The sequence below is a fragment of the Mastigoproctus giganteus genome, chromosome 1 (genome assembly GCF_048544385.1).
Source record: "Mastigoproctus giganteus isolate SK-2022 chromosome 1, ASM4854438v1, whole genome shotgun sequence".
Taxonomy (NCBI): domain Eukaryota; kingdom Metazoa; phylum Arthropoda; class Arachnida; order Uropygi; family Thelyphonidae; genus Mastigoproctus; species Mastigoproctus giganteus.
In genome coordinates, this window is record NC_143575.1 from 80,889,288 (window position 1) to 81,143,568 (window position 254,281).

Sequence of the window (254,281 nt, forward strand, 5' to 3'; positions counted from 1 at the left end):
CCACTGCTACTACTACTACTACCTAGGGTCCTGAACTGGATATCATCATTCTTTTCTTTATTGGTGATTCCCTTCTGTTTCTGAATCTCTCTCTCTCTCTCTCTCTCTCTCTAATTTTTTTTTTTTTTTTTTTTTGGCTGGTGCAGTTAAAGCCTCAGGCTTCCTTGCGCCATATGTCTAATTATAATAAATAAATATGGGAAGACGAGTCCTTTGTCATAACCTAATATGACAGTTTTATCACTTAGTAGGTAGTATTGGTATCATGTAATTTTTGTCATTATGTGTTGGGCTTGTTTTCTGCTATCCCAAGTGTTATAAACCTTATTTTTAAAATTCTGATGAAATAGTGAGATTGGTATTTGCACAGATCTCTGGGTATTTTCTGATTTGTTTGCTGGAGTTTGTTGACTTATGGTTGAGATGGCTAATCCGAAGTATGCTGATTTGCCTGGAATCGTGAGTTCATAGAATCAATTTCTATGTCTTCATGGGAAATAAGTTTGTTGCATTTGCTTTGAAAACATTTTTTAATAGCCCTGTTATGTTACTTTAATAGATGTAAATTTTAATGTTTATTATTCCCATTCTGAGCCTATCTGGTTTGTTGATTATCAAAAATACATAAAAAAGAAAAATGCATAAACAGTAGACTGAAAGCATATGTGTGATGACGGAGAGCAAGTTGGGTTATTAGTACTGGCATACCAGATTCAGTCGAAAGACAAACCACATGAATACCCAGTCGTTAATAAAGAAAAACAGGTATCCTTGCCGATCGCGGGCGTTAGAGACCGGTATGTCTTACAGATCGACAAAATCGCGAACTGCAAATAAAACGGTTACTCAACATTTTGTAGACCGAGAGCTGCATTTAAAATCCAAATTCTGGAACTATTAATAATAAAATAATAATTCCAGTTGCGTCTGTTTTATTAGAGAGCATAGCGCACAGTTCTAAACGCAACTCTTCACTCTTTTTTAACAGAAAAGGTACAATACTTTTTCTTTCCCTGTTTTGCAAAAAAAAATTAATATCCATACGGCAACCTGAAGCAACCAGAAACTCTTGGGATGACCGAAAACAGCCAAGAAAAACACACACAGCACAAGAAATTTCTGAACAGTGAAGAGCGTGATAAATTATATATAAATTCGAATTAATAAAACATTTTTAGTTCAACAAAAAAACTAAAAAGTAAATTTTTATAAAAAAAAAAATCTGTGCCTGAAGAATTCCAAGCATACAGATGTTTCATTTAGAGGTTCCACTGATGCAAGCTTAAAGGGGAGGAATGGAGAGGATTTTGGTCCTGATGACTAGTTACAAAATACAGACATGTAATTCTTAAATCACAGCATTAGCAAAAATTAATAATGCAAATTAAACACTTAAGTATACGTGTGAAATACGTTTAAGTGATTAATTTACTATTAATCTGAAGGAAATGCCATATATGTACGACTTGACAAGCTGACAGATAATTGATTCAGAGGAGGTAGACGAATGGAGACTGGTGAATTTGAGGTAGAAATAGATTTCAAAAATTATATGATTAATATTTGTTAATTTTGTAAGATTTTTTATGGTTTGCAGTGCTGTCATAATTTTATAAGGTAATATTGCAGCATTGGTTTTTCTTTATTCGGCTTGATTTCACAACAGGTTCACTATCAATAATTTTGGCATTAATTTCATTAATCATTTTGAAAATCTCTGTTTATTATCTAGTGGTATCAGTATTAGTATGGCAAATGATGCAAGAAAGCAAGCTTACACATCACCATCTGAAATAAAAAAAAAATGAACTTCCCATATCATCTGTTCATCTGCTCCGATAGTGTGCCTAGTTCTGTCTTGAATTTATTCAAACTAACAAATTCCACAACAAATGGAAGTTTGTTTTAATAATGTAGGACAGGTGCAAAGTTTTGCACCTCTGTCAACCTTCCTTGATATGAATTTTTGACCCTTATGTAGTTTGAGCAAGAGGAAGGGATCAGTGTTGAACTAATTCAATCCATTTAGAGCCCCAATTTAAACACCTCAATCAGATCTTGCAAGTGCCTAGTCTCCAGACTACAATATGCAGAACTGAAGCCTTTCTTGGAAAATGCACCCTTTTATTTGACTTGCGAATCTCATTGCCATTGTCTGCATCTTTTCCAACAGATCCACATTTTTCCTAAAATAAGGCATCCAGACCTATATATATTACTTAAGATGTGGCATAACCATTGCCTTATAAAAAGAGTTAATCACCTTCTTATCCCTGCTGGCAAGATTCCTGTATATCATTGACACAAACCCAAAAGCATGTCTGCACTCTAAGAGAACTTCATATCTGACTGTACGATTACCTCTAGGTCTTATTCATTTTCCACTACCTTGAGTGTATATATTAAACTGGGGTTACTGCTACTTATGTGGTACTGTGCATTTGTCAACGCTAAACTTCATTTGCCATTTCTCAGCCCATCTGCCTAGTTTTTCTAGATTTTGTTGGAGTAGCACACCTTGATTACTGTCATTAACCACCCCACCAATCTTTGTATCATTCACAAGCCTAGACATTAAACCTGATATGCTTTTGTCAATATCATTGATAAATCCGGAAAACAACAATGGGCCCAGCACTGAACCCTGGGGACTCCACTAATGACATTAGTCCACAAAGAAGTGTCCATTGATAACCATTCTGTCTTTTCTCACTCAACCATCCAGTCGCAATATAGGCCAAGTAGCCCTTGCTCCATAAACTACTGTTACAACTCAACCATCCTTTCATCCATAGCCATAACTTGCCATTAATGCTATACTGCTCCAATTTTTAAAAGCAGTCTTTTATTTGGAACAGTATCAAAAGTTTTCTAGAAATTCAAGTACAGACACTCCCTAACTTACGTAAGGGTTGCATTCCGCAGAACTTTTATGTAAGTCGGAATTTCCCTAATTGCTTAAGCAGCACTTGCAAATTTGATTGAAGCAAAAAAGAAATGTTTGACGAACATGCAAATAGAATTATTTATTCAATTTTTTTATCTCATGTGCAGGAAAAATTACAAAAATTTCAAAATTATAAAATTACAAAGAGAGAGGAGACGGGCATAATGTCAGCAAGTTTTACCTTTCGAGCATCGCTGCCAGAATTAACTCTCCAGCTGATAAGTATGCTGCTGCAGAGGTTGAGGGCTGTGGAGATTTAGAAGGGGTTTTTTTCCCAACACATCACAAAATTTCACAAAAATCGGCACTGGCAACTTCACTGCATATTTTAATGTTTTGGAAACTAGCGCAATGCTTGAACCCATTGCTTGCCACAAACTTGGCTTGGGGTTTACTGTACTTATCCTTAATATCTTCATAAATACTTCTTGCTTTTTCTTGAATGGCCATTGGACTCAGGAACACTTGCTTCTGAATCTGATTTTCCATCCATATTATTAATAACTTTTCCATCTTTGATATAGCACCTGAAACCTGTTTTGTGATCACTGTTGATATAAAATGCATTGATCCTTTAACATGTTCTTTTATATGCACATTGTCCCATAAAATAGTATTCACTGTAGAAGCAGCGAGACATAATTCCGTGCGCTAGATGACAAACTTTGCCCTGCTTCGTAAATCTTAATTAATCATTTTCATTTCTAAATAATTTTTTTGTTTCGTTTCCTAGCACTGCCAGCACTTGCACTTTCCGTTGGTCCCTTTCCCTTCACCATTGTGAAGGGAAAGGGACCAAGATTCTGAAAATTTATTTGTTTTTAATATGATTAAAAACATAAAAACATTTCAGTGAAAACACTGCAGGGGAATTCATTTCACCATAATACTGTAATGTAAAAACTCAGAATTCCAGTCATCGGTATTATCTCAAATGCAGTAAGATCGAGTTTACTACCTGTTTATAATAGATTGCGCTAACAGAAAAGCGAAATAAAGCAGAAAGTGAAAATTGTTTTATGATAGTGACCTCTAGAAATGTGTTTTAGAAAAATATCACAAAGGTGTTCAAAATTGATTCTTTTAACAGAACATATGATAACAATGAAAGTGTAGCGCAATTTCTATTATAAAAATGACCTTTTAGAGAAATAAATAGCTTAATTATATAGCTAAAATTTCAGTGTCCAAGGTCTTGACCAAAAAAAAAAAAAAAAAACAATGTGTTATTGGGTTCACATTACAATATTTTCATGATACCTCCATTTATTCCTACGGGATGCAATATACGTTCCACGATTTTTTTTTAAGTTTGCACCGGCCGGCAAAAACTTATGTAAAGTCGAAGTTCCGTAAGTTGAGTATTATGTTAGACGGGGAGTGGCTGTATATGATATCAGAATTATTTTTTGCATCCAATTCCTTTGTAACTTCATCGTAGTATCCAATATAATTGGTCAGGCAAGATTTTTGCCATGCTGTGTCTGAAGTGTACCTGCAGACCTGTCTAGATGATCCTGCACTACTTCTTTAACCAGTGATTCCATTATTTTCTCTTGAACAGAAGTTAAGCTAACAGGTCTGTAATTACTTGTGTCACTCTGATCCCCCTTTGTGAATTGGGGATATATTTGCATATGTCCATTCTGTGGGAACTTCCCCTGAATCCAGAGATGTTCTTATAATTATGGCTAAGGTTTTGCTTGCCTTCTTTGCTGCCTCCCTTGATATAATTGGATAAATCCAGAGCTGATGTTCAAGTTACAGTAGAGCGTCGAATATCCGAACATTAATAATCTATACAAGCCAGCATTTATTTATTTTTTATGCTGGTGCCATAAAATAATTACAGTAAGAGACGGTTATTTTGAATTACATTTTCTAATTGAATTTTGATTTTTTTAAATGAAAATTCTAATAAATGAAAATCAGAGGAATATGAAGATATACTGTATAAAGCAAAAATTTGCACCATATTTTTTTAAAAACAAAATTAAATGATACGTGAAAATCAGAAGAATATTAATCACAGGTTAGCAAAATAAAAATAAATTTGCACTTATGTACATAGCTTAATTAATATACATACAGTACTAACTAAAATAACACTTTGTAATCTGATATTTCTGTTCACTGACATTATTTTTGAGGTTGTAAAAGCTAAAACAGTAAAAAAAAGATGTCAGTCAATAACAAAGAAGACAGCATGCAGAAATTGCAACTAATATTTTACTTGCAGATGGTATTAGCTGTGACTTTCCAGCTTTACTTGCAGAGATATCTTTATCATTAGTCTGGGGAGAGGATGAGGATAAAGAATTACCTGACCCACACAGTTTAGAGACTGTGTTAACTACTGAAGTAGATATATAACGGCTGCGGCATGAAGGTGAGGAGGATAATGCTAAAGGTGATGTCCAGAAAACGATTCTCTTTTTACTTTTCCTTCTGCTGATTTTGGATGAAGATGATCAGGAGATAAAGCTCTTTGCTGTTGCAAATTCTGATGTCACTTGTGCTTGCCAGGGAGGGCCCCATAAAAAAAAAAAAAAAAAAAAAAAAAAAAAAAACGCATGCAGCAACACATTTCCAAAGAATCGCTGCCTCTCGTTATTACAATTACTTTTTGACGAGTTTGAAAGTTGATTTGCTGATATAAGATCCCATGAAAAAGACAAGCTTGTTTGAGAATACAGAATACTTGCAGGTGATATACTGAGTAAAAAGATTCCGAACAGAGTTTTATTTTTACCCTATTGTAGCCTTTTTTGTCTTTTAAAAGGAAGCAGAAATTTTAAAAGGAAGCAGGTCTTTGTTAGCAACATTTTACAAGGTTGAAAAATCAGGCATAACAGACATTAAAAACAAGGAAAAAATTTTAAAGTTTGCATTGAAACTTGATTCAGATTGTGAAAAAAAAAATAAGAAAGGAAAACTATGAGCACGGCTAATGACCCATCCCCCGAAGACGCCGTTTATTTGTGGTTCACACAGATGTGAAGTTTAGGAGAACTCATATCTGGACCATTGTTGTGTGAAAAGGTGCTGGATTTTAACAAAATATTAGGTGGTCCCTCAGATTTGAAAGCCAATGTTTTTATTTCTAAACTTACAATACTTTTTTTTTTAGTCTTCAGAACGGTATTTTTGATAAGTTTGAAAATCCAAACAAATCGGAAGTCCGAACTAACCCCAGTCCCACTTAGTTCGGATTATAGATGTCTACTATATTTAACAACTGGTGCATAATATGTGTGCGCACACAAATCAAAAATTTTAAAAAATATGCGAGTAAGGAATGTACCTATGGGAAGTTTCTCTTTTATTCTCTAAATAAACTAAACTATACATATTATAAAACTGCTTACCAATTGATATGTTGTAGCATAAATTGTTCATAAAATGTTTTTCAAATGTCAAATAAATGTTCATCAAATGTCAAGTAGTTTTCTGATTATTTGTTGATTTTTAGAAATTGTTGGTGTGATCTTTTGTTCTACATGGCTCACTAGCTAAATGATGCCTGCTAAGTGATCTTTTGTTCTACGTGGCTCACTAGCTAAATGATGCCTGCTAAGTGATCTTTTGTTCTACATGGCTCACTAGCTAAATGATGCCTGCTAAGTGATCTTTTGTTCTACGTGGCTCACTAGCTAAATGATGCCTGCTAAGTGATCTTTTGTTCTACATGGCTCACTAGCTAAATGATGCTTGTCTTAGCCATGATTTGACATAGGGAATCACATCAAATTCTTTTAATGATTTCTCCATTAAATTTATAGTCACCAGGTGGCTTGTAGTCTCAATAAGTAGAGAATTTCTTTTAACACAACGTTATTGTTCATGGTGCTGAATCCTCTCCCAGCTTCTGCTGAACTAACAGCAATTACATTCAAATGTTTTCTACCCCCTTATAATACTGTCTGAGACTTTTATATATTCAATATCTCTATTATCGACAAGTCATGAAAATCATTTATTGGAATGTCATATTAAGTAGTTGTCTTAATTTTATTAATTTTTTTCCACCTTCAATTCATGGAGCTCCAAAAATGTCAGGCGCCTCCGTAGCCAGGTGGGAAGGAGCAGCAGTGCGTAGCACACGCTTCTTGATTAGACCGGGGTTCGAGCCCGTCACCACCAAATACGGAGGATGCGGAAAGGTCAGGGAATGACCACCGCATATCCCGGAGCAATATGGCCTTAGTTGCTAATGCTCCTGAAAACCAAATAACAGCTCCAAAAATGTTATTTGGCCAGGTTTCAGGTTTAATAAATTGAAAAAAAATAAAAGTTCATTATATTTTTCACTTTTGTCATCAAACAAATGCATTTTCTTTTACTTTATTAGACAATCTAATAGTTTTTCCCTTGGAATTGATACTTTATTATGTTTTATTTCAAATGGTGTATCATATTTATTTGATTTTATGACATTTTTTGCTTCTCTTTCATAGTTTCCTTTATTTAGTTTAATATGTTCAATCATTTTTATCATTTGTCAAATTACTATGTCAGTTTTAATAATTGAAACATTTCTTTCTTGATATGTCATTTGTTAAAACCAAATCTCTAAAAATATTTTCACTTTCCAAATGTTTAAATATTTCCATTTCACAGTTTCTAATACACAAGGCTTGACACGATTTCTAATCTGCTTTTGCAGCTCTAGTGATACAGGCTGCCCATCGGTTCAAATATTCTTCCAATTTTCATTATTTCAGTTTCTATCCCTTCAGATATGTTATTTAATTCTCTCTGACGTTTTTGGATGTATGTTGGTAAACACAAACTTGATCAAGAAAAGATTTAAATTGATTTACTTGATTTACATCTTTTATTGCATCATCCAGAGATAATCGAATATGGTGACTTAGACGGTGCCAAATTAAAATATCTGGAAAGTTTTATAAAATTTTTACTGAAACTCTAGACTTTCTCCCCAGCATTACCTGACACCTTCTGTACAAAATATAAGGTTTACATGTAAATATTTCTCATTGAAACCATTTACCTTGAATATCGACAATAAAGCTTGATAAATTATTTCAGCTGTTCCTTCCAGTCCCAAGAGATCAATAAAGGCCATTAAACTGTCTTCATAGTCTTGAATTTCGCATTTTAAATAAATGATTAAAACACTTTTATGTGAAACAGTTGAAGCTTCATTGATAATGATTGAAATTTTACTTCCTTGTTTTATAAGTTTTCCAAAAATTGTTTTATCATTTCAATAGATATGTTTTGCAACAAGCAGGACCAGAAATTTAGATTGCAATGATATTCCCATATTGATATTATTCTTTTTTGAAGTTCTTTTAAATATTTCATATCTGAAAATGGTCGATTATTTTTTATTATACAATAGATAGTGTTAAAATTCAGGTGGTACTTTGTAAATGTTTTTCATGAGCTTTATCGACACTCTTTGGCAAAATATTTTTTTGGAAGTTTTTATTATTTAAACTACTTTATTAGGTGGAACTGAATCATGATGTTCTTTTAAATTTTTTCCTCATTGATGAGGAAAAAATTTGAATCATGAGCATTAACTTTCTTTATTTGAACCATGAGCTTTAACAGAACATGATTGCCATTGCAATAAAATATGTAAATGTTTAGCATTTTCAACATTCAAAGGTACACTTTTTGAGCACCATTTGTACCCAACATTTACGTCATCAGCAGTAATAAGCTACTCATATTTTTTGTTGAAATAATCAAGTGTTTTTCATTCCAGAAATGCGAATTATTTGTGTTATTTTTTTTTTATCCTTGCACAAAAAATATTCGTTATCAATATTGTTTCTTTGTTCTCCCATAAATTCAGAAGATTCATGCTTATGATATTAAGAAGGAATGTTAGAAAAACTTTGTCTCCTCATTCTGGATGTTCTTTTTTAATGTTTTATTACAGATTCATCGAATTTATAATTATCACACTACCGCTCAAAAAATTAACTTGAATTAGTCATACTTACTACTCACACAAGATTTAAAACACATTAGCAGTGAAACCAAAGTGAACTAAAGCAATGCTCAAACTATCTGTGGTGATGGACCAGTTCCTTTTATTTCCACTCCGTCGTGGACCAGTACTTTTGGAAAATACAATCATCATGGACTGGTACTTTTGGAAAATACAGTCGTCGCGGACTGGTAACAGAACAATCTTTGCAGACTGGCACTGGTTCGCGGACCACACTTTGAGTAGCACTGAACTAAAGTATGTAGAAGCAGTAGCAACTACATAATTCGAGGTTAATGATAACCTGGTGATTTTCCTAAAGAATGTGCAATGCTGCCAATCATCAGTACACAGATAGTGACACTTCAGCTTAGGAGCACAATATTATGAGTCTATATTAGAATTTATATTATTAATTAATTTTACTGCTTATCGGTAGTTATTATTATACTATTTAACAATTGGTACAAGGTATTTAAATATTTTAACCATTGGAATGGTCATACTGGTGTGTGTGAGCCCTGGATAGATCCCATCTACCCCAGGTGCCTTTCTTCTGTTTAACTTCAAGAATTTCTGTCTTTGCTGTTTTTCTTTGCCAAAGATTTCTCATAATCTGCCTTGGCTTGCCTAACCGCCTTTGTGACTTGATTGCAGACTTTATAGGCTTTTGTATTACCTGATAATTTATATGCATCCCATGCATTTTTCTTTTCTGCCATGTGCCTCTGTGGGGGGTGGAAAACAAAGAAAATGATTATATTTGTTATATTTAGTTATTTGTTTCTTTATTTTTATTTCGTTTTGTTCCCTTTTAATGTTTATCCACTTTATTCTTATTTCCCCCCACTTACGCATCTGACTTTTACTTCCTAGGAGAATTCCAAATTCAAGGGAACTTCTCGATTAATTATAATTCCCTTCGGAAGAGATGGGTGGTCCAGGATGACAAACTGCACACACAAATATATAATATAACATAGTTTATTCATATATATATATATACAACATAAAAAAATTGAACGAATTGAGGCATGTACTATTAATATTCAACTTTGTCTACTTAGTATTAGTTATATATATAACTAAGTACATTGGTTATACTCTATTAACGTTATCCCTTCCTTTACAACACAAACAATATTAGTACAGCAACTGTTATAGTTTTTTCCTTGCACATGATCCATAATTTCCTTACATGCTCCATAATTCTTACCTTATACACTGGTCTAGAACTTTACCCTCCCCTTCCAAAAATGCTAATCATACCTACATTTTTCAAGAAACAACTTACGACAAATATTCCCTTTCTCTCCTTTGCTTATAACATAACATATGTTTTATTATTAATCAAAGCCACTACTATCATTATCACCCTTTTCTTCTTCTTTAGCTCCTTTCACTAATTACAAAGTTATACCTGTCAAATTTCTATTATTATTATCTAACTTATCTCTCTCTACATTACGTATATATTTTTATACATGTATATATCTCTTAGTATCTTAAATCTCCACTAATCTGTTATTAGGGTCCTAAAGTCCTTTAAGGTAACGAGAATACTATGTTAGTCACTTACTTAAATTTCCTCTTAGTCGGCTTTGCTGTTTTGGATCCTTCCACTCTTAGTTGGAAATATCATCATCGTATATCAGGGCATTCATTCTAGAACTCCTAACGAATTTTCTAGTGAGGATCACAATTCTGGTATTCTGATGGACTCACTGTACACCTGAACTGGGCTGACACGTTGCATACTATCATACTCTGTCGATATGGGGACTGCTATCTCCATCCCGAGGCCTTTTCTCACCTTATACGGCTATCTTGTCCACAAGAGAGAGCTCACAGGGGCTACCTTCGCTCCACCTAATAAAAACACTTTCAAGAAGGAGACTTCACAGGGCGCTACCCTTCCTTACTCCTCCTTTCACAAACTTATTAAAATAAGAATTATTGGACAGTGCTCGTTAGCATACGGCTACTATCCATGACGGATTGACTCGCAAAAACGGCCACTGCTCTTGCCTTCCTATGACGGACCGGCTTAATCTTCTTACTCTTCCTAACACCCCAAAAACTCAACTGCTGCTAACACAATTTCTACAACGACGAAACCCTCCACTATTAACTGTTACTAACTTACTTTTCCTTACACTGACAAAACTCTTAACTGCTGTGTCCACTGACTATTTAAATTTCCTTAAAACCATCACCAAACTCAATTCAGTGTATTTGTCCAAACTATCTCACCCAACTATCAGACACGACAGAAAACTCAACTTAGTATAACATTAACCCATTTCCAAAAATACTCACATCACTCCATTCTGCTTCTAACTCTCATTTTTACCAACCACTTCAAGAAAGCTCTCCCTTTCTTCGTCCCATTTCTCACTTTTTGTTTCTCTGAATTACGTACCGTCCTTGTATGTCAGTTCTGCCCCTTTTTTTTTTCTATAACCAATCTTCTCCTTTTTATCAACTTTCATCATTTCCTATTCGTCCTTTAAAATTTCTCAAGCTGTATATTCAGAGCTCATTTTAATCTTTCTCACGGTGTCTATTTAGTGCCCTATCCAACTTCTTATTTTAATAAATTATAATTTTCCCAGATTGTCTGTTCCTTTGAAGCACGCCGCTACTTTGTTTGTGCTTTTAATGAATTTGTTTTTCACTATCTTCTAAAACTGCGATCGCCGACAGTCAGACGCCAATTTTAAAATCTCACCTGAGCATTTGACCCCTATTTACCACCTGGCTGGACTCCGGAGGTCCCCGATCAAAAGGAATGTCCGACCGATTGTGTCCTTCACGTATTGTTCTGTCCTAGCCTAAATTGTTCGCACCTCCTCGCTAGTAGCCATAGCCACGTTCGGCCCGTAGTCTCCCACGCTACCTTTACTTGTTACTTTGTCTACATTTAATCCCCTTGCCTGTGACCCATTATCTAATTAGTATTTGTGACCAGTACTGTTCCGCTGTCCCATATTGCCATTTCCTAAACTTTATTTTAAATAAATCTCACTCTTTTCTAAAATATTAAACGTGTAAGATTTTTCATCTTACACCTCATTGTTAATCTGACATCCATTTAGACTTAAGTCTTTAATGGTATTATAATGCACTGCATGCATTACCTTACTTGTTCTCTTCTGTCAATCTTACTAAATACTTTTTTACTTTTTCGCTAAATACATTTATTTCATCCCGGTTGAGTTCAAGAACCTCCTTAGTCACAGTAGTCCCCTTTCTTGAAATGAGAATTCTTTTTCTTACCCTTTGTTACCGAAATCTTACATGGCATTGTCCACTTTAGGACACTGGTCACTTGCTGCTAATGGTTCCATTGCAGTCATATTTGGGATATTGTTTGGTTCATTGCTGGTGACCTGACTAAGAATATATGAAAATTTTTTTTTTTTATACTCTGGGATGACTATATGTTCAGAGGAGTTCACAAGATAGAGATAATTTATTAGTGGAGTCCCCTGGGGCTCATTGCTGGGCCCATTGTTGTTTTCTATATTTATTAATGATATTGATGAAGGCACATCAGGCTTAATGTCTAAATTTGGAAATGATGCTAAAGATGATTAATACTAATGATAGTAATCAGCGTAAGCTGCTGCAGCAAGATCTGAACAAATTAGGCTGATGGGCTGAAAAATAGCAGTTGGAGTTTAACATTAAGAGCTTCCTTGGACTCAGGGGAGGTACCCATGGACTGGAGATGTGCAAATGTGATCCCAATTCACAAAGGAGGCTCAAAGGGCGACACAAGTAATTATAGACTTGTTAGTTTAACTTCTGTTCCAGGGAAATTAATGGAGGCACTTGTTAAAGAAGCACTGCAGGATTATCTAGACAAGGCATTGTCCACTTTAGGACCCTGGTCACTTGCTGCTAATGGTTCCATTGCAGTCATATTTGGGATATTGTTTGGTTCAGTGCTGGTGACCTGACTAAGAATATAAGTAAATTTTTTTCTTTATTTTTTTCTTCAGTTATAGCTTGCACACAGCATGGTTTTGCTAAGGGGAAGTCTTGTCTGACCACTTTGATTATATACTACGATGTAGTCACAAAGGAACTGGATACATGGAATAACTTTGATATCATATATTTGGATCTTAGAAAGGCTTTTGATACTGTTGCACATAGAAGACTTCTGCACAAATTGGAGCAGTGTGGCATTGGAGGCAAATTGCTGCTATGGATAAAGGGATGGTTGAGTGGGAGAAGACAGAGTGTTAATTAATGGACACTGCTCTCCGTGGACTAATGTCATTAGTGGAGGCTCTCAGGGTTGTGTTGGCTCCACTGTTTTTTTTTTTCTGTATTTATAAATGATACTGATGATGGTATATCAGGCTTAATGTCCAAGTTTGCAGATGATATGAAGGTTGGCAGGGTTGTTAATGACACTAATGACAGTATGCTGCTGCAACAGGATCTAGAAAAGTTGAGCAGATATGCTGAGAGGTGGCAAATGAAGTTTAACATTGACAATTGTAAAGTACTACATATGGGAAGCAATAATCCCAGACTAATGTATCAACTGTGTGGTACTACACTGACAGTAGTTGAGAATGAAAAGGACCTGGGGGTAATTGTGCAGGCAGATATTAAGTTTTCTGAGCAGTGCAGACAGTCTGCCCGTTCACTGGTATTGAATGCTCTTCGAACCATGTTCTAGTCATCATAGCTCTGTGGGGAGGTGCATTGTCCTGCTGGAAGAGTCCATTGCCCTGTGGGTGCATGATAACCAAAGGGATGAAGATGGTCTGCAAAGATGGACACGTAACCTGCACTGTTCAGAGATGCATCTAGACATTTCAGAGGTTCCAACATGTGCCAGTTGAACCATGTCCCAGACAATTACCGACTGTCCACCTGCCTGAACAGTTCCTTGTTAATGTGATGGGTGCATAGCTTCATGTGGTTTCCGCCAGATATGCACCCTCCTGTCTGCTCGAAACAATTGGAAACAGGACTCATCGGACCAGGAGACCCCGTCTCCAATCATTCAAGGGCCAGTGCCAATGTTCTTTCGACCAGGTAAGGCGTAAGTCTTGTGTTGTGCAATGGGACTCTGGTGGGTTGGCGGCTCCCATAGCCTATTGCGGCTAATGATTGCCTGATGGTCTTGGTGGAGATGTTTCTGGCACCTCCCTCATTGAAGTCGGCTGTGATTTGTGTCACTGTCGCTGTCCGGTTGGCTGAAACAATGCAAGACACGTCAATGGCCATGTTAATCCACCACCTTGCCCACAACGCTGTCCACGATGAGACATTATTCTGGAAATAGCATATTGCCGATACACTCTTGATACTGTTGAACTGAGATAGTGTAATTTGTACCACCTCCATGATAGAGTGACCCATGCTTCAGGCACCCCACTATCATCCCTCTTCCAAAGTCGGTTAACTCACGGCGTTTATCCATCATGACATCATTACTGTCTACGTGAATGCAGTGTACCCATGTACCTGCCAAGTGGTGGGTTCGTCCACTAGTGAGAGGAGTGATAGGAACCAAAGTATCCCATGAATTCTATCCTTTCAGTGTATACCATACAATATAAGTTTGAAGGGTAAAATTTTTCTCTACTAATGAAATACTGTACAAAGGTAAACTAGTTACATCACTTTGTATGGTCAACTGATGACAATTATTTCCCTTTCTAAAATGTACACAGTATTTGGATGGAGGAAATTATCTTTACTGTACAACTACGTACAATATGTTCTAGTATAGAAGTGCAGTATTTATTTTTTGTTTTTTTATAACTGATGTGACTATTCAAAATCTGGCAAAGATTAGGTCCCTAGGTTGCCAGTTTTTGGGAAGTTTGATTGTATTTACAATACCTTCTAAGTTAAAAAAATTGATAATAAACTGGAATATTTTTAGTTTACATTTTTACGAATCCTACCTTAACTTATATCAACTGCTGTACAAGAAAACAGTTATCTACCACTTTCCCCCTCATTCTCTCTATCTGTCTTTTGCATAAGTTTAAACCCCTCTAGGGTTGAATAGGTTGCCTTTCAGCTGACCACTGGAGTAGAAATTTTTTGTACCAGTTTTTCATATCTGCCCCTTGCAAAGTGCAAAATTTCATTTCAGTTTGGTTCTGTTCTAATTGTTACTGGTAAGTTAGTTGTTTGAATTCCAACTGAATCAGTTGAAATCACTTTGTCACAGACTTTTTAAATTTAATCAGTTAAATCTCCACTATAGTAGTGGTGATACTTTTAAATTAGTTAAATAAATAACAAAAAAGCAAAACTAAAATAAAAAATTGAGTATTTAAACTTTTAATTAATTTTTCTTCTCAAGCTTTGTGCAAAACACATTAAATTAAATTGACAGTGTTAAATTAGAACATGGGTTTTGTACTGTTCATGGAGGACCAGATGAAGGTTTTGTGTAGTGCAGCACGAACAGTATATTAAAAAAAAACACCAACATATTCTAATTTAAGACTAATTTTCTAAAAAAATTGGTTCATTTATAATTAAAATAACTGGTTTATTAGTGACAGCAAGATTAGAAGCAAACTAAAATAAATTTTGTGCTTTACAAGAACCAGTGTTAAAACTTGTATAGCAGTTGAAGTAAGTTGCATGCATAGATGTTCAATACATACATTTTTCAATTTCTACAGTAATGTTAAAAATTTAAAACAAAAACAAAGTTAATGAGAAATATTTATAAATAATAATCTTTTTGTACATGATGGTTATCATTGTATATTTTTAAAGTAGGTAAAAAAATAATTTCTTTTACTTAAAGAAATAAAATTTAAAAAATAATTTTAAAGGAGAATAAATGCTAAATGGTAAGTTGTGATTAAATGGCAGCATCCTGTGAACCTACTCATAATAATCCACTTGTGATTTCCATATGTAGAAAACAATTTGTTCATTTGCTTACTAAAGTACCCTATCTTTCATTTTGCTTTCTTTTTTTGTATTATTTTTGTTCTTTTATCCTTAAATTATCCTATTTAAATTTAATATTTATAATATATTTAGGCCCATGACCAACCTGATGTTTATGAGACTAGTGATCTTCCTGAGTCAGATCAGCTAACCTCAGATATAATTGTAGTAAGTAATTTTTACTTCTAATTTATCATTCCAGTTTAACCTCTACATAACTGTGTAACAGACTACTTTTTTCAAATTATGTTGTTGGTTTCAATTATATATGTAACAGCTTGAAAGAATTATTATATTTGTTAATATTTTCTGCAGGTGAAATATGAATAGATCTTAACTTCATTGATACAGGTATGTTCATGTCAGGTGGCACCTGGGATTTCTCCCATCTCCGTGTGTGTTTGCTGTACCGAGGACAGTACACTATCAAGCCAGAGACTTGAAAGTGTGTGGGCCAGGTCTGTGCAGTGTGATGTGTTGTGCCCATTGTTTGTCTGGCTTATTGGCCACCAGGCCCCTAGTGGGGCCCGACGTTGCCCATACCTCACCACGTGGAGGCTAGCCAGATGTGTCTAGTATCACAAGTGCTCTGGCAGGTCCTGCCATCTAGTTTCCTGGGATTTCAGTGGCTAGGACCTAAAAAAAAAAAAAATTCACGCATTTGACATTAATGCTTATTGGGATTGCTGTTAGGAAATCGCTGGTTGGGGTTGAACACTAGAGAGATGTGTTAAAAGGCCTAATAGGTTGGGCAAAATTTTGATGTTATTAAATTTAGACGGGTGAGGCTAGATGAAAGATAATATTGTTAATTGTCTGATGGCAACGGGTTTCCCCCATCTCTGCGTTGTATTCCTTGTGAGTGACACAGGACTCTGTGGAGGCCATAGATTTAAAAAGTGTGGGGATTGGTCTTTTGTGTAGCGTTATGTTCTGTTGTTTCTCTGACCATTTAGCTGTTGGGACCCACCGTTGCCCACACCATCCACGAGGAGGCAGGTCAGGCACCCAGTAGATTATTTAAGTACTCTGGCAGGCTTCACCACCTAATTTACAAGGATTTTAGTAGCAAGCCTTAAAAAAAAGGGGGGAAGTGTACACTAGAATTTGACCGAAAGAGATTTACATGAAAGCGGTAGAATTTAGACGTTGATTGGAATTTGGTGGCATTGTTAAGGGGTGTACTCGGTCGGTTTAGTGAGGGGGGAACTGAAGACTGGGGGGGAACAGATAGAAGAGTAGGGATGTTAGAGTAGGCATCCCCAAAGAGGTTAATGGAGACGAGCCCACCAAGCAAAGTATGGGAGGAGGCAGGGGAGGGGGAGACAGATCTCTGTCTCCTCCCCTCCCTGCCTTTAAAGGGAACCGGGTTAGAGTACCCAGTTCAGATCGGCAAATGGCATGTTGGCAGCAAAGCCACAGTATGTCTTTGTCGGTGATGGTTGTCATGTCCATGTAGTGTTGAATCCGGTAAGAAGGTCAAGCTGCCCTTGGGTGGGATATGTTAGCTGGCCAACGTATCCTTGGGTGGGATATGTTAGCTGGAAGCGGGAACCCACCAGGCAAAGGGGTGGGAGAGACACACATTTACTTCATTCATAATCTGCATACTCACTCTACTTGCATTTTTTTTTTTTTTTTTTTTTCTTTTATATTTTTTTTTTCCAAGTTTTTTATATATATATATATATATATATATTATTTTTTTTTTTTCTTTCACTCACACTCATTCATCTTTTTCTCACGCACCGGGGGGGGGGGGGATGCAGTGATGTGTAATGTAAATTTAAATACTAATGCTTAATAATTAAGCTAAATAAGAAAGAATATAAAAGATTAAAACTAGGGTTAGTGTGTACTTAACTGTAGCATATATGGTTTGTGTTCTTTTTCTCACATACTTACACTTTCATTCATTCTTCTAGTTTTCATTTCATTTATTCAACTCTTGCTTTCTGCACTCTCTCTGGCCACCTCAACTTAACTCTTATTCTTCAGTTGTGGTTCAGGCCAGGGGAGAATGCAGTGATAGTATTTGTGTTGTTAGTATATAAAGCAAGGAAAGTTATTAGTAACTTTGTATTCTTTCGGCTAATTACATTTGCTCTTCCACTCATTCCCATTCACTCTCTCTTTCCCTCATGCTAGGTCACTCTTTCTTTCACCAAAACTGCCATTTATTTCCTTTTACCATAATTCCTAGTTCACTCAGTGCCCAACGTATTCATTCTGTCTTTCATTCTCATTCATTCATTCTACATTGTGTCCCCTTGCTACCAGCTTACTGATATTTTTCAGCTAATCTGCTTCCCTGGCTGCCTGTACATCTCCCTCCCCTACATGGTTACTTGTTTGGTGTGGGGCCCAAGGTTCCTTACACATGGCAGGGTAGTCCTGGGGAGTTTTGTCATGTCAGGTTTCTGTCAGGGTGCAGAATACTGCTGTCCTGACAGTTTTTAAGTCATCGTCTGGGCGTGGTGGGAAACTTGGGAAATTAACTATTGATTATTGTTTAATTGATGGGGGGCTGAATTGCCATTCTTTGGATTGTTCTGAGCATTTCGAATACTTTGTGTGAAAGATGTAAAAGTTTTATAATTTTCCCTCTTCTATGATGAACGGATATTCTTCTCCCCTGGGAAGGAGGGCCAATCTGTGCTATTAGCTCTGTTCTGAGGATGTCATATATTATACATTTCATATAGAATGTGTGCCCAGTCTTCACTCTTGCCACAGGTACAGTTTGGGTCATCAGTCAGTCCTGAGGAGGTTAGTTTTGCCTTTAGGGAGCCGTGACCTGTCAATATAAATGTTGTAAAAAGTCCAGGGGCATACCACTTAGGTGGCTTTGGGCTAACCATTGACACCTGTGGCAGAAACCGTTTGGTAACCAGACCTCTGGTTTCCTGCTCCCACTTTGTTTGCCATAGCTCATGGAGCTTTGTGGCTATTCTTTTTTTTTTTTTTTTTTCAGCATTGTGAAGGTGTTGGTTGTATCAAGGGCTATCCTCAGAAATTCTGTGGGTATGCCCTTTTTAAATCTATAATATAAGCCTCTTTTGGCTACTTCCAGGTAAAGTGGGAGAGCTCCGGCCAGCAACTGTAGCGTAGGTGTGCTTACTGTGCGACATGCTCTGGTAATGGTGAGTAGTATTGTCCTTTGTATCGATTCTAATTTATTCCTATTTCTTACTATGGCCGAGCGGGTGAACCACGCACCGGCTGCATAGGTGTTAACAGGTAGGAACATTGCACGGTATATGATTGTGCCAGGGTCTTTCTTTTGGGTCCCCAGTCTGCTCGACTGACAATCATACCTGCATAATTTCTCACTTTCTTCGCCAAGTAGATCAAATGGGGGTAAAAAGTTAATTTTGAAACAGAGACCACTCCAAGATATTTTAGTTCTGTTACCATTTTTATAGTGGTTGTGTTAATTTTGATTTGTGGACGTCTTCTTATGTCCAAATTTCCTTTTAGAAGTATTTGTTTGTTTTTTTTCCGGCGATATTTTGAGCATGTGCATTTGTGCCTACTCCTGCAGCTGCAAGAGGGCATCATTTGATCTTTGCTCTACAACCACTTGTGTGTTACCTTATAAAGGAAAATCATGTTATCTGCAAAGGCCAGGCTTTCCACAGGTCCCAGATCAAAGGCCAAAAATTCGTCCAGAACAGTGTTCCAGAAGAAAGGCCAAGGATTGACCCCTGTGGGCAGCCTTTATTCACAAGGTTTCAATTCCTGGAACCTTGTGCGTACTAAGCCACTTCTGTCTGTAAGGTAGCTGTTTATTACCTTATAGAGGTTTTGTGGGGCATTTGCCTGGTGGAGTCTCCTAAGGACACTAAGGCCACCAGAGTGAGTCAAATGCCCCAGCAAAGGCAATGGAGATTGCCAGCATAAATTTCTCCTCTGTGTTTTTAACTGTTGTCAGTAGATGGTGCATGGCATCCTCCGTAGAATTGTCCTTCTTAAAACCATACTGATTGTTGGAATGTAAATCTGCTTCTGTGTAATATTGGGCTAATCTGCTATATATTAGTCTTTCATATATTTTCCCTAGTACAGGGAGAAGGGCTATTGGTCTATATGATTAGTAGGGAGTTTTTCAGTTTTTGAGAATTAATCTTAACACTGCTTTTTTCCATATTTTTGGGAATATACCTTCTGTCATACAGTTATTATATAGTGCTATTAATTTGTCTGGTGCTATTTCTGCTAATTTTTTGATAATCTCAACCTCTAAGAGATCAAAACCTGGGCATTTATTGTTTTTAGTCTTAGATAGTGCTATTTCTAAGCCCTGTATAGTGAACAGAGGTTCAATATATGGCATTGTCATATTCAGTGTTTTCTTTTATAATGTCCAGCTGGGTGGGGGAAAGATCCCCAGTTTCAGTTTGAATAATACTGACTAGGATGTTATTTACAGAGTCTGCCCAACACAGGGTTGGGGTTCCATCTGGTTTGACAGTAGTTTCTAAGACATCTCCTCTTGGCAGCTTGTTGGTGACTATTCTGTAGACAATTCCCCAAGAGTTATTGTTTCCAGTGGTTCCCACTAAGTGCCTCCAGCATTCCTTTTCTTGTCCCTTATGAGGGCTGTATACTGATTCCTGAGAGTTCTATAAGAATCTCTCAGAGCATCCACCTCATTTTGTGGCCAAGATGGTCTGGCTCTTTGAGAATTTCTCCTCGCCTGGTGCACCCTTCTCCTGAGTATAGTCAGTTCAGAGCACCACGGGGACTGCCTGCTCCCTCAGTTTTTTCCGTGGGATAGACAGGTCTGCTGCTTTTGTTAAAATGTTTGTCATGGTCAGTGCTTGCTTGTCCAGGCTACAGTTGCTTGATCTAGACCACTCATTTTCCTGTCTTTGCAGCTGAGCTGCTGTATATTCTGCAAAAATCTGCCAGTTTGTCTTTATGAGGTTATACCTTTTGATATCCAACAAGGAGTGTTGGGGTGTTTGTAATTGTCTGTTTAGTTTGAAGGTAATGGCTCTGTGATCCGATGTAGTCCAGACCAGCTGGACACACCAGTCTGTAATTTTATAAGCTATTGAATTGGTGGCAAGAGTAACATCAATGTCACTCTCCCCCATGGTACTGCTAAAAGTTGGGAGGTTATTTGGTTGGTTTAGCACTTGAAAGGGTGAGGTGGCTATATAGCCTGAAAGTATCTGGCCATTGTGTGTGCCTGTTCTGTCTTCTGTACAGCTATGCCATAAGGCTGATCGACAGTTGACATCAGCACACACTATGATATTTGCAGTAGGTAACTAGTGTATGACTGCTTGTAGGTATTCAATAGCTGGATTTCTTCATTGATACAGTGGTAGTTTCTGGCAGTGTATAGTTTGCCTTTTGTTTTGCTTATTTCATTATATTCCTATAACAGCATATACAATTAGAGTAAAACCTCACTAGTTTGGATCCTCTATAATTAAGACTGCCTTCTCTATACAGATTTACTAATTTTGTTATAAATAAACTCTTCATAAACTAATTCACGGTCTGTGAACATATTGAGGATTTTCCCATATTGCTCCGAGGATATGCAGTGGTCATTCTCTGACCTTTCCGCATCCACCGTCTAATCAAGAAGCGTGTGCTATGCACTGCTGCTCCTGCCCACCTTGGCTACGGAGGTGCCAATATGTGGACTAGAACTTCCCAACAGGTCAGTTATTTCATTTGTGCTATCAATCTGTATGTCAGAAATTCTGCCAGAATTTCTCATCTCCTGCTTTCTCTCTATAGCTGTTCATTTCATTTTGCACTTTTCAAGATTCCTTAAATGTTAATGGAATAAACCAAATATGTTTCAGCAGGTGAACCAGTTTTTTATTCTGTGTATTTTTATGAAATTTGTGTACTTCTTTCCATCACAGTGCTCACCAGAAGTTGTGAACCTTTGGAACATACACTATTGCATCATGTTAGCAATCATTTTAGAGAATATCTTTATTAGAATTTTTAGTAGAAATATTTAGTGCCAGTAGCTTTTTTGATTCAATTTTCTAGTTAAGCTAGTGAATATAATACTGGGATTTGGTCTTTTATTTAAAAACTTGGTTATTCCTATCCATTAATTTCAAAAGAAATACTTATAGGCACCGGATTTTTAGAATTTTGTGAAAAGTGCTGTTTTATGAATGACCTTGAAATAAAAAAAATATTAAAATTGTACCTTTTATATACTTACCAGTTTCTTTTACTTACCGTACTTATATATACTTATACTCACCAGTTGTGTGGAGTAGAAGAGCTTGAAATTTTCAAGCTTTAAAATTGAAATTTATCAGAAATTTTCAGATTTACTAGCTTTCTTTCTCACCATCCTTTTAAGACTATTACCAAAAAAAAACTGGAATGCAAAGTTTTGAATTGCAGCACCTGATGGAAACTGTAGAACAGTATTGTAATATTATTATAATTTCACGTGAGAGCAAAATTTCTCATCTTGTGTACAAGTTCCACCCTAAACTGTACCCATTTCCATGGTATATAAATTTGGGTTTGTTTGTAGTAGTTTCTTCATAAGCAGAAACTGTAAATGACTTAGGTAGATATTTCAATAAGTTACTTCATTGATCATAAAAGATAACAAAAATGCTTTATTCTGATATAATTTTCCAATATGAATGCAAGGCCAGCCATATCACTACTGTCCTTTTTTTCTGAAGCCCATTAAATTGAAGGTTTACTCTGTATGTGATTGAGTTACAGTTGTTCCGTTATCTGATTAATTTTTCTTTAAGAATCTATCGGGGATGCAGTGCAGTGCAGAGAGAGAGAAAAAAAAATGGGCCAGAAAAGTGGAGTGCTTGCATCATTGATGCTGCTCCTGCAAGACTGTTCATTGATCAAGTTATTCCAGGGATTTATTTAATTCTTTTGTCTCACCTATGAAAGCACTGACTGCTGTTGCAGAGACAATACCATCTCAGCAAGCATTATACTTTTGTAAGTGCTTCTGAAATTTATTTCTTTCGGCCTCAGTGTAGTGTAAAATGAGTAAATATTATTAAAAAATTATTTCTTCTGTGTGCATTTGCCCGCATGTCAGCAGTGGAATTGTTGTTGATTCCATTGAAATGTGGAAAGCATCAAGCCTCTTCTACAAATTATCAGGTAGTTGGCTTTGTCAGCAGGAGACATTTCTAAAGAAAGATGGGAACTCTTCCTTGAAATATTCACTTTAATTGGTAAAGACAAACCAGTGAACATCTCTGCTCACAAAGAGAAATTGCCATTTGCAGCTACATTTCTGATTGCTTGCTATTACCACTGATTTAGAGATAGTGGCAGTTCATTTATCAGTGCCTTCCTAACAGTTTACTTTGTGTACAGCAAATCCCCGCTATTCGCGGGGGTTACGTTCCTGAGAAATGCCGCAAATACCGAAAACGCGAATACTGAGTTATGGCTCCGATAGTAATAAAGGGGTTCCGTTCCAAAGTATGAAATATATAAGAAAAACTAGTCTAAAATTTTGTCTATGTATGTATTATATGTACCTTCATAATATGACTATGTACATATGCAGTACATAGGGAAATGCAAGCATATGGCATCGAAATGAAAAGAAACAATTTAATATTAAATGTAATATTTATTAGAAATTTCAAACAAATCTTTCAAACCAGCGCCTTTGCTAGTTAAAAACTTATCCAGCCAGTGCTATCACCAGTTTCGCTAAAGTGTTGATAAAGGAGTTTTGCCTTTTCACGAATGATGAGTGAACTTAACGGAATTTTATTTTGAGTTTGGTCTTCTATCCACAGATTTAAAGCCTTTTCCATTTTTTTCTAATTTAACATCACGAGTTACAGAGCAAATTTTTGAAGCAATTAGCGCGTTTTCACGGACACTACGGCGGATTTTTTCTTCCGATTTTTTGATTGATCGTACCCTCGACTCATTGATTTTATAATGTTTTGCCACTGAGGAGACATTTTCACCATTAGAAATTTTATCTAATAACTCAATTTTATTCGCTAATGTCATCGCCTTTGATCTTTTCACATTTCCCTTGTTATTCGTAGCCATATTTTTGTACGGGTTAGAAAGAACATGTCCACAATAAAGTCACTTTCTTCCATTAACACACTCGAAAAAGTCTGTTTTACACTGCAAAACGGTAGATTTATCACTTTTATAAGCATATCAATTTATAAATTTATTCAGTTTATAAGCATATAAATTAAAAGCAAACGACGAAACGTTCCATGACAAGCGCATAACACATACTGAACAAGGATTAGCGAGAAACATCCACGCTTGCGATTTTGTCACCCCTCTCCCCCCACCCACTGAGCGCTGTTTTGACCGGGAAAGATGATTTTAGCCACGCCCATGTTTTTTATGGCGGAAAATGTTCACGGCGCTTTAAAATTCACATTTTTTTTTGGTTTCATTTTATATTAAATCAGCGACCGCGAATACGCGAAACCGTGAATACAGATACCGCGAATAGCGGGGGGTGTACTGTACTTTTGTCTTCTGCCATAGGCACATACCAAGCAGAGCTTAATTACCTATCCTACAGCTGTCTCTGCCTTCTGTATACCCCTTTGTAGGAGGTGTACAGAAGGAGTCTTTATTCCCTTCTGTACTTTTATAAATCAGTGCTCATTATTCCCTGGAAGTTGTTGTAAATATGAATGGGATGGTTAGGTTACAGAGAGCTTGCTCTTTAATAATGACTTTGTTGTGTCAGTTTATTTCTCCTGCTCTTGATACTGATCTTTCCATCTCATCTTTGAAAGTATGATCCTTTACAAGAGTGATCATTTCCCAGTGATATTCACACTGATTTCTGGAGGTATCTTATCAGATATCTTGTTGTAAGATTCAAAAGGCCAAATGGAACACCTTTTTGTAGCTGGTCCAAACTGATTCCTTCGATGTCATTTAGTGAATATTCACTGATGCAGTGACATTCATCATATAACAGATTACCTATTCAGTGGCAACTGCTTTTTCCATATGATCCTATTTCCATGCTTCCCAGCTATGGTGAAACTGCAAATGTGCAGTTGCAGAAAAGAAAAAAGCATAACGTATAATTCTACCTTAACCCCATCACTGACAGTGTTTATACCCTTTATTTAAAGGCACTTGACAAAAGGAACTCGTGTAAGGATTGTTATAAAATAGGAAGTGTTTGACATTTAAAAAAAAGTGTGAAGGTCTTTCTGTGGACAGTATTCAGTTCTGTTGAGTATTGTTCACAAATTTATCATTTGACATTTACTTCATCTTTGGACTTCATCTTTCTTCATCTCTTAACCTCACTCTTGTAGGCTTCTGGTCATGAAGTTATTCATAACATCTATTTCCCAAATTTCATTATCTTTTTTCATTGCAGATCTAAAGCAGGCACTCCATCATGAATTTATCGGCATTCTGTCTGACACACTCAGAGTAGTTATAGATAACAATTCCCCCAACTAGGTTATATGTAGAGAACAAGAGAAGATGTGTAGAAAATCAGTTATTAATACTACACTTTAAATTTTGTAAACTGTAAAATGGTATTAAATTGTTCTTCTTCCAGTCACATAGTTCCTGTTGTGGCCACCAACAGATTCCTCCAACTGCATTGATCAGGTGCCCTACGAGCGGCATTGCAAAGTGTCATGCCCAGAAATTCACTGATCCCATCCTCCTACCTAGTTGCAGGTCTTCCTCTGCACCTCTTCCCCTTGATTTTTTCTTCCATTATATTCTTCAACAGAAAGTTTTCCCTTCTTACTATATGACCAAAAAACTTGAGCTTGCTTTTGTTGATACTATAAAGAAGAATCTTAGGCCCGCCAATTTTATTTAATAACCATTCATTTGTTCTTCGATCCAAGTAAGAAATACACAGTATTCAGATTCCATCCTTCACATCCATAAGTGGCAACTGCAAAAATTAACGAATCAGTGATTCTCAGTTTCATCTTTAGGGGCAGATCCTGATCTCTCCATAATTTTGCCAGATCAGTGACCAACATTTTAGCAATTGCCTATCATCTCTTTACATCATTTGAGCAGTCACTATTTTTATTTATTCTTGACCCTAAGTAATCAGATTCATCAACTTCTTCAATATCTTGCCCATTAACCTTCACTTTACTGGAACCGAGATTATCACCAATCACCATAATTTTAGTTTTACACATATTCAGAAACAATCCTTTTTTCTTACTTGCTTCACATACTCTCCTCAGTTTCTTTAAGATGATCCTTAGAATTGCAAATTAGCACAGTATCATCTGCATAACAAAGGTTGTTTATCTCCAGTCCTCCAATTTTGATGCCAGTCTTTAAATGTTCCAAAGCTTCACGCATGATATCTTTGGCATAAATATTAAAAAGGTGAGGTGACAAAATACAGCCCTACCTGACATCGTTACCTATTGTGATAAAGTCCATGTTTCCCATGTTGGTTCTTACAGTTCCTTCCTGTTCTTGGTACGGTAGCTTAATCAGCTGAATTATGTGGATTGGGAAACCCATATTAAATTGTAAATATTTCATATTCAATCTCTTTTTGCTCTTTCATAGCAGATTGAGAACGAGGGTAGCCTGTGCGGACGCAGCTTTTTGCCGCTCCTGGAACAGAAGTTTTTTCTGATTTATTTTCTGTTTTATTAGCTTAAATTGGCATATTAACTTATTTTCTAGAGTAGCTTTATATTCCTATTTACGATACTTAGTTTAAAGTAACTTAGATAGAGATTTTGTAGGTATTACTTAGTATCGGTAAGGGTATCAAATCCACGTGTTTACCGTTCGTAAATTGCCGCCATTGTTACGCGATACAAAATATCTCGAACTAGATAGCAAAAGCTTAATATAGTATAGTATAGTACATAATATTGTCAATTAATCAGAAAATCTATTAATCTTGTTGAACTTCATTGTCAATTAAATTGTACTTTTAACTATACATATAACGACTTGAGTTACATAAAATAAATAAATAGTAAAAAATAAATAATTAATACTTAACTTGATATGGGAGTTATATAAAGGGATTTCGTAGATAACACTCGATACTGAAACATAAATATAGCGTTATAACTGTGTTGGGATACAAGTGTAGGGTTTTAATTTTGTACTGAAATTGAAATTTTATTGAAATTAAATCGAAATCATGATTCAGACCAGAGCAGCAAAGCAAAAGGCTCAAGCTAATGGGAGTGCTGTGGCTCAGGGGAGAACTGAGAGGGTCAGTTGCCCTCTGAATCACAGACTTTTAAAATGCACTACTTCCTTGATGTTTGTGGAGCAGTCGGGTATGGGACATGATACTGCCATGGGGGATGTCTTTGTGTGTGCGCGATGCAAGGAGTGTAAGGAAATCAGGCAACAACTCATCGTTGTTATGGGCCTATATGAGACCTTGAAGGACAGGACATCAAGTGAGGGGCCCATCAAGCTCTCAGCTGGCCACACCAATGCCAGAGCTTGCACTTGGTCATCATGCAACACAGCAGCAGCCCCCAAGGCAGAATGCGTTGGTCCCAAAGGAACTAGTAGTTGTTGGTGACTCTATGGTCAGGGAAACGGGAAACATGCTTTGTAAAAAGGATAGGTGGAACAGGACCAGGGTATGTCTGCCAAGGGCAAAGGTTGATGACGTAGAGCGGATATCATGTTTTAAGGGCACAAAAGGTGATATAGTTGTACACTTTGGCACTAATGATATTAAGAGTAGGAGACCGGCGGAATTACTTAACAAGTACAGGTCACTGTTGAAAAAAAGCTGTGAATTAGGGTTGAATTTGAAAGTGTCTGCAATTCTGCCCAGACACGATAGGAGGGAGTATATGATGAGAGCCCTGTCGATCAATTCGGCCCTGGAAAGATTTTGCAAGGCTCAAGGGGTAGAATTTTTTTCAGCCTGGTCTGTACTTGTTAACAGGAGAGAATGCTTCTACAGGGATGGGATACACTTAAATAGAAAGGGTGCAAGAATGTTTGCTGATGCTATCGAGGCAGTGTTAGGTGGGTCGGAAAACTGCTAGATTGAGGGGATACAAGGACTAATAGATTAACAGTAGCCACTGGCAGAGGTGAAAGTGATTCTTGCACTGCTTCTATTGGAATGAGCAGCAGCCTGGAAAATAAGATGCAGGATATTTCAGAGACTGCTGGGAATCATTGGGGTACAAGTAAACACATGGGTTGTGTTAGGGTAGCTAAGAAAAAGAACAGGTGCATGTATACTTGCGTGTACACCAATGCTAGGAGTTTAGTAAATAAATTTGATGAATTTGAGATATTGCTCAAAACATCAAAGGCAGATATTGTTGGGATTTCAGAGATGTGGTGTCACACAGATAAGGAATGCAGAACTGGAATTTGGGGAGTACAGTATCTACAGAAAGAATAGACAGGATAGAAAGGAAGGAGGGGTTATGCTATTAGTTAAGAAATACATAAAATCCAAGGAAGTGAAGCCAGTCGACATCACTGGACAGTGCAGTGTCGAGTCAGTTTGGTGTGACATAAGCATTGGGAGATCAAAATTGAGAGTAGGAGTGTGCTATAGGCCTAATGACTCTGATGATGAATATAATAAGAAACTGTACAGGGAAATAGAATGGGCCAGTAAATCAGAGAGTCTTATAATGGGGGATTTTAATTTCCCAGATATTGAGTGGAATTTGGGGGCTGGCCACTCACACACTAGCAAGGCTTTTGTGGATTTATTGGATGATTGTTTTCTTCATCAGCATGTTCGGGAGGCAACTAGAGGGAGTAATACTCTTGATTTGATTATCTGTAGTGATTCTTCATGCATTAAGAATCTGCAGATAAATGAACCACTAGGTGGCAGTGATCACAGTGTGCTGAAGTGGGATTTACTCAAAGAGGTAACTGCCATTAGGGGTAAAGGGAAGGGTTATTGCTTTCATAAAGACGACTACAATGGACTGAAACAGTATTTAAATTCTATACAGTGGGACCAACTGATGATGTTACCAACATCAAATTCAAAATGGGAAGCATTCAAAGAACTTATCTTGGAAGCTACTAGGCTTTACATACCAACTAAGAAATATTGTTCAAGGTTTAGGCCTAAATGGATGTCAGATGAACTAATGAGGCATATGGCAGAGAAGAAAAATGCATGGGATACATACAAATTAACACATGACACAGAAGCCTATGTTAGATACAAGTTGATCTGTAACCAAGTTACAAAGGAGGTTAGGCAGGCGAAGGCAGATTACGAGAGATCCTTGGCAAGGGATGCGAAGAAAAACAGCAAAGAGTTCTTTACTTATGTAAACTCTAGAAGGAAGGGGATGAATCAGATTGGTCCACTTGATATCGATGGGTCAACTGTTGATGATCCTGCTTAGGTAGCTAACAAACTAAATGAATATTTTGCATCGACATTCACACATGAGGAGTTATTCAGCGAGGGGAATGCCAGAGGTTATTCAACTCTGGCAGTACGCTAGAGAATCTTGTAATAACTGAGAGTAAAGTGGAGGAGAAATTGTTGAAGATAAACACAAGAAAGGCACCTGGGGTGGATGGGATCTATCCAGTTATATTAAAGGAGGCAGCAAAGGAAGTAAGCAAACCCTTAGCCATAATTATGAGAGCTTCCTTGGACTCAGGGGAGGTACCAATGGACTGGAGATGTGGAAATGTGACCCCAATTCACAAAGGAGGATCAAAGGCTGACACAAGTAATTATAGACCTGTGAGTTTAACTTCTGTTCCCGGAAAATTAATGGAGCCACTGGTTAAAGAAGCACTGCAGGATCATCTAGACAAGACTTCGGTTATAGCTTGGACACAGCATGGTTTTGTTAAGAGGAAGTCTTGCCTGACCAATTTGATTGGATACTATGATGCAGTCACAAAAGAACTGGATGCAGGGAATAACTTTGATATTATATACTTGGATCTTAGAAAGGCTTTTGATACTGTTGCACATGGAAGACTGCTGCACAAATTGGAGCAGTGTGGCATTGGAGGGAAATTGCTGCTATGGATAAAGGGGTGGTTGAGGGGGAGAAGACAGAGAGTGGTAATCAATGGACACTGCTCATCGTGGACTAATGTTATTAGTGGAGTCTCTTAGGGTTCGGTATTGGGTCCATTATTGTTTTCTGTATTTATAAATAATATTGATGATAGTATATCAAGCTTAATGTCCAAGTTTGCAGACGATACAAAGGTTAGCAGGGTTGTCAAGGACACTACTGACACTGTTGCTGCAACAGGATCTGGAAAGGTTGAGCAGATGGGCTGAGAGGTGGCAAATGAAGTTTAACATTGACAAATGTAAAGTACTACATATGGGAAACAGCAACCCTAGAGTAACGTATCAACTCTGTGGTACTACACTGACAGTGGTAGAGAATGAAAGGGACCTGGGGTGGTTGTTCAGGCAGATATGATGTTCTCTGAGCAGTGCAGACGGGCTGCAAGAGTAGCTCATGGTGTATTGTCAATGATATATAGGAATTTTTCTATCAGGGATAAGGCGGTGATTATTCCCTTGTATAAGGCAATGGTCAGACCACACCTAGAGTACTGTATACAGGCCTGGAGGCCTCATTTCAAGAAGGATGTAGAGCTGCTGGAACGAGTACAGAGAAGGGCAACAAGATTAGTGAATGGAACAAAGGTCTGCTCTTACGAAGAAAGGCTTAAGTTTTGCAAATTACAGTGTCTGGAGACTAGGCACCAGCGAGGTGATCTGATAGAGGTGTATAAAGCCTTGAATGGTTTGAGTATGCTCAATGTTGATGGGATTCTTCCTCTTGCTCAGAATAATCACATGAGAGGGCATAAATTCAAATTGAGGAAAGACAGATGTAGGATAGACGTGCAGAAATTTGTCTTTAGCCAGTGGGTGGTTGGTTGGTGGAACAGACTTCCATCCCTTGAGTTTAAGGTTCAGCTGGACAGGTATTTCGAACGAACAGAGGGGTGAAGTGGAAGTAGTTATTTTTTTATTTATTTATTTTTTTTTTTTTTGCGCTGATGCTGCATAAGCTTGCTTTCTTGCATCAAATGCCTCTACTAATGCTAATGCTAACCTACTGATCATTTTGAAGCATATTGATAACAAGGCCAAAAAAAACTTTGGAACATACTGAAGCCTACTAATGACAGTGCCAAAAAAAAAAAAAAAAAATATTCATTGGAATTTTTTTTAAGCAGTTAAAAGAATTTGTACTTGCCTTGAATGTTCTGCATCAGATCCATCAAGAAATTGAATCTTTCTAAGGCAACACTGCTTAAAGATAAATTTGGAAAACTAGGGGTGTCTATATATGTATAGTTACTACTTTTCTTACTGAGGATTAAATAAAGTTTAAATATGAAATTTCCACTTACTTTCATAGGAAAGATTCTGTTAAGTTTGCTTGTTTTGCCAGACAGTAGCTGGTCTGGAACTGGAAAAAGTTCTTTGCAAAGTATTGTACTTAAATGAATCCTAGCTATATAATTTTTATAGTGAATAACTTGTCGGAGTAAAGTGAGAAAGCTTCTTTTAAAGCTCTTTTTGCTGTTCAAGAGAGTTATATTTGTTTTAAACTAAATAAAACATGTAAATAATGCTATTAGATGTATTAGGTATACATTTAGGAAATTTACTCTTGATTCAGAGCTCTTTGGTGAAGTTAATCAACATTAGAAGGGCAACAAGATTAGAGAAGGAAACTAAGGGATGCTCTTACTGAGAAAGGCTTCAGTTTTACAAATTTCAGTGTGTGGAGATTAGGCACTGTAAGGTGATCTGATGGAGATATTTAAGGCTTTGAATGTGTTGAGCAAGCTCAATGCTAATGGCATTCTTTCTTTTGCCCAGACTTTTTTTTTTTTTTTTTTTAAATGAAAACTTCAAGTATGAGAGGCATTAGAACATATGGTATTGTGCATAATAGATTGAAGGTTGAGAAGATGAAAGAAGATACTGTTCACATTGGACTTGAATTTCTGTAGATTGAAATTTTCAGAAAATACATATGTAGGAAGGCTGTTCCAGAAAACAGACCTTGAAGAAATAAGTGAGGAAGAAGAAAAATTGGTTCTGTGAGTTTGAAGTTGGATAGTAAAAGGTTGTAGCATGTGTTTGTACTGGTTTGAAAGACAGCAGGAATTATAGAGGGCAATTCAGGAGAATAGTACCCATACCCATGGGTACTGTTCATCTATAGAAATATTTCTATATATTTCTATAGATGTACCCACGGGTACATCTATAGAAAAGGCATGCAGCAATCAGAGATGTCTATGAGACAGAGTGGAGATACTTTGTTAGAGATTGGTCATTAATTAACCTAACTGCCCTCTTCTGAACGGAGTACAAGCATGAGAGAGATTTTGGGGATACCATCCCAGATGTGTGAAAAATTTTCAATGGTAGGCTGGATTTGAGATTTGTATGGACGTTACCAGCTGTTTGGAAGAAAAGTAATGTCAAGAGCAAATGAGAAACCCCAGTTTTTGAGATGTAGAAGAAGCAATATTTGTGGTGGTTTTTTTTAATGCTAAGAGTTATTAGAAGTCAGGGTAATCCCTAATAGAGATATAGGTTCTTGCCTAGAAATCTGAGTGTCATCGAAGATAAGCTTAGGAGCAGAAGGATCTCTTTTTTTCCGATATAAGACAGGACTGAGTTTTAGAAGGATTGAAATCAACTACGTTATCTTTGTCCCACTGGAGATTTACCTGAAGATTGGCATTTAAGGAATTCATAGTGGATATTTGAGAAGTTTAAGCTATTTGTGCAGGACAGGGATTCTCAAACTGGAAGGTGGAATTCAGAAGGTGGAATAAATACTATGGGTAGGATTTACAGTCAATGGAAGAAGGCTATTAATATACAAGAGGAAAAGAGTGACAGAAAGAAGTTAACTGTGGGAAACACCAGAATTAGTGGAGAAGTTAGAAGATAGAGAGCAATCTATCATCACCTGCAGTTAGGAGTCAGAGAGAAAACTGGATACCCAATTACAAAAAACAGTTGGAAAAGCATAAGATGGAAGCTTATTTAGAAGACTTTTATGCCAAACACTATCAAAAGCCTTTGAAATGTCAAGAGCAACTGCTTTTAGTTTCACCAAACCTTTCCATTGAATTTGTTCATAGATGGGTAACATAAGCCTGAATATCACCAGTGGATCAATACTTATGGAATCCATACCGGCTATCATTGATCAGATGAAAGTTTTGTAGATAGTTTGAGTTGTTAGATAATTAATTTCTCCATTACTTTAGAAAGTGCAGAAGTATGTGCCCATGGATCATTTTGTGCACCCCACTTTGGGATGATAACTGGATGGGAGGTATTTTGTAACCCTTTTTTAGTAACTAGCTGGATATGAGCAAATTTCTAAGCAGAACGGAAAAAACCAGTGTAATAAGAAAGTGTAAAAAGGCAACTTGAACAGGAGTAAGCTTAGAAGCACATGTTTTGAGAATAAGTGGGAAAATACCATCAGTACCTGGCACTTTCTTGGCATTAAGACTTCAAAATTCTTCTGACATCCTTTTGACTGAAGATCACAGAACGCATTGATTGGAGTGTACTGTGAATGGTAGAAGGTGGGTTACCAAGATGATCAATACACAAGTTAGAAGGAAAGTAAGATGCTAGCAAGTCAGCTTTATCTTTAGCTAAGGTGGCAATAGAACCGACTGGTTTCACAGGTGTGCAAAGTTATGGCCAATTGCTTTGGCAAGAGACCAGAATGCTTGACTACCATTTGGACAAGAAGCAAGTTTTCTACTCTTAGCCTGTTCAAAATGTAGTTTGGACTGATTAATACTTGCTTTACAATTGTTGCAAGCTTTGGTGTAGGCAGGCAGAAAACGAACCTGGAGATTTGGATGCAAGTCAATTGTGGTATACAACATTCTTTTCTTGAACATTTATTTGAAAACCAAGGTTTAGATAAAGGATGAGATTTTAAGGTTGAGTGTGGGATAAAGGATTTCATCCCTACAAGAATAATTGGCCCCGGGTGCCAAGCGTATTTCGAGGCCAAGCTATATTCTTGCGATTCATAAAGTGGTCTTGATAAGCGATTGAAATTATATTTTACATTCACATTTCTTTATCTTACTTTTAAAACAGTTCTATACTTGAAAAGTAACAAGTAGAACACAGAAAGGAAATACACCTTTCTTTACATTTTCCTCTATTTATATTTTTACTAATTAACTAACACTTCAACCGCTTGGCCTCCGAGCGGCACTGCTCCTGCCTCCCCGTGGCGGGGCCGGTAACCTGGGGGAAAAGTTATCCTCCTGGGCGAAAAGGAGTAACGATGGATATAAATGACTATCCACTACTAGAGCCTTCAAATTCAAGGCCAGACAAACCAAATGATGATAACTTAAACCAACCAAAAAGGCTCTGAAGAGAAGTGCAGAGCAATGAGATGCCAAACTTCCTTGTAATACATTCGCTCTCCAACCAGCCTGTCGGCAAATTATCACCATTTGTCATCCAAAGATTTTTGGAATCCATTGCTGGTACACCGAAAATGGTTAAACGACTGCAATCCGGAGACCTAATCGAAACAGCCTCCTCAAAACATTGAGTGGCTGCTTAAAACAACTTTTGCTGGGCTACCCGTATCTATCACTCCCCACAATACGTTAAACTCGTCAAAAGGTGTCATCACAGAGTGGGACCTGATTACAGTATCTGAAGAGGAATTAGTACAGGAACTGGGCAATCAAAAAGTAATTAGTGCAAAACGTATAAAGACCAAAAAAGATGGAAATCTTGTTCCAACCCGATCCATAAATTTAACATTCAGCACCCCAGATTTGCCATCCTCAGTAAAAGCTGGCTATTTAAACTGCCGAATACGGCCTTACATACCTAATCCCCTACGTTGCTTTAAATGCCAAAAATATGGACACTCGCAACAAGCATGTAGAGGTGATGCCATTTGTCCAATTTGTGGTTCCATGGAGCATACACAAACAGACTGTTCAGCCTCAATTCCCATTTGCCCCAACTGCAAAGAAAGTCACCCAGCCTTTTCCAAATCTTGTGAAATGTGGAAAACGGGGAAGAAAATCCAAAAATATAAAATAGAGCACAAAGTTACGTACCCCGAGGCACGCAGACAGGTTATGTCGACCAGGCCCAGTTGTTCATATGCATCTCACACTTGAAGCTTTAATTCAACAGCAGCTCAAACAGATGTATCAATACCTCCCTGCACATCTCTAGCTAACTGGGTTAAAAACACATTATCAAACTCTGTAAAAGACACACATCAAATTAAAATCAGTGAATCGACCAACACTCCAATCAGTATCCCAGTTGAGACTCGGACAGTCCCGCATGACAAAGAAAAACTAAAAACTACTAAACACAACAATAAACCTGAATCATCCACTGGTAGTATGGAAGTAGATGTAAACCCAGATCATGAAGAACCATTACTAGAACTTCACGCAAACGATACTATGGATACCGGATGCCCTACCTTCCCGAAAAGAGACCGAAAAAAATCCTCCTCAAACAATAAACAGTCAGATGAATCATCCTCAACTAAACCAAAATGAACCACAGCATCTTACAATGGAATTGCAGAAGCTTTCGTTCCAACACAGACAATATTCAATACCTAATTAACCAATATTCTCCGGTTGCCTTTTGTTTACAGGAAACTTACCTAACCACACAAATTTCTCCTTCGATAAAGAACTATTGCATTTATCGAAGATAAAGAACTATCTTCGATAAGATAGTTCTTTATCTTCTTCGATAAGATACTTCTTTATCTAAAAAGAAAGCATATATCGATAAAGAACTATTGCATTTATCGAAGAGATCGAAATACCGCTAGCGCTGCCCATGGTGGTGTGGCAATCCTAGTAAATTCAAAGATCCCAACTAAACATATCCCACTCCAAACTAAAATAGAAGCTGTTGCTGTTCGTATAATTCTCCATAGTGCAATAACACTAGTCTTAATATACCTACCACCAAACTGTACTAACTCTTTAAAAGATCTTGAAGACCTCTTTATACAGATACCTCCACCTCTCTGTATATTAGGAGACTGTAACGGGCACCACCCATTATGGGACTCTCCTAAATTGGATAGACGAGGCCGACTAATTGAAGTTTTTTGGAGGCACTAAATCTCACTATACTCAATACAGGTGCACCGACACACGTACAGCTTCCAACAGGACACACCTCAGCAATAGATCTCTCAATTTGTTCACCAGTACTAGTCCCAGCCATAGAGTGGTATGTAATAAACGATCCCATGGGCAGTGACCACTTCCCAATAGTATGCAACTTTCTGAAAGCAAAGACTCCTTCAATTCAACCCTGCAGAAAGTGGAAATTTGTCCGAGCAGACTGGGCAAAATTTCAATTATCAATTGACTTCGATGAGGAAAAAATCCACCTCCAGCACATTGATGATGTGACAGATTACATCACGTCGCATCTTCTAAATGTGGCTAAGGACACAATACCACTATCAAATCCGCCAGGCCGAAAGCATTATAATTACTGGTGGAATGACAAATGCACCACATCAAAGAGAGCAAAAAATAAAGCCTGGAATTTGTTTCGGAAATGTCCGAGCACAGTCAATCTCATTAATTATAAGAAATTAAGGGCAAAAGCCACTTCATACAAAATCAAGCAAAGAAAGAATCCTGGACCCATTTTGCATCCAGTTTTCACAGAAATACTGATCCCAAAATAATATGGAAAAAAATTAGACAGCTGTCTGGTAAGTTTCCTACCATACCTTCTCCAATCCTCTCCTGGAATGGGAAAGATCTCTCTAATCCTGTAGATATAACTAATGCGTTAGGTAATACTTTTGCAGAAATCTCAGCAATGTCAGCCTATACTACCTCATGCCAAAGAATTAAAAACACTAAAGAAAAGCATGCTATTCATTTTCAAACTGCCCGTCTTCTCCCATATAACAAACCTCTGCAATATTCTGAACTTTTACATGTCATTAGAACAGCTCGCAATGGTGCTGCTGGGCCAGATGGGATTTATTATGTCATGCTACAACATCTTGATGACAAAGCTTTGCGCTTGCTGCTGATTTTTTAGTCACATATTTTTAGAAAATTACGAAAATTTATTTTGTTTCTCAGAGCAAACTAAACATATTACAATAATAAGCTTTCGGCTGGGAGGCAGCCGCCTTCAGATTGAATACATGAATGGCAGTTGGAATAGAGATGTGCACTGCCAGGATGGTGTGTGAGGCGCGTGGTTAATTGTTTGTTGATGTTTGTGGCTGTAACATATGGTGGTGACGTGGCCAGCGTTTGTCTATGGACAAACTCATTCAAACTGCCCATCACCACCATATGTCACAGCTACAAACATCAACAAACAATTAACCACGCGCCTCACGCACCATCCTGGCAGTGCACATCTCTATTCCAACTGCCATTCATGTATTCAATCTGAAGAAGGCTGCCTCCCAGCCGAAAGCTTATTATTGTAATTATGTTTAGTTTGCTCTGAGAAACAAAACAAATTTTCGTAATGAATCCAGAGCACGTAGGCCTTTTTTACTATGTTTTTAGAAAATGTTTTTCCAGCATCTTGGCATCACTCTACAATTTTGGCATTCCTGAAGCCTGGAAAAGATCCATCCAACCCAAATAGCTATAGACCCATATCGCTCTCAAGCTGCCTCAGTAAAATCCTTGAGAAAATTATCCACAGAAGACTCGTCTGGATCATTGAGTCAGAACATCTAATGAGCCATAGTCAATATGGCTTTCGTCAAAACAGGTCATGCTTAGATCTTATGGTCAAGGCCAAATTTGCCATCCGTAATGCTTTTGTCAAACATGAACATCTAGTAATGGTTTCAATAGACATAGAGAAGCCGACCGGGCTAGCCGAGTGGGTAAAGTACCTGCCCGGCAACCCAAAGGTCGCGGGTTCGATTCCCGCCTCGGGCTTGGATCAAAGTACTGCAAAAACCTTGGGAGGTGCAATATGGCCACAGAAGCCGATGCGCCAACAACTACCAAAAACAAAAAAAAAAAAAAAAACAAAAGACATAGAGAAGGCTTTTGATACCACCTGGCGGTATGGTATACTTAGTGATCTTTACCTTCTCGGACTACGAGGCAATCTTCCTATATTCGTTCAGAACTTTCTACATACTAGATCATTTCAGGTTCGATATCAACATGTTCTTTCCCCAACTTTCATCCAGGAAGAAGGTGTTCCACAGGGAACAGTACTGAGTGCCACTCTTTTTGCTCTGAGAATAGATTCTATCACTAAGCAGCTTCCAAATACAGTTGACTTACCTTTATGCAGATGACCTTTCCATCTCCTGTCATTCTCAAAACATGAGGTCTATTGAAAGACAGCTTCAGATATCACTTAATAAAATTCAACGATGGGCGAGCCTCAACGATTATCGGCTCTCGCAGCAGAAAACAGTTGCTATCCATTTCTGTAGACAACGCAAACTTCATCCAGATCCTGAACTTCAAATTTCTAACATCTTTGTCCCGGTCACTAGCAACATCCGATTTCTAGGATTAACCCTTGACAATAAGTTAAATTTCCTAGATCATATTTAAAATGTACGGACTTCATGTCTAAAAAAGTTAAACATACTCAGAGCTTTATCTGCCCAAACATGGGGTGCAGATCATACCTCGCTTCTTCGATTATACAGGGCATTAATCAGATCCCGTCTCGATTATGGTGCTCCAATCTATGATTCTGCCAGAAAGAGTGCAGCTGGCTTGATCCCATTCAGCACAGTGCTTTGAGAATTGCAATTGGTGCATTCAGAACGTCACCAGCACATAGTCTCTACATTGATGCTCATGAGCCCCCACTAACTTTACACAGGAAAACACTGTTACTGAAATATGCTGTCAAGATACAAAGTTGTGCCTCTCATCCTGTTCAGTCATACCTTTTTAACTCACTGTTAGAAATCCTGTGCAGAAAGAAACCTAGCATAGTAAAACCAGCTGGTCTTCGCCTTCTTGAACTGGTGCAAGTTTGGAATATTTCCATCCATTCCGTAAAGCAGGTAGCAACTTATACTCAACCTCCATGGACTCCTTCTCCTCTTCCAATCTGTGACACTTACCTCTGTCAATGGAGAAAGAATTCTTTGCAAGCATCAAATATCAATCAAATTCATGCATTAGCATTAGCATTAGCATTAGTAGAGGCATTTGATGCAAGAAAGCAAGCTTATGCAGCATCAGCCAAAAAAAAAAAAAAAAAAAACCCACTTCCACTTCACCCCTCTGTTCGTTCAAAATACCTGTCCAGCTGAGCCTTAAACTTATTTAGGCTATCAACTTCCACGACAAGGGATGGAAGTCTGTTCCACCCACCAACCACCCGCTGGCTAAAGGCAAATTTCCGCACATCTATCCTACATCTGTCTTTCCTCAATTTGAATTTATGCCCTCTCAGGTGATTTTTCTGAGCTAGAGGAAGAATCCCATCAGCATTGAGCATGCTCAAACCATTCAAGGCTTTGTACACCTCTATCAGATCACCCCGCTGGTACCTAGTTTCCAGACACTGTAATTTGCAAAACTTAAGCCTTTCTTCGTAAGAGAACCCCTTTGTCCCATTCACCAATCTAGTTGCCCTTCTCTGTACTCGTTCCAGCAGCTCTACATCCTTCCTGAAATGAGGCCTCCAGGCCTGTATACAGTACTCTAGGTGTGGCCTGACCATTGCCTTATACAAGGGAATAATCACCTCCTTATCCCTGCTAGAAAAATTCCTATATATCATTGACAATACACCATGAGCTACTCTTGCAGCTCGTCTGCACTGCTCAGAGAACTTCATATCTGCCTGCACCACCACCCCCAGGTCCCTTTCATTCTCTACCACTGTCAGTGTAGTACCACAGAGTTGATACGTTGCTCTGGGGTTGCTGTTTCCCATATGTAGTACTTTACATTTGTCAATGTTAAACTTCATTTGCCACCTCGAAGCCCATCTGCTCAACCTTTCCAAATCCTGTTGCAGCAGCATAGTGTCAGTAGTGTCCTTGACAACCCTGCCAACCTTCGTATCGTCTGCAAACTTGGACATTAAGCCTGATATACCATCATCAATATCATTTATAAATACAGAAAACAATAAAGGCCCCAATACTGAACCCTGAGGGACTCCACTAATAACATTAGTCCACGATGAGCAGTGTCCATTGATTACCACTCTCTGTCTTCTCCCCCTCAACCACCCCTTTATCCATAGCAGCAACTTGCCTCCAATGCCACACTGCTCCAATTTGTGCAGCAGTCTTCCATGTGCAACAGTATCAAAAGCCTTTCTAAGATCCAAGTATATAATATCAAAGTTATTCCCTGCATCCAGTTCTTTTGTGACTGCATCATAGTATCCAATCAAATTGGTCAGGCAAGACTTCCCCTTAACAAAACCATGCTGTGTCCTAGCTATAACTGAAGTCTTGTCTAGATGATCCTGCAGTGCTTCTTTCACCAGTGCCTCCATTAATTTTCCGGGAACAGAAGTTAAACTCACAGGTCTATAATTACTTGTGTCAGCCTTTGATCCCCCTTTGTGAATTGGGGTCACATTTGCACATCTCCAGTCAATGGGTACCTCCCCTGAGTCCAAGGAAGCTCTCATAATTATGGCTAAGGGTTTGCTTACCTCCTTTGCTGCCTCCTTTAATATAACTGGATAGATCCCATCCACCCCAGGTGCCTTTCTTGTGTTTATCTTCAACATTTTCTCCTCCACTTTGCTCTCAGTTATTACAAGATTCTCTAGCTTACTGCTAGAGTTGAATACACCTCTGGCATTCCCCTCGCTGAATAACTCCGAGGGGAATTAAACATACTCAGATTAAACATGCAGTTTAAACATGCAAATTAAACATGCAGTTCACACTCAAAGATATTCTGATTTCTCTCCAATTTATACAGATGGCTCTAAATCTAATTCAAATGTTGGAGCAGCTGCAGTGTTTTCAAATACAATTGTATCAGCTTCCCTTCCATCAGAATTTAGTATATTTTCTGCTGAATTATATATGCAATAAAACTAGCTTTAGAAAATCTCTATTCTAACTGTTCCTTAAAATCTGTTATTTACACTGATTCCCTCAGCTCAATCATGTCGTTATGTAATTCCTCAGATAAAGTTCACCCTGTTCTAGATGAAATCAGAAGCTTATTACTGCAAATTAAAGAACCCAATCAACAAGTCACTTTTTGCTGGATTCCAGCACATTCCGGTATTTTAGGCAATGAACTGGCCGATAAAGCTGCAAAAAATCCAACTACCTTAGATTTAACCAACATCCCTGTTCCAGCATCAGATTATGCACTAACCATTCATGGCTGCTTGCCTATCACAATGGCACTCTCAGACTAATAATAAACTCTTTCAGTTTAAACAAGACCCGAAAATTTGGCGCTCCAGTGTCCGTACATCGAGACGAGAAGTAGTAGTCCTCTCAAGGGCAAGAATAGGACATACTCATCTGACCCACCTTCATTTACTGACAGGAGATGATCCACCACATTGTACACATTGTTCTAACAATTTGACTGTAAAACTTATTCTTATTGTCTGCTCCTATTATAAACAAGCCAGCACTTCATCCTTGATCTCACTGGTTAATCTTCATAAACCAATAACTCTTGAAAATCTGATTGGTGATAAGGCAAATATTTCTGAATTTTTTGACTTTCTCAGGCAAACTGAGCTTTTTTAATTATTTCTGATTTCAGATTTTCTTTTGATTTATGGAAAACTCATGTTTTAATATAATAAGTGAATAGGCACATTATAGCCTTAGCAGCTTATGTGCCGTTAAGCCTCCATAACAACAACAATAATTTCATTGACACTACCCGAGCAAACATTGACATCAGAAGACTTAAAATAGTAATAAAACCACAGAAAAGAGGAATGGAAATCATGCAGGTCCCATTTTGCATTCTTGTAATGCCAAACATTTGGTTGAGTACGGCCACAAGATAAAAGGCTCCATCACCAAGTTGTGATCTAAGGTGCCTAGAGCAGTGGTGTCCAAACATTTTTGGTCATACACCCTTATTTTAATTAAAAGGACTAGCGCACACACTGGAATAAAAAATTAAATATATAAGTTTAATATATATTTTTTTATTTATAAATCATTTACATGGAAGGCATTACATCTAAAATCACATAATTTTAAAAGATCACAAATAAAAAAATACAAAATAAAATTAAATTGAAGTTCAAAAACAAAATGATATGAAATCATTAATGTAATGTAATACTATTTGTTTTATTTATAAATAATTTACATGGTATGCATTATATCTAGAATTACATATATAAAATCACATATAATTTGAAAAGATCACAATCTAATTTGAAGCAAAACGAAATTGAAATTAAAGTACAAAGTGGTATTAAATCAAATCAGCAGCATTTTTTACTGGGACCAATGTGCTTGAATATTTTTCATTATTGTTGCATATCTTGGTTTCATATTTTGGGACACAGCTACCCGAAGATCTGATTCCAAGTTAAGTTTATTTCTAAATGTGGTTTTAATAATAGTCATTGCAGAGAAAGTCACCTCACATAGATACGTTGATCCAATGGAAGAATTGCATTGCTCGCTCTGCTTACCAAATCACCCCATGGATCATCTTGTGCACCCCACTTTGGAGACCACTGGCGTAAAGCACCACTCATCTCGACCACAGAATGCAAGCTTATACAGCAGGCATGTCAAACATGCAGCTCACGGGCCTCATGTAGCCCTCCAACAAAAAGGCTGCAGCCCGCCAAGATTTCTTCAAAATCTTCTTTTTTTTTTTTTAAATTAAAAGAAATGGAAAAAAATACTAATCAAGTTTATTTTCACATAATTTATTTCGAATTTTACATTTCAATGCAACGCTTGAAAAAGAGAGAAAAGATAGGACATAATGTTTCATTTTTAAGCCTCCGCATGCAGTTTCGAGTATAATAGACTGCAAAGTGTTTGCTCAGTTGTATATTTGTGAATTATATTTTTAACTGTGTGGAGTTAATTTTGTGTTTTATTTGTATTAAATTAAAAAGACGCATAATAATAAATATTATGTCAACCTCTTCCCTAATACCAGTATGAGTAAGAAAAGAACAATCAAAGAAAGAAGAATGCCTTAACTTCCAAGAGAAATGGGAGCTAGACTATTACTGCATCCAGAAAAAGAACAAAATAGTATGCTTAATATGTAGTAAATCTATTTCAGTCTGCAAAGGATACAATATCAGGAGACATTATTGATACACATCATAAAGAAATCTATGATAAATATGTTGCGAAACATCATGACAGTAAGTTGTTAGAATTGAAATCAATTCTTAAAACACAGCAAAACTTGTTTACCAAATCTTCTGAGGAAAATACAGCAGCTGTATTTTCCTCAGAGTTGTTATCACGTTTAATCGCAAGCAAATCAAAACCTTTTACAGAAGGAGATTTTATTAGTGAGTGTTTAATTAAAGTAGCGAAAGTGTTGTGTCCAGAGAAAGTGAAAAGCTTCAAAAGTGTAAGCTTAAGTAGAAACAGTAGCTAATAGGATCGATGAAATAGCTGAGAATTTATGAAATCAGCTCAATTCAACGATATCCACATTTGAAGCATATTCTATTGCAATTGTCATTCGAGATATTTCTCAACTGGCCATTTTTATTCGTGGGTGTGATGTGAACTTGAGAGTAAGTGAAGAGCTTTTAGAAATTATTTCTATGCATGATACAACCACTGGAGCTGATATTTTTGCTGCACTCGTGGAAATTCTGAAGAAATATAAATTACCATTGAACAAGTTGGTTTGTCTTGCAACTGATGACGCACCTGCCATGGCGGGTATTACTAAGGGTGTCATTGCAAAACTAAAAGAAACATGCAAACAACATGGTAATAATCATTTTGAACATTTTCATTGCATTATTCACCATCAGGTATTATGTTCCAAGGTTTTAAATATCGGACACGTGCTAAAAAAAGTCTCCAAAATTATAAATTTTATTCGAGCACGTGGACTTAATCATCAAAAATTTGTTTCATTTCTGGAAGACATAGAAAGTGAGCACATTGATCTACCCTGTTATACAGAACTTCGATGGATTTCGAGTCATAAAGTCTTAAAATGATTCTTCGAGCTGCTGGATGTACAACGGATAGAGGATCTGGCCTTCTCAGTCGACATTACAAGTCATCTTAACCAACTTAATCTTAAACTTCAAGGAAAACATCACATTGTTACAATGTTATTTGATAATATTAATATTTGCAAAGAAAAATTATTACATTGTCACAAACAAATAGAAAAAGAAAACATCTCATTTTAAAAGTTGCTAATCTCTGTTGTTAAAATTACCTGACTTAAAATTTGCAGAATATACACACCAAATTAAGTTGTTAGAAATGGAGTTCGATAGAAGGTTTTCTGATTTCAAAAACTGTGAATTACAGTTTTGTCTTTTTACTTCGGCTGTGTCTATTGATATCGAAATTGTTGATGAGAGCTTACAAATGCAATTAATTGAAATCCAATGCGACTTTGCTAAAGCAAAAATATATGGAAGTTGGAATTCCAGACTTTTACACCTATTTACCCGCAGATCGGTTTCAAAAATGTTATCTTTCGCTACGAATATACTGATTATGTTCGGGAGCACATGCTTATGCGAGCAACTGTTTTCTTCGATGAAAAATAACAAAACTCCAGAAAGGTCAAAGAAAGTTGGACTGGAGAAAGTCAAGTTTCAAAGAGAGGAAGTCAGAGTTCCAAGTGATTACTGGATTTGGCAGAACAATAGAGGCAATTGCAATGCTACAGCCTTCCTAAAATGAGGTCTCCAGACCTGTATGCAGTACTCGAGGTGTGGTCTGACCTTTGCCCTATACAAAGGGATAATCTGAATGCAGTACTTGGAAGGGTGTTTTTTGAGAAAAATATCAAGTGTTGGCTGTGTAGTTATGATTTTATGGTATTGTGGTAGGTAAATGAACATTCTGTGCGAGATCATTAGTAATTGAAAAGGCCTCAGCATCTCAACTGGCTGGGTCTGTGTGAATAGAAAATGGAAGCCAGCTGGAGTTGTGAACATTAAAATTACCAAGGAAAATTACTTCACTGTAAAGAAAGATGGACTGGAGAAAGTCAAGTTTCAAAGAGAGGAAGTCAGAGTTCCAAGTGATTACTGGATTTGGGAGAACAATAGTCTGTGATAGGGAATATCAGAGTGGATATATGCACAAGTACCACCTTTAAAGTGAAAAGAATCATGCAGTGAATAATTATGATAACTGAGATGAGCAATAGTTGAATTAACTGATAATTGGGATTCTGTTAGAAAATGTATGTGGAGTTTGGTAAACGGTAAGTGGAAATGGACATAATTGAAATTGGAACTGAGTCCACATATATTTGTAAAATGAACAAGGAAGTGTTTGGGAGATTTAAATCTTTTTGCAGATAAGTTTGTTTTATTGATGTGACTAATTATTATGTATTCAGGGGTAAGAAAAGGTGAGGAGGACATGTTATATGAAGTAATGAAATTTTTGGATATGACGTATGCATGACAAGAACAGAATAGAAGCAGTGAGATTATACACTAGCTGATCTGGTAGCTTTCTAGAGAGAGTTACCAATAGGTTTGGTCTGTTGGACTATTTAACATCCAGCCTGCGAACACTGTTTTAAAGCTGTACTCTTGAAATGTAAAGGGGATTAGCTCTTGCCATGATGGAAGAGATGGTTGTGGTAGCCAGAACTTTGCTCTGGAGACTAAACATGCATTCTGCCACTTCAACCCTCCAATAAGCAAAGTGGTAGTATTGCACTGGTCGATGGAAGTCATCTACCACCTAATATTCACAGAGAGAGTGGTTGCATTCCTCTGTGGTTTGAATGCTGCATTTCGATCACTGTTTATGTTGGTCCACACCTGGATGGTGGCCTCCAGTATACTAGGTGTTGTTTTTCAGAACTTGCTCACAGGGGTTATACCTTGATTACTAACAGTCCCGCAGTGCCTCCGTAGCTAGGTGGGCAGGAGCAGCAGTGTGCGTGGCACATGCTTCTTGATTAGACTGGGGTTCGAGCCTGTGAGCCACCAAATACGGAGGTTACGGAAAAGTCAGGGAATGACCACCGCATATCCCCTGAGCAATATGGCCTTAGTTGCTAATGCTCCAAATAACAACAAAACAAAACAAATATACTAACAGTCCCACCATCGTGAAGGCGTAGGCAGATGATTTGGTTGCTCCAGAATGGCCTGACTTCTCGGAAATTTGGTCCACTTGACTCACATTTGACATGAATGTGAATTGCATTAGCAATTTAGCCTCCCAGCCAGCAATCCCAGCTTGTCATACCCTAGAGAATGACTGTGACAACTTCAAGGACTACACACGAGTGGGGCATAAATTCTGATTGTGGAAGGTTGGTTGCAGGATAGATGTGTAGAAGTTTGCCTTCAGCCAGCAGGTAGTTAATTGTTGGAACAAACTTCTGTCTGTTGTGGAAATGGGTAGTTTGAGCAGATTCTAGGAAGAACTAGACAGACTTGGAGAGGATGGATAGTTGAAATGGGGGGGTCTTTTATTTATTTATTATATTTTTTGTTGATGCTGTATAAACTTGCTTCCTTGCATCATTTGTCACTACTAATACTAACATGAAATACCTTTGTATTTCTGTGTGTAAAGGCTTGAGTTATATTGGTTTTAAATTCAGCTAGGTCATGTTGAGTGGATCATTTTCTTGTGTAAAGTAAGGACACTTTAAATAATGCACTGATTAACTGAAATAAGAGACTGATCAAATTAAAAGTTCCCGCAGTTTTCTTAAATGTGCTAACAGACCTAATGGATCCTGCTCTGACCATTTGAAATACTTGATCTTTTGGTTTTCTGGTTTTATTCATCATTTTGCTGCTTTCAGTTTTCTGTTGACCAATAAATGGTTGAATTTATTTCATTTAGAAAAGTTTTGTTGTGTTTATTTTATTATAGTACCCTTTCATTTTGAGTTAAATTTTTGGAGCCCATTATTTTGACCAAAAATTTTATTAGTTTTATTTGATTATTTTGGTTTTATTCATTTTGTCTTTGGTTCTTTTCTTTCCGATACCACTTATTTGAGTGTGCATAATTTTTTTATAGTTTTAGTCTCTATTAAGTAATTGTTAAAGGTTTCTGTCTTTCCTACTTCTCTGGTGCTTATAGTGCTACTTCCTCATCTCTGTTATGATTGTTTTTACCCTTTTGAACTCTCTTCCCTTGAACTTCATTTGTTTCAGGCTTGTTTTGATATTCTCTTCCTAAAGGTTGCAGCGTTCGCATCCCATCCCCACTACACCTCTCTTTAGGCCATTGTTCTCTAGTTGTGTGACATTCTTATGTCAGTTTTAATTCATAGTTTTACACAACATACATACATACATACATACATATATATATACACACAGTGCTTTTTTTTTTATATTCTGTAAATTTTTTTACATGTTTACCTACTATTCAAATAAGTTGAAAATTATTTAACTAAATTTGCATTTAAAATTCTTTCCGTTGAGCGAAGAACATTTTCATATAGTGAACGGATTAGGAGAGAATTAACTCGATACGCACTATTTGCATTTCTGGCCTTTAGGCAATTAGTGCTGCTGCGTGAATTAAGAGAGGTGAAGGGGTTACCATTCTACAACTTATTGGTAACTGGTGAAACCTATCCGACCACCTGTCCCACATATGGAGAAGTAGTGCTGGTCAACAGTGAACAGATCAAGGGGTATTCTCAATGGGCTCTGGTCCACCTTCTATTGTGGTGGTGTCCAAACTTTTCCCTGTACGGGAAGTTTGGACACCACTATATTCAAAAAAAAAAAAAAAAGTAAAATTTTGAAAATATTGAAAATTTTATTAAGTACAATACACAATTACATTTACTGAACAAAACCTTTAATGAGAATTTTTTTGATAATTAACAAAATTTAAAATGTTGTTTTAGTTCACTTTCCGAGCAGGCCGTAGGTGGGACACCTCTGTGAATCAACTGTAAGCGCCCCGTTCGAGAATTAGAAAAGTGATTTTCTTTTACCCCGACAAATAATCATCTGTTTGCGGAGTGTGTTATCCACATTTTTTCCGTAAATCTTCTCTATCTCTGTTTAAGTGGTCACAGTACCTGAATCTCCGAATGACACTGACATTTTGGACAGTTTCAAAAAAAAAAAAAAAGGAAAGAAAGAAAGAAAGAAAAATATCAAAATTAAGAACTAGTGACAATACCGATGATGAGAGAAGGAAAACGAGGACAACAAAGGTATTAAACCTTCTAAACATGAATTGTTGGCATTTGGTGAAAATAAAGTTAGAAAATTCAATTAGAAAATTACAGTTAAATGAAAGAGATACAATTCGTGGATTTCGGGAATACCTAATTGAAAAGATGGTTTCGGAAGAATTGAAGCATTTGATGGATGCTCTGAGTACGATACAATTTCATTAAGTGAATGTGAACAAGGATTTTCACAAATGAATCTGATCACCAGCCCAACCAGTGCTTTGTTGATGACAAAAACAGTTTCTTTACTGTTTCTTAATATTGTATGCCCCACCGCTGACCCGCTTTGATCCATCAAAATATGTCGATTCACGGATCGGAAACGTCATTCAGCAAGAGACACACAAAGAGAAAGAAAAGAATTCGGCATAGGGTGTCAGATGAAAACTTAAAATTTGGAACATTCTACAAAAACTTTTATGAAATTATTTTTACTTATTATTTTTAGGGTCCATAGTCTAATGAAGTATAATGTCACTCGGTTGTCTGTCCATCTGTCTGTCACAGCATTCTGTCTCTGGAACCACTCAACCTAATGACTTGAAATTTTGCATGGGTTTGTACATCATGTTGAAAAACGCCATACTGATTGTTGTTGAAAAAAATTTGTTTGAGAAATGGGGGTAGAATGTGGTGGAGGACATAAAATATCAACAACCTATAGCTTATTATACACAGTTGGAAAGAGCTCAACTAGTAGGTTTAAAATATAATTTTAAAATATTTTAAAAATTAAAAATGGTGGTGCCAGACAGGAAAATTTGAGTAATTTTTGTGTCCCCCCCCCTATTTCCATCGCCAATGGAGCTAAAAATTTAAAAATTACATTAACTATGCGTTATTCAATGCTTATAAGGGGAAAACTATTCCGATTGAAATGTATCATTTACCTTTTGTGTTAAAATTTTAAAAAAAAATTTTTTTATTGCACTTCAATAGCGCATTTCTTTGTAATAAGTAACTCTCCATTTGGTGACAAAAAAGGTTTCTAAATAGTTAGTTAATAATTCTATAAAGGTCATTTATAAATTTTGCGACGAGAAGTATTTTTTAACAGTTTTCAAAGCTGGAGTTGTCCCAGCAAGGAGGTACTCAGAGTCCATGTTGAGGCGACGGTGGTGGGGAGGCACCTGTGCACAGCCCTCACCTGCTAGTCACTTATCCCCCAAGACTTTTAATTTCTTCTCTCTCCAGGAAGAAGTCTGAGTTGCTTCTCCCATCCTTGTCATTCACAACAACTGGAAAGATTCAAATAGACGACGTTTTCGTTAGTTCCTCAGTTTTAGGCCAAGCCTGGATACTAGAAACTTTTTTCAGTTACCATAAAGCTCTATTTTACTTATTTTTTTATATACTTGAATAATAAATTTATGCTTAATAAACTGTGTTGATATACTAAATTTGTTGTTCTTATTCCAAAAAACATTACTACTAAAGTAACAATATCAGGAAAACAAAATTTTAGAGTACTTTTCATATCCTTTTAATTTTCAATTTTTCCTGATAGCAAAGAATGAGTACCGGCACCTATTTTTTTTTACAAAAAAAGCACTGTGTATATATATATATACACACAGTATATATATATATATATAACCTGTGTTTTATATATCACTTGATTTTCTTGCATTATTCCATATTTCATGAATTCCTTGCTGATTGTTACTTAGCTTCTGTGTAGTGGCATTTGAAGAAGATCACAGAAAGTAATTGAAATAGAATGATTTTGTTTTTATTTTCAAAGCTCTCTGTACCCCTCTCTCCCTCCCATCTCCGGCAAGCATAGACACATTTAAAAGTTTCATATTTTATTTGCAATTTATTTTTATAGGATCAAAGTGAAAGTGTTGAACAAGTAGTTTTGTCCCCTTCTGAAGCATTTGATAAATTTAAAGGGAAAACTCTCAATGCATCAGCTGTTGGTAAGTTTAAAATGTTATTATTGTAGGTGAAAGTATGGTATTTCTGTTTGATGGAGTTCACTTTTAATAATTAAGAATTTTAAAATTTATAATTCATTTTGTGTTTAATGAAAATTAGATAATGAGAATAAAATGCTCAGCATGGTGTAAATGGTCAAGCCATTTACACCATAAATGGTTTGTAAATTAATAATTTACTTTGTGCTTGGCATAAATTATGCCAAGCACAAAGGTGTTGTCTCTGAAATAATTAACCAGAGTGTCTCCACGTCTCCAGTTTGTCAAACACATTCACTGGCATCAATGAAGATTTTTTTTTTTTTTATTAAACCCCAAACACAAGGTATTAGAACCTATAGTACTTAGTACTATGCATGGATTAAAGGTTAAGAAGATGAAAAAAGATATTTGTTGACATTAGACTTGAACTTCTGTAGATTGTAAGTTTCAGGAAATACGTATGAAGGAATGTTGTTCAAGAAAATGGAAGTTGAATGAATAAATGAGGAAGAAGAAAAATTAGTTCTGTGAGTTTGAATTTGGACAGTAAAAGGATGTTGACTGGTTTCAGCACATGTTCTGCCTGTTTTGGAAGATAGAGGGGGAATTATAGAAGCCAATTCAGAAGAACGGTGCCCATGGAAGTGCATGCAGCAGAAACAGAATGTCTATGAGGCAGAAAGTGAAGAGACTGTTAGAGATGAGTCATTAATTAACCTAACTGCCTCTTTTGAAGGGAATCTAGAAGCCTGAGAGAGGTTTTGGAGGCACCAACCCAGACGTGGGAACAATATTCCATGGTAGGGCAGATTTGTGATTTGTACAGGTTGAACAGCTGTTTGGAAGAAAAGTAATGCTGAGAGTGAAATAGAAAACCCAGTTTTTTAGATGCAGAGGAAGCAGTATTTGTAATGTGCTTATGCCAAGAGAGATAGGAAGTCAGGGTAATCCCCAGTCGAGATATATAATCTTGCCTAGAAATCGGAGTGTCATCGAAGATAAGCTTAGGAACAGAAGGATCTCTTTTTTCGCTATATAAAACAGGACTGAGTTTTAGAAGAATTGAAATCAACTAAGTTATCTTTGCCCCACTGGAGAATTACCAGGAGATCGGCATTTCAGGAATTGGTAGTGGATATTCAAGAAGTTGAAGCTGTTTTTGTAGGGCAAGATTTCTCCAACTGGAAGGTGGAATGCAATGTGCTATCATCAGCAAAACTAAGGATAGGATTTCCAGTCAATGGAAGAAGGTTCATTTGGGAACACCAGCATTAGTGGAGAAGTTAGAAGACAGAAAACTGGATACCCAGTTGCAAAAAACAGTTGGCAAACCATAAGATGGAAGCTTATTTAGAAGACTTGTATGCCACGCATGATCAAAAGCCTCTGAAATGTCAAGAGCAATTGCTTGAGTTTCACCAAACTTTTCCATTGAATTTGTCCATAGATGGGTAACATAAGCCTGAATATCACCAGTGGATCAATACCAGCGATCATTGATCAGATGGAAGTTTTCTAGATTGTTTTAAGAGTTGGCAATTAATTGATTTTCCATTACTTTAGAAAGAGTAGAAGTAATTGCAATGGGACTATAATTGGATTGGAGTGATTCGTCACCATATTTAGGAGCTGGCTGGATATGAGCAATTTTCCAAGCAGAAGGAAAAAGCACCTTTGGAATAAGAAAGTGAAAAAAAGGCGACACACAACAGGAGTAAGTTCAGGAGCACAGGTTTGAGAAAAAGTGGAGAAATACCATCAGAATGTGGAGCTTTCTTAGCAACAAGATTGTTAAAATCCTTCTGACATCCTTTTGATGGAATATCACAGGAGGCATTGAATGGAGTGTACTGGGAATGGTGGGAGGTTGTTTATCAAGATCATCAACAAATTGTATATACATAAATAATGTATATATAATACAATATGGTAAATATAGGAGCTGAAGGGCAATCTCTTCTACACACAGTTAACATGATGTAAGTAGAATAAAAATGCTTGGATTTTGAAAGTAAAATTAATTTATTGAACAGCAGTGTGGCTCTTAGAAATAGAATTTTATATTATTTGGCCCATATTTTAAGAGCCACACTGGCAAAGAACAAATAACTTTTACTTAAAAATTTACACAGTGGAGTGTTCTGACTTTTATACTAAATACAATGTGGTAGTTTTCTTTTTTGTTTAATTTGTAAATTTGATATTTACTGCTGTTACCATAGTATTTTCTTTGTTTTCCTGTTAATTTAAAAATACAGAATATCTCTCTCTCTCTCAGGCTTAGAATCAGCAAATTTTTGAAATTGAAGAAAATATTTTTTGTCATTGCATAACATAATAAATCACTCAGGGTAGTGCTGATTGACAGGAGCTTCTAGGCCAATGAATGCATTATTGCAGCAGATGGTTTCATGAGTACATATAAATGAAAGTTATCAAGAAGGATTAAATTCAGTGAATTATAGAACTCTTTACCATTTTGAGTGAAGTATGATGACAGTGTATACCATGAATAGTCAGAGCAACTGACTTCAATTCAAAAAGCAGGGTCTCAAAAAGTTAACTATGAATAAGCAAATCAGTGAGCAGCAAAGCTGAAACCCCCAACTCAAAGTTTTCCACATTAATTACATTTAATATTTCTATTATTTACAGTTATAGAAATATTAAATGTAATTACTGTGTGCTGTGATTGATGATGTAGTTAGTTGCTTTATATCTGGCCCGCAAAAGGTTGCAACTCTTTTTTTTTGTGTGTTAATTTTAAGCACCTACCCCTAAGGTTTTCTTGTATTACAGTTATAGAAATAATATTAAATGTAATTATTGTGATGTGATGAACAATGATGTAATTAGTTACATTATATCGTCCACAACTGGATTTTGGAGTTTTAAATGGCCTACAACCTGCAAAGGTTCCAGTTCTAACTCACTTTTTGTTGTTAATATATATATATTTTTTTTCCTAATAGTTTTTAATTTGGAACAATTTTCATCTTTATTCATCCATCAGAATGAGGATCTTTCTGATCCTTATTCTGATGGATGAACTTGACTGAAGATCCCATATTGGCCATATGAATGCCGCAGGTCGCGAACCTGCATGAATGGGAGCCTCTGAGATATAAGACGTTCGATATGAGCTGAAAACAGATTTGGTTCCGTTACCAAATCTGTTTTTAGCAAGTGCTGTGGCATCAGATGATATTTAAAACAATTTGACTTCGATAGAACTGGAATCACTTTGTTCTTGAGAGAGCATGACAGCTGCTATTTGACTTTCATCCTCATTTGGAAATGCTGTTTGAAGAAGAGCGTGATCTTGAGCTGCTGCAATCCTCACATCATTCTTGAACCAAAGCCAATCACACATGGAACAGACTGAAGTGAAATCATTATCCAGGAATGTACTTTTAAACTGTGCATGGATGCTTCAGTATTTCTTAATTCCTGTTGCTGCTCTGGCTGTATATTACACCTGCTACGTGTTGAATGATTTGGAGTACTTCTGGCACCCAGTTTTGGCTCCTTCACTTTTTGTTTTCTGTTGGGCTTTGAGGACTCTATCATTTTCATTTCCAGTATCAACTTCCACGACTTCTTCCAAATTCACTTCTAACTTTTCTTAGATGTAAGGCGCTGAAGATGTGGATGGATCTTCTCCAGCTTCTTTGTTCAACTCCATTGCAAGCTGTAATTTCTTCCACTGTCAAAATAGGTTAGATCTCTCCTTTGTACTCGGTGGAGGTGGTTTTGGCGGTCGCATTGCACGTATATGTGCTCTGTATGTCTTACAATGCTCACTATTAGTCTTCGGCACGTTGAATTGTAAATTTTTTTCTGTCAAAATTTTTATTAAATACGGTGGAAAATGATGAAAGATAGCATGATGCAATCAGTAGGGGTACTGATTGGGTCATGCATCGGTACGTGACTGGTACGGAGTGGTACAATGGTAGGGGTGAATCATTTCGTGCCACATTTTTGTGGCGATTTTTGTCAATCCACGAATGCATTGCACTTATGCATGCTTTATATGCCTTACAGTGCTCACTACAGTGGTTCCCCACTTTACAATATGCATTAAGCACCGCTCATTGTGATCACGTTTATGAATTGAATTTTAATTCTGTTAATGGCGATTCTAATAAGTGAAAAATTTGGAGGAATATTATCCACGGGCTATCTTTACTTTTATAGATTTACACTTTGTTACCTTACCAATTAACAAAATTAAATGATATGTGAAACTCAGAAGAATATTTTCCACATATTGTATGTCGGTTCACATTAGTACTGGCAAAATGATGAAAGGAAATAAGCTTATACAGCATTTGCTTAAAGAGAAACCCTTTTCTACTTCATTGCCTATCTGAAATTTTAATCTGTAATAGGAGAAATGTGATATAATTGTTAAATAATTAAGTAAAATTTAAAAAAATTTACCATAAATCAGTGCTTAGTAGCTGATATCAATGGCATTGTTGGTGCAAAATAAAAACAGCATTTGGTGATAACAAACTGGTAACAAAATCACTTAATTTGAATTGTATTGATCTTCATTGTGCATTATGTCTGAAATGTATGTTCATGGGCTGATTTGCATGTTGTATGGCCTGAAAAATCGGGAATAACTCAGTGTTCTGTCCACCCAAGATCATTTTACTACAGTCTGTTTTGTGTAAACTACCTGCATTATAACATTTATGAATTATATTAATTTTTGCTATTTTGTTTTTTAACTTTGATAAAAGTTGTAATTCTATAATTGCAGAATAATGAGTTGTATTTTTAAATTATATCTTTAATTTTAAAAGCATGATGATGTGGTTTTCATTTTATTAGATTTTACCGATCGCATTGACCAGCGTAGGAGAACTGGGTATGATGTTAGAGCTGGCGATTGGGAAATGGTACGTAATGTTTTCAATAAGATTTTTAGACATGAAAAAAATTTTTTTCATAATAATATATATGTTTATATATATTAATATATACCATATTAACCTATATAGTATATACTCATACTGTATTTGCTTGAATATTATAAGCTGCACTGCCAAAATATATGGTCTGAAATGAAAGAAAAAAATTTAAGTACTTACCTAGTCATGCATTTTAGGTAGTATGATAACATGAACTTTTAGAAATCTGCCAGCGACCTGTGTGCTAAACGTTGTTTTTTATAGAAGTTCTTGGCTGCTTTATCGCATAAATTTTCTCTCACAGCCAATACTTTCTTTGAGTTTCCTGTGAGATAAACCTAGGTGGTTGGCAAATTTTATTCCTTTAAATGACATAATTTCTTTTTAGTTTTAAATTAAAATTTTATAAAATTATGAAATTTTTAATGTATTAGCCATGCTTATTTTTATCAAAACTCACCTCTTGAATGTATGAGTTATTCAAAAGAGTGAAGAAGCTAAAATTATATGGTCAGGAGGTGTTCTGATAAAAATAAGCATGGCCAATATATTAAGAATGCCTTTAATTGAATAATTTCCCAACCGATGGACATACTACCATTTTTTTTTTTTTTTTTTTTTTTTTTCCTTGCACAGAAGAAAGCACATGTTCATGAACTTTTGGATGCCTGCCTTGTTTAGGCCTTCTGAAAGCTTTGCATGTGGAAGCTGCTATTACAGTTTCTTTCATAAGCAATAAATGGCACACCGACCGGACTAGCCAGGTGGATAAAGTGCCTGCCTGGCAACCCAAAGGTTGCAGGTTTGAATTCCGCCTTGGGCTTGAATCAGAATAGTGCAAAAACCTTGGAAGGTGCATTACGGCCACAGAAGCCGATGTGCCAACAACCAATAAAAAAAAAAAAAAAAAAAGAATGACACACATTTATTATGAATTGATGATTTTTAATCAATAATTCATTATAACTGCTGGGTTGGTGTATTTTCGAGGGAAACAGCGATACGGAACACCTGTCGGACATTGTGCGAACTACTAGCTCGAGGCAGTTCACAGTTTCAACATTACTTATTAAGTTGTTTGGGCCTAACTACTTAATAAATGGAACTTTCGGGTATTTCTTTTGGCCTAGGGGCACTGTGAAAAAATTACTGAGACACTTTTGGGTGCCGTGAACCGAGAAAGTTTGGGAACCTCTGCACCAACCATATAACCGTATATTATGAATCAGAGGCCTATTTGAAGAATTTTTAATCATCAACTCCAAACCTCCTAGCAGCTTCTCTGATACTGATCATATTCACATGCTGCGTGGCAACTATTTGGAAATGGGTATCATATGCATGTTGCAATCCACTAGTTTTTACACCTGTTATTTCAATGTTGTCACCCATGCCTGTTCATAATTTATATCACAATGCTAACATAGCTTTCATTTACAAACTTGTTAAAAACATATTATTGGGTGTAACTATGGTAACGGCGGAGAAAAAAAGAAACGTACATGTATGACACTAATCTCACTTTTATTTGCTTCTTAAACTGTGAATACTGGCGCATTATGGCATCTGCTGCACATACCATAAAACTCCAAAATTGCCTGCCAACCAACTGACCAACTTCGGTGTCAGAGTCATTTTGGAACCAATAAATTTGGAGGTAAGAACTATGAATGCCATGTGCTAATGATTGATGCCTCTGTGAATGCCAAAATGCAAATCTCTTATGTCACAGTATTACCAAAATTGTTGCACTAAAACACTATAGCCTCATTCAAAATTTATTCTAGATTGGTGAGGGGAACAAAGGGGTGCCAATACCAAGAAAGGCTTTAATTCTGAAAATTGCAGTGTCTGGAGACTAGGCACCTGTGAGGTGATCTGATTGAGATGTTGATGGGTTTGAATGGCTTGAGTAAACTCAGTGGTGGTGGTATTCTTCCTCTTGCTCAGACTATACACAATGAGAAGCATAGATTCAAATTGAGGTAGAATGGTTGCAGAACAGATGTACAGAAGTTTCCCCTCAGCCAATGGGTGGTTGGCTGCTGGAATAGGCTTCCTTTTGTGGTTGTGGAAGTGGATTAGTTTGAATAGATTCAAGGAAGTAGTAGACAAACTACTGGAGGGGATGTATAGGTGAAATGGGATTTTTTTTTTTTTTTTTTTGGCTGATGCTGTATAAGTTTGCTTTCTTGCATCATTTTCCACTATTAAAACTAATACTAATACACACAACAATTAGGACAACTCAGAGGCAAGCAAGCTTCATGTTGCTCCATTTAGTTATATACATATGTATATATTTAAGTATATACATATTTACTTAAAACATGCTCATTTAAATTTTTGGATTATTAGTGAGAGGCACTAATAATGTTAAAAAAAAATTAGATATGACATTTCCATTAGGACTGTGCTGAATGGTGTCGTGTAGTGTCATTATAAACTGTACTGAAAAGTGCAGTTTATAATAACGCTACCTGACAAAAATTTTTTTTCATTATACCTCTGGAATGAAAGTTGGTTATTCTGAACAAAAGTAATGTCCTGATTATGAAAATATCAATCTTTTACTTCTGTCACATCTACATCAAAAGATATATGCATTTTTTAAATTCCTTGTTTTTATACAATATCAGCATACATGGTTGTAATTATTACACACAATATATGTTATTTAGACATGTTTCCCACTCAATGATTTCCTTTTATACTCCAGATTGCTTTCCCATTTAAGGAACCAACAGTAATCTCCCATCATGGCAGAGTCCCAGCAACCTTGTTCATCACTGACATCTCCTAAGTTTTCAGGAAAGAAACCCAGATGGGAATGAAAGGAAATGCATTTTCAATGACATTCAGCACCCCGTGCTCTTGTAACATTTCAGCAAGTTTGTCACCAGTTGCTCATAGTTCTCTTTTTTTCTCTTTCCAAGGAATCCGTGTACCACAGCCTTGAAAGATCTCCATGCAGCCAGTTCAACATTATTCAGGTTTCTTTGAAATTCTTCATCTTTTAGGAGCTTTCTTATTTAAGGACTTATGAAAATTCCTTCCTTCAGCTTTGCATAAATAAATTTGGAAACATTTTCAGTAAATATGCGAATTCTCTGCTTTCTTTATCCAGTGCTTTAGTGAAATTCTTAATCAGTCCAAGCTTGATATGTAAAGGGGGAACAAAAAACTTTTGTGGATCAACCAATGGAACATACTTTACATTGCTTTTGCCGGGAATATATTCATCTCTTATCCCAGTGTTGTACAATGTAGTGTTTGGCTGTTGCACGACTATCCCACAAACACAGGAAACAACAGTATTTAGTGAAACCACCTTGCAACCCAACAAGCAATCCAATCACTTTGATATCACCACAAATATTCCAACCATAGTCATTGTAACGTATAGCAGCAAGAATCTGGTATATACTATCGTAAGTTTCTTTCAGGCCATCAGCATGAACACGAGGAATTGATGGTAAAGTATTTCCATTATGTAGCAATACTGCTTTCAAACTTAGCTTTGACACATCAATGAACAAATGCCATTCAGAGGTATTGTGATCAGTGTTCAGTTCATGCATAAGACCAAAGATGTCTTTGCAGACACACATGTTGTTTTCCATTGCAAAATATCTTGAAAACTCTTCATTTCACTTATGGTATATTGTAATGTTTGTACCTTTGGTGAGTAAGTTCTACTGTTGTAGTCTGGATCCAAGTAATTCAGCCTTCTCTTTGGGTAAGCCCAAGTCCCTGATCAAGCTTAATTCTTCTTGTTCAATGTAGTGTGGGGGCCTTTTCTTTTTCTGGCTTGTAGTCCAAATCATGTGAAGTACATTGTTCTGCGCCATCTGGTAAAACGATTTCTTCTGTACCTTCATCACTACTTCCAATACCCTAAGATTTTGGTGGCACAGGTACTGGCAGTTCTTTACCGTGTGGCACTGGCCTAATTGCTGATGGGATATTTGGATATTTGATGCAGTGCTTGCTCTCTTTGGAAATACCTTTTATTTATGGCATGCAGAAATAGTCGTCGAAATGTTTCTTGGGCTCGTGCCACACCATAGGGACTGCAAAAGGTAATGTTCTCAGCTTGCCATATAACCACAGCCTTAAGTTCATTGTACAAGTAATACAACAGATATGTGGAGCCCATTTTTGTATATTTTCTTCCTCTGAGTTTTTGGGGTTAAGTGTCCACAAACATAGCAGAAGTTGTCTGGGTGATTGATGCAAGTTCTGTGCTTTGTCTTCTCCATTTTAACAATGCATTAACCTAAAAACAGTAAAAGCAATTGGTAAATTTGAACAGAAGGTGAATTCTTGTAGCATAGTTTATCATACAGTATATATTGAATAATTGAATGGTGTAATAAAATTAATAAAAATACTGACTTGTCTGGAAAAGTGCATCAAAATTAAAATATATTATATTGCAAGAACAGTAATGTTGTACTTGCTTAACTTTTAGCCCAATAAACAAAACCAACCAAAAGTTAATAAGTTTAAAAATTGTATTTCAAACAGTAATTTTTTTTTTTTTTTTTATGTGGACCCCAAACACGAGAGGTATTAGAACCTATAGTACTTAGTACTGTGCTTGGGTTGGAGGTTGAGAAGACAAAAGAAGATATTTGTTGACATTGGACTTGAACTTCTGTAGATTGTAATTTTCAGGAAATACATATGAAGGAAGGTTGTTCCAGAAAACGGCAGTTGAATGAATAAATGAGGAAGATGAAAAGTTGGTTCTGTGGGTTTGAAGTTGGACAGTAAATGGATGTTGGCTGGTGGTGGCACGTGTTCGGACTGTTTTGAAAGAGAGAGCGGGAATTATAGAAGCCAATTCAGAAGAACAGTGCCCATGGAAGTATCTGTAGAAGAGGCATGCAGCAGAAACAGTGCGTCTATGAGAAAGTGAGTGGAGAGACTCTGTTAGAGACGAACCATTAATCTGACTGCCCTCTTCTGAATGGAATCAAGAAGCCTGAGAGAGGTTTTGGGCGCACCACCCCAGATGTGGGAACAATATTCCATGGCAGGGCGGATTTGCGATTTATACAGAGTGAGCAGCTGTTTGGAAGAAAAGTAACGCCGAGAGCGAAAGAGAAAACCAAGTTTTTTAGATGCAGAGGAAGCAATATTTGTAATGTGCTTGTGCCAAGAGAGATTAGAAGTCAGGGTAATCCCCAAAAGAGATATATCATTTTGCCTAGAAATCGGAGTGTCACTAAAGATAAGCATAGGAGCAGAAGAATCCTTTTTGCGAGATATAAGACAAGACTGAGTTTTAGAAGGGTTGAAATCAACTAAGTTGTCTTTGCCCCACTGGAGAATTACCTGAAGATCGGCATTTAAGGAATTGGTAGCAGATTTTCGAGAAGTTGAAGCTGATTGAGCAGGACAAGGTTTCTCAAAATGAAAAGTTGAATGCAATGTGCTATCATCGGCAAAACTATGGATAGGATTTCCAGTCAATGGAAGAAGGTCATTGATATACAAGAGGAAAAGAGTGGGGGAAAGAACTGAGCCTTGGGGGACACCGGCATTAGTGGAGAAGTTAGAAGACAGAGTCATCTACCATCACCCTCAGTGAGCGATCAGAGAGAGAACTGGATAACCAATTACTAAAAACAGTTGGCAAACCATAAGATGGAAGCTTGTTTAGAAGACCTTTATGCCAAACACAATCAAAAGCCTTTGAGATGTCAAGAGCAACTACTTGTGTTTCACCGAACTTTTCCATTGAATTAGTCCATAAATGGGTAACATAAGCCAGAATATCACCAGTGGATCGACACTGACGGAATCCATACTGGTGATCGTTGATCAGACGGAAGGTTTCTAGGTAGTTTAAGAGTTGGCGGTTAATTAATTTCTCCATTACTTTAGAAAGAGTAGAAGTAATTGCAATGGGACGATAATTGGATGGGAGGGATCTGTCACCCTTTTTAGGAACTGGCTGGATATGAGCAAATTTCCAAGCAGAAGGAAAAACACCTTTGGAATAAGAAAGTGAAAAAAGGCGGCAAAGAATAGGAGTAAGTTCAGGAGCACAGGTTTTGAGAACAAGTGGAGAAATACCATCAGGACCTGGAGCTTTCTTAGCATCAAGATTCATCAAAATCCTTCTGATATCCTTTTGACGGAAGACCACTGGAGGCATTGAATGGAGCGTGTTGGGAATGGTGGGAGGTGTTTTACCAAGGTCATTAATACATGAGCTGGAAGAAAAATGGGAAGCTAGCAGGTCAGCTTTATCCTTGGCAGAAGTGACAACAGAACCATCTGGTTTGGACAGAGGTGGGAGCAGAGATGGGCAAAAGTTGCAGCCAATGGCTTTGGCAAGAGACCAGAATGCTCGGCTACCATTAGGGCAAGAAGCAAGTTTTCTACTCTTAGCCTGTACAAACTCTAGTTTGGACTGATTAATAACTGCTTTACAATTGTTGCGGGCTTTGGTGTAGGCAGAAAATGAAACTGAAGAATTAGAAACAAGCCAATTACGATATGCAACATTCTTCTCTTGGACAGCCTTAGCACATTTATTGGAAAACCAAGGTTTAGATAACGGACGAGATTTTAAAGTGGAGTGTGGGATAAAGGATTCCATTACTGCAAGAATAATTTCACCGACACGACCTGAGCAAAAGTTGACATCAGAAGTTTTGAAACAGTAATCCGGCCAAGGAAAAGAAGAAAAGAAGTCTCACAGGTCATCCAATTTTGCATTCTTGTAATGCCAAACAACACGAGGTTGGGAATAGCCATGAGATAAAGGTTCCATTGGAGAAGAGACAATCACCAAGTTGTGATCTGAAGTGCCTAAAGGACCTCTCACTTCGACCGTGTACTTAGAAGGGTTGTTTGTGAGAAAAAGATCAAGCGTATTGGCTGTATGATTAGGATTGTCCGGTATTCTTGTAGGTAAATGAACAATCTGTTCTAGGTCATTAGTAATTGCAAAAGCCTCAGCATCTCGACCTGCTGGGTCGGTGTGACTAGAAAACGGAAGCCAGCTGGAGTTGTAAACATTAAAATCACCAAGGAAAATTACCTCACTGTTAGGAAAGTTGGACTGGAGAAAGTCAAGTTGCAAGGAGAGGAAGTCAAAGAGCTCCAAGTGATTAGTGGAGTTGGGAGAACGGTAGAGACAACAGATGAATTTGACACAATGAGGTAGAGAGATTTTAAGCCAGAGAAGATCAAAGAGAGGAGATTCCAAATTGCCAAGTCTCTGACAGGGAATATCAGAACGGACATATGCACAAGTACCACCTTTGAAGCGAAAGGAATCATACAGTGAATAATTTGGGCATCTGAGATGAGCAGTAGTTGAATCAACCAATAACTGAGATTCTGTCAGAAAAAGTACATGGGGTTTGGCAGACTGCAAGTGGAAATGGACATCGTTGAGATTAGAATTGAGACCACGTATATTTGTGAAATGAATTAGGAAATCCTTGGGAGGTTTAGATCTTTTCGCAGATAAGCTTGCTCTATTAGTTTGATAATTCATGGTGTATTCAATAGTAAGAAAAAGTGGGTGGGACATGCTGTATGAAGTAATGAAATTTTTGGATATGACGTACATGTGGTAAGAATATACCCAGATCCTTGATATAACGTGGCCTCGACAATGCTCCCTGCATACACACTACTCGGACTCCCTCCAGTCACTATCTGGCAGAGTAGAGGTAGCAAGATTATACACTAGCTGATCCGGAAGCCTCCTAGAGAGTTACCAATAGGTTCGGTCCGGTGTACTAACTAGCGGCCGGCCTGCAAACACCGTTTTAGAGCTGTACCCTCGAAATGTAAGGAATATTGGATCTCGCCACGACATTCATCATAACCTCAAAAGTCATCAATCATACTGCATGGTGGAAGAGATAGGGAAGGGTTGGCCGGAACTTAGCTCTAGATACTAAACATGGGTTCCACCACTTCCATCCTCCAATAAGCAAAGTGGTGGTATTTCACCGGTTGATGAGAGTCATCTACCACCTAGTGCTGCCTGGTAACATAGAGGGGCGGCGTACCTCCATGTAGTGTGGGTGCCACACCTCGACCCCTGCTTACGTTGGTTCACACCTGGGTGGTCACCCACCATGTACTTGTGCATGGAGGTTAAACCCAGGATTACTAACAGTCCCACCATCGTGAAGGTGCAAGCAGAGGATTTGGCTGTCACAGACCGTCCGGACTTTGCCGAAATTGGGTCCACTTGACTTGAGTGTCACCCGAATATCAGTTCCATCAGCGTTTTAGACTCCCAGGTAGCAAGTACAGCTTGTCTGGCATATCTGAGAGAATGTCTATGACAACCTCAAGAACAGTAATGACACCTTTGTACAGAATCCAGTTATATATCTATATCTTAAAACTGAGACGTGATAGGAAATTTTTATGATTGATTTTAAATTCTATACATAAAACTTAACCAGAAACAACCATTGATTTGCTGGAGATAAAAATCATGTTGGGTAGTGTAATTAAGCATAATATTAACAACCAGGAAAAAAAAAATTTTTCATTCATAAATGACACACTATTGGAGTTAGCATTATATGCTTGTGATGGTTGGTACATATGAGAATCAGCATGCATGGTCATATAGGTTGTAAAATTTTGAAAAACCTACTGCCATTATAATTACAATGGCAGGAGGTTTATTATTAAATTTGGATATTTAATGTTTAAGAGATGTGTAATGCTCATATAAAAATTTTAGTGAGTAATATTCAGAAATACCCAAGCTCTGAAAAGGAGTAGACTTTACCCATGAAGGAGGTGTTTTGTTACACTGTGTGTAACCAAAAAGGGACAACTTGATAAACCTATGTTGTTACTGAAGTTATACTTCAGTCACAGCATGGGTTTATCAAGGGTAAATCCTGTCTGATCAATCTGATTGGATACTGTGATGCAGTAACAAAGGAACTGGATGGAAAAAAATAATTTTGACATCATATGCAAGGACATCATTATCAGAGTTAGAGCCCGGAATCTGAGGAAGGACGCTATGGTTGACAAAGAGGAGTATCGAGCAATGATCAAGTTGCTACAATTGCAGGGCAAGAAAGCTCAGGAAATTGTGACAAAGAAATGAAAGCTGTGTATGGGCAGAATTGTCCAACCTATGACACTAAAAAAGTGGAAATGGGAGTTCCAGTACCTTCGTAAAAAGTGTCTTTGGCGAGCCAAGAGAAGGAAGACCATCAACATCCCAGACAGTGAGACGGTTGCAAAGGTTGAGCAGCTGGTGCTGAGTGACAGAAGTGTGACAATTCAATTCATCGCAAATGCAGTGGGAATTAGTTATGTCAAGATGGTTCCCACAGCATTTTACATGACCATCTGCACATGTCTAAGGTCTCCTCATGATGGGTTTCAAGATTGCCGATACCTTTGCAGAAGCAATGTCGAATGCAGTGTTCTCGGCAGCTGTTGAGAACTTTTTTTAAGACAAGACTTCTTGTTTCAAGAAATGAAGAAACCATTGTGTGGATGCCACTTTGATTTGTCTCAGGAAGTCATCAATGAAGTGGAATCGTAGGTTCAGGCCAAAAGTGTGGACTTCTATGATCAAGGCATTAAACAACTGATCCACAGATGGGAGAAATGTGTTACTATACATGAAAAGTACGTAGAAAAATATTAAAGTTCCTCTGAAGTTTTACCTTTCTAGGGTTATTATTTCTAGGTAAGGGTACGAACGTTTTGTTACCCCCCTCATACTTTTATTTCAAGAAAGCTTTTGATACTGTTTGGCATTAAGGGCAAGTTGCTGCTATGGATAAAGGGATGGCAGAGTGGAAGAAGGCAAAGAGTTGTTATCAATGGACACTACTCTTCACCGATTAATGTTTTCAGTGGAGTCCCCCAGAGTTTGGTGCTGGGCCCATTTTTGTTTTCTGTATTTATCAATGATATTGACGAAGGTATATCGGGCTAAATGTCTAAGTTTGCAAATGATATGAAGGTTAGCAGGGTGATCAGTGACTGTAATGACCCTATGCTGCTGCAAAAGAATTTTAAAAAAATTTGGCAGTTGGGCTGAGAAATGGCACTTGAGGTTTAACATTGAAACATTGACAAATGCAAAGTACTGCGTGTGGGTATCAGTAATCCCAGATCAGTGTACCAACTTTGTGGTACCACACTCAGGATAGTGGAAAATGAAAAAGACCTGAGGGATAATTGTGCAGTAATGATATTAAATTCTCCGAACAGTGCAGACAGGCTGCCACAACAGCACATGTGGTTTTGTCAATGATATTCAGGAATTTTGCTAGCAGTGATGAGGTGATTATTCCATTGTATAAGGCAGTGGTCAGGCCACATCTTGACTACAGACTATGCACACAAGGATGCATAAATTCAAATTAAGGAAGGATGGTTGCAGAACGGATGTGCAGAAGTTCTCCTTTAGTCAGCAGGTGGTTGATTGCTGGAACAAACTTCCGTCTGATATGGAAGCGGATAGCTTGAATAAATTTAAGGAAGTAGACAAACTGTTGGAGGGGATGGATAGGTGAAATGGAGAATTTTTTTTTTTTTTTTTGACTGATGCTGTATGAGCTTGCTTTCTTGCATCATTTTCTTCTACTAATACTAAAGGAAGCAAGGATAATTAGTATAACCACCTCGCAACTCAAAAAGGAATCCCAACATCTGAAATTTCCCATAGCCATCCCATTTGTAGATTTAGGTTTTTACAGTTCTGGACTGTTAATAATAAATACAGTGGAATCTCGTTAATACAAAGTTCAAGGGACCTAAATTTTCACGTTTTGTAATAACGAGGTTTGTAGTAACGAGGTCCCCCAAAAGTGTCAAAATTTTACCTTTTTTTTTTTGGTACAACATTACAGTAATAGGAATAACATATTTTTTAAAGATTTTATTTTATTTGTAAGATAAACTAAGAGAAAAGCAATATTAACAGAAATGAAGATATATTTTACAGTATATATTTTGATATATACAATATTTTAGTATCACAGTAAAAAGAATTACAATCTTAATATAAAAGGAAACATAGAAACCATTAACTTTTTAATAAATTAATCTAATTTAAAGAAAGAATCCAGTGTTGTTTGCACAGTTTTTGTCCCATATGCGTTTTTAACTACAGCACAGACGTTATCAAATGCAATCATTGTTTCTTTATCAACGTTACTGCAGGCCAACACATTCTCTATTATGTTCAATGCATTTCGGGCATCTTTTTTACATGGCAGTGTGCGCGCTTCTTCACTTTCTCTGTCACTGGTAACAAAAACATTGTTTTGTTTGGTACCCAGCAGCTCTTCTGGTGTTGGCATTGCAGTGGTAGCAACTTCATCATCCACCTTCACAAACTCTTCAAATTCGCCAACAAAGTCCAAATGCTCCTTCAAATTTCTAATTCCTCACTGTTGCTATCACATTCGTCTGCTGGACCATGTTTTTCAATGATGTTCTCTCCAAAGCCGCTCTTTCTGAAGCAGTTGATTATTATACTTGATGTAATACTTTCCCAAGCAATAACAAGATTACAGATAGCATCCAAGACATTCCAATTTGGCTGCAAATTGTTCTCTCCTTCTATGTTGCAGATTAAGTACATTATCAGATGGCTCAATATGACCCTTGAGGTTATAAATAATGCTTTGATCCAGTGGTTGCATTAAACTGGTGGTATTGGGGGATAAAAACAACAGCCGTATATTTGTCAACTTAAGTGTCTCGGCAGAATGTGCTGTACAATGGTCTAGAATCATTAGAATGTTCCTTTTTTCTGAAGCCATTCTTCTGTCCAATTTTGATAACCAAGACTGAAAAATTTTGACCATAAGCCAAGCTTCTATTGGCCTCATAATCACAGGGAAGTTAGTTAACTGCTTTAAAACATCTTGGCTTGGAAACTTACCAATCACAAGTGGGCGTAGTTTTGTACTGCAGTTTGAATTGCAGTATAACAGAATAGTGAATCTTTGTTTACTTAATTTTCCACCATGACAAGACTCTCCTCGAACAGCAAATGTTTTGTTTGGCAGCAAATTATAAAATAAACCTGTCTCGTCAAGATTAAAAATATCCTTTGCCTCATATTTTTCAAGGTTGGACCGTACAGAACACAACCAGTCTGTAGCCTTTTCTTTGTCAACTAATCCAGGCTCACCGCAAACATTTTGCAAAATCAAGTTATTCCTGTCTTTAAATCTTTGGAGCCAGCCACTGTTGCATTTGAAGTCGCTAATCCCATGTTGCTGAGCTAGATAATTTGCCTTTTCTTGCAAAATCGGATCTGATATTGGCAAATTAGATGCATGCATTTGTTGGTACCATTCAAAAAGTTTTGTTTGAAGCTCCTCGTGTTTTGCACCACAAATTCGTTTCCTGTTTTTCATCGCTGCTCCAGTGTCTCACTTTTTCGAGACTTGTTCGGTTTTTCAGTATTGTAGATAAAATAGGTAAAGGGATGTTGTATTCCTTTGCAAGTAGTAAAGGGATGTTGTATTCCTTTGCAAGTAGGTAAAGGGATGTTGTATTCCTTTGCAATGTTATTTTTGCTTCTTTATATCCTATCAGCCTCTTGTAGGGCTTAATTCCAGGCTTAATTCTGCAGGCGCATTCCGTAGCCAGGTGGGAAGGAGCAGCAGTGCGTAGCACACGCTTCTTGATTAGACCGGGGTTCGAGCCCGTCACCACCAAATACGGAGGATGCGGAAAGGTCAGGGAATGACCACCGCATATCCAGGAGCAATATGGCCTTAGTTGCTAATGCTCCTAAAAACCAAATAACATAACGCTTAATTCTGCCTGTCTACGTTTTGTCACCGTAACACTGCTAGATAAGATTTAATATAAACAAATTTTAAATTAATTTAAAGACAAGTTCTGAAAAAGACAACTCAGATAAAATGGCACAAAGACTAGATTGCTGTATATGATAGCAAAAGACTCTTTCAACTGGCGTAACGATTGCAATTGACATTATTCCCGTGGAGAGCAAGGGAGTGCATGTAAACAACTTAGAAAAACTTTTTATTCTTTTGTTAATTTAACGACTCATCCTTCAGAAAGATGTTTTTCAGAGTGCACTTGACGTTGTGGCTACCATAAACTGCTTTTGTTTACATGAAACTAATTTCTAACAAGTCAGCGCCATCCTTCGGGAAGTAGGTAGCCGGGGCAATAATCAGATTGTTCTGCCAAGATTTGTATTAAACATACAAAATGACAATATTTATTTCTCACGTGGGGGAGGGAAGAACTTTGTAATACATATGAACCAAATTTTGTAATAAACGAATATATTTACATAGAAAAGCCTATCTTTTCGCTGGGGAATGATATGTGCTTCATATAAATGAGTACTTTGTATAAACTGAGTTTGTATTAACGAGATTTTACTGTAAATGCCTTATATTATAGTTTTCCTTCATGTGAATTGAGTGAGCTATAGGAATTGATGGAAATTAGTTCTTTTATTGTGAAGCAGTAAAACCTTTAGACTTCTCATTGAACTGGCTCTTTGTTCCTGAATAGGAGTAAATAATCAGTAACTGTGTGTAAAAATACAGAAATTAAATATTTTTTCCCTATTTGGTAGATATCTTGCATCTAGATTCACTGAATTCCACTTTTTAAATGGAATTATCAAGCTCTCTACATTGATCTTGTGAGACCTCAGTTCCTGACCAAGTTATCTAATTTTTGTTGCTTGATTTTGATGTTTTGTTTGATTGCTGTCCTGTTTGTCAGACTATTTCCACATCTGAGATCTTTTCTTCTCCAAATTTGTAACTACAAATTTCCAACACAAGACTTCATTGTGTAGCACTGGAACTATATGGGATGGTATACTCGAATACATAACGGTTCTTTGATATTTAGTCTTCTTATACAGTGAGAAGTCCACCATACAAAAATTGGGTCCCTTCTGCAAATTCAAAGATTTACAAAAGGAGTAGTCTACTTGTTACTATTAATCATCCTTCTCAAGTTGATCAGAACTTACCACCATGGAAGCAAGGTGCCCATAATATGATTCTTAATCACTCATAGGCATACCAAAATATGCTTCAAATGCACTGTAAAATTTAGTGCTACTTAAAATGCTATGCCCTTTTTAGTGAGATTTAATATTAACATTTTTTTTAATAGAAAAACCTTTCAATCTATGATAACTATGATAATGTTATTTAACTTTGTGCTTGTAGTTTGACATCTGAGAAGGAACTGTCTTATGTGATTATGTGAACTGGTCTTTAATTGCAAAAAAAAAGAAACAAAAAAAAAAAAAAAAAAAAAAGAAAGAATAAAGATAACAAGGAAGATACAGACTGATTATTTCTTAATGTAATTTCATAGTAATTATTGGTTTGCTTGCTCTACCTTATCAGTTTTCCAGTGGTCTGAAGAACATTATTGCCCATCTGATTCACATGTTTAACAGTGACCAACATATACTTAACACTTGTTAATTCATGGTGCTAGCAGTGGTATTATTAGTAGCCAGAGAGTTAAAAAGAAATGAGTGGAAATTAAATGCATCTAATTAGAGCAAACAGTTAGTGTTGAATTGGTGAATTGTGTGGTAAGATGAATGCAGTTTGGTTCTGAGAAGTCATGGTATTTTCTCCTGCAAAAAATATACTTGTGAGATAATAAAGGCTGGGTATCAGAATTATGTTTAATGCTAATAATTGCTAGATTTAAAGTGCCAAAAAATACTTGATGTGCACTGATGAAACAACAGACAGCTGTAGACAAATTAATATTTTTCCCTTGCAATGCCAATATAAAGTTAAGAAAGGTTTGTTCCACTCAACACTCAAAGGCATTAAATTGTTTTTAAGTTAACCCAATGCTAAGTTTGTCAGCTAAAATACAATGCATAAATGCATTGGCTAGAATCCTTCTGTTTGTTTAACTGTAATGCTAACAGAGGTTGGAACAGTTGTTTGAATACAGCTTGCACATATTGTTTTAAGCAATAACCCCAAACATGATGAGTCAAGACGTCATCATTAAGACACCCCCAAGACTCTGAGCTGAATATCAGTGAGGAGGTGAAGGACAAACCAAATGAAGATGGAATTGAAGCATATGCAGATCAAGACCCATTCAAAAGATAAGGGAATATTTATCAAAACAGCTACAAGTACAGATCTGGAAGCAGTAAAGAACATCAAAGAAGATCCAGAACATGGGGCTAAGGTGGACACACTGAAAAAATAAATTCAACTGTTATCAATTATGACATAAACAAAGACCTGATGGAGGAAGAATTCATAGAACATATGATGTTTAAAAACCTTCGGGAAACAGGCATTACAGAAGAAGACCTTAAAAGGACAACTCAGAATAAGACTCAAGATAAAATTAAAGCCAGGAATGCCCAGCAATGGGTTTTAGAGGCCACCCCCAGCCATAAGGAAAGCTATATTTAACTCAGGTAAAAGGATGTTTGTGGGATTGTCTGAGCACTCAGTGAAAGACTTCACAATAGCACAGCGATGCTATCGGTGTATCAACTATGGCCACTCCTCTAAAACCTGCCACCAAGAAGACACAACATGTAGTCACTATGGCACAGTGGGCCATCAGTACAAAGAGTGCCTGCATAAAGACTCCCTTGAGATTTGTCCAGCTGTAAACTAAAGAAGAAAAAGAGTACTCATTCACATAGAGACCCCAGATGCCCAGAATACCAAAAACCTCAAGAAAACATTAAACTAAGAACAGATTATGGATAGAAATCCTAACATGAATAATAGCAGATATAGCAAGATACTCCAGCTTTACTGTCAAAGGTCTATATCGTTTATGAATGATCTTTCAGAAATCATAACGGAACACAACATCCACATTCTCGATATCCAAGAGCCATACTCCTACAAAGGGTCAATAAAGAGTCTGCCCTTCTGAAGTAAAATAGTTCAGTCCAAAATGGATGTGACAGGCTCGGGTGAAAATGCCATCGCCAGAGTCTGGGTGGTCATTGATGATCCTAACATAACCATCACTTTGATAACGAGTCTCTGCACCAAACATGCTGTCTGCACTTGCTTAGAAGGTCCATTTAGCCAAATATACATCATATCCTTGTATATGCAGTGCATTCAGCAAATAGAAACTTACCTTAATTACCTGGAGGGGGCATTTTACAGACTGGCAGGGAGGAAAATAGTTATACTAATAGATACCAATGTATCTTCCTCCCACTGGAATAGCCCACAGACTGACCCCAAAGGGGAACTACTTGAAGAATTCTTGGATTCAAACAACCTCAGGCTCTGGAACTCTGCAGGGCACCCGCTGACCTGTGTTATGCCCACCGGACAGTCATACATCGACCTGACCGTCTGGAACAGAACCCTTGGCCATTGCATTGCAGACTGGCAATCCATACCTCTTGGACAAGTAGTGACCATAATGCTATCACATTCGACCTTTATTATTCCAACTTACAGAGGACAGAATGGTGCAGCCAAGACTTCTCCAGATACAAAATCCACATGTAACTGGGGAAAATTCACCAAACAACTAAAATCAACAGCTACAGAATAAACTCTCCAAAGAATCTGTCTTACCAGCTAATGTCCAGGCTCTCAAAGTCCAGAAATTGATCGCTTCGGTTTGTGAAGGCACATTCAAGATGAGATGAAGACGCAGAAACCTCGTGCCCTGGTGGATGGCACAGCTCACCCGGCTGAGAAAAAACATGACATCTGCCCTCGGGGACTACCAACGACGAAATGAAACAACATACGCCTGGAAGAAATCAGCAGGCTCCAGGAAAGATACAAGGATGCCAGAAGAATATATCACAATGCAATATATAAAGAAAAGGACTCCTGGGAAAAACTGGCCCAGAACACCCTGAACTCAGACCCATGGGGTATTGCATGTAAACTGGTGACTGAAAGACTCACCCAAGTGAAATATATTTCTCGATATTAGGACTCTAAAACCAGGAACCACTCTCGTGGAAGGAATTGATGAATGCCATCCTGGACCAGATAATCCACCAGGAATCCTAGATGACTGACTAGACTTCATAGCCCACGCCAAGTACATCATCCAGAAAATAAAGAGGATAACAGGCCAACTGATTGAAATCACTAAAACAGCCTGGGGAATCAAGCTGTCTACCCTGAAGCTCTTTATGAGTGTATTCTCATCCCGATTATTTGCTACGCCACGAGTGCCTGGGGCCAAAAGATTAACCACAACCTGGTATATAGATATCTGCTCCAGACCCAACACTTTTTCCTCCTTGTTATTTCAAGGGTCTGTAGGGCCGTCTCTATCTTTACGCTTGCTCTTCAAGTCATGAACAGCAAACTACTGATACAGTACGAAGTAGCCTACCATTACCTACAGTTCCACAGAAGAAGACAAATACTGGTTAAGATAAATATCACCATAAATTGACAAATATCACCAAAAGAAGATAATGCCAGCATCATAAAAGCCATGATTGAGGCATGGCAAGAGGAATGGACCAGAGCAGACTTTGGCAGAACTATATTTCAGTTCCTTCCAGTGGTTAGGGTCTTTACAAAACAGGAAATTCAGTGGTTCCACCCAGGCCTAAATCTTACATTCCTGCTGATGGCATGGGAGCATCAACTCCAAGCTGTTCACTCTCAGGCTCTCTGACACTCAGAATTGCTCCTGCGGCCTCCCAGAAAGTGTCTCACATAATCTACAACTATCATCCCTACCTGAACGTTAGAACTGAACTACACCTGGAGACAAATATTTACAGATTGGAAGAAGCACTACAGTTGGTCTCCAGTACAGAGACCTTCACTGCATTTGCCAATTCATGAGAAGACGCAGGATACTGCACTCAACACCCAACTGAAGAAACCTGTTACCACCTTTGCCAACTGTCCAGCTACTTTCTACTCAGATTCTTTGTGGGATGCCTCAACTCTATCTCCCAGCTCTACCTATCACCTGTTCCCACTCCCATACCCCCTACTCCCTTCTGAAACCCACACTCCTTTCAGGATTTTTTTGGAGAGCCTAGGGGAATGCTCCTCTTCCGAGGAACCTCTTTCTGGGTGTACCGTCAGTGCACTGTGGATCCTGGCTAGGGATGGAAGGCAGGGGGGGCAGTGAACAAACTCATTCTATGCTTCATACCTGTGAAGACACCAAGAGCCGGCAAACAACACTCAACAGAACACACACATACCACTCTATGCGCCCACACTACCGGCATTGGCACAGCTCATCATAAAAATGCTACAGTGGCTAATGGTTTCACCCCAGAGGCTACCATGAAACATAAACACATTTTGACATTGCTTTTCTTGTTCTACGTAACAGTTGCGTATTAGCAACTGTTACGTAGAACTTTATGTAGAATTTTCTTGTGCTACGTAACAGTTGCCAATAGACTTTTGGAAACAAATTTTTAGGTACAGAAAAGTTGAGAAAATATATTTATTTAATTTGAAACAGTGCTGCGTTTTGGACTCAAGGAGAACATATTGGTTCACTCACAACTTGACTGTATACAGTTTTGAGAAAGAGATTTAGAAACTGGAACTTGAAACAAGTTACTTATTAGGGAAACCCCTAGTAATGGTCTTGGTTAAGTTGATCAAAGATAAATGGAATTAGCGCAGTCAGTTATATTAGTTAATTTTCAGCGTTAGATTATGATGCATAGACCACACATGATAACATCTTGTCTGCTTTGGACTGATGTAATATCAATACAGACATTCCAGTACACTAGAGAGTACAACTTCATCTTGTAGTCATCTCCCTTTTTCGTGGATAACTATCCAGTTGATCTTTGAATTTATTCAAACTGTCAGCCTCAACTACCTGCAAGGACAACTTGTTCCAGCAATCAACAACTCGCTGGCCAAAAGAAACCTTCCTACAGTCTAATTTAAACTTCAAGCCTTGTAATTTGAATTTATGGTTTCTAGTTCTGGAATTCTTTATAACAGTGAAAAATTCCACTTTCATTCATTTTACTACTCCCTCTCAGAGCCTTGATTTCCAAGCTCTGTAGCCCATATAATTGGAAATTTTCTTGTATGGGCATCCTTTTGCTGATCTCACCATTCAAGTTGCCCATCTTTGAACCCTTTCAAGAAGCTCAATGTCTTTTTTCAGATGTGGTCTTCATGCTTGAACACAGTACTCCAAATATGGTCTTACAACTGCCTTATAAAATAGGACTGTGACATCCATGTCTCTACAGGATAATGTTCGATAAATCATCAATAGAACACCATGGGCATCCCTGGCTGCCTGTTAACACTGTTCAGGAAACTTTGTATCCGCCCATATCATAACTCCCAGATCCCTTTCCTCCTCCACTTTTTAATAGGTTGCTATTCCCCAAGTATAAGACCTTGCATTTAGCAACATTAAAACATAGCTGCCACTTTTTTTACTCTCTTTGAAGTCTGTTCATCCTGAAGGAGCACTGCTTGGCACTGATCATTAACCACTCTACCAATCTCTGTCATCTGCAAATTTTGACCTCATGCCTTCCATCCCTTCGTCAATGTCATACACAACAGTGGTCCAATAACTGATTCTTGAGGGAACCCCTCCTGATGTTACACCATTCTGAAGTATTTTCCATTAATTGCAACCCTCTGCCTTTTGCCCTGCAACCACCCAGCAATCCATCTTAGAATCTTACAAGTAATCCCAACCTGTTCAGGCTTTTAGAGTAACCTCTCATGAGGGACAAAGTCAAATGCTTTGCTAAAATCAATATAAACTATGTCGAAATTGTTCCCTACATCCAGCTCGTGAGTAACTGTGTAAAAATAGCCAACTGTTAGTTAAACATGATTTTCCCTTAACAAAACCATGTTGTAATGTAATCCTAACCATACAGCCAAAACACTTGATCTTTTTCTCACAAACAACGGTCGAAGTGAGAGGTCCTTTAGTCACCTCAGATCACAACTTGGTGATTGTGTCTTCTCCAATGGAGCCTTTATCTCATGGCTATTCCCAACCTCGTAATGCAAAATGGGATGACCTGCGAGATTTCTTTTCCTTGATCGGATTACTGTTTCAAAACTTCTAATGTCAACGTTTGCTCAGATTGTGTCAGTGAAATTATTCTTGCAGGAATGGAATCCTTTATCCCACACTCCACTTTAAAATCTCGTCCTTTATTTAAACCTTGATTTTCCAATAAATGTGCTAAGGCTGTTCAAGAGAAGAATACTGCATATCGTAATTGGCTTGTTTTTAATTCTTCAGTTTCATTTTCTGCCTACAACAAAGCTCACAACAATTGTAAAGCAGTTATTAATTGGTCCAAACTAGAGTTTGAATGGGCTCAGAGTAGAAAACTTGCTTCTTGTCCTAATGGTAGCCGAGCATTCTGGTCTCTTGCCAAAGCTATTGGCCACAGCTGTCCAAACCAGATGGTTCTTTTGTCACTTCAGCCAAGGATAAAGCTGACCTGATAGCATCCCATTTTTCTTCCGACTCATGTATTAATGATCTTAGTAAAACACTTCCCATCATTCCCAACACGCTCCATTCAATGCCGCCTGTGGACTTCCATCAAAAGGATGTCAGAAGGATTTTGACCAATCTTGATGCTAAGAAAGCTCCAGGTCCTGATGGTATTTTTCCACCTGTGCTCCTGAACTTACTCCTGTTCTTTGCCAACTTTTTTTACTTTCTTATTCCAAAGGTGTTTTTCCTTTTGCTTGGAAATTTGCTCATATTCAGCCAGTTCCTAAAAAGGGTGACAAATCCCTTCCATCCAATTATCGTCCCATTGCAATTACTTCTACTCTTTCTAAAGTAATGGAGAAATCAATTAACCACCAACTCTTAAACTACCTAGAAACCTTCCGTCTGATCAACGATTGCTAGTACGGATTCTGTCAGTGTCGATCCACTGGTGATATTCTGGCTTATGTTACCCATTTATTGACCAATTATATGGAAAAGTTCGGTGAAACACAAGCAGTTGCTTTTGACATCTCAAAGGCTTTCAGTCGTGTTTGGCATAAAGGTCTTCTAAACAAGCTTCCATCTTATGGTTTGCCAACTGTTTTTTGTAATTGGTTATCCAGTTTTCTCTCTGATCGCTCACTGAGGGTGATGGTAGATGGCGCTCTGTCTTCTAACTTTTCCACTAATGCCGATGTCCCCCAAGGTTCAGTTCTTTTCCCCACTGTTTTCCTCTTGTATATTAATGACCTTCTTCCATTGACTGTAAATCCTATCCATAGTTTTGCTGATGATAGCACATTGCATTCCACTTTCCGTTTTGAGAAACCTTGCCCTGCTCAATCAACTTCAACTTCTCGAAAATCTGCTACTAATTCCTTAAATGCCGATTTCCAGGTAATTCTCCAGTGGGGCAAAGACAACTTAGTTGATTTCAACCCTTCTAAAACTCAGTCTTGTCTTATATCTCGCAAAAAGGATTCTTCTGCTCCTATGCTTATCTTTAGTGACACTCCGATTTCTAGGCAAAATGATATATCTCTTTTGGGGATTACCCTGACTTCTAATCTCTCTTGGCACAATCACATTACAAATATTGCTTCCTCTGCATCTAAAAAACTTGGTTTTCTCTTTCGATCTCAGCGTTACTTTTCTTCCAAACAGCTGTTCACTGTGTACGAATCACAAATCTGCCCTACCATGGAATATTGCTCCCACATCTGGCATGGTGCCCCCAAAACCTCTCTCAAGCTTCTTGGTTCTTCTTGGTTCAAAAACTTCTCTCAAGCCTCTCTCAGATGCTTCAAAAATGTTTTTTTGTTTTTCTATGGCCAGTGTTAATAGCCTCTTTTCAAGACGCCAATTATCCGCATCAGTACATAAAATTAGTGTTTTGTGAAGCCCTTTTTTTAATTCTTTGATACCACTGTATTTATACTTTTGTTGCATAAGAAGAGAGCAGTTAGGTTAATTAATGATTCATCTCTAACAGAGTCTCTCCACTCGCTGTCTCATAGATGTAATTTCTGCTGCATGCCTCTTCTACAGATATTTCCATGGGCACTGTTCTTCTGAATTGGCTTCTACAATTCCCGCTCTCTCTTTCAAAACAGTCCGAACATGTGCCGCCACCAGCCAACATCCATTTACTGTCCAATTTCAAATTCACAGAACCAACTTTTCATCTTCCTCGTTTATTCATTCAATTGCCGTTTTCTGGAACAACCTTCCTTCATACGTATTTCCTGAAAATTACAGTCTACAGAAGTTCAAGTCCAATGTCAACAAATATCTTCTTTTGTCTTCTCAACCTCCATCCCAAACACGGTACTAAATATTATAGGTTCTAATACCTTTCGTGTTTGGGGTTTACATTAAAAAAAAAAAAAAAAAAATGCTTTTAGGAGCATCTGCAACTAAAGCCACATTGCTTCGTATATGTTATCTGTAAATTGCATGTGTTTAGTGATTGATTTTCAGTTTGCCGGACGAAAAACCCGAGTTTCACTTGGAAAAAACTATTTGATCCTCGCCTGAAACCGACTAACTCAGCCATGTTGGGAAAAAGACCCATAAAAATTCCTCATATCATTGACGGGACTCAAACTCAGGTCTTTTCCACCCGGTGTGGGGAAGGACAGTGATTCTACCAACTGTGCTACCCACAAGGGCTAAAACCAGGTTGTGTATCCTTCAGGATGCCATATCTATTTAAAAGTTCCTAGATTGCCCTCTTAATCATTGCTACTAAAGTTTTTCCTAACACTGAAGTCAGATCAACTTCACTATTAGAACTGTCTTTATGTATTGGGGATACATTGGCACTTCTCCAGTCCAAAGGAATCAACCCCCCCTTCCCAAATCCAAAGGTGCTCTCATAATTAACCTGAATGGTTCAATACGCTCCTTGGCAGTCTCCCTCAATATGCCATCAACTCTGGGAGCCTTACTTGCCTTTATGCTCAGAAGTTTTTTTTAATGAAGTTTTTCCACTCCCAATGCACAAGATCGTGGGAAAGTCTTAGATAACCCAGCTGATGTTGCAGAGGAATTGAATCCTATCTGTTAGTTTTCTTCTTCATTGCCGTCATACATAAAAATTTCTTGTTCCCATTCTTTGATCTCTTAGTTTGTTTTAATTAATTGTCATTAATTTGTCTTTTTAATCCTTATTCACATTCCTTTAATTTAAGCTTATAATTTCAGATTTGACATAAAAGTTGACCTTAAAATTTTAGATGGTTTTCTGATGCTTAATGTATTACTTATATACTATAATATACAATTTGTCAGCATTTTGTGAACGGTATACATCCCACAAACAAATTGCCATGCTTTATTTTCACAGCATGCTGTATATGTCAACAAAAGTCGAACTGGTGGTAAAGGATGAACAGCACTTTCTCATTATGACCATATGAATCATATATTTTTCATTTATAGGGAAAAAGCAATGCATTTAGTGACCCTGTTGAAATATATGCTTAGGTAAGAGCCACATTTTGTAGACAACAGTCAAAAAGAAAATTTATTTATTTTACATTAATGAAAGTAATGTCTGTATGACTCAAAGGAATGATGGAATGTGCTGATTCCTTCACTTTTTAATAAATCTTCAACTTAACAAAAATCCTTTTACATTTTGCATTTTTTTTTTTTTTTCAACCCTTAAAGAAATTAAAAATAAAACTTACCTGATATATTATGTATTTTGGTTTTAGCTAGGTGATGGTACCAGACAGGATGAATCTCCCCATCAGAAATATCAGCGTCTTCAACATGAGATGAGAGAATTATTAGAACAAGTAAATTTACTTAAGGTATTGTAGTACATGTATTTATTTTGTAGATATTGGTATTTTGATATTTAAATTTGTAATATAAGTTTTAAAGGTCATTATATACAGGTTCAAAAAATACTATTTGGGAACTCCACCTTTCATATGGAATGCTCTTCTCCAACATTCTACACACACACAACTGTCAGTTTAGCTAAAGACAGGGGAAACCCAAGCTTCTGTAGGTTGGGCAGGTATCCCAAAATTACATAAATAGCTCTTCTTTGATGTGGGGGGTCAAAGAAGGTCACCATTTCTTTCTGAAAATGTACTCAACTCTGACTCAGAAAAACCAGCTCTCTCAGTACAGATGACAGCAAAATAGCTTCCTCCAGCAGTGGAAACCAGCTATATCTTGTAATCCTGATGATTTTGCAACTATTTGTGATCCTAGAAGTAGACACTGCTACTAGACCACATTGCTCTCTTCACAGATCTGCCACACATACAGCCAAAAAAGGAAGAGAGAATTTTCCAGTTAACATTTTGACAATCACATGCCATATAGTGGCTTATGACCTTGCCTGTGGTTCTTCCCAACATTACTTATTTTTGTTTCTTCAATAACACATGAATTACACTAAGAATAGTTATTAGAATATTCCAACAGAAGTATATATGGATTTTTGTATACAGCCAACCACTGTATAACATGGTATTGCTACAACACGGTACTTATATAACAAGGTTTCGCTCTAACACGGTTTGAGAATTGCGGGAAATCTTGCATAACACAGTATTTTTGAGCTTTTGTGCTGGGAAAGCCCTGCTATTATGTTATATGAAATTTTCAACGTTTCCATTCCTTTTTGTGAATCCCTGCTGTTGACTCACTAGTTGTTATCGCCTTCATGATATTTTTCTTAAACATATTTCTGGGGGGGGGGTCACTACCATAAAACAATAAAAACAATGTGCACTTTCCGGTTTATTGATCTTTTCTGTTAGTGTAATGAATTATAAATGGTTGGTAAACTCGATCTTCTTGCAATTGCTATTGTACCAATAGCTGGAATTCTGTGGGTTTTCTTATTATTATGGTGAAATGTGTTTCCCCTTCCATAAAATATTCAGTCATATAAAAAATATAAATAAATTTTCAGAAACTCATTACTCCGTATCTCATTTGTGCATATCGTGTTTGTTGCAACTTGCGTGTGCCCCGTTCTTTGTTATTAATTGCTTATCATTTTTACTGTTTTAAAGTTTAGACGAGATTTTGTAGGAACCAAACTACCGTGTTATACGAGGGTTACCTGTATTTGTAATGTGAGTAAAATCTTTTTTTCTAAACTCTTGTCAGATTAAATTTTTTCTTTAACAATAAACAAGTGCTTTTTCTTGTTATATGTATAATGATATGAATTTTGTGCAGATGATTAATATATTTTCTCTATATAATATTGTGAAATTATGGATTTTTTCTCTTCAACATGCCATGTGTATTTCAAGCATACATATTTGAAAATGATAGCTTATCTGCTGGACAAGCTGCCATGTTCAAATATATTGTTCTTTAATCCATAGTGGTAACTTATAGAATTTGTTTCCTCAAGATAAGTCATCATTTAATTCAGGCCTCTAGAGATTGCTTGTGACTTGCGGGGTAGAATTTTTGTTAGCAGAAAAGACTCTATAGAGATGGGATATACTTGAACAGAAGGGGTGCAATAATATTTGTTGATACCCTTTAGTTAGATCGTTCAGAAAACTGCTAGTTTATTGGTGGGATACGCATACTAATAATTCAGTGGTGACTATAGGTGGGCAGTGGTGAAATTGATTCTTGCACTGCTTTCATTAGGACATGCATAAACTGAAAAGGGCGTAGGGGGTTATTTACTTGCTGCTTTTGTCCAAATGCTAGGAGCCTAGTAAATAAATTTAATGGATTTGAAGTATTAGTTAAGCCTTTAGCATCTTATTTAATAGAAATATCAGAAACATCTAATATAGGGGATTCAGATTTTGAATACATTGTGTGTAATGAATACAGAACGGACAGGCATTTCAAGTTGAGGTATTCACTGTACAGGATGCCAGCCTATAAGAAGTGGGATAATAAAAGAAAAATAAACTTAAAGAAGGTGGAATGAGTTTAAAAAAAAAAAAAAAAAAACTCAAGACATAATGTAAGACATCATTGTCAGAATCATTGTAATATGTAATATTTTGCTAGAATGTGTATTTTCAAATTTCAGTTCCACAAGCATTTACCTACTTCCTCACAGTTTATCTCATTAATACAATTTCTTTTTACTGTTATATTTATAAACCTTTATTACCGAAATAAAATTTAAAAAAAAAGCAATACCCCCAGTACAGAAATTAGACGCACTGCAATTATCAGCTTGATTAACAATATTACAATATTGTTAGGTATTTTACATCTGCATTCACACATGAGGAATATTAAAGGGATGGAGATGCCAGAATCAAATTCTAACAAGGAGCTGAATAATTTTGTGATAACTGAGAGAAAAGTGGAAGAGAAATTGTTGAAGCTAAATGGAAAAAAAGGCACCTGGGGTGGATGGGTTCTATCAAGTTATATTAAGAGAGGCAAAAGAAGGTCAGGAAACCTATAGCCATAATTATGAGAAAATCCTTGGATTCAGGGGAGTTCCCTATGGACTGCAGGTGTGCAAATATATTCGCACACATCCAGTTCATACGGGAATCAAAGAGTGATATGAGTAATCACGGACTGTAAGCTTAACTTGTAGTCCAGAGAAAACAATGGAGTCACTGGTTAAAGAAGTAATGCAGGATCATCTGCACAGTATGCACTTTAAACTGCAATCACAGCATGGCAAGAAAGCATTAAGGGGCAGTCTTTTCTGACCAATCTGATTGGATACTATTAGAGTGATATTGGATCTGGTTGCAAAAAATAATTTTGACATCATATACTTAGATTTCAGAAAAGTTGTTGATACTGTTCCACATAAAAGACTACTGTACAAATTGGAGCAGTGTGGCATAAATGGGTAAAGGATGGTTGAGTTGAAGAAAACAGAGTATCAGTGGGCACTGCTCTTCTTGGACAAATGTTGCTAGTGAAATTCCTCAGGGTGCATTGCTGGGTCTGCTGCTGCTGCTGCTGCTGTCTTCAGTATTTATTAATGATATAGACATATCAGGTGTATTGTCTAAGTTTCCAGATATGAAGTTTGGCCAGGGTGGTTAATTACAGTAATCAGTGTATGCCACTGAAACAAGATCTTGATAAATTAGGCTGATGGGTTGAGAAGTAGGAAGTTTAACATTGACAAATGCAAGGTACATCATATGGGTAGCAATAACCCCACTTAATGTACCAACTGTGTGATACCACACTCAGGTTAGTGGAGAATGAAAAAGATCTGGTAGGGGGAGATAATTGCGTAGTTAGATATGTAGTTCTCTGGGCATTGCAGACTGGCTGCCAGTACAGCCCAGGTTTGTCGATGATATACAGGAATTTCGCCAGTAGAGATAAGTACACAATCGTCCCATTGCATAAGGCAAGGTTAGGCCACATCTTATAGTACTGCATACATGTCTAGAAGCCTCATTTGCAGAAATATGTGGATCTTGGAGCAGCTGCAGAGAAAAGCAGAAAGGTTAATGAGAGCGAATGAAATGGTGCTGTTACAAAAAAAAAGCTTCAGTTTGGTAAACTGCAGCATCTGGAAACTAGGCACCTGTTAGCAGATCTGATTGAGTTGTTTAGGGGTTGAGTTAGCTCAACATTGATGGAATCCTTCCTCTTCCTCAGGCTATATGCATGAGGGGGCAGAAATGGAGAAAGTAGTGGGAAAAGGATAAAAGAACAGATTACATTGGTCGGCATAAATTTCCTCCCAAAAATAATTTCAACTGATTCTTGTAGAAATTATGTTCAAAAACTCAGATATGTGCTTAAAAAAAATTCTCATCACTTTCAGTTTTCAAATATCATAGTTTTATGACCGAAAACCAAGACCTGTAGTTGGATTAATCATCTTTTCCATCTATTCTGGTTTTTTTTTTTTTTTTTTTTCCTAGAACATCTAGGAGATTTCTATAGCACTCAAGAAGGTTCTGGAACTTTCTGAAATACTGTTACTTGCAGAAGAAAGGTTGGCATTCTTCTGGAAGGTGCTAGAACTCATGATGGAGTTCACTATAAACATTGTGAGCCTTCTAGAAACTTCTCTACCAGTATATATATGAGTGGTTCCACACCAAGAAAGCATATTCATATTTCAAAAAGTGTATGTGTTTCAGAGAGCGAGTGGTGAACAAGTGTTTTAGTGAATTAGTGTTTATAAACAAGTGTTGTGTGCATAAGTGTAAATCGTCAACTGTGTGTGTGTGTGTAAATTAGAAATAAAAATCTACAATTTCTTAATTATGTTCTTATGTGTGTATACCTCAACTGTATATGAAATATGTTGCATTCTTGCCAAAATAGCTTTTGCTACATTTGTGGAGAAGTGGTGTTAAAATCACAGCAGATGTCACTATCACAACTTGTGAGAGAAGCCTGTGAACTCTATTTTGGATGTTACGTCAAAGGTCAATATAAAGTATGGGCTCCAAAGATTTACAGTAGCTCATGTTCAAGGACATTAATAGGCTGGCTTAGAAGTAGCCATAAATTGATGCCTTTTGCTGTTCAGGTGATATGGTGGGAACATATAAATTACCACATGAATGATTGTTACTTTTGCATGACCAATATTTCTTGGAAATCCAAGCATAAAGGTATCTCCTCACGATGATGCAATATGAGCACCAAGGCCACCAGAAACTTATGGACTCGACCCTGATTCTTGATCGGAAAAGCAGTCTCCAGAAGATGCAGAACCCAGAATGAGTACAGATAAAGACTTTTCAACTCTTCATGCTGCAAAGCCACATTCTAATCACTCAGGCAGAATTGAACGATTTGGTCTTCTCCAAAACCTAAGCTCAATTACTAGGATCGTGACTTCAGCAGTGAAATCTTGAAAAGGGTATCAAAGTGTCTTGTTATAGAAAGAGAAAATCTAAAATAATGACCTATTACTCCATGGATGTTGCTTTGATTTATTGTAACAGCGCATTAGAGTCTAAAAAAATGTGTAAAATGCAACGTGTTTGCAGATCTCTCTCGATGGCTAGATCATTCTCGAGCAAAGAATGATCTAGCCATGGAAGATGTCTTTGTGTGTGTGTGTGTGTGTGTGTGTGTGTGCGTGCGTGCGTGCGTGCGTGCGTGCCAGGTGCAGAGAATGTGAAGAAATTAGGCGTCAACTCAGCGTTCTGATGGGCATATATGAGAGCCTTAAGAGTCTGGTGGATGCCCTAGAAGGAATTAAAATGGAGGCCCATAAAGTTCTCAGCTGCCGAACTCAATGCCAGAGCTCACTCTTATGCACCAGGCAACACAGTGGCAACCTTCAGGGCAGAATGCCCTGATCCCAAAGGAGCTAGTTATTGTTGGTGACTCAATTGTCAGGGGAAACGGGAAATATATTGTACAAAAACGATAAGTGGAATAGGACTAGGGTATGTCTGCCAGGGGCAAAAGTTGATGACATTGTAGAGCAGATATCCTCTTTTAAGGGCAAAGGAGGGGATATTGTTGTACACTTTGGCACTAATAACATGCTGAAAAAAAAAGTCGTGAGTTAGAGTTAAATTTGAAAGTAGTAGTAGTAGTAGTGGCATGTGATGCATGAAAGCAAGTGTATGAGTTTATGCAGCATGAGCGGGAAAAAAAATATATATATATCACACAATTCCCTCCATATGCCTGTCCAGTTCCTTCTTAAATTTATTTAACCTATCAACTTCCACAACGACAGATGGAAGTTTGTTCCAGCAATTAACCACCCGCTGACTAAAGGTAAATTTCCACACATCTATTTTACATCTGTTTTTTCTTAATTTGAATTTATGCCTCCTTAGGTTTGTAATCTGAACAAGTGGAAGGATCCCATCAGAATTCAGCGTGCTCAACCCATTCAAGGCCTTATACACCACAATCAGATCACCGCGCAGGTGCCTAGTCTCCAGCCACTGCAATTTGCAGAACTTAAGCCTCTCTTGGAAGGAGGATCCCTTCATTCCCCTCACCAATCTTGTTGCCCTTCTCTGTACACGCTCAAGCAAATCTACATCCTTCCTAAAATGAGGCCTCCAGACCTGTACGCAGTACTCAAGGTATGGCCTGACCATTGCCTTATACAGAGGGACAATCACCTCCTTTTCCCTGCTAGCAAAATTCCTATATATCATTGACAAAACCCCATGACCTGCCCTGGCAGCCTGTCTGCATTGCTCAGAAAACTTCATATCTGACTGCACAATTACTCTCAGGTCTTTCATTTTCTACCACCTTGCAGTACTTTGCATTTGTCAAGGTTAAACTTCAGTTGCCACTTCTTAGCCCATCTGCCCAAATTATCAAGATCCTGTTGCAGTAGCACACTGTCATTAACAACCCTGCCAACCTTTGTATCATCTGCAAACTTCGACACGAAGCCTGATATACCTTCATCAATATCATTGATAAATATACAAAACAACAGAGGACCCAACACCGAACTCCGTGGGACTCCACTAATAACATTAGTCCACGAAGAGCAGCACCCATTAATTATCACTCTCTGTCTTCTCCTACTCAACCATCCTTTTATCCATTGTAGCAACTTACCCTTAATGCCCTTCTGCTCCAATTTGTACAATAGTCTTCCATGCGCAGCAGTGTCAAAAGCTTTCCTGAAATTCAAATATATGATATCAAAATTATTTTTTGCATCCAGTTCCTTTGTAACCACATCATAATAAACTATCAAATTTGTCAGACAAGACTTTCCCTTAACAAACCCATGCTGTGTCTGAATTTTGCTGCAGTCTTGTCTAGATGATCATGCATCTTTAACCAGTGGCTCCATCATTTTACCCGGAACAGAAGTTAAACTAGCTGGTCTGTAATTACTCATGTCACCCCTCGATCCACTTTGTAAATTGGGGATACATTTGCACATCTCCAGTCCGTGGGGACCTCCCCTGAGTCCAAGGATGCTCTCATAATTATAGCTAAGGGTTTGCTTAGTTGCTTTGCCACCTCCTTTAATATAACTGGATAGATCCAATCCACCCCAGGTGCCTTTCTTATGTTTAACTTTAACAATTTCTCCTCCACTTTGTTCTCAGTTATTACAAAATCATTAAGCACCCTGCTACAATTTGATAACCTTCTGCCATTTTCAAACCTTAATAACTCCTCATGTGTGAATGTAGATGCAAAATACTCATTCAGTTTGTTTGCTATCTGAGCAGTATCATCAACAGTCAAACCATTGATATCAAGTGGACCAATCAGATTCATTCCCTTCCTTTTAGAGTTTATATAAGTAAAGAAATCCTTTCTGTTTTTCTTAGCATCTTTTGCCAAAGATTTCTCGTAATCTGCCTTCGCCTGCCTAACCTCCTTTGTGATCTGATTACAGACTACAGTCGGTCCTCGTATAACACGTGTTTGCATTACACGAATTCGATCATACACGATTTATAAATAGGGGAACGTTATCTTATATAACACGAACCGAATTCGCTTATACACGATTCGCCTTTGTGTTTACAAGAAATGGCAGTCGAATGCGGAATCACCCCAACTGAACGCAACACGATAGGAACGAAGAAGATTCTGAAAATGTATTTATGTGTTTTATATCAGTGAAGGGGAAACACATTTCACCATAATAACGTAAAAACCAACAATTCCAGCTATCGATATAATCGCAAATGCAATTAGATAGAATTTACTACCAGTTTATAACAGATTCTACTAGCAGAAACGCAACTGGAAATTGTTTTTATTGTTTTATGGTAGTAACCCCCAGAAATGTGCTTTAGTAAAATGTGAGGTGTTAATAGTGTATCTCGGCCTTTACGGTGTTGTTTATTCACACGCGCGCAGCTTTGTTTCTGTGTATCAAGCGTGCCACCTCGTTTGTAATTGTGCTTTATTCCCTAAAAATTAGTAAAATACTTAAAATGTGTGAAAAGGAAGAGTCCTGGCTAAGACACTGCAGATTCAGAGAGAAAAAAAAAGAAGCAATATCGATAAACAGAGGCGGACTGGGTCAAAAATTCTTACCCGGGAAAATTTGTAGTGGCCTCATACTACGGTTTATGGCCAAAATCACACCGGCCTCCGGCCCACCGTGGTTTCCCCCGTAAGGCTTATGGCCAGTCCGCTTCTGTCGATAGAGAAAAAAATATGAAATTGTGAAACGCTTTGAGCGAAATGAAAGACCATGTGATATTGCACGTGCTACAGACCTAAATAAGGCAACGCGGAGAATTACAAAGAATGCAGAGAAAATAAAAACAACTTTCATAGCGGGAACAACTCAAAGTGTAATTAAAATCAATTAGATTAAGACACAAAGAATTGGAAGAGATGGAACGGCTGTCTTCTCTTTGGATAGAAAATCAAACAAAAAGCAAGTTTGCTTACGATAGAAGCAAAAGCATTAGCAATATTTTATTACGACTTACGTATTATAATTTATACTTACGTATTATAAAATACGTAAGTATTTTATTACGACTATTTTATTTAATATAATAAATTTTTTACGAATAAAATACGTATTTTATCCGTAAAAAATACTTTTTTACTATTAAAAAATACTAAAAATACTTTATTATAATATAATATTATTTTTATTACGTATTTTAATTGTTATAAAATACGTAAGTATTTTATAACGATTAAAATTACCCGATTATTTATTGTGTTTGGTAATGTTTTGGTTCCAAATGTGTGTTCAATCTTGGGTGGTCGGCACCTAACCCCACTTTTCCCATAGGGCCTGTTGTTTATATTGCATGATTTTGCATTGCACGAGGGTTTCTAGGAACGCAACTATCGTGCTATGCGAGGACAGACTGTACCTTATATCTGCCATAGGCTTCTGAGTTGCTTGATAATTTATATGCATCCCATGCATTTTTCTTCTCTGTCACGAGTCTCATTAGTTCATTTGATAACCATTTAGGCCTAAACCTTGAACAATATTTCTTAATAGGTATGAAACTTTTAGTAGCATCCACGATTAATTCCTTGAATTCTTCCCACTTAGAATTTACTGTTGGTAACTTCGTCAGTTGATCCCATTGTACAGAATTTAAAAACTGTCTGAGACCACTGTACTCACCTTTACGGAAGGAAAAGCCCTTTCCTTTACCCCTGATGGTAATTATATCTTTAAGTAAATCCCACATCAGTACACTGTGATCACTGCCACCTAGTGGTTCCTTTATCTGCAAATTCTTAATACATGAATGATCACTGCTGATAACCAGATCAAGAGTATTATCCTCTCTGGTTGCCTCTCGAACATGCTGCTGCAGAAAACAATCATCCAATAAATCCACAAAAGTCTTACTAGTCTGTGAGTGACCAATCCACAAGTTCCAGTCAATATATGGGAAGTTAAAATCCCCCATTATAAGACATTCTTATTTACTAGCCCACTCTATTTCTCTGAATAATTGTTCATTATACTCATTCGAGTCATTAGGCCTATAACACACTCCTACTCTTATTTTTGCTTTCACATTGCTTATGTCACACCAAACTGACTCAATAGTGCACTGTTCATCTATATCAGCTGGATGCACTTCTTTTGATTTTATGTTTTTCTTAATTAACACCATAACACCACCTCCCTACCTATCCTGTCTATCCTTTTTATACACATTGTACTCCCCAAATTCCAGTTCTGCATTCCTTATATTTGTGTGACACCACGTCTCTGCTATCCGAACAATATCCGCCTTTGATGTCTTGACCAACACTTCAAATTCATCAAATTTATTTACTATACTTCTAGCATTGTTATACATGCAAGTATACATGTACCTATCCTTATTATTAGTTACCTTAATACATTCCATATACCCACCTGTTTCATGATGACTGCCATCCGTCCCTGAAACCCCCAGCACCCCTCGTTCCAGGTCGCTACTTATTCTAATAGAAGTAGTGTAAGAATCACCTTCACCTCTGCCTGCAGCTACTTTTAAACTTTTAGTCTGTGAACCCCCCCAAGCTAGAAGTTTTCCAACCCACCTAACACTGCCTCGATAGCATCAGCAAATATTCTTGCATCCTTTCTATTTAAGTGTATCCCATTCCTGTAGAAGCAGTCTCTCCTGTTAACAAGCACAGACCACGCTGAAAAAAATTCTACCCCTTGAGCCTTGCACATTCCCTCCATGGCCAAATTGATTGACAAGGCTCTCATCATGTATTCCCTCCTATCGTGTCTGGGCAGAATTGAAGACACTTTCAAATTTAACCCTGACTCACTACTTTTTTGCAACATTGACCTGTACTTGTTAAGTAAATCTGCAGATCTCCTACTCTTAATGTCATTGGTGCCAACATGTACAACAATATCACATTTTGTGCCCTAAAAAGATATATGCTTTATCCAACTTTTGCCCCTGGCAGACATACCCTGGTCCTGTTGAAAGTGTCTGCAATCCTGCCCAGACACGATAGGAGGGAGTATATGATGAGCCTTGTCAATTAATTTGGCCCTAGAGAGATTGTGGAGGGCTCATGGGGTAGAATTTTTCTCAGCGTGATATGTGCTTGTTAACAAGAGAGATTGCTTCCACAGGGATGAAATACACTTAAATAGAAAGAGTGCAAGAATATTTGCTAATGCAACTGAGGCAATATTAGGTGGGTCTAAAAACTGCTAGTTTGGGGGATTCACAGATTAATAGATTTAACAGTAGCCGAAGGCAGAGGTGGAGATGATTCTTACACTGCTGCTCATTATTGCAATGAGCAACAGTGCAATAGAAGCAGTTGTTGTGGAGGTCATGAAACAAGTAAATACATGGGCTGTGTTAGAGTAATTAAGAGTAAGAACAGGTGCATCTATACTTGCATGTACACCAATGCTAGGAGTATAGTAAATAAATTTGATGAATTTGAAGTGCTGGTTAAGATATCCAAGGCGGATATTGTTGGGAGTATCAGAGATGTGGTGCCACTCAGATATAAGGGATGCAGAATTGGAATTTCGGGAGTAAAATGTGTACAGAAAGGATAGACAGGATAGAAATGGAGGAGGGGTTATGCTGTTAGTTAAGAAACACTTAAAATCTAAGGAAGTGCATCCAGTTGACATAGATGGACAGTGCAATGTTGAGTCAGTTTGGTGTGACATAAGCACTGGGAAAGCAAAAATGAGGGTGGCAGTTTGTTATAGGCCTAATGACTCTGATGAGTGCAATAAACAAATATTCAGAGAAATAGAGTGGGCCAGTAAATCATTGTCTTATAATGGGGGATTTTAACTTCTCAGTTATAGCTGGAACTTGTGGGTTGGTCACTTGCACACTAGCAAATCTTTTGTGGATTTATTGGATGATTGTTTTCTACAGCAGCATGTTAGAGACGCAACAGGAGGGACTAACACTCTTTATCTGATTATCAGCAGTGATTATTCATGCATTAAGAATTTACAGATAAAGGAACCACTAGATGGCAGTGATCACGGTGTACTGATGTGGGATTTACTTAAAGGTGTAACTACCATCAGGAGTAAAGGGAAGGGTTTTTGCTTTCGTAAAGGCAACTACTGTTTTCTAAGAGATTTTTTTAGGTTCTGTACAGTGGGACCAACTGATGATGTTACCAATAGCAAATTCTAAATGGGAAGCATTGAAGGAAGTAATTTTGGAAGCTACTAGGCCTTTTGTTCCAACTAAGAAATACTGCTCCAGGTTCAGGCTTAAATGGATGTCAGATGAACTAATGAGACTCGTGGCAGAGAAGAAAAATGCATGGGATGCACATAAATTGTGAAGCGACACAGAAGCCTATGATAGATACAAGCTAGTCTGTAATCAAGTCACAAAGGAGGTTAGTCAAGCAATGGCTGATTATGAAAAATCTTTGGCAAAGAATGCAAAGAAAAACAGCAAAGACTTCTTTACTTATATAAACTCTAAAAGGAAGGGGATGAATCTGATTGGTCTACATGATATCAGTGGTTTGACTGTAGATGATCATTCTAAGACAGCTGCCGAACTAAATGAGTATTTTGAGTATACATTCACACATTAGGAGTTATTCAAGGAGGAGAGGGTCAGATGTTTATCAAACTCTAACAGAGAGTTAAATGATTTTGTAATAACTGAGAGCAAAGTGGAGAAGAAATTGTTGAAGTTAAACATAAGAAAAGCACCTGGGGTGGATGGGATCTATCCAGTTATATTAAAGGAGGCAGCAAAGGAAGTAAGCAAACTCTTAGCCAAAATTATGAGCGCTTCCTTGGATTCAGGGGGGTCCCCATGGACTGGAGGTGTGCAAATGTGTCACCAATTCACAAAGGGGATTCAAAAGGTGAAACAAGTAACTATAGACTTGTTAGTTTAACTTCTATTCCTGGAAAATAACGGAGTCAGTTGTTAAAGAAGCATTGCAGGATCATCTAGACAAGATAATAGTAATAATTCAGACACAGCATGAGTTTGTCAAGGGGAAGTCTTGTCCAACCAATTTGATTGGATACTATGATGTGGTCACAAAGGAATTGGATGCAAAAAATAATTTTGTTATCATATACAGTCAGTCCTCGTATAGCATGATAGTTGTGTTCCTAGAAACTCTCATGCAATGTAAAATTGTACAATATAAATAACAGTCCCTATGGTAAAAATAGGGTTAGGTGCCAACCACCTAAGTTGAACACACATTTGTAACCAAAACATTACGAAACACAATAAATAATCATAATAAAATACCTAAGTATTTTATTACGACTATTACGTAATAAAATGTTGCTAATGCTTTTGCTTCTATCATAATCAAACTTGTTCTGTATTTGATCTTCTGTTCAAACAGGTGACAGCCATTTCATCTCTTCCAATTCTTTGTCTTGATCTAATGGATTTTGTTACACTGAGTTCTTGCTATGAAAGAATTTTTGACCCAGTCCGTCTCAGTCTATCAATATTGCTTTTCTTTTTCTCTCTGAGTCTGTAGTGTCTTCACCAGTGCGCTTCCTTTTCACACCTTTTAAGTATTTTACTCATTTTTAGGGAATAAAGCACAATTACAAAATGAGGAGGCATGTTTGATACACATAAACAAAGCTGCACGCGTGTAACAAATGAATAAACAACACAGTATAGGCAGAGACACACTATTAACACCTCACTAGCTCACATTTTACTAAAGCACATTGCTGGAGGTCACTACCATAAAACAAAAACAATTTCCAGTTGCGTTTTTGCTAGTGGAATCTGTTAAAAAAAAGGGTTGTAAACTTGATCTAGTTGCATTTACGATAATACCGATAGCTAGAATTGTGTGGGTTTTTACTTTATTATGATGAAATGTGTTTCCCCTTCACTGGTATAAAAAACATAAATACATTTTCAGAATCTTCTCTTCATTCCTATCGTGTTGCATTCAGTTGGTTTGATTCCGAGATTTGACTGCCATTTCTTGTAAACCCAAAGGTGCATTGTGCATATGCGAATTCGGTTCGTGTTATATACAATATCGTTTCCCAATTTATAAATCATGTATGATCGAATTCGTGTAGTTTAGTGTAAACACGTGTTATACAAGGACTGACTGTACTTGGATTTTAGGAAAGCTTTTGATACTGTTGCACATGGAAGACTACTGTACAAATTAGAGCAGTGTGGCATTACGGGCAAGTTGTTACGATGAATAAAAGGATGGTTGAGTGGGAAAAGACAGAGTGGTGATCAATGCATACTGCTCTATGTGGACTAATGTTATTAGTGGTGTCCCTCAGGGTTCGGTGTTGGGCCTGTTGTACTTTTGTATATTGATGAAGGTATATCAAGCTTAATATCAAAATTTGTTAATAACGGTAATGATAGTATGTGCTGCAGCAGGATCTGGAAAGTGGGAAATGGGCTGAGAAGTGGCAACTGAAGTTTAACATTGATAAATGCAAAGTACTGCACATGGATAGCAGTAACCCCAGAGAAATGTACCAACTATGTGGTGTGTTACACTCAGGGTAGTGGAGAATGAAAGAGACCTGGGCGTAATTGTGCAGTCAGATATGAAGTTTTCTGAACAGTGCAGACGTGAGTAGGTCACGGGGTTCTTGTCAATGATATACAGGAATTTTGCGAGCATGGATAAGGAAGTTGTTATCCCCTTGTATACTATCAGACTGCTGTCACTGTGCTTCTGTTGAGATGGTACTTTTATTTTCAAAACATTCTCCATGTCACCACACCCAAGTTCACTTTAGTGTACGCAAGATTGATTGCTGTACAAAATCCTTTTCCCTTCCACCAGAAGCTGTTTTCTCTGGAAATGCTATCATTGCTTTTGTGTTGATACACTGAGGGTAGCTTACCTACAGAATTCCTATTGATACAATATTCTGCATATAGCGTATGCACGCACGCACACTAAAAACTGCTCTCACTGTCATGTGTCTCATGGGTCCCTGGTGATATTTTGGTGCACTTTTATTGGATAACACATATTAGGATACTTTTTTGTCATTAGGACATGTACTCTTCCTGATTGATGTTTAAGCTTGACCATCACATGCAAGAGGGAAGACACATCACATGAGCATCTGTCCTCCACCTGCTTACAATTTGCCAGAAAGCTCAGAAGTTCTGAAGTTTGTAATTATACTGCGTATTGTATATGGCATTGTACCATCTATTCACATTCACATTTGCTCAACTAATATCTTATCTACTGGCCGCTAAAACATTTGCTTTACTAACGATTCATGTAAAATTTGCTTATTCATTAGCAAATTTTACATGAATTGTAAAATTCATGTAAAATTTTACAATTTATTAGTTTTCTTGTAGTCTTGATAACATAATGTATATTTATATTAGTATCTGTTTGGCTTTAAATAGTCAGAGTTAAGAGTAAAAATTTATCATGAGCGTTTGTCCTCCACCTGCTTACAATTTGCCAGAAAGCTCAGAAGTTCTGAAGTTTGTAATTATACTAAGTATTGTGTATGGCATTGTACCATCTATTCACATTCAGATTTGCTCAAGTCATATCATCTTCTTATAATCTACTGGCCACTACAACATTTGCTTTACCAACAATTCATGTAAATAGTCAGGGTTAAGAGTAAAAGTTTATCATGAGCATTTGTCTTCCACCTGCTTACAATTTGCCAGAAAGCTCAGAAGTTCTGAGCTTTCTTTGCCAGAAAGTTCAGAACCTCTTATCATCTACTGGCCGCTACAACATTTGCTTTACCAACAATTCATGTAAAATTTGCTTATTCATTAGTGTTCCTGTAGTCTTGATAACATAATGTATATTTATATTAGTATCTGTTTGGCTTTAAATAGTCAGGGTGAAGAGTAAAAGTTTATCTTTGAAGTTAGTTTTCTATCTCTTACAGGAAACTGCTCAGACTGAGCATAAATTGGAAGAGATATCACCAGTTGTTCTGACACAAAATATTGAACATCTGCAGAAGCAACTAATTGAACTTAATCTGGAACAGGTGCTTGGATCGCAAGCTATAACTGACCTTTCTGATCCTCAGAGTTCTCTCCAGAAGTAAGTTAAAAATAAATTTAAAATTATGTCTGTACATACAAACACACATCCAGTGTAAAATCTTGCTTTAACTTTAGGGCCTGTGTTAATGCTGATTATCTGTTAAAACCAAAGAGCATACAGTTACTGAAATTGTTAGATTGTTATGAAAAAATTAAAAAATGATACTGTATTTTAGTGACTTACCAGTTATTTGGAGTAGAAAAATCTGGGTTTGTTCAGGGGATACCTTGTCTGACCAATTTGATTGGATACTACAATATGGTCACAAAGGAACTGGATGCAAAAAATAATTTTGATATCATATACTTCGATTTCCAGAAAGCTTTTAATACTGTTGCACATGGACTACTGTACGAATTGGAGAAGTATTAAGGGCAAATTGCTACAATGGATAAAAGGATAGTTAAGTGGGAGAAGACAGACAGTGGTAATCAGTGGAAACTATTCTTCATGGACTAATGCTATTAATAGAGTCCCCCAGGGTTCAGTGTTGGGCCCATATTTTTTCTATATTTATCAGTGATATTGATGAAGGCATATCAGGCTTAATGTCCAAGTTTTCAAATGATAAGAAGGTTGGCAGAGTGGTTAATGACACCATGTTAATGCAACAGAATCTAGAAAAGTTAGGCAGTTGGGCTGAGAAATGGCAATTGAAGTTTAACATTGACAAATGCAAAGAACAGTAAACCCCAGCTATTTGCGGAGGTTACGCTCCTGAGAAATGCCGCGAATACTGAGTTATGGCTCCCATAGTAATAAAAGGGTTCCATTCCAAAGTATGAAATATATAAGAAAAACTAGTCTAAAATTTTGTCTATGTATGTATTATATATACCTAAATAATATTAGCATTAGTTGAGGCATATAATGCAAGAAAGCAAGCTTATACAGCATCAGCCAAAAAAAAAAAAAAAAAACACCCCTCCCATTTTACCCATCCGGTCACTCCAAATGTTTGTCTAGTTCGGCCTTAAATTTATTTAAGCTATCAACTTCCACAACAACAGATGGGAGTCTATTCCAGCAATCATCTACCAGTTGGCTAAAGGCAAACTTCCACACATCTATTCTACAACTGTCTGCCCTCAATTTGAATCTATGCCCCCTCAAGTTCTTAATCTGAGCAAGTGAAAGTATCCCGTCAGCATTGAACCTGCTCAAACCATTCAAAGTCTTATACACCTCAATCAGATCATCTCGCAGGTGCCTAGTCTCTGGATGCTACGACTTGCAGAACGTAAGCCTTTCTTTGTTTTTCATTCTCCACCTACCTGAGTGTAGTACCACACAGTCAATACATTTCTCTTGGGTTACTGCTACCCATATGGAGTACTTTGCATTTGTCAATGTTAAACTTCAGTTGCCACTTCTCAGCCCATTTCTAGATCCTGTTGCAGTAGATATTGTCTTTATTGTCATTAACAACCCTGCCAACCTTTGTATCATCTGGAAACTTGGACATTAAGCCTGATATACCTTCATCAATATCATTGATGAAGGCACACATAACAGTGTGCTCAGCACCGAACCCTGGGGGACTCCGCTAATAACATTAGTCCATGCAGAGCAGTTTCCATTTATTACCTCTCTCTGCCATCTCCCACCCAACCATCCCTTTATCCATTGCAGTAACTTTCCCTTAATGCCGTACAACACCAATTTGTTCAGCAGTCTTCCATGCGCAACAGTATCAAAAGCCTTCCTGAAATTCAGGTATATGATATCAAAATTATTTTTTGCATCCAGTTCCTTTGTGACCACATCATAGTATCCAATCAAATTGGTCAGACAAGACCTCCATTTAACAAACCATGCCGTGTCTTAACAATTACTGCAATCTTGTCTAGATGATCCTGCTATGCTTCTTTAACCGGTGACTCCATTATTTTTCGCGGAATAGAAGTTAAGCTAACAGGTCTGTAATAATTTGTGTCACTGTTTTGAACCCCCTTTGTGAATTGGGGATACATTTGCACATCTGCAGTCCATGGGGACCTCCCCTCACTCTAAGGATGCTCTCATAATTATGGCTAAGGGTTTGCTTCCCTTGCTGCCTACATTATAATTGGATAGATTCAATCTGCCCCAGGTGCCTTTTTTTTATGTTTAACTTCAACAGTTTTCCATCCACTTTGCTCTTGGTTATCACAAAAATCACTTAGCTCCATGTTAGAGTTTTATAAACTCCTGGCATTCCCCTCCTTGATTAACTTCTCGTATGTGAATCTAGATGCAAAATACTCATTTAGTTTATCAGCTACTTGAGCAGGATCATCAATAGTCGAACCATCTATGTTAAGTGGACCAATCTGATTCATCCCCTTCCTTCTAGAGTTTACATAAGTAAAGAACTCTTTGCTATTTTTCTTTGCATCCTTTGCCAAAGATTTCTCGTAATCTGCCTTCGCCTGCCTAACCTCCTTTATGACTTGATTACAGATTAGCTTATATCCATTGTAGGCTCCTGTGTCACGTGTTAATTTGTATGTATCCCATGTATTTTTCTTCTCTGCCACAAGCCTCATTAATTCATCCGGCATTCATTTAGGCTTAAACCTTGAACAGTATTTCTTAGTTGGTATGAAAAGCCTAGTAGCCTCCAAGATTAAGTCCCTGAAGCCTTCCTATTTAGAATTCACTGTTGGTAACATCATCAGTTGATCCCACTGTAGTCACCTTTACAAAAATAAAAATCCTTCCCTTTAGCCTTGATGGTAGTTGCATCTTTAAGTAATTCCCACATCGGTGCACTGTGATCACTGTCACCTAGTGGTTCCTTTATCTGCAAATTCATAATAATATTACTATGTACATAGACCGTACATAGTGAAATACAAGCATAAGGCATCAAAATGCAAATAAGAAAAAAATTTAATAATAAATATAATATTTATTAGAAATTTCAAATGAATCTTTCAAACCAGCCTTTGCTAGCTAAAATACTTATCCTGCCAGTGCTATCACCTGTTTTGCCTTTTCGCAAATGATGAGTGAACTTAACAGAGTTTTATTTTGAGCTCAACCTTCTAATCTTCAAATCTAATCTACAGATTTAAAGCTTTTTTCATTTTTCTTTTCTTTCTTTTCAATGGATAAAGAGAGGGCGCTGACTCTCTTTAAAAATTACAGCTGTGAATTACAGGCTTCGAGAAAGCGATAAGTGTTTGCCTTTTTATTTACCTAATTGTTATTTTATATTGTACTTTAAACGTAGTCTTATAGTTATTGTTACGCTGGTTATTTTTAATTTAGATAAAGAGTTTTTGTAGATTACTACGTAATATATGTAAAACCGTTATTTCATTCGAATCTTGCAGCCATTGTTTTTATATAAAGTAGTAGGGAATTCAAATTTTTAATTGTGGTAACTAGGCAGCTCTAACATATAATTATATAGCATAATATGCATCACTGCATTTAGGATTCTATTAGATAGCATGGTATTGACAATTAATTAATTAAATTTATTGATCCTATTAATTTAAAATATCATGCCTCAGACTAGAGCAGCAAAGCAACGGGCACAAACTGGCAGGAGTGCTGTGACTCGGGGGGAGAACTGAGGGGGCCAATTCTCTACTCTAGCCAAGGAGGATGTCTTCGTGTGTGCCAGGTGCAGAGAGTGTCTAGAAATTAGGCATCAACTCAGCGTTCTACTGGGCAGAGCTTAAGATGTAGAGTAGATGCCCTCGAAGAAATTAATATGAGGGCCCCTTCAAGCTCTCAGCTGCTCAACTCAAAGCCAGAGCTCACTCCTGGGCATCAGGCAACACAGCGGCAATCTCCAAGGCAGAATGCGCTGGTCCCGAAGAACTAGTTATTCTTGGTGACTCTATTGTTAGGGAGACAGGGAATATATTGTGTAAAAAGGATAGATGGAACAGGACCAGGGTATGTCTGCCAGGGGCAAAAGTTGATGACGTTGTAAAGCATATATCATCTTTTAAGGGCACAAAATGTGATACTGTTGTACATGTTGGCACCAATGACATTAAGAGTAGGAGATCTGCAGATTTACTTAACAAGTACAGGTCAATGTTGAAAAAAAGTCATGAGTCAGGGTTAAATTTGAAAGTGTCTGCAATTCTGCCCAGACACGATAGGTGGGAATACATGAAGAGAGCCTTGTCAATCAATTTGGCACTGGTGGGAATGTGCAAGGCTCAAGGGATAGAATTTTTTTCAGCGTGGTCTGTTCTTGTTAACAGGAGAGACTGCTTCTACAGGGATGGGATACACTTAAATAGAAAGGTTGCAAGAATATTTGCTGATGCTATCGAGCCTGTGTTAGGTGGGTCGGAAAACTGCTAGCTTGGGGGGATTCACAGACTAAAAGGTTAAAAGTAGCCGCAGGCAGAGTTTAAGGTGATTCTTGCACAACTTCTATTAGAATAACTAACGACCTGGAGTGAGCGGTGCTGGGGGTTTCAGGGACTGATGGCGGTCATCGTGAAACAGGTCGGTATATGCGATGTGTTAGGGTAACTAAGAATAAGAATAGGTGCATGTATACCAATGCTAGAAGTATAGTAAATATATGTGATGAATTTGAAGTGCTGGTCGAGAGATCAAAGACGGATATTGTTGGGATAGCAGAGACGTGGTGTCACACAGATATAAGGAATGCAGAACTGGAATTTGGGGAGTACAATGTGTACAGAAAGGATAGATAGGATAGGAAGGGAGGAGGTGTTATGGCGTTAATTAAGAAAAACATAAAATCAAAAGAAGTGCATCCAGTTGGTATAGATGAACAGTGCACTGTTAAGTCAGTTTGGTGTGACATAAGCACTGCGAAAGCAAAAATAAGATTAGGAGTGTGTTATAGGCCTAATGACTCGAATGAGTACAATGAACAATTGTACAGAGAAATAGAGTGGGCTAGTAAATCAGAATGTCTTATAATGGGGGATTTTAACTTCCCAGATATTAACTGGAACTTGTGGGCTGGTCACTCACACACTAGTAAGACTTTTTTGGATTTAATGAATGATTGTTTTCTGCAGCAGCATGTTCGAGACGCAACCAGAGAGGGTAATACTCTTGATCTGGTTATCAGCAGTGATTATTCGTGTATTAAGAATTTGCAGATAAAGGAACCACTAGGTGGCAGTGATAACAGTGTACTGATGTGGGATTTACTTAAAGGTATAATTACCATCAGGGGTAAATGAAAGGGTTTTTGCTTTCATAAAGGTGAGTACAGTGGTCTCAGACTGTTTTTAAATTTTGTACAGTGGGATCAACTGACAATGTTACCAACAGTAAATTCTAAGTGGGAAGCATTCAAGGAATTAATCGTGAATGCTACTAAAATTTCGCACTATTAAGAAATATTGTTCAAGGTTTAGGCCTAAATGGTTATCAAATGAACTAATGAGACTCGTGACAGAGAAGAAAAATGCATGGGATGCATATAAATTATCAAGCAACTCAGAAGCCTATGGCAGATATAAGGAAGTCTGTAATCAGGTCACAAAGGAGGTTAGGCAGGTGAAGGCAGATTATGAGAAATCTTTAGCAAAAAATTCTAATAAAAACAGCAAGGATTTCTTTACTTATATAAACTCTAAAAGGAAGGGTATGAATCTGATTGGGCCACTTGATATCGATGGTTCCACTGTTGATGATCCTGCTCGGATAGCAAACAAACTGAATGAGTATTTTGCATCTACATTCACACATGAGGAGTTATTAAGGTTTGAAAATGGCAGAAGGTTATCAAATTGTAGCAGGGTGCTTAATGATTTTGTAATAACTGCAAGCAAAGTGGAGGAGAAATTGTTGAAGTTAAACATAAGAAAGGCACCTGGGGTGGATTGGATCTATCCAGTTATATTAAAGGAGGCTAGCATGAATCAGAGCTGTAATAACTCAATATGTTCTACGTTGATAATAATATTAGTAAATAAATAAGAGGAGTTAACCTCAATATAGTACGTGGAACACTTCCGTATGATACCCTCCAGAAATTAAAACGGAAAAAACGAAAAAATCGACAACTTACCGGAACATTAAAGTAAAATATAAATAATTAAATAATCAATTTAAAACAATTAAAATTCAAATTAACGCAATTAAAAGAATCTAACGAAAATATTCAAAACGATTTTCCTTCCTGAAGCTGACAATGCTTTTCGACCGACTGTCGTGATCACAGGAACGAAAATTACCGAATCAGGCTAAACCTGCAACTTAAATAGTGATTATATGTCTTCGCGCATGCGCGTAAAGGTCCACGCATCGGAGATCAAATATGGCCGCCGAACATTAACAGAATTCTCATGTAATTTAATTTCAACGGTTTCTGCAATTAATAGTCGCGCATAATTACGTTGAACATTAAGTATTTTGGCCTCGTTAAATAAAAAAGTATGTTTTTCGTTAATGGCATGAAAGGCTAATTCTGACGCTGCTGAACGAGAAGCACGAACAGAGGCTTCGTGTTGATTAACACGGATATTAAGAGAAAACCGGGTCGAACCCTGGTAAGACGAGTCGCAATCACCGCAAGAAATGTTGTATACTAGATCATTGATTTGTGTTGCGAACGCGGAAAGAACCGAGCGATTGTTCAGTATAGTGTGTAACTTCCGTATGGGCCTAGCTATAATTTTAAGTTCGGTATCTTTAAAGAATCTGTTAAGCTGTTTGTGCCACTGTTCAACATATGGGACAGAGATAAAGTATTTTTTGATATTTCTATTGTTGATTGGTGTAGTATTTTGTATCCTATCCTTAGCTTGTACCCTAATTCGATTTATTGTGTTAATGGGATAACCCCTGTTTAAGAATCTGCTAGTTAATATTTGTATTTCTGAGTCCAAAGCAGAATCCGTCGTTGAATATTTATAGGCATTTAGAAATTGATTAAAGATAATCGATCTTTTGTAGGTGAACGGGTGGTAGCTATTATAATGTAGAAGCATACCGGTGTTTGTGGGTTTTCGATAGATGCTAAATTGTATTTTGTTCGAGTCCCGGGTAAGCGTGAAATTTAGAAAGTTTAATGACTTTGTATCCGTATCTTCCCTTTCCAATGTAAATTTGAGTCTAGAATGAATATTATTAAACGAATGTAAAATGTCTTGGATAGTAGTACTATCGGTAATAACTAGAACATCGTCCAAATACCTCCCATAGTATGTGATACGGGGACGAAAAGGTGTCAAATGTATCTGTTCAATCGTTGAGAGATAGATCTCTGACATTAAGCCACTCAGGCTCAAACCCATTGGTAATCCAAAAATTTGTTTGTACACCTTGTCTCGAAAGGTGATGTAGTTAGCTTCAACTAACAGTTTAATTAAGTGAAAAATTTCCTTAATAGGCAGCTTCGTATAATTAATCGGTGTCGAGTTTTTATTTAACATATCCCAAATAATATCTAATGTGTATTCAACGTTTACATTCGTATATAATGAGGTAACATCTAATGAGAATAAATTGTCATTGTCGCCGAGTCTACAGTCTTTCAGATTATTAAATAATGTATCGTAATTCTTAATCCCAAATTGTATAACCTGTCTAAAAGGTTTTATAATGTTATATACATGTGTGGCTAAGGTTGAAAATGCCGAGTTCCTGTAGGAAACAATAGGTCGAATCGGAAATCCAGGCTTGTGTAATTTTACCTGACCGAAAAGTGCAGGAATATTGTATGTTCTGGACTTCAATTCCTTCAACTGAACCATAGTAATGTAGTCGTTTTTACGATATGTGGTTAACGTTTTATTGTATTGATTTACCAAATTGGTAAACAGTGCCTGGTCCACTTCACGATAAGTGGAGGTATCAGACACAACTGAATCTAACTTATTAATATAATCATGTTTATCTAGTATTACCACTGTATCTCCTTTATCTGCCCTCTGTATAATAATGTCCTTATTTTCTCGAAGTTCTCGTAAAGCTGAACTTTCATGTGTATTCAATTTAGGAAGTCGCGTTTCTTTTATGTTATTCACTACTTGGTTAACTTGGTGAATAAATACATCTTTTTGTGGAACGCTACGAAGTCCAAATTCAATATCAATTACGCATTGTTTTTTTGGCAGCTTTCGAGGTGGTAAATTATAATTTAATCCTTTGGATAAAAGTGAAATCTGGTCCTGCGATAGTGTACACGAGGAAAGATTTGTAACCTGTTGATATGTCGGTTCGTTGGATACTGGGTGAGGGGGTGTTCGTGAACTAGCCGACATATTCTGAGGTAGTGCGTTATGTGTCTGTTGGGGGGGAAGTCACCCAACTCGTGTGAACTTGGTCGCAGGCTCGCGACAATGTGTTAGAATTCGCATAAACGTGTCCTGAACTATTCGATAATGTTTGCAACTTATTAACGTGTCTGTTTTTTATTTCTGAGGCTTGTGCTTCCCGTCGCAAATCTATGGAGGTCTTCAATACAGACCAATCATTCGGGTGTAGATAATTTTTTACTTTATCGCGAAGCTTCCTAACCTGGGAAACGTATTTTTGTTTATTCGAATATCTAGATTTTAAGGCAAGCTTAACAATATTACGTGATGTCGCCAGTGTTAGTTGTTTTATGCCTGAAATTTTTTGATTTAAATTCACCCTGGCAAACTTCGGAACGATGTTGTTTTGAAGGCAATATTTTAGGAAAGAAATATGGTAATTTTGGGCCGAGTACTTTAGTGTAGATTTAATGTAATTTTGTACCAAGCCATTCAAAAAATCTCCCATAATTGTGTGTATCGATTGTATACTACTGGAGAGACAGGAAGTGAATGAAATAGTCAATAAGAGTTTTAAAATAATTAGATAGTATGAATCAGAGCTGTAATAACTCAATATGTTCTACGTTGATAATAATATTAGTAAATAAATAAGAGGAGTTAACCTCAATATAGTACGTGGAACACTTCCGTATGGTACCCTCCAGAAATTAAAACGGAAAAAAAGAAAAAATCGACAACTTACCGGAACATTAAAGTAAAATATAAATAATTAAATAATCAATTTAACACAATTCAAAATCAATTTAAAACAATTAAAATTCAAATTAACGCAATTAAAAGAATCTAACGAAAATATTCAAAACGATTTTCCTTCCTGAAGCTGACAATGCTTTTCGACCGACTGTCGTGATCACAGGAACGAAAATTACCGAATCAGGCTAAACCTGCAACTTAAATAGTGATTATATGTCTTCGCGCATGCGCGTAAAGGTCCACGCATCGGAGATCAAATATGGCCGCCGAACATTAACAGAATTCTCATGTAATTTAATTTCAACGGTTTCTGCAATTAATAGTCGCGTATAATTACGTTGAACATTAAGTATTTTGGCCTCGTTAAATAAAAAAGTATGTTTTTCGTTAATGGCATGAAAGGCTAATTCTGACGCTGCTGAACGAGAAGCACGAACAGAGGCTTCGTGTTGATTAACACGGATATTAAGAGAAAACCGGGTCGAACCCTGGTAAGACGAGTCGCAATCACCGCAAGAAATGTTGTATACTAGATCATTGATTTGTGTTGCGAACGCGGAAAGAACCGAGCGATTGTTCAGTATAGTGTGTAACTTCCGTATGGGCCTAGCTATAATTTTAAATTCGGTATCTTTAAAGAATCTGTTAAGCTGTTTGTGCCACTGTTCAACATATGGGACAGAAATAAAGTATTTTTTGATATTTCTATTGTTGATTGGTGTAGTATTTTGTATCTTATCCTTAGCTTGTACCCTAATTCGATTTATTGTGTTAATGGGATAACCCCTGTTTAAGAATCCGCTAGTTAATATTTGTATTTCTGAGTCCAAAGTAGAATCCGTCGTTGAATATTTATAGGCATTTAGAAATTGATTAAAGATAATCGATCTTTTGTAGGTGAACGGGTGGTAGCTATTATAATGTAGAAGCATACCGGTGTTTGTGGGTTTTTGATAGATGCTAAATTGTATTTTGTTCGAGTCCTGGGTAAGCGTGAAATTTAGAAAGTTTAATGACTTTGTATCCGTATCTTCCCTTTCCAATGTAAATTTGAGTCTAGAATGAATATTATTAAACGAATGTAAAATGTCTTGGATAGTAGTACTATCGGTAATAACTAGAACATCGTCCAAATACCTCCCATAGTATGTGATACGGGGACGAAAAGGTGTCAAATGTATCTGTTCAATCGTTGAGAGATAGATCTCTGACATTAAGCCACTCAGGCTCAAACCCATTGGTAATCCAAAAATTTGTTTGTACACCTTGTCTCGAAATTCACGAACACCCCCTCACCCAGTATCCAACGAACCGACATATCAACAGGTTACAAATCTTTCCTCGTGTACACTATCGCAGGACCAGATTTCACTTTTATCCAAAGGATTAAATTATAATTTACCACCTCGAAAGCTGCCAAAAAAACAATGCGTAATTGATATTGAATTTGGACTTCGTAGCGTTCCACAAAAAGATGTATTTATTCACCAAGTTAACCAAGTAGTGAATAACATAAAAGAAACGCGACTTCCTAAATTGAATACACATGAAAGTTCAGCTTTACGAGAACTTCGAGAAAATAAGGACATTATTATACAGAGGGCAGATAAAGGAGATACAGTGGTAATACTAGATAAACATGATTATATTAATAAGTTAGATTCAGTTGTGTCTGATACCTCCACTTATCGTGAAGTGGACCAGGCACTGTTTACCAATTTGGTAAATCAATACAATAAAACGTTAACCACATATCGTAAAAACGACTACATTACTATGGTTCAGTTGAAGGAATTGAAGTCCAGAACATACAATATTCCTGCACTTTTCGGTCAGGTAAAATTACACAAGCCTGGATTTCCGATTCGACCTATTGTTTCCTACAGGAACTCGGCATTTTCAACCTTAGCCACACATGTATATAACATTATAAAACCTTTTAGACAGGTTATACAATTTGGGATTAAGAATTACGATACATTATTTAATAATCTGAAAGACTGTAGACTCGGCGACAATGACAATTTATTCTCATTAGATGTTACCTCATTATATACGAATGTAAACGTTGAATACACATTAGATATTATTTGGGATATGTTAAATAAAAACTCGACACCGATTAATTATACGAAGCTGCCTATTAAGGAAATTTTTCACTTAATTAAACTGTTAGTTGAAGCTAACTACATCACCTTTCGAGACAAGGTGTACAAACAAATTTTTGGATTACCAATGGGTTTGAGCCTGAGTGGCTTAATGTCAGAGATCTATCTCTCAACGATTGAACAGATACATTTGACACCTTTTCGTCCCCGTATCACATACTATGGGAGGTATTTGGACGATGTTCTAGTTATTACCGATAGTACTACTATCCAAGACATTTTACATTCGTTTAATAATATTCATTCTAGACTCAACTTTACATTGGAAAGGGAAGATACGGATACAAAGTCATTAAACTTTCTAAATTTCACGCTTACCCGGGACTCGAACAAAATACAATTTAGCATCTATCGAAAACCCACAAACACCGGTATGCTTCTACATTATAATAGCTACCACCCGTTCACCTACAAAAGATCGATTATCTTTAATCAATTTCTAAATGCCTATAAATATTCAACGACGGATTCTGCTTTGGACTCAGAAATACAAATATTAACTAGCAGATTCTTAAACAGGGGTTATCCCATTAACACAATAAATCGAATTAGGGTACAAGCTAAGGATAGGATACAAAATACTACACCAATCAACAATAGAAATATCAAAAAATACTTTATTTCTGTCCCATATGTTGAACAGTGGCACAAACAGCTTAACAGATTCTTTAAAGATACCGAATTTAAAATTATAGCTAGGCCCATACGGAAGTTACACACTATACTGAACAATCGCTCGGTTCTTTCCGCGTTCGCAACACAAATCAATGATCTAGTATACAACATTTCTTGCGGTGATTGCGACTCGTCTTACCAGGGTTCGACCCGGTTTTCTCTTAATATCCGTGTTAATCAACACGAAGCCTCTGTTCGTGCTTCTCGTTCAGCAGCGTCAGAATTAGCCTTTCATGCCATTAACGAAAAACATACTTTTTTATTTAACGAGGCCAAAATACTTAATTTTCAACGTAATTATGCGCGACTATTAATTGCAGAAACCGTTGAAATTAAATTACATGAGAATTCTGTTAATGTTCGGCGGCCATATTTGATCTCCGATGCGTGGACCTTTACGCGCATGCGCGAAGACATATAATCACTATTTAAGTTGCAGGTTTAGCCTGATTCGGTAATTTTCGTTCCTGTGATCACGACAGTCGGTCGAAAAGCATTGTCAGCTTCAGGAAGGAAAATCGTTTTGAATATTTTCGTTAGATTCTTTTAATTGCGTTAATTTGAATTTTAATTGTTTTAAATTGATTTTGAATTGTGTTAAATTGATTATTTAATTATTTATATTTTACTTTAATGTTCCGGTAAGTTGTCGGTTTTTTCCGTTTTAATTTCTGGAGGGTATCATACGGAAGTGTTCCACGTACTATATTGAGGTTAACTCCTCTTATTTATTTACTAATATTAAAGGAGGCTGCAAAGCAACTAAGCAAACCCTTAGCCATAATTATGAGAGCATCCTTGGACTCAAGCGAGGTCCCCACGGACTGGAGATGTGCAAATGTATCCTCAATTCACAAAGGGGGATCGAAGGGTGACATGAGTAATTACAGACCAGCTAGTTTAACTTCTGTTCCGGGTAAAATGATGGAGTCACTGGTTAAAGATGCATGATCATCTAGACAAGACTGCAGCAATAATTCAGACACAGCATGGGTTTGTTAAGGGAAAGTCTTGTCTGACAAATTTGATAGGATATTATGATGTGGTTACAAAGGAACTGGATGCAAAAAATAATTTTGATATTATATATTTGGATTTCAGGAAAGCTTTTGACACTGTTGCGCATGGTAGACTATTGTACAAATTGGAGCAGAATGGTATTAAGGGTAAGTTGCTACAATGGATAAGAGGATGGTTGAGTGGGAGAAAACAGAGGGTGGTAATTAATGGGTGCTGCTCTTCGTGGACTAATGTTATTAGTGGAGTCCCACAGGGTTCGGTGTTGGGTTCTCTGTTGTTTTGTATATTTATCAATGATATTGATGAAGGTATATCAGGCTTCGTGTTGAAGTTTCAGATGATACAAAGGTTGGCAGGGTTGTTAATGACAGTAATGGCAGCGTGCTACTGCAACAGGATCTTGATAATTTGGAGAGATGGGCTAAGAAGTGGCAACTGAAGTTTAACCTTGACAAATGCGAAGTACTGCATATGGGTATAAGTAACCCCAGAGAAACGTACCGTGTGGTACTACACTTAAGGTGGTATAAAATGAAAAAGACCTGGGAGTAATTGTGCAGTCAGATATGAAGTTTTCTGAGCAATGCAGACAGGCTGCCAGGGCAGGTCATGGGGTTTTGTCAATGATATATAGGAATTTTGCTAGCAGGGAAAAGGAGGTGATTGTCCCTCTGTATAAGGCAATGGTCAGGCCACGCCTTGAGTACTGCATACAGGTCTGGATACCTCATTTTAGGAAGGATTACTTTAGAATTACTTAAGAGAATTACTTCATTCCACTCACCAATCTTGTTGCCCTTCTCTGTAGAACTTTGCAGAACTTAAGCCTCAAGAGAGGCTTAAGTTCTGCAAATTGCAGTGGCTGGAGACTAGGCACCTGCGCAGTGATCTGATTGAGGTGTATAAGGCCTTGAATGTGTTGAGCACACTGAATTCTGATGGGATCCTTCCACTTGTTCAGATTACAAACCTAAGGGGGCATAAATTCAAATTAAGAAAAGACAGATGTAGAATAGATATGCGGAAATTTGCCTTTAGCCAGCGGGTGGTTAATTGCTGGAACAAACTTCCATCTTTCGTCGAAGTTGATAGGTTAAATAAATTTAAGGAGGAACCGGACAGGCATTTGGAGGGAATGGTGTTTTTTTTTTTTTTTTTTTTTGGCTGATGCTGCATAAGCTCATACACTTGCTTTCTTGCATCACATCCCACTACTACTACTACATCACAAGTTACAAAGCAAATTTTTGAAGCAAATAGTGCATTTTCATGGACACTACGACAGATTTTTCCTTCCAATTTCTTGATTGATCATACTGTTGACTCATTGATTTTATAATGTTTTCCCACTGATGGGACAATTTCACCATTAGAAATTTTGTCTAATAACTCAATTTACTCACTAATGTCATCGCCCTTATTATTCCCTAATTATTCATAGTATGATTATCCTATAATTATTCATAGTATAATTATCCCATAATTATTTATAATTCCCTTATTATTCATAGCCATATTTTTGAAGGAGTTAGAAATGAACTTGTCCACAATAAAGTCACTTTCTTTTAACTGTTAACACGCTCAAAGTTTGTTTACACTAACATACTGCAAAACGGTAGATTTTTCATTTTTTAAAGAATATCAATTAAAAGCAAGCGATGAAACCTTCCATGACAAGCACATAACATGTACTGAACAAGGATTAGCAGGAAACATCCATGCTCGTGATTTTGTCACTCCTTTTACACCCACCCACTGAGTGCTGTTTTGACCGGGCAAGATGATTTTAGCCACGCCCATGTTTTTTATAACAGAAAATGTTCCCTGCGCTTTAAAATTCGCATTGTTTTAGGTTTCATTTTATATTAAATCAGATACTGTGAATAGCGGGAGTTTACTGTACATATATGGGTAGTGGTAACCCCAGAATAACGTACCAACTGTGTGCTACTATCAGTTTTGTGGAAAATGAAAATGACTTATTGGTAATTGTGCAGTTAGACTGCTCAGTTCTCTGAGCAAAGCAGACAGGCTGCCAGGACAGCTCATGGAGTATGTCAATATAGGAATCTTGCTAGCTACGATAAAGAAATGATTAACTCTTTTTATAAGGCAGTGGTCAGGTCACATCTTGAGTACTGCATACAGGTCTGGAGGCCTCATTTTAGAAAGGATGTAGAGCTGTTGGAATGATTACAGAGAAAGGCAATGAGACTGGTGAGGAGAACAAAGGGGTGGTCTTACCAAGAAAGTTTCAATTCTGATAATCTGATACACCTACATACAATAGATGAGACAGTGCATGCACTCAAAATGGAACCTGCACCAGGTTCCAGGGCCAAGTGGTCAAGGTCGCTTTTCCCGATGACCTTGCTCTCCTTGTGAAGGGTAACACCAGAATGGCACTGGAGGATCAGAGAAACTGTGCCCTGAACCTACTACAGAACTGGGCATATATTCATAATCTAAAGCACATAAACCAAATCTCTCTGACTAAAAGACAAATTAAGAAGATCACCTTTGATACAGATTTCAGGGAAAGCAACATCCTTGATAACGGAACTAAAATTCCTCAGAGTCATCATAGACTGTGAACTAACAATTCACTCTCATCTGATTTATGTTGGTAGAATTGTAAAAATTTATGCTGGTATGATTGCCAGAATTAGCAGAACCAACTGGGGATTGAAAATGAAGTCTCTTGCCCTTATCTGTAAGGCAATCTTCCTCCCAGTGATTACTTACAGAGCTGATGTCTGGATTCCTAGGATGCTTTTAGCTACAAGCAGAGACAAATTAAAATCCATCCAGTGTGTCATAAACATAATAACTAGAGTATGCTGCACAGTCAGTACCCCTGCTTTGCAGGTCATGGCTGGTGCACTGCCATTTGACCTAGAAGTGATCCGAAGAGGTTTTAACTATAGAGACAGGTCTCAACAGACATCTTAGAGATCAATATTAACCTACAAACTGACCTTAAACAGGAAAAGTAAAGAATACAAACCTACCTGTACCAGAAGTGGCAAGACATGTAGGACCAATCATACAAAGGGGACATCACTAGGAGGTTCCTGCCACAGGTAACCATAGTTTCCCACAAACCTCCACCCTAGTTTGCATCAGGCCTATATACCACATATTTGCTAACAGGACATGGTTTCCCAAATGCAAAACTGCCAACTGGATTTTAATTTTTCTGTGGTGGATTGGGCATCATATATGACTTCCCCATTCCCACAGATGCAGACTGATCACAAAGATTGAGCCTATAAACTGCGGGTTGATGAGCAGTTGCTAATCTCTGATGATACACACTACATGGCCTTCTCAGATTTTGCTCAGAGTCTTTGAGACCAGGAGAAGCAATCATGCCATGACTCCTCAAACTATGACATCCTCTCTTAGAACAAGCTTACCTTCATAAGATACAAACCTAAGTGTGACTAGACTGCCAGGATGTGTTTCCTGCCCATCGAGAAGTTGCATGTTAAATTGGTTCCTAATTACTTTTCATAATAAAACCTTATCTCCTATTATTATTATTATTATTATTAGCCATATGGTGCAAGGAAGCCTGAGGCTTATGCTTCACCAGCCAAAAAAAAAAAAAAATTTGATTTATCCTGTGACCCAGAGAGAGAGAGAGAGAGAGAGAGAGAGAGAGAGAGAGAGAGAGAGAGAAAAAGTAGAAGGAAATCACCAAGAAAAAGAAGAATGATGATTATGCACGATGTATGTAAAACTGTTTAATTACTGTCTCCTATATTGCCAGTACACCATTTGTTTGCTCTATTTCATGTGTATTAATAGATACAAATATTGTTAGTGTAAATATGCAGTTTTAATGTATAAGCATGTGCAAATGCACATATTAGCATTAGTAGAGGCATTTGACGCAAGAAAGCAAGCTTATGCAGCATCAGCCAAAAAAAAACAAAAAAAAAAACTACTTCCACTTCACCCCCCTGTTCGTTCGAAATACCTGTCCAGCTGAGCCTTAAACTTATTTGGGCCATCAACCTCCACTTCCAAGGGATGGAAGTCTGTTCCACCAACCAACCACCTGCTGGCTAAAGGCAAACTTCGGCACGTCCATCCTACATCTGTCTTTCCTCAATTTGAATTTATGCCCTATCAGGTGACTATTCTGAGCAAGAGGAAGAATCCCATCAGCATTGAGCATGCTCAAGCCATTGAAGGCTTTATACACTTCTATCAGATCACCTCACTGGTGCCTAGTCTCCAGACACTAATTTGCAAAACTTAAGCCTTTCTTCATAAGAGCACCCCCTTTGTTCCATTCACTAATCTTGTTGCCCTTCTCTGTACTTGTTCCAGCAGACCTGTATACAGTATTCTAGGTGTGGCCTGACCATTGCCTTATACAAGGGAATAATCACCTCCTTATCCCTGCTAGAAAAATTCCTATATATCATTGACAGTACACCATGAGCTACTCTTGCAGCCCGTCTGCACTGTCAGAGAACTTCATATCTGCCTGCACAACCACCCCCACGTCCCTTTCATTCTCTACCACTGTCAGTGTAGTACCACAGAGTTGATACGTTGCTCTGGGGTTGTTGTTTCCCATATGTAGTACTTTACATTTGTCAATGTTAAACTTCATTTGCCACCTCTCAGCCCATCTGCTGAACCTTTCCAGATCCTGTTGCAGCAACAGTGTCAGTAGTGTCCTTGATGACCCTGCCAACCTTCGTATCGTCTGCAAACTTGGACATTAAGCTTGATATACCATCATCAATATCATTTATAAATACAGAAAACAATAATGGACCCAACACTGAACCCTGAGGGACTCCACTAATAACATTAGTCCACGATGAGCAGTGTCCATTGATTACCACTCTCTGTCTTCTCCCCCTCAACCACCCCTTTATCCATAGCAACAATTTGCCTCTGCCACACTGTTCCAATTTGGGCAGCAGTCTTCCATGTGCAACAGTATCAAAAGCCTTTCTAAGATCCAAGTATATAATATCAAAGTTATTCCCTGCATCCAGTTCTTTTATGATTGCATCACAGTATCCAATCAAATTGGTCAGGCAAGACTTACCCTTAACAAAACCATGCTGTGTCCGAGCCATAACTGAAGTCTTGTCTAGATGATCCTGCAGTGCTTCTTTAACCAGTGCCTCCAATAATTTTCCAGGAACAGAAGTTAAACTAACAGGTCTATAATTACTTGTCAGCCTTTGATCCTCCTTTGTGAATTGGGGTCACATTTGCACATCTCCAGTCCATGGGTCCAAGGAAGCTCTCGTAATTATGGCTAAGGGTTTGCTTACTTCCTTTGCTGCCTTCTTTAATATAACTGGATAGATCCCATCCACCCCAGGTGCCTTTCTTGTGTTTATCTTCAACAATTTCTCCTCCACTTTACTCTCAGTTATTACAAGATTCTCTAGCTTACTACCAGATTTGAATACACATCTGGTATTCCCTCGCTGAATAACTTCTCATGTGTGAATGTCGATGCAAAATATTCATTTAGTTTGTTACCTACCTGAGCAGGATTATCAAAAGTTGACCCTTTGATATCAAGTGGACCAATCTGATTCATCCCTTTCCTTCTAGAGTTTACATAAGTAAAGAACTCTTTGCTGTTTTTCTTTGCATCCCTTGCCAAAGATTTCTCGTAATCTGCCTTCGCCTACTTAACCTCCTTTGTAACTTGGTTATAGATCAACTTGTATCTATCATAGGCTTCTGTGTCACGTGTTAATTTGTATGTATCCCATGTATTTTTCTTCTCTGCCATATGTCTCATTAGTTCATCTGACATCCACTTAGGCCTAAACCTTGAACAATATTTCTTAGTTGGTATGTAAAGCCTAGTAGCTTCCAAGATAAGTTCTTTGAATGCTTCCCATTTTGAATTTGCTGTTGGTAACATCATCAGTTGGTCCCACTGTATAGAATTTAAATACTGTCTCAGTCCATCGTAGTCGCCTTTACGAAAGCAATAACCCTTCCCTTTACCCCTAATGGTAGTTACCTCTTTGAGTAAATCCCACTTCAGAACACTGTGATCACTGCCACCTAGTGGTTCATTTATCTGCAGATTCTTAATGCATGAAGAATCACTACTGATAATCAAATCAAGAGTATTACTCCCTCTAGTTGCCTCCCGAACATGCTGATGTAGAAAACAATCATCCAATAAATCCACAAAAGCCTTGCTAGTGTGTGAGTGACCAGCCCCCAAATTCCACTCAATATCTGGGAAATTAAAATCCCCCATTATAAGATTCTCTGATTTACTGGCCCACTCTATTTCCCTGTACAGTTTCTTATTATACTCATCAGAGTCATTAGGCCAATAGCACACTCCTACTCTCAATTTTGATATCCCAATGCTTATGTCACACCAAACTGACTCAACACTGCACTGTCCAGTGATGTCGACTGGCTTCACTTCCTTGGATTTTGTGTTTCCTAACTAATAGCATAACCCCTCCTCCCTTCCTATCCTGTCTATCCTTTCTGTAGACGTTGTACTCCCCAAATTCCAGTTCTGCATTCCTTATATCTGTGTGACACCACGTCTCTGAAATCCCAACAATATCTGCCTTTGATGTTTTGAGCAATACCTCAAATTCATCAAATTTATTTACTAAACTCCTAGCATTGGTGTACATGCAAGTATACATGCACCTGTTTCTATTCTTAGCTACCCTAACACAACCCATATGTTTACTTGTACTGCAATGACTCCCAGCAGTCTCTGAAATATCTTGCATCTTGTTTTTCAGGTTTCTGCTCATTCCAATAGAAGCAGTGCAAGAATCTCTTTCACCTCTGCCAGTGGCTACTGTTAATCTATTAGTCTTTGTCTCCCCCAAGCTAGTAGTTTTCCGACCCACCCAACACTGCCTTGATAGCATCAGCAAATATTCTTGCACCCTTTCTATTTAAGTGTATCCCATCCCTGTAGAAGCAGTCTCTCCCGTTAACAAGTACAGTCCAGGCTGAAAAAATTTCTACCTCTTGAGTCTTACACAATCTTTCCAGGGCCGAATTGATCAACATCATATACTCCTACCTCTCGTGTCTGGGCAGAATTGCGGACACTTTCAAATTCAACCCTAATTCACGGCTTTTTTTCAACAGACCTATACTTGTTAAGTAATTCTGCCGGTCTCCTACTCTTGATATCATTAGTGCCAACGTGTGCAACTATATCACCTTTTATGCCCTTAAAACATGATATCCACTCTATAACGTCATCAACCTTTGCTCCTGGCAGACATACCCTGGTCCTGTTCCACCTATCCTTTTTACAAAGCATGTTCCCCATTTCCCTGACAATAGTGTCACCAACAACTACTAGTTCCTGTGGGACCAGCGCATTCTGCCTTGGGAGTTGCCGCTGTGTTGCATGATGACCAAGTGCAAGCTCTGGCGGGCAGCTGAGAGCTTGATGGGCCCTCAATTTAGTTCCTTCGAGGGCATCCACCCTGTCCTTTCCCCTCGACGTGGGCACCTGTACGTGGTGAGAGGACCTCCCAGTGATGCTGCTGGACTCCCAGACTAGCATCACTGGGATCCAACGCCCACAGCCTAGGTTCCAGGCTTACATCAATGGAATCCGGCGTGTTTGCCGTGCGCTGCGACCAGTGGAAATTCGGAAAGAGGAATCCTGGTGGTTGAGGGGCCCAGCTTCAATACACCACTTTGGCCCCTGCTTCTACAAGACGGGAGGTCCTAGAAGGCCCGGCTTGGATCAATCGGCTAGTAGGCTCGCCTGCGAGGGTAAACCGTGTCAATGCCATGCCCCTACCCTCATGGTCCGAGGGACAGGATTCAGGCTGGCGGCGGTGCGGGTATGGTGTCTGGGTAGCCCTGGCGTCTTATTGCTGCCGGGTAGTGGGCGTCCCTTTGGGCTCCGTGGTGGGTGGGGAGCCCGGGCACTGAACAAATAAAAAATCTCTATGAATCCTGATAAACTTACTCCTTCAGGGGCCCCAACCCGGTCCCTATCTGAAAATTTAGACAGTGAAGCAGATAGCATTATCGCTAAAAAGAGGCAGCGGACGGAATTACCATCAGGGCCAGTCTCAAGGTTTTTAATTATGCATTCTACCAATGAGACACCGATTGGTAAAATGTCGCCCTTTTTCATTCAAAAAGGGTTAGATGGGTTAGCAGGTTCACCCAAATCAGTTAAGAGGCTTCGTTCTGGAGACCTCTTAATTGAAACTAAAAATGACAGGCAATCTGAACATCTACTCCGAGTAACAGCAATTGGAGGAATACCCATAACAGTGACACCACACAGAACACTCAATTCATCGAGAGGTGTCATTTCGGAGTGGGACCTTCTCGACGTAACCGAGGAGGAAATCTGCTCCGAATTAAAACCAGAGGGAATCATTGCCGTCAAGATAATTATGCGCGAAGGGATGGAAAAATTGTTAAAACCAGGAGCGTTATCCTGACTTTTAACTCTCCTAAACCTCCTGATGAGATTAAAGCTGGATACATCAACTGTTTAGTGCGTCCATACGTTCCGAACCCTTTACGGTGTTTTAAATGCCAGAAGTATGGACATTCTCAAATGGCCTGCCGTGGAGTCCTTGCGTGTGCTCGATGCGGTGCAAAGGACCACGAAACTACAGCATGTTCAGCCGCAAAACCCGCCTGTATTAACTGTGAAGGCGAACACCCGGCCTACTCACGAGCATGCCAGAGGTGGAAAGAAGAAAAAGAAATTCAACGGCTGAAGGCAGAGCTAAATATATCGTACCAGGAGGCCAGGAAATCGGTGAAACCCCTGAATATCAACAAACCTACCTACGCCCAGAAGGTAGCAGGGAGATGTTCCGTCGGAACTCAGATGGACATGACCATTCCTCCAAAGGAGTCTTTCACTCCTATCGCGCGTTATCTTTTAAGTTCTCAAAAACCTGCACAGAAGGACCAATCAGCTGCAACTCCTATATCTGTACCTCCTAATGCTCCACAAGTAACAAAGGTAACTATGAAAGAAAAGAATAAGAAAGGGGAAGTCTCCCCTAGTACCCACAACAACGTGGATGTCGAGCAGAAGGAGGTACCCGAAGATTCAATCTTGGAACTCTTTGCGGAGGAAGAAATGGACACGGGACAGCATCCATTCTTTCCCAAAAAAGATAAACCCAAGACTGATAAAAGTAAGCCCTCAGCACCTCGGAAGCCGCCTGATGGACCCACCAAGCCCAAATAATGGCTAAATTCCTACAATGGAATTGTCATGGATTCCAGCGAAATATTGATGACATCAAGGCCCTCCTGCAAAAGCACGAGCCAGTTTGCTTTTGCTTGCAGGAGACATATCTAAAGGCAAATGATGATCCCACCATGCACAACATCACAATTTTTCGAAAGGATAGAATTGCGGATGGCTCTGCTCATGGGGCAGTGGCTATCCTTGTGGGTAACCAGACCCCAGTGCAGCCCTTGCTAATTACAACTAACAAAGAAGCTGTTGCGATTCGCCTTACGGTGGGATTTTTATTAACAGTCTGCTCTATCTATTTGCCACCTGGGACTGACATCTCCCAGGAAGACCTTGATGAACTTCTAACACAGTTACCTCCCCCTTACTTACTTCTCGGGGATATGAATGGACATAACACCCTGTGGGGTAGTGCTAACATCAACGGAAGGGGACGAGTCATAGAGCGTATGCTCAATGACAATGACCTTTCCCTTCTAAATACCGGAACAAACACCTTCTTCCACATGCCTACCCGTACTTTTTCTGCCATTGATCTCTCTATCTGCTCCCCTTCTCTACTCACTTGGGAAGTGGAGGAGAATCCATATGGAAGTGATCACTTCCCTGTGATAACCTTGTTACACAGTGGGAGACCATGTCTTCCTTTTAGGTTACCACGGTGACTGGAATGCCTAACAACATCAGGCAAATTTCGACCTCGGTACAGTCAGTCAGGAGCCGATCAATGACGCAGTAAAGTACATCACAGAAATCATCGTCCAAGCAGCTGCTAATGCTGTCCCAAAAACATCTGCCCGGTTTCCACCATTTCCCAAACCTTGGTGGAATTCACAATGCACAGCAGCAAAAAAGGCTCAAAACAAAGCGTGGGGGATATTTCGCCGTTATCCTACCACGAACAACCTTATAGCCTTCAAACATGAACGAGCCAAAGCACGCTACATCCATCGTCAGAGTCAAAAGGAATCGTGGATCCGTTTTACATCATCTATTAACCAGTCTACTAACTCTAAGGTAGTCTGGGATAAAATCTGGAAAATGAAGGGGAAATATACATCCCACCCTTCTTCAATCCTAGATTATAATGGATGCACTATTGCAGATCCAACTGCAATAGCCAGTGCTCTTGGGAAAACATTCTCTAACATCTCCGCAACATCCTCGTACTCCCCAGAGTTCCTGGTCCTGAAACATAAACTGGAAAAACAAGCACTTAATTTTAAGTCCAAGGGCCTCTATCCCTACAACGGGGCGTTCACTATAGAGGAACTGAAAAGAGCCCTCACTCTTTCCAAAGCAAGTGCTGTTGGACCAGATGGCATCCATTATGAAATGATTAAACATCTTTCACCAAAATCTATGGATTGTCTGCTCCTTCTGTATAACAGAATCTTTATTGAAGGGCAGTTTCCGGACTCCTGGTGAAAGGCAATCGTTCTTGCCTTTCCTAAGCCAGAAAGGATCCAAAAGTCGCCACCAATTATCGTCCTATTGCTCTGACTAGCTGTCTGTGCAAAATCCTGGAGAGAATGGTCAATTCTCGTTTAATATGGTATTTAGAATCAAATGACCCTCTCTCCAGCATCCAGTGCGGCTTCCGAAGGAACCGGTCCACTTTGGACCATCTTATTAGATTGGAAGCAACCATCCGGGATGCTTTCCTAAAACGCGAACACTTGGTGTCGGTGTTCTTTGACATGGAGAAAGCGTATGACATAACTTGGAAATTTGGCATCTTAAAAGATCTGCATAGCCTTGGTCTTAGGGGGCAACTCCCAATTTTTATTAAAAACTTTCTAGCCAATCGATCTTTCCAAGTTCGCGTGGGATCCTCACTCTCTCCTTCCTTCAGTCAAGAGGAGGGAGTACCACAAGGATCAGTATTAAGTGTCACGCTTTTCGCCATCAAAATAAATTCAATCATAGAACAACTTCCTCCAACTGTAAACAGTGCCCTCTATGTTGATGACTTTAGCATTTTTTGTCAGTCGTGCAACATGAGGGTTATTGAAAGACAACTGCAGAAAGCCATTGATAATCTGAATGTCTGGGCACTTGCTAATGGCTTCAGGTTCTCCCCGGAGAAGACCGTTTGTGTACGCTTTTGTCGTAAGCGTAATCTTCATCCTGAACCCGAATTAAGGCTTGGACAATATGCTATTCCAGTAGCAGCGAACATAAAATTCTTGGGACTCATATTCGATAAAAAACTGACCTTTTTGGATCATATCCGTCAACTCCGCACAAAGTGCACACGTGGCCTTTTAATATTCTCCGCTCGCTCTCCTCTACATCTTGGGGAGCAGACCGATGTATCCTTCTTCGGCTTTACCGTGCACTTGTGCGATCCAAACTAGACTATGGGTCCCAGGTATATTCCTCAGCCAGAGACAGTGTCCTGCGATGGCTGGACCCCGTCCATCATCAGGCCCTACGTGTTGCTACTGGAGCATATCGCACATCTCCTGTCCAGAGCTTATACGTCGAAGCAAACGAACCACTGTTATCGCTTCGACGTAAGCAGTTGTCTTTAAAGTACGCTTTAAAACTGAAATCCCTGCCAGACCATCCTACGTGGCCATTCGTTTTTGAGCCACGATGGGAAAATTTATACAATACCCATAAGACTGCCAATCGTCCTTTTGGTATTCGTCTCCAAGAGCTACTCAAAGAACTTAATATCAAGGTAGACAAGGTTGCCCAAACACCAAAGCAACCCTTTCCACCCTGGCATGCTCATGTCCCGGCATGTAACTTGTCTCTTAGAAATTGGGGAAAGTTGGACACTCCATCATCTGTCTACCTGCAGCTTCATTCAGCACACCGAACTGAATATTCTGACTTCGCGCCAGTCTACACAGACGGTTCGAAGTCGGAATCATATGTGGGATCTGCTGCTGTCTTTACAGACACTACTACATCGGAGCAGATTCCCTCTGAATGCAGCATATTTACTGCAGAGCTGCACGCTATAGAGTTAGCCTTGGATCACATTAGTGAATGCCAATACCAACGGTTCATTTTATATTCCGACTCGCTCAGCATGTTACAGGCTTTAATATCTGTAGATATAATCCTCATCCAGTTCTGTCTAGTATCCAGCAGAAGATTCACTTCCTCCGTGGACGTGAATATGATATCCGCTTCTGCTGGATTCCCAGCCACATTGGGATTAGGGGAAATGATTTGGCTGACACCGCAGCCAAATCAGCTATCCCCAATAATAATCGCTGCCTGTCAGTTCCCTATACAGACTACAGGCAAACAATACAGCAGAAGATACATTCCCAATGGCAGGATTTGTGGAATGGACAGACTGGGAATAAACTATATCGTATAAAGCCTGTAATTGAACCGTGGCAGTCTAGTCTGCGCAGGAATCGTAAGGAGGAAGTTGTTCTTGCCCGGACCCGCATAGGACATAGTCATTTGGCTCATTCTTTTTTGCTGAGGGCTGATGACCCTCCTATGTGTGAGTCCTGTGGCACAATTTTATCAATTAGACACATTTTAATTGAATGTCCAGATTTTAGCAATATCCGTTTTACCGCTTTTAACCATCTGATTGAGCCGTATACACTCAGTCAGATTTTATCTGACAATGACAATTTGTCTGCTGTTTTTAGCTTTTTAAAATCAATAAATATTTTTACTCGTATATAAAATTTTTACATTTTTCTTTTATATATTTTTTATACCTTTTGACATAGTGACCTAACTAATTAGGTCACTGAAAGTTAAAATTTTTTTATAAATGACCTGGTCTTGGCGCATTATAGCCTTAGTAGCTAATGCGCCAATAAAGCCAAAACCAAACCAAACCAAACCCTGTCCTTCAAGCTCTCATATAGGCCCATAACAGCACTGAGCTGTTGTCTGATTTCGATACACTCCTTGCATCGTGCATATACACACAAAGACATCCTCCATGGCAATATCACGTCCCGTACCCGAGTGCCCCACAAACATCATGCAAGCAGTGCATTTTAAAAGGCTGTGATTCAGAAGGCAACTGCCCTCCCTCAGTTCTCCTCTGAGACACAGTACTTCCATTAGCTTGAGCCTTTTGCTTTGCTGCTCTGGTCTGAGTCATGATTTCTATTAATTTCAATAAAATTTCAATTTCAGTTCAAAATTATAACCCTAAACTTGTATCCCAACACAGTTATAATGGTATATATATTTTTCAGTGTCAAGTATTAATTATCTACGAGTTCCCTTTATATAACTTCCGCATCAGTTTGTATTAATTAATTATGTTACGTTTGTAATCTAAGTCGTTATATGTATTTAGTTAAAAGTACAATTTAATTGACAACGAAGTTCAACAAGTTTAATAGATTCTACCGATCAACTGACAATATTATAACCTATACTATACTAACGCTATCTGGTTCGGTATATAACGTATCGTATGACAAAGGCGGCAAGTTACGAATGGTAAATCTATGGACACTTAAGTATTAATTAACTTTCAAATCTCGCTGTCTCAATTCAGAATAAACTAACAATCCTTACTAGGTCTGTAAGCTACTTACAGAAAATAATTTGATGTAAAAAATATTCAATAAAGCGGCTAAATATGGCTAAAAAACTTCTCGTTCAGCGGAGTTGCAACTTGTAACACGTGGATTTGATTGATACCCTTACCGATACTTTTATGCACTTACAAGGCCAAGTAAAGAATAAATACACCAGATTAATCAGAAAATCACAAAATAATGCTATACTACTAAATTTAAATCAAAAGTTTTAGAAAAACAATAATTTCAAATCAATAAATAAGAAAAATCCACTTAGTGGCTTTGAACACATCTTAGTTTCTGTACTGGGTGGGAAATGCATCCACCTAACCTGCAAAAAAAAAAAAAAATAGTATGTGTTATTATTCTGGGTACTGTATTGAGTGAGTGTTAAGTCTGTGCAAAAGGTGAGTGAGTGAGAATGTCCTATAAGTGTTAAATGTACCCTGAATGTATACTATATAAAAAAAAAAATCTTCCTCTAGGTATTTGGCAAGCTAAGTTGTTTAAATGTGTGTTGACTGCCAGTTGACTGCTACGTAAGGTGTGCTGTGACTGAGTAAATGAATTTATTTAGAAATTAAAAAAAAAAAAAAAAAGGTGACTGTCTAAGCTGCATATTTTTGGTGGCATCTGTGCTGTCTAAATATATGAAGATGAATGAAAGAAGGCAAATGATTGAGTGATTACTGTGTAAGTATGACACGTGCAGATAATTCAAGTGCTTGAGGAATTTGTGTTGTCCTAGCAGGCCCCCCCCCCCCCCATACAAGATTGCAGTTGGCAACCCGTTGTTGCCTTGCTGGGCAGGAGCGGCAGTGTGTAGCACACGCTTCTTGATTAGACCGGGGTTCGAGCCCGTGACCACCAAATACGGAGGATGCAGAAAGGTCAGAGGAATGACCACCACATATCCTCGGAGCAATATGGCCTTAGTTGCTAATGCTGCTAAAAACCAAATAACAAATAAATAACAGCCTTGCTGGGAAAGGGAACGTCTGACGTCGTTCCCTTTCTTCCCTGTGGTATGTGAGAATGCTGACACTGCCTTAAGCTGGTCTCGCTGGTGTGGGGGAAAAAAAAAAAAGAAGGAAAAGGGCAAGAAAAGACTGGTGGAAAAAGGAAAAAAAAACAGAACAGCAGACCACAGTGCAATCTCCCCTCCCATATATGGCACCCTGGCCCTATGACTTCATCAGCCCCCCCCCTCTCTCTCCTCAACATTTTTTTTCTGGTGGAGGACTGTATCACAAGAAACCTTTTACTCTTTTTTTTTGTCAGGTCCCTCCCCCTGTGAAGGATGGGATCTTTCCTCAAGGGTGTCCCTTTGTCTCTTCTCTTTAACTTCTTATTTTCAGATGGGCAGTGTTTGTATCATCCACCTTGTGCTCCTACATCTGTCCCCCCTTTCTCTTCTATCACCCCTTTTCACATCTTCCTCTTCCAGTGTGGTGTGTTTTTTTTCCCTCCCTGGCAAGCCCAGGTGTAGTCCAGGGTTTACTCTGCCAGAGAACTTTCCACTTGTGCCTTGTGCTACACCTGGCTGCCTCCTTGTGGCAGTGGATGGTAACATGAGTTCCCACCAGGTGCCCTGCAGCTAAATGCTGGAGGAACAATAGACTAACATAGCCCCACACTAAAATTTATACTATCTCTGGCATTTACAGAGGTGTAGCATCACAATATATATTACATGGTTTGTAGTGCTGCTTGACAATATATACAATGTCATTTCTGTATATGGGTCTTCTGAAACTTTTGTCCAGAAGGTGTAGTTCAGTGTTCTGATAGCAGAATATAATGTGGCATTCCTTCTCATGGCTTAGAACAGGAGACAGGTGATGACCGACCTGGTGTTTGTTGCCACTGACTGCTAAATGCCAATGCTGGCCACAACATATGCTAAACCAATTGCTGAGAGCATTGTACCAAGATTATTCATGACTGCTTTCAGCATAGGTCCATCCAAGTTGTATGCAAACAGCAACATCTTTTAAGGCCTGTCTCTAGAAGGTTCTTGGGCCCTCTTCTGGAACATTGTTTTAGATACCTGCTTTCAACAGCTTGTTGACTACACCACTACCATCGCCTGTGCTGACAATCTGGTTCTTCTCTTTCCTGGCAAATCTTGTGCAGAGCCAACAACATATTTCATAATCTAGTAAATTGGGTGAGTCATAACAAACTACGCATATCATCAACCAAAATGAAAATGATGATATTCCGAGGTAAACTCGACTAAGAAGGAGAAGCAGGTATCTAAAACAATGTTCTTCTGGAACATTGTTTTAGATACCTGCTTTCAACAGCTTGTTGACTACACCACTACCATCGCCTGTGCTGACAATCAGGTTCTTCTCTTTCCTGGCAAGTCTTGTGCAGAGCCAACAACATATAACCTAGTAAATTGGGTGAGTCATAACAAACTATGCATATCATCAACCAAAATGAAAATGATGATATTCCGAGGTAAACTCGACTAAGAAGGCCACCAAATATCAGAATTGAAGGTAAACAAATTCCATTAGTTCCACAGCTAAAAAACTTAGGATCATCCTGGATGATGAACTAAATATTACTCCACATATTAATATCTTATAAAATCAAGAAATTTACAGCTGCTATTATGATAATTACTTGTACCGAGTGGGGCCTGAATAGGAAAACATTGCTTCTTTATTATAAGGACGAGAGTTTGTCTCTGCGGACATGCCTTTCTGCTGCTCTTGGAACAGAGAAGTTTTTTCTGATTTATTTTCTGCTTTATTAGTTTAAATTGACATATCAACTTATTTTCTAGAGTAGCTTTATATTCCTATTTACGGTACTTAAGTTTAAAGTAACTTAGATAGAGATTTTGTAGGTATTACTTAGTATCGGAAAGGGTATCAAATCCACGTGTTTACCGTTCGTAAATAGCCGCCATTGTTACGCGAAAATTAATCAGTAAAATCAGTTAATCTTGTCGAACTTCATTGGCAATTAAATTGTACTTTTAACTATACATATAACCACTTAGGTTACGTAACATAAATAATTAGTAAAAATAAATAATTAATACATAACGTGATACGAAAGTTATATAAAGGGATTTTGTAGATAACACTCGTTACTGAAACATAAATATAGCGTTATAACTGTGTTGGGATACAAGTTTAGGATTTAATTTTGTACTGGAATTGAAATTTTATTGAAAGTAAATCGAAATCATGACTCAAACCAAAGCAGCAAAGCAAAAGGCTCAAGCTAATGGGAATGCTGTGGCTCAGGGGAGAACTGAGGGGGGCCAGTTGCCCTCTGAATCACAGCCTTTTAAGATGCACTATTTGCTTGATGTTTGCGGAGCAGTCAGGTATGGGACATGATACTGCCATGGGGGATGTCTTTGTATGTGCGCGATGCAAGGAGTGTAAGGAAATCGGGCGACAACTCAGCGTTGTTATGGGCCTATATCAGAGCTTGAAGGACAGGGTGGATGCCCTTGAAGGATTACAAGTGAGGGGCCCATCAAGCTCTCAGCTGCCCACACCAATGCCAGAGCTTGCACTTGGTCATCGCGCAACACAGCGGCAACCCCAAGGCATAATGCGCTGGTCCCAAAGGAACTAGTAGTTGTTGGTGACTCTATTGTCAGGGAAACGGGAAACATGCTTTGTAAAAAGGATAGTTGGAACAGGACCAGGGTATGTCTGCCAGGGGCAAAGGTTGATGACGTTGTAGAGCGGATATCATCTTTTAAGGGCACAAAAGGTGATATAGTTGTACACGTTGGCACTAATGATATTAAGAGTAGGAGACTGGCGGAATTACTTAACAAGTACAGGTCACTGATGAAAAAAAGGCGTGAATTAGGGTTGAATTTGAAAGTGTCTACAATTCTGCCCAGACACGATAGGAGGGAGTATATGATGAGAGCGCTGTCGATCAATTCAGCCCTGGAAAGATTGTGCAAGGCTCAAGGGGTAGAATTTTTTTCAGCCTGGACTGTACTTGTTAACAGGAGAGACTGCTTCTACAGGGATGGAATACACTTAAATAGAAAGGGTGCAAGAATATTTGCTGATGCTATCAAGGCAGTGTTAGGTGGGTCGGAAAACTGCTAGCTTGGGGGAGACAAAGACTAATAGATTAACAGTAGCCACTGCAGAGGTGAAAGAGATTCTTGCACTGCTTCTATTGGAATGAGCAGAAGCCTGAAAAACAAGACGCAAGATATTTCAGAGACTGCTGGGAGTCATTGCAGTACAAGTAAACATATGGGTTGTGTTAGGGTAGCTAAGAATAGAAACAGGTGCATGTATACTTGCATGTACACCAATGCTATGAGTTTAGTAAATAAATTTGATGAATTTGAGGTATTGCTCAAAACATCAAAGGCAGATATTGTTGGGATTTCAGAGACATGTTGTCACACAGATATAAGGAATGCAGAACTGGAATTTGGGGAGTACAATGTCTACAGAAAGGATAGACAGGATAGGAAGGGAGGAGGGGTTATGCTATTAGTTAAGAAACACATAAAATCCAAGGAAGTGAAGCCAGTCGACATCGCTGGACAGTGCAGTGTCGAGTCAGTTTGGTGTGACATAAACATTGGGAGATCAAAATTGAGAGTAGGAGTGTGCTATAGGCCTAATGACTCTGATGAGAGTATAATAAGAAACTGTACAGAGAAATAGAGTGGGCCAGTAAATCAGAGAGTCTTATAATGGGGGATTTTAATTTCCCAGCAATTGACTGGAATTTGGGGGCTGGTCACTCACACACTAGCAAGGCTTTTGTGGATTTATTGGATGATTGTTTTCTACATCAGCATGTTCGGGAGGCAACTAGAGGGAGTAATACTCTTGATTTGATTATCAGTAGTGATTCTTCATGCATTAAGAATCTGCAGATAAATAAACCACTAAGTGGCAGTGATCACAGTGTTCTGAAGTGGTATTTACTCAAAGGGGTAACTACCATTAGGGGTAAAGGGAAGGGATATTGCTTTCGTAAAGGAGACTACAATGGACTCAGACAGTATTTAAATTCTATAGAGTGGGATCAACTGATGATGTTATCAACAGCAAATTCAAAATGGGAAGCATTCAAAGAACTTATCTTGGAAGCTACTAGGCTTTACATACCAACTAAGAAATATTGTTCAAGGTTTAGGCCTAAATGGATGTCAGATGAACTAATGAAGCATATGGCAGAGAAGAAAAATGCATGGATACATACAAATTAACATGTGACACAGAAGTCTATGATAGATACAAGTTGATCTGTAACCAAGTTACAAAGGAGGTTAGGCAGGCGAAGGCAGATTACGAGAAATCCTTTGCAAGGGATGCGAAGAAAAACAGCAAAGAGTTCTTTACTTATGTAAACTCTAGAAGGAAGGGGATGAATCAGATTGGTCCGCTTGATATCGATGGGTCAACTGTTGATGCTCCTGCTCAGGTAGCTAACAAACTAAATGGATATTTTGCATCGACATTCACACATGAGGAGTTATTCAGCGCGGGGAATGCCAGAGGTGTATTCAACTCTGGCAGTAATCTAGAGAATCTTGTAATAACTGAGAGTAAAGTGGAGGAGAAATTGTTGAAGATAAACACAAGAAAGGCACCTGGGGTGGATGGGATCTATCCAGTTATATTAAAGTAGGCAGCAAAGGAAGTAAGCAAACCCTTAGCCATAATTATGAGAGCTTCCTTGGACTCAGGGGAGGTACCCATGGACTGGAGATGTGCAACTGTGACTCCAATTCACAAAGGAGGATCAAAGGCTGACACAAGTAATTATAGACCTGTGAGTTTAACTTCTGTTCCCGGAAAATTAATGGAGGCACTGGTTAAAGAAGCACTGCAGGATCATCTAGACAAGACTTCATTTATAGCTCGGACACAGCATGATTTTGTTAAGGGGAAGTCTTGCCTGACCAATTTGATTGGATACTATGATGCAGTCACAAAAGAACTGGATGCAGGGAATAACTTTGATATTATATACTTGGATCTTAGAAAGGCTTTTGATACTGTTGCACATGGAAGACTGCTGCCCAAATTGGAGCAGTGTGGCATTGGAGGCAAATTGCTGCTATGGATAAAGGGGTGGTTGAGGGGGAGAAGACAGAAAGTGGTAATCAATGGACACTGCTCATCGTGGACTAATGTTATTAGTGGAGTCCCTCAGGGTTCAGTATTGGGTCCTTTATTGTTTTCTGTATTTATAAATGATATTGATGATGGTATATCAAGCTTAATGTCCAAGTTTGCAGACGATAGGAAGGTTGCCAGGGTTGTCAAGGACACTACTGACACTATGCTGCTGCAACAGGATCTGGAAAGGTTGAGCAGATGGACTTAGAGGTGGCAAATGAAGTTTAACATTGACAAATGTAAAGTACTACATATGGGAAACAGCAACCCCGGAGCAACGTATCAACTCTGTGGTACTACATTGACAGTGGTAGAGAATGAAAGGGACCTGGGGGTGGTTGTGCAGGCAGATATGAAGTTCTCTGAGCAGTGCAGACGGGCTGCAAGAGTAGCTCATGGTGTATTGTCAATGATATATAGGAATTTTTCTAGCAGGGATAAGGCGGTGATTATTCCCTTGTATAAGGCAATGGTCAGGCCATACCTAGAGTACTGTATACAGGCCTGGAGGCCTCATTTCAAGAAGGATGTAGAGCTGCTGGAACGAGTACAGAGAAGGGCAACAAGATTAGTGAATGGAACAAAGGGGTGCTCTTACGAAGAAAGGCTTAAGTTTTGCAAATTACAGTGTCTGGAGACTAGGCACCAGCGAGGTGATCTGATAGAGGTGTACAAAGCCTTGAATGGGTTGAGCATGCTCAATGCTGATGGGATTCTTCCTCTTTCTCAGAATAATCACCTGAGAGGGCATAAATTCAAATTGAGGAAAGACAGATGTAGGATAGATGTGTGGAAATTTGCCTTTAGCCAGCGTGTGATTAGTAGGTGGAACAGACTTCCATCCCTTGTCGTGGAAGTTGATAGCCTAAATAAGTTTAAGGCTCAGCTGGACAGGTATTTCGAATGAACAGAGGGGTGAAGTAGAAGTGGTTATTTTTTATTTATTTATTTTACTTTATTTTTTTGGCTGATGCTGCATAAGCTTGCTTTCTTGCATCAAATGCCTCTACTAATGCCAATGCTAAAATGCTAATAATGCAGTATTCATTCAGATTGTTTCCTGATTGTTTCCATCTAGCGCCCGGTTTCAGGGGCTACTCTAGTAAAACTATAAGCTGAACTGATCTCACTACAGCAATTCATGCTTCTTGCCATAATTTGAGCCTGCAGAACAGTATCATCCGCTGCTCTGCGGGTTCTTGCTGGAATTTTACCTCTTGACCTCCATGTAATATATAAAGGCCTTTCCTGCAGATTAAAGCATTCAATTCCATCTGAAATTTTAGGCATTACGTGCAATATAACAGTCAGTATTAAAAGAGAAAAACATTGCATCTGGAAGGAACTAGTAAATATCTAGCAAACTCATTGGGATACTAATACTACAGGTCAGGTTACATCTTCATTTATCTTGCAAGTCACATTTGCAAAAAAGAAAAATGTAAATTGCTTTTTCTCTCCAAATCTAACCACCTATCTTTTAATAGGACATGGATCCATAAACTCTTAAGTTATTCCATTTAGGCCTCATCAACACTGGTTTTTTTCTTGTGGTGAAGAAGAAATGTGATCTTATATATTGTATCACCGCAAAAATTATTCTGATTCAAGAAATAGTTTGTGGAATTTAGTGATAGGTTGTGTGGTGGACTATCACTAGAAACCTTTTACTTCATTGAATCAGTTTTTTCTTTTTTTTTTTTAAAACACTGCATTCTTTCAAGCCTTATAGCAGTTCTCAACTGAAGTTTTCAACAAAAGGAAACTTCTGCTGCTTCCTGATACTTCTACAATACAAATTCAAGCTACGACTACAAGATCCTCTTCTGGATTTTAAAATGTCAACTACTTGACCGTGTTATTATGATGCTCATATCTACTTCTTGCTATGGTGACTCTTATTTCATGCCATAGTTAGCTGGATGCTTAATGCCTTAGTATGACCATTTATTAAAATCCGTCTTCTGATGTTCTCATAGATCTTGAATAACTCTTTGCTGATGACCTCAAATGTTGAATTTTGAAGCTGACCGCTTCATTTGGTCCCATCAATCTGTGGGTGTGTTTCACCTCTTTGTCTGGTTACCAACTTGCATTGCTTATTTCTGAAATCCTGGCAGTTAGTTTTTTTTTTTAATTATGTATTTTTTTCTTTCTTTTTTAAAAATTATAGTCAGGTATTTACTACCAAAATTTTAGATTGTGCGGCGAGTTTTGTTACCTCCACGATTTTTGTTTACGAAGCTTCAAAAATAGGAATGAGGAGCAGATTTTGAACATTTATTTATGTTTTTTACATGATTGAAGATTTCATTGAAAGAGAAACATATTTCACCATAATAATGTAGAATTCCAGATGTCAGTATTATTGCAAATGCAATAAGATCAAATTTACTACCCTTTTATTGCACTAACAGAAAATTCCAATAAACCGGAAAGTGCATATTGTTTTATGGTCATGACCTCCAGAAATGTGCTTTGGAAAAATATTACAAAGGCGTTCAAAACTGATTCTTATAACCAAACAGCAATAAAAAGTGGTGTATGTTTGTCTAGTTATTTTTGAAACAACTTCCTCATTCAGGAGAACCCCCTTCATCAGTTATCCTATTTAGCTGTTCAGACAGTCTTTTTCTGTTTCTCACAACTTAAGTGTTTTAATCGGTAAGCATTGCTTTTGCTGATTTAATATTTCTTGTCTATATGAACTGTGTGTTTAATTAGTGCCTAAAATGAAGAAAGCTACAACAAAATGAAATTTTAAATTTAGAGGAATAATTAAAAATAAAATCATAAAGGAGTTAGAAAGTGGCGAAAAAGTTGTGACATTGGCTAATAAAATGCAGCATAAATGAATCTAGCATTTGATGAATTAGGGAAAATACTAAGAAAATTAAAAGTTCAGTTATCTGTTCCATTGTTGGCTGCAAAAAGCATTACAAAAGTGAGAAGTTCATTAATAGAGAAAACTGAAAAAGTACTTTCTTTTTGGATAGAAGATCTTAATCAAAAGAGAATGCCTCTTAGTTCAGATATTATTTGCCCCAAAGCTCTGCAAATTTTTAATCACTTGCAAGAAGTAATGCGCCAATAAAATCCAAACTAAAGCTTGCAAGAAGAAGCCGGTCCATCCAGTGCTGACGTCTTTCAGGCCAGTAAGGGTTGGTTTGAAAATTTTAAAAAACATCAGTCTTCACAATCTAAATTTAACGGGCGAAGCAGACAGTGCAGATATGGAAGCTGCTTCTTTGTATCCGAAAACTTTAAAGGATGTTATTGCGACTGAGGGCTATCTAGCAGGTCAAGTGTTTAATGCTGATGAGACTGGCTTATTTTGGAAGCATATGTCAAGCCGAAAAATCATTTCAAAAGAAGAGAAAACAGCTCCAGGTTTCACAACTGCAAAAGATAGGTAACACTTTTGTTATGTGGCAATGCAGAGGGTGACTTTAAGTGTAAATTGCTACTAGTTTATAGGTCAGAAAATCCTTGTGCTTTTAAAGGAATATCAAAAAGCTTGGATGACAGCTAAAATCTTTGATTCGGTTTTTAAATTACTTTTGCATTGAAACAAAAAGATATTGGCTGAAAAAGAGCATAGCATTCAAAATCTTGCTCGTTCTTGACAATGCACCCAGTCATTCTGCACATTTGTCTGATGACCTGCACCCAAATATGAAAGTTACCTTTCTTCCAGTGAATACAAGTTCATTAATTCAGCCGATGGATCAAGGTGTTATAGCTTCCTTTAAACTTTATTATCTAAGAAGATCTTTTTTACAATTGGTAGGAGCTGCTGATGGAATAGGCAGTCCTTCAATTCAAGAATATTGGCGGAATTATAACATTCTTGATGCTGTAAAAAATATTGAGTTCACGTGGGGTTGAAGTTAAGAACTCAACAATAAATGCAGTGTAGAAAAAGCTGTGGCCACAAAGCTGTACTAAAGAAGTCACGGTCTAAATGCCAGAAGTAGTTGAGATTGTGAGAATTGGAAAAATAATTAGCGGAGAGGGATTTGAAGAACTGGAACCAGCAGATATGTATCATAGAAGACCTTGAATCTCATAGAGATTGTTCTCTACGAATAATATTTTTTTGCAATGTGAAGAAGAAGAAGATAACAAAAATGATAAAAATTAAGAAGATGCACACAAAAATTTGACTGTGAAGCAACTAGCTGAATTTTTAAGACTTGCAAATCAGCTTAGCCAAGAAGCTGTGGATATGGATCCTGATAACCCCAGGAGCTCACATCTAATGAGTATGGGCTTGGCACACCCAGGGTCCTGAGCTGGATATCATTCTTCTCTTTCATGGTGATTCCCTTCTACCTCTCTCTCTCTCTCTCTCTCTCTCTCTCTCTCTCAGGGTAACTCAAATTTTTTTGGCTTGTGCAGCATAAGCCTCAAGCTTCCTTTGCACCATATGGCTAATAATAATAATTTGGAGAGGAGTTTAAATTTTTGCAGAACTTTATCATTAGCTTTAATTCCTTATGAAGAAATTTATAGAGAAACAGCATGCTTCTAAGCAAGCAATTTTAACTAATTTTTTTCAAAAAGTGTCGGATACCGTCACAAGTTTATGATAGGAAAACAGCGATGAAGAAGCAATGAATTTAGATTAAAAATCTAGAGGTAAGTATTAGCAAGATTAATTTTATGGACATGTTTCTATTTTTTTTTTTCCTTACTGAATAAAGACAATTTTTTCATTTAATTTTTTTTTTTTTTTTTTCGTGTACAGGTACAGAACCCTCATGTCATAAACTACATTTCTCATTGTGCATATTTGGACTGCACGGTGTTTTCCCAGAACGTAATCCCCACAGAAATCAGGGGATGATGGTACTTTTTTCTTTATTTTTTGCTGGTAGCCTTAGTGTGGGCAGCTATGGGTGCAGGATTTTTGCTGGCACACGCTGGTATAGCGCCACCTCCAGTGGGTGTGGGATTTCACCCATTAGGGCAGACAATGATTGTGGTGTGCAAGGTCCACCACACTTCACACTCAGTTGTAGCCTACCTCCTCATTGGGTAGATGGACACTGGGCAGGCTTTCCAGGTGATTGCCTTCCTGGTGACTGAATGGCCAGTAACAACTCAACAACACACACTGCACAAACATAACACTACACACATCTCTGGACTTTTGCAGAGATTTGTATTCATCACAGCGTACCAAGGTGGACTCAATATCAAACCTTGGGGGGGGCATTATAATATGGAATAGTGGCTATTAATAACTATTCTCTGTTTCCAGCTACTCAAGTATCCCTGTATCTATAGTAGTAACTTCTCCCTAATCCTACACTGCTCTGTCATTTCAGAAGTGTGACTGCTCTATCACAGTGATAAAGCATTACTAAGAAGTGTAATAACTGCATATTCTTTGAACAGTATGTTCAAAGAATGTGGAATTATGTTTCTGACAGCTGAAATTTTTAGAATAAATTTTTGCTAAAAGGGCCAACAATTGATTCAGTCTGGTACATTGAGATAAGTATAAGCTCAAAAAGAGAGTCAGACAGTTAAGGCTTGTCAGTACAGAAATGTTGGTTCAACATAAGCTTTTAAGCTTTTTTATTTCTATCTCTGTGTCAACAGATATGACTTTCAGGAAGTTAAAAGCAATTGTGAGGATATAGTAAGACATAATGGCTTCTCAGCCGAAAGACTTGCATGAATAGCATACAAAAATTTGTTTAGCACCGAATGAAATGTATCAAGTCATGTGATATACAAGATGCTATCCAAATGTTAATAAAATTGAATGTTGCATGGGAACTGCATCTAGTACGGACTTGTGGTGCTAGTTAATGCTGCATGCATCCTTTGTGAATCAGTGTGCCACGTGGCATCAGGCTGGATACAGTCATTGAATATTTATGTGCAGTTCTTTGGTAGTGTGTTTTGCATAGTTTGCAATTGTTGCAATGGCTGATGTGAGAGAGCAACATGCTTCCATCAAGTTTTGTTTCTTTCTTAACAATACAGCAGCAGAAACCCATAAGAAGTTGAAACAAGCTTTTGGTGACAATGCTTTAGGCCAGACGCAGACCTATTACTGGTTTAACTCATCCATGACATTTGGCAATGTAGGACTATCGTACAGCACGTGTCAGCGGATTTTGTCATCAGAGTTATAACATGAGAAGGATTGCGGCCAAGTTCGTGTCACAGTTACTGAGTGAAAATCAAAAGAAGCATCTCATGGAAGTTAGCAGAGATCTTCAAGAACAGACTAGGAGTGATCAAAACTTCCTTTCTACGGTCATCACTGGTGACAAGAGTTAGGTGTATGGGTATGACCCAGAAACCAAGATCATACCAGTGAAAAGAGCCCATTTTCGCCCCGACTGAAGAAAGCCCGTCAAGTGTAAAGTGTTTTTTTTTTTTTTTTGTCTAATGGCACCAGGGGTTCCCCATCTCCACATAATATAAGTTGTCATGTGAAACAGAACACTGTTGAGGCCAGAGATTTAAAATTGTTTGGATATTGTTAAGTGTAGTGTCATGTACTGTTGTTAATCTGGTCATTTAGCAGTTGTACTGTAAGTACTCTGGCAGGTCCTGCCACCTAATTTCCTGAGATTTCAGTGGCTAGGGCCAGGGCCTAAAAAAAATATATATACACAGACACATATACATACAAGTATACATAGGGGTAGACACTAAGAATAGGAAAAGCCGAGTGAGATGATTTATGTGGCGCGGTCTAATTTTTTGAAGCAATGCTAATTTTGATTTATTGTGTGGGGGCGTGCACTGGTGTTAGGCAGTTGGAGGAAAGACTGAAGGCTGTGGGAGAAGACAGAAATATGGGGGCAATAGGTAAGGCAAACCCAAGAGTCGGTAAGGCAGGCCCATGCCTCACCAGACGAAGAGAGGGATCAGCAGGGAAGGGAGGAAACAGAACATCCATCTCCCCCCCCCCTGCTGGGGGATAGGGAATTAAAGATGAATAGGGTTAGGGTACCCAATTCAGATTGCCATATAGCGTTTGGCAGCAGAGCTGGTGGTGGTCCTAGTCCGATCCTGGCAGAGATTGGATCGTAGTGGGATCGCTCATGGGATGGTTCCTGTCTGTTCTGCAGTCTTTACAGTCAGAAGGTCTAGGTTCGCTTGTCAGCATTTGTGGGGTCTTTCTTAGATCATTGCCCATCTATGTGGTATTTGCATTACTGTTATTTATAGTCATTTCTCGTTGATTTGACTTTAGATCCACTTCAGGGTTTTGTTGATTTGACTTTAGATCCACTTCAGAGTTTTGTGCCTTGATCATCCGAAGCCATTTGGTTCCAGGTGTCTTCTGTGGGTCGATGTCCTTCGAGATTTGTTCATTTCCTTATTGTGTCAGTGGTTGGTTGCAGTTTGCTGTGATAAGAGCCCTCCGTCTCGTGAACAGAGCCAGCGCATAGTTGGAGAAAGCCCGATATTCCTCCCCGGTGTCCAAGATGTTGGTGCTCTTGGCCGTATGGTAGATACCGTATTTGGTGATAAATGCACTGTGGAGGTCGTCATGGAGCTGGCAATCATGCATGAGTTGCTGCCAGCTCTCCAGCACCTCGTATATATAGTCAGGTGATATATGAAATTAAAAACAACTTTTTTTATATCTACAAGTATGTTTCTTTCTTTCTTTTCGATTTATCTATACTGCTCCTTCAGAAATTATGTCATTATAGAACACGAACCCGGTTAAAGTCACTCATGTTCTTGCTTTTTCCAAAAGACTAACTCATTAAAATTATTAACAAAATTTGAGTCTAGGTGAGCTTAGCATTATTAGCCATATAAGGAACCTATTCTGTGTGTTTCCTTCTTTCTCCTGATCCAGACACCTTTTCCAAACCACAGAAATTCTAGAGAGAAATCTATTCATTTATGTTAAAAGAAGCAAGAAAAGGGGTAAACAAATCTTTAGTCATAATCATGAAAACATCCTTGGATTCAGTGAGTCCCCACAGATTGGAGTTGTGCAGAATGTCTCTCCTATTCATAAAGATGCAGGATATCATTGTGTGAAGTCAGTAATTATAGAAAGTAATTTGATTTGATTGATTTGGTAGTTGTTGGCGCATCGGCTTCTGTGGCCATATTGCACCTCCCAAGGTTTTTGCAGTACTTTGATCCAAGCCCGAGGCGGGAATCGAACCCGCGACCTTTGGGTTGCCGGGCAGGTACTTTACCCACTCGGCTAGCCCGGTCGGCGATAAATCAGGTGAGCGTGGGGTCCAGGCAACGGGTCCACCACAGCCAATCCATCAATGCCCAAAACGCCTGTTCAAATGGTCATGAACACACCTTCCATAATGGGCAGGCACCCCATCATGTTGAAACCAAACATTGCATCTCACATTTGCTGGAACATCGTCAAGTAACCCTGGTAGAACTAGTTCAAGAACGATCTGATATTTAGCAGAGTTCATGTGGGATGGTAACGGGTATGGGTTGACTAAGCAGTCACCGACCATACCTGCCCACACATTTATTGCGAAGCAGTGTTGTGCCGCACGGGGGCGCACACCATGTGGGTTGTCGTGAGCCCACACGAGTATTGTGCTGATTGAATAAGCCTTCCCGAGTGAAATAAGCCTCATCCGTGACCAAAACATAGGCAGTAAAATTCAAGTCTTGAACACTTTCTTGGAGAAACAACTGCACAAAAGCCACACATGCAAGATGATCTTGGGGGAGCAGTAACTGAACCTTTTGGAGATGAAAGGGGTGTAAGGAAGCATCGTGCCAGACACGCTGTACACTGCAACGAGACACTCCTAAGGCAGAGGCAACGGCACATGTGCTGGTAGTAGGATTATTCTGGACGGCATTCAACACACTTTCTTCCACAGCGGGAGTTCGCGTCGAACGTGGGCTGTCCGCACTACTCCTGTTACCTCTAAATGACCCATAATCACACAAATTTTGATGCACACGTGCAAACAAATGGTGGTCCTGTACATGTCTGTCTGGGAAGCATTTTCCATAAATTCGTTGAGCGGCTCGTCCATTGCCCTCTGCTAATCCATACACTAGGTGCATGTCTGCCAGCTCACAGTTCGTATATCAATTCATGCTCTTCGTGCGGCGACTACTGCTTGAATGAGTAAACCAGAAATTTTCCCTCTCGTGAACTGGTGAATAGCGCTGTGTACCGACTTATGGTGACGTTTCCGGTTATGGGTTTGTATGCAATTCACATTCCTTTAGATGTTACCTACCTCCCCTAAACGTTTGTACCAATATTTTTGAGACACCCTGTATACAGTAATCATAGCATGGATTCATTAAGGAAGAGATGTTACTGACCACTCTTATCAGCTACTATGAGGTAATCATAATGCAGAAATATATTTTGAGATCATGTGCTTAGATTTCAGTAAATCTTTTGACACTGTTCCACAAAGGGATGTGCTTATGAAGAAAGGCTTAAGTTCTGCAAGTTGCAGCATCTGGAGACTAGGCACCTCGCAGGTGCCTAGTCTCCAGATGCTACTGTAACAAAATGTTACAGTAGCGTACTCTAATTGTATGATCTGTATACTTCTGACCAAGAAAAATTAGACAAATGGGCTTTAAAGTGGCAATTGTGGTTTAACATTGATAAATGTGAGATGCTGCACTTGGGTAGCAGTAATCCCAGAATAACATACCACTTGGCTGGTACCACTCTCAAGTTGGTAGATAATGAAAAAAGACAGGTTGATTGTGCAGTCCAACACAAAGTTCTTTGAGCAGTGCACACAACCTCTTGTGGGGGTTCTGTCAATGATATACAGGAATTTTGCCAGAAAATTCCTGTATGGTAAGATGATTATCCTGTTGTATAAGATAGTGGTTAAGTTTAATATTGCATATAAATCTAGAAACCTCTTTTCAAGAAGGATGTGGATCTTTTAGAATAACTACAAAGAAGAGTAACAAGCAGGCCTGACGTTGCCGAGTGGTCATGAGTAAGAGTGCATAGCACGCGTTCCTTGAGTGTACTGGGGTTCAAGCCCATGACTACTAATTACAATAAATATTTGTATTGATGATTTATTGTAAACTCTATTGACTTGGTTGTCGTGCCGGAGTATAAACAGAAAACAAAAAAAGATTAGTAAGGAGCACAAAAAGGTACTCTTATAAGGATGGACTTGTTCTGTAATTTGCAGCATCTGGAAACTAGGCACTTGCAAGAAGACAAAGTGTTTAAGGCTTTTAATGGATTGAATAAATGGCATCCTTACTCTTTCTCAGATGCTGCACATAAGGGGACATTAATTTAATATTAATTTGTTTTAAATGTGTTTTTATAATAGCAAAAAACAATTTCTTTTTTCTCAGTGTTTTTTTCCTTTATCATACCACAATTTACTCTCAAGGTGGTCAGAGAAATTTTTGAAAAATAAGTTTTCCAATAATTAATTTACAGTAAAAGCCTTTATTATCCAACATATTATTGCCTTCTGGAATACAATATGCCCTCTGTATTCATTGACTTCCTAGTCTCTTTCTCATATCCATCATCCACTATTTAACACGTTATTCTTGTATCCATCATTGGTCCTCTTATCCATTGTCACCATCTGTCTCACATCATGTATATAACTTCCAATCACTAAGCAGTGTAAGTCTGCCAGAACACGCTTCTGATAAGAGTTGGTCAAACCAGTTATCTGCTGATTTTATGTCTTATTACTTTGTTTTTGTAACAAACTCAGTGCCTCTGTCTGTGAAGTCAAATGAGAAATTTAAGAAACCACGAACAGCCCCACTTTAAAAATGAAATTGAAAATTATTACTTGTTTTTGAAGTTAGAAAATGGCAGACGAATCTGTGTATAATGAAGGACTGCAAAGATGGGGATTACAGGACACCCTCCAGTATAATAGGCATAATATTTTTTGACCTTGCACCTAGGTGTTATATTCAGGATTACTAGCAGTCCTACCAGCATGAAGGCACAAGCAGAGAATTTGGCTGTCACAGAATGACCAGGCTTTTCTACTGAAATTTGATATTGACTTATAAATATGACCACATTATCAGTTCCATCATTGTTTTAGACTTCTAGGTGTTAGCTTTGGCTCCCATCACTGAAAGGATGCCCACAGCAAATTTCAAGGAACAACTTGTGCTTGTTTGTTTATATTATTTTACTACAGTTTCTTCCTAGTGATATTTCCATTGATGGTTAACCTATGGTTTTTAATCATTGCATTCATATAGATATTAGTATTAGCAGTGGCAAATGATGCAAAAAGCAAACTCCAGTAGTTATTTTGTTCTTGTTGAATTTATTCAAACTGCCTATTTCCACAACAGATGGAAATTCCAACAATCAACACTACCCACTGGCTGAAGGCAAATTTCTGCATCTCTCTCTCTCTCTCTCTCCCTCCTCCAACTATCCTTCCTCAATTTGAATTTATGTCCCTTTGTGTGTAGTCTGAGCAAGAGGGAGAATCCCATGAGTTTTGTGCCTATTCAATTCATTCGAAGCCTTAAACACCTCAATCAGATTTCCTTGCAAGTGCCCAGTCTCCACATTCCAGTTTGCAGAATTGAAGCCATTCTTGGTAAGAGCACCCTTTTGTTCCCCTTAATAATTTTTTTGCTCTTCTCTGTGCCAATTTCAAAAGATCCATATCCTTCCTAAAATGTTGCTTCTGAACCTGTATGCAAAATATTAAAAGGAATGACCTTGTATTATGCTGTGATTTATCTTTTCTACTAGAAATTTAGCTCCCTAATCTTACTGTAATTTTGTTATTGTTATAGATATTATGAACTATTTCTGTTCAATGTATTTGGTCTTGAATACCATCATTTTCAAAGAACTCAAATAAGTTGTTCTGTCCACCCACCTACCTACCAAAACTTTCTTAGATGCTGTTTGCAAATATGTAAAGTGCCTGTTGTGTTCATCAGGTTTGTTCATATGCAACAACTTTACTCCCACTGGATGGAAGTTTCATGAAATTTTATATTTGTTTCTCTAAAAAAGATTTGTTGAGTGATACTAATTTTCATTAAAATTCGAACCAGTAGAAGAAATTCAGCTGGTTTCTCCTCCCTTAAAATTTCAAGTTATCACATTAAAATGGAAGTATGTTTCAGACGTTCAGGCATTACTCTAGAAAGGAAAGCAGGCTGATGCCAAATTTTCAGCCTGAGTTTTGTTAGGCCCCGGGAAAAGTGGAGCCCAACAAAACACGAGCTGAAAATTTGGCACACAATTTTGTAGCCCCCCCAGAAACATTAGCATAAATTTATAACAGCAGCTGCAATCTTTTTTGAAATTTCAGGACTTTCAGAATGTATTAGTATTAGCAATGGCCACATGATGCAAGGAAGCCTATGGCTTATGCTGCACCAGCCGGGGAAAAAAAAAAAAAATAATAATAATATATATATATATAAATAAATAATAAGAAGAAAATTTAAATAAATAAATAAATAATAAGAGAAAAGGAAATAGACAACTTATGCATTTCTCTCCTCCCATAGGTAATTATCCACCTGACCTTTGAATTTCCCCAAACTGTCAGCCTCTACCACCCATGTAGGTAACTTATTCCAATAAGTTATCACTCCCTGGCTAAAATAAAACTTCCTGCACATTTCTGGTTGCTGGATTAAACATATCTCATATGCTTTCTCCCCCTTCCCACAAAAGAATCATACAAATCTCACTTAATGTTGTGAGATTTTAGTAAACGCTTCTTACATACTGTATAAAAGTTTTTTAACCTCTAAGGTAGATTATGTTATAATCAAACATTCCTAAAATGTAATCCAGTGCATACAGTACTGCCGTACAGAACTTGTCTATAAAGGTGATATGTTTTTCCTACATCAAATCTTTTTATGTTTTTCCTTTGAAATAGAGGTATTAATGTCATATGTCATAATACAGTCAGTCCTTGTATAGCACGATAGTTGTGTTCCTAGAAACCCTAGTACAATGCAAAATTGTGCAATATAAATAACAGGTCCTATGGAAAAAATAGGGTTAGGTGCCGACCACCCAAGATTGATTTGTAACCAAAACATTACCAAACACAATAAATAATTGTAATAAATTATGTAAGTATTTTATTATAACTATTACATAATAAAATATTTATAATTCTTTTGCTTCTATCGTAAGCAAACTTGTTCTTTGTTTGATCTTCTATCCAAACAGGGCGCCTCCGTAGCCAGGTGGGAAGAAGCAGCAGTGCGTAACGCACGCTTCTTGATTAGACCGGGGTTCGATCCCATCACCACCAAATACAGGGATGCGGAAAGATCAGGGAATGATCACCGCATATTCCCGGAGCAATATGGCCTCCTTAGTTGCTAATGCTCCTAAAAACCAAATAACAAACAATAACAACAACTATCCAAACAGACAACAGCTGTTCCATCTCTTCGAATTCTTTGTGTCTTGATCTAATGGATTTTTAGCATTAGCAAAGGAACATGATGCAAGAAAGCAAGCTTATATAGCATCTGCCAAAAAAAAAAAAAAAAAAACCACACTTTGAGTTGTTCCTGCTATGAAAGTTGTTTTTATTTTCTCTGCATTATTTCTAATTCTCGGCATTGCCTCATTTAGGCCTGTAGCATGTGCAATATCACATGTTCTTCCATTTTGCTCAAAGCATTTCACAATTTCATTTTTTTTTTTTTTTTTTTTCTTCTCTCTATTGGCGCAGATGGACTGGCCATAAGTCTTACTGGGGAAACCTCGATGGGCCAGAGGCTAGTGTGATTTTGGCTATAAATGCTAGTATGAGGCTGCTACAAATTTTCCTAGGTAAGAATTTTTGACCCATCCACCTCTGTATATCGATATTGTTTTTCTTTTTCTCTCTAAATCTGTAGTGTCTTCACTAGGATGCTTTCTTTTCACACCTTTTAAGTATTTTGCTCATTTTTAGGGAATAATGCACAATTACAAAATGAGGAGGCACGCTTGGTACACATAAACAAAGCTGCACACGCGTGTGGCAACTGAATAAACAAATACTGTAGTGGCAGAGACACTATTAGCACCTCACTAGCTCACATTTTAGTAAAGCACATTTCTGGAGGTCACTACCATAAAACAATAAAAACAATTTCCAGTTGCATTTCTGGGTTTTTACATTATTATGGGGAGGCGCCTCCGTAGCCAGGTGGGAAGGAGCAGCAGTGCGTAGCACACGCTTCTTGATTAAACCGGGGTTCGAGCCTGTAACCACCAAATACGGAGGATGCGGAAAGGTCAGGGAATGACCACCGCATATCCCGGAGCAATATGGCCTTAGTTGCTAATGCTCCTAAAAACCAAAAACAACAACAACATTATTATGGTGAAATGTGTTTCCCCTTCACTGATATGAAAAACATAAATACATTTTCAGAATCTTCTCTTCATTCCTATCGTCTTGTGTTCAGTTGGGGTGATTCCGCGTTCGACTGCCATTGTAAACACAAAGGCGAATCATGCATAAGCAAATTCGGTTCGTGTTATATACAATATCGTTCCCCTATTTATAAATCATGTATGATCGAATTCGTGTAGTGTAAACACGTGTTATACGAGGGCTGACTGCAAGGTCATATGTTTTTCCTACATCAAATCTTTTTATATTTTTACTTCGAAATAGAGGTAATAATGATTTAAGATGAATGATAGTGAAGCAATTTTTTTTTTTTTTTTATTTTATTTTTTTTTTATTTCATATTGTTTTGGGTCTAGCATTTATTTTATATTTAGTGTTCACTTCGCCTTCTGTCTTTTAGCATTCTGTGGTACAAAATCACTCACTTTTTTCAATTTGTAGAAACAAATAATGTCATGTCATTTCTATATTTCTAATAATGTTTTGATATCAGAAACTTTCTCTTACAGGAAACTCTTAAGTCAGGTGGAGGCCTTTAAAGAATTAACTGTTACAGCACCTCAGAAGCAACATACAAAGTCCTGTGGATTTGCTTCAGATGCAGTGACATATGAACTTTATGTGAAACCTGAACATGCTAAAATGAAAGAGACAGCAAAGGTAAAAAAAAATTATCTGCATTTTATGTAGTATTTGAACAGGTTATGTCTGTAAATTTTAGATTGTCAGCCATTATGCTTCATTGCTACAATACTGACACTTCATTGTTACAAATATTGATAATTTAGTTTGGAAAAGCATAAAAATACAATGTTTTGAAATGGTTTTGTAGCACTGTTACTATTTTAGAATGAAATTCAGAGATTTACAGCTTGTTTACTTTTTAGTAAGGCCATATAAGTGAAAATATCAAATGTGCTCTTAATATCTGAAAAAACAATGTATAAGATGCGACAATAAAAAGCAATGACGCTGATTATTTTAATAAGCATAGCTGAATGTGTACAGTGGGTGTGTACTTTCAATTTGTGTTTAGAATAATAATATATAGACTAGACTAATAATGTAGCATTAGCATTAGCAGAGGCATATGATGCAAGAAAGCAAGCTTATTCAGCATCAGCCAAAAAAAACAAAAAAAAAAAAAAAAAACCCACTCCCATTTCACCCCTCCGTTCGTTCGAAATACCTGTCCAGTTGAGCTTTAAATTTGTTTAGGCTATCAACTTCAACAACCAGTGATGGAAGTCGGTTCCACCAACCAACCACCCGCTGGCCAAAGGCAAATTTCCGCACATCTATCCGACATCCGTCCTTCCTCAATTTGAATTTATGCCCTCTGAGGTGATTATTCTGAGAAAGATGAAGAATCCCATTGGCATTGAGCATGCTCAAACCATTCAAAGCCTTATACACCTCTATCAGATCACCTCGCCGGTGCCTAGTCTCCAGACTCTGTAATTTGCAAAACTTAAGCCTTTCTTCGTAAGAGCAACCCTTTGTTCCATTTACTAATCTTGTTGCCCTTCTCTGTACCCGTTCCAGCAGCTCTACATCCTTCTTGAAATGAGGCCTCCAGACCTGTATACAGTACTCAAGATGTGGCCTTACCATTGCCTTATACAAGGGAATAATCACCTCCTTATCCCTGCTAGAAAAATTCCTGTATATCATTGACAAGACACCATGAGCTACTCTTGCAGCTCGTCTGCACTGCTCAGAGAACTTCATATCTGCCTGCACAATTACCCCCAGGTCCTTTTCATTCTCCACCACTGTCAGTGTAGTACCGCAGAGTTGATACGTTGCTCTGGGGTTACTGTTTCCCATATGCAGCACTTTACATTTGTCGATGTTAAACCTCATTTGCCACCTCTCAGCCCATCTGTTCAACCTGTCCAGATCCTGTTGCAGCAGCATAGCGTCAGTATTGTCCTTAACGACCCTGCCAACCTTTGTATCATCTGCAAACTTGGACATCAAACTTGATATCCCATCATCAATATCATTCATAAACACCGAAAACAACAACGGACCCAACACTGAACCTTGAGGAACTCCACTAATAACATTAGTCCACGTTGAGCAGTGTCCATTGATTACCACTCTCTGTCTTCTGCCACTCAACCATCCCCTTATCCATAGCAGCAATTTGCCTCCAATGCCACACTGCTCCAATTTGTGCAGCAGTCTTCCATGTGCAACAGTATCAAAAGCCTTTCTAAGATCCAAATATATAATATCAAAGTTATTCCCTGCATCCAGTACTTTTGTGACTACATCATAGTATCCAATCAAATTGGTCAGGCAAGACCTGCCCTTAACAAAACCATGCTGCGTCTGAGCTATAACTGAATTCTTGTCTAGATGATCCTGCAGTGCTTCTTTAACCAGTGCCTCCATTAATTTACCTGGAACAGAAGTTAAACTAACAGGTCTATAATTACTTGTGTCAGCCTTTGAACCTCCTTTGTGAATTGGGGTCACATTTGCACATCTCCAGTCCATAGGTACCTCCCCTGAGTCCAAGGAAGCTCTCATAATTATGGCTAAGGGTTTGCTTACTTCCTTTGCTGCCTCCTTTAATATAACTGGATAGATCCCATCCACCCCAGGTGCCTTTTTTATGTTTATCCTCAACAATCTCTCCTCCACTTTCCTCTCAGTTATTACAAAATCATCCAGCTCACTGCCAATGTTTACTTTACCTACATCATTCTCCTTCCTGAATAACTCCTCATGCGTGAATGTAGATGCAAAATACTCGTTTAGATTGTTAGCCACCTGAGCAGGATCCTCAACTGTTGAACCATCAATATCCAGTGGACCAATCTGATTCATCCCTTTCCTTTTCGAGTTCAAGTATGTAAAGAACTCTTTTCTGTTTTTCTTTGCATCCTTTGCCAAGGATTTTTCATAGTCTGCCTTTGCCTGCCTAATCTCCTTTGTGACTTGGTTACAGACCAACTTATATCTATCATAGGCTTCCATGTCACCCATTAATTTGTATGTATCCCATGCATTTTTCTTCTCTGCCACATGTCTCATTAGTTCATCTGACAACCATTTAGGCCTAAACCTTGAACAATATTTCTTAGTTGGTATGTAAAGCCTGGTAGCCTCCAAGATTAGTTCCTTGAATGCTTCCCATTTTGAGTTTGCTGTTGGTAACATCATCAGTTGGTCCCACTGTATAGAATTTAAATACTGTCTCAGACCATCATAGTCGCCTTTACGAAAACAAAAACCCTTCCCTTTACCTCTGATGGTAGTTACCTCCTTGAGTAAATCCCACTTCAACACACTGTGATCACTGCCACCTAGTGGTTCATTTATCTGCAGGTTCTTAATGCATGAAGAATCACTACTGATAATCAGATCAAGAGTATTGCTCCCTCTTGTTGCCTCACGAACATGCTGATGTAGAAAACAATCATCCAATAAATCCACAAAAGCCTTGCTAGTGTGCGAGTGACCAACCCACAAATTCCAGTCAATATCTGGGAAATTAAAGTCCCCCATTATAAGACTCTCTGATTTACTGGCCCACTCTATTTCCCTGTACAATATCTTATTATACTGATCAGAGTCATTAGGCCTATAGCACACTCCTACTCTCAATTTTGATTTCCCTATGCTTATGTCACACCAAACTGACTCGACGCTGCCCTGTCCATCGATGTCGACTGGCTTCACTTCCTTGGACTTTATGTGTTTCTTAATTAATAGCATGACCCCTCCTCCCCTCCTGTCCTGTCTATCCTTTCTATACACATTGTATTCCCCAAATTCCAGTTCCGCATTACTTATATCTGTGTGACACCACGTCTCTGATATCCCAACAATATCTGCCTTTGATGTTTTGAGCAATACCTCAAATTCATCAAATTTATTTACCAAACTCCTAGCATTGGTGTACACGCAGGTATACATGCACCTGTTTCTATTCTTAGCTACCCTAACACAACCCATGTGTTTACTTGTACCGCAATGACTACCAGCAGTCTCTGAAATATCCTGCATCCTGTTTTTCAGACTTCTGCTCATTTCAATAGAAGCAGTGCAAGAATCACTTCCACCTCTGCCACTGGCTACTGTTAATCTATTAGTTCAGCTATATAATAATGTATCTAAACATTTACAATGCTTAATAAACACAGTTTTTGGCATTATCAGTCCAATAGTCCATTGAAGTCAGTGATTTAAAAAAAAACTGGGAAGAGTTTTATCAGTTACATATATATTTCATTTTGACATTCTTAGAGCAGCACCTTTATCAGAGCTTTGATCTGTTTGAGCCTATGGTTCCAAATTCCATGAAAAGAAAATCCCAACTGCACCTCCCTGTGGTAGAGTGGAAACCCTGTAAGGTAGTGCTCCCACTCTCTAAGGGTAACTAATGCAGCACTGGAGAATGTGAATGAGAAGGAAATGTCAGGATAGATATTCCACTTCACAAAAGCTTAAGAAACAGAAGAACCTCTGGAGGAGGAGATACAAAATCACCCCTAAAGGCAGAAGAACCTGTCCTAAGACAGCAGTATAGATTGTGAAGAGACTAAGGCCTAACTATGGTATTCATTCCTGTACAACAGCAGCACAGTGTATTCAGACAAAAGGTAAATACTAAAAGTATATTGATAAAGGTGTTAAAGAGAAGGAAAATAACAATGGGACGCCTGATGAGAAAAAGACATGGAGAAACTATTAATGGAAGGAAAGTTAGAAGACAAAAGAGACTGAGGACATCCTAGGCATTTATGGTGGGAAATGTGAAGGAATGGGCTGGGCTCAAGTACGCAGAACTTGCAAAATTGGCTGAGAGGAGAGAACAATGGAGATCTTTGGCAGCCACCCTACCTCCTGGAAGGAAATGCCACACGATGGGATAGAATGGGTTATTATCAGGACTCTGGAATCGTGATTCCACCCCACTTGGAGAAATAATTTACTATTAATTACAAATTTTATTTAAAAATTAAAATTTTTAGTGTAAAAAATGAAATTGAAAAATCAGTTAAAAAATTAAATGCAGATAAATTACTTTTTAGGTGCTACTTCAGCAGTTAAAATGTCAGCAAAAACATTTAGTTTATAAAACTCTCACATTTATTTAAATGTACATATGGGCTGCTGTCTTTTAAACGTCCAAGAACTGTCAGCAACTATACTGGACAGTATAGTTACTGATACCTACCGTTTATGCCAACAGCGCAAATTCATAAACTTAAGCAGAAAAGCTAACTCCTCAAAGGCGAGCACATGTTCAAATGACGCAACTTCCTTCGTCTTGAACCTAAGCAGCAAACAACTATCCAATGAGTATAATAAGAAACTGTACAGGGAAATAGAGTGGGCCAGTAAATCAGAGAGTCTTATAATGGGGGATTTTAATTTCCCAGATATTGACTGGAATTTGTGGGTTGGTCACTCACACACTAGCAAGGCTTTTGAGGATTTATTGGATGATTGTTTTCTACATCAGCATGTTCAGGAGGCAACTAGAGGGAGTAATACTCTTGATTTGATTATCAGTAGTGATTCTTCATGCATTAAGAATCTGCAGATAGAGGAACCACTTGGTGGCAGTGATCACAGTGTGCTGAAGTGGGATTTACTCAAAGAGGTAACTACCATCAGGGGTAAAGGGAAGGGTTATTGCTTTCGTAAAGACGACTACGATGGACTGAGACAGTATTTAAATTCTATACAGTGGGACCAACTGATGATGTTACCAACAGCAAATTCAAAATGGGAAGCATTCAAAGAACTTACCTTGGAAGCCACTAGGCTTTACATACCAACTAAGAAATATTGTTCAAGGTTTAGGCCTAAATGGATGTCAGATGAACTAATGAGACATGTGGCAGAGAAGAAAAATACATGGGATACATATAAATTAACACGTGACACAGAAGCCTATGATAGATATAAGTTGATCTGTAACCAAGTTACAAAGGAGGTTAGGCAGGCGAAGGCAGATTACGAGAAATCTTTGGCAAAGGATGCAAAGAAAAACAGCAAAGAGTTCTTTACTTATGTAAACTCTAGAAGTAAGGGGATGATTCAGATTGGTCCACTTGATATTGATGGTTCAACTGTTGATGATCCTGCTCAGGTAGCTAACAAACTAAATGAATATTTTGCATCGACATTCACACATGAGAAGTTATTCAGCGAGGGGAATACCAGATGTGTATTCAACTCTGGCAGTAAGCTAGAGAATCTTGTAATAACTGAGAGTAAAGTGGAGGAGAAATTGTTGAAGATAAACACAAGAAAGGCACCTGGGGTGGATGGGATCTATCCAGTTATATTAAAGGAGGCAGCAAAGGAAGTAAGCAAACCCTTAGCCATAATTATGAGAGCTTCTTTGGACTCAGGGGAGGTACCCATAGACTAGAGATGTGCAAATGTGATCCCAATTCACAAAGGAGGATCAAAGGCTGACACAAGTAATTATAGACCTGTGAGTTTAACTTCTGTTCCAGGAAAATTAATGGAGGCACTGGTTAAAGAAGCACTGCAGGATCATCTAGACAAGACTTCATTTATAGCTCGGACACAGCATGGTTTTGTTAAGGGGAAGTCTTGCCTGACCAATTTGATTGGATACTATGATGCAGTCACAAAAGAACTGGATGCAGGAAATAACTTTGATATTATATACTTGGATCTTAGAAAGGCTTTTGATACTGTTGCACATGGAAGACTGCTGCACAAATTGGAACAGTATGGCATTGGAGGCAAATTGCTGCTATGGATAAAGGGGTGGTTGAGGGGGAGAAGGCAGAGAGTGGTAATCAGTGAACACTGCTCATCGTGGACTAATGTTATTAGTGGAGTCCCTCAGGGTTCAGTGTTGGGTCCATTATTGTTTTCTGTATTTATAAATAATATTGATGATGGTATATCAAGCTTAATGTCCAAGTTTGCAGACGATACAAAGGTTGGCAGGGTTGTTAAGGACACTACTGACAATATTGTTAAGGACACTATTGAACAATATTGTTGCATGCACTACTGATGGAGCACCATCAGTGGTAGGTCGCTATCATGGATTTGTTGCTTATTTGAAGGAAGAAGTACAAAACATTTTGTGTATTCATTGTGTGGTGCACAGATAACATCTTGTAGGAAAACATTTAAGTACAAGTCTCCATTCATCATTAAATATAATAATTAGAGCTGTAAATAAGATCAAATCTAATGCCAAAGATTATAGAATGTTTCGACGGCTGTGCCAGGACAATAATGAGCAATTTATTAGGTTACTTTTACACACAGAAGTTCAATGGCTCTCAAAGGGTACATGCTTGTCTTGTTTTGTAGCATTATATGATAGTGTCATACAGTTTTTTTGAAAGTAATAATGAGACTGGTCTCTGTCAACAATTAAAAACAGTAAAGAATGATGCCTTTTATGTGACAGACATTTTCAAGAGATTTAATGAAATTAATTTGCAACTTCAAGGAACCAGTATAACTCTTATCAGTTGCAAAAATATTGTGTCATTATTTATCGAAAAACTTGATCTTCTCCATCATAATCTTTTGAAGAGAGAATTTCATCAGGTTCCCGAATTGTCATCTATAAAAGATGATGTAACTCCAGAGGAGATTGAAAGGTTCAGTAGCCACCTCAATGAACTTAAATTGGATATGGAAAAACGATTTAAAGATATTTTGAACTTGAAGGTGTATGACTGGATGATAAATCCTTTTACTGCAAATTTTGCTGAGGTTGATATAACTTGCCAAGAAGAACTATTAGAACTTAAATATGATGAAGAGAGCAAATATAATTTCAGTAGTGGTGGATACCAAAAACTCTGGCAAAATAAAAAAAATGCTTGCGTTATATCCATATATGTGGAAAATGATATTTAATTTATTGTTACCTTTCCCTACCTCATATCTTGTAGAATCAGGCTTTAGTGCTGCTAATAATATTATCACCAAACAGAGAAACCATCTGAATATCACCAAAAGAGGAGACCTTCGTTTGTTCCTTACGAAAATCGAACCAGATATCAAATATTTAGTCTCGCAGCATCAGCCTCAAGGATCTCGTTAAATTTAAATTATCTATGTATAAACATACATAAAGTATAAATAAAAAGATAAATTTAAGTACATATTTTTTACAAACCCTCTCCTCTAAAAATTACTTCTTACTTGCGCTAAATTGAGTTACTGCGGCACCCACCGGTGGGCAGTAAGGAAATTTTATCATCAACAAAGATACAAAAGTGGGTGGTAGGTATTAAAAGGTTGACGACCCCTGCTCTATATGAATGAACCAAATCTCTGATCTCTCTGACATTTTTATGCCTGTGGGTGATTGAATGATTATTTTATGGATCATTGGCAATACAGTAAACCCCCGCTATTCGCGGTATCTGTATTCGCGGTTTCGCGTATTCGCGATCGCCGTTTAATATAAAATGAAACCTAAAAAATAGGAATTTTAAAGCGCCGTGAATATTTTCCGCCATAAAAAAACATTGGCGTGGCTAAAATTATCTTTCCCGGTCAAAACAGCGCTCAGTGGGTGGGGGGAGAGGGGTGACAAAATCGCGAGCGTGAATGTTTCTCGCTAATCCTTGTTCAATATGTGTTATGCGCTTGTTATGGAAGGTTTCGTCGTTTGCTTTTAATTTATATGCTTATAAATTGAATAAATTTATCAATTTATAAATTGATATGCTTAAAAAAGTGATAAATCTACAGTTTTGTAGTGTAAAACAGACTTTTTCGAGTGTGTTAACGGAAGAAAGTGACTTTATTGTGGACAAGTTCTTTCTAACCCCTACAAAAATATGACTACGAATAACAAGAGAAATGTGAAAATATCAAAGAAGGTGATGACATTAGCGAATAAAATTGAGTTATTAGATAAAATTTCTAATGATGAAAGTGTCTCCTCAGTGGCAAAACATTATAAAATCAATGAGTCAACGGTACGATCAATCAAGAAATCGGAAGAAAAAATCCGCCGTAGTGTCCGTGAAAACGCGCTAATTGCTTCAAAAATTTGCTCTGTAACTCGTGATGTTAAATTAGAAAAAATGGAAAAAGCTTTAAATCTGTGGATAGAAGACCGAACTCAAAATAAAATTCCGTTAAATTCACTCATCATTCGTGAAAACGCAAAACTCCTTATCAACGCTTTAGCGAAACTGGTGATAGCACTGGCGGGATAGGTTTTTTAGCTAGCAAAGACGCTGGTTTGAAAGATTTGTTTGACATTTCTAATAAATATTACATTTAATATTAAATTGTTTCTTATTTTCATTTCTATGCCTTATGCTTGCATTTCACTATGTGTACTGTCTATGTACATAGTCATATTATGAAGGTACATATAATACATAAATAGACAAAATTTTAGACTAGTTTTTCTTATATATTTCATACTTTGGAACGGAACCCCTTTATTACTATGGGAGCCATAACTCAGTATTCGCGTTTTCGGTATTCGCGGCATTCCTCAGGAACGTAACCCCCGCGAATAGCGGGGGTTTACTGTAATCGCCCAGCTATTTAAGAATGGAAGAAATTTGACTTGTCCACTTTACTTGTGAAGCCTATGGTTGTCAAGCAGTCAGAAATAAAAAGACAAATTGTGCCATATATATAACTATTAAAGTCTGTCATCTCTTCTAATATTTTAAATTAAGAAATTCAAATGTGGAAGTGCCTGGAAAACTAATGACTTTGCAATAATTTCATTTTGGCAAAGTGAAATTTAATTAAATAACTACTGCCATTATGCATTTGAAAGTTTGTTTTTACAGCGTTCACATAATTATTGATGGGGGGGGGGATTAGAAATACAAGTTGACATAACCCAGGCATACTGCTAGGTAAGATTTGAAGTACAGCCATGCATATGGATTTATTTTTTTTAAAGAATACTTGATCCTGAAAACTTGTAACTATAGTACTAACTCCTAATATTTACCTGCACACTCTTTCAAATATCTTTTAAAGTCAAATTTTCAAATACACTTTATTACCAAATTGAAGATATGAGTAATATAAAAGTTCAAAAATAAAGTTCTGGTTTAACTTTCAGTGGTTGGTTTATTTAATCACTAATTTCCCTTCCCAATGACATGCTTTTTTATCTATGTCTCTCGTATAATTTTGTTTGATATTTTGTCAAAAGAATCAAGGATTAATTGGTGAGTAAGGGAGTTTAGATTTGATTTCATTTTGTCATCCGGCCAGACTTAACAGTTAATTTTGTATTTAAAAATTTTCCCCCAAGTGTATTTGACAACAAAAATATTTAAAAATTAAGCCTTTTTTTATGGTATGCTATGGTCTAAATATTAGGTGTATAGATCATTCACTTGAGTTATGATCATTTTATGCAGTTATTCGATGGGAAAAATCATTGAGAAATATTCATTAAATGTGTGCTGAAGGGTGGTTATATTAATCAATTCAAAACAAGAATGATAATTATTAAAAACAAAACAAAAAAAAAAGAAAGAAAAAAATATGAAAATAAAATTTGCAATTATCAATTGAATTGTTCCCTACTAAACTCCTTTTATACCTTGTAGAAGTATCTCAGTGAAAAAACTTTTAATTTCATTTCATGCTAATGGGTATATATAAGATATGGCAGTAAAATTCTCAGACTGGTACAATAAAGAGGACTCAAAGTGAAGGAGCTACTCAAATTTTATTTTAATTTGAATCATTTAATCACCGCTTGATTGAAGCCTGTCACCACCAAATATGGAGGATGCGGAAAGGTCAGGGAATGACCACCGCATATCCCAGAGCAATATGGCCTTAGTTGCTAATGCTCCTAAAAACCAAAAATAACATAACATAACACAACCCGCTTGATTGAATGCACTTATTACATTGTTTTAAAAGTTTCTGAAGAGTCAGCAGAGGTATCCAAAGATTATTCAGTTTGACAGTTGTTTTTCTTTATGTTCAGAACAAATAAAATCTTGCTTTGAGTCAAGAGATTTCAAAATGTTGAGGATAAAGAAACTCTGAGGGCAGTTTTGAAAGAAAACTGTGAGGGTAGTTTTTATCTTGGGAAAGAGAAAAAAGTCCTCTGGAGCTAGATTGGAAGAGATTAGGGTGGATAGTTGATCTGTACAGTGCCATGTTTCATCAGAAATGTCTTTACAACAAGTGTGTGGGTGGGGGCATTTTCGTGCAACAAGAACCAGCTGCCTTTCTCTCAAAATTGCAGCCTCACCCAGGAAATGCATTTCAATAGTCTTTGAAGCACCTCTACATAGAACAAAGCATTGACTCTCTCCTATTTAGGAAAAAATTCCTTGTGATTCTTACCCTTTTTGTTGTAAAACATGATCAGCATCATCTTGATCCTAGACTTCTGTAAACAAAACTTTTTGGGCCTTGGTGATGATTTTGAATTCCACTGCATGCTCTTGTGCTTTGTCTCTTGGTCATACTGAAACATCCAACATTCATCTTCAGTAACAATGCAATTGAGTAAATTAGTATTATCTTGACAAGTCTGGATGAAGTTTTCACATGATGATGCTCTTTATTGCTTCTGCTTATCATTGAGGCTGTATGGTAAAAATTTTGCACAGACCTTCCTTTCCCTAAATTGCCATGCAGTATTTGACAAATTGTCACTTTGTTCATATCCACTTATCAGCTATCATTCTGAGGGTCAAACAATGATCTCTTGCCACAATTTCATGAACTCTGCCCTCATTTTGGGAAGTTGATGGAAGCCGACTACTTGCTGCATTGTGAGCATCCTCACATCTATCTGTGAACTGCTTATTACCATTCAAACACACTGGGACAAGTTAATGTTTCATCAATATAAATAGTTTTTAACATTCCATGCGTTTTTGTTGCAATTTTTTTTTCAGTTTAAAGCACAATTTGGTAATTGTTGCTCCATTGCAAAATTGTGACACGGAACGTTAATGCCACTAACAAAACTATTTGTTACTTGCAACCTGTCAACCTACTGGACAATCTCTACCACCATCTGTTGGAGAATGTTTGAACAACAACATACCACTTCCATTTATTTTTGAACTCATCGAACATGACTGCAGCAGCACCAGTTCAGGAACTTTATTGCCATACCTCATGCATGAACTGATTTTGTATTAGCAACACCCCATTCTGTAGGAATAGACTGAGCTATAATGTGGGTGGAGGCTCGGAGTCGGAAACAGCTGATATAAGATTGAAGCTCACTTGTGGCAGTCAGTTTTTAAGTGTCTGCAAGGAAGAATAAGTTGGCATTGAGATATTTCCAACTTTGAACATGGAATGAATGTGAGTGAAAGACATGCAGGTGTCACAAGTCTACTGTGACTGGCTCAACAGTGGTCCAACAACCAGCCAAAGATCACACGTGGGGACAACCATGTGTGGTCAATGCCTGTGATGAACATTGTGTGTCTCACCTTGTAACACAGAAGCAACATGACACAGTTGCCCAGTTAACTATCCAGTGCAGTATAGGAATAAATAACAAGACCAGTATCCGCTTGGACTACGTGCCAGACATTAACTTGTAATAACCTATGGCAGTTGATGTGCGTTGCATGGCCACGTCAGCACCAACACTGGAACACAACACCAACGTGTTGGAATCTATCTCCTGGTCTGATGAATCCCATTTCTAACTCTGTCGTGTTGATGGGCATATCTGCATTTGGAGAAAGCAACATGAAACCATGGCACTTGGCTGCAAATTTGGTGTTCAGGGCTGAAGGCGATACCATTATGGTTTTGGGACTGTTTTCTTGGCATAGCTTGAGTGCTTTGATCACCATTAATCTGTGACTCAATGGGAATGCCTACCTTTGTATTATGTGCAAAAGGTGTCCTCGTGAAGTATTAGATAGGTGTTGTTAATGCAAAGCCATCTCAATGTATTATTTTGTAATGTTTTATTACATGTATTGTATTAGTGTAATTTTTAACACAAATATCATAAAACCTTCCAGATAGCAGATCTTGAGCAAAGGTTAAAGCAGTTGGAAACTGTTATTGGCCAAGACAAAACAAAGTTGGTATGTTTGATAATCATTTCTTTCATTAGTTCAGTATATATAGCAATCATTGTACATCTTTATATGTTCCCTCGTCTCACAAAAAATGTAAACAAAATAGTTGTAAGCATTGTGTGTGTGTGTGTGTGTGTGTGTGTGTGTGTGTGTGTGTGTGTGTGTGTGTGTGTGTGTGTGTGTGTGTGTGTGATTTATTTTGAATTAAAAAGATAGATATATCTTCAGATATAAACAAGAATTTATAACACAATCCCAAATAAGAAAGATATTTGGAAAGATAAGCACATGATGCTTATCTTTTCAAATATTTCTTTAAAGGTTTGTAGCAATTAGATAAGCTTAATGTTATTTGGATATAAATTCAGTTTAGCTTTAAACAAACCTTTATGGGCCAAGCACAAGTTGAAAGCCAAATTTGAATTATATTTATTGAACTATAAATTCTGCTGAAAATTTTTGGATTTCTTGCTCATGATCTTTACAAAATTCCTTTTAGGTGAACCAGTTTGCAGCTTTAATGCTAACAAAAAACAAAGCAGCAAAATTATCCTCACATTAAAGTTTCTACCAAGCTAATAATTAGTGTGTTCATATACCGAAACTTTATTAAAATATAATGTAAATGGATTTTCTCCTTTTTTCCGCCAGCTTTGACTTGAGAAGGATATTTCATTTCAAATGAATGAAGGGAACAGTTACATGGGAATTACAACCTACTCACATGATACACTGTTCTGAGTTTAATTAATTAATTCGAAAATTATTTTTATTATATTTTTATTCCCACATTAAATTATTTCAATGCAGAACAGTGTATTAAGTGAATTTATTTAAAAAATAAAAATAGAAGGGACAAATAAAGTTAGTACTGTGAGCTTGGAGCTAAGACAGTGAATGAATGTTGGCTAGTTGAGTCATGTTCAGACTAGTTAGAAAGCAGTGGAATTACAGATGTAATTATTATACAGATGTAAATAGCTGTGTTTATATATTTGTTTTCTACTACATGCCTTCTCTATAGAAAATGAATGTCCATGTGACAGAGAGTGAAGAGTTTATAAGATGGATCATTGATTAACCTGATGATTGCCCTCTTTTGGCTTGTATCTAGGAGCTGGAAGAGGGGTTTTGGAGACATCCCAAAACCCATGTGGGAACAATATTTCATGTTTGGCAGATTTAAGATTTGTACAGCGTTAACAGCTGTTTAGAACAAAAGTAATGCTGAAAGCAAAAAAAAAAAAAAAGGAAACCTAGTTTTTTGATCCAGAGGAAGCAGTATTTGCAATATGCTAATTCCAGTAGAGATCAGAAGTCAGGATAATCTCCAATAAAAATATGTGATCTTATAGAAATTGGTATGATTCAAAATAATCACATGATCAGCACTCTCTTTGATAAGAAATAATGCAAAGCTGAGTTTTAGTAGTTTGCTAAGTTTTCTTTGCTTTATTGAAGAATTACCTGCAGGTTGGCATTTTAGAAATTAGGTGGATATTTTAAGAAGTTGAAGCTGTTTGTGCAGCACAATAGTTTTCCAGATTGGAAAATGGAATGTAGTGTGCTATGCAAAACTATGACTAGTATTTCCAGTCAGTAAAGACTATAATTAATATACAAGAGGGAAAGAGTAAGAGAAAGGACTGTGAACCTTTGGGAAACCAGTATTAGTTGAGAAATTAGAAGACAAAGGGTGATTTTTCATCATTAACAGTGAAAAGTCAGAGAAGAAACTGGCTACCCAAAGGCAAAAAGGAGAAAGCAAACCATAAGTGTGTTTAGAAGTTCTCTAGGCCAAACATCATCAAATTTTTCCAACAGTTGAGTTTCACCAAAACTTTTTCCAAAGATGATTAACATTAAGCAACATATCACTAGTAGATTGATACTGATAGCAATCATTGATCAGATGGAATGTTCAAGATTGTGTAAGAGTTGGCAGTTGGAATTTTGGGGTATATACCCCAGCCTCATCTTATAACTTAAAGTGAACTAAATGATTTTGTTTCTGATTTAAATCTAAGGCACAGAGCTTTTGGGATCAGGTTGGAGAAATGAAATTTATTTGAAAAATATAAAACTGTATTGTATTTCATAAACTACAAAGAGAACTTTCTTCATATGTTACTATAGAAGATTCAGTTTTTTTACCATAATGAAGCTGATGGATTTCTTGATGCCCTTTGAAGAGAACATAAACCAGAAGAAGGATTGTCATACACCACAATGAAAGTGTACATTCATCTATACCAATCGGTCATGCTGCCCATATGAAAGAAATCTGTGAGAAAACCTTGAACTTCACATGATACACCTGTGGAAATTTCAGAGTTATTAGGATCCTCATCAATGTATAATCTGTCTATACGAGATATTGTTGCTTTTTGTGAGTGGGACAGTTGAGCCAACTGTCTTGCTCACACACACACACACACACACACACACACACACACACACACACACACACACACACACACACACACACACACACACACAATCATTACTAAACTAAGATTTGCCTCCTCTCGTACAAATCTAAGCCGTCACTTGCTCATCAAACATATTTTTACCATTGCATCATAAATTTTTACCACCACCACCACCACCACGTCACATAAAGTTAGGTCTAATGAAGAATTTTGTAAAAGCTATGATCAGAAATGGAGATGACTTTCAATATTTAAAACTAAAGTTTCCATGCATTACTGATGCCAGAATTGGAGAAGGCATATTTGTCACTATACAGATCAGAGTTACTGAAAGATGAACATTTTGAAAGAATGTTAAAATCCTTCAAGAAAGTTTGTGAAAATTTTCTGCACAACAAGAACAGGACAGTGGCTCGCAACCCCCTTTATTAAATATAAAATTTACACAACCCTTCAATGTAAATCTCAAGGGAGGATGACCAGATTTTTAGATAAGAAAAATGACTTTGTAAATTATATAGTAGAAAATTTTATTTGAGTACTGAGAAAGGAATAAAGAAATTTTCTTTTTAATTAACACATTAAAATAATTGTTTAATATTTATTTGAATACAGCAAAAACAACAAATCAAATTTAATTTAATTTAATCAAATTTAATTAAGATTGCAAAACGATAAAAAATGAACAATTACAAAACAAAACAATTAGTATTAGTATTAGCAATGGCCACATGGTGCAAGGAAGCCTATGGCTTATGTTGCACCAGCCAAAAAATAAATAAATAAAATAAAATAATAATAATATAAAATAAATAATAAGAGAAAAAGAAATAGACAACCTATGTGTTTTCCTCCTCCCATAGGTAATTATCCAGCTGACCTTTGAATTTCCCCAAACTGTCAGCCTCTAATACCCATGTAGATAACTTATTCCAGTAATTTATAACTCGCTGGCTAAAATAAAACTTCCTGCAGTCAAGTCTAAATAACTTGAAATTATGGCCCCCACAGTTATAATCATTTATAACTGTGAAAAATTTTTCCTTATTCATTTTGCTTATGCCTCTCAGAGCCTTCAACACCTCAATCAAGTCTCCTGTAAGGTGCCTAGTTTCCAAACTCTGCAACCCACATATTCGAAGAAGTCTTTCCAAAGGATCCAAAGGCGAGTTACCCAATTGTGCTTCTTGAAAGGGTCTATTGATCCTTTCAAGAAGCACAATGTCTTTCTTTACCTGCATTCTCCATGCTTGAACACAGTATTCCAAGTGTGATCTAACAATAACCTTATATTATGGCATCCTTATCTCTACTTGCAATTGTTTCGATAAGTGATTGATAGGACACCATGGGCCTTCCTTGCAACCAGCCTACAATGCTCGGAGAATTTCATGTCTCACTGTACCGTAATATCCAAGTCCCTTTCCTCCACTACCAGCTTTAGTTCAATTCTGCCAGGTGTATAAGTTATTTTGGGGTTACTGTTCCCCAGGTGCAATACCTTACACTTAGCTGGATTAAAGCATAACTGCCATTTTTCTGACCATTTCTGAAGTCTATCTAGGTCACTCTGAAGAAGCTCTGCTTGCCGGTGATCATTAACTACTCTACCAATCTATGCATCATCTGTAAAGTTGGACATCACGCCTTCATCAGTGTCATATATGAAAATCAAAAACAACAATGATCCTAATACTGATCCTTGGGGAACCCTGCTTCTTATGTCAACTCAATCTGAGGAATAACCATTTATCACAACCCTCTGCCTCTTGCCTTGAAGCCATCCAGCTATCCATCTAAGAATTTTACCTGTGATTCCAATCTGTTCCAGCTTATAAAGTAATCACTCATGTGGGACTGAGTTGAATGCTTTGCTGAAATCCAAATAAACAATGTCGAAATTGTTCCCTAAGTCCAGCTCTTGAGTAACCCTGTCAAAATAGCTAAGCAGATTAGTTAAACACGATTTTCCCTTTACAAAACCATGGTGAGTATCCTTCAGAATTCCATTTCTATCTAAATGATCCTGAATTTCACCCTTGATCATTGTCTCCATGATTTTCCCTACTACTGAAGTTAGACTAACCGGCCAGTAATTTCCCACTCTACTCTTAGAACCGACTTTCCCACTTCATTCTCTTCACTCTTATGTATTGGAGATACATTGGCACTTTTCCAATCCAACAGAATCATTCCTGAGTCCAGTGATGCTCTCATAATTAGTCTGAATGGTTCAATGCACTCATTTGCCATTAATGAGAAGGATGAGCCTGGATACCCAATAATATTTGGCACAATATTTGAAATTGCTAATCTCATGTCATCTTCTGGATCAAGTCTGGAATGCTGTTTTGTTTTTATGGCTGTTAATTTTGAAAAACCAACCTGACATAAATATGTAGACCCGAAAGGTAGTAATCTTTGTATCACCATTTACAATAATTTTGGATACTTGTCTCAAAGAGAAAGTCAAAATTTTTCATTAAGTATCTTGAAATGAGGACATAATGCTTCATCAGACGATAAATCGGTAAGATCTTCCTCTTGCTGAGTGGTAATTTCGGGGCATGAAGAAATATCAAAAGCAAAGGGATCACAAATCCAATACAACTTTTGTTTGGAAAAATTCTTAATTAGCATTGTTAGGTGGGTGGCAATGTCTGCATAAAGGTGGTCGAGATGTCTACATAAAATGAGTGTAATATACGAGGAGTGATCATTTAATTCGCACACTGGTGCAAGATTTTATGTTTACCGCATGAACATGAAGGGAGTTTTTTTATCTCTGTGTTACTGGCGAACATTTTGAAGCGAGTATCATATTGGACATACGGTTTGAACAGTGATATGTGATTCATTATTGTGTCAGATGGCTTAAATGCATCAGAAACAGTTGAATGAAATGAAAGAGATGAATGAAGCATATGGTAATGAGTGTCTTGATAGGATGGCCATATTTAAATGGCATAAGCGATTCAGTGAAGGCCATGAGTCTATTGCAAATGACCAAAACCTGGTCAGCCTTCCTCCTCAACAACTCCTGAGCAAATTGCAAAAGCCCAGGAAATCTTGGATGAAGACAGGTGAATTGCACTTCATGAATTAGCTGTTAGAATGTTCTCTTCATATGGTAGTGCTCACAGTATCGTAAAAGGTCACCTGAAAATGTCACAAATCTGTGCCTACCGAATTCCACACAATTTGACTCCAGAACAAAAACAGCGAAGAGCAGACTTGTTCAAAGAAGCGATTGATTGTTTTGAAACACGGTGTCAAATCTTAAATCAAATAGTGACTTGTGATGACACTTGGATTTTTCGCTATGATTCAGAGACAAAACAACAGTCGAGTGAGTGGACGCATTCTGATTCACAGAGAGCTAAGAAATTTGAAACTTCTTGTTTGGCTGACAAACAAATGGTTCTTGTGTTTTTTGATATAAAAGGCATTCTTGTTACACATTTTATGCTTCATGGAACAACTGTGGATAAGGAAGCATACGCTGAAGTTCTCAGAGTCAAACTTCGCTGTGCCACTCATGAGAAATGTCAAGGACTTTCTGGTGTGAATTAGTTTCTCCATCAAGAAAATGCCAGGCCCCCATATGGCTAATATTGTGCAGCCAGTGATCGCTGCCATAGGTGCTGAGGTTCTGCCATATCCCCCCCCCCCTTATTCACCAGACGTAGCCCCATGTGATTTCCCCCTGTTTCCATGTCTGAAGGCTTGCATTTCGTGTCTGACAACAATGCTCATAGAGCCAAAGTAGAAGCACTTTATAGTCTTTCGAAAAATGGCTTGCATGAAGCATTTAATGCATGGGCGCGACAATGGCAAAAGTGTGTAAAGTTCAAGGGAGAGAGAGTAACTTGAGAAGGAGAAATCCACAGAAGATTCAAATGATGACAGTTAAGATAAGGTCTTGCGCCTGTCTGCAAATTAAATGATCACTCCTTGTATATTTTCTGATCTGTGATACAAGATCTCACTTGACTCATGCCAGCATGTACTATAAATACCCAGTGATACTGTACTGAGTGTCAAAGTGTAGCTACAATAAATATTCTTATTACTACTGGCTATGTTACTAATAGATAAAGGCCATCTAATGAACAAAATAAGCGAAAATATCTGGAAAAGAATAGAAGAAGAATTCGGCCACCAATGCTTCATCTTTTCATAGGAAGCTATAAGGAATTCCATCTGGTGAAGGATGAATGTAGTTTTTCATATTTGGAACCTGCAAAGAAATGCCATTGTGCTGGTTTTAGTGTTTTCCTTTTTTATTTCCTGTCTAGTCATTAGTAATATTCATCATATTTCATTTCCAACTTCTTCATGTAATTTAGTTCAGAGTTTTCAGCTGTTTATTTGTGCTTGCCATTTGGAATTCTTCAATTTTGTTTATAGCCCCCCCTTCAGTCTACCTAAACATTTTTGTGTTTAACATCACTTCTCATTTATTTTTAGATTTTGTGTAAACACTTCTGTGTTTTAATTCTTAATGTGTTCAATTTAGCACATTTTATGCCTCTCAGCCATTATTACCCTTTCCCAGCATATTTTGTAGTTTGATATAACGGTTTTTTGCAATCTATCCTAGGATATATATTTTTTTGCATTAGTGTGTGCATGCGCATCTTCACTGTTTCAAAATTTGTAATTTCTACATGTTTGCTTGCGTTCAATTATTTTGTTGCTTTTATTCCACCTGTTATTTTTTATTGGTTTCTAAATGTATATATTTCTTGGTTTCTTTTCTCAAGTTTAATTTAATTTTTATTTTTATTAGAACCTTTCCATTTTAAGTTTGAGGTGTCAAATATTTCATTATCACTAGAGGTACTGTCTAGTGTTGAAGTCTACAGCCATTAAATTAAATAATATTCATCTGGGTTGAGGGGTTATCGAAACACTAAATTTTCTTGTTCATATCCTAAACCGCTTATTTTCCTTTACTCACTGAAGTACCTTGTAACTTCTCCTTGGAAAGATGGGACATCAGTGGCCAAATTCCTCTTCTGTTCTTTTCCAGGTATTTTCACTTATTTTTCTTCATTAGAAAAAATAATTAAATTAATTTACTTTATTCTCACTAAATTTTCATTTAATGAAAATTGAGAGACAGTAAATTCCTTTTCATTTCTTTTGCCAATCAAAGAGTGGCTAATCGGCTTTCCAGAGATTCATCTTCTGGAATGTTCTGTCTCCTGTTTTTCCATTTTTGGAAACCCTCAATCTGCAAAGAAATGTACTGTTTCATTCATTTTGATTTGCTACTTTATTAAGATTTTTAGTTACGTTTCTTGTCTGGTCAGTAGCAACAAGAATATTAGTCATTTCTTTTTTTCTGACCTCTGAAAAGTGTAGCTTTTATTAAATGGTTTTCAATAATATAGAATGCATGTTCATATAACATATATTCTATATTATTTTTCTTATTTAACCAGACAGTTTTTCCACTAAACAGCAGGTTGCTAGTAGGGCTTACAGTATATTATAGATGGTAAATTTACACATAGAATATTGTGCTTGTGGTGTAAAACCATATTTATATATAGAATAACTGAATTTACAGTTTGTGCATCTGTGGTCTCTTGATATGTTGGTAGCCCTACTGTTAGTTCAGTTGTTAAAACATACATTAAGGCTGATAGAGTTTTAAGTCATTCTATAACTTTTAAGTCCAAAACATTTATGTACACTGAGTGATCACTGAATTATGACCAACCCTATGAAAACTGAATGCGACCTGTTGACCACATGAGGTACAAGAGTGCGGAGTTAGTTGTTGATCTAAGTAGCATTTATAAGGTGTCAGTGGTTCAGTAGGTAGTAAAATTCTGAGCGTGATGGGTAAAAGGAAGGATTTATCGGACTTTGATAAAGGACAGATTGTGGGTGCTCGATGAGTTGGTGCCTCAAACGGCTGAACTGGTAGGGTGTTTGAAAGCCACCATAGTTAAAGTGCACCAGGACTGACATCTAAATGGTCAAACAACGACCAGCGACAAAACTGCAAAGGTCAGCAAAAGGTTGATGTTAGAGGTGAACACCGGGTCCAACGACGCAAACAGGCACAGAACTGTTGAAGAGTTGACTACCTAATACAACATGGACCAACCCAGAACAATATCTGGCATGACCATGCATCGCATGCTTGCACGTTTGGGCTATACCAGCAGGCGACCCGTATGGCATTCTCTCCTAACCAAGGTTCATCGCCGTAAAAGACTCGCCTGGTGCAAAGAGCATGCAAGTTGGACGTTAGAAGTCTGGAGGGTGTGCTGGTCGGATGAGTCATTATTTACTCCACACCATGGATGGTCATGTACGGATTTGGCATCAACAACATGAGGCTCTTCATCCATCATGTGCATGGTATCATCAAAAGTGCAGATGGTTGTATGGTGTGGGGCATGTTTCACTGGCAGGAACTTTGACCCCTGGTGCATGTGGAACAACGTATCACTGGTCTCCGCTATTGTTAACTGCTTGCTGACTGTGTACACCCCGCTACGTTACACTTTTTCCCGAATGGCGATGGTGTCTTCCAAGATGACAATGCGCCGAGCCATCGGGCACTTGTTGTGCAGGAATGGTTTGAGGAACACAGTTCTGACTTCCAGCATATCGATTGGCCTCCAAACTCTCCCGATATCAATCCCATAGAACACTTGTGGGACACTATGGAAAAGCATATCAGGCATCTGGATACACCAATCACCTCCATACCTGCATTGCTGACCACGTTACACACAGCTTGGTTGGCCATACCTCCCAAATGCTTCTGACATCTTGTTGAATCAATGCCATGTCAGATAGCTGCTGTACTTGAGGGCAAAAGTAGGACCTACGAAGTATTAGGTAGGTGGTCATAATTCAGTGATCACTCAATGTATATTTTTCTGAATTTCTCTTCTGTACTACTTGCCCTCTGCTTACATATAGAGGCAGACCCTCATTTCGTTGGCTGCTGCTAATTGAAAAGATTCCTTTTATAACAGCTAGTTCTGAAGGGATGAGACAAAGTAGCAAGTGACTATTAAACAAATATCCTCTGTTTATTTTGGGTATCTTGATGATATTTGATATCATCAAGGTACCCAAATACTACTCAAATGTACTCAGATGTACTCAAAACCTATCATGGGTACCTTGATAGGTACCCATGATAGGTTTTGAGAGCATCAGGATATTTTTTACTATTACTATATGTTTCCCAGGCTGTAGATTGAGGTTTGCATGGTCTTGAAATGGTAAGCATGAAGCCACAGATCTGGTTAAACCATCTCTAGATCCTGTATTCCATAGTGTATACCTTTACCTTATGGTTCTCAGGTGCTGATGATCATATTTTAGATACATAAAGGAGAATAAGTAGAAGGCATTGCTTGCTATTTTATAAGACTAATATAGCCTTTTATACATAATGCCTGATCTCCTAACATATTTCCCATAATGCTGCATGCATTTTACTTTTTATTTATTGCAAAGGTGATGAAATGTTAAATTCTCATCTTACGTTAACCCAGATCAGTGTGGGATGTTACCTTGTATGTTAACTTAAGCATTAGCTATCTCTTCAATTTGCTTTTGGATGCAAAGTGTGAATCCAATCCACTTTTGTCTCTCTCTCCTTTTTTTTTTTCCCCCTCCTTCCTTTTAAGAGAGTCAATTTTTACATACATGAAAATTGATGCCACCATAAAATTAGACTTTGCTGAACACCAACACTGTTGGTGTTCAGAAATATTTTTTGTATAAAGTTGAATTTTCATCACAAACAAGAACTATTTCTAAGCATTTTCAAATGATATTGAATTATTGTCATAGTAGAAGTTATAAGGTTTCTATGTGTATCTTCAGCTTGTTTTTCCCATAAAAGTGGTACAGTGACCTTTATGATATTTCTACACACAATAACAAAAAAAAAGGTAGGAGGAGACAGTTTTACTAATTGTTCTTCATTAGGATGCAATTATGCATTACATTTGACCCAAAATTTTCACTAAGTAAAATATAGAATTGACAAATTTACAAAATTTTAAATGAAAATTTAATTGATATTATTTATTTTTTTACAGTCACCTCTTACTATTCAAACTAATGAGAAAACAGTGATGGTAAGTGTTTCATAACTATAAGTGTGCATTCTTATGACATAGAGGTCAATGATTTTTAAATTGAATCATGTACTGAGTATTTTGGTTGTCAAAATCACTGAACAGCCAGTGATTTTGACAGCCAGATTTTATGTTAGTGCTGCCCATTGTTCTGGTGTACTTAGGCACAGGCATGTATCTTACAAGATTGAGCCTGTATGCTTGCATAAAAAAAAAAAGCTTTAGCCATTGTTAACTATTGCACTGGTATGTAGTCTGCAATAAAGCAGTTAAGATTAAGTCAAGAACTTCTCTACCATACCAAGATAAATGGAAATGTCTATATTTATTAACCCTTCATTAGGTGCCAGCTTTTTTGTCTTGATGTCACATGGAAATCATGTTTAAAGCATATAATGTGACTGCATTATGTGTATTTTTCATTTCTTTCTTTTAATACTAGTTTATGCTAGCATTAAAAGAAAGCCTCATAGCCTGATATTCGCTCAACTTTTATTATGCAGGTCAACTATCGCTAATCCAGCCACCAGTAATCTGGTTCCACTGCTAATTCAGTGCACGACCTGCCACTACTGTTTTGGTGGCATCGGTTGCAGCATCAGCTGTTGACGCGAACTCGTAAACACTAGCAAGCCATTTCTACTTGTTTTTCTGCATTTATTATTATAATCTGCTCACATTTAGCCCCAGCCATGGTTCCAGTGCATAAAGGAAGTGCCTCTCGTGGTGTAAAGCATAAACACCGTACATTGTCCATAACAGATAAAGTTGAACTTCTGAAAAACTAGATACCGGTGTGTATGTGAGAAGTTTAACTCTGCTTAGTTGTAAATTCCAGCAATTTCTCTCAGTTCCTCTTATTTTAGTAATTTTCTTTTAGCCAACTTGCAGAAAAACACAACACAATATGATGGATAATAATACAGTGCGCTAACGAACTTGTTTGCACAAAATCTCTAACAATACTGACAAACGTATTGCAATGTTTGAGAGTTTATTTTATCGCAATTAGTTTTATTGCCGCCCTCCCCGCACTTGCAATAAACTAATCACAAACGACCTCTGTATGTAATAGTGTCACACGTGTGGCCACATATATGCGATATAAAAAAACTCTTTTCTTTTGATATTTTAAGCGAAAAAATGACAAGACTGACATTAGAATATTTATTTTAGAATTACTAATCAAATTATTTGCTAAATATTTTTTGGTCCCTAGGGAATTTTTTCTTAAACTAGTTTGGCAGTCAACATGTTAAAGGTAGGATGAGGCGGTTAACTGTTGGGTAAAGTGTATGTGCTAAAATAATCACCAGTGATCCGGCAAACTCACTAATCAGGCACCCCACAGGTCCCAATGCTGCCAGATTAGTGATGGTCGACATGTACTTTGTAATAAATGAAACAAATAAATTAATAAATCAAACAAATAAAATAACCCAATAGCAACTGTACTCCAGAGAGAGATTATGTTGATACAACAGTTTCTTAACATGCTTTATTTCTTTCTGGATTAATAACAATTGAAGTATAATGTGTTTCATGTTTCTGCCATGAATAATATAATTAAGTTAATAATAATAATTCATATGATATATATATGTAGTAAACTGATAACAAATAATAAACTTCTTGAAGAGCACCTTTTGCACATGAACCAAGAACATTTCATTTCTGTGCATCCACCATATTGCCCATTCATTCCTCCAAGTGCTAATTAATAATTTCTGGATTTCTGTTTGTCCAATTTTAATTAAATTTGGGATAATTGATTGATAATTGATAATTTATTTATCCCTATTTTGTGTTACAATTGTTGGGAGATAACAGCAAGAAGGGAGGGAGAACACATAAGCCAGAGGCTTTTTAGAGGATGTCCCTTTGAAAAAGATAACAATAAAACCAGATACACCATGAATCGGACATATTTCTACATTCCATTACAGAGACTTCGTAAACTAACCACACATGTTGCGTGGTTAACAACAGTACTTATAATTACATTGTGAGTACTTTTACAATAACAAGTATGAAAGAAAAAATTATGAAATTGTGTAGAGTGTTACAAGCTTTTTGACAGCTATTCCTTCAACTTGTTTACATAATTTACAAACTGGTATGCATTGTAGAAAGTTCAGGAGTTGAGTGGAAGGTGATTTAGATCAGACATCCCTGGTGATGTGTTCAGTCAGGAGCTTCTTGAAGCTGTTTGGTGAAATGGCATTTTTGATATTTTCAGGAAGATTATTCCAGGTTTTTGCGCCTCTGTATTTTATATTTTTCTGACCTATGGCTTTTCTAAAAAGCAGAACCTTCAGGTTCGCTTCATTTCTTAAATTATATGTTATTCCTTCTTCTATTGTTATAAAAAAGGATCTGAAGAGAGGAGGAAAGTTTGGTGTTTTCAAAGCATTGTAGACAAAGACCACCTCAGCTTTTTGTATCAGTTGGTAGATGCTTAAGAGTCTCGCTTCCTTATATCTCGAAGTCACCGATGCTTTCCAGGGAAGGCCCAAAATTGAACGAACACATCGATTGACAATTGAAATGATTCTCGTAAGGTTATCTTGACTGGTCGTACCCCATGAGATGATTCCATATGTGAAGTGAGGCTGTATTAAGGAAAGGAATACTAGTCTGAGAAGGGAAGGAGGTGCCCAGGCAGAAGCTCGGGCGAGTATTCCTGCTAGTGACGAAGTCATCTTTCGTAAGGTGATCATTTGTTTATCCCAACTCAGCTTGTCATCTAGCCAGATTCCTAGAAACTTGGTATCATTCACCCTTTCAAGTTGTTTTCCTTTGTATGTTATTTCGAAATCAATATTTAATGGTTTATTTTTTGTCCTAAACACCATATATTTGGATTTTTCTGGGTTTAGTATTAGCTGATTCTTTTGAAGCTAACTATGCATTTCAGAGAGCAGGGCAGAGATCTTGCATTGAAGTTGGTTAGGGTCTTTATCAGTGATTAGAATGGAAATGTCATCGGTATACACTGCTAGGTGGGAAGATGAGAGAGAAATTCATTAATGTAAAGAACAAATAGGATAGGTCCGAGAAGTGAGCCTTGAGGTACTCCCCTGGCGAAATAAGAAATGTCTGAAAAAGACTGGTTTGTTTTAACGACAAATGGCCTACAGTAAAGTAGTCTTCAAGGAGAAGGTTAATTATTATTATTATTATTAATAGTCATATGATGCAAGGAAGCCTGAGGCTTATGCTGCACAAGGAAAAAAAAAAAAAAAAGTTCCCAATTTACCCTGTGTGTGAGAGAGAGAGAGAGTCAAAAGTAGAAGGAAATCACCAAGAAAGAGAAAAATGATGATATCCAGCTCAGGACCCTGGGTGTGCCAAGCCCATACTCACCAGCTCAAGCCAAGATTGTAGAGCTTGTTGAGTAGGATATTATGATTTATGCAGTCAAAAGCTTTTGATAGGTCTAGAAACAGTGCTATTGCATAGTGACCCTTTTCAAGACAGTCCGTGATCCTAGAGCAGAAGTCACCAATTGCCAGGTCAGTGGATCTTTTTGAACAATAAGCGTACTGTTGTTGATGGATAAGCTGATTGACTTCCAGGAAGCCCATGAGTCTGCCACGAAGAATTTTTTCGAATAATTTTGCAAAAACTGAGAGTAGAGCTATTGGACGAAAATTGTTGATAGAGTTACAATTTTTCCCCTTAGGAGCAGGAACAATGACTGTTTTTTTGAATTGAGACGGGAATTTACCAGATTGAAAGCAAAGATTGTAAATATACTTCAGTGGTGTTAGAATTGAGTTAAGGACCTTTTTCAGCGGAGCAGGAGATATTTCATCAAAGCCAGGGGCTCTCTTTTCTTTTAATTGATGTCCTGCTTCTAAAATCTCTTGATCTGAGAGCGGAGCAAGGAAAAAAGAGCTCCTCATTGAGTGCTTGACAGATTCTCTCGTTGCATTATCTCTAGAGTCAACTTCGTCTTTAAAAAGGTTATTCACACTTGAGATAAAGTGATTACGGAAGGCTGCGGCTTTTTCCTGGTCATCCGAAATGAGTACCTCCTTCTCAACTACATCTCCAACCTAGCTCTGTGATTTTGTTTTTCTTCCAGGTAGTAGCTTGTCCAAGACTGTCCACTTTTCCTTGCTTGTAATGACGCCTGTAAGTTGAACTATAATATTTCCTTTTCTCCAACCTAATACTGTCGGTGACTTTGTTTCTGTACGTTGTGTATTTGTTTTTATCCGCTTCCTTTCCTGTTTCTCTAGCAATTCTTGCAAGTTTGTCCCTTTTCTTTAGCATGTTACAAATTTTATTTGACATAAATGGGCATAATTTCCATCTTGGCCTAGTGGTCTTTTTATTCCCTGGGATCCTGATGTATGACGCACATTTTTCGTAACTATTTAGGATATGCTCAAAGAAGAAGTTCGTCGCAATTTCAGGATCATCTGTAGCAATCACCCCATCCCATGAAGACTGCTGGAGATCATAACAGAGCTGATTGAGAGAGCCTGGGAGTCACAGATCTGTAAGTGTGCATGATCTCTTCCACAATTTCTTCATTTTCAATTACCATTAAGATGGGACAACGATCAGAAATGGTTGCATCCAGTACTGCATAGGTTAGTGAGCATTCCCCAATTGCGAAGTCAAGAAGGGAATTGTGGGACTCTCCCATTCTAGTCGGGATAATTCCGTCAGTCAGAAGAGAAAAACCATTGGAAGAAATGACATCTAGGAGGTCTTGCACTTGAGAGGAAGAGCTTTGAAATATGTTAATATTAAAGTCTCCCATCAGCAGAAGACTAAGGAATTTGCTTGTGAAGTGAGATATAATATTGTCAAGAGTTACAAAGAAACTGTTGACTGAAGCTGAGGGAGGTCGGTATAGACACCCAATCACCAGAGAAGCAATGCGGATAAAAGTGATTTCACAAGCTTGATCAGGCAGAGCATCGCAGATGATTGTGAACGTAAATAGCAACTCCACCCCCTTTAGAATCACATATGCAACTGTGAAAGAGAGCATAATCTTGAAATCGGATTGAAACTTCAGGAGAGAACCAGGTCTCAGTAAAAACCATCAGGTCTGGATGGAGATTCCATGATGTCAGTTGAGCGAGGATTTCATCATTATGTTTTACAAGACTGCGTGCGTTCATATAGAATACAGTAATTGCATCTTTTGATGCTGTAGTAAGGCATAAGTTATTTGGTTTAATTGTTGGCAAGTGACATGGCAGAAAGGTATTTTCACAAGAGTTAGAGTCATTCAAATTCTGGTAGAATGAAGAGATAGATGAATCATTTATAGAAGTTCTTCCCAGTTGAGATTCCAGAATATCTGAAAAATGCTCGAATTGTCATTCCCGTTGACTAGTTTCGATAGCTAAGTCACTGGATAGCTCAACAGATCTTTCTAAAAGACCCAAATATAAAATTTCATGAAATTCCATCCACTGAGAGTCAAGTAACTATGTCCGGACAGACAGACAGAAGATATGATGAGCACAATACATGCTTATATATATATATATATATATATATATATATATATATGCAAATGTGACTAAAAAGTAATGTAAGTAAAAATAAAACCTTTCCAAGATTTCGATTACTAGTATCCACAGGTCATCCGCTGTGGTATCCTTAAGATAAGGGAATTTCAGTTCACTCCTTGTTGTTCGGCCTGGCAATTGTTTCCTGAACAATATCAGAAACTCTGAAAGAAGCCTCTTTGAGATCAGTTTCCCCTCCATGTATGCTTCAAGGCATAAACTTCAGCTGGATGGCTTTCGATGTTAGCTTCAACAGGGTGGTTGCTCCACATCACTTTAATGTTTATCCATTGTCCAACAATCCTCTGGCTTCAACTGAGCTTAGTGTTTCTCCTCATGGAATGTTTCCTTGAGTGAGGACACTGCAACAAGATGACCATTCCACAGTTATCTATTAAATTGTTAAAATATGTGTCAGGTGCTAGTGTTTAAAGTTTCCTGACTGTGACATAATTCTTTTGCATAAAAGATTTGTTAGTATATATTCAAACTAAAATATATTAAGTACATCTTCTGTAAGATGCGAACAGTTTATAAGAACATGGTATGGCATTCTGTCTATATCATAACTTTACTCACGAAATTTTGTGCAGTATGTTATAAAATATATGATTCTGATCATTTGTTCTCTTTCCACTTCATAAATGACTTTTATGAACTCCATATCTTTTTGATAGATCATTTAAAGATTTCATTCATTCCTTATGTAAAAATATATCTATTTGATTTTTCCAAATTGCACTTTTACTATAATTAAGATATACTTTACAAATAGAGTACTGCTTACATACAACATGAGCTCTTAGTTATTTATTACAACACTACTATTTTTACCAATTAGATAGTAGTGTATATGATATAAATAATCATGAATTTTAGTATTAAAAATTGTAATGTGTTACCATGCATAATTTGATCATAAGTTTGGAAAATCTCACAAATGGCCAGTTCACTGAGAGAATTAATTTTTTCATTGGCTATCCGATTATCTAGGTCAGAGTAAATTTGATCTCGATCTGTGAGCTGATACAAGCTACGCTTCAAATTACAAATTTTAATCTGGTCCCAATTATGCAATTGATTGCAGAGCAAAGAAAATTTTGTAAGACTAAATGCATACTTCTCATATCTGTGAAACTGAGATTATGGTAGCCTTCAGCATGATTAGTTGTATGTGAGCCACTGTTATCCCAGTGATTCTGCAAATTTATTTTAAAATTTTCATTTATCCAAAAGTCTTTACCCAACAAATTTAAGCAGTTAAATGCTAAGCATACAGTCCCATAATTGATGACTCAACTCTCAGGTTATTGTAATCATGTTAAAGACTTCAGCAACTAAGCATACTGTCAACAGAATAAATGCCTTTATGATCACTGATTACTCACCTAATTACAAAATGGGCAGCAACTTTGTAATCCACATTAATTGTTTGCAAGATGCCTGTTCCACCATGATATTCTAATTTTAATTGAATTTGGCTTAGAAGGTAGCTATACAATTCAATAGCCTTCAAAGGTAAAAAAGCATGGTAAACTGGAATTGTTTCATTCTGAAAGTGACTCCAGGAAAATAGTACAAAGCTGCATGAATCTGGAACTTTTAATGCAAGACTATGGTACAAATTGGAGCAGAATGGTATTAAGGGTAAGATGCTACAATGGATAAAAGGATGGTTGAGTGGGAGAAGACAGAGGGTGGTAATCAATGGGTGCTGCTCTTCTTGGACTAATGTTATTAGTGGAGTCCAGGGTTCGGTGTTAGGTCCACTGTTGTTTTGTATATTTATCAGTGATATTGATGAAGATATATCAGGCTTAAGTGTCGAAGTTTGCAGATGATACAAAGGTTGGCAGGGTTGTTAATGACAGTAATGGCAGTGTGCTACTGCAACAGGATCTAGAAAATTTGGGCAGATGGGTTAAGAAGTGGCAACTGAAGTTTAACTTGACAAATGCAAAGTACTGCATATGGGTAGAAGTAACTTCAGAAAAACGTAACAACTGTGTGGTACTACACTTAAGGTGGTAGAAAATTCACAGTCAGGAAGACCTGAGAGTAATTGTGTAGTCAGATATGAAGTTTTCTGAGCAATGCAGACAGGCTGCCAGGGCAGGTCATGGGGTTTTGTCAATGATATATAGGAATTTTGCTAGCAGGGAAAAGGAGGTGATTGTCCCTCTGTATAAGGCAATGGTCAGGCCACGCCTTGAGTACTGCGTACAGGTCTGGAGGCCTCATTTTAGGAAGAATGTAGATTTGCTTCAGCATGTACAGAGAAGGGCAACAAGATTGGTGAGGGGAATGAAGGGATCCTCTTACCAAGAGAGGTTAAGTTCTGCAAATTGCAGTGGCTGGAGACTAGGCACCTGCGCGGTGATCTGATTGAGGTGTATAAGGCCTTGAATGGGTTGAGCATGCTGAATTCTGATAGGATCCTTCCACTTGTTCAGATTACGAACCTAAGGGGGCATAAATTCAAATTAAGAAAACACAGATGTACAATAAATGTGCGGAAATTTGCCTTTAGCCAGCGGGTGGTTATTTGCTGTAAAAAACTTCCATCTGTCGTGGAAGTTGATAGGTTAAATAAATTTAAGGAGGAACAGGTCAAACATTTAGAGGGAATGGTTGTGTGAATTTTTTCTTTTGTTTTTGGCTGATGCTGCATAAGCTCATACACTTGCTTTCTTGCATCACATGCTACTACTATTACTACTACTATGTGTCTTCTTCAGAAGCAAAAAACTCTCACTTTCACTGCTCTTGAATTGATCAAAAGCTGCCTTTCATTAAAAAATGGATGACTTTTCTGAAGTGTAACCATGCTCTGTTACACAGTATTATTATGGCATATTGTTGTCTCAACTGGAATTCTACATTTATAAAATTCAGCCTAAAATGTGGCAATTGATGAATTAAGTGTACAAAACACAAAATCTATTTTTATAAAGTAAAAGTGGAAAACAGGTAAATTAATCCAATTGAATAATTCACACGTGGCTGACCTCTGCAAATAACTGCTATTTTTTTTTTTATAATCTACATTTACATGAAAGTGGCCTCACACAATTTTGTTATTAGCAGTGGTAACAAACTTGGTGGGGCCATAACCCCTTTAATTACCTATATGGATTCTGTTGCTGCCAATCTACGTGATACCTTATCTTATATACCAATCTCTGGACCAGCCCAAGGAAAAGTTTGGAAAAACTCAAGTAGTTGCTGTTGACATTCCTAAGGCTTTCGGTTGTGTTTAAGCTCTTCTAGGCAAGCTCTTAGAAGAGCTTAAATCTCTTCTAATCAAGCTTTATTAGAATCTGCTGCTTTCATGCTGACTGCTGAGTTTGTAATGGTATGTGGCTCTTCATCTTCTGACCTCTCAACTAGTGTTGAAGTTCCCCAAGATCATTTTCTTTCACCATTCTTTTCCTCCTGTATACATTAATTACCTTCTTTCACTGACTGGAAATCCTATCCTTAATTTTTCTGATAATAGTACACTACACTCAATAAACTATGGCCACAGATGCCGATGTGCCTAATAAATCCCAAAACAGACAAACAATAAACTCAGCTCTGCACAAACAGCTGCATTTTCTCAAATATCCACCATTAGTTCCTTAAATACTGATTTGGTAATTCTCCAGTAAGAAGAAAATATCATAGTTACATTCAGTGCTTCAAAAATCCAGTGCTGTTATATTTTTCACAAAAAGAATCTGCTGCTTTCATGCTCATATTCAATTTCTAGAGAAGATTATATATCTTAAATGAAATAATTGTGATCTTAAATGAAATAACTGTGATCTCTAACCTTTCTTTGCATTAGCATATAAGATAATACTCCCTCGACATCAAAATAACTAGGCTTTTTATTTTGCTCTAAGTATTACTTTTATTTTGAGCAGTTGTTGACTCTGTGCAGATGATGAATCTGCTTACCGTGAAATGTTGTTTCTACGTATGTCCCCAGAATCTCTCCTAATCTCCTAGACTATCCAAAATAAAATAAAAAGTTAAATAATGATCCTTCTCTTATATCCACTCCGTGTGGCAATTAAACTTTAATGTTAATAAATGCAAGGTTTTGCATCTGGGCATGGTAATTATAAGTTATTTCTATGCTTTTCTCACTTTGATGATGGTCAGGCTACATTCTGAACTGGTCAATAGAAAGCTTATTTTATTTATTTTATTTTTTTATGGAAACCCCAAACACGAAAGGTATCAAAACCTATAGTACTTAGTACCGTGCATGGGTTGAAAGAGAAGTATGGGGGGGGGGATGCCGAAAGCTTTGCTCTAGAGACTAAACATGGGTTTCACCACTTCAAGCCTCCAATAAGCAAAGTGGTGGTATTGCACCGGTCGATGAGAGTCATCTACCACCTATATTATGTCTTATGTTCTTAATATTCTAGAATCTAGACTATCCAAAAGATATATGTCCTCTTAAACTGTTTGAGAGAATTTCTGCCATTACACTTTTAATTTTTAAACTGAATTCTTCTTCTTATTATTTTTTTTTAAATTTGTTATTATTCCAGGCAGCTATCAACATACTTTCTGCCAAAAGTAGTCTGTTAGATCCAAGTCACCTAGAACAAATAGAAGGCCGTTTGGTGGTTCTACATCAGCGTCTCCAACAAGTGAATGAAAAGAAAGCACAAATAGATGATGTCGATAAACAGACAAAGATTTCAGAATTATATGATTTAATGAAAAAAGCAGAAGTGATGAGTGTTAGTTTACCACAGGTTGTTGACAGATTGGTTGCCCTAAAAGATCTTCATGAACAAGGTATGAAGATGTATATCTCCATGAAAATTGTGTGTGTGTTATTTATTGATATCTCAGTGGATGAATTTCTGAATGGTATTGAAAATTAGTATTTAAATTTGTTTAATTAACATGAACTTTATTTTCTCCTTCTGTTACAAAAAAAAAAAAAAAAAAAAAATTCTTGTAAGAGCAAGCATAATGTGATTAAGCATTTAATGCTACAAATTTAGAATATGTTATGGGCATTTATGTATGTCTAAGGTAAAGTAGCCCTGGAATGTCAGTGAAACTCTGCCATCATCATCATCATCAGCCATTTTCAATCCACTGCAGGATGAAGGCCTCTCCAGCAACTTTCCAGTTCCTTCTGTTTTGAGCACTGGCCATCCATTTACTACCCAAAAACTCATGAATTTCATCTATCCATCTCCGCCTTTGTCTTCCACGTTTTCTTCTAGCTCCTCTTGGGTACCATTCTGTTATTTTCTTAGTCCATCTGTCATCATGTCTTCGAGCTATGTGTCCTGCCCAAGACCATTTTAGTTCTTTAGTGTTGATAAGAATGTCCTTTACTTGAGTTTGCTGATTAATCCATGTGTTTCTCTTCTTATCTAACAGTCTGATTCCCAATATAATTCGTTCCATTCTTCGCTGTGTAGTTCTCAGCTTCTCTTCCATTCTTTTGGTGAGTGCCCAAGTTTCACTTCCATAAGTCGTGGTGGGGAGTATACATTGATTCATTATTTTACGTTTCAGGCAAACTGGGATATTGCTCTTCAGTATGTGACTATATTTCCTGAATGCTACCCATCCAAAATTTATTCTTCTCTTGACTTCCAGCCATTTATCATTATTACAGCTAATAACTTGTCCCAGATAAGTATATGACTCCACCTTTTCAATTACTGCTACTTCAATCATTATTTCCCTTTCCGTGGCATACTTGTTCATCATTACTTTTGTTTTAGCCATATTCATCTTTAGTCCAAAATCCTTACTAACTGTGCATAACTGATTATGATTTTCCTCTAATTCTTTAGGATCGTGGCTTATAACCACAATGTCATCTGCAAATCGTAAATGGTTTAGGTACTCTCCGTTCACATTGACTCCTTTCTGCGACCAGTCTAATCTTCTGAAAGCTTCCTCAAGGGCAGCAGTAAACAGCTTCAGAGATATTGTGTCTCCTTGTCGAACTCCTTTCTCAATTTTAAATTTGCTACTGTCTTTGTCTAGTCTAATAAAGGAGGTAGCACTCTCATATATTTTCTTCAAAATCATAATATATGGGGTATCTATGCCTTGTCTTTCCAGTGCCCGAAACATTGCCTTATGCTGTATGGAGTCAAATGCCTTTTCATAATCCACAAATGCCAGACATAATGGTGTTTTATATTCATTTGCTTTCTCCATTAGCTGTGATATTACGTGAAGGTGATCCATAGTTGAGAATCCTGTCCTAAAGCCAGCTTGCTCTTTCGGTTGATTCTCATCAAGTATTCTTTCTAATCTGTTAGTAATGACCCTTGTGAACAACTTGTAGATGTGGCATAACAAGCTAATTGGTCTATAATTTCCAATTTCTGATTTATCTCCTTTCTTATGCAGCAAAACTATGATTGCATTATTCCACTGCTTAGGCGTCACACCTTTTCTAATGTACTTTGTGAAGAGCCTTGCCAGTTTTTGTGTTATGTCTCTTCCTCCCAATTTTAACAACTCTACAGTAACTTCATCTTCCCCCGGGGCTTTCCGATTCTTCATTTTCTTCAATGCATGTTCTGCCTCATCAGGAAGAATATCGGGTATGTCGTATGTGTTGCTACTTTGCAATCCATCTTCCCCACTGCTGGTATCATTCCCTCGCTCCTTGTATAATTCTCTATAGTAGTCTTCTGCTATTTGAATTATGCCTTCTCTGCTGTTTATAAGTACACCATCGCTATTCTTCAGTTTCAGTATCATTTGTCTTTCTGTATTACTGCTCATGGCTGCTGATTTAAATCCTTTGTTTTCCCTTAATGCTTGTTCTACTTTTCATGTGTTAAAGCCAACCGGGCTAGCCGAGTTGGTAAAGTACCTGCCCGGCAACCCAAAGGTCGCGGGTTCAATTCCCGCCTCGGGCTTGGATCAAAGTACTGCAAAAACCTTGGGAGGTGCAATATGGCCGCAGAAGCCGATGCGCCAACAACTACCAAATCAAAAAAAAAAAAAAAAATCTTGTGTTAAATCTTATGTCCTCTCTGAGTCTCTTTCTAATGGCTTTGCATAACTCAGTATACTCAATTTTCTCCCTGTCAGTGTTTTTCTTGCTCTTCATTTGTTGTCTTCGGTTCATCATGACAAGTGTTTCTTGACTAATTTTTTCTTCTTTGGATTTCTGTTTCCCTATAGGTTTCTTGGGCTTTATCACTTTCAGAAAGTTGTAATATTCCTTGTCGATATCTTGGTCCTGAGCAGTCTGCAGAAGCTCAAACTTGTTCTTAAGTTCCAGTACATACTGCTTTTTCTCCTCCTCTGTTATCTCAAAGACCTTTGTATTATATACTCGAGTCAGTTTTTTCCTTTCCTACATCTATATCAACTGTACATCTTACCATTCTGTGATCACTTCCAACATTTACCTTATTCAGGACGGTAACATCATTCACAATATATCTTCTGTTAGTGAGGATGAAGTTGATTTCATTAGTTGTTAATCCATTTGGACTCTTCCATGTCTACTTTCTGTTCACCTTTTTCTTGAAAAAAGTGTTCATTACTGATAGTCCTTGAGATTCTGCAAATTCCACAAGTCTTTCACCTCTTTTATTTCTTTCACCAATTCCAAAATTTCCTATAGTTCCTCTTTCTGCGCTGTTTTGCCTTTTTCCAACCTTAGCATAGAAGTCCCCCATAATAATAATGTAGTGGGTTTTCTTCAACCTCTTCATCATCATGGCCCGATGTTGGTGCATAAATCATTATAATCTTTAGCTTGTACCTCTTAGAAATGTTGAGTATTAGTCTTGACACCCTTGGTGATGTACTTTTGAATTCCAAAATGTTGTTTTTAAAATCTTTATGGACCAGAAACCCAACTCCACCTTCACTCCTTTCACAGATTTCCACTTAATAAACTTATAAGTGATTAATTTCTTCTTCTTGTTTCATCCAAACCGATGATATTCCAATTCACATTTTCTAATTCCTTTTCCAGCTCTAATATCCTGTCTTCACCGATGAGTGATCGTACGTTATAACAGGCCAAGTTCAGTTTCCGTGCATGGCAGCCTGGTCGTACCCAGAGATTCTTAGCACCCTCTGCTTCCACTCTGATCCTCTCGCTGCCGTAAGAGGGAGAGTGAAAGCTGCTGGGGACTGAGGTCTATTTGTATTGTTGTGCTCTCATATGCTGGAGGGTTTGGTCTTTTCCTCTTCACGCTGACCAGGTGTCTTGAAGAGAACCACTCTACACGTTCTTTGCCACCTAAGTGACATAACAGGGCTTACCATCGAGAAGGTGTGCATGAGTGGGTTTTAGGGAGGCAGGCCAACCGGACTTCTCCTAAATCTTCTGTAACAGAGAGATATTGGATCCATCAGTGTTTTAGGCTGAGTGTCTGATAAAACACAGGATACCTGTTCCCCTCTAAGCCCCTCTGAAGAAACTCTGCCATGTATTCTATAATGCCAGACTGTAAAGAAAAGGCCAGATATGTATATAATATAGTGTTCAGTTGTGGTGTTGGTCTAGCCACTCTACTACAAGAAAGCAGGGATCACCAGGAAGGGCTTCCCAGTACCCATCCCTGCCAATGCAGAAGCAGGTGTCTATTATTCACTTGTCCAATAAGTGAATAAAAATTCCACACCCACTGGCCTTTTCTGAAAAATGGCCACAAATGAACACAATAGCCACAAGATGGAGTAATCTGAGTTTGTGAGTGGGTGGTGTATCTATAACTTAAATATAAATATAACCACGCATAACCAATGTGAATGGCTTGCATTTATGAGCAGTCCAACCCACAATCAGATGCTCAAGATTCATAGCAATTTTAAATTTACCTAGGAGTTAACTGTAACACTCAGTTATATAGCTGCTGCCATCTCTGGATTTATGACAGAGAATCCGTCTTTTGTTTTATTTGACACTTCTCTGTCTCACTGTCATAGTTGGTGACAGAGTGTCTCTATCTTTTTGCAAAAACTCAAGTTTTTCCAAATCTTTTTCTTTTCACAAAAAATAAAATAAAATTGGATTTAAAAAAAAATTGCAAATCTCTATTTTTGTTAATGAATTTTTTGAAAGCATTAAATTGAATATTGTTTAATTTTACTTTATTATCATTGGAGAATTAATTCATCAGCTCTATTTGGGGAACAAGTTCTGCATCGAATTGAAATGGCCTGTTTTTCCAAAAAAAAAAAGAAAACGTTTTTGGACAGTCTACCCTGTATAAGCAATATGAAACCAAATAGAGGTGGCTGAAAAGTTGAGAATAGTAATAACATAATAAAAAAATAAAGGACTTAGTGAATTCTATCTGCCTACCTGAACAAGAAAGAGACGACACTGTGATATGCAGTGCTGTCTCTTTCTAAGCAAAATAAAGTATAAAAAAAAGTACTTTACTTGCCCTCAAGTAGTCTAATAGATTGAAAAGTGAAAAAATAAAAATCAGAAAAAAGGGGGGTGGAAGTAAACACTAGTACAAATCACTTTTTACTTGGTTAAACTGGGTTTAGCATAAGTAGTGGCAAATGAAGCAAGAAACCAAGCTTATATAGCATCACCTAAAGGGGTGTGGGGGACTTCCTGCATCACCTCTGATAATTTGCTTAGTGCTTCCTTGAATTTATTCAGACTACCCACTTCTACAACAACAGGTGGAAGTTTGTTCCAATAATCAACCCACTGCTGGCTAAAGGCAAACTTCTGCATATCTATCCTCAGTTTGAATTTATGCTCCTTGGGTGTAATCAAAGCAAAAGGAACAATTCTATCAGCATTGAACTTGTTCAATCCATTCAAAGCCTTGAACATCTCAATCAGATCACCTTGTAGGTGTGACCACCCTTTTGTTCCCTTCAATTTCATTGCCCTTCTCTGTATCCATTCCAGTAGATCAACATCCTCCCTAAAATGAGGGCCTATAGACCTAATGCAGTACTCAAGATGCAACCTAAACATTGTCTTGTACATTGTGATAATCACCTCCTTATCCCAGCTAGCAGAATTCCTGTATATCATTTACAAAACCACAAGCTGCCCTGAGAGCCTGTATGAATTGCTCAGAGAATTTCATATCTGACTGCACAATTACCCCAGGTCTCTTTCATTTTCTCCTACCCTGAGTGTAGTACCACACAGTTGGTACATTTATCTGGGATTACTGCTATGCATGTAGTACCTTGCTTTGTCAATGTTAAACTTCAGCTATCATTTCGCAGCCCATCTGCCTAAATTTTCCAGATCTTGTTGCATTAGCTTACCTTGATTATTGTCATTAATTGCCATTAAGCCTTCATCAGTATCATTAATAAATATAGAAAACAACAATGAGCCAGCACTGAACCCTGAACTGAGTCTAGCACAGAACTACAATTATAACATTAGTCTTTGAAGAGCAGTGCCCATTGATCCTTCAGTAGTCGTGTGATCTTTCATGATACTTTTAGTTACGTAGATCACTATTGTTCTCCAGTTTAAAATTCATTTTTAAGCTTGTGGATTTTTTTTTTTTTTTTTTGTCCCTTTGTACTTTTGTAATAGGTGTTATTGATCTATTCAGTGACATAAACTGGGTTTAAGTTTCTGGAAGTAAAGGACATCTGTAAATAATCATCTAACGCTCAACGTTGATAGAATATTTGTATCGAGCATCGATGGTGAATATTCTTTCAATCAGTAGATTACTATTTATAGAAGGTTCATTGTGGAATAATCTCATGCTCTATACTAATAGATTATTTATTAGAATTTAATGTGCAATTAAGAAAGAGTAATGATATTGTGGTTTCCATGATATGTGTGCTATATATTTTGAAGAAATATTTCTTTTGAGAAATAATATTTCATTACAGTAAATTTAGGTTAGGTATATCATCCTCTGTTACACTCATTTATCCACTAATAATTGTGTTCCACTCTAGACATTAAATTACCTACTTTAATTCTTTTGGAATGCAACACGAAAAAATCTACCCACAGAAATAAAATAAGAGCAAACGAGGAGAGTGCACTCTGATATCTAAGCAAAAACTCAAATTGTAACAACAGGATAAAATAACTGTGGGAATCAACAGCAAACTAGAATGCACCAATGTGAAATGGAGAGTAGAATTGTAACGTGATTAATCACATGGATGACTGTTGTCCTCCTGGCCAGTTTGCATGCAAATTACTCAGAAAATTAACTAACCAACAGACACTGTTGGTTAGTTAATTTTCTTCGGTTAGTTAGTTAATTCCCAAAAGTTTAAACTTTTGGCATCCCCTTCCCTAAAGAATTCCTGATGTGAATGTAGATGCAAAATACCTATATACAGTCTGTTAGCAGCCTGACCAGGATCACCAGCAATTAAATCATCGACAACAAGTGAACAAATGTGAACCAGTCCCTTCCTTCTATTGTTAATATAAGTAAACAAGTCTTTGCTGCTGCTTTTCTTTGCATCCTTTCCAGAGATTTCTTGTAATCTGCCTTAGCTTGCTTAACCTCCTTTGTGACTTGATTACAAACTAGTTTGTATCTACCATAGGCATCTCTATCACCTGATAATTTATATGCATCATTTTTCTTCACTCTCACAAGTCACATCAGTTCATCTGAACCATTTAGGTCTAAGCCTTAAACAGTATTTCTTACTTGATAAACTTATAAGTGATTCATTTCTTCTTCTCGGTTCAGCCAAACCGATAATATTCCAATTCACATTTTCTAGTTCCTTTTCCAGCTCTAATATCCTGTCTTCACCGATGAGCGATCTTACGTTGTAACAGGCCAAGTTCAGTTCCCATGCATAGCAGCTTGGTCGTACCCAGAGATTCTTAGCACCCTCTGCTTCCACTCTGATCCTCTCGCTGCCGTAAGAGGTGGAGTGAAAGCTGCTGGGGACTGAGGGCCATTTGTTTTGTCGTGCTGTCATGTGCTGGAGGGTTTGGTCTTTTCCTCTTCAAGCTGACCGGGCATCTTGAAGGGAACCACTCCACACATTCATTGCCACCTAAGTGATGTAACAGGGCTTACCATCAGGAAGTTGTGCATGAGTGGATTTTAGGGAGGCAGGCCAACTGGACTTCTCCTAAATCTTCTGTAATAGAAAGATATTGGATCCATCAGTGTTTTAGACTGAGTATCTGATAACACACAGAATACCTGTTTCCATCTAAGCCGCCACGCAAGTATACATCTTAGCTACCCTAACACAGCCCGTGTATTTACTTGTTCTGCGTTGACTTCCGCAGTCTCTGAAATCCCCTCCATCTTATTTTTCAGCCTGCTGTCCATTTCGCATCTGCCAGCAGCTACTGTTAATTTTTTAGTCCGTGTACCCCCCCCCCAGCTAGCGGTTTTCCGACCCACCAAACACTGCCTTGATAGCATCAGCAAATTTCCTTGCATCCTTTCTATTTAAGTGTATCCGATCCCTTTAGAAGCAATCTCAACTGTTAACAAGCACAGACCAGGCTAAGATAAATTCTGCCCCCTTCAGCCTTGCACAATCTCTACAGGGCCAAATTGATTGACAAAGGCTCTCATCATATACTCCCGGCTTTTTTTTTAACACTGACCTGCAGTTGTTAAGTAAGTCCAGAGGTCTCCTAGTCTTAATATCCTGTGCTGTGCCTAGTAGGTTATAACCGGGACTGCAAGAACTACCGTGGCATCAGCCTCCTTTCCATCATCGGAAAGGTCTTTATGAAGATCATCCAGTCAAGACTGCAAAAACATCGCGAGCAAACCAGTCGAGAAGAACAGGCAGGATTTAGACCCGGGCGAGGATGCTGTGATCAAATCTTTGCCATTCGTCAGCTGATGGAGGAGAGGATCCGGTGTGGACAGCGAACCGTCATTGTTTTCATTGACTTTAAGTCTGCTTTCGACTGTGTCCACCGGCCTGCCTTATGGAAACTACTAGAGGTTGAACATGTACCTCGAAAAGTCATCACACTCCTCCAAACTGCATACAACGGTTTAACCAGCCAGGTGCGCATCCAGAATGACTTATCTGAGGAATTTACCATCCAAACTGGAGTCCGCCAAGGGGATGTAGCCTCCCCGTTGCTTTTCAACATCGTGGTCAACGCCATTATGAGGCAAGCATTCAGAAACAGACAGGGCATACAATATGACAAGGATCACTATGTGACTGACCTGATGTTTGCTGATGATAGTGCTATCCTTGCCGGTAACGACGCTGAAGCCACGGTCATCCTCTACGACATTGCCCGCATTGCCCGGCCATACGGTTTGAAGATCAATGCTGGTAAGACAAAGGCCCTGACAACAGATGGGTCGCAAGCCACCATCTATCTCGAAGGCGTCCAGATCGAGCAAGTGCAGGACTTTAAATACCTTGGGTCGCTGGTCCAGGAGAAGAAAGTTGCATCCACCATGGAAATCCACAGCAGAATTGGACAGGCGGCCACTGCGTTCGCCTCGCTCAAATGGTGTCTGTGGAAGAGGACCAACATTTCCACAAAGACTAAAATCCGACTCTTCCGGACTTTGATCCTGCCCATTCTTCTTTACGGATCGGAAACATGGATTTGTCTCAAGTTAGATTTGAACAAACTTGAGGTATTCCAAATGCGATGCCTGCGGCAGATCTTGGGCATCTCTCTTCGCGACCGCATCACTAATGATACCATCCGCGCCAGATGCCAACAGCAACCAACCATTGCCGACCAAATCCAGAAGCGAAGGCTCAGATGGTTTGGCCACGTATGTAGAATGGGCACGAACAGAATACCATCCACACTCCTTTGGAGACAACGACCCACCCAATGGAGCATCCAACGGACCGCGCCTAGGAAAACATGGGCCAAGCAAGTGGAAGATGACTTGAAGAGCCGACGTCTCGACCTTAACCAGGCCAGGACTGAAGCCATGGATCGTAAGGTATGGAAGAACATCACAGAGCAAGTCCGAAACCCTGCGGCACCTACAGCAGCATACTGGTTGCGTGGCCAACCGCCTCCCCCAGCTGCCAGCTAAGGACCAAAGAAGAAGAAGAAGTAGGTTATACTGGAAGGTATAGCCTCTTTGTGATCCTTATGAAGATCGCAAAGTTTTTAACATGTATAGTTTTAAACAGACTTCTTACCATTTTAAATCTCAATAACCTGAGTTGAGACTGTATGTTGCTACAAAAAATACATAGTTTATTGCTAATTATATTTGCTGCAATAAAAATTTAGTGAAATTTACGCTTCACTGACCATGGTGGCCATAGTCAGAGTACAATTGAAGCATACAGGGAAAGAACAGTCATTGAATAATACCTTTCCATAATTCAAAAAACAGACTTTTTGGACTTGTTGCTTTTTTTTTTTTTTTTATGTGAACCACAAACACGAGAGGTATTAGAACCTATAGTACTTAGTACCATGCTTGGGTTGGAGGTTGAGAAGACGAAAGAAGATATTTGTTGACATTGGACTTGAACTTCTGTAGTTTGTAATTTTCAGGAAATACGTATGAAGGAAGGTTGTTCCAGAAAACGACAGTTGAATTAATAAAGGAGGAAGATGAAACGTTGGTTCTGTGGGTTTGAAGTTGGACAGTAAATGGATGTTGGCTGGCGGCGGCACGTGTTCGGACTGTTCTGAAAGAAACAGTGGGAATTATAGAAGCCAATTAAGAACAGTGCCCATGGAAGTATCTGTAGAAGAGGCATGCAGCAGAAACAGTACATCTATGAGAAAGCGAGTGGAGAGAATGTTAGAGATGAATCATTAATTAACCTCACTGCCCTCTTCTGAATGGAATCAAGAAGCCTGAGAGAGGTTTTGGGGGCACCACTCCAGACATGGGAACAATATTCCATGACAGGGCAGATTTGCGATTTATACAGAGTGAGCAGCTGTTTGGAAGAAAAGTAACGCCGAGAGTGAAAGAGAAAACCAAGTTTTTTAGATGCAGAGGAAGCAATATTTGTAATGTGCTTGTGCCAAGAGAGATTAGAAGTCAGGGTAATTCCCAAAAAAGATATATCATTTTGCCTAGAAATTGGAGTGTCACTAAAGATAAGCATAGGAGAAGAAGAATCCTTTTTGCGAGATATAAGACAAGACTGAGTTTTAGAAGGGTTGAAATCAACTAAGTTCTCTTTGCCCCATTGGAGAATTACCTGAAGATCAGCATTTAAGGAATTGGTAGCAGATTTTCGAGAAGTTGAAGCTGATTGAGCAGGACAAGGTTTCTCAAAATGGAAAGTTGAATGCAATGTGCTATCATCGGCAAAACTATGGATAGCATTTCCAGTCAATGGAAGAAGGTCATTAATATACAAGAGGAAAAGAGTGGGAGAAAGAACTGAACCTTGGGGGACACCGGCATTAGTGGAGAAGTTAGAAGACAGAGAGCCATCTACCATCACCCTCAGTGAGCGATCAGAGAGAAAACTGGATAACCAATTACTAAAAACAGTTGGCAAACCATAAGATGGAAGCTTGTTTAGAAGACCTTTATGCCAAACACGATTCAAATCCTTTGAGATGTCAAGAGCAACTACTTGTGTTTCACCGAACCTTTCCATTGAATTAGTCCATAAATGGGTAACATAAGCCAGAATATCACCAGTGGATTGACACTGACGGAATCCATACTGGCGATCGTTGATCAGACAGAAGGTTCCTAGGTAGTTTAAGAGTTGGCAGTTAATTGATTTCTCCATTACTTTAGAAAGAGTAGAAGTAATTGCAATGGGACGATAATTGGATGGGAGGGATTTGTCATCCTTTTAGGAACTGGCTGGATATGAGCAAATTTCCAAGCAGAAGGAAAAACACCTTTGGAATAAGAAAGTGAAAAAAGGCGGCAAAGAATAGGAGTAAGTTCAGGAGCACAGGTTTTGAGAACAAGTGGAGAAATACCATCAGGACCTGGAGCTTTCTTAGCATTAAGAATCATCAAAATCCTTCTGATATCCTTTTGACGGAAGACCACAGTAGGCATTGAATGGAGCATGTTGGGAGGTGTTTTACCAAGATCATTAATACATGAGCTGGAAGAAAAATGGGATTCTAGCAGGTCAAAACTAAGCCACAAAATGTTCCTGTGTTTCTTATTTTAATCATAAGATATTTGTTTACTACTTAGTATTTCTCACAAAAACATGTTATAGAAGCAACAAGTGAAAGCAATACCCTTTCCCTGATTATCAGCAGTGACTCTTCATGCATTAAGAATCTCCAGAAAGGGAACCACTAGAACAGATTATAATTTGTTGAAGGTGACAGATTATAATCTGTTGATGTGGAATTTACTTAAAGATATAACTAGTGTCGTGGATAAAGGAAAGGAATGTTGCTTTCATTAAGTTGATAGCTTAAATAACTTCAAGGAAGAACTGGACAAAGTTTTGGAGCAAATCGATGGGTCAAATGGTAAGGGTTTTATTTATTTTTGCTGATGCTGTATTATAAACTTGCTTTCTTGCATCATATGCATCTACTAATGCTAAGTAATTCAAAAAGTTGACAATGATATTAGCCATTGTTCTGTAACTATAAAATGTTATTCATTCATTTTCAGCTCTTCAATTTAGCAAAGCTTTAACTCAGTTAGACACGTTGCAACAGCAAATTTCGGGTTCCTTAAAGAATAATGAAAAATTGCTTGGGGAGGTGAGTATTCTTTTATATTCTTTGCTTATAAATAAAAAGCTAGAATCTCTGCCCAACATCATATCATGTAATATAGGTGAATCTAGAATTATTCCTCTACAGAAGTATCACAAGGGGGAGTCCTCCCTCCCTCTCCCACCATTGTCTCCCCTTTTATAAGGCAGAGACCAGATGTATTGTCTTATGTGGATAATTTAAAATACTGACCACTATCTAAGCAAAGAGACCCCTCTAGGATCACGGAGGAAATTAACAGCATGCTCCTGCAAAACCCAGCAAAGTGTCCTGAAGAAAGAAACAATCATCTCACCCAACATTGGGGGTTGTGTTTGGCACAAAACTGAGATTCAATCAGCACATTGACGAACTCATCAATCGTGCAACTTACCTGAAATGGAGAGCGAAACAACATCTGCATTACGTCTCAGACATGGTCACAGCAACAAAATATGTCAGGACCACTATATACTCCCCACTACTTTATGCAGCTGATATCGGAGCTTCAGCAGTACCTACAATCAGAAAACCTATTTGGGCAGTGGAATAGTGGCCATCCCATCCATCTTCATACAACTGAAATGGCCTGGGCCATTTCAGTTGTATGAAAAAACTGGTAATTACGGTTAAGATGACCAATCAGATCAAGTCGTCTTCATTCTGCGATGGAGGACTCCACCTGCTCAGCTTAGTGCTTAACTATTTGTCCTCTTCATTTACGCCTCCACTTATCAGAGGACATTGATGCAGACCTTCAGAAATTTGCTGTCAACTAACGATATAGACTTGAGATACTTGGTCCAACAGACTGTGAGCTGTCAGCTGCATCTGTAAATCACCAAACTGCTTAACCAAAACTGGGATTGGCAACCCCTGGAGGCATGGTGCCACCATCCTTTGACAAAGCATTACAACCAATCGCAACCATCTAGACAGAAGTGAAACTGCCCCGGTTGTCCCCAGTAAGGAATACTCTATGTTGGTCCAGACAGCATACCCTTCATCACCATTTGGAGATCCCTGTGAATTAACTCATGAACATAACAGGGAAATGAACCTGGCACTGCTCTTGCTGCTCTCTTCCATGAACTGTGAGGGCAATAGTATATGTATCAGTTGTTATTTAGTTATTTAATCATCGACGGGATTTGAACTCTGTCTTTTCCACCCAGTGTCGGGAGGACAGTAATTCTACCAACTGTGTTACCCATGAGGGCATAGTTGGTAGAATCGCTGTCCTACCAACTGTACTACCCACGAGGGCACTTGAGGAGGTAGGCTACAACTGTACTCACTGTTCTTAGTAGACTGGGGGAATAACGGTACAGAAAAGAAGAGAGGAAGGAGATGCCATCAAAAAAATTACCTAAAGGAAACAATTCACCAAGGTAGTGGAGGGCACAGAGAAGTAAGATACAGAGTGGACTCTTGCTCAGTTCCTCCCAGGGCATGAAACTAAACAGCAATCTGTGGCCATCAAAACTCGCTGAGTAATAATGCGTATGCCCAACGCTAATAAAGTTGCTAACACGTGGTTTTTAAAGAGCAATAATTGTGAAACACGTGAAGGTTTTTTATTAGGCCCAAAATATCATGATATGGACAAATTGTTGTATTAAAGATGTTAATGTGAGAGAGAGAGAGAGAGAAAGTATGGATTAAAATAGCTATCAGAGGAATTGTTGAATACAATAAGAACTGTGTCAGATATTTTGCTTTTCTGAAGTCTATTTGGTATTTCATAAGGAAAAAGTTCTACAAAAACTTTATGCTAAAACAAGTTTTAATGACTTAGAGTGGTTTGGGAACCAGAGTACCAAGCACATGTATAAAAAATGTTATTCAGTCTATCTTGTAAATTATGGGGGAAAAAAAATATTTGCCTTACCTGTCCAGTCAAGCATGAAGCATGTTAAAACACATGTAACTGGGAAATGTTAAGCATGTGCTGTGAAAGATAGAGGGGAAAATTGTCATGATTTCTCTTTTTTAGAGATCACTTGTATGAAAGCAATATTAATTGATCAATACTGGATTAACTGACCATTCTGAACTACATATACCTTAATGATAAATAACATAATTCGGTTTGAATTCTATTGTCTGAATTCCACACCACTGAAATATTTGTGAAGGATTGAGACTATTGATACGGAGCCTTTGGTTTCGTTTCCTGGTTGAGATCTGTTGATCGATAAGGATGACCAAAACTGAGCATTGAAGAATATGAAAAATGACCCAGATGACTCACCAACCATATTTTGGAAAAAGTCTGTCACTATTAATCCTATCATCCTTCATATTTGCAACTTATCTCTGAGACTGGGCATTTACCCAAAGCATTTCAATCAGATTAACATACTTCTGGTATTCAAAAAAGGTGACAAGTGGTCTGTATAAGATTTCAGACCACTCCCCAGCAAAAAAAAAACCTTTTTAAACTATTTGACACAGTAGTGCGTAAACAACTTTTCAATTTTTTCAAGCCTTACATATTTCAAATTCAACATGGCTTTGGTCGTGGAAAGTCAGCACGTGTATGTAAGTTTTCTCTGGGAGTCCTATTGCTGTTATCTAGGGTCACATTGCTGTTGTGGCTAAGGAGCTGTATAATACAATGTTCCAGCAGTGTTGTCATCTACCAAGTGAAGCCTGAACCATTAATTCAACTGTGTATATGTATGTATGTATTCTTTGTGAACATATTGCTGCTAGGCTGTTATTGTAGGGTCACATTGCTCTTGCATCGGAGAAGCTATATAATGCAATGTTCCCAGTATCATTAATAATCAAGTGAAGTCAACTTTTTATCCAACTCAGTGTATATGTTTGTGTGTTTTCTTTAGGAGCCCTATTGTTGTTAGGTTGGGTCACATTGCTCTCTGGAGTCTGACGAACTATATAATGCAATGTTTCCACATTGTCATTAACAATCAAGTGAAGTCTGAACCTTTTATTCAACTCCGTGTATATGTATGTATGTATGTGTTCTCTGGGAGCCCTATTGCTGTTATGTAGGGTCACATTGCTCTTAATGCTGAAGCTATATAATGCAACGTTCCTATAGAGTCATCAACTACCAAGTAATTTCTAAACCTTTTATCCCACTAAGTACAATACTTGATAAAATGTGATGCCATCTCTACAAATTATGAAATCAATGATTGGATTATGGACTGGGACACAGTGCTTTATTATTAGTAGTATTGTTGTTCTTACATTATTACTCATTGGGTAGATCCCGCGACAGATATTACTACCAAGTGCACAGTGTGGCTATGTGTCGTGTTACTGTAGATCCAGGAACGCTGAAGCTACAGGTATTCAGGATTGCAGCTTTCTGAAATTCCTTGTATATGTTCTCTGGGAGATTGAGTGCTGCTAGAATCTTTGGCACCATACAATTAACACTATACACTACTTCAGCTGTTATGTTCTGGCTCTCCAAGTGGTGTGATATCTTCTTGGTTATGCAGTTGGTCATAATCTTGTATATTGTTGGAATACAACTGATAGGCCTGTCTGGATTCTATTGGGTATCTGTGTGGTTATTATTTTTATTATTAATTTATTTTTGTTTCTTGTACTGGGCATATGTCTTTAGTCTTGCTTTTAATTTTATGAATTAAGAAGTCAGCATATTTTTACAGGACATTTCATGTGAAGATATTACTAATTCAATTTGCATTGGACTATATACTTAATTCAAATATCTTTCATATGAAGTGAGAAAATTCATAAATAAAAAGAATTTCAATTATATAATGTGATTTTTTTTTTTTTTTTGTTATTATAATGCTAACTCAAATAGTGATCTAAATGAAAGAATGCTAAATTCCTTTTGTTAGAGAAAACTAACCCAGCAAAAAAAGTCAAAATTATCTTCCAAAGTTTTTGTATTTCTGTGAAGTAAAAAAAAAAAAAAAAAAAAAAAATGTATTAGTGGCTCTGGTTAGCAGGTAAACCATGCAGTGTTCGTAGGATGCCAATGTAAATTTATGGAGTTAAGGTCAAAAAATATTTAAAAATGCAGCCTACAAGGATATTTAAGATGACAGTGATGTGTGCCATTTGCAATAAACATTAATAAATACAGAATTTTATGTAAATACTACTGGATTGAGGTGGGTAAAAATAAAAGGTTTCAATAGAGCAAGACAGGGGTACTGAAACCTGCTATAATTAGCCACATGATTATTTACACCCAGTAGTGTAAATAAAAAATCTGTATTTATTAATATCCATTGCAAATGGCATCTTAACCTTACATTATGGATGGCTTATAAAAATATTAAAATTTATTACTAATTAAATAATTTTATTTAAGTAAAACAAGTAAGTTTCCATATTTCACTAGAGAAATGAATTGAAAGTATAAGTGGGGAGGAAAAAGAAAATACCAGAAGGTGAAAACGTGGGATTTAAACTGCAGAAAGAGAAAAATCCGCATTCATGTTACCACATGGCTACTATAACCATTTATATAAACTTGCCAAAACCTTTACTTATGTTATGGTTTTTACTGTTTATCTGCCCTTCCTTCTTAGTGTTCCTTTTTTTGGATTGGAATAACAATAAATTATGAAAATTATATACTAATAATCTGTGAATTCATATATTGTTCAATGCAATATCAAAACTTTAGAAAATGTGCCATTGCGAAGAAATTCGCAATGTTCCAGCCTGTTTCTATGCCCTGAAAGTGGGGCCTCCATTGTCTGTGTTTTTTGTTTCCAGAATTGCCCTTGTTGTCTATGGGAGTGTCCACTCTGTATGTTACTACCCTGTGGTGGAGGGTATAAATGCATACACACCATATATATCCTCTGGGATTTTTTAGGCAAATAGTGTATACCTTCTGGTTTTAAAATAAAGTAAAAAGTAAAGTGCAGCCATTATCAACCCACTGCAGGATGGAAGCCTCCTCAACAATTCATGCTGAGGGAAATGGACCATAATCTGCCACGCTGGTCCAGTGCGGGTTGGCAGATTGACCGTATTCAGCAGTCAGGGGCTTGAACCCCGGTCTACTCAAAGAGCGTGTGCTACTGCACTCCCGCTCCTGCCCACTCGGCTACGGAGGCCGTTTTGGTTTTAAAATATTAAACACATTACATTACAAATTAAATTATATTACAAAAATCTTACCATGAGATTTAGAACATTAAACTAGCAGAAGGTACACTCCATGAATGTTACAATGTTCTAAATCTCATGGTAAGATTTTTGTAATATAATTTAATTTGTAATGTAATGTTTTAATATCATTTAATGTAATCTTGTTATGTTATTTGATATCTCTTATCCATAAACCCCTGGCCTTTTGGCCATGAATTTTGTTGGCAAACTAAAGGGCCATGGGCCTTTTGGTTTGCCAACAGAAACGACAAGCTCAGAAATATTCGACATTATAAATGATCAATTTTCACATAACGGCCTGGACTGGAAATGCATTGTTGGTCTTTGTACAGATAGCAATGCTGCAATGACATGCTCCACGTTGTAGTTGCTGCAACAGTTCATGAAGTTGCATGTTTTATTTTCTGCCCTATATATTGCAACCAACTTGCTGGTAAAGTAATGGTTCTAAACTGTCTCATAGTCAGAATTATCTGACTATGTTGTAATTTTTTTCTGTTAGTTGTTGGCATATCAACTTCTGTGGCCATATTGCACCTCCCAAGGTTTTTGAATTTTACTCTGATCCAAGCCCAAAGTAGGATTCGAACCTGTGACCGACAATGCTCTAAAAAGTTGATTATATAAAGTTTTTGTGATGAGATGGGTACAGAACATGGTTGTTGCATGGAAAGGTGTTATCTCATGTCATTGAAATTAGGAGTTTCTTGGTTCTAAAGAAATCAAAACTAGCAGAGTTGTTTGATAACACAAGTTGGATTTCAGAATTGGCAGATATTATTTCATTTCTTAAACTAAATTTACTATTAAGGTCTTCCACCTTCCAGTTTGAGAAACCTTGCCCTGCCTAAACAGCTTCAACTTCTTGAATATTCCCTATCAATTCCTTAAATGCTGATCTCCAGGTAATTCTCCAGTAGGACAAAGATAACATTTTGATCCTTCTAAAACTCAGCCTTGTCTTATATCTCACAAAAAAGGATTCTCATGATACTTGAATTTCTAATCAAAATTATGTATCTCCCTTACTTCTAATCTCTCTGAGAGAGGGTTAAAACTTTTTATACAAACAAATGTTATGAGACCATCTCAAAACCAAATAATCTTAATCTTATAAAACTGTGTAGAAAACAATACAGCATAAAAATAAACTTCAAATGTAGTTAAAGAGCCATAACAGTTAGGTCAAAAGTTATGTTATGATGCACATATCACAGGCTGTGATATGCATTCAAGTTCATTCTGACACACACAAATGTCTACTTTTACAAGTCAGTTTGCACTGTCACTTCTTAAGAAGAAAGGTACAAAAAATACTGTGTTATATTCCCTTAAATCAGAACTTTTTTTTTTTTTTTTTTAGAGGGAACTGGTTAAGATTTTGGCAGCTTGTTTCTACATGTAGCTAATAGTTTCTACTTAATACCTGCACAATAGCATTTCTGTATGGTTGTTTCTGTGCAAGTTACAATCTTTAAACAACATGCACCAATTGAAGTTGGTTAGCAACTTTTTATCCTGTTTTGAATGCACAAAAGGATGCGTTTTTAAACGTTATTTTGACTGTAGATTAATTCTGATTCAAGCCTGAGGCAGGATTAATTCTGATTCATCTCCAGTCACTTAAATTAACCACAGTTTTTGGAAAAAGGAATGACAATTAGTTTAATATGGTATTAAAACAGTGGGTAAGCCCTTTTGCTTTAATGTAATGCCCTCACAGGTAGCACAGTAGATCTCTCTGATCACTGTTTACGCTCCAGGTGGGAAATGCCTAGGTTTGAATTTTGTCAGTGACATGAGATTTTTATAGGTGTTCTCAGGTGAGGTTTGCATAATTTTTTTTCTCCCAGAAACTTGAATTTTTTATCCATTAAACAAATCAATTACAAAATACAGGCAATGTACAGACAGTATGCTGTTGTCGTGGCACTTAACACACACAAACATGATTCAACATGCAACTGCACTGCAGCCATGCAGGTGGACTGTTAATACTTTTTTCATAATACATGAAATAGAGGTATTGACAGTTAATAATGATATATGAAAAAATATTGCATTGTTTTTGTGGTTATAACTTAAATTAGATAGTAGTCAAGTTTCTATAAAATTCATGTATTGGTTCTTAAGAAGTACAGTTAACAGTGTTAAAATTTTCTGATATTTGGTGTATTTTTGATAGATTTCTGTAAAATTGTGATGTATACAAAACATTAATGGGCTGTTTTATATTTAGTTACAGGACATGTTCAGTAATAATATGGACATCATTAAAAACAATATTTCAACTTTAGATTCAAGAATTGCTGCCCTCAAAAAGTAATATTGTATATATTTTATTCACAAGGTACTGTATTGCTAGCGTTCTAAATTATATTTTATAAGATTCAGAAGCTTCTGATATACCTGAACTGCCTTAACTGCTGCTGAATTTCTATTTTTATTTCTACCATTTAAATTTGTTATGCATTGCAGTTTACATCTCCTAATTAACTGTTGCATTTATAAATTTTATAGAAAATGGAAGTTTTTATTGATATAAGTGTATAATTAGCAAAATTAAGCAGGAATTGATGTAAATAATAATTTCTAATAAATTTCTAATTAATGTACAATTGAGTTGATTTTTTCATCAAATATACATTTTCTCTTGTTCTCCCTACTTAAAATGGAATGCTTGTAGTGATAAAAAGTTAACAATAACCAGAATGGAATTATTCATAATACACACACCAAAGAAAAAAAATGAAGTTAATAAGTAAATTAAAATAAACACTACTTTGCACAAACATATTAGAATACCATACAGAAAGAAATGAAAAGTAAATGGTTAAATCAGTAGAACAAGTGGCATTTGTATCACATGCTGTTAGAGCCAAATGTCCCTTAGAGTGTACTAATTATAGAACCATAGTAAATTGTCATGGTAATCTTAAAAGTTGCATGGCCATCTCTACCAGAGATCACTTAAGGACTACATTACATTTCTGCTGCTGCATCAATCTCATGCCCTTATCTCCTAGCATGAAGTTTTGATCGATCTAGGTATCATCTTTGAAGATGTCCATAATTATAAAAGTTTTGTGGAATATCCAAACTAATCATTGTTGGTTTTTCTGATTGATAGCCACTGAGTATAAATACAGGCTGCAATTGTCCATTAGCAATTACTCCCACACTACCTCATGGACGTGCATGTTTTTCCCAGCAGGCAAGAGATCTATACAGCTTATAGGGAAACATGTTTTCATACATTCCATAAATAATAGGCTATTTCAGTTAAAATGAACAAGAGGTTTTTGGGTGGGACTTTTTTGTTGTATCAACTACTCTGGTCATATATTTTTTTTTCTATAGCAACAAGAAGCACTAATATGTCGCAAGTGTTATTTTGTTGCAAATCATGTCATTAAATGCATTATGTTGTAAAATGAATATTATCTTCTATATAATACGTTTTAACTTTTTCATTAATAGCTATGGTATAAAATATATATAATAACAGCTGAAAGTGCTGGATTGTAGAATGATTTTTTTTTTTTTTTTTTTGTATACCATAGTATGTTTTAAAGCAGTCCAGATTTTAGTTTCCAGGAAAAAAGAAGAAAACTTCACTGAGTAGCATTCAGAAAAATGAGAAATACATTTGATTTAATTAGTGATCCCACTCTACTCAGATGTTCAGTTACTGCTTTTCACTTTAACCACTTTCTCATTGGCATTTATAATTCTACCTAAACCAGGCAGAATAAATATTGACCATCCTTTTTTTTCTCCTGTGAAGGAAGAAGTAATCTTTCTTTATGCATATTTCAAGAAAATTACAGCATTTAGAAGTTCGAGTAATATAATATTAGACAGAGAAATCAAATTCTTTTATTCATAAGAAGTACAACTTAGAATCGAAGCTTCTCAAAGAACCACCTACTCTTCCCAGTCTTGTACCTAATAAACAAAATATTCATTTAAATTAGATTTATTAAGCACAGCTTGCACCTGAAATAAAGTCATTGTGGTAAAACACAAATTCAAAATATTTTAGAAGAAAAAAATATTCAATGAGAAACATTGAACAAATATATTAATACTCAATAAAATATAAGCTTCAGAATAAAAATTGAATTTGAAAAATTGAAAAATTGAATCTTCAGAAAACTGAATTTGAGCATAATAGATTGAAATGTTCCCATGTTTTTCTGATTTTGTTAATAATATTGACATTTTACAATTTAAGGATATCATTGCCACCTACCTAACAATGCTAATTAAGAATTTTTCCATAAAGATTTAATGTATCTCCAGAAATGGGGGGGGGGAGTTATTGGATTTGTGATCCCTTTATTTTTGAAATTTCTTCATGCCCAGAAATTACCATTCAGCAAAAGGAAGATCTCATCGACCTGTTACTGACAAAGCATTACATGCTTGTTGCAAGACTAACGTGAAAAATTTTTGTTTTCTCTTCGAAAGAATTATCCAGAATTATCGAAAATGGAAATACAAATATTGCTACATAAATATTTATGTGAGGGAGGTTGGCTTCTCAAAATTAACAGCGTTCCACACTTTATGCAGGAGACAACATGAAATTAGCAATTTCAAAATTTTTTTTTTTTTTTTTTTTTAATCAAGTTTTCTACTACATAATACTACATAATTTATAAAATGCTATTTTTCCTCACTAAAAATCTGGCAATCCTGCCTCGGGTTTTGCATTGAAGGGTCGCGTTAATTTTTTATTTAATAAAGGGGATCACGAGTGAAATAAGTTTGCTTGCCACTTGCATAGACCGCAACCCAGAAATATATATGTTACCTTATGGGAATGCATCGCTCTTTTTCCAGAACAAATTATCAGGTCACATGTAATACAATACCAGTACAATTTGTGTGGACAAAGAATGTCCTCATGCGAGCATTAAGAAATTTAAACTGTTAATGAAATGGCCTTAATATTCACTGGGTACAATAACAGAGACAAGATATTTCTCCTACCTCCATATAGAATAATGTAATTATTATTTAATTCTGCCCCTAGAAATATAGAATGATGTTTTGTGGAGGGCATTGTGTGCAAATTAATAATTGGAGCACAGTTAGAAATTAAACACTTCAAACCTGCATAAAATATGTCTTTATTTTTCAAAAGTAAATCTTGGTAACTAAATTACATGGGGTGATTCTTTAATTAATTTTGCACTATCTTAATAAGAATACACAAAAATTCTTACTTAAACATCAACAGATCCAAAATTAATTAAAAGAATTTTAATAGTAACTGGTCAAGATTCAAATTCATCACCATCACATGTTGCTTACTTACAGAATTTAATGTTTAACACTTTTGTTGGGTGTAAACTCATCTGAGGATTTGAAAATGAAGCAGAAAACCCAAGAGCTCTAAAGGGTTGGGTAAAAACATTGTAATTTAGCGATTCAATAAGAACTCATGGATTACAAGAGAATTATTTTTGTCCGACAGTTGAACGTTACTGCAAAGATGAAGGGATGGAGTTAAATTTTGTTGCTTTTTGACAATGCACCAGGCCATCCATTTGAAATTTCTGATCTCAATGAAAATATAAAAATATGCTTCCTTGCACCTAACATGTCTCTCTTACAACCCATGGATCAAGATGTAATTGCTACATTCAAGGCAGCAAACTTTTTCCAAGAGATTGAAGCTTCAACAGGAGTGGAATCATATTTACAAACATTTTGAAAAAATTATAACATCAGGAATGAGATTGAAAATATTTGCATCTTGGCTAGAAATCACTGCCAACAACATGTTCTGTTTGGCAGTATGTTTTTCCCCATTTGACAAATGATTTCACTGGTTTTGAATCGCAAGTTTAGACAACTGCTGAAGACATTGTGAAGATTAGAAAAGACTTGTGGTTCAAAACTTTGGACACTGCCAATGTACATGACTGCACTGACTCACATGCAAATGACTTAGATGATGCAACTCTCATTGAAATTGATGAGCAAACTGCATATGAAGAAGAGGAAAACAAGTCTGAAGTGGCATCAAAAGAATTTTCCAACAGAAGAACTGGAGAGTTTATCGGAGAGTTGACATGGCCTGCGAGGCAATTATGAATGGAGATCTGAATGTTTAACATAGCATCAAGAAACGGAAAATTTTTACAAGATGGAATTTGATGCTTCAAAGACCCATACGCCAAGAAAAAGAAGAGACAACTTCACCAGACTTCATTATTGAAATACCTAAATAAACAATAAAGCTTTTTTCACATCTCATGATGTTACCTTTTCATTAATAAAATATTTGCAATATTCTTTTATTTCAAATCATTTTAATTGGCTATCAAGCGCAAATTGTTTATAGACTATTTCTCTGGTATGCATTCAGTTAAAACCCATTATAATTATACCTTGATCAGCAGGTTTCATATAACACAGAACAGTTTCAGTACCAATTATCAGTGCTATGTATTGCTGTATAAAGGAGTATGACTCATCTAAACACAACCAAGTTAATGCAATCTTCATTCAAGTGGTGGCAAGAAAAACCACCAAAATAAATAAATATAATAGGTAACAAACTTTCTTTAATATGGTAATTTAAATCATTAGATCAAAATTAAAGAAAGAACCCTGTGTAATTTAGTTACCAACATTTACTTGTTCTGCTGTTTTTAGTCACTGAAGTTGTACAGGAAGTACTATGAAATGTCTGAGAATAATGTGGTTCTTTAAGAAATTAATGACAGATTGCATTCTAGTACAGATCGAAGTGCTTAATTTCCCACTATTCTCCATGTCACTAAAAGAACAATCTAAATAAATAATTAAATCAATTTTAAACCAAAAGTGGGGAAAAAATTTTCCTACAAAAAGGCATTTCAATTAATTAAATCAAATTGTATTTGTTGTCAACATTTTGGATCTGCTTTAGGATTGTTTCCTAACACAAGCTGCTACACTGCATAGGATAGTATGAGACAATTTACAACCTGCAAAATACAAAACTTGTGACAGATAGCTGGTCTAATTTGAAAACTGCCAAAACATATATAATATCTGACTAATCAAATAACATTATATAGTATATGCCACTTTAAAATTATACCTTTATATTCAATTCCTCCAAAGTTATTTGCATAATCACGGAGAATTCATATAGCTTTAACTCATGTTACAATCACACATGTAGACCATTTCTTTTATACCACTGAAACCAAAATACACTGTGATCATTAATGATACTAAACACATCATTTCCCAATGGAGGTACTGAACATCTTTAAGCCACTGCATGTATGTATAATATGAGAGAGAAGGACAAATGTACTTCAGGTAAAAAAAAAAAAAATACAAAAAATAAATAAATAATCCTCTTCTTGGTATATATGTTGTAAAGAGTTGGCATGCAGAGGATTAATGTCACAATAACAATATTGTAGTAGCACTGTATTCCATTGCTGATTCTCACAGTGATAGTCTTCAGTCTTTAATAGCAGTTCTGCTCTTGTGAAATTTATATTTGTTGAGCAATGCTCATTCGCCACTTCTTTGCTACAATTTTTACTTTTAAACTGTTTCCTAAACTGAAAGGTGTACTTTTCAGTTTAGGGAAGAGAAAAAGTTACAAGGAACTAAGTCTAGTTAGTAGGGTACACGTTCACACACAGGGATGTTTTTTGGCCAGAAACTGATGAAGAGAGAGAGAGAGCGCGTGTTGCACTGGAGAATTGTCTTGATGGAGCATCCAACCATCCTTCCACGATTCAGGTCTCTTCCTTTGAATTTTTTCACGCAGCCCTTGTCAGAACTTCAATGTAGTATTTGTCTGATTGTCAGTTTCAAATGGTAGGATGCATCCAACGAAAATAATTCCTAAGAAAACAAAAAGCGTGGTGTTGACATTCTTGCTATTTTTGGTCTGAGGAATTTTGTCTTCGGTTGCACTGACTATCTTTTAGTTTCTGGGTCATACTGGAATAGCTAACTTTCATAGCAAATAATTACAGTATTTAGAAATTCTGGATCTTTCTTCATTTTATTTTAAATAACATCTTCATAAACTTGAAGTCCTCTTATTCTCTGATCTTCTTTCAAAATTTCTGGCACCATCTTGGCACACACCTTTCTCGTGCCCAAATTTTCCGTTAAAATTTGCCTATCAGTTCTTTGTCCATATTGAGTTCTGATGCCACCATTCTAATGCTTAAACTACAATTGCTTCTAATCAATGTCCTTACCTGGTCCCCATTTCCAAGTTTTCGTGGATACCTGACAGCCTGGTCGTTCATCATCTTCCACATTCTCTCTTCCTTCAACCTCAACCTCCTGCGAGGGCAACTTGTTCCAGCTATCAACAACTTGCTGGATAAAAGAAAACTTCTTACAATCTAATCTAAACCCGTAATTTGTATTTATGACCCCAAGTTCTGAAATTCTTTAGAACGATGAGAATTCCACCTTCTTTCATTTTACTAATCCCTCTCAGAGCCTTATAAACCTCAATCAGGTCACCTCTGAGGTGCCTGGCTGCCATGCTCTGTAGCCCACGTAATCAGAATCTTTACTCATATGGTCATCCTGCCAACCTCACCCTTCGAGCTGCCCATCTAAACTTGAACTCAAGGATTGAACTATTAAAACAAGGTAAGCACACATCAGTATTATTCTTTCAAAATTTTTAGTCAGATACTTAAGACTACAGAATTTTCACAATTCTTACACTTACAATACAAAAGAATCTTTTAGATTCAGTGTAGTGGCATTTGTGAATCATAATTGATTTTAACACAATTTAGAAAAAGGCAACACTGAGATAAGATAACTGTACTGTGGAGAAATTCAATCGGTTTCTTGCAGATGACAGATTGCTAAGGTTCATTTTTGCTGCCATAAAAGTTATGCAATTCAATGTGCAGAAGCTGTACATCAAAAGAATGCCATTTTGTTTATTATTACACACTGCTAAAGATTAATCCATATTTTAGATATCATTTTCTGTTTAATACTTCATAAACATGAAAATGAAGGGGTGACCTTTCTTTCTAGAATTGTCACTTATTCTCTAAATTACTTTAACTTAGTAATTCAGGTAGCTGTAATCTTGCAAATTATATAAACTTAATTAACCAGAAAAAAAAAAAAAAAAAAATTAATTCCACCACACAACCAAGGTAAATTTTACTTAATCATGTAATCAAACATGTTTTGCCAGCTGTACCCACACAGTGGACATTTATCTCTCTTTACTCACAGCTGCTCTAAAAGTCAAACTTGGTCAATGGTTAATGCACGCATTTTGACCAGGTTACATACCTGTAATTTGAAAGAGCAGTCTGCACTGAGTTACAAAGTTAAGTGAATAACTAATAGTGCTGAAAGGGAGAAATGTCATACATTTTTGCATGGGTTACAAGTATTAAACAGTAAATAATATTGCTAAGTCTTGCTGCAATTTTGTGATGGTAAATTGAAAGTCTGCACATTTATACGTGGTAGATGGCTTTCATCAACCGGTGAAATACCACCACTTTGCTTATTGGAGGCTTGAAGTGGTGAAACCCATGTTTAGTCTCTAGAGCAAAGTTTCCGGCATCCCCCTCCCCCATACTTCTCCTTCAACCCTAACCCAAGCATGGTACTAAGTACTATAGGTTCTAATACCTCTCGTGTTTGGGGTTCACATAAAAAAAAAAAAAAAAATGCCTCATTGTGAATTCCTTAAGAGGTTTTTATATATATATATGTTAATAAACAAATTATTTAAAAACATCTAAAATTTTTTTCAAGAGAATAGGTATAAAAAAAAAACAAGGACAATTTAATAAAAAAGGTTATAAATCACTTGTAATGTCATGTGTACATATTGACAAAAAAGTTTTTTAAATCTTATTTAATTACCAAACAAAATAGCAAAACTTGACAGCAAGAATTACCTTTCTTCAAATTTTGATTTTGCATCTCTCCTTGCTTTCCTCCTTTTTGCTGGATCCTTAAGCACTTCTTTGTTGACGACACTTTTATCAAACTGAATGTCAACTACATACCTGGAACAGTAAAAAAAAAACACTTAACAATTAAAAAATGAAATAACACCTAACAGTTCAACAATAAAAAAAAAAAAAAAAAAAAATTATAAAAAGGTACAGGCAACAAATAAAATAGTTTGAATGCCTCTAAGTAATGTTTGAACAGCATGTTGAACAGGTTATCTTCATCAAAATGCATAAATGAATATGCTTCAGTATAAAGTTTAAACTATGTATTATTAATAAACACTAAAAATCACGTGATGCAGGAGAAAGTACCGTATTTCACCATGTACCTTAATTTTGGGGCCTGAAATTTGAAAAAAAAAAAAAGTATTAAACTGAACACTTGTGTTACTGAACACAAGTTTTATTCATCATAAAATTCATAACTGTCAAAACTCCCATCCATTAGCTTGTCCTCATCTGTCTGATGACGAATCACTGTCTTCATATATTGCCTCGTCCTCAGTTCCATCTACGGCATTTGAAATGCCACACTTCTTAAATGACTTGACAACGATCTCAATCTTGATATCCCAGGATCTTTTCACCCAGGTACAAACTTCTCCTATAGTTGGTTTTCTTCTCTCTTTCTGCTGGTGTCAAATTGTCCCCAGAAGACTTCATCAATTGGTTCCATTCGTCTCTCATGTCAGCTTTGAAAGGTTTGTTAATGCTGACATCAAGTGGTTGGAGCTGGGACGTCAAGGTATGATGATGGCAAGTTTTGTTTTTTTGCTCTGCAGCAATCTTCTTTGTATTTTTTGTTATGTGTGCCCTGAACTGACCAAGCACCAAAGGGCAGGTTTGCATAAGAGCCCACCTGGTCTCCTGCTCCAAACTTTCTCAAACCAGATCTTCATCCCATCCTGATCCATCCAACCCTTGTCATGAACGTGGACAATCACTCCTCGAGGAATGTCTTCTTTTGGCATTGTTTTGCGTTTGAAAATCAGCATAGGAGGCAGCTTGGTTCCGTCCGCACAACAAGCTAGAACAACTGTACAATGGCTCTTTTCATGTCCACTTGTCTTCACAGTTACAGTTTTCACCCCCTTCTTATCAACAGTTCTGTTACTTGGGACATCAAATTGAAGGGGGACTTCGTCCATATTTGCAATCTGTCCCAACTCAAACTGATGTGTCTTCCGACATTGAATGACAAAACGATGAAATTCAAGGACCTTCTGCTCATAGCTTTCAGGCATCTTTTGGGAAAGTCTAGTGCGTCTACGCATGCTTAGTCCATTCCGTTTCATGAACCTGAAGCACCAATTGTGTCCTCCTTTGAAATCAGTAACTTCTTTTTCATCAGCAGTTCTTCTTGCCTCATGCTGAACCATCTTTGTGGACACAGGAATTCCAATTGCCCTTTGCTCCTCAATCCATAGCTTCAATTCCCTCTCTAAATCAGGCGATTTTGCTGACTTGCCTCTCATGGCCTTCTGCCGTGGCATTTTCGGTAGGGTTTCTTCTTCCCGTAGCCAGTCTCGGATTGTTTTCTCAGTTGGAGGAGGACCAAACTTACGTTCAGCAGCTCGATTTCCATTCACTTTTGCAAACTGGATCACTTTTAACTTGAATTCAGCACTGTACGAAAATCTTTTCTGAGCCATTTCTGGGCAGAACGTGGTAAAACATAACCTAATATACCGGTAACAAGTGCGAAACAATGAGCACAAAGACAAAAAGCGGGAAATGCAAGTAAAAAAAATCTACAACCACTGTATAAGACGCACCCAGTTTTTATACCTCAAATTTTTTGAAAAAGGTGCGTCTTATAACATGGGGAAATACGGTATCTACAAAAAGTATGATTTTCAGGCTAATTTAAAAAATAAATAAAAAATCATTGGAAGATACATTGTTAAGAGATGGAAATACTGTTTCATTCTGATGGATGATTACATGTGGATTCACCATAATATATTTACACAATTATGAACTGTTTTTTTTAATGTAATGGAAAAAAAACCATTACATTAAAAATATGTTTTCCCTTGTCAGTCCAAGAATAAATGGCTCCAGAAACGTTTTCAAAAAAAAAAAAAAAATTTTTTTTTAAACTTACAATACCAGATTAAGACACTGCAGAAAAATTTTGTGAATGGAAACTGGGAAAGGGGTTAAACCATTTTCCCAGTTTCCATTAACACGGTTGATATTGGTAGCTATACAAAAACACTTCAGAATAACTCATATTAAAGGAAAAGGAATCATATAGCCATGATTTGTGATTGTTCAATGAAGGGATCCAGGTCTTGAAGATCTTCAGTTGTTGGCTTCCTGGAAGACTGATCAAGCTCCCAACATGGCTCACCGTTCACTTATTATTATTACTAGCCATATAGTGCAAGAAAGCTTGAGGCTTATGCTGCACCAGCTAAAAAAAATTTTCCAGGTTACCCTGAGAAAGAGAGACACAAAGAGTCAGAAGTAGGAGTGAATCACCAAGAAAGAGAAGAATGATGATATCCAGCTCAGGACCCTGGGTGTGCCAAGCCCATACTCACCAAATGTGAGCCCCTGGAGTAACTGCTTCCTTGAAGGCTCAGATAATGCTTTGAACACTTCAGAATACTGAATTTTGTCTTACTGATGTCCCTCAATATCAGGCTATCAACTTCCTTTTTGATCTCCTCTGGCTTAAAATCTCACTGTCCTATTCTGTCTAATTCATCTGTTGCCTCTATTAATCTCCCAACTCCGCTAATCACTTGGAACTCTTTGGCTTCCTTTCTTTGAAATCCGACTTTCTCCAGTCCAACTTGCCTAACAGTGAGGAAATTTTCCGTGGTGATTTTAATGTTCACAATTCCAGGTAAAAATGCTGAGGCTTTGGCAATTACTACTGACTTCAGACAAATTATTCATTTACCCACTAGAATACCAGACCATACAGCCAACACTCAATCTTTTTCTCATTACAGATGCTTATCTATATATTATAATTTTACTTTTATAAAACTAAATAAATATTATCTACATTGCACAAGATACTGAAATTATATGTACCGGGTAGGCATGAGGTGGTTGTAGTTATACACTTTGAGGAAAGGTTTTATTTTTGAACGTTTACTTATCTTCTTCTTTCCCATCCTACGTGTTACCTTTCGTGGATAGCGATCAATTCCAGCTACTAAGGCATGTCCATATGGTTTATCTGAAGTTCCATCATCATTATTCTACAAAAAAATTTATATACAAACTAAGTATAAGATCAGTAAAAACTGAAGAGCTTTAATGTCAGGTTATGAAATTGCCAATGTAATTACCAAATTAATAAATTATCAATTCCTAATAAACTTATTCAAATTACTCAAACGTTATGCAAGCTCATTTAAAAATAATTTATTAAATGGAATAAATAAATTTTAAACTTTCTTAAAAACAATGCTTTATTGAGCATGCCCAATTTATATCAGTGAAATAATAAAATGATATAAATTTCCTCACTCAAATGTAAGTTATGATTTTTGTAGTATTTATAATAAATAAGACCACAGCAGCCAAGTAGTCAAACAAGAGATAGTGGTATACACATTCCTCGTGGCTGTAGGTCAAGCCCTGCTTTTATATTCTCTCGTCTGGTAAGCTATTTTGACACTGAGGCAATCCTAAAGTACCATCATAATATTTCTTTTCTCTAGAGCTAATGAGTACATCCAAATGAAATACTGCATTCTTTACCATAAAACACACAGGGTGTTTCAATTAAAAGACACCATTTTATATATATATAAATTAATATTTATACATACTTTCTTAATATTTGTACATGTACCATGTTTTCAAGAATACCCTGTGTTCTCCCTCCCCCCAAAAGGAAAAATCCCAGTGCACAACTTTTTTAATTTAATCCAAAGCAAGATTTCTCTTATGGCTACAGGCAAATAAAAATGCTAGTGTTATTATTCACCCCCCAATGTTTTTCTCACTCATCTGACTGTGCTGACTGTGGCCCAAAATTGTTTATTACCAATATTCCTTAAAGCATGACTTTGCATGTTGTATATAAAAAAGTTAGATGCTCCCTATAAAAAATGAGCATTCTTGTTTCTTAGCAATGTGCAGGATTCATTCAAATATCAGAACAGCATGACTTTTTGACATAAATGAAAGAGATCTGACAAATTCTCATTTCCACTAGCAATAAACAACATTAATATTGTTTATTATTCAGTTCAATACTGATTTGCTAAAGATCAGTTTTAAAAGCATGCATTTATGATCTTTCACAGTTAGTGAAAAACTGAAAATAATTTGAGGCAGAAGTAAATCAGAAATTGTGCTGCTGGTTGAAAAGAAATTCACAATTCCCCCCACACACACTTCATGTCTTAAAAAATGGGGTATGTGGCTTGTTCAAAGGTGCAAAGTTATTCAAGAATTTATGGTATACAACAGGCATAAATACTTGTGCAAATGTAATTTGGAAATTTTGCATATTTAATGATTTTAAACCTAAAAGTTGAAGCAACTAACAATACCTTAATATACTGGGTATCCAGTGGTTTTGTGTCATAAGTGTAAGCAATGATTCCTGAGTGAAATACATTATCAACATGACAAAGATATGTACTTCATGTATATAGATTTTGCATAGTGCCAGTGTTTGGGGGGGGGGGGGGGGGGGCTCTAGTGGTTTCCCACAGCTGTGCCGTAAAACAGAACTCTGTGAAAACCAGAAGTGAGAGTAGTGTGTTGTTTTATGAAGTGTAGTGTTGGGTTGTGTTGCCATCTGGATTTTTGATGTGGGGCCTCTGATGGGACTCCACATTACCCACACTAACGTCTGGGAGGTAGCCATGCAGTCCCAAAATCTCTGGCTGGGCTCTGCCAGGGAACACAAAAAGGGTGTGTGTGTGTATGTGGGGGAGGAAAGAGTAGGTAAGTGAGGATATAGTTGAGGGGGAGAAAAGAGGAAATAGGATGAGCCTCGAAGAAGACAGCGAAGGTATCCCCTGGTGAGATGGTGATATCTCCATCAGGAAAAAGAGGGGGAAGGGGAGCACTGCATAGGTTGCCATTTGAAGGAGTCAAGTCCAGATTATTTTCTTTGAGTCAAGTCCAAGTGATGTTTAGATTTTTAGATCCAGTGATCATCCAAAAAAAGTTATGTCATAGGCAGGGTTTTCCACTTTTCGAACAGGTCCTGGGCGAAAGCAGTATAATCTTTGTTTTCCAGTATTTGGTGCCCAAGGTTTTTTGGAAGATAGTCTTTCCTTGTGAGTAGAGTGCATCTTATATCCAGAAAGGAGTCAATGTGAATGGAGAGTACCTAAACCATTTACAATTTGCAGATGACATTGTGGTCATAAGCCTCGATCCCAAAGAATTAGAGGAAAATCTTAATCAGTTATGCACAGTTAGTAAGGATTTTAGACTAAAAATGAATATGGCTAAAACAAAAGTAATGATGAACAAGTATGCCACAGAAAGAGACAATGATTGAAGGAGCAGTAATTGAAAAGATGGAGTCATACTTATCTGGGACAAGTTATTAGCTGTAATAATGATAAATGGCTGGAAGTCAAGAGAAGAATAAATTTTGGATTGTATCATTCAGGAAATATAGTCACATACTGAAGAGTAATATCCCAGTTTGTCTGAAATGTAAAATAATGAACCAATGTATACTCGCCAACATTACTTATGGAAGCGAAACTTGGGCACTCACCAAAAAAAGAAGCTGAGAACTACACAGCGATGGAACGAATTATATTGGGAGTCAGACTGTTAGATAAGAAGAGAAACACATGGATTAGGCAGCAAACTCAAGTAAAGGACATTCTTATCAAAAACTAAAGAACTAAAATGGTCTTAGGCAGGACATATAGCTTGAAGACATGATGACAGAGGACTAAGAAAATAACAGAATGATACCCAAGAGGGGCTAGAAGAAACCTGGAAGACAACGGCAGAGATGGATAGATGAAATTCATGAGTTTGTGGGTAGTAAATGGATGGCCACTGCACAAATCAGGAAAAACTGGAAAGTTGCTGGAGAGGCCTTCATCCTGCAGTGGATTGAAAATGGCTGATGATGATAATAGGACTTAGTAATCCTGGATATAACCTCCACGCACAACCACACAGTGGGTGACGACCCAGATGTGAACCAACGTAAGCAGGGGTCAAAGTGTGGCGCCCACACCACATGGAGAATTGCTGCCCCTCTGTGTTACCAGGCAGTATGGTAGATAACTCATCAACCGGTGCAATACCACCACTTTGCTTATTGGAGGCATGAAGTGGCGGAACCCATGTTTAGTTTCCAGAGCTAAGTTCCAGTCAACCCTTCCCCATCTCTACCATCATGCAGTATGACTGATAACTTTTGAGGTTATGATGAACATCACGGCGCGATCTGATCTTCCTTACATTTCGAGGGTACAGCTCTAAAACGGTGTTCGCAGGCTGGCCGCTAGTTAGTACACCACACCGAATCTATTGGTAACTCTCTAGGAGGCTACCGGATCGGCTAGTGTAAAATCTTGCTACTTCTACTCTGCCAGATAGTGACTGGAGGGAGTCCGAGTAGTGTGCGTATGTGGGAGGAATTGTCGGAGCCACGTTATGTCAAGGATCTGGGTATATTCTTACTATGTCTATGCCATTTCCAAAAATTACATTACTTCATACAGCATGTCTCACCCACTTTTTCTTACTATTGAATACACCATGAAATGTCAAACTAATAGAGTAAGCTTATCTGCAAAAAGATCTAAACCTCCCAAACACTTCCTAATTCATTCCACAAATATATGTGGTCGCAATTCTAATCTCAACGATATCAATTTCCACTTGCAGTCTGCCAAACCCCATGTACTTTTTCTGAGAGAATCTCAGTTATCGGTTGATTCAACTACTGCTCATCTCAGTTGCCCAAATTATTCGCTGCATGATTCCTTTCGCACCAAAGGTGGTACTTGTGCATACGTCCATTCCGATAGTCCCTGTCAGAAACTTGGTAATTTGGAATCTCCTCTTTTCGATCTTCTCTGGCTTAAAATCTACCTCATTGTGTCAAATTCATTTACTGTCTCTACCATTCTCCCAACTCCACTAATCACTTGGAGCTCTTTGACTTCCTCTCTTTCCAACTTGACTTTCTCCAGTCCAACTTTCCTAACAGTGAGGTAATTTTCCTTAGTGATTTTAATGTTCACAACTCCATCTGGCTTCCATTTTCTAGTCACACTGACCCAGCTGGTCGAGATACTGAGGCTTTTGCAATTACTAATGACCTTGCACAGATTATTCATTTACCTGCAAGAATACCGGACAATCCTAACCACACAGCCAACACGCTTGATCTTTTTCTCACAAACAACCCTTCCAAGTACACGGCCGAAGTGAGAGGTCCTTTAGGCACCTCAGATCACAACTTGATGATTGTCTCTTCTCCAATGGAGCCTTTATCTCATGGCTATTCCCAACCTCATATTGTTAGGCATTACAAGAATGCAAAATGGGATGACCTGTGAGATTTCTTTTCTTCCTTTCCTTGATCGGATTATTGTGTCAAAACTACTGATGTCAACGTTTGCTCAGATCTTGTCAGTGAAATTATTCTTGCAGGAATGGAATCCTTTATCCCACACTCCCCTTTAAAATCTCGTCCTTTATCTAAACCTTGGTTTTCCAACAAATGTGCTAAGGTTGCTCAAGAGAAGAACATTGCATATCGTAATTGGCTTTTTTCTAATTCTTCAGTTTCATTTTCTGCCTACACCAAAGCTCGCAACAATTTTAAAGCAGTTATTAATCAGTCCAAACTAGAGTTTGAACAGGCTAAGAGTAGAAAACTTGCTTCTTGCCCTAATGGTAGCCGAGCATTCTGGTCTCTTGCCAAAGCCATTGGCCGCAAATTCTGCCCATCTCCACTCCCACCTCTGTCCAAACCAGATGGTTCCGTTGTCACTTCAGCCAAGGATAAAGCTGGCCTGCTAGCATCCCATTTTTCTTCCAACTCATGTATTAATGATCTTGGTAAAACACTTCTCACCATTCCCAACATGCTCCATTCAATGCCTCCTGTGATTTTCCGTCAAAAGGATGTCATAAGGATTTTGACGAATCTTGATGCTAAGAAAGCTCCAGGTCCCGATGGTATTTCTCCACTTGTTCTCAAAACCTGTTCTTTGCCACCTTTTTTTCACTTTCTTATTCCAAAGGTGTTTTTCCTTCTGCTTGGAAATTTGCTCATATCCAGCCAGTTCCTAAAAAGGGTGACAAATCCCTCCCATCCAATTATCGTCCCATTGCAATTACTTCTACTCTTTCTAAGTAATGGAGAAATCAATTAACTGCCAACTATTAAACTACCTAGAATCCTTCCGTCTAATCAACGATCGCCAGTATGGATTCCATCAGTGTCGATCAACTGGTGATATTCTGGCTTATGTTACCCGTTTATGGACTAATTCAATGGAAAAGTTCGGTGAAACACAAGAAGTTGCTCTTGAAATCTCAAAGGCTTTCGATCGTGTTTGGCATAAAGGTCTTCTAAACAAGCTTCCATCTTATGGTTTGCCAACTGTTTTTAGTAATTGGTTATCCAGTTTTCTCTCTGATCGCTCACTGAGGGTGATGGTAGATGGCTCTCTGTCTTCTAACTTCTTCACTAATGCTGGTGTCCCCCAAGGTTCATTTCTTTCCTCCACTCTTTTCCTCTTGTATATTAATGACCTTCCATTGACTGGAAATCCTATCCAGTTTTGCCGATGATAACACAGTGCATTCCACTTTCCACTTTGAGAAACCTTGTCCTGCTCAATCAGCTTCAACTTCTCAAATCTACTACCAATTCCTTAAATGGCAATATTGTTGAGAGGACGGCCTTTATTAAACTGCTAACAACTGTGTGCGTATCTTGATTCATATTTTTGTACTAACAACTGTATTAGCAATGCAAATTGGAAATCACAAACCAAATAGCTGTGTTAGGATACTATAATATACAATTCATGCATGCTCATTTTTCTTACTAGCATTAGCATAGGCCCACGGTGCAAGAAAGCAAGCTTATACAGCATCAGCCAAAAAAAAACCCTTCCCATTTCACCCATCCATTTGAACGAATGGATGGATGAAATGGAAAGGGTTTTTTTTTTTTTTTTTTAAATGTGAAAACATCTGTGGCGGCTCTACAGTAAAATCGATTGGCAATGAAATTTTCTTGTAATGGAAATGATGCAATTGATTTGTAATGAAATTTTCTTGTAAATTTTAATAAAATCTGCAGATTTTATTAAAGAATATTTTTTCACACAAGGCTATTTCATTGCTTAAAATTTAAACGGCTTTGATTCAAGAACACATCAATAAAACAATCACTTCAACAAACAACTTCTTGCAGTAGTTTTTGGTTATGATGTCATACTAAGTCTACAAATGGATTTCACTAACTACTGAATTGTAAAAATACCTATAAAAATATTTCAAAGTTGGCTAAAACTCCAGCTGAGGGGAATCGAGAGTATGCACGAATAAAAGCTTCAAAGCCACTGAAGAAGCTTCCCATGTCAACAAAAGAACGAGTTCAAAAACATAGAGGACGAAAAAAAAATGCAGAGTTTAATAAAATCTGCTTCTCAAGATTTTGATCAACAACCTTCTCATCAAGAAGCTTGACCGTTGACATCGCAAAATTATATTCAAGAACTTCCTGAAGATTTTCATCCAGAAGATTTGAGTACAAACAAATTACCTGAGGATTTTCAATTGATTCCTGAACTGGCTAGACAGAGTATACTGCAACAGCAATCACAAGAAGTACAAGTGTTTTGTTGAATAACAACAGAATGATCTCAGCTAAACAAAATCATTTTCCACTAATACTGGCTTATGCTATTACCATCCATAAATCTCAGGTAGGTACTTTAGATTCTGTAGTTTGTGAATACAAGAAATGTCACAAACAACAACTAGTTTATTGTGCAACACTATCTGCACTACCCCGAGTTATCAATATCAATGATCTTTACATTATTGCTGCAAATGGAGAAAAGAAATTTTATCATGGACTGAGAAACGCTACATCCACTCTTGCACTTTACGCTGAAATTACCAGGTTGTCGAGTAATCCTCTATTTATCTTGCAAGATACTTTATAAGAGTTCATCAGTAAATGACAGGCTCTTTCCACTCCAACATTAAATTGTCAAAGTTTACGTGCTCACAGTGACGACCTCACTGATGCAGTAGTCACACAACAATCCAATTTACTTCTAGTTTCTGAAATGTGGCTAAATAAAAAAGAAATAGGCATACCTAACTTCGAATGTGCCATTCAACGTTCAATTCAAATGAGAAGAGCAACAAGCTGGTAGTGTAGCAGTTTATCATAAGAGAGAAAATCATACTCATGTTACTTCTCATATGGAAGTGATTTATTGACAAACTGGTGGCAAATCCGTCAGTGTTAGACCTGTTAGAGACATTTGTGCAGCTGAATGCCTTCTTCCTGATGGTCAAACGATATTGTCAGTCATTTACATTTCACCTAACCAAAATATCAAACAATCACTGAATTCATCCATTTCATTTTACTTCCTTACACGATTGAAGGAGCTGCATTGCTACAATTTTCTCACAAGAAATGCAACCAAAATGACACAGTGGAGATTTCAACGTTAATTTTGCAAATACTCAATCCAAACCTTCGACTGATTTCTTAGAAAATAAATTTGGATTAATGTTAAATACTTCTAGATCTGTATTGACTACTAATCATGGAACTATAATTGATGCTGTGTTTCAAAGACATTTACACTCTTTACAATTTCAAGCATACGTATTATACTTTAGCTGTCACACACCCACTGTAAGTAAATTACTTATTGCAATCTCAAATTCACGAAACTGTCGAAAAAAAATAAATGCTTTAAAATGTTAAATGTGTTTGACTCTTCTGTTATTAGAATCACTATTTCAGTTTATTCAATCATAAAAGATGATAGAGCTATATAATCCGTGATTTTTCTGATTTTCTTTTCTTTTTCCTCTCGCCTCTCACCCAGTTTTATTGAATTACACTCTTAAGTTATCCGATATATGTATGCATATTACCTCATTGTGTGCATGTGCTGATTACATGTAGTGACTCAGGTTGTGAGATCACAGATCCTGGTGAGATCTGTGAGAAGTAATCACTTGATAATTATGCTGTTTGTTTACTACTTGTTGTCTCTCCCTTCTGCAAATGAACTCTACTGTGTTATATATATATAAACGGTAATGAGTAAATTTAAGTTTTTCTCATGGTTAATTTTAAAATGCCAGTAGCAACAGTCTTCAAAAAAGCAGACTTCTTTAAATTTTGACTAATCCTTTATTACTCAGTGAATGATGTAAGCTGTCATTTAAAATGTTAAAAAAAGTATAAACATTTAAACTTCATTTAATTTTATACATTTTAATACCAATTTCAATACCAAAATAGTTTATCAAAACAATTTATCAAACAATTGCCAGTAGAGATAAGGATGTCATAATCCCATTATACAAGGCTATTGTTAGATCACACTTGGAATATGTTTTCAAGTATGGAGACCACATACAAAGAAAGACATTGCGCTTCTTGAAAAAGTCCAAAAACTGGTAACTTGCCTGGTGAGATCGGCAAAAGGGCATCCATTTTGAGGAAAGAATTAGAATATGTGGGTTGCAGGGCTTGAAAAATAGGCATCTTAAAGGAGACTTGACTGAGGTGTTTAAGGCTCTGAGAGGCATAAGTAAAATGAATGAGGATGAAATTTTCACGGTTATAAATAATTCTAGAACTAGGGGCCAAAATTTACAGTTACGGGGGACAATGTTTAGACTATATTGCAGGAAGTTTTATTTTAGCTGGCAAGTTATAAATTACTTACATGGGTGGTGGAGGTTCAAGGGTCGGGTGGATAATTACCTAAGAGAATAGGGAAACACAGTTTGTCTATTTCCTTTTATTCTTATTATTATTATTTTTTTTTTTTTGACTGGTGCAGCATAAGCCATAGGTTTCCTTGCACCATGTGGCCACTGCTAATACTAATATTAGCATTAATAGTGGCATATGATGCAAGAAAGCAAGCTTAAACAATATCAGACAAAAAAAAAACTTCCCATTTCACCTATCCATTCCCACCGATAGTTTGTCTAGTTCTTCCTTGAATTTTATTTAAGCTATCAACTTCCACAACAGATGGAAGTTTGTTTCCAGCAATCAACCACTCACTGGCTAAAGACAAATTTCCTCATATCAATTCTGCAACCATCCTCTGAGAAAGGGGAAGAATCCCATCAGCATTGAGCTTGCTCAATATATTCAAACCTTAAACACATCAATCAGATCACCTCACAGGTGCCTAGTCTCCACACTGCAATTTGCAGAACTGCACTCCTTTGTCCCCCTCACCAATCTCATTGCCCTTTTCTATACTTGTTCCAGCAGCTCTACATCCTTTGTAAAATGAGGCCTCCAAACCTGTGAGTTTGGAGTTTGTGAGTTACAAGATATTCACTTCCTTATCTCTGCTAACAAAATTCCTGTATATCACTGACAAAATCCCATGAACTGTCTTGGCAGACTGTCTGCTGCTCAGAGAATGTCATATCTGACTGAATGATTACCTCTCATTTTCCACTATCCTGAGTGGATTACTCTGGGATTACTGCTACCCATATGCAGCACAGGCATATCCTAGTTAGTCCTCAGGCTACGTTCCTAGAAAATGGAGTGCTAAAAACAATAGCACCACAGGAGGTCATTCTAACATTAAATAAATGGAGATGCATTCCTTATGTGTTTTTTTTTTTTTTTCCCTACCTGAAAAATATAACGTACTATAATTTATGGTTATATTAAACATAGACTAATACTGTAACGTAACTTTATTGACTAATGTACAGTATATATTGCGAATAAGTCATTTAAAGATTAATTTTTCTTGAAGTAAGCCAAGAGTTGACTATCCTCTCAAGTTTCCTGTAGCACAGTAGTTCACAATAGCAGGAAATCATATTGAGAGCATCTCTTTGCCTCGATGCTTCACTCCCAGTCAGGGTCATTCTCGGAGAACTGGTTTATGACTTGGGAGATTGTAGCAACACTACCTCTGAGGAATTTGGTGGAGAGGTTTTTCACTGGTTTCCTCCTCTGCATCAAAATTATCAGGATCTTTAGTTTCACTCTGTATGCACTACTTTACCAATTATGAAGTTAATCATTAGTAAGACATCTACCATGAGAATACAGTAATCCCTCAACATCATCCACATCGACATCCTTCATTCCCATTTCCCAGGCTAGCTCAATGGTGTTTCTGATGACTAGTTCCTCATCATATCCTATAAAGTTGTTGCATGCTTCTGGACATCGCTTCTTCCAAACTCCTTTCATGCAGTTTTAAGTCACTTCATGCCAGGCTACCATGATACTGTCTATAGCATTCATAACATATTTTTTCCAAAAGCCTGGGCTGTTTATCTTCACCATCTTTTCCTCTACGAGCTGTCTGAATGTGCCGCGAAGGTAACTGGCTTAAAATTCGATATGACTCCTTGATCCATTTGTTGGAGTGGTGTTGGGTGGTAGGTAAACCACTTCTACAAGGTGGCTTGGGGCATTATCGAGCACCAAAAATGCTCTTGGTTTAAGGTTGTGTTTTTCAAAATAGTGCTTTACTACAGAGCAAAAAAATGAATAAAGCACTGCTGGAAAATATTGATCATAACCCAGGCCTACTTTTTTGATTTCCAAATCATTGACAGATGTGATTTTGAAAATCCTTTCATAGTTCGTGATGTTTCTAAATGATCGCATCTGAAAGCATCGGCTTTAAGTTAGAGCCCTATGATGTCCTGTTATCAACTGTCTCTTGAGGCTGCTGCGACCACTGGTGAAAACATTTCCTACCAGACTGTGTTAATAAAGCTCAATTCAAGTGGAATTGAGGAAGTCAGGGAGGAAGTTAATCTGTCTTTTCCAACCTTGAATCCAGATGCACATTTCTCTTCTTGGGAGATGAAAGAAAGAGATCGCATTCTTTTCCAAAAAATGCGTTTCATCAACACTGACGACAATCTTGGGAGGGTAGCTGCCATGCTTGATAATGGCTTTCAGAATCCCAGGAAATTCCTGGGCTGTATTTGTGTCCACACCAGCAGCTTTATTAGAGATACATATGCTGTGGAGATTAATGTGCCATTTGAATCTATCAAATCGACTGGCTGTGAATATTTCTGATGTATCTTCTTCCTCCTGAAGATGTCTGAAGGCACTCCTTGCCTTTTCTATTATTATCAGTTGGAAAAGTCATCTTTCCATTTATTCAAACAAATGCCTCCTTCAATGAATCACCCTATTTGCAGACAACTTTGAGAGCATCACTGTTGAAGATTTTATCTTCTTTGCATTTTTGATAATTGTTCTAATTGTGGATGTAGCCAAGTTCAAAGAGGCACCCATATCCACCTGACGTTCACCAGCTTCAAATTGCCTCAACACTTCCAGTTTTACATTCAAAGAAATGCTTTTTCTCAGCACCTTAGATGCATTATCAGCACATTAAATTGTAGGCCATTTTCCAGACATGGTAGGTAATAAAAATAGAAAAATTAACACTTAAAAAAAAAAAAAACTAGCAAATAAAAATATATGTAACATCATTGTCATTACATTACATTATATATTTGTCATTTCTTTTAATTTCTAGTAAAAACTGAATTTCCCAATTGTAAGAGTGCTGTAACGAAACAGCACTTAAAGGGTGGCACTAACCATGGTATGCTGTACTTTGCAGTTGTCAATGTTAAACTTCAGTAGCCATTGATCAGCCCAACTGTCTAACATTGCTAGATCCTGTTGCAGTAGTGTACCATCATTACTGTCAGTAAGGGCAGGAACACACTATTATCACGTCAAGTGAATCTAGTCATATCCCTGTTACAGAGTAGTACTCTGTGGTCCCTGTTTAGTGTAAACTGCAAAGTCGGTCGGAGAAGAAACTGTAACGTAGATTGGCCAGATTAAAAAGTATCTCGAGGTACTCATGCTTATGTTTGGGGTATTCATTCCTCGTTTAGGGGTACTCGCATTATATCTTAAGAAAACCGAACAATTTTAATAACAACCATTTTATTTCTATATTTTGTTGATTTTTACCAGTTCGTGGAATGCAAAATTAGTCATATTTAAATAAAATTAACTGAATTATAGCCCGTGCTTTAATTCGTTTAATTCGGAAAATTTTATTGCCAGAGTTATAAACACTAAAGGAAACTTTTTATAAATATTAACAAATGTTTTACATAATTGTTTACAATACATATTCAATAAACCTGATTTATTTTATCAAAAAGAAAATATTTACCTAGAAATACTTTTCATTTGATCGAATTTTCTTTAACAGTTTTTCATTGCACATGCATAAAATTCTTTGCATGACATTTTGGGATTGGTTTTCGGCAACAGTTCTCCTTCAACATTCTTATTTCTATCCTTTTTCCACGCGTTAAACATTGAGCTAAATACTCGCTCACTCATTACATTTGAGTGAGGCAAAACAAAAACAAAATTAACATTTTTTTCTGTATTACATACTTCGTACGCATTTAAAATTTTTTTTATCTAAACATCTGTGGTATTTTTGAGGTCTTTTGTCTCAATATTTCTACGGGATGATTTCAACAGAACATATTCTTCATACAGCAAATCGATATTGATATTGGGAATTTTAAATAAAAAAAAAGTTTGTTGCTTGAGCCTTAAACCATTACAACAAAATAAAAAAGAAGTCAAATAGAATGTAAACGGTTACAAAGTAAGCCTAATATAAATATTCTACAACCCGCTTTGTAAATAGAATAGAATGTCGTATTTGAGTCTTTAATTAAGAGTGCATTTTAACAACACTGAAATTGAAAGTCTTCTAGATGAGCAGAAAACCCACTACACTATTATTATGGGGGACTTCAATGCTAAGGTTGGAAAAAGGCAAAAAGCGCAGAAAGAGGAACTATAGGAAATTTTGGAATTGGTGAAAGAAATAAAAGAGGTGAAAGACTTATGGAATTTGCAGAATCTCAAGGAATGTCAGTAATGAACACTTTTTTCAAGAAAAGGGTGAACAGAAAGTGGACATGGAAGAGTCCAAATGGATTAACAACTAATGAAATCGACTTCATCCTCACTAACAGAAGATATATTGTGAAGGATGTTACCGTCCTGAATAAGGTAAATGTTGGAAGTGATCACAGAATGGTAAGATGTACACTTGATATAGATGTAGGAAAGGAAAGGAAAAAACTGACTCGAGTAAATAATACAAAGGTCTTTGAAATAACAGAGGAGGAGAAAAGGCAGTATGTACTGGAACTTAAGAACAAGTTTGAGCTTCTGCAGACTGCTCAGGACCAAGATATCGACGAGGAATATTACAACTTTCTGAAAGTGATAAAGCCCAAGAAACCTATAGGGAAACAGAAATCCAAAGAAGAAAAAAAAATTAGTCAAGAAACACTTGTCATGATGAACCAAAGACGACAAATGAAGAGCAAGAAAAACACTGACAGGGAGAAAATTGAGTATACTGAGTTATGCAAAGCCATTAGAAAGAGACTCAGAGAGGACATAAGAAGATTTAACACAAGAAAAGTAGAACAAGCATTAAGGGAAAACAAAGGATTTAAATCAGCAGCCATGAGCAGTAATATAGAAAGACAAATGATACTGAAACTGAAGAATAGCGATGGTGTACTTATAAACAGCAGAGAAGGCATAATTCAAATAGCAGAAGACTACTATAGAGAATTATACAAGGAGCGAGGGAATGATACCAGCAGTGGGGAAGATGGATTGCAAAGTAGCAACACATACGGCATACCCGATATTCTTCCTGATGAGGTAGAACATGCATTGAAGAAAATGAAGAATCGGAAAGCCCCGGGGGAAGATGAAGTTACTGTAGAGTTGTTAAAATTGGGAGGAAGAGACATAACACAAAAACTGGCAAGGCTCTTCACAAAGTGCATGAGAAAAGGTGTGATGCCTAAGCAGTGGAATAATGCAATCATAGTTTTGCTGCATAAGAAAGGAGATAAATCAGAAATTGGAAATTATAGACCAATTAGCTTGTTATCCCATATCTACAAGTTGTTCACAAGGGTCATTACTAACAGATTAGAAAGAATACTTGATGAGAATCAACCGAAAGAGCAAGCTGGCTTTAGGACAGGATTCTCAACTATGTATCACCTTCACGTAATATCACAGCTAATGGAGAAAGCAAATGAATATAAAACACCATTATGCCTGGCATTTGTGGATTATGAAAAGGCATTTGACTCCATACAGCATAAGGCAATGTTTCGGGCACTGGAAAGACAAGGCATAGATACTCCATATATTATGATTTTGAAAAAAAATATATGAGAGTGCTACATCCTTTATTAGACTAGACAAAGACAGTAGCAAATTTAAAATCGAGAAAGGAGTTCGACAAGGAGACACAATATCTCCGAAGCTGTTTACTGCTGCCCTTGAGGAAGCTTTCAGAAGTTTAGACTGGTCGCAGAAAGGAGTCAATGTGAACGGAGAGTACCTAAACCATTTACGATTTGCAGATGACATTGTGGTCATAAGCCACGATCCCAAAGAATTAGAGGAAAATCTTAATCAGTTATGCACAGTTAGTAAGGATTTTGGACTAAAGATGAATATGGCTAAAACAAAAGTAATGATGAACAAGTAAGCCACGGAAAGGGAAATAATGATTGAAGGAGCAGTAATTGAAAAGGTGGAGTCATATACTTATCTGGGACAAGTTATTAGCTGTAATAATGATAAATGGCTGGAAGTCAAGAGAAGAATAAATTTTGGATGGATAGCATTCAGGAAATATAGTCACATACTGAAGAGCAATATCCCAGTTTGTCTGAAACGTAAAATAATGAATCAATGTATACTCCCCACCATGACTTATGGAAGTGAAACTTGGGCACTCACCAAAAGAATGGAAGAGAAGCTAAGAACTACACAGCGAAGAATGGAACGAATTATATTGGGAATCAGACTGTTAGATAAGAAGAGAAACACATGGATTAGGCAGCAAACTCAAGTAAAGGACATTCTTATCAAAACTAAAGAACTAAAATGGTCTTGGGCAGGACACATAGCTCGAAGACATGATGACAGATGGACTAAGAAAATAACAGAATGGTACCCAAGAGGAGCTAGAAGAAAACCTGGAAGACAAAGGCGGAGATGGATAGATGAAATTCATGAGTTTTTGAGTAGTAAATGGATGGCCAGTGCTCAAAACAGAAGGAACTGGAAAGTTGCTGGAGAGGCCTTCATCCTGCAGTGGATTGAAAATGGCTGATGATGATGATGATGATTTAACAACAAACTTTATTGTCGGTTAATTCTTTCTTCCTAAATAATCATCTCTACAGGTTGTTTTATGAGTTCTGCTTTTTCAAATTCCCCATTTCAAATGTTAAAACAGGGGTATCTTGGAAATTTTATTACAATTCCAAAAGGGATACATCTGGCAACCTGTGACGTTGTATACGTGTCATTCTCTTTGAGGAAAGCTGAAGCGAAATGAATTGCCACAGTTCATCCTCCTCTTCAGATTTTGAAGAAGATTTAGAAAATGCTTGCACTTTTCTTATAGCTGTTTGTTATTTGGTTTTTAGGAGCATTAGCAACTAAGGCCATATTGCTCCGGGATATGCAGTGGTCATTCCCTGACCTTTCCACATCCTCATTTGGTGGCGACGGGCTCGAACCCCGGTCTAATCAAGAAGCGCGTGCTATGCGCTGCTGCTCCTTCCCACCTGGCTACGGAGGCACCTCTTATAGCCGTGAAAAACCAAAGAGTATGTAAGGATACACGACATCAACTGGAACAGAAAAAGGCGAATTCCATCATTTACTGCAGGACTTTAAGAAGATAAAAATCGTTTTAGGATGTACTTACGGATGAATAAAGAAGAATTTAATTTCCTATATTGTATATTCTAATTAAGGATGACATTCAATGGCAAAATATGCAATTTCGAAATTCAAATCAGCGCTAAAGAAAAATTAGTTATGTTTAAGGAAAGTTAAAATACTGCAAGTTTAATTTTGAATGAGGACTTATTCTGTCAAAATACAAAACAAAAATTTTTAATGAAGTTTAATAACAACAAAAAACTTCTTCTCAACCCTAAAAATTGAACTTGTAAGAAATTGTTGAGTTGTGCAAATTGAAATGATTGACTTGTTCGTCCTCTCAATTTGTAATTCTGTTGGTCTATTTTCCTCCTTTGGCCATTGATCATCCCTGTGACTGGACATTTGCAGTGAGTATGCCGAGTAGCTGGTCGAAGTGGAGGGTGCTTCGGAATAGACATAGGTGCAACGTCCTTGAAGTTATTTGTTTTCGGATATTCTTACTTGTGTGCTGAAAACAGATTATTTACTTCAAATTTAATTTTCTATTAGCATTTCCTCCATTTTCCTCGGCACACTGTCACGCCTAACGAAAATTCTGTTCGAACAGAAAAATCTGAGCTCCTGACAATGTCATTCGGACTTGAAGCCCGGCATGTTATCTTGTGAATACAGCCAATTAGAACACTGCGTTTCCGAGCAATAAAATAATGCTCCCCCACATTTGACATTAGATATGTATATGAGTGAAGTGACAATAGTGTATTTCCGCTCTAAGCATCCTAACAACCTTCATATCAGCAAACATGGACATCGAGCCCGATATGCCATCATCAATATCATTATTAAATATAGAAAACTATGGACTAAAACACCAAACCCTGGAGACTCCAATAATAACATTAGTCCACGAAGAGCAGTGTCCACTGATAATCACTATCTTCTCCCACCCAACCATCCCTTTATCCATAGCAGAAACTTGTCCTTAATGCAACATGGTCAAAATTTGTACAGCAGTTTTATGCACCATATCAAAATCAGTTTTTATACCCAGTTCCTCTGTGACCACATCATATCCAATCAAATTAGTCAAACAAGATTAACCCTTAACAAACCCATGCTGGGTCTGAAGTATAACTGCAGTCTTGTCTAGATGATCCTGCATTAATTCTTTAACCAGTGATGCCATTATATTATTTTTCTTTAAACAGAAGTTAAACTAACAGGTCAGTAATTACTCGTGTTACCCTTTGATCCTCCTTTGTGATTTGGGATCAAACTACATGCCTCCGGTCCACAGATATCTCCCCTGAATCCAAGGTTGCTCTTATAATTATGGCTAAGGGTTTGCTTACTTCCTTTGTTGCCTCCCTTAATATTACTGGATAGATCCCATCCATCTCAGGTGCCTTTCTTATGTTTAATTTCAGCAATTTCTCTTCCAGTTTCCTCGCAGTTATTACAAAATCATTTAGCTCCGTCGTAGTGTTTGACAAACTTCTGAACTCCACTTCCCTAAAGAATTCCTCATATATGAATGTAGATGTAAAATACTCATTCAGTTTATCAGCAACTTAAGCAGGACTGTAGATGATCTACAGATATCAAGTGGACCAATTTCACTCATTCCCTTCCTTCTAGGGTTTACATAATTAAAGTCTGCTTCTTTAAATTATGTAAATTAATTAAAGAAGTGTTTTTCTTTGCATCCTTTGCAAAGGATTTCTCATAATCTGCCTTTGCTTGCCTTACCTCCTTTGTAACTTGATTACAGACTACAAATGATCCCCACATAATGCTGATAATTCGTTCCAGAAAAACAGAGCGCTAACTGAATCAGCACTAAGCGAGCACCATTTTCTCACAAGGTAACATATGTATTTGTGAGTTTTGGTCTACACCATAGGATATTTCCTAATCAACAGTGAAAACAGTAGTAGTGAAAATACGCACAAATCTCAGTCAAAATATTTAATATTCAAAAATTATTCTATATTACAGAAGTATACAGACACTCCCCGGCTTACGTAATACTTGACTAATGGAAATTTGATTTTACGTGTTTTTGCTGGCTGGTGCAAGCGTATTTTGCATCTCGTAGGAATGAATTGAGGAATGTGAACCCAATAACACTTTGTTTTTTGATAGATAATTCGTTCCAAGACCTCGGAAGTTGAAATTTTTGCTATATAGTTAAGCTATTTATCTCTCTAAAAGGTCATTTTTACAATGGAAATTGCACTACACTTTCATCATTATCATATGTTCCGTTATAAGAATCAATTTTGAACACCTTTGTGATATTTTTCTAAAACACATTTCTGGAAGTCACAACTATAAAACAATTTGCACTTTTCCGGTTTATTGGGCTTTTCTGTTAGCACAATCTATTATAAACGGGTAGTAAACTCGATCTTATTGCATTTACGATAATACCAATAACTGGAATTGTGTGGGTTTTTACGTTACGGATTATGGTGAAATGAGTTTCTCTTCACTGAAATCTTCAATCATATAAAAGACATAAATTTTCAGAATCTTCTCTTTCATACCTATTTACTTATTATAATGGTGAGGGGAAAGGGACTAACAAAAATGATTTAGAAATGAAGATAATTAAGAAGTACAGAGCAGGAAAAAGCTTGTCATCTATTGCACGGAATTAGGCCCCGCTGCTTCAACAGTGAATACTATTTTAAGGAACGGTGCATGTTCTTTTTATATGCACAGATGCTCTTATCATTTAGAGCATCAATGCATTTAAGATCAACAGTGATCACAAAACAGAATTCAGGTGCTATATCGAAATGGAAAAGCTATTAATAATATGGATGGAAAATCAGATTCAGAAGCAAGTGCCCCTGAGTCCAATGACCAATCAAACAAAAGCAAGAAGTATTTATGAAGATATTAAGGATAAGTAAGGCAAACCCCAAGCCAAATTCATGGCAAGCAACGGGTGGTTTAATAGGTTCGAGCATCGCGCTAGTTTCCAAATCATTCAAGTATGCGGTGAAGTCGCCAGTGCCAATTCTGCAGCTGCAGAGAAATTTTATGATGTTGGAACAAAACCCTTGTAAATCTCCAAAGCCCTCAACTTCCACAGCAATGTGCTTATCAGCTGGAGAGTTAATTCTGGCAACATTCAAAAGGTAAAACTTGCTGATGTTATGCCTGTCTCTTCTCTCTCTTTTTGTAATTTTGTACACTTTTGTAATTTTTCATGCACATGAGATAAAAAAAAAAAAAAACTGAATAAATAATTCTATTTACACGTTCATCGAACATTTCTTTCATTCAATCAAATTCAGTGCACATAGCTGCGAGTGCTGAATTTAAGCATTTAGGAAAATTCTGACACGTAAAATTCGACTTACGTAGCGTTCCACGGAACACAACCCTTACGTAAGTTGGGGAGTGGCTGTATAATTATGTGGTAAGTAACTATATTACATATCAAAATTAAACTTAAAATGCTAATTAAAATCACGAATTTATTAATCTGATGGCCCTGAGCTGTCAAGTTTTTGTATCTTTGGCCCACTTCCTCTCCTTGTACAAAATCATGTAGGGTTTCATTCATTTTTCTTTCTTTCTTTAAATTTCTTGGAACTTCGTTCCATTTCAAGGTCCTTCTCCCACAAATAATCAGACATTTTTTTCAAAGTATTCAAAAGCTTCACTAAGTCCTTTTGCAGTCAGTGACTTTATCGCTTCTTCATCTGTAGGATCTTGATCAGATCCCTCAATGGCACGCTCTTGTTCTTTTGTCATTTCCACGAGTTCTTCATTAGACAGGCCATCCCTGTTGTTGTTGATCATCTCTTTTATGTCGTCCAATCCTGCTCCTCTTCTGAGCTCAACAATTTGCACTTTAACATTCTCAACTGAATCATCAGGTTTTCAGGAATCCTGAAAACCTGATGTTTTCTGAGTCACTTTATCCAAGGCAATTGAAACATAGATGGCAGTTTTGATGTTGTAGAATTTCCAAAACTCTTTTAGGCTCTGTACATTTTCATTAGTGTTGACGGCTTTAATAGCTTGGGAAAAGGGGTACCTTATGCAGTAAAGTTTTATTTGTCCTTATTTCTCACATAAGGGTAAAATTCATAAAAAAATTCTGACTTTAGGCATAACTGGTTTATATGCAGCAATAACACCTTGGTCCACTGGTTGGATCAGAGATAGTGTTTCGAGGCATGTAAAAAATTTTATACAAGTCTTCTAAGCTCTCTTTGCTTGGATGTCCTGGCACGTTGTTGATAATCAGAATTGTTTGTAATCAAGGTTATTTTTCACACAATATCTTTCTACTGCAGGACAGAAGAATTCAGTGTACCAATCAACGATGAGACCTGGTTACCCCAGCTTTTTTTATTAACTTTCCAAGTTAAAGGAGGTTTGATTTAGCGAAACCTTTAAGTCCTTGGATTTTCCGAATGGTTAACTAAAAGGGGTTTTAATTTAAAATCTCCCGCAGCATTACCACCCAACAATAAAGTCAACCGATCCTTTGCCACTTTGGAGCCTGGCATGTTTTTTTTCTTTCGATATAAAACTTCTTTTAGGCACTTGCTTCCAAAAAGTCCTGTCTCATCTGGTAAAAACTTGATGAGCAACATAACAACCCTCTTCAATAAGTTAAACAAGTTTTTTTTTTTTTTTTTTTTTTAATGTTTTGGCTCCTTGATCTGCACTTGCAGCTTCTCCCTGGATTGCTATGTTGTCTAGGTTATAGCTCTTTTTAAATCTATCAAACCAGCCCTTACTAGTGTTAAATTATTCCACATTTTTTTCGAGGTGAGCTTTTTTCAGATCATCATATAGGCTAATAGCTTTTTCTTTAATAATATTCAACTTAACGGAATGCTGCGCTGGATATTATCTTCAATAAAATTATTAGAAGTCTCTATATTTTGATCATAATAGCTGGCCTAGCTCTAGTCAGTTTAGTTGCCTGCAGTGTAACAGCTGTCTTACCTGCTGCTAAAATTAATTCTTTATTTTTTATAATTGAATTTACAGTGGAACCTGTCAGTCCTAAATTACTGCACGAGTACACTTGTCAGTCTTCATACTGTGTCCAGACATTGTTGCTTTTTCATTCTTATCCACCATTATTAACTCTTCAAAAATTTAACTGGATTGCATTAATTATGATATAATATGAGTAAACAGTCCGTTATCAACGATATTTAACGCTGTACTGAGTGATGACTAGACTTCGGCCAAATGTGTATAACACAAATATCACAAGCAACACTGAATATTCCTTAGCTTGATCATTTTTTTCAAATGTTGACCTTGGACTATGTAACAAGTCACTGGACTGCAATTACGCAAGTCCATAGACTGGAGATGTGCAAATGTAACCCCAATTCACAAAGGAGGATCAAAGGCTGACACAGGTAATTATAGACCTGTTAGTTTAACTTCGGTTCCAGGAAAATTAATGGAGGCACTGGTTAAAGAAGCACTGCAGGATCTTCTAGACAAGAATTCAGTTATAGCTCTGACACAGCATGGTTTTGTTAAGGGCAGGTCTTGTCTGACCAATTTGATTGGATACTATGATGTAGTCACAAAAGAACTGGATGCAGGGAATAACTTTGATATTATATATTTGGATCTTAGAAAGGCTTTTGATACTGTTGCGCATGGAAGACTGCAGCACAAATTGGAGCAGTGTGGCATTGGAGGCAAATTGCTGCTATGGATAAAGAGATGGTTAAGTGGCAGAAGACAGAGAGTGGAAATCAATGGACACTGCTCAACATGGACTAATGTTATTAGTGGAGTTCCTCAGGGTTCAGTGTTGGGTCCACTGTTGTTTTCTGTATTTATAAATGATATTTATGATGGTATATCAAGCTTAATGTCCAAGTTTGCAGACGATACAAAGGTTGGCAGGGTTGTTAAGGACACTACTGATGCTATGCTGCTGTAACAGGATCTGGAAAGGTTGAGCAGTTGGGCTGAGAGGTGGCAAATGAAGTTTAACATTGACAAATGTAAAGTACTACATATGGGAAACAGTAACCCCAGATCAACGTATCAACTCTGTGGTACTACGCTGACAGTGGTAGAGAATGAAAAGGACCTGGGGGTAATTGTGCAGGAAGATATGAAGTTCTCTGAGCAGTGTAGACAAGCTGCAAGAGTAGCTCATGGTGTCTTGTCAATGATATACAGGAATTTTTCTAGCAGGGATAGGGATGTGATTATTCCTTTGTATAAGGCATTGGTCAGGCCACACCTTGAGTACTGTATACAGGTCTGGAGGCCTCATTTCAAGAAGGATGTAGAGCTGCTGGAACGAGTACAGAGAAGGGCAACAAGATTAGTGAATGGAACAAAGGGTTGCTCTTACGAAGAAAGGCTTAAGTTTTGCAAATTACAGAGTCTGGAGACTAGGCATCGGCGAGGTGATCTGATAGAGGTGTATAAGGCTTTGAATGGCTTGAGCATGCTCAATGCCGATGGGATTCTTCCTCTTGCTCAGAATAATCACCTGAGAGGGTATAAATTCAAATTGAGGAAGGACGGATGTCGGATAGATGTGCAGAAGTTTGCCTTTAGCCAGCGGGCAGTTGGTTCGTGGAATAGACTTCGATCACTTGTTGTTGAAGTTGATACCTAAACAAATTTAAGGCTCAGCTGGACAGGTATTTTGAACGAACGAAGGGGTGAAATGGGAGTAGTGTTTTTTTTTTTTTTTTTTTTTTTGGCTGATGCTGAATAAGCTTGCTTTCTTGCATCATATGCCTCTACTAATGCTAATGCTAAGTCGGCACAGGAAACATTTTAATGCTGTTTTGCTATTCATTCTCATGCTATCGCATCAAGCCAGAAACCTCACTGGAAGACAAGATCACCAAGCTACATTTGACTTATTTCGGTCACGTAATGCAATCCAATTTTTTTTTTTTTTTTTTTATGAAAACCCCAAACACGAAAGGTATCGAAACCTATAGTACTTAGTACTGTGTATGGGTTAAAGGAGAAGTATGGGGGGTGGGGGATGCCGGAAACTTTGCTCTAGAGACTAAACATGGGTTTCACCACTTCAAGCCTCCAATAAGCAAAGTGGTGGTATTTCACCGGTTGATGAAAGTCATCTACCACCTAATTCATTGGAAAAATCAATAATACAAAGGGTACTAGGAAAGTTTTGCAATATGACGCAACAATGAATCACAGGAAGCTGCTTGTTGCTGCATGTTGAGACATGTTCATACGTGCATAGTAGCTGCCGCGCCAAGTCGATGGGCTCAGTTATTCATTAGTAGTGAGAGTGTAAAGTGCTTGCGATGGCATCGTGGTCACGAAATGAGATAAGGACAGTTCTGCGGTATAATTTCGTGCGTGGTTTAACTATAGACCAGTGCTTAGAAGAAATGACTCTTGCACTAGTTGATGATTGTCCACATCTTACAACGATATTCAGGTGGTATAGAGAATTCCAAAGGGGAAATTTCACTCTGGAGGATTCTGAGAGGCCGGGAAGGCCACGAACGTCAGTTACGGAGGAAAACGTTACTGCTGTGAGGAAAATGCTTGACGAAAACAGGCGAGTGACCTACCAACAGATAGAGGATACTTTGGGCCTAAATGCACCAGCAATTCGTTCGATTCTACAAGATCATTTGCACGTGAAGAAACTTTGTTCTCTCTGGGTGCCGCATCAACTGACTGAAGAGCAGATGACACGACGTGTGACTTGGTGCCGGGAGATGTTAAAAAGTTTGATAAGGGACAATCTCGGTATGTGAACAACATCGTGACAGGTGACGAGACTTGGCTGTACTATTACGATCTGCCGACCAAGGCTCAAAACAAAGTTTGGGTCTTTGATGATGACGACACACCCGTAATTGTCAGAAAATCCCGATCTGTAAAGAAGAAAATGATAGCTGTATTTTTCAAATCGAGTGGAATTGTGGAACGTGTCGTTTTGGACACGCAGAAGACAGTCACAGCTAAGTGGTATACTGAACAATGCCTGCCTAAAGTCATTGGATCTATGAAGAACCTGCGGCCAAAGTCAAGAATGGACACCTGGTACCTCCATCACGATAATGCTGCAGCTCACCGCGCCAAAGCCTGCACCGAATATTTGACTATGACAGGACTGAAACTTCTCGAGCACCCTCCCTACAGTCCAAACCTTGCTCCCTGCGACTTTGCACTGTTCCCACATGTGAAAATGAAGCTAAAAGGGAGGCGGTTTTCCAGTGATGAGGACCTTCTACGGGCTTGGGACAACGAGTGTGCTTTACTCCCTAGTAAAACTTGGCAGAACTGGTATAAAGATTGGTTTCGGAGGATGGAGAGGTGTATTGAATGTAGAGGAAATTACTTTGAAAAAATTAAATAAACAAAGCTGTATTGCAAAACTTTTCTAGTACCCTTTGTACTAGGAAAGGTCAGTGGAAAAAGGAGATGTCGGCAAAGAACATGCTGGCTCGACACCAGCATGTGCATCAGGGACTTGAAAAAAGTTGTTGATGACCAGGCAGCTCCCCATTTAGTTTCCGAAAGTTTACTGCAACTGAACAGATGAAAACAACTACTGATGCTATGGACTACATCAGATGTAACATTTTTGTTAAATATGCCAAAAATTCAATCTGTATGCTCGTAAGTGTTATAGTCAATTGTAACAGCAACTGTTATGACAGCAACAAGTGTTATAGTGAGATACGAGTTATAAGAACATAGTTATAGTCGATCAGCATAAAGCAAAACTGTATTATAACGAGGGCCTACTGTAGTTTACATCTTCTGTAGGCTTCTGTGTATAACAAGGGCCTACTGTAGTTTACATCTTCTGTGGGCTTCTGTGTATAACAAGGGCCTACTGTAGTTTACATCTTCTGTAGGCTTCTGTGTCATCTGATAATTTATATGCATCCCATGCATTTTACTTCTGCCATGAGGCTTATCAGTTAATCTTACATCCATTTAGGCCTAAATCCTGAACAGAATTTCTTAGTTGGTATAAAAAGCCTAGTAGCTTCCATAATTAATTTCTTCAATGGTTCCCATTTTGAATTAGCTGATGGTAACATCATCCATTGGTCCCACTGTAGTCAACTTCATGAAAGCAAAAACCTCTCCCTTTACCCTTGATGGATGTTGTGTTTTAAAGGATCAACACATTTAAGATCAACAGTGATCACAAAACAGTGTTCAGGTGCTATATCAAAGATGGAAAAGCTATTAATAATATGGATGGAAAATCAGATTCAGAAGCATGCCCCTGAGTCCAATGGCCATTCAAGCAAAAGCAAGAAGTATTTATGAAGATATTAAGGATAAGTATGGTGAACTCCAAGCCAAGTTCATGGCAAGCAACGGGTGGTTTAATATGTTCAAGCATCACGCTGGTTTCCAAAACGTTAAAGTATGCGGTGAAGTCGCCAGTACTGATTCTGCAGCGGCAGAGAAATTGTAATGTGTTGGAAAAAACCCCTTCTAAATCTCCACACCCCTCAACTTTTGCAGCGGCATGCTTATCAGCTGGAGAGTTAATTTTGGCAACGATGCATGAAAGGTAAAATTTGCTGACATTATGTCTGTCTTCCCTCTCTTTTTGTAATTTTTCCTGTGCATAAGATAAAAAAATTTAATAAATAATTCTTTTTACATGTTCATCGAACATTTCCTTTTTGCTTCAATCAAATTTGCGAGTGCAGCATAAGCATTTAGGGAAATTCTGACTTATGTAGAGTTCCACGGAATGCAATCATTACGTAATCGTGGGGGTGGCTGTATTAGCCTCTTCTAATACTGATTACACTTCTACATACTACATAGACACCTCCAAGTATCTCCCATATCAATACTAACAACAGTAGCAGAAACTGAATGTGGTTTTTTAAGCAATTATAAGAGTCAAGAAAAAAACAAATGCACCAATTTAATCAGGAAACTACAAATAAATACTACAGTACCTATTTCAAATCAAAAGTTACAAAACAAGCAATATTACATGCATATTTTAATTTCAGACTGGTACCAATCTGCCATATATATCTATATGCTGTCTTATCAGAATGTTTGTGGATTTTCATTATTACACTAGAGCAGTGGTTTTCAACTGGGGTGCCACATAATAAGTTACTTAAACTTATTATTTTTTTAAATTTATGTTTATTTCATTATAAACAGATGTACAGTGATCCATATAATTGATGTTTTCTTAGTACCTCTATACAAAAAATAAAATTATTATATACTGTATATATATATTTAAATAATGGCTTAAAAGTTTAACATAAAATAAAATAAGAAAATAAATAAATATTAAGCTGTCATTAGAGGCAGCAAAATGCACATCCTCCACATGAAGCCCAGATATATCCGATAATTAAAAAACAAAAATAAAAACATACGCCAGTAGTATGGCATGGTCCTCGTCGATATGGGGCATAATGGTCAGTCTATTATTTTTATATTTTGTTTTGCTTTTAGTAGTTCTTTTAACCCCTTTTTTGGTGATATTTCACGTTTTTCGGAACTGGTACCTTCGAGGGGGTTACCGCTAAATCATATTACATAATTGGCATTATTTTAAATTTGACATCGGTTTATTAATTGGATTTAAAGTGCTAAATTATATAGGGTATAATTGCCTACTGTTTGTCTTATTACCTTTACTTTCCCTTTCCTATTTGGTTTATTTTATTTTACATTATTTTTATGTTAATTTTTGCTCTACTTTTTGCCATACATTACTGGCTTAAGTTTTTATTTTTGTTTTATTTTGAATTATTGGATATATATACACATATATATATATATATATATATATATATATATATAATTTGTATTATTATGAAATGCAATTGTTATAGTTATATTATTGTAATAGCTATCATATAACATTTTCTTAAATATTATATATATATATATATATATATATATATATATATATATACAGTGGATTCCGGTTATTTGGGCCACCGGTTAATCAGGGCAGCCGTTTATTTGGGGCAAATCTTAAAAAACAGAAACCAATCAAGAAAACAGCCAGGGTTTATTTTGCTTAATTGGGACAGCATGCTGTTTAATCGGGGCAGGAGACCGCAGCACTGGATATTACCCTACAATTGTCTCCGACGGTACCACGTGCTTCAGTTGAAATTCTGGAGGTCACAACCATAAAACAATAAAAACAATTAGCAGTCACCTGTTTGTTAGTGAAATCTATCATAAACAGACAGTAAACTCGATCTTACTGAATTTGCGATAATACCGACAGCCGGAATTCTGTGGGTTATTAATGGTGAAATGTGTTTACACTTCCACGACATCTTTATCATATAAAAAAAATTAATTTTCAGATCTTCTCTTCATTCCTATTTTTAAAGCTTTGTAACTCGTTACTCCATTCTCACTTGCATGTATTGTGTTACTTGCAATTTGTGTGTGCTGCGTTCTTTGTTATTGATTGCTTATCTTTTTACTGTTAAAATTTTCACCCCACCCACAAATGTCAGTGAACAGAAATGTCAACTAGTTAGTATGTACATATTCCAGTACGTATTAATTATCCGATTATCACGTATATTCTTCTAATTTTCAAATATCATTTATTTTTTAATTGGTAAGGTAATAAAGGGTAAATTTGTGCTTAATATATCTTTGCTTTTATAGCCTGTGGATAATATTCCTCCTATTTTCGCTAATTAGAATCACTGTTTAATAGAATTAAAATTCAATTCACAAACGTGATCACAATGACTGGCGCTTACTGCACATCGTATAGTGAACGGTACTTTACTATGATGAGTTTGTCGTAACATGATTTGATTGTACAGTGAACCAATTGTAAAGGGCGATTATGACATATATCCTTCTAATTTTCACATATTTACTTTTTTTAATTGGTAAGGTAAAATAAAGGGTAAATTTGTGCTTAATATATCTTTGCTTTTATAGCCTGTGGATAATATTCCTCCTATTTTCGCTAATTAGAATCACTGTTTAATAGAATTAAAATTCAATTCACAAACGTGATCACAATGACTGGCGCTTACTGCACATCGTATAGTGAACGGTACTTTACTATGTTGAGTTTGTCGTAACGTGATTTGATTGTACAGTGAACCAATTGTAAAGGGGGGGGGGGGTACGTTGTATTTTTAACTATTTACGTGAAACTTCGGATAATTGGGGCAGCCGCTTAATCGGCAAAAATGCACTAGTTACGACGCGTACCAAATAACCGGAATGGACTGTGCTCGTATAACACGTGTTTACACTACACGAATTCGATCATACATGATTTATAAATAGGGAAATGATATCTTATATAACACGAACTGAATTCACTTATGCACTGATTCGCCTTTGTGTTTACAAGAAATGACAGTCGAACACAGAATCACCCAAACGGAACGCAACATGATAGGAATGAAGAGAAAATTCTGAAATTGTATTTATGTTTTTTATATCAGTGAAGGGGAAACATGTTTCACCATAATAAGGTAAAAGCCCACACAATTCCAGCTATCGGTATTATCACAAATGCAATTAGATCGAGTTTACTACCAGTTTATAACAGATTCCACTAGCAGAAACGCAACTGGAAATTGTTTTATTGTTTTATGGTAGTAACCCGTAGAAATGTGCTTTAGTAAAATGTCAGGTGTTAATAGTGTATCTCTGCCTTTACGGCATTGTTTATTCAGTTGCTACACACACACACACGCAGCTTTGTTTATGTGTATCAAGTGTGCCTCCTCGTTTTTTTCCCTAAAAATGAGTAAAATACTTAAAAGGTGTGAAAAGGAAGCGTCCTGGTGGAGACACTGCAGATTCAGAGAGAAAACGAAAAGCAATATCAATAAACAGAGGCGGACTGGATCAAAATTCTTATCCGGGAAAATTTATAGTGGCCTCGTACTATGGTTTATGGCCAAAATCACACTGGCTCTGGCCCACCTGGGTTTCCCCGGTAAGGCTTATGGCCAGTCCGCCTCTGTCGATAGAGAAAAAAAATATGAAATTGTGAAAGGCTTTGAGCAAAATGAAAGACCATGTGATATTGCACGTGCTACAGACCTAAATGAGGCAACGTCAAGAATTACAAAGAATGCAGAGAAAATAAACTTTCATAGCAGGAACAACTCAAAGTGTAATTAAAATCGATTAGATTAAGATACAAAGAATTGGAAGAGATAGAACGGCTGTCATCTGTTTGGATAGAAAATCAAACAAAAAACAAGTTTGCTTACGATAGAAGCAAAAGCATTAGCAATATTTTATTACGATTCTTTATTGTGTTTGGTAATGTTTTGGTTACAAATGTGTGTTCAGGCTTGGGTGGTCGGCACCTAACCCTATTTTTCCCATAGGGCCTGTTGTTTTTATTGCACGATTTTGCATTGCAAGAGGGTTTCTAGGAACACAACTATCGTGCTATACAAGGACTGACTATATATAGAGAATCGAATCTAACAAGCAGAAAATTGAGTAGGGGTGCTGCAAAATAAAACAAATTGCTTGGGGGTGCCGTTATTAAAAAAAGGTTTAAAACTAAAGCACTAAGAGGGTCAATAATACGAACAAGCCAGTTTATTTATGCTAATGCCGTAAAATAATTACAGTAAGTGCCGGTTATTGTATCACGTTTGCAAATTGAATTTTGATTCTATTAAGCAGCAATTATAATAAGCGAAAACTGGAGGAATATCATCCACAGGTTATAAAAATGAAGATATAATAAAGCACAAATTTACACCTTTTTCTCCCCTTATCAATTAACAAAATTAAATATGTAAAAATCGGAAGAATATTATCCACAGGTTAGTGAAATAAAAAATAAAAAAATTACTCTTTTGCACATAGCTTAATTAATATACATACAGTACTAACTAAACATAGCACTTTGTAATCTGTTATTCAACACACTGCAATCTGATATTTCTGTTCACTTACTTTAGGGTGATTCACTACCAGTGCAACAAACTTGCAGGTGTAAGGGGCACAAAGACGAATCGGAATCACATAGCATTGCAGGGTCCAAAATGCCTTCGTCATGTGGTAGAGGACGTTGGACGGGAGGTTGCGTGAACAGCGATCCCGCTGGAAGTCAGCATATGCAAACCGGTTCCCGAGGCAGTAGGATGGACGAGTATTCAAATGTTGAGCTGGCTGACATGCACCTCACGTATGGAGCTGCGGACTGTAACGGGCGCACCGCTCTGCGATTGTACCAGGAACGTTTCCCACACAGGCATGCTCCTCATCACACGATTTTCGCATGTGTGCACAGAAGGTTACGTGAGACTGGTTGTTTCACGAGTGGTACCATAAATCAAGAGCGAACGACGAGGACGCCAGACAATAAGAACGTCCTACGTCTTGCAGAAGGCAATCCGAGTACGAGTACTCAAGCGATAGGCCAAAGATTGGGTATTTCCCAATCCACTGTATGGAGGATACTTCAACAAACCAAATGAGTTCATACCATCTGCAACGCATCCAATCATTGGCACCTGCGGATTATCCACTCCGGAGGACTTTTGCTACTTGGTTTCTTCAACAGAGTGCGGCAGACAGTGCATTTTCTGCGTCCGTATTGTTCACGGATGAGGCAAGTTTCACAAGAGAGGGAACCTTCAATCAACATAATGCCCATTTGTGGGCTTTGGAGAACCCCCATGGTACACGAACACGTGCAACTCAACGCCGTTTCTCTGTCAATATTTGGGCTGGCATTGTTGAAGACCACCTCATTAGACCATACCTTCTGCCCCCTCGTCTGGACGGTAGGGCATACTTGATCTTTCTACGGCAAGTCCTGCCCGAACTTATTGAAGAAGCACATGTTCCTCAGTCGTTGCGCCGCTCAATGTTGTTCCGGCATGATGGGGCTCCCCCACATTACACCAATGACGTCCACCAACACCTAAACGTTACATTTGCAAAGCATTGGATAGGTCGTGGTGGTCCTGTTCATTGGCCTGCTAGATTGCCGGACCTATCATGCCTGGACTTCTTCTGCTGGGGTCAAATGAAGACATTGGTGTACGAAACCCCCGTTGATTCAGTTGAAGACCTCGTCGCTCGCATCTCTGTAGCTGCCGGGGAGATTCGAGACATGCCAGGAATCTTCCAGAACGTTAGGGATTCCATGCAGCAGCGCTGTGAAGCCTGTGTGACTGCTTCTGGTCAAACTTTCAAACACCTTCTGTAGCATGGCTTTTTGCCAATGTAAAACGTGTCATTAAAATGATTTCTGTTACACTAACGAGTTGCTGTTTCTGTTCTTTTTCTTTGCTTCTTTGTTCACGCGACCTCCCGCATGACGAAGGCATTTCGGACCCTGCAATGCTATGTGATTCCGATTCGTCTTTGTGCCCCCTACACCTCCTGCAAGTTTGTCGCACTGGTAGTGAATCACCCTGTATATATAGTATATATGTATAACTTATTATAAATGAATATCATATTTGCTCTAGTCTAGATAAAATTGTATTATTAAAACAACCTCTTTCCACAAGAAGGGATACACCACTAAGACTAAACTCTCAAAAAGGGCATATGATTAATGCAAGTTTGAGAAATCTAGCCTAAGGTATGAGTGACTCGCACAGAACTATTATCAGAGTTAACAGCCACACTGCCAATATGATTCCCCACCCCTTTTCTTATCTGTTCTTAAATTTCAACGTTCATGTTTGGTTACATTTATTATCCAAAAACATGAAATCTCTAGATGCCAAGGTTGACAAGTTTTAGAGCATTACACATATATAAAAGCTTCCCTAGAAAGCAGTCTTGATTGATTTGCTTCATCTGTTCAGGGCAGACAGTAAGGAGGAAAATTAAGATTGCATATAACCAAGGAAGTCAACCAAGAAATTATGGTATGAAAATACATTATTTCTGCTGAAAGCAAAGATTTCTGTTACTAATATAACAATAGTGAAATTAAGAAGGCTTTGGTTGGTTGACTGGATTTAGATTTTACTGGTGCAAAAGCAGCTAAGGCTATGGTGTACCACAACTATGCCATAAAAATACAAATGAATAGAAGATATATTGTATCCTTACAGGAAGGTCACAACTCAAAAATGGCAAATATCAATGGCAAATATTAAGTTTGTAAAAATTTTAAAGCATTTGACACGTGGTTATTGTCTAATAAAATCTGACTGAGCATATAGGGCTCAGTCAGATGGGTAAAAGCAGTAAAACGCGTATCATTAAAATCTGGGCATTCTATTAAAATGTTTCACGGATAAAACTGTCACAGAACTCATAAATAGGAGGTTCATCAGCCCTCAGCAAATACGAATGTGTCAGGTGACTGTGTCCAAGCAAGAACAACTTCCTCTTTTCGATTCCTGCGCAAACTAGACTGCCACAGTTCAACTACAGACTTTATATCATGTAATTTGTTTGTAGTCTGTTTATATCATGAATATTTTCTTGTATTATTTGCCTGTAGTCTGTATAGGGGACTGATAGGCAACAATTATTAGTGGAATGTGCCGATTTGGCTGACACTGCAGCCAAATCATTTCCTCTAATCCCAATGTGGCAAAGGTGGCTTTGGTAGTCAAATACATTATCCTTTAAAAAATTTTCCATTATTTTATTTATTTTTTCTCACCTGGTTATTTAGCAATTTCACATGGGTAAACAAAGTCAATGTAGGATGATGCCATCACAGTCCAACTACAGCAATAATCATTGCTAAACCTGATCACTGCAATCATAAGTGCATTTTCCTTCATCTTTCATGCTGCCTACTGAATTTTTTAGTTGCAGCTATAGGCAGAAATGAGGCTTTATCCACTTCATCTCCTTTAACATTCAATGTAGGAAGTTTATGCTCTAAACATAACTCAGTTAATATACATGTTAATATGGAAAATACTGTGACTGGCTGTTTAGTCAATTATAATTAGTTATAACATAACAAAAAAAAAAAAAAGTAATTACTAAAATGTATCACAAACTTAAAAACAGAAATCCTATGAAATTAATATGTACAAGAGAATAACTGGAACAGCCATTTGGGAATATCTGGAAAATAAAGGCTAATATGACACCACTGCACATTAATAGGCATGTAAATAACATATATAGGTTACTCCCACAGAAGCTGTCAAACTACACTAATAACATTTAACATCCTTTTCTTTCAATTTAAAATGAGAAGAAACATACCTTGACAATAACAGCCTTCCTGCCAGCATATTTACCATTGAGCACCAAAACAACTTTTCCAATTTTCATTATTTTCCCCATGTTGCCACTAGATGTAACATGAGAAAGCCAATCAATAAAGTTACAAATCTATAGTTGTAACAAATTAAGCTACATATTATACCACATAAGTTGAATATAGAACTCAGCATACCAGAAGGTAAGAAATTACTGCTTTGCATTACATTAAACATTGCACTAAAATATTAAACTTAAAATCATAGTACCAGCTTTTAATGTTTAATTTACTATATTCTAAAATATCTTTGAACAGAGCTCACTTTTCAAATACTGTATTTTATCACCAAGTTAAAAATGAGTAATTATCATTAATCAATAAAATAAAATGAACAATTAATTTAAAAAATATATTACTAATAGTAACAACTGTGGTAATTAAGCTTGAATTTCAGTTTAATTTGATTATTAGCAACACATTTTAACATAATGCATTACTTTATAAAACTTCTGAGAGAAAATATTTACTTCTTTTAAAACCATGTCTTGAAGTCTAAAGGACCTTTCCAAATGGACACTCTCCAATATGGATGCAGACAATTTAATAAGAATTATCTTTGTATTTTCAACTTTCCTAGACCAGACACTTAAATTCTTTCAGAGGTAATTTCGGATTAATATATTCACTGCTGATGACATGCATTTTTGTAGGTTAAGGGAACAACAGGACAGCTATTCTATGTTGAGGGAACCTCCTGGGTGGAACAGTGGTTACATTTACCATCCTTCCACATTCAGCGAAAAAGACATGTTCAACTCCCATCAATGACAAGGAATTTTTTATTGATTTTTCCATAATACAGCCAAGTTAGTTGGTCTCAGGCAAGAGTTGCATGGTTTCCCCTCCTGGAAACAGAATTTTCATTCAGCAAACTTACTGCAGGACATACACAATTACAATTAATGGTCCTTGAGATCGTCACAGACATTCTCTCAGATAAGCCAGACAAGCTGTACTTGCTACCTGGGAGTCTAAAACGCTGATGGAACTGATATTCGGGTGACACTCAAGTCAAGTGGACCTAATTTCGGCAAAGTCCGGACGGTCTGGGAGAGCCAAATCCTCTGCTTGCACCTTCACGATGGTGGGACTGTTAGTAAGCCTGGGTATAACCACCATGCACAAGTACACGGTGGGTGACCACCCAGGTGTGAACCAACGTAAGCAGGGGTCGAGGTGTAGCGCCACACACCACATGGAGGAACGCCACCCCTCTATGTTACCAGGCGGTAGATGACTCTCATCAACTGGTGAAATACCACCACTTGCTTATTGGAGGCTTGTGGTGGAACCCGTGTTTAGTCTCTGGAACTAAGTTCCGGTCAACCCTTCCCTATCTCTTCCATCATGCAGTATGATTGATGACTTTTGAGGTTATGATGAACGTCGTGGTGAGATCCAATATTCCTTACATTTCGAGGGTACAGCTCTAAAACGGTGTTCACAGGCCAGCCGCTAGTTAATGCATAGGACCGAACCTGTTGGTAACTCTCTAGGAGGCTTCCGGATCAGCTAGTGTATAATCTTGCTACCTCTACTCTGCCAGATAGTGACTGGAGGGAGTCCGAGTAGTGTGTATGCGGGGAGCAATGTCGAGGCCACATTATGTCAAGGATCTGAGTATATTCTTACCACGTGTATGCCATATCCAAAAATTTCATTACTTCATACAGCATGTCCCACCCACTTTTTCCTACTACTGAATACACCATGAATTGTCAAACTAATAGAGCAAGCTTATCTGCGAAAAGATCTAAACCTCCCAAGGACTTCCTAATTCATTTCACAAATATACGTGGTCTCAATTCTATTCTCAACGATGGCCATTTCCACTTGCAGTCTGCCAAACCCCATGTACTTTTTCTGAGAGAATCTCAGTTATCGGTTGATTCAACTACTGCTCATCTCAGATGCCCAAGTTATTCGCTGTATGATTCATTTTGCCTCAAAAGTGGTACTTGTGCATATGTCCGTTCTGATATTCCCCGTTAGAGACTTGGCAATTTGGAATCTCCTCTCTTTGATCTTCTCTGGCTTAAAATCTCTCTACCTGATTGTGTCAAATTCATCTGTTGTCTCTACTGTTCTCCCAACTCCACTAATCACTTGGAACTCTTTGACTTCCTCTCTTTGCAACTTGACTTTCTCCAGTCCAACTTTCCCAACAGTGAGGTAATTTTCCTTGGTGATTTTAATGTTCACAACTCCAGCTGGCTTCCGTTTTCTAGTCACACCGACTCAGCAGGTCGAGATGCTGAGGCTTTTGCAATTACTAATGACCTAGAACAGATTGTTCATTTACCTACAAGAATACCGGACAATCCTAATTGTACAGCCAATACGCTTGATCTTTTTCTCACAAACAACGTTTCCAAGTACACAGTTGAAGTGAGAGTTCCTTTAGGCACTTCAGATCACAACTTGGTGATTGTCTCTTCTCCAATGGAACCTTTATCTCATGGCTATTCTACAAGAATGCAAAATGGGATGACCTGCGAGACTTCTTTTCTTCTTTTCCATGGTCGGATTACTGTTTCAAAACTTCTGATGTCAACGTTTGCTCAGATCGTGTCAGTGAAATTATTCTTGCAGGAATGGAATCCTTTATCCCACAATCCACTTTAAAATCTTGTCCTTTATCCAAACCTTGGTTTTCCAATAAATGTGCTAAAGCTGTTCAAGAGAAGAATGTTGCATATCGTAATTGGCTTGTTTCTAATTCTTCAGTTTCATTTTCTGCCTACACCAAAGCTTGAAACAATTGTAAAGCAGTTATTAATCAATCCAAACTAGAGTTTGAACAGGCTAAGAGTAGAAAACTTGCTTCTTGCCTAAAGGTAGCCGAGCATTCTGGTCTCTTGCCAAAGCTATTGGCCGCAACTTTAGCCCATCTCTGCTCCCACCTCTGTCCAAACCAGATGGTTCTGTTGTCACTTCAGCCAAGGATAAAGCTGACCTGCTAGCATCCTATTTTTCTTCCAGCTGATGTATTAATGATCTTGGTAAAACACCTCCTACCATTCCCAACACGCTCTATTCAATGCCTCCTGTGGTCTTCCGTCAAAAGGATATGAGAAGAATTTTGATGAATCTTGATGCTAAGAAAGCTCCAGGTCCTGATGGTATTTCTCCACTTGTTCTCAAAACCTGTGCTCCTGAACTTACTCCTATTCTTTGCCGCCTTTTTTCACTTTCTTATTCCAAAGGTGTTTTTCCTTCTGCTTGGAAATTTGCTCATATCCAGCAAGTTCCTAAAAAGGGTGACAAATCCCTCCCATCCAATTATCGTCCCATTGCAATTACTTCTACTCTTTATAAAGTAATGGAGAAATCAATTAACCGCCAATTAACTACCTAGAAACCTTCCATCTGATCAACGACCGCCAGTATGGATTTCGTCAGTGTTGATCCACTGGTGATATTCTGGATTATGTTACCCATTTATGGACTAATTCAATGGAAAGGTTCAGTGAAACACAAGTAGTTGCTCTTGACATCTCAAAGGCTTTTGATCGTGTTTGGCATAAAGATCTTCTAAACAAGCTTTCATCTTATGGTTTCCCAACTGTTTTTAGTACACTTGGTCGTCGACTTCCGACCTATGCGACTTACGACCGGCCGCACTTACGACCACCAAAAAATTATATATAATAAATAATGAATAAATTAATAATAAATCAGGAAATCACTACTGAGGACACCCATAACCCAGGTAAGGAGGCACGTCGATAACGGGAGGCCTGAGGACAGCACCAGGCACATACACTCAGTCGCTCTCTCTCTCTCACATACACCCAGTCGCTATTAAGCATCTGTTGCGTGTGGTGTATTAATTAAAATTCCACTGAAATACGCATAATATGTTTAGTAAAAGGAAAATGTCTTCATCTACATATACGTCAGCTAAGAAGTCAAGGAAAACTATTGATTCAGAGTGTAAAACGAAAATTATCCAGCAGTATGAGAGCGGAAAGAAAGTGAATACGATAGCACGTGACTTGAAATTATCACATTCCATGGCATCGACGATACTGCACCTATTATGTCTACAATTTTAACCAAACAACGACAGGAACCCATCCATGAAATGGAGAAATTGTTGTTTATGTGGATGGAAGATTTAATACAAAAAAAATACACCCACGAGCCTTCACACAGTGCAAGCAAAGGCTAGAAGTTTGTTTTTCAGAGTTTAAAATCACGCGCCGGAGACGATTACGCTGAAGATTTTCAGGCTAGTACTGAGTGGTTTAAGCGTTTTAAAAAAAAAGATTTGCTTCGCATAATGTCTCTATAAATAAACATCTCCTACCTCAACCCAAGAACATGACCCTGACGATGCACAACCCAGCACAAGCAAAGATTAAAAATTGATTTTGTAAATTTCATTTGTATTAATTTTTACATTAATTTTAGTGTTTACAGTACATTATGCACAGTATTATTTTTCACATTATGTACAATATAATTATAGATTGTAGTTTTTTTTTTTTTATAAACAGTACGAATAATAAACCAATTAAAATGTAGAGAACGTTTGAATTTAAGCTCATAGAGAGAGATACCTTCATTTCTACGCCTAGTACAGTATCGCTAAGTAAAAGATAAAAACATTGCTGTATTTAAAATTAAAAATAAAAGATGATAAAAATTTAAAAGATTATAAAAATAATTTATAAAGATGATAAAAAGATTAGAAAGGTTAAAAAATACTGTTAATAAATATATGGCCGACATACGACCAGATCGACTTACGACCGGTCAGTCAGAACAGAAGTCGGTCGTAAGTCGACGACCAATTGTAATTGGTTATCCAGTTTTCTCTCTGATCGCTCACTGAAGGTGAATGGCTCTCTGTCTTTAACTTCTCCACTAATGCCGGTGTCCCCCAAGGTTCAGTTCTTTCCCCCACTCTTTTCCTTTTGTATATTAATGACCTTCTTCCATTGACTGGAAATCCTATCCATAGTTTAGCCGATGATAGCACATAGTATTCCACTTTCCTTTTTGAGAAACCTTGTCCTGCTCAATCAGCTTCAACTTCTCGGAAATCTGCTACCAATTCCTTAAATGCCGATCTTCAGGTAATTCTCCAGTGGGGTAAAGACAACTTAGTTGATTTCAACCCTTCTAAAACTCAGTCTTGTCTTATATCTCGCAAAAAGGATTCTTCTGCTCCTATGCTTATCTTTAGTGACACTCCGATTTCTAGGCAAAATGATATATCTCTTTTGGGGATTATCCTGACTTCTAATCTCTCTTGGCACAAGCACATTACAAATACTGCTTCCTCTGCATCTAAAAAACTTGGTTTTCTCTTTCGCTCTCGGCGTTACTTTTCTTCCAAACAGCTGCTCACTCTGTATAAATCGCAAATCCGCCCTGCCATAGAATATTGTTCCCACATCTGGGGTGGTGCCCCCAAAACCTCTCTCAGACTTCTTGATTCCATTCAGAAGAGGGCAGTGAGGTTAATTAATGATTCATCTCTAACATTCTCTCCACTCGCTTTCTCACAGACGTACTGTTTCTGCTGCATGCCTCTTCTACTGATACTTCCATGGGCACTGTTCTTCTGAATTGGCTTCTATAATTCCCGCTCTCTTTTTCAAAATAGTCCGAACACGTGCCGCCACCAGCCAACATCCATTTACTGTTCGACTTCAAACCCACAGAACAAACTTTTCATCTTCCTCATTTATTCATTCAACTGCCGTTTTCTGGAACAACCTTCCTTCATACGTATTTCCTGAAAATTACAATCTACAGAAGTTTAAGTCCAATGTCAACAAATATCTTCTTTCGTCTTCTCAACCTCCAACCCAAACACGGTACTAAGTACTATAGGTTCTAATACCTCTCGTGTTTGGGGTTCACATAAAAAAAAAAAAAAATACAATATACACCTCATAGCCTTATTTGCTTTGCCACTTAACATGCATGGAACCCATTGACAGAAGTGGAAGGGCTTAATTTAAAACTTGAGACGTTGAACTTCAACTTGAAATAGACATTCCTGTTCATTACCATTAATGAAATCATCTGTTTATCTTAATTCAAACATGAAATCCAAAATTATTTTTTAAAATATTATCAATTTTCTTTCGCATTTTCTTTCCAATCTGCAGGGATGGTTGAAATTTCTGACTGAACTTTCTCTACCTCTTCAATTGAACTGCTCAAAGAATGTCCCTACATTTAAAGTTACCCATTTGTTTATACAAAAGGGTAACCAAGCAAACCATTTTGTATAAACTGGGTAATCAAGATGATAAACCATAAACATTTTCTAAATAAAATAGCAGAAAAAATTGCCATAAAACAATGCTGCCCATACCATGTTCCCTACCTTGTGGAGAAAAGCCATACAGCATAACTTTGTAGGCACCTCCATAACCAGGTGGGCAGGAGCAGCAGTGTGTAGCACACGCTTCTTGATTAGACCGGGGTTCGTGCCCATGACCACCAAATACGGAGGCTGCGGAAAGGTCAGGGAATGAACACCGCATATCCCCGGAGCAATATGGCCTTAGTTGCTAATGCTCCTAAAAAAAAAAAAAAAAAAACCAAACCAACCAAATAACTTTGTAAATAACTGTGTAAATAACTGTGTAAATGATTTATGAAAATCCTGACCACTCAGCTACAGTAGCCTCCATAGCCGAGGGTCAGGAGCAGGGAGTGCAGTAGCACACGCTCTTTGATAGACAAGGGTTCAAGCCTGACTGATAAATACAGTCAATCTACCAAACCACACTGGGCCAACATGGCAGATTATGGTCCATTTTCCCTCAACATGAATCACTGAGGAGAGCTTCCATTCTGCATAGTGGCAGTGTTTTGTGGAAGGCACCACCAGTGGTTTCCCACATCTGCACCATGGTACTTTGTGAAGAATTACAGAATCTCTGTAAAAGCCAGAAAAAGTGTGGTGTCTGGTTTGTTACAGAGTTGTGCTATGTTCTGTTGTTCTGTCTCTGGTTGCTTAGCCGCAGGGGCCCCTAAGGGGCCCCACATTGCCCGCCACCACCACCACTGGGAGGCGAGCCAGGCTGCCCATTATACTCTGGATGGCCTCTGCCAGGAGGCCATCCAGATTATTTTGACGGAGACAAAATAAAAAAATAAAAAAAAAAAATATATATATATATATATATATATATATATATATATATATATATATATTAATTAAAAATAATAATAAAAAATAATAATAAAAATAAGTAAATAAAGTAACAGATTAAAAAATAAAAAAATAAATAAAAAGAGAGAGAGGGGCATAGAAGAAGAGAGGATTAGAGGGGGAATGAATTTGGGTGGGTTGACAGGGGAGAATAAATCCATCCTAGTTTAGACCAAGTATAGGAAAGGATGTGAGTTTAAACATCACAGGGGACAGGTGCCCCTGTGTAATTGGCAATGGCATAGTGCCTGTAGATCCCGCACCTAGATCGGTGCCAGCAGTATATCCTACCCATTTCGGGTTTGCGATGACTTTTACATCCTGCACTCCGAGGAGTGCCAGCATCCCGCACCTTGGATGGTGCCTGCAATAGATCCTACCCTATTAGGGTTAGCATGATCATGTCTGTGTTGTTCTGGGGGGGATGGAGAATTATCCCATGCCAGTCCGGTTTAGTTCTTGGGCTCTGAGTTCTGCAATCTTAGCTCGCCTAAGTGCAAATGTTTTCTGTGTGTAGGTGGTTAATGCCTTATAGGTATCTTCCTCGAGTAGCAGAGTGAATTCTTGATTGAGAGGGTTTCTCTGTATTGTGGTGAGGAATTTAAGCCTAATGTTGTCGTAGCTGGGGCTCATACATGAGGTGCCCCCAGGACTTCTCTTTGCCGCAGTGGCAACGTGGATCATTCTCGATTCCCATGGCGGTCAGTTTTTGTTGGAAGGATCCATGGCCAGTGATGATAAGGGGCACATGGAGGCCAGGTGAAAACCAGGGTGTGGAGGTTCTGGGTGAGTTGAACTTATAGATGGAAGGAATCGTTTTGTGATGGCCCCTTTTGTTGTAGTGTCCCAGTCATGTTGCCATATCTCTTGTAGATGTTGGGTTATCCGTTGTCTTTCCTGCCTGGTGCTGTTTGTGGTGTCAAGTTGAAAATTAAGCAGTTGGGTTGGAACTCCCTTCCTTAAGTGATAAAAAAGCCCTCTTTTAACCACTACGAAGTATAGTGGCTGACATCCAGTTAATACAGAGAAGGGGTGCTGATGGTGCAGCACACCCTGCAAATTGAAAGGAGCATGAACCTCTGGATTGAATCCAGCTTACGTTTATTTCTTGCTAGGATGGCTTTTCGGTACCAGATGGAGGCACCATAACACACAATTGGCACACATAACACAATAAACAAAAGATCAAGCTACCTATTTGTAACTTTTTATAGCAAAGAACTGCTGTGGTATACATTTAAAGAATGTATTTCATCCAACATCACTAAAGGCATAAGAATTAATCAAATATCACTGACATGTTCACCCACATGAGCAATGCTTTTCAAGAATGAAATTGCAGTTCTTGAATTTGTTCAACCTGTGAAATACGCATCATTGCTAGTGATGTTTGTGTTATATGCATTAATGATTAAAACAGCCACAATATGCATGCACATATGGGTAAACAATATGTGCATATGTAAATTAGTGTCACAATAACAGTGACACCAATTCAACCCGTAATGGCTATTATTCTTAGAGTAGAACATTTACAACATTTGGGTTGTCCAGTCCGATGCAGTTATTCTGATGTGCATCACTTACCATGACAATGAAAAGGAAGAAGTACACAAATTATTAGAGTGGATCGATATCCACTTTAAGTTATGCTTTTTTTGGCTGAAGAAGTAAAAACTTTGTAACGAGTTTCACAGCACTGTGTATGTAGGAAATGACTGGAAAGAAAAAAATTGAAAATAAAATTACAATAGAGCCTCAATTTTCCATCAGGGTTTGGACCTAAGGACCTTCCTTGTGATGAAGTGGGCCAAAATTTGTTTATAGTCATGTTCCAGAGAATAACAATGAAATGAGGAGACAGCAAGATTCTGTTTTACTAATTGGATACTCAGAATTCGCATGGCAGGCTGTTTATAATATCAAATATTCGCCTTCGACACTGTTGAGAATAAAATATTCATGAAAACATTTTGTTCTGTTAAGCAGTGTAGGTCCAGTTCATTAACTACCACATATCATGATCACAAAAAAGCCAACCCTCTCCCCCTTTTATAGCCATCTTTCACATCTTGGTGTATTCAATAAAATATGCATTAAGCAAAGCAGAAATAATCTCATAATTCAGTTATTTCTGCTTTCTTTTAAAAATTTATACATAGTGACATTTTATTATGCTGCACAGAAACTGTAAAGAAAGCATTAAATGAAACGCCCTCCTTTACAGGTCACAAAAGTAAAACCTACAGATATACAGGTGAGGAGGTAGCACCACTCAGTATACAAGTATCAATAATACATTTGTACAAGAGGTTTTGGTTGTATAACCAAGCCATACCTTGAATGGGTGATGTCTTTTGAGGTTATGATGGGTATCAGGGTGTGATCCAATATTCCTTTATATTTCAAGAGTATACCTCTAAAAGGATGCCAGAAGCTAGATATTGCAGACTAAACCTACTTGTAACTCTCTCGGAAGCAGTTGGATCAGTTAGTGACTAGAGGCAGCCCAAGCAGTGAAGGTGCTGGGAGTAGGCATTATTGAAGACAGGTTGGTTCAAGATCGGTATTTTTTTTGCTGTGTGAACACTGTACCCAAAAATTTCATTAATTCATATACATTGAATGATCACTGAATTATTATCACCTACATAATACCATGTTGGAACACTGACTGCACAAATAACAGCTGAGGCATTAATCCACTAGATGTCTGAAGGTTCATCTCTTCACTGTTTCCTCAAACCACTCATTCACAGTGAGTACCCAATGATATGGTGCACTATCATTGTTTCTGTCAGGGAAAAAAATGCAACATGGTGGATTGTACATGATCTCCTAAGAGCTGCAGATAGATCTCACCAGTGAAACGTTGGTCTCACACACACACACGGGGGGGGCGGGTGTTCTAGTTCTTGCCAGAAAAACATGTTATACGACCATAAAAACATGCTGCATATTAAGCAATCACTGCCACCTGCCTAGATAGTGGCCACCATGCATGATGGGTGCACAGACTTGTGTTCTTGCATCACACACAACATCCGTTGGTGTAGCGCATCAGGTATTTTAACTCATCCAAACAGTACGCTCAGTTCCAGTCCTCCAAAGTCCAAACAACAGCATTCGCCATCAATGATGATTAACGGTTAAAGGGCACTGTCTCTTGTTTCATCTAGTGTAGAACCCCCCCTTCATCTCGGCATGCAGCACATCATCATTTGAGATATTGTTCTTGCATTTCCCATATTGTATCGCGATTTCAACTGTAGCACAGTAACCTGCTGTTGAGCCCACACAGCACATTGCACCATCCGCATCATTTCTGTCAGTGGGAGTTGGTTTGTCCACTTGACACCATCCTTTGTACACCTCATTCATAGTGTGTTGTGAGCAACTGACAAGATGATGCTGTTTCTGATATGGAAGTACTTGACGCACAGGCTCCCACAATCATGCTCTTTTGAAACCGATATCTTTACATAACTGCTACTTTATCAGTGACTTGCACAACCAGAAACAAATTACCACTGCTCTAGCAGAGTAATCTTCAGCTTTTTATACTATGAGTTAAGTGGCATAGTCCATCATCGATAGGGTCATCATAATTCAGTGATCATATGTTCCCTCCTCCATGTTCACTTCATCTACTGAATGCATCATGGTCAAACTAAAGAACAAACATTTGCAAAAAGGTTTAAACTTCTCAAAAACACCCATTCATTTCACAAATATTATATTTGTGAAATGAATATGTATTATATTATATTTGTATATATACAGATATCTGTATTATATATATATTGTTTTTATTATTAAAACCCCAAACACGAGAGGTATTATAATCTATAGTACTTAGTACCATGGTTGGGTTGGAGATTGAGAAGACGAAAGAAGATATTTGTTGACATTAGACGAACTTCTGTAGACTAATTTTCTGGAAATACATATGAAGGAAGGTTGTTCCAGAACACTGCAGTTGAATGAATAAACAAGCAAGATGAAAAATTGGTTCTGTCAGTTTGAAGTTGGACAGTAAATGGATGTTGGCTGGTAGCAGCAAGTGTTCAGACTGTTTTGAAAGAGAGAGCGGGAATTCCAGAAGCCAATCCAGAAAGAACAGTGCCTGTGGGAGTATCTATAAAAAAGGCATGCATTAATTAATTAACCTAAATTAATTAGGTTAATTAATTTAACCTAACTGTCAGAAGAAGACAGTTAGGTTAAATTAATTAACCTAACTGTCTTCTTCTGACTGGAATCGAGTAGCCTGAGAGAGGATTTCGGGGCACCGCCACCGATGTGGTAACAATATTACACAGTAGGGCAGATTTGCAATTTGTACAGGGTGAACAGCTGTTTTGAAGAAAAGTAACGCCGAGAGCAAAAGAGAAAACCAAGTATTTTAGATGCAGAGGAAGCAATATTTGTAATGTAGTAGTAGTAGTAGTGGCATGTGATGCAAGAAAGCAAGTGTATGAGCTTATGCAGCATCAGCCAAAAAAAAACACACCATTCTCTCCAAATGCCTGTCCAGTTCCTCGTTAAATTTATTTAACCTATCAACTTCCACAACGACAGATGGAAGTTTGTTCCAGCAATTAACCACCCGCAGGCTAAAGGCAAATTTCCGCACATCTATTCTACATCTGTCTCTTCTTAATTTGAATTTATGCCCCCTTAGGTTCGTAATCGACCAAGTGGAAGGATCCCATCAGAATTAAGTGTGCTCAACCCATTCAAGGCCTTATACACCTCAATCAGATCACCACACAGGTGCCTAGTCTCCAGCCACTGCAATTTGCAGAACTTAAGCTTCATTCATTCCCCTCACCAATCTTGTTGCCCTTCCCTGTACATGCTCAAGTAAATCTACATCCTTCCTAAAATGAGGCTTCCAGACCTGTACGCAGTACTCAAGGCGTGGCCTGACCATTGCCTTATACAGAGGGATAATCACCTCCTTTTCCCTGCTAGCAAAATTCCTATATATCATTGACAAAACCCCATGACCTGCCCTGGCAGCCTGTCTGCATTGCTCAGAAAACTTCATATCTGACTGCACAATTACTGCCAGGTCTTGTGTGCTTGTGCCAAGAGAGATTAGAAGTCAGGGTAATCCCCAAAAGAGAGATATTATGGCTAGAAATCGGAGTGTCACCAGAGATAAGCATAGGAGCAGAAGAATCCTTTTTGCAAGATATAAGACAGGACTGAGTTTTAGAAGGATTGAAATGAACTAATTGTCTTTGCCCCACTGGATAATTACCTGGAGATGGACGTTTAAGAAATTGGTAGCGGATATTCAAGAAGCTGAAGCTGATTGAGCAGGGCAAGGTTTCTCTGGAAAGTGGAATGCAATGTGCTATCATCGGCAAAACTATGGACAGGATTTCCAGTCAATGGAGGAAGGTCATTAATATACAAGAGATGAAAAGAACTGAACCTTGGGGGACACCAGCATTAGTGGAGAAGTTAGAAGACAGAGAGCCATCTACCATCACCCTCAGTGAGCAATCAGAGAGAAAACTGGATAAACAATTACAACAAACAGTTGGCAAACAATAAGATCGAAGCTTGTTTAGACGACTTTTATGCCAAACACGATCAAAAGCCTTTGAGATTTCAAGAGCAACTGCTTGTGTTTCACCGAACTTTTCCATTGAATTTGTCCATAAATGGGTAACATAATCCAGAATATCACCAGTGGATCGACACTGATGGAATGCATACTGGCAGTCGTTGATCAGACAGAAGATTTCTAGGTAGTTTAGGAGTTGCTGGTTAATTGATTTCTCCATTACTTTAGAAAGAGTAGAAGTAATTGCAATGGGACGATAATTGGATGGGAGGGATTTGCCACCGTTTTTTAGCAACTGGCTACGGGCTGGATGCAAGCAAATTTCCAAGCAGAAAGAAAAACAACTTTGGAATAAGAAAGTGAAAAAAAGTCAGCAAAGAACAGGAACAGGCAAAGAAGTTTAGGATCATAGGTTTCGAGAACAAGCGGAGAAATACCATCAGGACCTGGAAATTTGGTAGCATCAAGGTTCATCAAAATCCTTTTGATGGAAGGTCACAGGAGGCATTGAATAGAGCGTGTTGGGAACGTTGGGAGGTATTTTACCACGATCATTAATACACGAGTTGAAAGAAAAATGGGATGCTAGCAGGTCAACTTTATCTTTGGCTGAAGAGACAACAGAACCATCTGGTTTTGACAGAGGTGGGAGCACAGATGGACAAAAGTTGCGGCCAATAGCTTTGGCATGAGACCAGAATGCTCGGCTTCCATTTGGGCAAGAAGCAAGTTTTCTACTCTTAGTCTGTTCAAAATCTAGTTTGAACTGATTAATTGTTGCAAGCTTTGGTGTAGGCAGAAAATGAAACTGAAGAATTGCAAACAAGCCTATTACAATATGCAACATTCTTATCTTGAACAGCCTTAGCACATTTATTGGAAAACCAAGGTTTAGATAAAGGACGAGATTTTAAAGTGGAGTGTGGAATAAAGGTTGGGAATAGCCATGAGATAAAGGCTCCATTGGAGAAGAGACATCACCAGGTTGTGATCTGAGGTGCCTAAAGGACCACTCAATTCGACCGTGTACTTAGAAGGGTTGTTTGTGAGAAAAAGATCAAGCACGTTGGCTGTATAGTTAAGATTGTCTGGTATTCTTGTAGGTAAATGAACAATCTGTGCAAGGTCATTAGTAATTGCAAAAGCTGCAGCATCTCAATCAGCTGGGTCGGTGTGCCTAGAAAACGGAAGCCAGCCGGAGTTGTGAACATTAAAATAACTAAGGAAAATTACCTCACTGTTAGGAAAGTTGGAGTGGAGAAAGTCGAGTTTCAAAGAGAGGAAGTCAAAGAGCTCCAAGCCATTAGTGGAGTTGGGAGAACGGTAGAGACAAGAGACTAATCTGACACAATGAGGTAAAGAGATTTTAAGCCAGAGAAGATTCCAAATTACCAAGTCTCTGACAGGGAATATCAGAACGGATATATGCACAAGTATCGCCTTTGAGGCGAAAGGAATCATAAGCAAATTGGGCAACTGAGATGAGCAGTAGTTGAATCAACAGATAACTGAGATTCTGTCAGAAAAAGTACATGGGGTTTGCCAGACCGCAAGTGGAAATGGACATCGTTGAGATTAGAATTGAGACCACGTATATTTGTGAAATGAATTGGGAGGTTTAATCTTTTCGCAGATAAGCTTACTCTATTAGTTTACAATTCATGGTGTATTCAATAGTAAGAAAAAGTGTGGGGAGGGACATGCTGTATGAAGTAATGAAGTTTTTTGATATAGCGTACACATGGTAAGAATATATCCATATGCTTAACGTAACGTGGCCTCAACGATGCCCCCAGCATACACATTACTTGGACTCCCTCCAGTCACTATCTGGCTGAGCAGAGGTAGCAAGATTATACAGTAGCTGATCCAGAAGCTTCCTAAGGAGTTACCAACAGGTTCGGTACGGTGTACTAACTAGCGGCCAGCTTATGAACACCGTTTTAGAGCTGTACCCTCGAAATGTAAGGAAGATTGGATTCTCACCGTGATGTTCATCATAACCTCAAAAATCATCAGTCATACTGCATGATGGAAGAGATGGGGAAGGGCTGACTGGTACTTAGCTCTGAAGACTAAACATGGGTTCCACCACTTCAAGCCTCCAATAAGCAAAATGGTGGTATTTATAATATATATTATATTTGTCTCCATTTCAATCTCAATGATGTCCATTTCCACCTACAATCTGCCAAGTCCCATTTACTTTTTCTGATTGTACAGTCAAAGCTCTATATAACAACTCCCCAGGGGAATGAGAAACGGTCGTTATACTGGTAGGGCATTATGTCAGTTGTTCATAAAATAGCATTAGGTTAATGAGAAATTGGCCAGGACCAACCACTTGGACATTATAATGTGTGGGGCATTGAAGAGGGTCACTATAAAGAGCTTCAACTGTACCTCAATTATCAGATGCAGCTACTCACCTCAGTTTTCCTAACTACAATAGACACGATTTTCCGGGATAGATGGTAAAAAACATATCTCGGGTAATCGATTTCCCGGTTAAGCCAAAAATACAAGTCCCCGACATACATAAGAGATACGTTCCAGGACTTCTTACTTCGTCAAGTTTTACGTAATTAGAGAATGACTAATAACATATTGCTACTATATTATTGTTGACAAATCTGCATTCTGCGTGATACTTGTTAATATTTGGCCCATTTTCATACATCCTTATTAGTTTAATTTTCTGATCCAAATCAATTGGTTTCCTTTTGTTGTTAGATTTACTAGTACCGCTGTCACTTGTTCTCTTAGTCGGCACCATGATAATGGTCAAATTAAATTTTCTAAAAAAGAACTTCACA

General features: G+C 37.5%; 2 protein-coding genes across 2 annotated transcripts in view; one reads left to right on the forward strand and one right to left on the reverse strand.

The window, feature by feature from the left end:
• Positions 1-376: 376 nt before the first annotated feature.
• Positions 377-194,991, forward strand: DCTN2-p50 (dynactin subunit 2). The gene is made up of 12 exons (XM_090380696.1): positions 377-459; positions 15,960-16,034; positions 50,077-50,167; positions 55,013-55,080; positions 78,780-78,878; positions 94,328-94,488; positions 142,100-142,250; positions 154,577-154,642; positions 165,156-165,194; positions 175,285-175,537; positions 187,267-187,358; positions 194,734-194,991. The coding sequence occupies exons 1-12, from the start codon at positions 415-417 to the stop codon at positions 194,818-194,820; spliced, it is 1,227 nt and encodes a 408-aa protein (XP_090236822.1). The 5' UTR covers positions 377-414; the 3' UTR covers positions 194,821-194,991.
• Positions 194,992-196,350: 1,359 nt separating this feature from the next.
• RpL27 (ribosomal protein L27) overlaps positions 196,351-254,281 on the reverse strand; it is a 69,523-nt gene continuing 11,592 nt past the window's right edge. The window contains exons 2-5 of the mRNA XM_090380703.1: positions 238,644-238,731; positions 205,535-205,704; positions 202,424-202,534; positions 196,351-196,442 (exon numbers count right to left, since the gene is read on the reverse strand). Coding sequence (XP_090236829.1) covers positions 196,394-196,442; positions 202,424-202,534; positions 205,535-205,704; positions 238,644-238,724 — 411 coding nt within the window. The 5' untranslated portion in view covers positions 238,725-238,731 and the 3' untranslated portion in view covers positions 196,351-196,393. The remainder of the gene's footprint in view (positions 196,443-202,423; positions 202,535-205,534; positions 205,705-238,643; positions 238,732-254,281) is intronic.

Bases quoted from the DNA above. Each gene is read 5' to 3' on its own strand.
- DCTN2-p50 (XM_090380696.1), top strand. From the start codon at position 415: ATGGTTGAGATGGCTAATCCGAAGTATGCTGATTTGCCTGGAATC. The intron at 16,035-50,076 runs GTAAGTAATTTT...TTATTTTTATAG, and splicing joins TAACCTCAGATATAATTGTA to GATCAAAGTGAAAGTGTTGA. The intron at 175,538-187,266 runs GTATGAAGATGT...ATTCATTTTCAG, and splicing joins AAAAGATCTTCATGAACAAG to CTCTTCAATTTAGCAAAGCT.